At 42.3% G+C, this 202,703-nt stretch overlaps 2 protein-coding genes across 6 annotated transcripts; one reads left to right on the forward strand and one right to left on the reverse strand.

The window, feature by feature from the left end:
- Positions 1-579: 579 nt before the first annotated feature.
- Positions 580-43,668, forward strand: NRDC (nardilysin convertase). 2 transcript variants are annotated; one of them, XM_054037651.1, is made up of 31 exons: positions 580-974; positions 6,965-7,268; positions 7,659-7,740; positions 9,564-9,717; positions 12,918-12,991; positions 14,332-14,427; positions 15,923-16,045; positions 17,696-17,753; positions 19,003-19,076; positions 19,324-19,393; positions 19,856-19,933; positions 20,368-20,488; positions 20,574-20,632; positions 21,584-21,638; positions 23,564-23,668; positions 23,923-24,046; positions 24,625-24,711; positions 25,349-25,468; positions 26,730-26,781; positions 28,776-28,926; positions 31,162-31,289; positions 35,000-35,162; positions 36,736-36,767; positions 37,116-37,254; positions 37,836-37,883; positions 38,496-38,548; positions 39,405-39,488; positions 41,716-41,806; positions 42,230-42,346; positions 42,771-42,860; positions 43,453-43,668. In XM_054037651.1, the coding sequence occupies exons 1-31, from the start codon at positions 628-630 to the stop codon at positions 43,648-43,650; spliced, it is 3,477 nt and encodes a 1,158-aa protein (XP_053893626.1). In that variant the 5' UTR covers positions 580-627; the 3' UTR covers positions 43,651-43,668. The 2 variants fall into 2 exon arrangements, with proteins under 2 accessions (XP_053893626.1, XP_053893627.1); XM_054037652.1 differs by having other exon boundaries at positions 9,567-9,717.
- A 1,568-nt stretch (positions 43,669-45,236) lies between these two features.
- Positions 45,237-162,561, reverse strand: OSBPL9 (oxysterol binding protein like 9). Of its 4 annotated transcripts, XM_054037654.1 has the most exons (24): positions 162,297-162,561; positions 156,792-156,842; positions 146,473-146,551; positions 123,394-123,470; positions 97,716-97,811; positions 88,739-88,786; positions 78,510-78,539; positions 76,577-76,627; positions 68,773-68,811; positions 62,182-62,275; positions 61,297-61,401; positions 55,077-55,236; positions 54,010-54,122; positions 53,515-53,633; positions 52,006-52,091; positions 51,560-51,734; positions 50,295-50,379; positions 49,896-50,006; positions 49,398-49,461; positions 49,154-49,294; positions 47,227-47,305; positions 46,633-46,724; positions 46,149-46,284; positions 45,237-45,961 (listed from the first exon to the last, which is right to left on the reverse strand). In XM_054037654.1, exons 1-24 carry the CDS (start codon positions 162,405-162,407, stop codon positions 45,887-45,889), a joined length of 2,217 nt encoding a protein of 738 aa, XP_053893629.1. In that variant the 5' UTR covers positions 162,408-162,561; the 3' UTR covers positions 45,237-45,886. The 4 variants fall into 4 exon arrangements, with proteins under 4 accessions (XP_053893629.1, XP_053893630.1, XP_053893631.1 ...); XM_054037655.1 differs by lacking the exon at positions 68,773-68,811; XM_054037656.1 differs by lacking the exons at positions 146,473-146,551; positions 162,297-162,561 and having other exon boundaries at positions 156,792-156,810.
- Between the last annotated feature and the right edge of the window lie 40,142 nt (positions 162,562-202,703).

Here is a 202,703-nt window from a genome sequence, read left to right on the forward strand (position 1 = left end):
ATCCACGTGCCTGGTGCTGCCTCCAGCCCCAGCCCCAGGCCAGCGCTCGCCGTCAGCTCCCTCCAGACCCTGCACTTTAATACTCCCACCAGCTCTCACGCGAGCCTGGGTGGGATCTTCCTCGCCAGCTGATTGGTCCAGCTAGAAGTGAGCGACATTTCATAGAACCAATGGGAAGAGAAACACCGTCTCCAAACCGGCTGTTGGAAGCGTCCAACGCACGACCGGGGAGATAGGCTTAATTAATCAGACCGAGCCCTGAAAGGAGGCGGCGGGGAGAAGCCAGGCTAATTCCCGCAGGGAGCCTGATACTCAGCTCTATCCTGCTCCCCTTTTCGCCGCTGGCTGGATTCCGCGCTTTTCCCCATTCCCGGATCACTATGGTTTACCCCGTCCTTACGCCATAGGCGTCCTTTCTGCCAATCAGAGGCGAGTTGGCCTGGATGGGCTACGATTGGCTCGTCTGGGCCATGTGGTCTTGACGTCGGGTGCTGATTGGCTGGAAGGGGAGGCCTACGTGAGAATCGCTTTAGCTGCAGCGGGCGCTGGTTGGGAGCGTGAGGCCGTGTGCCGGGGAGGGGGCGGAGCCGGGGCGAGGCCCGGCGGGCAGGGGGACTAGACCGGTGGATGTGGAGGGCCCTAGGCGCCCTAGCGCGGAGGAGGCCGGGAACGAGAGTTGGTGCGGACCAGGCCTTCCGAGGCGCCGGCCGCAGCTGGCCCGTGCGAGCCGCCCCGAAGCCGCCGCCGCCCCCCAGCCAGCAGCCTCGGCGCTCCCCCGCCATGCCCGGCAGGAACAAGGCCTCGTGCAGTTGCCCGGACCTGCCTTCGGGGCAGCAGGTCGGGGAGGGCGGCCGGGACGCTAAGGGCCGCCTGTTCCAGGAGGAGTCTGAGGAGGAAGGCGGGGACCGCAGGGCAAAGCCCAACTTGGGGGACCCCGACGTTGTCAAGTCCCCCAGTGACCCCAAGCAGTACAGGTGAGGGGGGACGGGAGCCTCCCTCCCCAGCCTGCTGGAGACAGTGCGGGGCGAGGGAGCCAGCATTGGGGGAGCTGCCAGTGGGACCCGGGGAGGGCTCCGTGTAGCGCGAGGGGATGCTGGGGCATGGGTGAACTAGGGGTTTTGTGTACACGTTGAATGCACTTCAGGCTGACGTTTTAGTCCATAATTATCACACGTGTTGCGGGTGGTTAGCGGGAGTTCAGAAACCAGAAGCTGGACCATAAGTCACAGCCCGTGATCATGACCTGTGGGATTCTGACTTTGCCTTTTGAACTAATGGAGTTAGAAATACTGCCCCCTGCTCCGGGGGGGGGGGGGGGAGGGGGGGGGGGAAGGGGAGCTCTGGGGGAATCCAGGCGGGAAGGGGACCCTCTTCCTTTGCTTTTAGCAAAGTTGTGTTTTGCTTGTTCCCCTCAGCTTTTTCTCCTGATGAGATGGATATTTGAGGGAAAACAAGAGAGGAAAAAGTGCCCTGGGGAAAGGATACAAGATTGGTAGGATGCCTGTAAGGGAGTGGAGACCTCGTTAGGGGGAAGGGGAAGAGAAGTGTCTTGAATGAGGGAATCGGAGCCTGGGAGAGTGAGCGATAAACAGTACTGGAGTGCATGTGGGGAAGATACTAGGGGCTGGGTCTCTGAACAGTGCAGGGGTGGTGTTAAGGCTTTTAACATTAGAGGTTTGGTGTCCGGGGAGGAAAAGTGGTTATGAGTTAAGAGGAATATAGATTAAAAGGGTCTCCAAGCAGTACAGGGTTCAGGTTGAAGGAAGGAGACAGGTTGTGAGGTTACATCTTAACAGTAGAGGGCTGGCATTGGGGAGAGATCCAAGTCAGCAGTAGAGCTGGCAATATCTTGTAAGCCTTATCCATTATACTGTCCTGCCACTATTTAATATTTGCAGGGTTAAAAATGTATGGCCAGGTCTAAACTAGAAACATTTGCTGATATAGCTTTACCAGTAAACTCTTAGCGTAGTTAGACTTACCAAAAAGCCTCTTTTTTGGCAATGTAATCTAACTTATACCTGTTTTCTATGTGAAAGAGGTTATATAGGTAAAAGCACCCTTATGCACTTGTAAGTGCTTCTACAGGAGAGTTTTTGCAGGTATAAAAATGTTGCCCAAAAAATCACGCCGCTGACTAATGTTGCTGAGCTGTCAAAAGTTTCTAATAAAGGTCTGGCTTTAATTTTCCAACTTGCCAATGACACACTAAAAACTAGTTCTGTCAAGCAAGAGGGAAACCAGTCTGGGGAGTATGTGACTTAGCACCCATGTGCTTTAGGCTCTAAGTGAGCAAGGCACTTACCTAATTTTAAGCTGGGGAAGGGGAGAATTATTTTGTGTTTAAATATGCTGTGAATTCAACAAGGCATTTGCTTCAAGAAGAAGGAGGTAGAGGCAGAATAATGTAGTGGGAGTGGCTAAACAAGATGGAAATAAGTGGCCCATCTAATGGTGGGACATGACATCTGTTTGTTGTGATGAGTAGCTTCCCTGGATCTATTTATACGTATTTTTTTAAAAAAAAAATATGCATGCACCTAACCCTTTGAAGCATAATTTACCATCTATTTAGATAGTTTAACAATTTTTAAATGGTTAGCTAGCTGACACCCCTGTCACTAGCTAACTTAATTTTAAAGGTGTTAATCTGCATTTTACACTAGGCAGCAAGTGGTGTTTCAAAGGGTGCTGCGTCCCCCACTTTTTAAAAAGGCCATCTCTCTTCCTAGTTTAGATAACACCTCGGGTACTAACAAAGTTAATTTTGTGGGTTGAGAGAAAAGTGAAAGCGAATGCCTCGCTAATGGAGTCCTTAACCAAAGTGATATGACCACATGATAGAGTGGTCTCTGCACACACATCTTCTTTGAATGCAGCTTAATTTTATGTGCCACTGGGAGCAGTTAACCATTTTTGCCACTGAGTTCCTGTAGCCTTCATCCCAATGAACAATATATGGCAGCCATTTTTAAAGAGGCCAGTTAACTGGATTTCTCTTATGGAGATTTCTGTGTGCCAGCCTCTGTTTAATGCTAAACTTTCAGTCCTGAAGAATAAAGGCTAAAAAAATTGCCACTGGGTGTGAAGGCGGTACTCTTCATGCAGCCAGCTCCCAGTGGCTGCATTTTGCCATTCCAGGCCAATGGGGGCTGCAGGAAGCAGCGGCCAGCACATCCCTCAACCCGTGCCGCTTCCCGCACCCCCCATTGGTGGGAACAGCGAACCGTGGCCAGTGGGAGCTGCGATCGGCTGAACCTGCAGATGCTGCAGTTAAACAAACTGTCCCAGCCCGCCAGTGGATTTCCCTGACGGGCCACATGCCAAAGGTTGCCGAACCCTGCCCTAACTCTTCTCTGATGGAAGTCAATGGTTAAAAGTCACTGATTTCCATGGGAGGGGGGTTAGGCCGGCACTTGAATGGTTTTGAAAATCTCACCCTTAGAACACAACTTTGGTGTTCCTGTATGCTATATCTGACAACCCATAAGCAAAGTATTCAAAAAGCAGGTAGTCTAACAATATATGCCGTCTACTTCTCCACTCACAGACACATGCTTAACCACTACGGTACACCACAGACCGTACACCATAGCCTTAATTCTGTGTCCCAGGGATGCCAGTGTGCCACCATTACCTCTTGCCAAACTACACCCTTCACACAACAAAACAAAGTACCTCTGCCCTCTAGTGACATCATAATGGGGGGAAAATTTTAGATTGGTTAATTGGGACAAAAATATCCATGTCTTAGGTCATAATAGCCGGGCCACACAGTAGCTGTGCCATGCCATCATTCAGTTGCCTTAACTGAACATTTCCATACCATTAATGTGTATGTTTGGAATTCTTTAAGTTTAACCTTATCCGCGTTTCCTGGGTTTATAATATTTGTACTTAGATAATTACAGTATCCCTGTAATGTTCCTTAACCTAAATTGACATGTATCTCAGTCTTTATTAGTTATAAGAACAAAAGCAACATAGAGTCCTGTGGCACCTTTAAGACTAACAGATGTATTGGAGCATAAGCTTTTGTGGGTGAATGCCCATGCATCCGACGAAGTGGGCATTCACCCACGAAAGCTTTATGCTTCAATACATCTGTTAGTCTTAAAGGTGCCACAGGACCCTCTGTTGCTTTTTACAGATCCAGACTAACACGGCTACCCCTCTGATACAAGAACAAAAGTGACATTCTGACAGCAATTTTGGATATAAGTTGTGTGTTTTGAGCATTCTCACTTTTATTACCCACAAATACTCTGTGATATGTTCATCTGTATATCTGAAGCATCTTATATCAGCATTAGGATTTTAATTCAGTAAATGGAGTTTCCTCTGCTGGATGGAGCAGAGGCTCTAGCCTGCTGTTTTTTTGGCTAGTTGACATGTAAGGAGGTAACTTGTCACAAGAATAAGTGTTCTGTTAATGCTAGCTATGGTGTTTACATTTTATATCCCTTTTTAAAAACAAAATCCTAGCTATTCTGTGGCCAATGTCTCGTCTGAACAAACAACAATGAAGAATTTCTAAAAAGCAACCAAAATATACACCACCCTAGTGTCTTTGTGTTTTAGGTTCAGTGATGGGAGTCCATCATTCCTACATGCTGCTCAGATACTAGCAGTAACTAGTGTTCAGTTATAGTTTGATTACATTTCTCTCTTTTTTCCAGCTGTGACTAAAACATGGAAAAAGTGAACAATTAGCTCAACTAGCATCTCTGCTTAGCATTACCTAACTCTGTTTTAGATTCTTGTTGGCTGAAACCAAAGCGCCTTCAGCAGTTGCCTAGTTCATCCACAGCTTTGTTCGTGGAATCTGTTTCTCTGCCTTACTACTTAACATCTTCAGTGATGATCTGGAGGTGGGGAGTAAATACACAGTAGTATCATCTGCTCACTTATTTATAGGGGGAAGTGTGGTGAGTACAGAAAAAATAATGAAGACTTTAAAAGATAAAACTTGCCAAACCAGCATATGGCTTCTGTCAAATCTTTCTTCCAAAACAATAGGGATGCTGTGTTGCTTTACCTCAAGCTTCATGTTGATCACTAGCAAATGAGTACCAATTGTGGGCCATGAAAAACTGAAGAAGCTAACGGTCTCCATCAGTGAAGAGGATAACTGATGCTGTTCAGTTGCAGGCATCTTGAAGCTATTCTGAAATTACATCAGTTGAGGAATGTGCTTTGAGTTCTATGGGATTCGAGTAAATATTATAGGCAGTATTTGGAATTGTGTATGTGTAACAGCTGTGATGGCCGAGTGGTTAAGGCGTTGGACTTGATACTTATGCAGTTACAATTGTAAATAATTTTCCAAATTTGTATGTATGGTATAATTAAGATTCAGTGTTGGTGGTAGTGGGGTAGACTTATGTGCATGGAGTGGGGTTGTCTCAAAAGTTAATTATTTCTGCATAACAGAGAACTATTTTAAAAGCTATTGTCATGATACCTCCAACTAATAATAGTCTGGCTTTTCCTTCCAGATCAAGTGAAGGGAGGGCTTCTACCCTACTGGGTAAATGTGATCCTCTTCCTTGGCTGTGCTAAGGATGATAAATCCCTGCACAGAGGGGCAGTACGCGGAGGTGGTGACTTGGACTTCTTAGCCTTTTAGGTTGGTTTTGGCCCTGTAGAATGTAAATCATAACTTCATAACACTCAACAAAACACAAATGAGAATCAGCTGGAGAAGAATACACCGCTAGCTTTTTTGTGGAAGTAGATTATCCAATGTGCATACATGAGGGGAGGGTGAAAGCTGTATTACTGAGAGGAGTTGTGGAGTAACACTGGGCAGCGAGTTACAAATTTTGCTGCATAATAACAGCAAAGAAAGCCAGTTATTTTCTTTAGGCTGTACCAGTTTAAAGTCATGGAGCAGAGAAGTGATATCTTCTCTCTGTTGTGAAGAAGAGGCGTCAGCTGGGAGGAAATTCAGAGCAACAATGATTGGAGTCTCGAGAAATTGACTTAAGGAAAGATTAAGACCCACTTCTACAAACTGCTCTTTGTGCGTAGACCATTGCACCGGCAATGTAGCGTCCCATTCACTTCACTGAGCTTTCTAGGTCCGAAGGTCTGTCTGCATAAAACTAGTTACACTTATAGGTGTATTTGCTTCAGGAAACTAATCTGACATAGGGAAAGAATTTCTTAAATAGCAACTGCAGCATTTGATGGTGTTTTTTTTTTTTTAAAGTTGCATAATGTAATAAAAGCTCACATACTTTCCACTGACTTTATCTCACTGTAAAACTTTCATCTGGCTTCTGCTAGTGCTTTGAGCTACTTCCATTTCTCTCCATTAGTTCTTAAAATGCTCCTCGTGTATATTCTGCAACCAACAGGTCTACAACAACACTGGATATTTCACATTCCTGTCATACTTTGACACCTGTATAGTTTGTCATATAATGTACGCTACCATAGCAGACTGAGCACTCGAAAATCAAATGTTCTGCATCTGTGTAGGAAAAAAAAAAGCTGCACCAATAATTCACTCATATAAAGATAATTGTCAAGTAAAACACAATGAAGTCTCATGATATTACATCTTCCTTTCATACTTTGTAAACCTAGATCTGGAAAATCTGAATTGGGGATTGGGCCTTGTTATCCTTAACTGTATGTGTTTTTAATAATGTAGGAATTAATGTATGTGCAGGCTGTTTTATAAAAGTTAAGCCCATGTCAGCTTATAAGGCATATTTAATTAAACAGCAAAAAATGTACTGGTAGATTAAGTTCTGGTTTTACTTTTGCACGGTGAAATTATTCATCTTGCTTTAGATCTTCAGTTGTTTTGATTTTAGAGGGTTTGACTAAGGAACTTCAGTTGAAGAGCTCAGAACAATTGTGGCAAATCCAGAAACACTCAAACTTTCTGCGAGGTTCAGAGGTTTTAGGAAACAAGTAAAAAGTCTAAATAGTCATATAATTATTCTTATAGATACATCAAATTACAAAATGGCTTGTGTGCGCTGTTGATTTCGGATTTAAATAACATGGACACTGCCCCTTCTGTGGTGTCTTCGGAGGGGGAGGACAGTGATGAATCTGAGGATGAAAGTGATGAGGATGATGACTCTGGAGCAGAGATTGAAGATGACAAAGAAGGTGATGATGACGACGATGACTATGATGAAGATGATAATGGTGGAGATGATGAGGATCTCAATGACCCCGATGACAGTGAATTGGAAGAACTAGCAGAAAAGGAAGAGACAAGAAAGAGGGGTTGTACAGAAAAGCAGGTATGTACTAATTTTACATGATGGAAAAATTGTTAAACGGAGAACTCCTGCCTAGGCACAAACTCTGACGTGCTGTGGTCAGACAAGCAGGCTAGTCTTCCGTGCATGTGTGTGTCCCCTACCTAATTTATCTTTGTATTTATATTGCCTTCATCACTCTTATGTGAGACCCTATCTCTTGCCCAGGTTTGAGCCTGTGCTGTTACTCATGAACACAGTGCTTGCCCAGTGATTGCAGCAGGAATAGCAGTAGAATGAAACATAATATAGTCCTGGTCCATATTCCTCTTCTGATCCTGGGGGGAATAGGGTAACTGCTTGATTGGTGTGGGATTCATTGCTACCAGATAACATTTTGAAAAATGACTCTTACCGTGGTGCATTTTCTAGTCTGCAGCTGCCCTTTGCGTTGCTGTCGGCAGCTTCTCTGACCCTGAAGACCTACCTGGATTAGCCCACTTTCTGGAACACAGTATGTATCTGTTTATATTTCACATTTTCCTATTTCAGTGAAAAATGTGTTGCCATGTAGGTTTGCCTTTATATAAGACACTAAAGAAGCAGCCTTCTAGACTGCAGAATTACTCTTTTCCCATTTCAGATAGCTTGTGCCTGAGATTTCTCCCCACTGAACTCCACCTACATGTAGAATTCTTGCTTAATGACTGTTTGCATACAAAATAACTCTTCCTATCTAAAATCTTGTGATAGGTTGTAACTAGTATAAAATAATTGAAGTTCAGTTTGTTTTAATTTTAAAGTATGGAGTATACTGTTTTGGAATAACATAATTTAATAAGGGAGAATGCAAAACATAATAAAAAGATGTATACATTAGTCGTAAGAATCAACTCCTTAACTTTGTATTTTGTAGATTTACACACACACACACACACCCCACTCTCTTTATCTGTGCCCAGACTCTGCTTTCTAACACTTAATCTATTATAAATGTGGACCAAGCCTTTCTCAGAGAACTAAAAGCATGCTTGATTGATTCAGATTTATCTGGTTAGATGTGCAGGTCTCTAGCAAAATTCTGAATTCAACTGTTCTTCTTTTCCCTGATCCTATTTTCATTTGATTCAATGAATTGCTCCTTTGCAAATATTGTCCAATAGCAATTCTAAAATTTTCTTCCGAGAGCCATAGTTGAGTGGTGGATTTTTCTTTCTTCTTGTTTTGAGTGGTTATTTTTCTCTGTGGTCTTGTGAATTTGAGGGAGTGTCTCCCAAAACATGGCAAGATAGGTTTTTATTAAAGTGTATTTTGAAGGTTATCTTGTAAGCTTTCCGATATTCATGGGTAGTCCCAGGAAACACATATGAGAGAGAAGGTACTTTAATACAACAACAACAAAACCCTAAAACCCTTGGTCTTGATTTGCACACTCTTCCACTGCTTTTGTACCCATGTAACTCCATTGACTTCAGTGGAATTGTTCCTGATTTACATCAGGGTATGTGAGAACACAACCAGAACCTTTGTTTTTATTGTTGTGCCTCATGTTTCCCTCAGGATAGGCTTCTTGCTTATTCTTTAAATCTTGACTTTCCTGTCAAATAGGCTTGACTAGGAGGAAATTTAGGGGCTTTATATCCCATCAATACTGAACTTTTTCCCTTTTAGTTCACCTCTCTCTCCTTTTCTGTATGCAGTGTAGTTGTAGCCTTATTGGTCCCAGGATGTTAGAGACATAAGGTGGATGCGGTAATCTCTTTTATTGGACCAGTTTCTGTTGGGTGTACCTTTTCCAGACCTGAAGAAGAGCTGTGTGTGGCTTGAAAGCTTGTCTTTCTCACCAACAGAAGTTGGTCCAATAAAAGAGATCTACTTTTCTGTAACTAATACAGTGGCAGATGAGCCCACAAATGGCTCATGGGAGGTGGGGATGGATAGCTTGCATGTCTGGCCTTTGTATAGTGACCACTACGGCCAAATTCAGATCAATGTACTCAGTCGTTGTGGCTTAAAGACATACTTGAACATGAAACACTTGTCCTGAATTATTGCATGATGTTAGGCCCACAGTAACTGACCAGCCTGCTTTTCAACTCCTTATCCATGGTATAGTTGTTTGTCTGTGGCAAGTTGCTGTAAACTGCTAGTATTCTTATTTGGTAGCATCTTGCACCCACTTGCTACAGGTGTAAATGACTACACAAAATGCAAGGCAGTGGAAAATCAGGCCATCAGTATGTAATTACTTCTTGTTCTACATGATGGCTCTGTGAGCTGTCTTTCTGCAATCAAATGTTTATAAAATCTCCCTAATTTTGATGGCTTTTGTTTCAGTGGTATTTATGGGCAGTTTGAAGTATCCAGATGAGAATGGGTTTGACGCATTCCTGAAGAAACATGGGGGCAGTGACAACGCTTCAACTGACTGTGAACGGACAGTCTTCCAGTTTGATGTACAGAGGAAGTATTTTAAAGAAGCACTTGACAGGTAACTCGATCATACCGAACAAAGGTTAGGTTAAAATAGACTAACATGATCTGTATCTGCCTGAGGAGACTGTAACTTTGCATTTTTTTGTCTTGGCCTGATTGAAGGGAGCCAGAGGTGACTGAATTTTTAGAGGTCTCCTTATTGCAACAGATGACATAGATGGAGGGACTGACTGACTTTTGGATCTCTTGCTATCTTTTGAGATTGTAGCTGTACCTCACAGTTGTGTATATTCTCTTGGGATTAAGGTGATTTGTGCACCTGCTAAGAGAGGAGGAAGGATTTCAATGGGTATGTCTACACAGCCTGTGGCAGTGAGCCTCCAATCTGGGTTGATGGACTCGGGCTAGCGCTCTAAAATAGCATGTAGACAGTGTGACGGGTTCAGTCACAGAGACCCCCTTGGGATTGTCACCTGATGTGCTGAAATTACCTCTGAGCCCGTTTTCCCTGATAGCTTGGGACTCCAGAACCCTGCCTTGTTGAGCCAGACACACTAGTCTGCTGCAACACAGACCCAGGTCTGAACCATGCCCCCAAAGCTGCGGACTTTAACCAAAAACTGCTCATCAAGTCACCTATCTCCAGCACCCAGACACCCATTTCCCAATGGGATCCAAACCCCAAATAAATCCGTTTTACTCTGTATAAAGCTTATACAGGGTAAACTCATAAATTGTCCACCCTCTAAAACACTGAAAGAGAGAGATGCACAGCTGTTTGCTCCCCCAGGTATTAATCACTTACTCTGGGTTAATTAATAAACGAAAGTGATTTTATTAAGTATAAAAAGTAGGATTTAAGTAGTTTCAAGAAATAACAGACAGAACAAAGTAAGTTACCAAGCAAAATAAAACAAAACCTGCAAGTTTAAGCCTAATATATTAAGAAACTGATTAGAGGTAAATCTCACCCTCAGAGATGTTTCAATAAGCTTCTTTCATAGACTAGATTCCTTCCTAGTCTGGGCCCAATCCTTTCCCCTGGTACAGTTCTTGTTAGTTCCTGCTCAGGTGGTAACTAGGGGATTTCTCATGACTGGCAGCCCCCTTTGTTCTGTCTCTCTGGGTCCCCACCCCTCCTTCTAAATGGAAAAGTACTAGGTTTAAAATGAATTCCAGTACCAGGTGACATGGTCACATGTCCTGTGAGACCTTAAACCTCCATTCTTTCCAGCCTGACTAACAGGAACACAGGAAGGCTTACAAGTAAACAGAGCCATTTACAACCAATTGTTCTAGTTAATGGGAACCATCAAGATCCTAAGCCACTGTTAATGGCCCACACTTTGCATAATTACAATAGGACCTCAGAGTAATTCTTCATATTTCTAGTTTTAGATACAAGAAGGATACATTCATACAAATAGGATGAACACACTCAGTAGATTATAAGCTTTGTAATGATACCTTACAAGAGACCTTTTGCATGAAGCATATTCCAGGTACATCATATTCATACTTATAAACATGTTTCCATAAACATCACAGAGAGCACTTTGAAGTTGTGTTTCAGGATGGAGTTTGGGCTCTGAAGTCTGCCCTCTTTGGCTTCAGAGCCTGGCCCCCAAAGCGCTGTCTGCATGCTATTTTTAGGGCATTAATGCAAGCCCCGATAGCCCAACTCTATCAAACTGGGCTGGGAGGCTTGCTGCCATGGGCTGTGTAACTATACATGCACAATGTGTGTTTACTGCAGATAACATGTTGGCTATATTTTAGGACTTTATAGTAAAGTCTCCTGTTGTTGCCATTTCTAGTTAATTCCATTTATCAGCTACTCAGGAGAGGTGCAGCTAGAATCTTTCAGTGGCCTGTTCCTTTTAAATATGTGCCCCTGAAGCTATTTAATTTTTGGTTAAGTCTCTTTTCAAAAAAGAGAGAATCTTCAGTCTTACAAAAGCTCTAGTTTATGTTGTCCACAATACTATTCAAGAAAGTACATGTTTAGTGCCATGAAAGATCACTGAGTTTGCTCACACCAGGCCATATGATATGTTAGCACAATAAAGCTCCATCAGTCTAACTGGATTCCTGCCATAAGGAGAAAAATATTCTCTCTCCTTTTGAGAAGTGCAAGTTTAATATTTTAATACATGTATTTCCCTCTTCTTGCCCCTGATCCTCCTGCAGGAGGAAACTAGGCTGCACTGCAATTAGGTGTTTTTATCAAAGCCATTAATATGTTGATTGAGCTAAGGTTTGCCTGAGAAGGTACACACAATGGGAGTGCTGCTTTTATGGGAGCTATGAGCAAACATGTAAGGGCAGAATTCAGCCCTTTAAGGGTTGAAATCAGACCGGCTTGAAGGGGTCTAGAAACTAGCAACAAAAAATTTAGAGGTATGTTAAGATTTTTCTTCTACAGAGAGACTGAAAAGGATGGGGTTATTGTGACAAAGAGAGGATATGATAGTCTGTAAAGTAATGTATGGTATAGGAAAAAGTAATTCCTGTTAACCTGACTCATTCAAGAATGACTGCAGCCAATGAATGTGAAAGGCAACAAATTACAAACTAATGAAAGGAAATATTCTTTAGTTCAGTGGATAATGAAGCTATGGAATGCTTTGCCTCATGATGTTAAAGCAAAAAGCTGAATAGGATTTTAAAAAATAATTAGACGTTTATTTATTTTCATTGTTTACTAGTCTCCAGTAAAAGGTAACCTACCCAAAGCTCTTGCCAGTCTCTAAAAATACACTTATACATAAACAGCTTGTCAATTACTCCAAGATCAAATCACCTAACAACTGCATTGATATTGTCAAACTGAATTTAAAAATTCAATGCTTAATCCCTTATCCGTTGAAGCATCTGGTACTGGTGGCCACCATTGGAGATGAGAATCAGGCTAGATGGACCACTGATATGATCATTCTTAGGATGTAAAGGCAGATAACTGTGCATTCTATGGTACCATGTCCTACCAACACACTTCCACTCCAAAGAGCAGGGGGCCTTTCCTTTTTTGTTTTTTTTTGTTTTTGTTTTTAAGAATACTTAAAAATTGGCTTTATAAAATTTTCTATAAAGGCTTTAAGAACTGGTACAAATCCTAAATGTAAAAACAGTGTATGTTTGTCACAAAAACAGGTTTTTTTTGTTATAGAAATTTTTTTTGTATTTGTTTTGTTTTTATTCTGCCCATTAGACAATGGGGGGAAATGAAATTTACCATTTTTCTTTATTTTTTAGGTGGGCACAGTTCTTCATTCACCCACTAATGATCAGGGATGCAATTGACCGGGAAGTTGAGGCTGTGGACAGTGGTAAGTGTAGTGTCCTTCTCACCATTATTCTTTCCACCTCACCATTATTCTTCAGAATGTTTGATGCTTGGTATAACAATATATTGCACTTAAAGTACTGAATTTATTTAGATGCTGTTTCCCTCAAATGTAACCAATGCGCTCCACTTCTATTCACCACATGTTCTAGTAAAGCCCAAAGTAGTATCTAATTGGGCAGGGAGTACCTAGGTTTTCTGACAATAAGGCAGTACTTATATCTGACAGAAGCACGTCTGAAAAACTTTGCTAAATCAGTGAAGCAAAAGAGAACTGATGTACAGAATGAAAAAGAACGAGGTTAGAGATAATCTGCAAAGAGGTGAAAAGGTTAGCTGCTGCTTTTTGATGCTCTGATATGTAAAGAAGACCTGAAGAGGGTGAGCTTTTAAGGAAATATTAAAAATATTTTTTCTTCTTGTTTAAGTTAGGAATTATAAGTCTGGTCTTTCCTGATTTTTGTTAGAGGACATACTAATGGCCCCAAATGTGTATTGTGAACTTTCTCATCCCTTCCACTGAAGGTGGGGCAATAGGATCTTTAACAAGGATGTTTTTTCTCTGAAGTGCTTCTCAGGGGGCTGAGTTTAAATTAAAGTTATTAACAAAAACAGAGTTTAAAACAGTCTAAGAATCCCTCATGCTTCAGCAGCTCAGTGTTCAATCTCTTGATTTCATAATCCTGCTGGAGTTCCAGGGTAGATAAACTTTGGCTATAAACTACAAGGAATAGTAATATTTAACCTGTTCTGTTGTACTTTCTTTTTAAAGGTCCAATTCCACAAGGTGTTGCCGGTCCTCCATTCCCACTAAATGGAAGTTGAGGGCATGCAAAACGTTGCAGGATTGGGCACTAAATGTCCCTCCCCCCCGTTTCCCCTTCCCTCCCCATACTTGGCTTCTCGGCAATGAACTGAGGTTAAATAAAAATAAATAATGGCGATATCCCATCTCCTAGAACTGGAAGGGACCTTGAAAGGTCATCGAGTCCAGCCCCCTGCCTTCACTAGCAGGACCAAGTACTGATTTTTGCCCCAGATCCCTAAGTGGCCCCCTCAAGGATTGAACTCACAACCCTGGGTTTAGGGGGCCAATGCTCAAACCACTGAGCTATCCCTCTCAAGGTTTTGTTCTCTTCTTTGTCCATTTTGAGCATGGGGGTAAGTGATGTAGTTCAACTACTTCACTGCTGCTTCATGTGCCTGGCAAAAAATGCTCCCAGTGCTGCTCCATGTAATGTGTCCCCTGTAAAGTATTAGTTACATAGCAACATTGCCTCGCATAGCGATGATTAATACAGTGCTAATGCTTTAAATTAACAGAGTATCAACTAGCAAGACCCTCTGATGCAAACAGAAAGGAAATGCTGTTTGGAAGCCTTGCCAGGCCTGGGCATCCTATGAAGAAATTCTTTTGGGGTATGTTCTTCTCTGACATTCTAAGACTTCATTAAACATGTGGTGTTAGAAAAGGTAGCAAAATATCTTAACAATATGAGATTATTTGTAGTATCACACTAAAATCTGGTGGCAATTGAAATGCGTGAAAACAGTTCTTCATTCTGAATACAGTAATACACTTTGGGTTAAAAGGTGCAATATCTATTTAATATATTTTCAACGGTAGTCCTTCTGTTTAGCTGATGCTAATTAGACTGGCTCATGGTCATTTTGTGTTAGTGTACTGGTGATGCTCTCTAGGGAAGCCCTGGTTTGCATAACCTCTTGTCTTTTTCCTTTAAAAATCCTTGGAAAAATAAGATTTGTATTTGGACATAAAGAAAAAAGTACATGTGGGCTCACAAGGACTGCGTCTAGGAAGATATTTCAAAAGGGTTGGTTCAGTCTCAGGGCTGCAGTAGCAGCTGAAGAGTTGCTTCACTGCCATTGCACAGTCTTGTGGGTGGGAGAGAATTCACTTCATATGGTCCTAGGAGAGCCCTTCTGCACCAAGCCCCAAGTGTGCTGGTGTGCATAAGTTACAAGATAATGCTTGTGTTAAACCCTATCAGCTTTGAAATCCAGTCAGGTTAAAAAATGGAGTGTAGTTCCATGTGCTACATCAGGGGTCGGCAACCTTTCAGAAGTGGTGTGCCGAGTCTTCATTTATTCACTCTAATTTAAGGTTTCGCGTGACAGTAATACATTTTAACGTTTTTAGAAGGTCTCTTTCTCTGTGTCTGTAATATATAACTAAACTATTGTTATATGTAAAGTAAATAAGGTTTTTAAAATGTTTAAGAAGGTTCTTTTAAAATTAAATTAAAATGCAGAGCCCCCTGGACCGGTGGCCAGGACCCGGGCAGTGTGAGTGCCACTGAAAATCAGCTCACATGCCGCCTTCGGCATGTATGCCATAGGTTGCCTACCCCTGTGCTAAATCTACTGCTGAATCTCTCCTGACAACTGTTGCAGTTTTACAATCACATTTTCCTTTAAACAAACAAACAAAATTTGCAATAGGGGAGAGAGAGCATCGCATAAATAGGGGAAACAAAAAGGCCATACACCAAGAGCTGTCCACAGTGCACAAAGTGAACATACAGAAAACACTTTTTTTTTTAAATATTTGTTACTTGTAACAATACTAAGTAAAAACTGAGTGAAGTGTAACTTCAAAGTTGATGTTCCTTTAACTCTGTTTTCTAGCAGTTGTTTTTGTGTGTTAATACAGAACCTTAACATTAGTTAAAAAAATTTGTGTATGTTTCAGCATTTCTTCATGGTTTTTATGCCATTAGAACACTCTGTGCCAGATCCTGTATCCCTTGCACATGCAGAATTCCTGTTGGCTTTACTGGGAGTTTTTGGTACTCAAGGAGTCCAAGACTGGGTTCTGTGATCCTATGTTATATGAGGCTCTGGCATATCTGTATCCAGATAACTGACTTTTTTTTTTTAAATATATTTACAGGCAATGCAGAGACACTCAAACATGACCCTAAAACGAATAATATTGATACCTACACCAGGCTGAGGGATTTCTGGCAGCGCTATTACTCTGCTCACTATATGACTTTAGTTGTCCAATCTAAAGGTAACAGCAGTTGTTGCTTAAATACAGTCAGTTATTTACTGCTTTGAAGTAGTGGTCTGCTTCAGTCTCAGCTCAGCACTATCCCCATCTACTTACATAATGCTTCACGTCTGACTTGTGTTGTTCTACAAACTTGTCAGGCAAGCATCTATGTGCAGCTTTTAAAAGTTTAAATTAGTTTATGGGACTGTCTTGGAGATCTAAACATCAATTGTGAAATACCTAGCCAGGGAACCACAAGTTTGAATCCTGGCTTGACTCTCACCTGTCTTTGATCTCCTTACGTTGATTTCCAGCAGCTTACTTTTTTGTTTTTTCAGGTGAGATCTTAACACACAGGATCTGTCTTCTCTGTATGGAGACTAGAGATTTTTTGACTTTTTTCAGTAGGAATTAGGGGTTTGTCCTGGGCAAAATTGCATGGCACGCACCACAACTTGAATGCAGCTGAAAATGATGACATTTCAGTGGTGAAATGATTTTGTACTTTGGGCTGATAGATTATATAAATGACATCCTGATCGACTTTGTGTTAGGTCTCAGTTCAGCAAAGCACTTAAGCTTGAGGTTAAAGGGAGTTGATCCTGCTTAATTAAGCATGTGTTTGAGACCTTTATTCAATGGGGATAGCTTTAAGCAAACTCTTGAAGTTAGGTATGGGCTTAAGTGCTGCTTTTGAGTCTCAAATTCTCTGTGCCTCAGTTCTCCCTCTAAAAATGGGGATGATACCTTTTCTTCTCTGACCTTTATTTTCCTATCTAGACTGTATGCTTTTCAGGGCAGAGCCTGTGCGTTACCAGACTTTTGTGCAGGACCTATCAGGTTAGAGCTTCTAGAGATGCTACTATAATAATGGAAAACATGCTAAGTTGGATGCATTGACTTTGGGTAGTATTTGCAAAAGGCAGATTACATTGATAGTAGTTCTGTTGGTTTTGCTTGTGATTGGAAGAAATGCATGGGAGCCACTAGCCCTGCAAGTCATCTCCATAGTCCATCTCTGTTAAAGAAATGTCGTCTTTTTTCTTTTCTAGAAAAATCATCACTTTTCTTGTGATATAAGGAACACTAAAGTACTGGTTGGAATGCAAAATTCTTGCTAGTCACACTTTTGCTATTTCATAATTTTTTTGAGCTGTTAACTTTATATAATCATTCCTTTACAAGGAAGCAAAGGAAAAAGTACTTCTCATGTGATACTCTGCAATATGCTACTTAGGTGCACAACTACACCAGATTTGCCCCTTCTCAGACTGCTGCATCAGTTCTGTCCTTGGGGTGATAGAACAGATCTAGTATACTAGGCATTTTGCAAATCCCAAAGCTGTTAATGCTTATAAACAGGCACTCCAGGTACCACCAACCTTTCAATATCAGTCCTAATAAGCGTGTGGTGCAGGTGGTACAGAGCAACATCAAGACATGATCCAAGGTCAGGTTTATATGGGGTTTGGGAAAATCAGAGTCAACCCAACAGGTTTTGATGTTTGCACTCCAGCACTTACCAATTTAGAGAGAACTGGTCTGCTGTCTCCCTAAATTAACTTGGGCAAATGGGGCAGGATTGGTAACCTGCCCTTATCATCCTGAGAATCTGCCTTTGTCCTTCAGCAAGGCGTATTTTTTTTTTTTTCTCTCTCTCCTTACTAGAAACTCTGGATACTTTGGAAAAGTGGGTGACTGAAATCTTCTCAGCGATCCCAAATAAGTAAGATTCTTTTCTGATTACTTTCTTACATGGAAGCTGTGAAATTACATTGCAGACTTACAAAATTCCATGCATGCACTGTTCAAAACTGAGATTTTTAAAATGCCATTATCTCCATTATTGAGGGAATTATCCTCTTCTAACTGACTGAATACTGGTTGACTTTGGAGGTTAAAAGTTAGGTTTTATTTTGATTAAATATTTCTTAATGTTTTTGCATAGCAAGTTTTAAGCATTTAAGATGCTATGAGGTATCTGCCTGAAGTTGGAGTGTGATTGGCATCTGCTACACCTGTGCTGATGAATTGTTGACTGCTGTGGTTGGATGGAAAATTATAATCTGCAGTTATAGCATTCTAAATCTTACATCACTGCTTTGTGTTAAATAAATGGCAGCAAGTTACAGCTGAATCATGGTTTGTGGAGATTGTTAGCTGCCATCTTTATAACTACAACAGGTTTTGATTGTGGCCTTTCAAACTAATACAGTATAATCCACTATATCATGCTGTCTAAAATGGGCATGTAATCCAAATGTAGTCTTCACCTTAAAATTGCTGAATTCATAGAGTGTATCCCCTCAATTAACAATAAAATAATATAAATAAAACAATCTTACTAATTTGTGGCTGAAAATGACTGTTTTCCCCCCATCTCATACCTACCATTTTGGTGTGAATGCTTCTTGATGTGTTATAGAACACTGGGTGACTTGCACACACTTCCTCAATCTGCAAGTTCCTGCTGACAAAATATTTGTTTAAAGATAGCACCCTTTTGTTTACTTATCTATGTCCATATCGCTATTAGAAATCCAAGAGGGATAGGGAAACAAGGGGCTCTCACAACCTACCAGGCTCTTAACAAGGTGTGGTGGTGGGGTCTGTGTGTGGATTTTGTGATATTCTTGCCTGCACCTGCTCCAAACTCCTGTTCCATGCTAGCTTTGGGAGGTTCGGTGCCATCAGTGGAGTGATGTGCCCAAAACTTGGGGGGCAGGGTTTGTGGAAGTACTCATGGGACTGGTGAATGTTGTGTGTGTTTTTATTCAGGATGTGTGTAGCTGTTGTGCCCTAATCCAGAGTCACATCAAAAGACTAGACATTTGGTTCTCTAGGGGCTTGAGGTTATCATCACTTCAGGACCGTGGGCATAAGGCAGCTTGTACGTGCCTCTGTGTGAACCTGGATCATGACCAGTAAACATCATGCTACATACTTCTATTTTATTTTATTTATTTTTTTTTAAGTGGCTTACCCAGGCCAAGCTTTGGTCACCTGACACAGCCTTTTGACACACCAGAATTTCACAAACTTTACAGAGGTGAGTGAACTGATTTCTTCTTTCTGTATTAAGTGTTCTAAATTGGAATTGTATATACCACTGTGCAGATTCTTATCCATTTGTTTTAAAATGGCCAATATATTTTTGTTTTAATAATGTAGGGTTATGTATTTTTCCCACTACTTTCTGCATTAAATACAATATTTTGCCCACTTCTGATTTATCAGACTTCAAGACAGGAGTAGTAATGTATTTGCATTTAATTAATACATTTCTTCCTGTTCAGTTTTTCCAGTCAGAAAAGTTCATTCATTGAGCATCACCTGGGCACTTCCCCCACAGGATCAGCATTATAGGTGAGGATGGACAACATCTTATTGATAACACATGCTTGACTATAGGGAAAAAAAATCCTCTAAATAACTGAGGCTCTTAAGATTTGTTCATATTGCAAGTTGTGCTGGCTTGAGTAAAGATGTGTGTTTAAAATTAATCTAAAGCTAGTGCAAACCCCTGTGTGGACACTCTTAAACTGATTTACATCTGTTTTATATAGATTAAGTTTAAATTGATAATCAGTAAGGGAGCTGTTAATCTTAATGTCCTGATTAATTTTTAGTTGAGTCACTATGTTCTGTCTACCTAAATTCCACTTGTATTTTCAATTTGATATCTCTTTATAGAGATGCTGTTTAAAGATGACACTTGTTGTGGGTGAATTGGGCAGTGTATAACGTAGTTGTTTGTTTAGTGACTTGGGATCTTCGCATAGAAGATGTTAGTTTTACCTCTTGTCATTGTAAACTTTTTTGTTTTAGGGTGAAGCCACTTCACTACATCTCCTGGTTAGTTGGACATGAAGGCAAAGGCAGTGTTCTTTCCTTTCTTAGGAAAAAGTATGTATCAGAGTTCAATATAGTGTCCACTGTAATAAAGTGAAAAATAGTATTTTAAAGTGAAAATATTTGGGAAAATTGATCTAAGATTAAGAAGAGTCAAATTTTCTTGGTAATTCCCTTTCAAGTTTGTGGCAGCCATGTTACTTAGTTTAGGATACTCTGATAATTTACTTCCTCCTAGAAGTAAACTTACTTCCCTTCTAGAATGTTCGTTCCTTCTTCCTTTCTTTCTCAGAGCTTGCACTATGTTTTGTTAATTGGTAGAAAGGTATCTTGTGGTAGTCTGTTTTGGTATCTCTTTGAAAGTCCTTCAGGCAGTCCATTCATTATGCAAGTCAGAGATAAGCTCAAATAAGTGTGCTGTAATTATAGCAATACTTCAGGATAGCTTTTAACTGGAATAATGGATACTGGGTTTAAATCTTCAATAGATTTTGGGCTCTTGCATTATATGGAGGAAATGGTGAGACAGGATTTGAACAGAACTCCACCTACTCTATCTTCAGCATTTCTGTGACTTTGACAGATGAAGGTTACAAGCACTTCTATGAGGTAAACCTTATTGCAACTTGGATTTCTGATCATTTTGGTATTTCCAAATGTCAAAAGAACTTTATCAGTTTGTCTTTGTCTTCAGGTTGCACATGTTGTATTTCAGTATCTGAAGATGTTGCAGAAAAGAGGACCAGATAAAAGGTAACCATTTAAATCCTTCGTAGTGTGTGTTTTACCTTTTTACTTTTTTGATAAATATATATTAGAACAGATGCAGTGAATCAGTGGTGGAAAATAACTTTTATTTTAAAAAACCCCCCAAAGGCAATGTGACAAACAGCAGTGAAGTGGTAACTGTCACCTAGTGGGGTTTGCTGACTGCTCTTGTATGCTTTAACCAAAGGGTTAGTGTTCAGAGAGCACAATTTTATGTGCTTTTACCTTGTTATTTCCATGTGAATGATCCAAGTGCTCTGATTTTAGGGTTGGGAAAATAGCACCCGTCTAACTTAAACTGGTTTTTAAACCAATATAGATAAACCAGTGCTAGCTCCTGCTTATGGACACTTATTTCCATTTTTAAGAGCAGTTTATTTTGGTTTAACTTAGTTGTTACTAACAGACTTAAGGTAGACCAAGTAAGCCTGTTTTAAAGCGAAATAAGTGTCCATGCAGCATTTTGCACTGGTTCAACTCAGCATGTCCTTCGTGGAAGACAAAAAAGCAAGAAGTGGAGAATTCTGTCCTAGGGACTTGCTAAAGACATGCCTGAATGCCACATCCTTCCCAAATAGTAAGCTCAAGCATTTCTGAATTTGGAGCCTGAGACTAGAAGTCATGAGTTGAGGGTTCTGTTTTCAGTTCTTTAACTAACTTGCGGTCTGATCTTGACTATGTTGTGATTCGCTATCTCCATCTATAATAAGGGCATGATTATTTGCAGGAATAATGAGGGCCAACTGACAATGGTAAACTGCTTTTGAGATTCCCAGATAAAAGGAGTTGTACGTGTATTTTGAGTGCAGGTCTCATAGATGTATGAAGAATTATTGCAGAGAAACTGACTATGATATCTTACCTAGAAATGGTGTTTCATTCGTGTCTTGGTAATAAATGTTGCAATGTAATGGGGAAACTTTTTTCCTCCTACAGAATTTGGGAAGAGATCCAGAAGATTGAAGCTAATGAATTTCATTACCAAGAACAGGTACTAGTTAATCTTCATCAGTTGCTTCTGTGTGTAGCTTGTCTGTCAGGGGATTTGAAAATTCTGATCTCACAATATTTTGAAAACATAGATGAGATGAGGCAGAACGAGAATGTGTTAAACATAAAGAATTCATATTTTAGGTAGAGAAATGTTAGACTTGGACTTGTGAAATTGTCCTTTAACAAAACCAAAACACAACTTGAATTTTTTGCATGTTGTGCCCTTCCAAGGGCTGTCATCCCTTTCTTCACATTTTGATCTTCTTTTCCTTGCTTATTGTGGTCAGTTTCTCTATATCGTCCGATTTATATTGTAAAATCCTTGCAGAGGGAACCTTGTCTTATTTACCTGTAGGGTGCTATGAATGCTAATGATGTCCCCTCCCTCCCCCCCAAGCATTTCTGCATACTCTCATTTGTGGGGAAACAGCTCTTGGTACTGTGGCACTTCAGGGCACTTAACACATCAGCGTTGCTTTCTGTAATAAGGGATGAAGAATGAGTTGGGCACACAAGGGGTAATGTGTTAATGAAATCCTTGTTCGCTATTAAAGCATTAAACAGTTAAGTGCGGTCTGTGGTTTTGTGTCCAGTTATTACTGGCTTACTCCCATTGTAACAAAAGCTTTTTAACCTTTTAAGAAAGATACAGGAAAAGAAGGAAAAACACTTTAAAGCATTTGAAATGGAAAGTATTAAGGCTTTCATTTTAACAGTATCCATTATTCCCTTTCCCTTTAGCTAGAGTCTCTTACAGGAGAGATGCCTGTTTGACAGTATTTTCGATGGTATTAACTGTCTCTTTTGAGGAAAAGAGAAAAGGTTAGTTTAGATCAGTGGTTCTCAAACTTTTTCTATTGGCGACCCCTTTCACGCAGCAAGCCTCTTGAATGTGACCTCCCCCTAAAATTAAAAATGGGGGGTTTTAATTTAATTTAATGGGGGCTTGGGCTGTCAGCCCTATGCAGGGTTGACAGACAGCTCACAACCCCCACGTAGTAACGTCGCAACCCCCAGTTTGAGAACCCCTGGTTTAGATAGTTTGGAGCTGTTGTTGAAGTCCCAACTTTGCTTCCTTTAAGACAAAACAAGACACAAATTCCCACAAAGTGGGAGAGAAGTCTAGCAAAGATAACAGATGCGCCGTGGGTAACTTCAGAAAGTTAAGCGTTTCTGAATTGTGGATTGGAGTTAGGCTAAATAGCTGAACTCACAGCTTCTGAGTTCCTCTCAGGACTGGAGAGAAACTTGTTGTAGACTTCACTGCATCAATCATGTGCTAAAGACCTTGTCCCAGGTGTGATTACCAGGTGGTACAATTGGCATTTGTAAAAAAACAGGGACAGCTACTGTTTGTATATGCTAGTGGGTCTCAATCTGTTTACTATTGTGGGACGTGTATGTGGCCCACAGTGTGTTATCCAATACAACCTGTATGTCCCTGAAGATTTCACTTGGGCCGTGGCTCTGTGCTGATTGGGCTGCAAGGGCCCACGGGCCTCAGGTTGAGAACCACTGGTATATGCCTTGCATCAACATGATCCAGCCATTGGCATCATGCAATGCCTTTTTTTCCCCTAGTGTAGACAGACCCATAATTGTAGCCAGGATAATACAGTTATTTTTCTTGCTTTTGTAAAAGTACTATCAGATCTAACCTCTCTGCAGCTAGTCACAAGATAGGGAGAAAACCGAAACCTTTTCATTAGTGTTTCTTCTTAAGGATGAGCCCTCTAATGTTGCAGGGCTGGGGAGAAGTGGGTGTTTGAGTGCCATGAGTAAGGATTTGTTTATGAATTGCATTTAGGCTGAATAACCAGAACTAAAACTCAACAAGTGTAGCACACAATAAATTCTACTTAGCAAAAAAAAGTTAACATTTCAGATGTCTGATGTGTGAAACACCATTTTACTTGTTTACAGACTGATCCAGTTGATTATGTGGAAAGCCTTTGTGAAAATATGCAGCTGTTTCAGAAAGAGGACTTTTTGACAGGAGATCAGCTTTTGTTTGAATACAAACCTAATGTAAGTAGCACTGTAGCTCTGAACATGTATATTTGAAGTGTCCAAGTTTGGGAAATTCAGACATATTGGAATGGGTTTTTTAGATTACTTGCATCACTTCTGTAATGAAAAAAAATTTAGAAAGCAGATTGCTTGGTTAAGAGTAGATGTGTAATCTTTTTGTCTTCTGGATTTTCAGAGTAATTTTAAATTTTACAGCTTGACAGATGCAGCTAAAGTTGCATTTGAACTCGGATATTGGTTTATCTTTGTAGGTCATTGCTGATGCCCTTAACCAGCTCTGCCCTCAGAGAGCCAACCTGTTTCTGCTGTCTGCTGCCAATGAAGGAAAATGTCACCTGAAGGAGAGATGGTTTGGGACACAGTACAGTGAGGAAGGTAAAATGACCCTTTGAAGTGTCTGAGGTCACAGAGCCTATTAAACAGGGTGGCAATACAGCATGCAAGTACACAGGAGTGGGAGGATGATTTCTCAACTGTGATCTTGACTTTATTATGAGTCAGTAGACGCTTAGGTGCTTTGTCCCATTCTATAGCTACTCTTTTCTGTCTGTAGCACTGGCTGAGTCCCCTTCTCTATGCCTGATAGGCAGGTCCTTTTGTTACAGGGTCTTTTTTGGGAGGTGGAAAGTCATGGTGAGTCTTCCAGTTCCCCAAATCAGTACTGGATAGAGATTAAAACTTATATAATGAAGACTAAGGCAATATGTTTTTGGTAACGTGATGTTAATGCACACAGCTTTGTGTTTAAAGAATGACTGTTTATAAGTTTGCTTAAAGTGAGGTTTGAGCAGAGGCTTAAGTGGAGGCTGGGAAGGTGAGCCAAATGGCATCAGGAAAGGAGACCCAGTCTTTGTGCAGACAGGCATGGAGACAGACATCTAAAGGAAAGAATTATTATTTGAAGGGTCTGCAGCTAGATAGCTTATCTGCTTTTCATTTAATGTTTTTCACAGATATTGACAAATACTGGAGTGATTTATGGGCCAGTGACTTTCAGTTAAATGAGGACTTGCACCTACCTGAAGAAAATAAATATATAGGTGAGTGAGAGACTAGTATTTAGTGGACTCGGTCATTTTTCTCTTCCCTGACATTCCCTTTGAGGATAGGGGTTTTCCTAGGACATGGTCTGTTTTCCTTTTTTATGAATGTTTAGTTTTTACATAAACTGTTTCCACTGGAATAGATAGAAAATATGGAAACATTTGTTTCTGAATTTTTATTACAGACTTTTATAAGTTTAAATTTTTGGCCAAATTTGACCTGACAATGCCTCTTTAAAATACTCCTTAGTACAAAGACCAAGCAGAGCTGCCATGGTACACTCGTGAATCGCTTGCATATAGCTATAGACAGTGGTACCTGGATTACTGAGAGAGCAATGTTAGGTTATTCCCTGCTCTTCTGGGGGGAAAACACAGACCCTTAAATAGCATCTGGATCTGTTAAAAGAAGCAAAAAAACCAAAAAAACTTTTCTTGAACAGGCTCTAAAAGGCCTCCTCTCTTGACAGTGCAATGACCCATCCATACTTCACCAAAGGGAAGTGTGCAACTGAATGTACTATAGTGACATGAGAGAGGAGAGCAGCCTGCTTACAGTTTTGAAACCTGCACACTTGCGTTAATGGCTGTAGAATTGAGATACAGTAACCCACATATTCTGTTTCTACATTAGCCACTGACTTTGCTCTGAAAGCACCTGATTGCCCGGAGTCGGAATATCCTGTCAAAATACTAAGCACACAACAAGGCTGTCTGTGGTACAGGAAGGATGATAAATTCAAAATTCCCAAAGGTAATGCTGCTTAACTGATATATTACACACAATGTGCAAAGCAAAACTTTTCATGTGCAATAGTAGGCATCTAAAATAGTCCTAGAAATTTATTTAGAGTTCGGACTTGTAGCTTCATTTTAATCTGATTTCCAAACAGCACTGAGCATCACTCCAGTTGCCATTGCACTTATAAAACCCCCTTTTGTGTTTAGCTCTTTGTTTAGGTGGCTTCGGGTTGGAGCTTGGTGGTCAGATTTTTGGCTAGGGAGTTATAATCCTTCACTACATAGTTTTTTTTTTTTTTTTTTTTTTTTTTCCTAGCTAGTTGTTCAAAAATCTTGCTTCTGCTCCTCTTCCCTGCCATTCCTAGTTTCAGTTGGTGTTGCTGCCTGGGATTTAGAATGTGAAGTCTTGAGGACATCCATTCCTCATTTGGACTGTTGTTTCATTGGATTTTGCCTGACTATTGTTTATAAGCCTGCTTGAAGTGATGGTTAATAAATTCTAGGTGCCACTTGCTTGCATTTGGCTTAGTAATTGTGGTAGTCCCTAGAGGCCCTAATCAAAGTGACTGGGTTCCATTGTGCGAGGCACTACATGTACATATCCGCACAACCCAAAAAGAGCGTTCCAGCCCAAGAATTTACAGTTGAGGTAACTGATTCAAGTGTGGCTGAGGGAGTCAGAGCCAGCCCCAGCCCACCCTGTAAGGTAAGTGCCCTCCGCCGCCCCCCTCCCTCCCGGCCTCTGGGGTAGCAGCAGCACCCGGGGCTCTGGGAGCTATTTAAAGGGTCCGGGGCTCCCCTGCTTCTACTGCCCCGGCCCTGTAAATCGCTGCCGGAGCCCTGGAGTAGTGGGCGGGGCGGTAGAAGCAGCAGGAGCCCCAGACTTTTTAAATAGCCCCCAGAGCCCCGCAGCCCAACCCCAGGGCTCCAGCAGTGGGGCTCTGGTGGCAATTTAAAGGGCCTGGGGCTCCAGCCCCTGCTGGGAGCCCCAGGCCCTTTAAATTGCCCCCTGGGGAAGCCGGGCCGCCCCGTACCGGGTTGTACCGGCTTACTTTCACCTCTGTTTAAAGGGTAAGTGGGGACGGAAGGGAACTACTTTGGTGATTCAATACAGATAAAAACGTTGTCTCAGCTGAACAAGCATTTACACATGGGGTTCAAATAAAATCACTGACAGGAAACAGCAAATGGGGTGAAGGAAAAAACAGTTAATGGTTAAAGCTGCATGTGTTTCTGTAGTTGCTCATTTATGGTTTTTTTTTTTTTTTTTCCAGCTTATATACGTTTCCATCTGATATCTCCACTGATACAGCAGTCTGCAGAGAAGTAAGAATTACCTTTCTCATGCTTATTTTGCAGAGCAGTAAAAATTCCTATACAGGGTTAAAAACAACCTCCCCCCACCCCCAATTAACTTGAAGATAGAACATAATTGGGTTTCCTCTTTCACGTTCTTTACAGTTCAGTAGTTTTGGGGGAAGGGGAGAAGTGTTTGTGTAGGAGAAGGGAAGTGTGTAAGACTTTTGGTACAGTTTTCCCATGGTGAAGGGCAGGCAAAATGAAAGTGACACAATAGTACAGTAACTCCTCGCTTAACATTGTAGTGCTGTTCCTGAAAAATGGTACTTTAAGCGAAACAATGTTAAGCGAATCCGATTTCCCCATAAGAATTAATGTAAATGGGGGTTAGGTTCCAGGGAAACTTTTATTGCCAGATAAAAGACTATATATTTTTTATACACACAGTAAAAGTTTTAAACAAACAGTTTAAATGATGCTTGTGAAGCTGGTTGAGGTGGTGAAGTTAGAGGGTGGGATATTTCCCAGGGAATGCCTTACTGCTAAATGATGAGCTAGCACTTGGCTGGGCCCTCAAGGGTTAACACACTGATAATGTAGCCTCACACTACAGGGCAGCAGGAATGGAGGGAGGAGAGACAGAGACACTGTCTGTCTGTCTGTCTGTCCCCACCCTCCCGCTCTATGGAGATGGGTTAAAGGAGCGGGGAGAGAGAGACATGCACATGGCAGTGGGGGGAGGGACAGCGGAACTGTCTGGCAATTGATTGCCTCCTGGGCAGTTGCTGCACAGGGAACTTAGGGGGGCTATCGGTCCACCCTGGTTCCAAGCCCCCACCAGCTAGCTCCAACGGGCTGCTCTTTTTGCGAGCAGTGGACAAAGCAGGCGGCTGCCAAACAACGTTATAAGGGAGCATTGCACAACTTTAAATGAGCATGTTCTCTAATTGATCAGCAATGTAACAACAAAACACTGTTAACCAGGATGACTTAAGTGAGGAGTTACTGTAGCAGTGCATCTGCTAGAACAGAATGTTTCTGCAAAGGCCTTGTGCTGAAAAGAGTTGCCTGTTGTAGACACTATAGCCAACAACTTGGGGAAAAGTGTGTAGGTGAGGGGGAAAGCAATTGAGAGCACCAGTTGGAGAGCTATAATATGTGAACACATTACAGAGACTTTGGATTACAATTCAGCATATGCACCTCGTCCTCCCATTCATGGCACCCCGACTAGCCCCGAGGTCTATCGGTTGTAACAAACAGTATAGTGACTTTATCATAAGACCACTAAGGAGCTGCAAGGGGGGAGTGGGTTTTTTTTTATATTTTTGTAAAACTATTTTTCTGCAGGACTTACTAGGGAAAATACTGGTCTGAACGTTTAACCAGAAGCAGTTGGTTCTAATTCTCTGTGGCACTTAGAATTTTTAACTGGCTTAAAAGGACTTAAAGTAATAAGATCTTTTTATACCTATTAAATCCTAATCATAGCAACTTCCACTTCAAATAAAGCTGTCTCTCTCAAATTCCTTGAGCATATTTTCTATGTTAACACCCCAATATTCAACAAACGCACTTTACTATTAGCTGATGTTGCTTGAAATATACATTCTTTATTCTAGTTGGATTTTAAACCACATATAGCAGAGGAACAGGGTTGCTTGTGTACTATCCTGATGTGCCTTGTAAAGTGAATAACTTCTCCTTTCTCATCTGATGCAAAAGTATTTTAATTAATGCCAAAATGACCTCTAGATAGCCCTGGTTTTTTTGAATAGAGAGAGAGAGATTCACAGCCCTGTGTTTGTAGACTTCTACGTTACCCAGGACTAAATTTCTTGCAGAATACAAGTCCGTTTTTTAAATTGGGTTTTGTGATTTAAGTCTTAAATATCTTTAGCTACTTAGTGAAATAATTATTTAGGACACTTCGGCATTTACCCTCAGACCCACTGACTTCATGGTGGTTTGTGTTTTTCTCTTCCTTTTTGGTTCCCACTTTTACCCCTTTCTCCATGCAGTGTGGTGCTTTTTGATACTTTTGTAAACATCCTCACCCACAACCTTGCTGAACCAGCATACGAAGCTGATGTTGCTCAACTGGAATACAAACTGGTAGCTGGGGAGCATGGTTTGGTCATTCGAGTGAAAGGATTCAATCATAAACTACCAGTGAGTACTAGCAGTATTTTTTCCTCTACTATGAGTCAACCAGCAATTTGCTGGTTATCATTTTCTAAATTATTCACACCTCTGTCCTTAAATATTGGTGTCTATTAGTGGCCTTGCAACCCATTAATGGGTTTGTATACAGTGTTTAAAAAAAAAAAAAAAAAGTCTTCCTGCTGAGATGCTCATAAATCTGCAAGAGCAGAGAGAGAGTGTGTAAGTTTCCAGGTCAGCAGGAAGGCATAGTGACAGGGATTGATGCTGGTGGGAGTGCAGTGGGGAATCATGCCCAGCATGAAATGCAGGAAATGTTCAAGAAAGCTAGGTGTGGAACAGTGTTCCAGAGTTGATCAGACGAATTCAGTCTGGCCATCTTCAGGGGAAACTGCAAAATACATTCCTATTTGATTGTCATTCTAGTTCTGGAGGAAGAAACTTTCTCAATCAACTGACTCCTCTTATTCCTCCTCCCAAAACTAAAAAAAACACCATAAAATGCCCGATCCCGAACAAAGCTTTTGATAAAAGGAGAAGAGCTAGAGACTTGTGAAGTCGAGTAGGGACTTTGATATTGTTGGTGTATTTTATGTAGAAGGCACTCAGATATTATGGTGATGGGTAGCAATACAATAACCTAACACAGATCTATCTCTGTTAACACTCTGCCTTTCGTCCTCTCTCTCCACCCAAAATGACTATTTTTAGTAAGGAAGTTTTCCTGGTCTCACATGTTCAACTGTATTTCCTGTGTCTCAAATGACCTCATATAGTAATCTTGTTGGGATATTTTCACTGAGAAACGCCCAGCACTATTCAGTTGTGGAAATATTGAAGCAGCTGCAGGTATTTCTAAATAAACTTTTGAACATTGCTTTCCAATATGCACTTCGCTTAGCAGTAGATAAAGTTACTCTGAGACTTCCACTATAAAATACAGTTTTCATGTGCTTGGAACAGTTTTCAAAACCTCTCCTTTTGGGCAGCAGCTTTCCATGCTTTTGTGGATTTATTTAAAGTGACAAAAAATTGGTATATGGGGGCAGTGGGAGGGTTAGGCAGAGGACAATGCAGAAAAACAATCTTTTTTTTTTTCCTGTTTGAATTACTATTTACATTTTTGCTTATCTGTAAGCCAGAAATAGTTGAACAAAACAGACTTGCATGCATACTGGCTCATTGTCTGTGAGAATAGTATTCTAGATACATTTGCAGCAGAAGGTGGAATTAAGATAAAACTAAGCAATTACAAACCACTTCTGGGCATGCTTGGTTGGGATCTGATTTTATTAGAGGTTAACAAATTCTTACCCCACACCGCCCTCCTTCCCCCCTGCTGGCTTACTTAGGACATGGCAGCCTCAAATGGAGGCTGATGAGGGAGAGTAAGGGCTTATCTGCACTACCACTATTACTGGGTCAGGGGACTTGGTTACAACACTGTTAAAACTTGTAGGTTAGACTTAACAAGGTGAAAGTCTTGGACAGTTCAAATTGGACCTGGGTCCTTTGACTTGATTACAGTTGTATATATGGGGCCAAAGTGTGTCCTTTGAAATATACACAGTAAAATCTTCAACATGAAGAAGGAAAACCATGGGTGTGGAGAGAATTAAGGCTCTGATCTGTACTGCGTTCTGCATTTTTTTCACACATTCTCAGCTTCTGTTAATATACATAAGTTTTAAAATGCTCTCTCCTCTTCCCCCTCCTCCCCCCGCCGCCATTGAGGAGATACAGTGGTCAAAATAAACAAATGTTCTGCTTTATTAAAGGAGGCCTGCAAAGGAGGGTTAATAGATTTGTGCATGCAACAGGATTTGTTTGTGCTTGTCCTTTATTTTAGAAATATCAGGAATACAGTCTTGTCCTCCCTGTATTTGGGGGACTCCTGGGGGATCAGAGAACTGGAATGGGGGCTTTTGCAACCCTCCGTTGAAGGGGCATGGTTGTTGAATCTTTCACAAGGAGAGATTTTTTTCCAAATGTTTAAAATGCCTAATAATCAAAACAGACCCTGGAGATTTAAACAGTCTGACTGAATACCCTTTCCCTTCTGACTTGCTCAGGTATTTTGTGACGTCCTCCTACTAATTCTCTAGTTGTCCAAAAAATAGAGAAGGTTCTGACTTTCTAATATAGAAAAAAATGTCTAGAATTCACATTCATCCTCTTTGGCAAATAATGTTCTCCTATTTGGTAAAAATAGCTTAGAAAACAACATTTTATTTTTCTTTCCAGCTGCTGTTTCAGCTCATCATTGACCACCTGTCTGACTTCAGTTTTACTCCAGCGGTTTTTGAGATGATAACAGAGCAGCTAAAAAAGACCTATTTTAACATTCTCATCAAACCAGAGACCCTGGCCAAGTGAGTGTCTCTGGGAGATTAAATGTGGATGGGCTTTCTCTGGTTTAGGTGGAGGTATAGGTAAAGTGGAGTTTTCTCTGCTTTAATTATGTTATCATGCGGCTGCAGGAGTTCCCTGTTACAAGGATAAATTACTGTGCAGTATTCTGTATAGTCAGTGAATGAAATGAATCTTGGCATCCTCAAGAATAGAGCACAGAACTTAAATGGTAACTTTCTGCTTTATAAGTGCTGGTGCAGCTGATTACATAACAAAGCAGAGGTATTTTTTTTCATTCATATAAGGGAGTGTGTATTGAGTAAATTACAAACCAACAAAAATCAGCATTAAACTCTTGTCATGCTATCTAATAATCAAGAGAGGATGCCTTGAGTGGAGGAGAGATGTAATTTGAGACCAGTAGAATCAGGCCAATCAGAGCTAATTTTACATACTGATATTAAAGGAAGTTGCAAATCTATTTCACAGTGGTGAGAGGGGTTTGTAAAAAGCCTCAGCTGACAAGAGTAGAAGTTAAAAAGAATTCTTCATAAAGCTCATGGATTAATCTGACACCATTTTTATAAAAAGGCACATTTAATACACTTGTACAGGTATATGCCTGACATAATTTGAATTAAGAATGGGGGGAGAGGGGGTTAAATCTCTGATTTTAGTCTCCCCCAAACAAAATAATTTCTGATTTTCTGAAAGCTGCAGTGAAGACCAGTTTGGATTCGCTAAAGTGTTTTTGTCTGCTCATAATAACCAATATAGTTGTTATCCTTTAAGATGAGACAGAAGTGAGTAGGAAAATACCCATCTCAGAAAGAAGGTACAGTTATTGTCTGACATTACCTTAGAGACCACAGTTTACTGTATGTTAATTTTACTTGGCAAGCGAGAAACATAACTGTTAACTGGGAATCATGTTTAATGTCTAAAACTGCCTCTAAAATCATATAAGCCTTGTACCTCCTATTCCAAAACACAAATGATGCACTTTGTAGAGACAAAACTCATCCCATTCTTGGGGTTTGGCTTTATTAGTTAAAGGAATTAGTAATAAGATTGCTCAGTCCATGCCCTCAGTCTGCTCTCGGACCGAAGAACCCTGTGTCAGTACAGCTCACTGCAGAAGCCTGCCTCTTCCCTCTCCTTCCAGCTTGATATTGCTGGCTGATGGAAGGGGGGGCAGGGCTGGCTTCAGCCCTTTTTGGCAGGACCCTGTAATAACCGTCTTGTCCTGATTCAGTGTGAGGCTTGCCAGCCCCAGCACATTGGATGCTCTTTAATAAATGAAGATGTTTCTTTATTGATATTTTTTTCATACAGCTAATTTTATGGTGTAACATAACTATCACCGGCTAAAGCCTGAGCCCGGCAGGCTACACAGCAATGAAACAGTCGTGTAGCCTGATCCCTTTGAGCCCAAGTTGGCTGGCACAGGCCAGCTGCGAGTATCTACTTGCTGTGTAGACATACCTAGCTTGTCACCGCTAAATACAAGGTCTAACCGATAGTTTAGCATAAGTAGTTGGCACATATTCTAAGGGACCATTTAAGCTGAAGTGGGCTGTTAACACTCCTATAGTCATAGGACAAAAATGGGGGGGAAGTTAGTGGGTTACAGATTGTTAAGCCATAAATCCAGTGTCTTTATTAAGACCATGGTTTTTAATGTCTAGCAAAATTATGAATTTAAGTTCCCAGGCTTGTCTTTTGAAAGTGTTGTGCAGGTTTTCTTCGAGGATGAGAACTGATAGGTTAGAAATAGAATCATTGCTTTGTGAAAAGAGTCTTATCATTTTCCTATGTGAATTCATTTGAGAGCATAGTGATTTGTCTGGTTTCACCCACATAGTTGTTGGGGGCATTTACTGCACTGGATGATGTATGCCACATGTTGTGATAACACGCGTGTAAGATGGGACCCATGGATCTTTAAAGGTGTGTTGTGGGGAGTGTTGATCATTGTTGCAGTGGAGATATGTCTGCAGGGTTTGCATCTGTTCTGGCAGCGTCTGATGCTGCTTTGATTTGGTGTGTCCTGGTCCATGGGGAACTTACTTCTGATGAGGTGTTTCGGGGGGGGGGGGGGGGGGGAGGGAGGTGAGGTTTGAAGGCAAAAGAGGGGGTTCAGGAAAGATTTGTTTCAGGATGGGGTCCCCATCAGATGTGGTTGTAGTTGTTTGATACCCCATATGAGTCCCAGTTTGGGGTGGTAGGTGACAACTCAGGGTGTGAGGTCAAAGGAGATTCAATTTCTGTATTTAAGAGGGTTCTCGGGTATTTGGGTGGCTCGTTCCATGATGCAGTCTGTTTCTCGGGGGGAATGTCCTAGTTTAATGAAGGCAGTTTTAAGTTTAAGGCAGCAGTTCTCAAATTATGGGTCGGGACCCCAAAGTGGATCACGACCCTATTTTAATGGGGTTACAAAGGCTGACATTAGACTTTCTGGGGCCGAGGGCTAAAGCTGAAGCCTGAATGTTTTAGCCCTGGTGTCAGAGTTCACGCTTTGGCCCTGGGGGGCGGGGCTCAGGCAGACTTGGGCTTTGGTCCCCCTTTTCTGGGGTCATGGAGTAATTTTTGTTGTCAGAAGGGGGTTGCAGTGCAATGAAGTTTGAGAATCCCTGCATTAAGGTGTATATCCCGGATTTTCTCCTTGGAGCATATTCTGGGGTATCTCAGTGCCTGGCTGTATATAACAGACTTCTTGATGTGTTTGGGGTGGTAACTGAATCTGTGAAGGTAGGTGTGGTGATTTGTGGGTTTCTTGTAAATTGTCTCTAGGATTCCATTGTTGAAGCTGATCCAGATATCCAGGAAGTTGATGCTAGTGTGGGAGTGTTCCAGAGAGAGTTTAATGGACGGATGGTGGTGGTTGAAGTGGTGGTGTAAATTTGTGAGGGAGTTTGTTGTCTGTGTGGAGAACGAAATTTCATTGTGTATCTCAGGTGTATCATTGGTTTTGTGGGTTGTCCCCAAAAATTTTTCAATCTATAACCCACTTTTGGTCCTATGACTACAGGGGTGTTAACTGGCCACTTGACCTTGAATGTTCCCTTAGAATACATGTTAACTTCTTATGCTAAACTATCTGTTAGACCTTGTATGAAGCTGTGACACTCTGAGTACCTTTCTCAGACCTGAGGAAGAGCTCTGTAGCTTGAAGGCTTTTCTCTCTCTCTGTTGGTCCAATAAAAGATATTACCTCACCCACCATGTCTCTCTAATATCCTGGGACTGACACTAAGACAACAACAACACTCCATACTACTTTTATTTAATAGCCTATATTACCACATGCAGCTCTGCTTCTGACAGATCATGTTGTGAACCACTTAGAGCTGTTCGAGTAATATGTTAAAACTCCTGCAGTGGGAAAAAAACAGACCTATATCAGTGACCTAGAGAAGAAAGGGTAGTCTGCACATCACAACACATCTCAACGAATGCTGTTTAAAGAGGTTATTGTGGGAAGCAGGCTTTAAATCTTTTCCCCAAGGACAGCCCAAAGCAGTTGGGCTGCAGAGATCCCAGGTTACCTGAGGCATTTTGGAGCTGAAGCAGGGCTGAAGTCCCAGGGCAAACTGATCAGTACTTGATATTTCTAGTTAGGATTAGCTGAAATTTTGCTTGTCACAGATCTTGGGTTTAAGAAGTTAAGGGTTCTACATCACTAGTGGGTAACGTATTTTGAATTAAATAACTTTTTCTCTTGTTACAGAAATGTGCGTCTTTTAATTTTGGAGCATGGCAGATGGTCTATGATAGATAAATATGAGACATTAATGAAGGGCCTTTCCATCGAGTCTCTCTCATCCTTTGTTAAGGCTTTCAAATCTCAGCTCTATGTGGAGGGTCTTGTACAAGGAAACTTCACAAGCAGAGTGAGTACCAACTTCCACAGCTGAAGCATAAATTCTTGAATTTAGAAAGTGATTAAACACGTTTGGCACAGCCCCTGTTTCACCAGCCTATGGCTTTGTCTGTACTGGCAGTTTTGGGGATCTCTCACATAGGTGCAGCTTCCCTGTTAACACCATAGGACAGCTAATGTAGAACTGGCCACTGGTGATTTTATCCCTGTGTTGTCTAAACGAACTTAGTCGTTTTTTAAACTCCAGGTATCGATGACATGGTGATTTAAACACTTCAGTGCTGGTGCACCTGTGGAAAAGTTCCCTAAAGCGGTCAGTGCAGATACAGCCTGTGTGTGGCAGGATGTCATACTGTCTCTCTAGGGCCCAATATTACTATTGTTACTGTCTCACAACTGCTATTGAACTCCAGTGAGGACTGTCTGATCCAGCCATAGGCCTGACCTAGTCTAATGGGCTTTTTAAAACTTGGATACAGTGGGGTTTGTCCCCATCCATGCAGTGTCACAAATGGGTGGCCACTGAGGAACAAATTTGCAGTCTTCACTTTGTACCCATCAGTTTTTCCTTAGTCTGTCGAGCCTTTTTGGAAATTCACTAGTGTATTGGTGGGGATGGGGATCCTTGTAAGGATAAACATAGCCATGTGGGCTGATGGACTGTAGGGGAAGCTGAGGTTTAACTATGGTTCTTACATTGCGAACAGACACTGCCTATTTTGCGCTAAGTATAGTTTGTGCTGTAGTTTGAGTTTAATAACTTTTAGGACCTTGGATGCCCTGCAGTCACACAGTAAGCCGTGGTCTACGCTGGTGTGTGGGGGGGGGGATTAATCTAAATTATGCAACTTCAGTTAGGCGAATAACGTAGCTGAAGTCGACATGCTTAGATCGAGTTACCGTGGTGTCTTCGCCGTGGTGATTTGACTGCAGCCGCTCCCCTGTTGACTCTGCTTGCGCCTCTCGCGGTGCTGGAGTACAGGAGTCGATGGGAGAGGGCTCGGGGGTCGATTTATCGCGTCTAGACTAGACGCAATAAATCGATCCCTGCTGGATCGATCGCTGCCCACCGATCTGGCGGGTAGTGTAGACATACCCTGAGGTCCTGCAGCACTTATCATAAGCTCTGCTGTTTCTCTCGTTTGCTGGCATTGCCTCAGCAGGTGCCCAAGCTGCTCCTACATAGCATTCCCACTTACCTAGTACTACTTTTGTGCACATCCATGGCTGTGAACATCTGTTAGCAGATTCTCTTAAGACATTTCTCACATTTAGTTTCCTCTTTCTTGGCTTCCACATTGCCCTGAGAGGCTACAAACTTCCAAGGAAGAGACTGGATTGGAGATGTCTGTTTTCTTCCACAACATAACATAGATCACATTGTACTGTCACATTGTAGGGGAGGAAGTGACTTGTGCTGTGTTTAACCTCTGGCCAAAATGCTGTAATGTGTGGCAAGGCTGGGGGGATTGGACAGTTCTGTGTTTGCTGGTTCCTTTCTGGATGGCTGTAGTATATATTGGGGCTGATACCTAAAGGGCTAATAACTCCATTCTCCAGAGTAAAACTGTTTTATCTTTTAGGAATCAAAGGATTTTCTGAATTATGTTGTTCAGTGAGTATTTCTCTGTGACTCTCTCACCTTTTACAAGTGGGAGCTATAAGTATATTCCAAAACTATGAACCTTGGTTAACTTTTGGTGGGGCTGGGAAAGAATGTTGGAAACAGTTGGAATTTCCTTTTTTCAGAAAAATTTAACTGTATTGTCACTATTTTCCAGAAATCTGGTTTTGATCAGTTTTGATGGCAGTTAAAGTAAGAGGTGGTTACAATTTGTGGGCGCGGGAGGGGATTGATGCTAATTAGACTTGAGGCATCTGGAATATGAACATTGGTTCTTTGTTTTGGTTCAAGGAATGGGAAGGTGAGTATTTGACGCTTTGTTGTTTGGACTCTCTTTAGAAAGTTGCAGTTCTTTCCCCTACCGCACCCATGTCCTGTTCAATTTCGGGTGGTAGACCTGCCAAACACACACCTACTCTGCAAGGTGAAAGCTCTTAACAAAGGTGATGCCAACTCTGAAGTGACAGTCTATTATCAGGTAATGTGTTAAGCATTTGAGTATACTCATTTATTTTCCTTGCGGTGACTGCTGCTACTTGTTATGCTGATGGCTTTCCTAATCCAGACTGTTACCCAACCATTATTTTCTAGAATATATTCTGAATTCTAGCGAGCCCATAAACAGAATCCCCATGAGCAAGACCCAAGTTACTAAAACCTTCTTAATGAAGTTATAGTCTGTATTCTTTTGAGAGAGTTCTAGATTTATTATGCCTTGTGCAGGCATATTCCATGCTCTTCCATCTTGATATTGCCTTCCTCCCCGATTGTGCCTGCTGCTGCCTGCCTGCTCTTTGATTACCTTGAAATTGCCTTTTCACCCACAGAGTGATCATTGTCCCATGAACAGACCCTTGTCTTTCGCTCGGGGGCTGTTTTGAGCACACATCAGAGGCCATAAAGTCTGATTTCTTTTTGTTGCAAATTGCAATGTATGCTTAGTGCTGAAATCCATCCTGAATCGTTTTTTCTCTTAACAAGGCCATTCTAGTGACCCATAGCTCTTCTCTTTCCATGAGAAATTCCTAAAGTGTTTTCAATTAATGTTTTTTCTTTTAGTCTGGGGCTAGGAGTTTAAGAGAATACACCCTTATGGAGCTGCTTGTGGTAAGTTTTTGCTCCTTTCCTAACACATCTTGAGTGCTTATTAACATGCACCCCGAGAGTGACACTTCTGTCCTGTCCCTGACATTGTTTTGCTGTCAAGACAATGCTACAGATGAAAATGAAAGCCTTTTAGTTCCTTGGGGGGGGGGGGGGGGGGGAGAGTGTGTGTTTAACTGATACCAGGACAACCCAAATGAGCCATTTCATTCCTTTCTGGGATGTGAGGGAAATTGAGGCTTTAGGGCTTGTCTTCAGATTACAGTACAGCAGTGGAACAGCTGTAGCATTTTAGTGAAAATGCAACTATGCCAATGGGAGATCATCATCTTCTGTCAGCGTAGTTAATCCACCTCCGCAAAAGACGGTAGCTATGTTGACAGAAGAAGCAGTCCAGTTGACGTAGTCCTGTCTATACTGGAGTTAGATCAATATCACTACATTGCTCAGTGGTGTGGATATTCAGTTGTACCAATATAAGTTTGTAGTGTAGACCTGGCCTTAGTGTCTTTCCACTGTTTCTTGTTTTGATCTTTGATCATGCTTTTGTACCAAGCTAAACCAAAGCTGCTGTAAGTAGCAATCCCTTCTGACTGAACTCATGCCGTATTTCAGATGCACATGGAGGAGCCTTGCTTTGACTTCCTGCGAACCAAGCAAACCCTTGGGTAAGTTCACTGCATTGGGGTACTGCTCCTGTTCAGCTTCTTTATCGTACCCGAGTCCCATGTGTACTAAGAAACTCCATACTGCATAGTGTGGCTGAAAGTACAGTGTAACATACCACGACCAAAACCAGCAGCGTTTAACACCATCTTTAACTTAATTGCTTTGGTGCCCTTTGAAAAATGGCAAGGTTATGCCCAGTAAAGCTGCTGTCAAGTTACTGGCCAAAAAAAAAAGTTTGCAGTCAGCAAGGTCTTGTCATCCAGGTTAGAGTCCATAACCAGAAGTTAATGTAATTTGTCTAAACAGAAGACTTTCCCTTTAGCTTGATCAACATTGACTTGGACCGTGGAGCTAGACTTCCTCAAAAATAACTTCCCCTTACTCTCTCCCAAGTAGCCACTACTATAGCTTTCCCACAGCATTTATGCAGGGGGTCTGCTGAGCTAGAATTAACTCCTGTCACAACTGCAGATGCATCCCCCTCTGTTTAGGCCCTTTTGTGTGAACTAAGAGACTCCATTAACTGCACAGTACCGGTTTTATGGGGGTTCTTGCACATTCACAGATCTGGGTTCTTGCACATTCACAGATCTGGCTTGTAGGATTTCTCAGTACATGAGTACTCTGCTAAGCATCTTACAAAGCCCAAAAAAGGATTTGCTGAACAAGAAAAAGCCCAGACCACTTGATGCAAGAGATTTGATTTGTTATTCCAGAGTGAATCTTTTGCATTGGTAGACGCCTCTTTGCTTATACCTTATGTCCAAGTATTGACAATATTCTGATTTCATAGTTATGGATGGTAAATGTAAAATGGCTTGTACTAGTGGAATGACTTTCTCCTTTTGGTTTAAGCTACCATGTGTACCCTACCTGTAGAAATACATCTGGGATCCTCGGGTTCTCTGTTACTGTAGCAACACAAGCAACAAAGTACAAGTAAGTCTCTTACTGATTTAAGAGGGGACTGCATGTTAATGATTCCATCTTGGGGCCCTTTGAATTCTGTGGTTCTTCACAGCTAATCTCTGCAGATTTGGGGTGAAGTAATAGTTGCTTACAACCATGCAAGCGCACAGCCAAATGGGCCATCAAGGTCTCCTGAAGGTCAACAGAGCACAACTAGAAGCTGGTACACGGACAATGTTCAAAGCTAGGGGTGATCTGAGAGCATCCCAGATGGACTCAACAATTATGGTGGAATAGGTGCTCTTTCCTAAACTCAGAAGTTGGACCGAGTCTGATTCAGCATATAGGGCTTTATATAACACACACAGTATTTTGAAATGCACCCAAAAACTAATTGGAAGCTAATGGAGTTACAGGTTAATGTGCTCCTCCAGACAGGAAACCTAGCTTAGCAAGTGGGGTCACTGCACGCTGCCCTGTAGTCAAAGCTTTCAGGTGTAGCTCCAAACACACTGATGATCTAGATCCTCATTTAGCAAAGTAGTTAAGTATAGGGCATAACTTTAAGCATGTGCTTATATGTTCTGCTGAATTGAGACCATAAGCAGGAGCTGGTAAAGATACGGCATGGATAACTGGTGAGCTCACAACTCCTTGCTGGCAAAAGTGAAGCAGCACTCCAAATCAGAATTCAAACTAAGATGAAGGGAAGGATGTTAACACTGGTTTGATAGAACTATTGCTAGGAATAACAAACATGTCTCTATTTTTGATCCCTTCATTGTTCTTATGGATACTAATGTATGGGGGAAAGCTCTTGAAGAATTTAAATATTGCCACTGTTGAAAATAAGTGGAGGATTTATTTATGGTAATACAAGAAGTAAATAGGATGTGATGAAGAAATGGAAAGTGGTGAGATATGTGACTATGAAATAATACCCTAAGGAAGGTGGTGGAACCCCCATTGTGTGATTTATTTAAAACTAAGCTGTCCAAAGCACCGGAGAATGTGGGATAGGTTTGTCATGGAATTAATGGAAGTCTCAGAATCCCTGACCTTAGACATTCTCTGCTGCAGCCCCAGGGGCTGCAGGACTCTAGAGCTGGCAGTCAGTGGGGCCCTGGCAGGGCTCCAGCAATAGGCAACAGCCCCCTGCAAGGTTCCAGCAACTGCCAACCTTGCTGGGCTGGGGGAGGGAGAACAGGTCTCAGGTGAACAGTTGGGGTGTCCCATTTTCTCTTTGGGAAATATGATCACCCTGCAGCTTCCAGCTGCCATGAGCAGAGGGGGAACCCTACAGCTCCCTGCCACCAGGGAGCTGCAGCAGCAAAAGTCACAGACAAGACACAGCTTTGTGAATTTTTGTTTATTGCCTATTACCTGTCTGACTTTTACTAAAAATAACCTTGACAAAATCTTAACCTTAATGATAGGGAACACTCCTAGAGTAGCAGGGAGATGGACTGTGTATGGATTTAATATCTTTTTATCTCCTATTCTAAGAACAGTTGAATCAAGCTGAAAAAAGGTGTAGATGGTGTATTGAGTGTGTGCACTGACTTCTGACCTCGCAGCTAGAGCTACATTTAATCTGGCTTATGACAATAGGTAGCTTTCACTGAATAAAACAAATCTAGTTTGAACCATGATAGAGCTAATAGTCTATTCTTACGGAGCAGCTGTGCTCCGACAAAGAAATCTGAAAAATGATTGTTTCCTTTTGTGAGATTATTTTTCTGGTAACAACAATTTGGCCACAATATAGGGCAGCTGGATACATCCATGTTTAGAAACTGCCAGCCCTGGAGAGCTTTTTTTACAGGTTTTTGAGCTGGCCCAATAGGGTGAGAGGAGCTGCATATTAATATTCTGTCTCAATAGATAAACAGCTGGTAACAGTTGTCATTCTTCTCATCTGCTTCACTGTCCCCATCTGAAGTGGAACTATTTTTGGTAATACTGTGTCTGCCCTGACAGATGCTGAATCAAGCATTAATAATCTCTTGATATAGGAGTAGCATTGTCTTCCATGTTCTTTCCTAGCTATCTTTACCTTATTTCTCAAGGACTGGAAGAAAATGGAAATGTCTTCACATTGTGTATACCACAGCAAGGAGGGGGATGTTCTCTTCCACTAGGCCAAAGTGTACAATTCCTCAAGCAATGTTAGTTCCCAAATTCAAAACTGGTGACTTCCCCAACTTATTGGAATGCTATTTATTTTATTGTTTCTACCCATTCTTATTTTTTCCAGCTCTGAATTGGTTGACAAGAAGATAGAAGATTTTCTTTATTTCTTTGAAGAAAAAATCAAGCATTTAACTGAAGAAGCATTCAGCACACAGGTAAAGAGGACCAATCAACTACATAAGAATAACAATTAGTGAAGGAGTAGAGTCAAACAGAACATAGTCTGTTTGGAGAAAGTGGAAGTACGCAGCTACATTAATATCTGCTCCTGTCTGGTTTCCAGGAAGTGGCTGCAGTGTATAGTGGCATCCATCTGATTTAAATACGGGGCAGATTTTTCTCTTTTGTGAATTTTGACTCCCCTTTGTCAGAGCTCACTGTTTTCTGGAGGTGGCCTGGGGGGGGGGGGGGGGAGAAGACAGCCTCATACAATGGACTCTAGGGCTGTTTGTAATTCAATATTTAAAACAGCCCAGATCTAGACAGATGCATATTAGAATTTAATACATTCAATGTTGGCTTTGAAGTAGAATCCCAGCTCTTTCAAGAGAAATACTAAGTGGGGTTTTCTTATACAGGTCACAGCTCTAATAAAGCTTAAAGAGTGTGAAGATTCCCATCTTGGAGAAGAAGTGGATAGGAACTGGAATGAAGTGGTGACTCAGCAGTATTTGTTTGACAGGCTTGCCCGTGAGGTAAAATTTATTTACAATATGAACAAAGTTTCTTGAATAGAAGTTTTAACCTCTGCGTAGCAGGTGCAATAAATCACAAAATAGTACCAATTCAAACAAATGGTTGTTAGGTTGTATACACATAATAGCCACAGGGGGGCCCTAGAGTTTTACAAGCTGTGAAAGTATTGTGCTAAGAAGTGAGCTCCATGCAGAAATTAATGTTGACACTTAAAACAGATTATTGCAACAAACTTTATTTTCAGAGATTGTGGAAATTTACAGCAACTCCACTTAAACATCTGTTAGTGTTTCCACCACAAACTGTTGCTTTCAGGGCTTATAAATTTGGCTGCAAATAATTGCTGTTTAAATGTTGGGAATTAGAGTACTTTTGAGATAGTAGTGTTTAGCAGTTTGAAAAGTGTGCTCTTGTGGTTTTTAGATTGAAGCGCTGAAATCCCTTACGAAAGCAGACCTCGTGGACTGGTTCCAAGCTCATAGAGGCAGTGAGAGCAAAGTGCTCAGTGTGCATGTGAGTATGGGTGGATGCAGTTCTAGAGATTCTTAAATTAATGGAGATATCCTATCTCCTAGAACTGGAAGGGACCTTGCAAGGTCATTGAGTCCAGGCCCCTGCCTTCACTAGCAGGACTAAGTACTGATTTTGCCCCAGATCCCTAAGTGACCCCCTCAAGGATTGAACTCACAACCCTGGGTTTAGCAGGCCAATGTGGAAACCCGTGAGCTATCCCTACCCCCCAAAGTAAGATTCCTTCTGATCACTTACTCTTTTCCAGGCTCTATATTTAAATTTGTCTTGCACCATGTCTTGTTGTCATCTTTTTAGAAAGATTTACAAACACAACTACAGTCTAAAAATGGTATTAACTAGTTTAAATTCATGTAACTACCTTAAATGCATCTCAGGAGAGAATAATTCAGAATACAGTAATTTATGCTGAACACTGAGCTCTGAAAAGTGTAGGGGGAAAATTACTACTTATGTTTAATCTTCTACTAGCTTATCAAGCTAGTAGAAGAGAGAGTTTTTCAATTATTTTAAATGAATGGGTCTTGAAGCATTCATTTTCCTGTTTTCTTGACAATAAAATTTGGTTTTTCAGGTGGTTGGATTTGGAAAACACGAAGGGGACTCAGAAGTACCAGCTGTCTCTGATGAGCAGAACTCCTCATGTGGTGAAATACCTCAGCTCACTTTCTTACCTCCTTCCTCCTTGATGACTAACACCACTTCCATTAAGGACATTAAAGCTTATACATCAGCTCTGAATGTTCTCCCTTACCATAAAATATTAAAATAAATGTCATTTTGCCCTGCAGCAGTGTGTAATTTAAATTATTTAGTCTCACACTAATGTGCAAGATCATACCTTAATTTTAAAAGGTAAGGAATCTTACTCCTTACCCTCTTTTGAAAGCTGGAACAAAAATTTTTACAGCTGTTACAAGGAAAATATTCCTGATCTAAAACACTTGCCTATTCTTACATAGCCTTTCTAATAGAATAAAGGCAAGAGGGCTAAGAAGTTATTTGGTGTTATGTCCTCATAATTTACACAAAGCATTAGTTTAAAAGTTTACAGATGGTTCAGCATGAATGCTAAAGTGAACTGTGCAATAATTCCTGAAAGAATTGGTGAGTTTTCAGTAGATACCTATAATGCATACTCCTAACATATTTATTTTCTATCCAGGCCACTGTATATAAGACAGTCTTATCACCTTTTTTCAGATCTATTACTGCTGTGTGAAGTATTAATTTGTAAGTGGCCCATTCACTAATGTAGCTCAAATTGTAAACACAGGTATTTAAATTTCATCATTAGCATTAACTGAGTACTTGCTAATTTCCCCCCTTCTACTAAAGCATTAAATAGGGTTGTTGGTTATAGTCTGGCTGTGTGCTAATTTATCAATTGTAGGATTAACAGTTGTCTGGTCTAAATACCACTTTATCCTTAGCCCTAAGCTACTGCTAGACAGTAAAGTGAATTTTATTTATTGCTTGTAAAAATTCAGACTAATCAGTTGGAAATTATTGTTCTGGGGAAGACAAAGTAATCACTTGTTACCACCCCTGCAATGATGAGAGGGGAAGGAAAAGCATCTCCTTTCTCCACCAGAGGGATGTAGGTAGGACAAACAAGGCCATGGACAGAGGCTAAGGCTCCTCTAGCAGCGATGAGGAAAAGAAGCCTCCAGAATCAAATGGCAAGGAAATCCAAGACATGTAATACAAAATATTACTTCTTCACAGAAGAGCTGCCCTTGTTGTACTGAGGGAGTGGTCCCTTCTAAAGCTTTTCTAGTAGCTGCTGTTAGATTTCTAGTAACTTTCAAGCCTTTATACAAGTCTATAAAGATGTCTAGTAATACAGTATGACTACACAAATTAATTCAGGAGGGGATAAATCTGACTAGATTCTATACAGCACCAGAATAATCATTTTGAGTGAGTTCATCACTACCTTATTTAATGTTTCCTCAAAGCGTAAACATTGTTCAGCCCATACAGTTACCAAAATTTTGAGAGCATATCTGGCTACTGGGAAGCAAGGCCAGGGTCAGCTTCCAGAAACATCCTGCTACAGGTTTTGGGAATTCCCCTATGGACTCTAGAGCATGGACATATGGTGAGAACACTGATACACAAATTTTTCACTTCACTGATGCTGGGTAAAACTTTCAAAAGCACTTTATGACTGAAGCTACAAAGTGGTTATAATAACTTTTGAAATGGGATTTAGGTGCTTTAGAAAAGTGTACTGGATTTTTATAAAGTGATACTAGTTTTTCACAAACATTTGGAAAGTAACTTTTTTTTATCATAGCACAGTTTCAAAACAGTCTTACTGTAAAAGGTTTTTATGAAATAAATACAAATCCATAAGAAGTTTGAAAAACCTATTTTATGAAGCTTTAAGATGCACTGAATATTTCAATTGTAGTCTGGTTACATTTTAATTTCTAAAATAAAAAAATTATTTTGGGTGAGAAATGCCAAAAGGCTTGATTTTTATCATACAGGTGGCAAATAACATTTATGTAGATTTCTAATAAACTGTCCAATCAAAGGAATCCTCATATTTACACATCAAAAATGTTAACTGGATTTAATTAAGTGAAGTCTTGCATTTTTATATATATATTTATATATGTAGACCCCCAGAATATTATGCAGCTGATACCAACTATGTCCTTTACAGTGGTTATACTAAGTATGCTTCCCATGACTTAGGCCCACAGTTCATTGATGCTTCTGAAGCATGTGTGAGGGCTCAGCCATCATGTCTTTGAAGCTTGAATACACAATCTGAATGGTAAAGTCCAAAGCTACTATGTGACTGTCAAATAGTTAAGACATTTCCTGCTTTAATTGTTCATCAGCATTATTAAATCCAGTATCCCTGAGATAGGAACCACTGTAACTGGAGGGGACAGGATCTCCAAAATAAAGTACTTGATAGTCATAAATTTATCTTGTAGTTGTAAAATTCACTAAGCCAAGACCTGAATGTTTTAGGTTTTTATAACCACTTAATGTTTAGTGGCAGCAAGTCGTTTCAATAGTGGCTCATCATAAACCCAACATTCTCCATCTTCATGGAATAACTAGAAGAAAATAAGTAAATGTAAGTTTTTTGGAAAAGAATGAGGCAGAACACAGGTCAGGGGTGCTGGAACAATTTTTTACACTGGGGTGCTGAGAATGGAAACCATATATTTGGTGTTTGTTGTTACTACTTCAATTTAAAGGATAAAAGCCTTTCAGATTTACATTATTTGAATAAAAGCTCACCCTTGTTTCCCATGATGTCTCTTTCTCCTTTCTGGCTCTAGCTTCAGCTCTTTGTCTTTCTTCCAATCTGTGCTTTGCGTCTGTGGCTGCATCAATGTCTCTGATTTTTAAGTTGTAAGTTACATCTTTCCATAGGCTAAAGAAATAGAGGCTATTATTTTCAGATGTTGATCTAGGGGAGGAAGCAGTGCTACTAGGCTATAGCAAAATTTTTACTGAATCTTATCACTAAATAAATCTGGAAAGCCTTTAACATGTTGCTACAACTAACTCAAAGAATTCTGAGGTCCAAGTTCAGGTTCATTTGTACTTATTTGGGAAACACTTTAATTTAGCACCTGAACTATCAGCTATAGCGCCATAGTTAAATTTACCCAAACTATACTCAGTTTTTACAGAAGTTCTATTTCTAAAAAAAAAAAAAATGCTCAGACATATGAACAAGATAAGAGCTTCTTTAAAGTGACAGGTGAAGGCTTCTTACCAGCGGGATTCATATTCCTCTTGGTCTTCCAGTTTCTTTACCTTCTTCTTAATTGTAGGCATTTTCTTGGTATCTATAAAGACTACACTCTCCTAAAGAGAGAAAGTTATTCGGCTGTTACTGTGTTTAAAAATAAAGAAAAAATTAAAGTTTAGGCTACGCTTTGTTCATACAATACATTTCCTGGCAGAGGACAGATAAAGATCTGTTTCTTGCTTTAAGTTTCTCTTACAGATTTCTGTAGCAAAAGCCTACAGCGTTCAGCTACCTTCAGAGCAATTTTAATCCAGTGTGAAAAAAATTCAATTATGACCTTTCAGGCAGCTTCACAGGAGCATTCGCCCTGTGCTTTTAATATCTTAACTACTGCTGTAAAGGAGTTTCAGGTGCCCCACTCTTCCTTTACCAGATCCTTAGTTTTGATCATTTACAAAAAAGCAGGAATGCAACTTTTACAGTAGTCCCTTAACATACAAAGTCAGTATTTTCCATCCATAAATATACATACAAAATGCAATGGCATATTCTGATTTGCCAGCAACACATATCTGAACACATTGTTTGATAGAGTAAAAACAAGACAAGTTGCTTTACCCCTGTTGCATATTTTGCATACATGACACCATTCCATTCCCCTTCAATTGAGCAGAAGGATTTCTTGTCATGAGGAGAACTAAATGAAAGAAAAAGGAAAACAGTTAAGTTCATTATTGCACTACAAACCCCCCTCTCAGGATCAGGTCCTTCTTGTCCTAGGTACTATACATATAAATAGTAAGGCAGTGCTTGAAGTAAAGAATAGAAAGTGTCAATAGAGAAGTACAGTATTATCTCCATTTTACAAATGGGAAAAGTGGGAGAGAAGTGTGTTTTGTTTTGGTGTAACTGCACTGGTGCAAACTCTTAGATTGGCTGAGCCAGTGTAAAACACGTTTTGATCCAGAGCAGTGTCTCTACTCCAGTGCACATTACCCTAATCTAGACAAGCCCTACATTACTAAATTCAATTCACAAAGCTAAAACAAAAAGTTTGTGGAAAACTAGTAACACAGGGCAGGATTTTCAGAGGCTGAAGATTGAATGTGTCCAAATCCCACTGAAATGCAATGAGATTCGGTTGTCTAACGCTTTTAGGCCTATCATATGAAAACCCCAGACAGCCTGAAAGTACAGCTAAGAGAATAGGATGCATTAATATACACGTTGCCATAAACAGTCAAACTAGCAATCTAATGTACAGCCCTTTGTCAGCCTCCCTCTGTCCCCTTAATTATTTGTATTACAGTAAAGTCCCCAGTCACGATTGAGGCCCCCATGATGCTAGATCAGGGGTGGGCAAACAGCCCGGGGGCCACATCCGGCCCTTCAGACATTTTAATCTGGCCCTCGCAGCCCCACTCTGCGCGGCTCCCAGAAGCAGCGGCATGTCCCCCCTCTGGCTCCTATGCGTAGAGTCAGCCAGGGGGCTCCACATGCTACCCCCGCCCCAACTGCTGGCCCCACAGCTCCCGTTGGCCAGGAACCACGGCCAATGGGAGCTGCAGGAGTGGTGCCTGCAGACTGGGCAGTGCACAGAGCCACCTGGCTGCCTCTACATGTAGGACCCAGAGGGGGGACATGCTGCTGCTTCCAGGAGCTGCTTGAGGTAAGCGCCACCCAGAGCCTGCACCCCTGACCCCCAACCCCCTGCCCTAGGGCTGATCCCTCTGAGCCCCTCGGTCCCAGCCCAGAGCACCCTCCTGCACCCCCATCCCAGAGCCCGCACCCCCTCCCACACCCTGAACTCATTTCTGGCGCCACCCCAGAGCCCTCTCTCACACCCCAGCCCCGCCATATAATTTCCATACCCAGATGTGGCCCTTGGGCCAAAAAGTTTGTCCACCACTGTGCTAGGTGCTGATTTAACACTAAGTAAAAGAATGCCTGTATTGAAGAGTTTACAATCTAATTTAAGATGATGCAACAAGTGTGTATGACAAATAGGGGAAGGAAAAATGAAAGTATGAGTGACCTGATCATGTGCACAGACAGTCTGTAACCACAAGCAGCTTGAATTTAACTACAAATCAATGTTTTATTAGACTCCTTGTACAGAGGCCCAGGGTGAAACGGAGACGCTATTCTACGTCAGTAACATTATAGAAAAGATCTTTTAGGAGTGGAACTAAAGCATAATCGTTTCTATAATAAAGGTTTTGCTGCTAGGTATGTAAAATATAATTAACTATTTTGGTATATGGGCAGGATCCGTCCATTCCTGCAAAAGGAGTCAGGAACATTTTTGCAGTAGGGCATGATAGATCCAGGTTCAAGCAGCTTTCCTTCCATCCTAATGCACATCATCTGACTTGATATGCTCAGACTAATCTGGTGGCCCACAACTGGGAACAATGACCTGGATACAATCTTTTGCTATAGTTGGAGATATTGAGTACAGCCATCTAAATTACTCTTTCTATGAAAAAACAATTGTGAGCATTTACACAAATGGAGCAAGACTGAAAGAGAAAAAAAAGCTTACAAAATTTCAGCTGTAACTCTATGCTTCTTTCCTCCATAGAAAGGTTTTGTGTGGAAGACGATGTTAGCATTGTAGCCTGTTTTTGAGCAACTAATACTGCATTCTCCACCCAGTTCTATCCATGGCACTGTGAGAATAGATCTGCAATGATAAACAATTGCACTTTTCAAAAACTTAAAAGATTGAGGTGCTCACTGCCATCTCAAAAATTTTTAAAGACAAATGCTATACAGCATTTACTTGCCTTCCATAACCATTGGGGAAAGTCAAAATATAGTGCTCATCATAATCTAGGCATGTCACACAACCTGTCAGAAAGAAAAAATTACCACTGTACTAATAATCAGCAGCACTTGTAGAGGACATTTCATATAGAAATCTCAAAGCACTTGACAAATTAAGTATTACAAAAATAAAGAGGTTAAAGGCCTGATTTTCAGAGGGGCCAAGCACCCATAATTCCTACTGCTGTCAATGGGAGGTGCGGACATTCAGCACCTCTGAAAAGTGGCTCACTCAGGAACAAGCTGAGTCCGTGATGCATTGGAAATGGATCCCGGGTCTCAAGCCACTGACAAGACTGCTTCCGCAGCTACTTGGTCAAGTCATCGGTAATTTTATTGAGAATGAGTAAGACATTGCAAGAAGTTTGTAGAAATTGCTTTTTCTACACAATTAAAATTGAGCATTAAGAAACTGTTAGCTCAAGAGTTTACCTTTTAAACTACATACACACACTTACCTTGCCCTATATTATGAACACCAATAGACATCCCCAAGAATTTTGACTTGGTCCAGATGTGAGCATTGAATTGTATTCTCTTGCTAAAACACTCGGCATAAAACGCTGAAACTTAAGAAGAAAAAAAAGTAAGAATACAACAAGACATTTAAAATAATTAGAAGCAATTTTTACATTCAAATAAATTACAAGATACTGCAGGGGAGGTGAAAGGGGTGAAGAGAAAGAGCGAGACTGCAATTTACTTCCCAGAAAAATGGTCTAAGGAGAGAAAAATTTCAGATTGAAAATTCATTGCTAAACAGAACATGTTAATTCAAGGTCAAAACTTAAAAACTTACTTCACTGCTAATCAGTTCCTGTCCAATAGTATAAGACTCCAGTAGCATAGCAACTTACTTGGAGGGTGGTGAGAGACCTGCTCTGCTACAAACGTCACACTGTTTTTGGTAACCCAAGGAATTGGTCCCTCTGAAACAGGCTCCTGCAAACAAGTTAAGAGTTGCCTTCATTTGACATGGTACATACAGTTTTCAAAAATATCTGGGACATGGTCCATTGAAGTAGCTTCTAATGAGAACTATCCATCACTTAACACAATTTTAGAATCTTAACATGGTGCAGCTTCGATATAGTTGTCGGTTTGCTGGTTTGAAGAGGAAAGGTATGAACCCACTGATGCTGGGCCTTTTGGAGAACATCCCAATTTCCGGAATCTGATTATAGATACATATATAGTGTTTGGAAGGTGCTCAGGGATTACAGTGATGGCTCACAAATATCTAGGATAGATGACTTCTGAGTTCACACCTTGCTATCTAACCCCCCTGTGATACATTTTACACCTTTCAGGCTGGGGAAGTCTGGGTGAGCTAGGAGGATCTGAGAAGTTGGCACTCATGGAACCTGAGATGCTGCATTTTAAACTGCTGCAGCCTTTCCTCTAGCAGCAGAAGGGTGTCTTGCTGCCTTTGGTCCATGCACACAGCTGACACATCAGAATGCTTCAGGCTGCGCTTCCCCAGACTTTGACTGGACAACAGAGCTGGGCTTTCTGTTTGTGACCAGAGGAGTGCTGCAATTCATGGCCTTTATCTGACAGCCATGTCTGAGCACTCTGCAGGAGGGAGAGAGAGTTGCAGAATTGGATTTCTGACCATCTCTTTCCCTGTCATTTAATCTCAGGATCTAGATCTTTGGAAAGATTTTAAAATAGGAAATGCTCTAGCCTTCAAAAACATAAGTAAGATTTCTAAGAGGAAAATGAATCCAGTTTAGGGTCAAAGGTCTGGCTCCAAGTGGTAAAGAGGAAACCCTGTTAAGGCTGCTGATCTAGACTGCAAGGGACTAGAAAAATGACTAAATCTGCAGTTCTTAAGACCAAGGAATGTATCCTTGGGACTGGACGGAATTAACACAGAATACTTTCTGCTTGTCAAAGGATTCTTAAGAAATTAACTACTGAAATTACACATTGTTTGTAAAATAACACACATTTGAGAAGTCTGCCCTAAAAAGGAGGGTGGGGAAACTTCCATTAGGAAAGGAATCACAATATTTTACATGGTTTGCCCCCGGTACAAACCCCTTGCCGTTCTACTCAGAGATTAGAGGAATTATTAGCACACATTTTAAGCAGTAAAGAACACCACCACAAAACTAACCATATTATCTTCATTTTCAGCATTTGGCAATAGCCAATGACACCGGAAAATCTCGCCCAAAATGGGATTGTAAGGCTTTTTAGCAACAGATCCTTTCCTTCCCGCATGAAAAGCTGAGAGGTACCATCTAACCACTTGAACCATTCGGTCCTTTGGATCCTTTTGGTCACTAATACTAGAGGAGGGAAAAAGTATCATTACTGAACAGTAAAGTAAGCCACTGCTGTTTGAAAGAGTAAGACATAAAATTAACACTCCAGTGTTTTTTTCTTTAAACTCAGATTGAGAAGAGCTTTTTGAAAAACAAAAGGCAGATTAGATGGTATATAGATGCACTTTTCATAGTTTGGATAAAGATCAAACATTCTTCAAAACAGTAAGCATATACTCTTGAAAATGCACAAGGCAATATCAGAACTGATTAATACTGTATTTAAATCAAATACCTCACAAATAAGTCCGGATGTGCAAAAAAGTCAGCATACATTTCCAAAAGTGATCTTCTTTCCAGAATAAAAGTTGGGAGAACCACCTGAAGAAAGAACAATACTTCAAAACTCTTAGAACGCTAGTATTTTAGTATCTAGAGAACGCCAACTCCACAGTATTGACATATTGCTAAAAACCCATCAGGTTCAGGGAACTAGAGAAGGGAATTAAAGACGAACCAACATTAATTACTTACTGAGCAATAAAGGTAACTAAAGTTATGTACAAAAAGAAATAAAAGCAAAACAGACCTCTATATATCACGAGTAAATGGAGATTGTTGTTAACAACACTATCTTACATATACGCAGACAGTTCACATTAAAGGGTAATTGCATACATTTATCATACGGCCTCTACAAAAATTTAAATATATGATCCAAAAACATACTGTGAAACTCAAATCTGTGCCATGAAACTACAGCCATATTAACAAAAGCATCTGAGGATAAACTGCTTCTCTATTCCACTCCCGTGCTGTGATTTGTGAGACAGGAAATCATGGATTATTTAAGCATCTAGCCACACATCTGGTGTTACGTAGAGTTGGTTGGAAAAATTCGATTGAAACGTTTGTCAGAATTTGCTGATTCACTGAAATCAAATCCTTTCACAGAAACAGATTCTAGGGAATTTCCAACAGAACTCAGGCAGGTTTCTATCAGAAAACTGCCTGATTTCCTGCCAGTTTGTCCACTGGCACCTCAGCTGCTTACTAAGATAGGAGCCTCACAACTTTGCAGCCAGTTCTCCCAGACTCCCCTTCAGCCAGGCAAACAAGCTGTTGAGGATCTTGACTTCCTGGCACACTGCCAGGGAGCCAGCTCTCCCAGGGCTTGTGAGCTACCGAGGACTCAGAGCTACACAGCTCCTCAGCAGTCCTCCTGGCAGGCTGCCATGATGCCACAGACTGAAAAAGTTCTGGACATAATTCTTGTCAGTTTCACAGTTGCCTAAAACTAAACAGCAGTGGTGAAACTGATCAAACACTTGTTAATTTGACAAGGACACCTTGATCTTGTGCATCTCTGCTTTGGGGTAGGAGGACAAGAGGAGGCAGGAGGAAAGGTACTGCCTCTACAGATCTTCCTTCTCTTATCCCAACTCCATGGGTAGTTTAGGGGATCACAAATGATCTAGGGGATCAGAATGAGCAAATGATCACTTTCGCTGGTAAATTGCTTCCCCAGCTCATGGGATTTAGTAATTCAATTAGTGTTGTCAGCATTAAACTTATCCACATTGAGACGGATCCACTAAAGGAATAGCACAAAGACTAATCTATAGGAAGGCTGAAACAGTTAAAACTTATCAGAACAACAAATATACAGTTGCAATAGTATCAGAAGTGTAATATCCTAATAAACACCCTCATTCATTAAAAGCCTCACCCAACACAATATTGTAGCAATATTCCATTTACACAGCATTCAGATTTTTCATGAAGTACTGCCTTTGAGTCTTACCTTTGTTAGATCCATTCCTAGTCTAACCTGTGATAAAAGATGCATAATAACACTCTTATGTTCTTCCACTGACTCTCCTTCACCATCATCATCTCTATCATCAAGAGGATCAAAGAGATCTAAAAAAGAAGTCAACTCTGCTCATTATGTTTCTTAAAATATCCCCCCACAAAAAATACAATATTCAAAATAGAACTTACATCAATAAGTCCTAACAGAGCACACATTTTATTTAACATACAGATGAATTTTCTTTATTGTTTCATTGAATAAAGCCTTGTTGAAAAATACAGAGATCACAAAAAATATTTTAGGATTTAACCATATAAATAAAAAGAAACTTTCACGAGTGCTGAAACATTCACCTAGTCTTAAGATTATGAGAGACTGAACCCTCTTTTTTGCACAAACAAGCTATTAGAAACTTTTTATTAAGCACTACAATAAATATACCTGGATTCATACTGAAGAAAAGAGGTAATGCAATTCTCTTACCAGCATCATTTGTCCCATTAGACATGGAAGAATTAAGGGATTCTGTGGTGTCTGGGCGTTTCAAACTACTTCCTGTGCTGCTGCGAGTCAGGACTGCTGCAGATCCTGAGGAGCTACAGAAAGGCATCAAGTTCTCATGATTCAGAGCATTTATTTCAGGGCAAAATATTAGGATTTAACGAAATTAAACATTTACATGGGGGCTGATTACGTGAGAAGTGCATTTATGGAGAAATTACAAGACACTGGAATATTCAGAAGCTAGAATGGTATATGCAGCTTCACATAATATAATACTTCGAGCAGAATGTAGCCTAATGATTGGGTAAAATCTCCAAAGTGGGACTCAGAATGAAACCCATACAAAAATTCTAAATGCACACACAAAAGGGATAGTTTCAAATACATTTATTATTTCTCAAAGGTGAATAGCAATAATTTAAAAAAGTTAGTTTACTCTCAAAATTCCCCAAATGGCAAGAGTAAATGGAAACAGAAATTATTAAAATTTTTTTAAAAAGATGGAGGTGTTAGGAAAGGAAGGACATTGGTTATCTACCAATTGCTGCAATACACCTCAGGTTGGGCATTTAACCAGTCCAAAAATAACTTGTCAATTAACAAGTCAAATATTGGTCAAATGTAAAAAACGGTCAAATATTTTAAAGCATTAATTTTTTAGAACAGTAACAAAAAGAGTAAGACCTTATGGTCTCCAATAGACTTGGCCTTAAATACTTATACCTAATGAAAAAAAAAACGTAACTGAATTCTTTTAACTCAGAAAAATGCAAAAGACAATCAAATTAACTTCTAAAAAATGAAAGAAGGCAAGCCCCAGGCTACATCAGGGCAGGGCATTCTTGCTGGAACATTTGTCAGTGATCAAATAATAGTCAATCAATTGACTAGACCACTGACCAGCTTGCCAAACCTAAACACACCATGAACTCATTATTAGGAAACACATCCAGGGTTTCAGGATTACTCCCAAACACCCACACAGATAGCTTCTTACACTTCTAGAAACTCTGTTCAATAAGGCTCTGTGTTCTTTCACTACTTACTCAATGCATCGCTTTGGGGAAGAACTGTTCTGATAGAATTCATCAGCATCATAGAACTCATCTTCACTGCTGGAGTAAGAAAAATCTGGAACTGTATTTGGAGACAGATTGACGTGGCTCGGAGAGGTTAAACTGCTGCTGGGTGCCGACTGCCCACTTCCTATGAAATTTAAAAATCAAAGCTTTTTCAAAGCTCAGATTTCTTTAACCAGTCATTTCTAATCTACTAACCGGATTAATCAAACTGATTAAGACATTAGCAGAGTTTAGAAACTAGGAGAATCTATAAAATTAAGAATCAATATCACTCAGGTACACGTGTAATTTCACACAACAGGTAATACAAAATACGTTACCAGGAATGACTAATGAGGTAGAGTACAAGGCCAAAATTTTCCAAAACTGTGTGCCTGAAGTTAGAATGGGTAGCCTCCTAAATAAACGAGGCCTACTTGTCAGAGGTGGTGACAACATATAGCTCCTAAAGAAATCTCAATGAAGTTTATGGGAAATGCAGGTGCTCAACATCTTTTAAAAAAAAAAATCAGGTCACATTTATTTAGGAGCCTAAATATGAATTTGGGAGCCACTTTAGGCACTGGCATTCCTAACAAAAGATAAGAAAACAGAGGCTTGCCGAGACAAAGAACAGCCAACGTAAAAAAAGCCACATATGTAGGGGCTACCTCGCCTTCTGTTCTTAAAATGTTTCTAGGTTACCAAAAATGATCAGACCTGCAATTTTATTATAAAATTCAAAGTAACAAAAAACACTGTCACAGGCAGTTGATGACACAGAGTTAGGATGTTAATGCCTTCACCCACTGCAAAGAAAGTAATTGTCTAGTCACTTCTATTGTTACAATCCTAGAATCTTGGGCCTGGTCTACATTACAAAATTAGGTCAATGTAAGTCCCCTTGTGTTGACCTAGTTGTGTGTTGACACTTAAATTAGTCTCCCCGGATGTAAGCCCTCCGTTAAACCAATACAAGAGAACCACTTCCTAAGCGCGAATGTACACACTGCATTACCTGTGTCAACCCTAGCAGTCCTCGAGAAGCTGTCCCACAATGCCAAACACTGACAGCTCTGGTCACAATTGTGAACTCCACTGTCCAGAGGTCATGGAGAACAGGAGCCCCCAATCCCCTCTTTAAAACCTTGCAAATTTTTTAAATGCCTTTTCCTGATTGTCCACCTGGGCAAGCCACCTAGGCAGCTCTCCACTGTCATGTGCAACTGCCCAGCTGAACGTGCTGGCTACACGCTCCAGACATGCTCTGGCTTAAAGTAGACAAGAGATATTGATCTCCTGGGCCTGTGGGGAGAAGAGATTGTGCAAACACAGCTATGGACCAGTTGTAGAAACATGGACATCTGTGAGGAGATTGCACAGGGGATGCAGAAGGGGAATCAGCAGCAGTAACACATGAAAGTAAAAACTGTGACAGACATATCAGAAGGCCAGGGAGGCCAACAACTGATCCAGTGCTGAGCTGCAGACCTCCCACTTTTACAAAGATCTGTATGCCAAACTTGCTGGAGACCCCACCCCCACCTCACACACCACTGTGGATACCTCTGAGGAGCCTGAGTCACAGAATCCTGCCATGAACAATGAGGAGGTGGTGGAGGAGGAAGAAGATGGGGACATGGGGCAAAGGGGTCCAGATATGCTGCAAGCCGGGACCTGTTTGAGTCTCCATCGCACTCCACTTAATCCCATGATGCAGGGGAAGGAACCTCAGATAAGTGTGTAAATTTATTTTGCATTACAGTGAGGGAAGGACACAACTATAGACTTTTCATTAATTGTACACCTGGAAGATCATAACAGAGTCTAACCAGCATGAAAATAGTGTCTCACTAATTTCTTAAAACTTTTGGAACATCTCAGTAAAGAGTGGATAAAAGAGAACGAGATCATATAATTTATTTAAGACTTCTCAAAAATCTTTGACCTTTATCTCACAACAGGCTACTAAGGAAGGTAAGTAGTCATAGGGTAAAAGGCAGCATACTCTCATGGATCAAAAACTGGCTAGAAGATAGAAAAAAAGAAGGCAGCCGGTTTCAAGCGGAGTGCCCCAAGGGTCGGTCTTGGGGCCGGTTTTGTTTAATATCTTTATTAATGATCTGGAGGATGGTGTGGACTGCACTCTCAGCAAGTTTGCAGATGACACTAAACTAGGAGGCGTGGTAGATACACTAGAGGGTAGGGATCGGATACAGAGGGACCTAGACAAATTAGAGGACTGGGCCGAAAAAAACCTGATGAGGTTCAACAAGGACAAGTGCAGTCCTGCACTTAGGACGGAAGAATCCCATGCACTGCTACAGACTAGGGACCAAATGGCTAGGTAGCAGTTCTGCAGAAAAGGACCTAGGGGTCACAGTGGACGAGAAGCTGGATATGAGTCAACAGTGTGCTCTTGTTGCCAAGAAGGCTAACGGCATTTTGGGCTGTATAAGTAGGGGCATTGCCAGCAGATCGAGGAACGTGATCGTTCCCCTTTATTCGACACTGGTGAGGCCTCATCTGGAATACTGTGTCCAGTTTTGGGCCCCACACTACAAGAAGGATATAGAAAAATTGGAAAGAGTCCAGCGGAGGGCAACAAAAATGATTAGGGGTCTGGAGCACATGACTTCTGAGGAGAGGCTGAGGGAACTGGGATTGTTTAGTCTGCAGAAGAGAAGAATGAGGGGGGATTTGATAGCAGCCTTCAACTACCTGAAGCGGGGTTTCAAAGAGGATGGAGCTCGGCTGTTCTCAGTGGTGGCAGATGACAGAACAAGGAGCAATGGTCTCAGGTTGCAGTGGGGGAGGTCCAGGTTGGATATCAGGAAAAACTATTTCACTAGGAGGGTGGTGAAACACTGGAATGCGTTACCTAGGGAGGTGGTGGAGTCTCCTTCCTTGGAGGTTTTTAAGGCCCGGCTTGACAAAGCCCTGGCTGGGATGATTTAGCTGGGAATTGGTCCTGCTTTGAGCAGGGGGTTGGACTAGATGACCTCCTGAGGTCCCTTCCAACTCTGATATTCTATGATTCTAAGGATTAAATAGTCAATTCTGACCAGGGCAAAATGTTACATCAATTGCCTCAAGGTTCTGTTGTCAGTCCAGGGCTGTTTAATGCATTTATTAATGAGCTGGGGAGAGAGGTGAGTAGTGAGAAAGCAACATTTGCAGATGACAGTTACTCTGAGTAGTCAGGACCAATGAAGATTGTGAGGAACTTCAAGACCCAGAGTGAATGGGCAACACAATGACAAAGGAAATTCAGCGTCAACAAATGAAAGCAATACACACTGGAGGGAAAAATTTAAAACTACTTGTACACCTTAGAAGGTTCTAAATTAATCAGGTAAATGTATCATATCAAGAAGACGACCCAAGAGTTAGTGTAGATAGCTCAGTAAAGACCACTACTCAATGCATTGTTGTGGTCAAAAAAGCAACAGTACATTACAGCTTGCATAAAAAATGAAATCATGAATAATACAGAGAATATTATAATATACTTCAACAGTTCAGCCTTATCTGAAATACTATTTCATCTGAAAAAGGATATTGCAAAAGTAAAGGGATTTCAGAAAATGGCAACAAGAATGACCAAGGGCCTGGAAAAACTCTCATATGAAGTAAGATTGAAAAGATTGGGATTGTTTACATTATAAAAGATGAATAAGAGGGGACATAAGAGTTTATAGAAGGTAGATACCTAACTTTGTTCCCTCTGTCTCATAATAAAGGGGCATTCAATTAAATTAAAAAGGTGGAAAATTCAAAACCAATAAAAATACTTTTTATATAACACACAAAACTGTGGAACTCACTGCCACATTAAGTATCTGAGGCCAAGAATTTAAGATTAAAATAGAAATTGTATATTTGTATTGATAAAGAATAATTCACCACAACAAAAAGTTTGTTAAGGGGGGATATCAAACCTCGTACTTTAGTGTTTAAGCCTTTCTCTACTGGGGATCAGGCTGAGACCCAATGTGGGGGACAGATCTGCCTACTGCTGGGTTCGAATACCTTCCTCTGAAGCAAATGGTGCTGGCCACTATTAAGAGTCTAGACTAGACTGGACTAGATAGGCCTCATGTCTGATCCAACAAGGCAATTCCTATGTTCTTCCCATTTTGGGGGGGTCATATTAGAGACAAAAGGGAGAAGTATAAGGGGGACAACAGAGGGAAAAGAGGAAGTGTGGGGGGAGGTGCAAGAGGACTGGATATTAGTCAGCTTTTAAACCTCTAAAAATAAAAAAGTTGCATTTCCTCATGAAGTCAGTGATAGCTTGGAAGTTCACCTAACCACATACCACCACTCCAAATTTAAAAGCCTAATTGGGCATTCTTACAAGACCATAATTCCTTTTTTGAACTAAAAAGTGAACACTAGTGCAATTTTTAAAAACCCTTATGGCCAGCTGTTGGTATTGTTGATATTATAAATGTGAATTAGGCTGTATTTTTAAGTGCTAGTTGACTGTGGTTCTGACCCTGCCTTCAATCCTTCAAACACACAGAATAGATGATTTTAGGTTCTTGGGTTCACAATATCAGTGCTGCAAAATTCTAGAGATTCCGTTACATCGAAGGTCTAAAATAAAGTAATGAAGCACAACTGTTAATTAAGGCAGCATTATTTACTGAGCAGAAATACACTACTTGTCTGAAAACTATTTTTTTACTACCACAGATGCATCACATTTTCCTGTGTCTCTAATATGCTAGATGAATGTCTTAAGTCTCAGTCTAGTAATTCAGAGTTGATATGTTTTGTACAGGAAGGGGTCAGATGCCCAATACAGAAGCAGTCCTAACCAAAAGGCAAGTTAGGTTCTGAGTGCAAAACAACTAGATCACACTTCACTAATCTGAAGACCAGGCAAACAACAACAGTAGTAAATGAGACACTCCAAAGCTATGTTTGAGGCAAAATTATATCATTGTATTTGTAAAAGAAATACTATATATTTAAGATATAAACTAATGCTCACTGTTAAAAGTTCTTTCAAATATTGTAGTGCTGGGCCATTAGTACTGTAATGGTTATGAAAATAGAGAAAATATGAATTCTAAAGCTCTGTTTAAGAATTAAAAATTGTAAAGGACAACTTAAATAGTTACAACTCCAGCATTTTGATAATTATGAATGTTAAATTTTAGCAGCTAGAAAGCTACAATGCTCAAGAAAAACCTTGTACATTTCAAAAAATATTAATTTGATTTAGATAACTTTCATATCATTAACACTTTAATTTTGCAAATTTATATTTTATATACATTATCTCAAAATAGTTTACAAGATTAAACAATTACACAGTTAATACCTCGCTATTATTTAAAAAGGTACAAACCCTATTTGCTGTCCTCCGACATAAGAGGAGATGGAGGAGTCCATGAGGCTTAAAGACAGAGGGGCTGTCTCTGATGGCTGAAACAGCAAAAGTCTCATACCAACAGTAGCACGAATGTGGAAGGGATAGAGATAAGCAAAGGAAGGGAGTATGTAGAGGTACAGTTCCTCAAATAGAGTGGAGCAAAATTGATTTTAATCACATCCTGAAATGAATGTTGATCTCATGGAGCAATTTAAAGCTGAGGGCGATTTGAACATAATCCTTTATATATGTGAAAATGTAGCCAGGGCAATAGGATTACAGAAATGTTAAAATTTGGGGGTAGGGGGAAAGAGAACTTTAGAGGCCAGAGAAAAGGAAGGAAGGGAGATGAAAGCATGGTTGAGGATTTCAGTAGAGTCAAGGTAAGTGACAGCCAGGCAATCACTACAGAGATAGACAGATCGGCATGTGTAGGAGATATGGGATGCGAGTTCATTATAAAGTATGGTATTAGGAGCAAATATAGTCTATGGTCATGTGCGGAATGGGCTCCTCTTGCTTAAGTGACACACTTAAGATAAATTTAGTTTAAATAATCCTAGAAGTTTACTGGGTAGGACTAGCACGGGTAATTTAAAAAAATTATGTCCAATTGAATATCAGCAGCATTAAAATGGTAGCTAAGGTGAAAGTTCAAGATAAGGGAACATGTAGCTAGAAATGGCTTTTCTTTTATACTTACATTATACGATGTGACTTTCCATCTAAAGACGACATCAAATATAAATTCTACAAAATTCAGTTTACATTTAAAAAAATTAATACTTTAACATGAAAGATAGTCACACAGAACTATACCTGTACTATTTGGTGTTGGAATCTGATGGTTTCCTAGTGATGTTACTGCAGGCCCAACTGCCAAGGACGAAGGTCGCTGCTCTGATTTCAACAACTGAGCAGGCTCTAGAAGGTATTTCAATATATAAAAAGAAAACAGACACATATAAGCGCAGATCCCTGCTTTGGTATGGAAGGAAACCCCCTAGTAGTTTTACAATATCTTTGATAGCCATGATATAGACAATTGTTGCCATTCTTCAAAGAGAAATATATGATTATATATATTATATATAATCCATGAAGCTGGTTAGAAAGTCTTACTCCCCCCCCCCCCAGCCCAACCCCACCCCCCTTTATAATTTCTGGTTTATATATTTTCATATTATATTGTTCCTGTAATACAATGTATCCAAATAGGGGACATAGTAAGGGGACTGCCATAGGGAAAAGGAATAAAGAAGAAAGGAATATACAGAAGGAAGTTAACTCTCTAATCGATAGCAAAGCGTTCCCTTCAAACTTTTTAAAAAATTGAGATGTATAGTCTCTAAAGACCCCCCCCTTTTTTTTTTTGGAACTGAAATGAACAAAGCCAAAGATAAAGATCAGTGAAAAAGACAACCAAAAATATTCATTTTTATTAAAGAGTCAAAGTGCCATAAAAAGAACAGGAGTACTTAAAGTGCCATAGTTACATGGACTACATAATCCAGTTCACAAGCCTGAAGATGTATGCCGATGATAGAACCCATTAAAAAATAAGCCTTCATCCTTTTTGCAATTGTATATAGTTTTCATTCATTCATAGCAAATAGGCTACAAAGAACAAGACAGTAGCTTAAACCAGCTAAATGTAAAAACCACATGAATATTTTTACTGAACCATCTGTCTGTGTACCGTACCTGGAAGTAAGACAGTCTGGGTGGGCATTGTAGTGATCACTGTAGGTTCCAAAGGACTAGGCTGATATACTGCATCAACAGGGTTAATAGTACTCTGAGAAAAAGAAATAAATTAATTTTTTTTTTAAATATATACACTAAAATGTGTTCCATGTATGAAGATGCCTGAATGCAAGACAGCGAAGTCCTGAGAGAGACTTGACATACAAATTAACAGTTGAAGACATGAATTATTTTGCAAGTGTTAATACTTTTTATAAAGAATACTTAAAATATACTAAACTCAACTTGATGTAAACCTGAATTCTCCTGTAAAGAAGTCTAGTTTCCCTGCTTTAGTTTCTACATTTCCCTGCAACTCCCATTAATGGCCATTGTGTGCACAGAGGAGGAAGTGAGCCTAATTTTTCAACAAGACCATCAGATATGTAAACTATCATTTAGAAAACAAAACGTTGTCCAGACTGCACTAAGGAACTACATAAAACTGTAAAATCACCACCACATTACTGGGCATACCTTTGACAAAAAGCATTTTTCATGGATTTACAGTGTTCATCTCAACACAGGCACTCTGAACCCAACCCCACTTCCATTAAAGTCAATGGAAATCTATTAACTTCAGTAGATACTGGATCAGGTCCTAGCAGAACAAGCATCTTAGAAACATATAATGCAAGGGCCTTTGAGCCAAACAACTTGTATGATTGTTCCTCACTTCACTGTTCTAATATTTTGTTATATAATATACCTATGGCTCCCTGCCTCTTTACATGCAAATGTCTTGGACTGCTATATTTAGGCTTAGAAGGATTGGCTTTTTATTGGTAAATATCGGTAAACATCAATCTCACTGTACACACAAACCATTGAAAAAATATTTCTATCAATAACTGAAATTTAGAGAAAGAAAAATGCTGCTTGAGAATTTAGTAGAGTCAAAACCAGTGATTTAAACTTTTGGATTAGGATGGTTACAAATGGACCAGTGAATAGTAAAAACAGGTTTATTTTCTGGATTTAAGGATATTTACTTTGTGTATTTTGACATGTGATATTGACAATTTGTGTTTTAGTAGTTTAAAAAGCTTTACTTTTTGAAGTTCAGTGTCTACTATCAAATATTCATCTGACAATTTCCTGCAACTGTAAACACTTTTTAATCTAATTAAATTTTCAAAAAATACTTAACTTTGATATCCTCAAAATTATAAAAAAAATATAAAATTGAATTCTGCCAAGTCTAGCTATATTAGTTTTTGTTATTAACTAGGTATGTAAAGGTAGATCCTGTCCCTACCTCAAATATTTTGCTATTTAAGGTCATGCAGATTTTATACCCAAGAACTCTGCATGGATGTGCTAGAAAATCCTGATGCCAGACTGGGGCCTAACTAAACAAGGACTAGGGACAGGAACCAATATGAGATTTTATCCGTTGCTATTTTTCTTGCTTATATATGTTTTTCATCCTTCCTTATTCACCTTTATTAATTCTCTGTCTCTTTTAAAAATCTACACTTACTTTCTCTCATTTATCTAAGTCCAGATTTACCTTTAAAATTTTAAAAGGTATTGCTCTATTTTCAGACTATTTTCATGGCCCGTTGTGGTGGTTGTGTTTTGTTTTTACAAATGCCCTATTTAAAAAGATAGATTTTAAAAAAACAAACTACACCTCTACCCTGATATAATGCGACCTGATATAACACGGGTTCGCATACAACGTGGTAAAGCAGCGCTCCGGCAGATCAGCGCATCAGCTCCCAGCCACGGCACTCCGCTTCCCGCCGCCGGTGAGTGTGGGGAGGTTGGGGAAAGGACGCCCCCCATACTCACCTTCAGCGGGAAGTGGAGCGCCGCAGCTGGGAGCTGGCAGAGTGGGGCAGGCTGCTCTGCTTCCGCTGTTGCCGGTGAGTGCAGGACCTTTCCCCTGGGGGGGGGGGGGAAGGGTCATTTCCCAAACATCCCCGCACTCACCGGCAGCGGTGGAAGCGGAGCAGCCCGGCCCCGCCCCAGCCCGCTCCACTCTGCCAGCTCCCAGCCGCAGCGCTCCGCTTCCCGCCGCCAGTGAGTACGGGGGTGGGAGGGGGGTCCTTTCCCCAACCTCCCCGACTCCCCGGCAATGGGAAGCGGAGCGCTGCAGCTGGGAGCTTGCGGAGTGGAGCGGGCTGGGGCCAGGCTGCTTCGCTTCCCGCCCATGCGGGTTACTGCCTGTCAGGGGGTGGGTGTATGTGGATAGGGGTTGGGGCAGTCAGGGGACAGGGAGCAGGGGGGGTTGGGTAGGGGGTGGGGTCCTGGGGGTGATTAGGGACGGGGGTCTCTGGAAGGGGCGGTCAGGGGACAAGTAGCAGGGGGGTCAAAGTAAGTTTGATATAACGCAATCTCACCTACAGCATGGTAAGATTTTTTTTGGCTCTGGAGGATCGTGTTATATCGGGGTAGAGGTGTACTGCCTATGCTCATTACTTTAGCCTATTACTTCACTCCCCTTTATGTTTAGGGACCTTCACGTTTTGATGCAGGCTAAATGCAGTAATAGCCTCCCTCTCTTCCCTTTTCCTTATCTAGTGGTAAAAGAGTTCAATGAGTTTTAGTTATGTTAGGTGGCAGTGGACTACTGAACATAGCAAAGTTATTCATATTCAGTTATTTGCTTGGCTCAGATTGAAGCTGCTCTCCTCCTTCTAATGTTGAGAAATCTGCAGCTTCCTAAGGTTCTGAGAAATTGCTTCTCTACAGCTAGTGCTGACAGGACCAGTTTATATGTGATAGTTAAGAATCCATTACTACTTTTGTTTAGACTCAGTTCCCCCTCTTTGCATTAGGGATACAAAACTATCATTCCTTGAACCGTTTTAAAAATTAATATAACAAGACCTTCTGGGTACGTTTACACTGCAAGTAGACACCCACAACTGGCCTGTGCCAGCTGACTCGGGCTTGGGCTGCGGGTCTAATTAACTGCATATAGACATTCCAGCTCGGGCTGCAGCCTGAGGTCTGGGACCTTCCCACCTCGCAGGGTCCTAGAGCCTAGGCGCAAGCTCAAGACCAGCTGTGTAAACATCTCCATGGCATAGACATACCCTCTGTGTACATAGGAGTTCACTGGCAATGCATTTGGCTGTAATGTCAGAAAACAAAAAGCAAACATCTAGTTTTCAACATTTTTTTTTAATCTTTCCTCTTCCTCTTATTCAACTTACTTTCCAATTTCTATATGGAAATCCGTAGCCTCAATAAAACATTTCTCCCCTTTCAACAGGCTAAATCTAAATTCAAACCTCATGTTAGAACCTTTAAGAAGCTGTAGCACTAGAGCAGAAAACTTAACCCAGTACCTTCAGTGTGTTTCCTAACTATGAAAGAACTACTGAACATTATCAGTAGCAAATTTTTAAAGTGAATATTTTGACTGTCACAAAGGCTCTCCACCCCAAGTAGCAAATTAACTGTCTATTTCCAGGACTGCTCACCTGTAAATTTTCATTAATTATTCTACTCTCCCCCAAGAAACCGTATCACAGAACTGAGTATTTGACAGCTCAGCAACAAACATGGCCCACTGGATTGGAATTTTTATATTAGAAAACAAAATTTCCATATAGGCTGACAATTTGGGTCACATGCCAGCCCCATCTGTTTTTAAACAGGTAAGATATTAAAGCTCAGTAACCAAGGTTTGTAACAGAAAGCCTTAATCTGAGCAAAAAAGGTATTACTGTGCCACTATAATGCAAAAGTTGTTCTTAATAAAAGTCTTAGTGTTCATGAGACAATGCCTTATGTAGATATTGCTAAAAAACTTCCATAACTAGGCAGAAGATAGAAGCTTTCAAAATGAATGATACAAAAGTGCACTGACAGTAGTTTGTGTTAGGTTTTGGTGGAATACCCATTACTGAAGCCATTTATGTGGGGTTAAATAGATTTTTGAAATTACACTAGGCTGAAAGTTCCTCTTCAACAGGTCACACCAGTTGCACATATGATTAAATGCAGAAGTATTATCAGTAATATATTTGTATATTATACACATATTTTAAAGAATCAGAAGTATTTTTACCACAGAATGTTCCAAACAGAAAACTGCATTCAGCCTATAACTAGGGATTTTTAACTTCTCAATTTGAGTTACTCATCCTGAATTTCTACTGTTTCACACAGTTGTTTAGAAGTCTGAGATCTTATGTTGGTCTCCATCAAAGATGATCAACCTACAATTAAATTCCACCATGTGTGTTATTTCAGGCACACTTAAATCTACTCCTCTACCACGGTTACTGGCTGTCTGCAATATTGCTCTGCCCAGTGATCGCAGAGAGGAAAGCGAAGCAAAACTCATGACAAAACTGCATGATATGCCACATCTGCCATTAATTAAATACTTGCTTGATCAACTACATGGTCGTCGGCCCTCACATTGCCCGTAGTGGATAAGTTTACCGGGTGACGGATTTACGGTAGAGGACACGTGGTGAGCTTCATGGTCCGCAGAGAAAGTGATGAATAAATTATCTTGTCTCAGACCCCACTCAATGTCAACCCGGGTTTGATTTACTGCGAAGGCAATGGAGCTTTCTGAACTGGTTTCGTACCAGACGTGGAATTTGTGCTACAGCATAATTTCGGTGGCATTTTAGAAACAATCCACTATGTCAATGTGGACAGCCACAAATCATGACACACGGCTATTACTACAACCTCAGTCTATAAACAAGTTGTTGATGTCTCTACACTATACCTATGTTGGGGATTTTAGCCAGTGGAAATGCTTACAGATCCACTGTCCACATCTCCCAACCCTCCCAAGTACTGCGGAGAGAGTGCTGCTATATGATATTGCTGCATGTCCTCTCTCCTCCATCCCACATAGCAGAACTGTTCTGCTACATTTAGAGCAATATCCCTCCCATGAAGATAGGAAAGAGAATTTCCTATGTATATGTATATATTTTATGTTATGCCATATTTACAACAAGCATTAAACAAAGTCTGCATTTACACTCACTCCAAAGTTCAAATAGACACTTGTCCATGTAAGAAAAACTTTATACAACTGACACCCTTTTAGCACCCTCAGATGCACAAAAAACTGAGTGGGCATAAAAGCTGGTCTACCCTCTCACCCCCAGAGAAGGTCTCTCCACAGTGGAGAGGGAGTGTGAGCAAGCCTGCTTTGCTTTACACCGGACCTGTAGAGGCGAGTCTCAAGCTCCTGTGCAATCAATTCGGCACCTTTTGCTAGCACTAAACTCTCAAAGTTTAAAGGAAAAACTAATTTCACCTTCAGATCTAGATCTACATGATAAACATTTACTTTCACAATTAGAATAACCCATTTTGTTGGACTGCATCTGCTCTTTATTGTCATGAGATCAAGTTTCCAAAAAAGGTTCACAGTTCTGATGAGCTCATATATAAACACATTTCCAGATCTCAAGCATGTTGACAAGGGCTGGTCTCTACAGTTTTTGAAAGTGCTACATTTAGAAGAAGAAAAATATAAAACTGCATAAGTTCTACAGCTTGTGTTGATGTCTACCTGAGAGATTGCCTCTCCCCATGCCAAGTCATGCCATGGCAGATGGGGTGTTCTTTGTGAGGGTCCCTTGGCTCTGGAATTCACTTCCCACTTTGGCTTAAATAGATTGAGTTTTTAAGCCTTCAGGACACACTACAATTTGATAAGGCTCTTGAGGATGGCTGAAGGGAGGGGCTCTAGGTGGAGTGGAATGATGTATACTTTGCTACTTACTTATGACTGGTATGTTAAACTTTTCTTGTTGAATTATGTTGTTCAGCAATATTCCTATTGCTTAGAAGCATAACTTTTGTCCTGATGCCTCAAGCTTGTGCACATAATTTTTACATGTTGAACAGAAATACACATTATATCAAGAGTAGAATCCATGGAAGGAACAGACTAAGGGATCAGAAATTACATTGTCGATTGTAACGAAAAGAACATCCAGTTTTTAGGAAATTAAGTTCTAGAGCAACCAGTCCCCTATCAATACAGATGTGATTCATACTCAAACAATGACAAACAGAGAAAGAGGAAATAGAAGTCATGAAGGACTGAAAACAAAGATAAAGGAGAGAAGTTATATTAAAAATGAGATGGCTGAAGCAGACTTAATAACAATCTTTTTTTCATTTCTGTGTGTCAGATGCAAAATACCGTATCGAAAACACCACCCCACTTATAGCATGTGGGCAACAAAATGTACTCTATTTATAAAGTATGTCAGATTCAACATAATACGCTTATGTCTATCCCAACCATTTCCCCTTACATCTAGTTCACATGCAGATTTTAATTTAAGTAAGTTAAAATAAACAAGGATACATTCACAATACAGTCACTTAAAAAGATAAGTAGAAAACCTGGAAAATATTTTTCCTAATGGTAATGATGGATGGCCAACTGCAGAAGCTAAAGTTTCAACAGATTAAAGAAAAACAAACAATTGAAGCAGTGAATAAGAGAAAGGAGGAAGTTTGTTGTAAATGAGTGGAAATTCAGGTCTCTGTTCACATGTTCTGCAGAAATAAAGGGAGATAACAGATTAGATTTAAACTTACTATAAGTCCATCTGCGTGCTTCTCCTCATTACTTTGGTCCTTAAGGAAAAATGTTAAAAATATTAACATATCAATGTTTTATAGTTAATCAGTTATGTATTGTGACAATTATACATATTGTATGTTTCTCTTAGGGATGGTTCAACCTGTTTTTAAAAACCTGAAGTGACTTTTGAAATTAGGATTTAGAAGCGTTTGAAAATCTTAGCTATCACAAGTACAATACATCATAGTAGTTGCCAGCAGGCTTTTAGCATGGCTTCCCTTACTAGCGCAGGTGAAACTTTTTGCCGAAGTCTATAATATAAACATGAGACTCAGGGGAAAAAAAAAAATATATATCCTGTCCTCACAATCAGGGGAATCACACTAACAACAGCCAAACAAACACCATTGTAGCTTGCAGTTCTGCTCCGTATGTGGGTAGGATTTACCAAAATTTCCTAGCAATAAGTACTGTAATATCAGCCAGCACAAGCAGCTAAATTTAGTTTTAACTTTTTAATGTATTGTAAGTCGTAGTTTTATTTAGTATAAACCTAAAGAGGCATTTGCAGAATATTTCCCCAAATTTCCAGTTGTCAGAGTTATGAACAACAAAAAGAGCTAAATTGGCAAACAAGGTCTGCTATAAATCATATAGAAAAATACAAGAAAAGGCAGCAGTTATATTTACATATTTAAAAAGCATTCAAATAGCTAAAGTGACAATATTGTACTTTTCATGAGCTATTTATAATTCAGTAATAGGGTGCCTTGATTTCAATATCTGACATTTGGCAATCTCTTACATACTGTTTTTACATACTTAATGATGGGATATTAAGGTCCATGAGTTTCCATTGGGTTTTAATTTAAAAAGAAAAACAAACCTCACCCAGTTAATATGAGTCATTCCTTTGACACAAGAGATTGTTCAGTTTGCTGTTGCCATCTCTTAACATTAGGTTTATAACGAAGTAAAATACATAGGATAATCTACATCTCAATAAAACAGCATAGCCAATACCATTAAATGGAGGGGAAAAGATCCTATGAGGCTCGACAGTTCTTCGAGATGTGTGTCCCTGTCAGTGTTCCACTTTTGATGTGCATGTGCCCTTGTGCCTTTGATCGGAGATTTTTGATAGCAGTGCCCATTCTGTACGCACATGCGCCCTACACATCTTCATGCCCTGTTCTGAGGCTATATAGGGCTGGGTGGTCAAGCCACCCTCTGTTCCTTCTCTACCGCAAAGTCCATAGAGGCAGCTCCAAACCATGGGAGGAGGGCGGGTAGTGGAGAACCCACAGGGATACATATCTCTAAGAATTCCAGTTACTGGGCAAGGTGAGTAACCTCTCCTCCTTCAAGTAGTGTCCTTGTGGGTGGCTCCACTTTAGGTGATTCCCTAGCAGTAATACTTTAAGGAGGTGGGAGTTTTGGAACAGAGTCAATTATTGAAGAAAAATGCAATGCCTACTGCCACATCTGATCTTGCAGTGTGAATTAGGGCACAGCAGTCAAAAAAAGTTTGCACAGAGAACCATGTTACAACCCTGCAGGTTTCAGCAACAGTAACATCTGAGCAGAGCTACTGAAATAGACTGTGATCTAGTAGTGTGCAGTCAATCTTAAGGGAGGTGTAACCTCAGTGAAACCGTAACAGGCAATAATACATACAGAGATCGGTTTAGGAAGTCTCTGAGTAGAGACAGATGCTCCCTTGTACCTAACTACAATAGAAACAAGGAGTCTAGGGGTCTTAGTGAATGGCCAAGTCCAGTCCCAGTAAAAGCTAACACCCTCTTAACATCTAGTCTATGAAAAGCAGACTCTTGTGTAGACTGATGCGGCTTAGGAAAAAACCTGGAAGGTGAATAGTTTGTTTGATATGATTCAGAGGACATCTTCGGTAAGGACTTTGGATGAGGTCATAAAAATACCTTCTTGGATAACAAAGTAAAGAGAGGATCTGCCACTACAGCCCTCATCTCTCCAACCCTTCAAGTAGAAGTGATAGTCACCAGGAAGGCTGTCTTCATAGATAGATGCAAGTTGAGAAGGAACTCAGGGCCGTTCGCCCATGCAGCCCTATATAGCCTTGGTACAGGGCACAAGGATACGTAGGGCGCATGTTGGGGCAGAACAGGCACTGCTACCAAAAAATCTGCAATCAAAGGCACAGGGGCACATGCATACCTGAAGTGAAGCACCCACACCGACACTACTCGAAGAAAAAGTCTAACTACTGAGTCTAAAAAAAAGTGTCTAGATACTGAGAGCTGGTATGCTTAGTTTAGTAAAAGCATAATATCTGCTTTCCTCATACGAGTGTAGTTATATTATATATCATTGCTAGAACACAAGATATGTAGATCCATTACACATGTGCAAGACCAAAGTGGGACAATTTCAGTTGTTATTTATACAGAGGGCTCTTCAATCTAGCAGAGAAAGGTATAACACGATCAAGTGGCTGGAAGTTGAAGCTAGACAAATTCAGATTAAAAATAAGGGGAAAAATATATCTATATATATATATAGATATATTTTTTTGAGGTTAAGAGTAATTAACCACTGGAACAATTTACAGGGGGTCATGGTGGATTCTCCATCACTGGCAATTTCTAAATCAAGATTGGATGTTTTTCTAAAAGATCTGCTCTAGGAATTATTTGGGGGGAATGCTATGGCCTGTGCTACACAGGAGATCAGAGAAGATGATAACAGGGCTCCTTTCTGGCCTTGGCCTATGACTCTACGAAAAGAAATTAGCCAGATTTTGCCTCTCTGGCTTTGGAAAGAGAATAATGCTGGAATCTCAAATGTCTATAGATTAGAGAACTAAATGGAAGCATAATAGTGACATCAATAAGCAGTTTCAGGGCTATCAGTTCAGACACAAGGCCATAAACTGGCTTTAAGTAAAGGATAAGAACATAAGAATGGCCATACTCCGTCAAACCAATGCTCCATCTAGTTCAGTAACCGGTCTCTCAACAGCAGCCAGTGCCAGATGCTTCAGAGGGAATGCACAGAGAAGGACAATTATTGAGTGATCCCATCCCATCATCCAGTCCCATCTTCTGGCAGGTAGAGGTTTTGGGACACCAGAAGGGTGGGGTCGTGTCCCTGACCATCTTGGTTAATAGTCATTAATGGACCTAGCCTCAATATGCAATGAAATTGACAGTTGTACAAAAATCCCAGTGCTATGAACAGACTCATTGCTAATGTTTGCATCAGAAATTAAACCAATTCAAGAAAAGAAGATCTATGTAGCTTTCCAAAGGGATTCAGAAGTACTGTGCAGCCACAAACTATATGTACATGTGAAGGGCGTTTAAGATGGTGGAGGCAGGAATTAAAATGGTGAGGGAGGACTTGTAGGGAAATAGGATATTTTCTCTATGTTCAATTAACTTTTTCCAGTTTGTGTAGATGTGACAAAGTGGGGGGTTTTCTTGTTTTCTGTGGAGTTTCAATGGTTTGCATGCGGAGGGGGTGGGACTCAGTTTCCCTGGGTATTACTGGTTTAACGAGGTGAGGGGGAGAGGGAGTGTGTTTTGCAGACAACCGGAGAGAGGACTTGGGGACCCAGCTGATGGCCATGGCCGGGAGGATGGATACCCCAGCAACCGGTGACCTGGCGACCCGGAGGCCCAGCTGAGGAGACGCAGCCGGTTCTGGCCAGTGGGCGGACAATGGGCTGCAGAGTGAGGACCCAGTGACCTGACCAGCCGGTTCCAGCCAGAGGACAGAAGCGAGGAGAAGAGGCCCTGGTTTACAACCCTGTTTACCTGGAGAGAAGACAATGGACATAGGCGGGGCCTGGGGCCGGTGATCTCAGATGCCCAGCTGGGAGCAGGGGGGCTCTGGGCTGGAGAGGGGGAGCAGTCAGAGCCCACCTGGATGCAGAGAGACTGGGATGTGCTGGGCGGAGGGAGGCCAGGCCTGAGGCCCTGAGAGTGTCCTGTGCTGTGTTCAACTCTCAATAAACCCTCCTGTTTTATGCTGGCTGAGAGTCACTCCGGTCTAGAGAACAGGGTGGCATTAACCCCTTCTGGGGTGGAGGCCCCGGGGGTCCAGAGCGAGTGGACTCCCTATGGGGGCCTACGGCAGAGACAGACGTGCTAAGGCTCAGAGAGGTGCGACTCCAGGAGGTAGAGGGGCCTGACCCCGAGAGAGAGTGGACCCCTGAGAAGGGCTGTCGCACTGAAAGGGGCACCCCCCACGGACCGCACGAAGCCAAGAGTGGGCACGATCTGTGAGTCCGTAACAGTATAAAACAAACAAACATTAAAAGAAAACTTACCTCTGAATGATTTATAAAAGTCATAAATGAGTGTAAAAAAAGAGTACATGCTGGCAAAACTCAAAATCTACAGTAATTCTCTCTCTCTTTTTTTTTTTTTTTTTTTAATTAAAGTGAGCACCATCTAGTTCAGGGGTCGGCAACCTTTCAGAAGTTGTGTGCCGAGTCTTCATTTATTCACTCTAATTTAAGGTTTCGCGTGCCAGTAATACATTTTAATGTTTTTAGAAGGTCTCTTTCTATAAGTCTATAATATATAACTAAACTATTGTTATGTAAAGTAAATAAGGTTTTTAAAATTTCTAAGAAGCTTCATTTAAAATTAAATTAAAATGCAGAGCCCCCCAGACCGGTGTCCAGGACCTGGGCAGTGTGAGTGCCACTGAAAACTGGCTAGCGTGCCACCTTCAGCACGCGTGCCATAGGTTGCCTACCCCGATTTAGTTACTGATGCTAAAGGAAAGACTTGAGGGAACACTGGTCCAATTCAGTAAAGGCAAATATTACATTTGTAAGTTCATTGGGGCACAAACTGTGTCGAACTCTAAACCTGTATAGCACTTAGAACAACAGAGCCCCAATCATGATAAGGGTGCTACTACTTCAGGCTTTTCCAGTGCCAAGAAACCACTTACTAGAACAAATGTTTTTATCAGTATCAGTTGAAGATTATAGGCCATATTTGTCCTCCTTCCCCATAACCCACCCTGGTCATGAGAGAGATCTGGAAATTTTATATATTTAACAGGGACAAAGAGCCAATTCAGTCAGTTGTGACAGACTTTGAAGAAGGTTGTGTTTCAATGCCTCCTAGGGAGAATCTGCATTAGGAAACATTGCCCATTTTAGCAGTGCTGCTGCACTTGTGCTATTTACAGTGAAAATTATAGCATAAGCCAGGCTTAGATGTTCACCACGTCGTCAGCTAGCTCTGAACAGGATTAGATGACATGGTGCTAAATATGCCTGTGCATGGTCTACACTAGACCTTACACCGTTGTCAGCAATGGTACAGCTACACAGGGATGAAAACCAGGTATAAAATTTTGTATGTACTGAACCTATGTGACAATAGCAAACTACCTTAAATTATGCTTTAACAATTTTAGCACACAATATTTAGTTTTTAAACTTAAGACCAGAAGGGGACATGGAACACTGTTTCTCCAACCGACACCTTAACACTAAGAGCTTACATTTCTTCATAAGGAAACAGGGAAGTCAAGATTTGGACTAAACTTAATCTACAAATAAAACCCCCAAGGAATAGGCTTTTCTAACTCCAGGTTTACATGGAACAAATTTTACATAGCCTTTGAGACAACAACTATAAATCCAATCTGAACTGTAACAATATTTTTAAATACACCAAAGTTACATAAATTTGATCATTTTGCAACTTGTAAAATATTGTTATTCCATATAAACATGGCAGCTAATGCAATTTTCCCCCCTACCAATTTAACAGTTTTCCTAAAATTAGTCTGACTGTAATTTGTCTGGTTAGCAATTAAGGACATTCTCGCTTTATCTCCTCTAGGACAGAAATAAAAGCTGTTCGTACATTATCCTTAAAAATGATTTGGGAAAAAAGTTAACTAAGACGACAGTTGAGCATACTGAATTTCACATAAATCCTGAACTGACCCTAAATCCAGAGGGATCGGATCCTGCCAAGTTCCAAGTGCTCCCAATTCCCAATGGCATCTACACATCACAGGATGTACTTGGCACTACAGGATTAAGCCCAGAAGGAGCACTATCTTTGAAAACTTTTTAAAAATAATTTTGATCTAGAATACAGCTAATGCTTTCTTTAAAGTATTCAAGAGCCCCACTACAAGTTGGCGTCCTTAGGTTGCCACAGCCTCAGTCCTGCAAATACTTATGCACATGCTCAACTCTTTGCAGAATAGGGGCCTGCGTATTATATGCCAGCAGCAAGTAAGACAGTAAACTGGACAGTGTTGTAATGAACATAATCTAAACTGAGCAAGTAAGTCCCAAAAAACTACAACTTTAAGAAATTACACTTTAAATACTCAAACGGAATTTAAGAGGCATACCAAACACTTTCCAAAGTGGTGTGGAAAAGCCAGAGTGCATTTCCTGTATTTTATTTTCATATACAGTAATATAATTTTCTACTTCAAAAAGGCCCAATGTGAGGTTGGAAATCAAAAAAACTTTTAAATTTCTTATCTGTGTTAATAAAACATTAAGGTCTTGTAAGAACCTTGTTGAATCAGAATTTAGATATTAAAAGGGATTTTTAAAAATACAATCTGATTTTCCCTTTAATCAAATATGCTGTTTTCATTCTTGTCCAACCTGTCTGAAGTGCAAGGTAGAGTGGTCAGTTTCATTTACTTTTATTGCTAATTTCACTTTCTGGGTCTCCCTGCATGACTAATAACATTGCATTAGCCAAACTGAAAGCCCTCTTCACTGTAATACTTTTAATATAGAAGTTGAGTGGCATTTAAAAAGGTTGGATTTTGTAAAACCTATATTTTGGGCCTAAACTACCTGAAAATACCCTTTCAAGAAATTAATAGGTTGGGAGGAGGTGTCCTGTTCACTTGTACCCCAAGGCAAGTATGGAGGACAAAGAAAAAGTATCCCAGGTTACATGCAACTCAGAAGCAGGTTCAAAGCAACATCAGTGACAGTCAGTGACCTGGGGCTGCAGCAGGACACCAAACTCTGTTCCTATTGGAAGCAATCCTGGTAGTATTACGGTTATTGTGGTATAACACTCTAGCTATTGATTTTATAATTTATATCGTGTTACTTTGAGTGGATAAACCATCAGGTTCTTCACCAGGGACAGAGAATAAGCTAACACTGGCAGACAAGTAAAAAAAACATCATTGCTGCCATCCTGCTTCTTACCAGACATAAAAATCTGAACTCACCACAAGATCATCTTCATTGTACCTCCTTGATCTGCTGGCTACATTGCCATTACTACTTTTATTAATGCATTCTGAGAATCAACTCAGAAACAACAGGAAGCAAATTTTATGACATAACAGCCAAGGATGACTTTTCTTGCTTTATCTACTCAAGGAACCTTACAAGTGCTCACACTTAGGAAGTGCTTTCTTCTTGCAACATAATAAACTTTACCCACATATCGAAAAACATTTGCAAGTTATTATGAAACGAAGCTGTTACATCTAAAAGCTTCAAAACAAATAAGTTTAGAATTTTATAAGTATGACATTGTCAAAAAGCACAAAGGCTAGAGTAATGTCTGGTTTTGACTATGAACTGCACACACATTTATTTCCTACAGAACTCTGTAATACAGTAACAAAAGTTAAAATCAGACAGCACCATGAACCAATTCATCACAAGCATATTTTAAAATATAACCAGAATTGTTTCAAAAAAGAGTGTTGACTTATATTTTAAGCAAATGTAAAAAAGAGAATACAAGTTTTCACAATTGTGAGAGTACCTTACAATTTGAAGTTCAGAACAAATAGCAGAATACTTACTTTAGCAATCTGCAGCAACACAATGCAGTGTTTTATTGATTCTACCATACTCTAAGAGGAGGAAATAAAACATTTAATATCTTTCTCTCACAAATGCTGTAAAATACAAGCTATTATCAAAAATGTATTGATCATTATGAACATTAACTAAAAGATTTTGGCTAAGGAGTTAAGAAGGCCCACTCATGGTTGGTAGAGCCACAATCTATTGTTCTCCTCTTCCTGTTTACAAAAGAGCATGCAAAGAATTGTCAATAGAAACCATACAAGCAACATATAACAAGAGGGAAGGGAAACCAATTTAAAACTTTCAAGAGAAACAATTTATGAATAAGCCTCTATGTAAATATCGTACCAATGCAGTTAAACCACCACCACCACCAAAATAACCCCTACTCCAAAGCCATAACTTAAATTATGGAGACAGAAAAGATTAAGTTAAGAGGGTGAGAGGAGGGAAAAGAAAAAGGAGGAGCAAGTTCTAGATAATGAGCAAATCATGCAAGTTCTGATATTTTTACGGAAATTCTGAGAGACAGGAACAGGAGAGGTGCAGACTGTACCAGAGAGGGAGTCAAAGGTGGAAAGCAAGGTGAAAGAAGTGGGTTTGAAGGACTGTGATAAGTTTTCACACAAAACAGGGCTGTTGTCTCTACTGAAGGGAGCAGCATGTTAAAATGGCAGGAAGGTGAGACGGGGGAGGAGATGATGAAAGGAGCAAGGAAGTGGGGAAAACAGTAAAGGTTGGCAGTGGGGAGTGATGGGAGAGAGTGTGCAGTATTGAAGTTCAAACGTCAACTTTACTTATAAGCCAGTGAATGGATCTGTGGAGACGGGATTTTGACATGATCTCAAAGGGGGATATGGGGAGGAAGCAGATCACAATTTTAACTGCTGAACTTTGGGTATACTGAACACAGGAGAGTCAGGGAGACTGGGGAAGGGATGAACCAGCGATTCAACAGCAGGGATAGAGAGAGGGGGACAGATTTTAGAAACTTTAATAGAAACAGAAACAAGATTTGGTGAAAGCCTGGATATGATACGAGAAGTGGAAAGGGAGGAAATCAAAGACAACCCCACAGCTTGACAATCAGAGAGGGTGGGAATATTGATAAGGAGACAAGCAGGAAGAGATACCCAGAGAAAGTGGGAAAAGGTTAGGAACAGACAGGTACATTTGAGTGTCAGAAGAGTCACAATGCGAGATCACTATGAATAGTTAAGTTTTCCTGAGGTAAGTCCAAGAGGAAAACCGGAGAGATAAGAACAGACCCACAGAGAACAACAACAGAACAGGAAGAAGGAAAACAACCTAACAATGGTATCTCTGAATGAAGTGTCAGCAAGGTTGGAGGAAAACCACAAAAGGGCCACATGAAAAAGCCCAAGAAAGAAGATCTGTAGAAGTGGGTTCTCAATGGCATGAAAGTTATACAGAGACCCCCTTACTGGGCCTTTTTAGAAAAAGACAAACACTTGCTAACAAAAAACTAGTGCTGGTCAGACATTTTCTAACGGAATGTTCTTCCATTGGAAAACACTGTTCTTCCAATTAAACCTTTTTTTAATGGACCATTTCAATTTTCTGTTTCTAAGTGATATTTTCTTTTTCGTTTTACTATAAAAATATCAAAGTCAAAATCTGAAACAAACTTTTTAAATGTCCTGAAACAAATATTTTCAAAATGTTTGTTTTCAGGAAACGTTTAAAATTTTTTCTTCCATTCTGAAATGGAATGTAAGGTTTCAAAATTGTGAAACTCCCCATGAAACAAAAAATCTGGTTCCTGCACAGCTGTAAAGCAGCAAATTTTTTTTCTGCTGTCATACTTTTTAGAACTTCAAAGATTTAAACAGGATGAAATACAAGATTTTTCGCTGTAAAGTCTACATATAATAGATGCAAAAGTTAACAACAACAAAAACTTACATTGGTTGTTTCTTTGAGATTTTCAATTTTCTGTGAAAACAAAATAAATATTTTTAACAATATAGCTAAAACAAGAATTATAGCCCCTAGTTGCACCGTTATTACATATTGGACTAGAACACTACAAGTTTTAAATACCCAAAGGATTAAACAAAATATGTTAACTTCTGTATGTGTAGACATGTATGAAAAAATGCATATTATTTGTAATGGACAAGAGAAAATCAAATTAAGACTTAAAACAGCAACATGATCAGGTGAGAGCTATCCAAGCACTACACATCCACCATCTACAGTAATTCCTCAAGTCTTAATGTTCAGCTGACAAGATTTATTCAATACGTGACACTGAAAATTTTAACCTGAAAGGGCCTCGTTATGTAGCCTACAGCAATAGGGATTGGCTCCAAGTAAAGCATAGGTATAAGCTAAGATATAGGTATAAGTTACAGCTGTAATGCAAGAAAGCCTGTAAGATGATAGCTTAACACAGTGATATTCAGACCTCAGTGGTTCAGGACCCAAATTAGCGATCAACATTACAGTAACTCCTCGCTTAACGTTGTAGTTATGTTCCTGAAAAATGCGACTTTAAGCGAAACGATGTTAAGCGAATCCAATTTCTCCATAAGAATTAATGTAAGGGGGGGCAGGGAGGGTTAAGTTCCAGGAAAAAAATTTTCACCAGACAAAAGACATATTATATATATGGATACACAGTATAAGTTTTAAACAAACAATTTAATACTGTACACAGCAATGATTGTGAAGCTTAGTTGAGGTGGTGGAGTCAGAGAGTGGAAGAGGGTGGGATATTTCCCAGGGAATGCCTTACTGTTAAATGATGAACTAGAACTCAGCTGAGCCCTCAAGGGTTAACACATTGTTGTTAATGTAGCCTCACACTCTACAAGGCAGCACGAATGGAGGGAGAGGAGACAGCATGGCAGACACGAGAGAGAGAGAGAGAGAGTGTGTGTGTGTGTGTTGCGCATTACCCCTTTAAGTACCCTGACCCCATTCTAAGTACACTGCCTTTATCAGGAAGTTGAGACAGCAGATGCTGCCTGCAAGCTTCCTCTGGGCTGTCCTGAGCCCTGTCATGTCCCATGCCCAGCTCTATGGAGATAGGGTAAGCAGTGGCAGGAGCAGGGGAGACGGGGACACCCTGATATTAGCCCCCTTCTTCTCCCTCCCTCCCCCAGCAACCAGGAGGCTCTGGGAAGCAGCTCCATGGCAGAGGGCAGGAGCAGCACATGGCAGTGGGGGGAGGGACAGCTGAACTGCCAGCAATTGATAGCCTGCTGGGCAGCTGCTGCACAGGGAACTTAGGGGAGTGGCGAGCTGATGGGGGGCTGCTGGTCCACCCTGGTTCCAAGCCCCCACCAGCTACGTGCAAAAGGCTACTCTTTCTGCAAGCAGTGGACAAAGCAGGCAGCTGCCAAACAACGTGATAAGGGAGCATTGCGCAACTTTAAACGAGCACGTTCCCTAACTGATCAGCAACATAAACAACGTTAACCAGGACGACTTTACGTGGGGAGTTACTGCTCAAAAGAGCCACAGTAGTATGATTCATTGTTTCATTTACTATAGTACTATATATTCATTAGGGCTGTCAATTAATCGTAGTTAACTCAAGTGATTAACACAAAACAAATTAACTAGATTAAAAAATAGTCACAATTAATCTCAGTTTTAATCACAATGTTAAATAGAATACCAATTTAAATTTATTATAAATATTTTTGTGTTTTTCTACATTTTCAAATACTGATTTCAATTACAACACAAAATATAAAGTGTATAGTGCTCACTTTATATTTTTCATTACAAATATTGCACTGTAAAAAAGATAGTATTTTTCAATTCACTTCATACAAGTACTGTAGTGCAATCTCTATCATGAAAGTGCAACTTACAAATGTAATTTTATTTTATTTTTACATAACACTCAAAAACAAAACAATGTAAAACTTTAGAGCTTACAAGTCCACCCAATCCTACTTCTTGTTCTGCCAATCGTTAAGACAAACAAGTTTGTTTACATTTATGGGAGATAATACTGCCCTCTTATTTACGTCACCTGAAAGTGAGACCAGGCGTTTGCATGACTCTGTAGTAGCCGGCATAGCAAGGTAATTGTGTCAGACATGCTAAACGTTCGTATACCCCTTCATGCTTTGACTTTTTCATTTTTTATTGTGCAAATATTTGTAATAAAAAATATTTTATCAACTACAATTGGTTAATAACTAAATCACACTGTTTTAATACCATGTGCTGCAAAGAGCAGCAGGAGACACATTAAAGAGTCACTTGCAGCTCGCAAGACTCCGATTTTTCCCTTAGCAGCGTCCGTAGGGTTGGCCTGGGTGCCCCCTGGAGTCACACCTTCATGAAACCCAATACAGGGCCCTGCCGACCCACCACCCCCTCAGTTCCTTCTTGCCAGCTACTCCGACAGAGGGGTAGGAGTGTAGGTATTGGAATAGACATGAACACCACATCTCGAAGAACAGTTAGTTACAAGAAGGTGAGTAACCGTTTTTTCTTCTTCGAGTGCTTGCTCAGGAGGAGGGATCGGAGTCGTCCACTTATTGGAGCACCGCTCTTCCAAAGGCCACATTACACATCAAGACAGAGACAATCGCATAGTGCGTGGTGAATGTGTGTATGGAGGACAACGTTGCTGCTCTGCAAATTTCCTGGGTGGGAACCTGCGCCAGGAATGCCGTTGAAGAGGCCTGAGCCCTGGTGGAGTGCACAGTGATCGAAGAAGTGGGTACCTTTGCCAAGTTGTAGCACTCCTGAATGCATGACGTGATCCATGATGAGATACGTTGAGGGGAGACAGGAAGATCTTTCATTCTGTCCGCCACTGCTACGAATAACTGGACGGACCTTCGGAACAGTTTTGTTCTCTCAACGTAGAAGGCTAGCACTCTGCGGACATCCAATGAGTGAAGCCTTTGCTCCCTGGCCCTGGAGTGCGACTTAGGGTAGGAAGATGTTCTGGTTGATGTGAAATTGGGAGACAGCCTTCAGGAGAAAAGCCAGGTGAGGCCTGAGCTGAACCTCGTCCTTATAGAATACAGTGTAAGGGAGCTCTGATGTTAGGCCCTGAGCTCAGATGAGGGTATCACTACCAGAAATGCCACCTTGTAAGAGAGAGAGAGAGAGAGAGCGAGCAGGGAGCATGTCGCCAAGGGCTCAAATGGCGGCCCCGTAAGTCTGGATAGGATCGAATTGAGGTCCCAAGCCGGGACAGGCTGTCGCACCTGCGGGTATAGCCTGTTGAAACCTTTAAGGAAACGGCTGACCAACGGGTTGGCAAAGGCCAAGTGTCCCTCTGTGCCTGGATGGAAGGCGGAGATGGCAGCCAAGTGCACCCTTATTGATGACATCGACAGCTCCTGTTGCTTCAGGTGGAGAAGATAGTCCAGTATTAGTGGCACCAAGGCGAGCGTCGGAAACTAATGGTGCTGCGCCGACCAGATTGAAAATCTCTTCCACTTGGCAAAGTAGCTAGTTCTCCTAGAGGGTTTCCTGCTGCCAAAGAGAACTTGTCTAACTTGATCAGAGCAAAAAAGCTCCACTGGGTTCAGCCATGGAGCTTCCACGCCGTGAGGTGGAACAACTCAAGGTTCAGATGTTGGAGACAACCATGATCCTCCGTTATTAAATCCAGGAAGAGCAGCAGGGTAACTAGGGCTTCCACAGACATTTCCAGGAGTCATGTGTACCAGTGTTAGTGGGACCAGGCTAGAGCTTTCAGTATCACCAAAGTTCGCTCCCTCCGAAGCTTGAGGAGCACCGTGTGAATGAGAGGAACAGGTGGGAATGTGTATAGGAGACGGCCTCCCCATGGGAGGAGGAACGCGTCTGTGATGGAGCCTGGGCTGTGACTCAGGAAGGAGCAGAACTGCTGACACTTCCTGTTGCATCACATAGCGAACAGATCTATCTGGGGAAAGCCCCACTGATGGAAGATTGAGTTTACTACGTCCGGGAAAAGGGACCACTCGTGGCTGTGAAATGACCTGCTGAGATGGTCCACCAACTCATTCAGTACTCCAGGGAGGTACAATGCTTGCAGGTGTATCGAGTGCTCTACACAGAAATCCCACAGCATGAGGGCTTCCTGGCATGGGAGAGGAATGTGCACTCCCATTTGTTGATATAAAACATCGCCATGGTGTTGTCTGTCATGACTGATACTTACCTCCCTGCTAGGTGGGCTCTGAAAGTCTGGCATGCCAGGTACACTTCACTCAGCTCTCTGACATTGATGGGTAGAGCGAGAGCCGCCTGAAACCAGAGGCCTTGTATTTGGAGGTCTCCCAAATGTGCCCCCCAGCCCAAGTCTGACGTGTCTGTCACTAACCAGAGGGATGGCTGAGGGCTGGTGAAGGGTACCCCTGCACATACTACCTGTGGGTCGAGCCACCACAGGAGGCCCCCGCTGTCCCTCCACACACACAGTAGAATCTGTTATATTTTAAGAATATAAAGACAGACGGTACTGTTTATTAGGACACCCCTCTTAGTCCCTAAAAAGAGGCTGTAGTAAGGGCATTAATTCCATTCCTTAGGATCATATGAATAAATACCCTTACTTGTCTAAGACTGTCTAAATTGCCACTTTCAGCGCTAAAACTTTAGTCATTCAGGAGCATTAAAAAACACCCCCCTCAGCAACAAAAGTTTTTGCGCTGAAAAGCACCCGTATAGACTACACTTTATCACTGGGAGCCATGCTCCCAGCAATAAAGCTACCACCCTTCATTTGGGGTTAGTTTTTATTTATTTATTTTTATTATCGTTGGGAGACCTCTCCCACGGCAACAAAGCGTGTCTACGCTGCCGCGGCCGCGCTGTAACATGAGCGGTGTAGACATACCTTAAGTCTGAAACTCTAAAGAGAAAAAGATAGACCCTAGGGTCTGAGACAAAAAAAGTTCAAGACTTGTTTGTTTTTAAGAGGTTATCTATTTTTAACCAGACAACATGATATTGTAGCTTCAACTGTTTTGTAACCCAAAATAATGGTAATTTGTATCTCTTCAGACCATTCCTATTTGCCATAAATCCCTACCAAAAAGTCAATTAGAAAAAAAAAAAATCTTTACATCTATAGCATAGCAGTAAAATCACAATTCACCAACAGAAGGAAAGGCTTTGGGGACAGAACCTACAATAGCTGAAACTAAAATGAAGAGGCAACTGCCATTTCAGGGTTCAGTTACAGTAGCTACTTGTAAGAACTGGTAGATTACTGATTAACCAAAGAAACAGACAAAATTAGTTAAAGATGCCTTCCAGAATAATTATTTTCAGACTCTCCATTAAATTAACAAATTAGGAGGATATATTTAAATTAGGGTTGTCAAGCGATTAAAAAACTTAATTGCGATTAATCACGCGATTAAAAAATAATCACAATTAATCGTGATTAATCATACTGTTAGACAATAACAGAGTACCATTTATTGAAACATTGGATGTTTTCTACATTTTGAAATATCGATTTCAACGACATACAGTACAAAGTGTACAGTGTTCATTTTATATTTATTTTTATTACAAGTATTTGCACTGTAAAAAAACAAAAAACAGTATTTTTCAATTCACCTAATACAAGTACAGTAGTGCAATCTCTTTATCATGAAAGTTGAAGGTACAAATGTAAAATTATGTAAAAAACCCTGCATTCAAAAATAAAACCATGTACAATTTTAGAGCCTTCAAATCCACTCAGTCCTACTTCTTGTTCAGCCAAACAAATTAATTTACATTTGCAAGAGATAATGCTGCCCGCTTCTTGTTTACAATGTGACCTGAAAGAAAGAACAGGCATTCTCATGGCACTGTTGTAGCCGGTGTCACAAGATATTTATGTGCCAAATGTGCTAAAGATTGATATGTCACTTCATGTTTCAACCATGATTCCAGGGGATATGCGTCCATGATGATGACAGGTTCCATTCGATAACAATCCAAAGCAGTGCAGACCAACACATGTTCATATTCATTATCTGAATCAGATGCCACCAGTAGAAGGCTGATTTTCTTTTTTGGTACTTCAGGTTCTGTAGTTTCCGCATTGGAGTGTTGCTCTTTTAAGACTTCTGAAAGCATGCTCCACACCTCATCCCTCTCAGATTGTGAAAGGCATTTCAGATTCTTAAACCTTGGGTCGAGTGCTGTAGCTATCTTTAGAAATCTCACATTGGTACCTTCTTTGCGTTTTGTCAAATCTGCAGTGAAATTGTTCTTAAAATGAACAACATGTGCGGGGTCATCATCCAAGACTGCTATAACATCAAATATATGGCAGAATGTGGGTAAAACAGAGCAGGAGACATACAATTCTCCCCCAAAGAGTTCAGTCACAAATTTAATTAATGAAATTTTTTTTTAAACAAGTGCCATCAGCATAGAAACAAGCCCTATGGAATGGTGACCAAAGCATGAAGGGGCATACAAATATTTAGCATATCTGCCACGTAAATACCTTGCAATGTCAGCTACAAAAGTGCCATGCAAATGCCTGTTCTCACTTTCTGGTGACATTGTAAATAAGAAGAGGGCAGCATTATCTCCTGTAAATGTAAACAAACTTGTTTGTTTTAGCAATTGGCTGAACAAGAAGTAGTAGGACCGAGTGGACTTGTAGGGTCTGAAGTTTTACATTCTTTTGTTTTTGAGTGCAGTTATGTAACAAAACAAAAATTTACATTTGTAAGTTGCACTTTCATGACAAAGATTGCACTACAGTACTTGTATGAGGTGAACTGAAAAATACTAGTTCTTTTGTTTACAAATATTTGCACTGTAAAAATGATAATCAAAAATAATATACATTGATTTCAGTTACAACACAGAATACAATATATGAGAAAATGTAGAAAAACATCCAAAACATTTAATACATTTCAATTGGTATTTTAACTGTGATTAAAACTGAGATTAATCATGATTAATGTTTTTAATTGTGATTAATTTTTTGAGTTAATCGCGTGAGTTAGCTGCGATTAATTGACAGCTCTAATTTAAATGTACACCTTGCATCCACTCTTCAATAGGTGAATAAGTCAAGTGTTGCTAGATATTGTTGGATTATTGAAGAACTAAAGCAGAATTGTGCCCTAGGGTGAAATCCTGACCCTTGTGACTTAACTAGGACAGGATTTCACCACTAGTTTCTAAATGACAATGCTTTAATTTATATTAACAGATATGTTTCATGTGTAAAATGGGGTAACGATGCATACTGACCTATTTAAAGCACTTTTAAGATCTATGGATGAAGAATGCTGTGTAAGAGCGAGACATTATTTAAAATGCAAACATTCTTCAGTATCACTATATACAATAATAAATGTTTTCTGAACTATTTAACAAATATTCCTTAACTTTTATTTTACTTTCTTTAAAATGTAGGTTTCATAATTTAAATAACAGTATTTTGTAATATCTAATATTATATAATACTCTATATACAATATCTATCAGGTCTCCAAATGGTTATTAAGGTAGGCTGCTTAATGTCTTAAGAAACAATGATCATCTGCCACCTATTTGTAAAAGCATCCTAGCTACTACCTATCATATTATCAAGAAGTGGTTGCCTGGCAGCACCGGAAACAGACTTTTTCCACCTGAAAAAACAGGTTGTGCTCAATTGTTTAGGAGGTCATTATTTCCTGGCTCTTTGCAATACTAAACAATGCTTGAAACAATGCTCAAAGCTAATTAGTTCTGGTTCACATTTCCAATCCTGCCCTGCATGTAAACACCAAATTGAGTTTCAAAAGAAATTACAGGATACTAGAAAAAGCCTGACTTTGGTCTGCTGGAACACAGCAGCTAACTTGAGTTCAAACAGTTCATCTTGAAACACTTTCACTCTGCTTTGATTCCAACTGAAAAGAAAGCCTGTCTTCTGATGTCCCATTTAAATTTATCAATCGTACTACAAAACACGGAAAGAAAAAAAAAACAAACAGGGTTTCTGCTAGAATTTTTAATAAAGACCTAGTGGGAAAGAAAGTGTAGAAATGGATTTCCAGCTGCATAACTTTCCCTCAAACCATATCTCCGTGGAACAACTGCTTAACCAAAGTATAGTGAAAAGCTTAATCCTTATCTAAGGGTACATCTATACTTACCTCTGGGTCCCGCGGTAAGCAATCGATCTTCTGGGATCGATTTATCACGTCTTGTCTAGACGCGATAAATCGATCCTGGAAGTGCTCGCCGTCGATGCCGGTACTCCTGCTCCGCGAGAGGAGTACGCGGAGTCGACGGGGGAGCCTGTCTGCCGCGTGTGGACCCGCGGTAAATTCGAACTAAGATACTTCGACTTCAGCTACGTTATTCACGTAGCTGAAGTTGCATATCTTAGTTCGAAGTGGGGGGTTAGTGTGGACCAGCCCTAAAGAAACAGAAGCATTAAGCTGCTGCCGCCAAAGAATTCCTTACCTGTGTTAGCCCAAAGGAACAGGAAGGTTCAATTTTTTTAAACAGTGATGCTTTTTGTTTGTTTTAAATGGGGAAGTGGAATCTGTAGTAAAAACATTGATACAACGTTTAAAAACAAAACAAAAAAACCTCTTTGAAATCATCAATCTTCCTGTTCTACTGATGTATGCCTTGCTCAGATTAAATATGAAAATGCATCCTCTATCTGTAACACAATCCTTGAAGAAGCCTCCAAGGATTAAAAGGGACTCAAGTGCTTCTTACTGTCGCAGGGAAGGCTAATGTATTTCCTGAGCTGCATGAGCGCAGCTGGACAGAGGTAAAAATTGAGGGAATAATTTTCTAGTTAAACAAACAAACAAAAAAATCAGTTCTGTTCTTGCAGTTGCTTGTTCAGAGACTAGTCAAGCAGGTTTGAACTGAGCAAACAAACATTTTAAAATCTGTACGTGCCGCCAAGAATAAGTGGACACAAAGATCAACGCATAAAATTGTTAATCTGCCATTATGACCATCAGACATGAAGGGGAACAAATACAAAGTCACATCCTTTACATAATACAGTATTATGTGAGGAAGCATCAAAGTGTACTCAAACAACAATACTGAAAGGAATAAGCTTTGCTTTTAAACACAAGGGAAAACTGGGAGAAATAGGTACAAAATACACAAAAATTCCCAAATCCAACTATTTTAACATTACAGTGACAGTGCAACAGTTATTATAATTGAGCAATAGCTTTAATTTTAATTCCCTATTTCCAGGTATTAAAGTTCACAAGCTAATTTGTTTCATAACATTCTTTCCCTTCCCCCTCTCCCAAGAAAAAGTCTTTGATAAAACATTTGTCTTTCTTAAAAATAGCAATTTGAGACATTTTGACCTACTGCCATGCTCCCAAAAATGACACTGGACGGGAGCAAGTATATACATCAGCTTTTGAAATGAGCTACAGCCTGGCTGAAAGTTTCAAGTTTTGTACTCTCTGGATGACACATTGCATTCTGAAGCATACAGCCCCAAAGCATGTGAATATGTTATAGACTGCACATTTACACAACCCTCCCTGACCAAAAAATCCTTTTGTTGTGGGTTGGGTAGAAAGAGAAAGGAGAAAGAGAAATAAGTGGAAGACGACCAGAAAGGATATACTCAGAGTGATCAAATGTAAGACTGGCAAGTCAGACTAAGTCTTCTCTCAGCCTATGGAGAGCTCCAAATATGTGCACGGCTGAGCTCCAAATATGTGCACTGCTTAAAAAAAAAAGTATGCTCCTTATATGCTTTTCCACTATTCTTGTTCAACCTATGACTTTCAAACATTGATGAATAAACCAAAATTTGGTTATTTTATACTAAAATTTCTTCAAATACGTCAATGACAGTTGTGCTGGAGGAGATTTGGGAGTTTTAAAATTATGCTGTGTTGTCCACATATCTAAAAAGGTATTAGAACCATTTCTTAAAAGAATGAAACTTTGTTTTAAAGCTTTAAAGGTGACATCCCAATGTTATAAAAATCTCATCCTATTATATAAAGTTATATTCCCCCAATTATTCACAATATGTAACTCCTGCAAAAAGTTCTAAACAAGACAGATCAAGAATTTATTTTATCAACTGCAGATTAAAATCAGAATTAAAACATGATTCACAATTATATGAGATTAATGAAAACAGAAATAAAATCAAAGATGTCAAAAAGAAAGGCCTAAATAGTTATAAGATAAAGTGTACTTGCTTTTCTCTGTTCATCATCTATGCAGTGCTGAAGCTTCTCATCAAATAGCTAAAAGAAAACACATTTGTGAAAATACTGCAAGTGTGGTTTTTCATATGTCAAACAAGCTGAAACTACAAACAAAACACAGTTATTAACCTTCCGTAACTGTTGTTCTTTGAGAGGTGGTGCTCATATTCATTCCAGTATAGGTGTGTGCATGCCACGCGCACCACCAGCGTAAAGTTTTCCTCAGTGGTATCTGTCAGGTCAGCTCTGGTGCCTCTGGAGTTGCACCCTCATAGTGCCAGCATATAAAATCCTACCATCCCGCTGCCCCCTCAGCTTCTTCTTGCTGGCTAACTCCTACAGAGGGGCCAGAGGGTGGGTTTTGAAATGGACACGAGCAACACATCTCAAAGAACAGCAGTTACAGAAGGGAAAAAAAAAAAAAACATTTTTTCTTCGAGTGCTTGCTCATGTCCATTCCAATGCAGGTGACTCAAGCAGATGTAGGAGGAAGGTTCGGAGTTCAATGACAAGCAGACTGTAGAACCACTCTGCCAAATCTGGCCCGCTGAGTGACGGCATAATGAGTTGCAAAAGTGTGGACCAAAGACTACGTTGCCACTCTACAGATACCCTGGATGGAAACTGACACTGCACTCCATATGTTTTATGGAAATATGCTTATGAGTGTAAATATGCTGCAAATGAAATATGCTTTATGCAAAAAGAACAGGAGTACTTGTGGCACCTTAGAGACTAACAAATTTATCTGAGCATAAGCTTTCGTTGGCTACAGCCCACTTCTTCGGATGCATAGAATGGAACATATATTGAGGAGATACACACACACACACACAGCATGAAAAGGTGGGAGTTATCTTACCAACTCTGAGAGGCCAATTAAGTAAGAGAAAAAAAAACTTCTGAAGTGATAATCAAGATAGCCCAGTACAGACAGTTTGATAAGAAGTGTGAGAATACTTACAAGGGGAGATAGATTTAATGTTTGTAATGGCTCAGCCGTTCCCAGTCCCTATTCAAGCCTAAGTTGACTGTATCTAGTTTGCATATCAATTCCAGCTCAGCACTTTCTCATTGGAGTCTGTTTTTGAAGCTTTTCTGTTGCAAAATTGCCACCCGCAGGTCTGTCATTGAATGGCCAGACAGGTTAAAGTGTTCTCCTACTGGCTTTAGAGTGTTATGACTCCTGATGTCAGATGTGTGTCCATTAATTCTTTTGCGTAGAGACTGTCCAGTTTGGCCAATGTACATGGCAGAGGGGCATTGCTGGCACATGATGGCATATATCACATTGGTAGATGTGCAGGTGAACGAGCCCCTGATGGTGTGGCTGATGTGATTAGGTCCTATGATGATGTCACTTGAATAGATATGTGGACAGAGTTGGCATCGGGCTGTTACAAGGATAGGTTCCTGGGTTAGTGTTTTTGTTCAGTGATGTGTGGTTGCTGGTGCGTATGTGCTTCAGGTTGGGAGGTCGTCTTTAAGCGAGGACAGGTCTGTTTCCCAAGATCTGTGAGTGAGGGATCATCTTTCTGTTCTATTACTTGAAACCACATAAATCCTACTTTTTATATTTAATAAAGATCACTTTTTTATTAATAAACCCAGAGTATGTGATTAATACCTGCGGGGGCAAACAGCTGTGCATATCTATTAGTGTTATAGAGGGTGGACAATTTATTAAATTTACTCTGTATAAGCTTTATACAGAGTAAAACAGATTTATTTGGGGTTTGGATCCCATTGGGAAATGGGTGTTTGGGTGCTGGAGATAACTGAAAACAGCTCAGCACGTTACCCAAATCTGCAGCTTTGGGGGCGTGGACCAAACCCTGGGTCCGTGTTGCAGCAGGCTAGTGTCTCTGGCTCAACAAGACAGGGTTCTGGAAGTCCCAAGCTGACAAGGAAAATGGGTTCAGAGGTAATTTCAACTTATCAGGTGAAAGTCCCAAGGGGATCTCTGTGACCGAACCCATCACAGGAACCTCTGTCACGAATGCGGCTGAATGAGAGTGCATCTGGACCTTGTTCTTGAAGAAGACTGTGTATGGGGGTTCTGAAATAAAGGCCCGAATATCCGAGATCCTCGGTGACTGGAGACATAGATGGCCGTGGTTTCAAGAGTGGGACACCTGCACATACAGTCTCTGGATCCAGCCACCATAGGAGGATGGTGATCACTGAAGGGGGAAGTGTGACTACCATATCCATGCAGTCCCGGCCTGGTCAGTACACTGATGCTAGCCAGGCCTAAAGAGGTCCGAGTCGCAATCTTGCGTGTTTCACCATATCAACACGTGAAGGAAGGCTCTTCAATGAACTCTATCCTTTGGACAGGGAAGAGCATTTATTTCTGCATGTTCATCAACAGGCCCTAATTTCTGGAAGGTTGACAGTATTAGCTGTATGTCTGCCTCCACGCAGGCCATGGTCTGACCTATGCTCAGCCAGGCGTCAAGGTAAGGATATACAGTACCTGAATGCTTTGTTTCCTTAGTAAAGCCAAGACAACTGCCATGCACTTTGTGAAAACCTGAGGGGCTACTGATAGGCTGAATGGAAGCACAGCTAACTGGTAACGTACCTGGTTCACAACAATTTAGAGGAATCTTCTGTGGCCTTGGAAGACTGAAATAGGAGAGTGGCATACCAGTCTCCTGGATCCACAGAAGGGATGTCCACAGAAGGGATAATGGAAGCCAAGGAGACCATGCAGAACTTCAGCTTCTTCATGGAACTGCTGAGGTTTTGCAGGTCCAGGATGGGTTTGAGACTGCCGTTGGCCTTCAGGATTAGGAAATAACAGGAGTAAAATGCCCTGCCCTTAGCTCCGAAGGAACCTCCTCTACTGCTCCCACTTGCAGAAGCATTCGCACTTCCTGGATTAGAAGTTGCTCATGAGAAGGGTTCCTGATGAGGGACGGAGGGAGGAAGGGAGGGTGGAAGGGGGGGGAGGGGAGAACCGAACTGTAGGGCGTATCTGAATCCTACTGTGTGGCACTCAGTGGTCTGAGATGATATGGGCCTACGCCCAATAATAGTGGAATAACCAATCCACAAAAAATTGGGAACGGTGGGATCCAGACACTGTCCTGGTACGCCATCCTCGGGTGTACCCTCAAAAAGCCTGCTTAGACCCAAACAATTGTCTGGCAGGGCCAGTCCCATGGGCTGACAAGGACTGGGCAGGAGGCCTCCTCTTATAGCTCCTACCCCGCTTCCTTATTGTAATCTGGCCTTGACTGAGGCTGGTAGAAACGGGGCAATGGCTGGGGTTTTAAGTGCTTTCTCAACAGGGCCGGGATGTGTAGTCCTAGGGACTTAAGGTGGTCCTCAAATCCTTTAAGCTGTGGAGCTTAGAGTCTGTCTACTCCGAAAAGAAAAACATGCCCTCAAAAGGGAGGTCTTGGATAGTCTGCTGCACTTGGTATGGGAGGCCCAAGGTCTGCAGCCATGAGCTTCTCCTCATGACCACAGCCAAAGCCATGGTTGGAGCCCCCACCATGGAGTAGATCTTTCTGCCAAAGAGATCCAGCTCCTTGGCCTTGGGGGTAGGTCCTTGCTGTCCCTGCCTCTCTCGTTCATTCACCGCTGACACCACCAGCGATCCTGGAGGAAGATGTAAAAGTACTCAAACCCCTTCGGGGGAACAAAATACTTTTTCTCCACTCTCTTTCCAGTGTGTTGCAAGGAGTCTGCCACAAGGCCTTAACAGATTCCAGAATGGCACCGTTCAGAGGCAAAGCCACTCGCGATGGCCCCGAAAAGGCCAAGATGTCCACCAAGGCATGGGAGGCCGCCAAGATTTCCTCCACCTGGATCTTCAGGTTTTGGACTACGCTCCTGAGGAGCACCTGGTGTGCACTGTAGTCGTCCTGAGCAGGCGCAAATGAAGTCCCCACTACCACCTCATCAGGAGAGGAGGAGGAGGAGGATGTAAGCACAGGTATAGGGTCCTGTTCCTGTCCTTCAGCACCTGAAGAATCCTGCTGTACCGGGTCCTGAAGTTCGGTGCTGGGCTTGGTACCGGGTCCTGATATCTGTACCGAGGGAGGTGGTGGGGGAGTTCTAAATTCCGACACGACACAGTAAGATCTCCTCGACTTAGGCCTTGGACTGGATGGAAGGCCCAGGGATTCCGGAAAGGCCACTGCCCTGGCATCTTCCACTGTGCTGGCCAAGCCATTGGTGAGAACCCTTGGCCCATTATCAGCTGTCAGGTATCAGCGGTCGAACCCGTGTTACCTCCTGTGGGAGGTATAAGATTCTGCCTCAGAGTCAGATTGTGAGGAGTCTCTCCTTGGTGACCGTGGAGGAGCAGTACCGGTTGGTGTTGGAGAGCGGTGCCGGGAGGGAGGCGACCAGTGCTGTGTCGTCATCACCAGTTTTCCCTTCAATGGCACCTGGGGCCTCAGTGTCATAGCTGCTCTCGTCTCTAGTGCCCATTCACGCCCGGTGGGGGATGGCAATACCAGGAGGGACAATAGCTACTTTGCTGCCTCGAACGCCTCTGGCATAGATGGAAGCGCCTGAAGCGGAGCGGTGGCGCGCTCAGGGGAAGAGGAGGAGATGAGCTGGAGCAGGGAGCAGTTCCTCTGCGCCCTCCGTTACTTGCTGTAGCCCTTCCCGGGGCCCCCCCGCTCCAGCTCACCTCCATTCCATCTCCTCCCACGAGCGTGCCACAGCTCTGCATCTCCCCCCTCCCTCCCAGGCTTGCTGCGCCAATCAGCTGTTTGGCGTGGCAAGCTTGGGAGGGAAGGGGGAGAAGCGGAGCTGAGCGGCGCGCTCCTGGGAGGAGGCAGTGGCGGCGCTGAGGTGAGCTGGGGCGGGGAGTGGTTCCTCTGCCCCCCCGCACTTGCTGTGGTCCCCCTTCCCCAGCTTACCTCCGCTCCACCTCCGCCTCCTTCCACGAGCGCCGCAGCTCCACTTCTCCTCCCTCCCAGGCTTGCCGCGCCAATCAGCTGTTTGGCGCGACAAGTCTGGGAGGGAGGAGAAGTGGAGCTGCGGGGCGCTTGTTGGAGGAGGCAGAACAAAGATGCGCTGGGGGGGGGGGGTGTGCTCCGGGGAGGGCCGCAGCAAGCAATGGGCGGGCGCAGAGGAACCGCTTGCAGTAACAGGAATTCGGATATAACGAGGTAAAGCAGCCCTATCCCCTGGAGCGCTGCTTTACCTCGTTATATCCGAATTCGTGTTATATAGGACCGCATTATATCGGGGTAGAGTTGTACAACCCAAGCAATATGACCAACAACTAGTTCATATTTCTTTTAGAGTATTTGTGACACAGTGACATTGTCATTGACATTCCACGCTTCGCTGCAACACCCAGGTTCAGTTACTGAACACTTGTCTATACTGGCACTTTACAGCGCTGTAACTTTCTCACTCAGGAGTGTGAAAAAACATTCCCCTGAGCACTGCAAGTTTCAGCACTGTCAAGTGCCAGTGTTGCCGCGACTACACAGCTATGTTAAAGCACTGCCACGGCCAGCTCTTTAACGCTGTTAATGAAGACATAGCCTGAGGCTGTGTCTTTCGATTCCCATGCTGTTATTGTTCTGCAGTTGATTAAAAAGGTGGAGTTGATGAGATACATAGGGAGTTCCATTCAGCACTCTTCGGACAAAGAAGGCTGCTCTGGTGTAAGGTTTTATGGGAAGAGTGAGTTACCATTTAAGAATAGAGGCATTGTTCAGAACACCTCCAGCAAACAGGCTTATCTGTTCTTTTATCTTATCTGAGACTGATAGATCGTTGGAGTAAGGACCCTGTTTAGCACTAGGCCTCTACAGAACCTAGCACAATGGAGTCCTCAATCCTGATCAAGCATTCTGAATCCTATCCTGATATAGATTTAGTATTAATAATTGCTGGTGCTTGTGAAGCTGTCCCATTGCAAAACATTATATAATGATTTCAAACGTTCCACCGTTCAAAACAAGTCAGCTCCCATTTACTTTTATCTTTAATACAAAAGAAAAATGAAATACAGGATTAAGCTGAGAACAGGTAAAATCACTGGACAAACTTCATTGACAAGTTATTTTATTACCATCTTGGCTGAGACAAATACACTAAATTACATTTTAAAAGCAGGACACATTTAATAAGTAGGTGTTGTAAGCAACTGAAGATAGGTATCTGTGAAACTAATTTTCCCTCTGTTGATATTCAACACTTCTTGTCAACTGTTAGGAATGGGCCACATCCACCCTAGTTGAATCGGCCCCGTTAGCACTGAGCCCCCACTTGGTAAGGCAACTCCCATCTTTTCATGTGCTGTATATTTATACCTGCTTACTGTATTTTCCACTCCATGCATCTGATGAAGTGGGTTATAACCCACAAAATTGCCCAAATACATTTCTTAGCCTTTAAGGTGCCACAAGAACTCCTCGTTGTTTTTACTGATAGAGACTAACACGGCTACTCCTCTGAAACCTGAGACCCATGGATATGCTACTTTTCCCCCCCTAAAAGATACACTCTAGAAATTAATTTTGGAGAGGTTTGATGGTCTGTGTTATATAGAAGGTCAAACTAAATCACAATGGTCCCTTCTGGCCTTAGAATCTATGACGACACGCCAGACCAAAAAAAAAAGGGATTTTGGCCATTAAACCTCCCAAATTTGATTTATGTGAAGGAGGAAAAAACCTCTGAGTTTTATTTCAAGACTCAATGACACTTCACAAATAGTACTCCACTTACAGACAGACAATTCTGCTTTAGTTTTTGAACTTTCCTGTTCATTAGTTGGGACGTTTGCATGACCCCACAATTTTTGATCCTTAAGCATCGATCTGCTCCTACTAATTAAAGTGATGTAAAGGCAGCCAGTTTATATTGAGGAGCCCAACCTTGGACATTGGGAGCCATCCTAACATCTTACCAAAAGCCCAAGGGCTGCACCTAATTTGCATACAATCATAATTTGTCCAATTTGAATAAAAAAAATAGTAGTTTGAATTTGTAACTCCCTTGAGAGATGAGTTAAAATTGTTTATTTAAATTCACCATCAATAAAAACTAGAGGTTGATCAGATTTGTTCTTGCCGTGCAGAGAGAGGGTTAAGAGGGACAAAGGGTGCATTTTATGTCTCCACTGATCTATGTTTGGCTCTCAGACTGCATGTTGTGTACCACTACCATACATTAAGTATCAGGGGGTAGCCGTGTTAGTCTGTATCTACAAAAACAACAAGGATTCTGGTGGCACCTTAAAGACTGTTAGTCTTTAAGGTGCCACCAGAATCCTTGTTGTTTTTGTACCATACATTAAAGATTCTCTCTCTCTCTCTCTCTCTCTCTCTCTCTCTCTCTCTCACACACACACACACACACACACACACACTTTTTCCTTCCAAAAAAGACGACTGGAGAAGCAGGGGGGAGGGTCTGAAAATTTTTAGTGCTTTAGTTTTCTAAGTTACTTTCAGCTACCAAATTGAATAAGATATTGCAATGGAACAAGAAAACCTCAAATGCCATCTCCTCTCTAAAACTCAGCAAGTCACTTCTCCTATCCTTTCCTCTTCTCTGGTGCCATACTTCCCCTTCCTTGAATGCTGATACCTCATTCTGCAAAACCCCCATGCCTTAGTTTCTGCAAGTCTCTCCCTGTCCCTTATTTCTACTGTTCTTTCTCTCCACTATTTGTCAATCTTTTCTTCAGTCAGTCTCAGGTGCCTGCTGAAGAGCACAGTGAGGCATATCCTTTCCTCCAGAGAGGAGTGCTGCCTGGGATGGTTTCCTCACCGCTGCTGACACGAGAGCAAGGGACAAAGCTCAGCTGTATCCTAAATCATTAGGCCATGGGCCAAGCTCTTTATTCTGTATGTCTCTCTCACTCAACTCCATCTTAGTGCACGTACTCCTTTCCCACCGACAAGACCAAATTTGTGCTGATGCTCCCACACACAGTGCTTGCCCAATAATATCAGCAAGAGAAGCAGAACATAACTGTAGCAGTCTTAATCAGTTTTAATCTGCTGGGTCAGGGGAAAATGTTGTAGGCAGAAACTGCCAAAGGATAATCTTCTGCTGTTTCCAATAGTGTGGTGGGATATATGAGCTTGTCATTCCTTATCTCCCCCACCTAACCCCAAAACACATAAGCAGAGCAGAAAAGACCATTTTAGCTGCTCCTACAGAGCAATTTACCCATGGTCAAATATCAGATTCACACAAATACAGCAGCAAAATTTCCTCAGCTATCAGCAATCCCAGTTAAGCACTATGTGCAGGAACAACAGCACAGGCGGGACTCCTCTTCAGGGAAAAAAAAATTAAATATCAAGGGCAGGATGATCATTTTAAGGATTCCACTACAAATTTAAACTCATTTATTTAAACCATTTCTGCCAATTCTCCAAAGTTAACTCACTGAATATAACAGAAAGCAGATTCTCAATATATGACAGAAAACCCATTTTGAAAGAAGGCATACATTTAAAGTTATTCTAATTTTCAAACTCAATTTTACTTGAGTGATACATGATTCCAAGATCTCCATTCATCTCAACACAGAATTCTGTTCTCAAATTCAACATAGTTTTTAGTCTGAATTTTCATTGTTACTTTTTGTAATCTTCTCTTTTAAAAAAAAGTGTGTGTGTGTGTATACACACACACACAAACACACTTTTCTATGGTAGACCCAGAGAGCAAAGAGAAGAAAAGGATAAAACTTTGTCATTGGCAAACCCCAGAAATAAAAAATACTTAAGCGTTTGACAGGCTTCTCATATGGTCACATCTGCCTTAACTAATGCATTCCATCTCTTCTGCTTTTACTGTGCCAAAGAAAGTCTTCTCTGACACTGGATTGTAGTTCTGAAATATGGGCGATTCCCCACCACAGCCACCCATAGAACAGGGCCTAAGACAAGTTCCAGAGGAGACCCAAAGAGCACCTAACATTATCCACTATCTCTTTAGGTACACAAGTGTTAGTTCAACATACCTTCAACTGGTCTATCAAGATCTGCAAATAAGCATCAGCCTCTGTAAGTTTCTTATCAAAATCCTGAACACTGGGAACAAATCCTGAATCCACACCCTACATAAAAAAATAAAATAAAAAGAGAGAGAAATCAAATCTATAATAGTGTTTTTGAGCCATTTACTTGACTAATTATATTTATTCATAACTGATTAGTAGTTAATAAAGGCTGGCTTATTTCTGTACATCATGTTGCATGTACTTAGATACATGCCAGAATATTTTAACCACAAGATGGTCTCCTGTTGTATTACAACTGGTGCACAACATTGTGACATCCACAGATTGCCAGTAGTCTTCATTGGTGCATGTATAGTTACCATAAACCCATACTACTACATTTAATTAGGATTATTAAAATTAGTTATTTTTCATGTAGACATTTCAATTTCATTTGAAAGTATAAAGGAAATAATTTTCCTGTTTCAGTGCCAAATGACTACCACCAAATACCATTACACTGACTATGCCAGTCAACAAGCGCAGCTGTTGGATCACCGCCCTTGTAACAGCTGAAGAAGTATTTTCATCAACCAAAAGCCAGCTTGATTCATAGACGAGTGGCCAAAGAATGAACAAACATGAATACTGAACTAACCTCTCACTATTAGAAAGGGTCCCTCCTGTAAAGGATTTGAACTTCAGTAGGGCAGCTGGGAAATTTAAATAGATGGAAGTCCAGTTATTAGCTCCTTCATAATGTGTAGTAATTTGTATAACTATTACAGTATATAAAAGTTCTAATCTCAATACATACATGTAAAGATTTTTATTTTTCTGACTTGTGCTTTTAAGTTCTCCGCTATAAAGCTGAATTAACATAGGGTTTGTATTTAATATTTTTCCTTCTTAAACTGAAACTGTCTGTGTTAAAATAACTGTGTTCCAGACTGGAACACCACATCTTTAATAGGAAAGGAAAATGGATTTGTGAAATTGAGTACTCCTTTTTGTGCACATGGCAGGTTTATACAGCATGGGTTTCTTTTTTTTAGTAGCAGATGAGGCTGAAGGGTGTTATTCCTGACCATACTCAATGTAGAAAATTAAGCCTCTCCCAAACTATTATTTATAGAGTATCATCAATGCAAGTGACAGTTTATAGATCAATAAGAAAGCATTCATGACCTGAAGAACTTTACATTGTATATCAAGACACGTGACAAAATGAGATAGGGAAGGGGCAGAAGGACAGACAAGTGTTACAACAGTAACATAATCTGCAAGTTTTGAATTCTAACTAATAGGGTCCTACCAAATTCACGGCCATGAAAAATGCATCATGGACTGTGAAATCTTGTCTCCCCCATGAAATCTGTTTTTTTTTGTGTACTTTTACCCCGTACTATACAGATTTCACAGGGGAGATCAGCGTTTTTCAACCTGGGAGTCCTGACCCAAAAGGAGGTTGTGGGAGGGTCGCAAGGTTATTGTAGGAGGGTTGTGGTATCGCCACCCTTACTTCTGTGCTGCATTCAGAACTGGGTGGCCAGAGAGTGGCAGCTGCTAGCCAGGTGACCAGTTCTGAAGGCAGTACCCTGCCAGCAGCAGTGCAGAAGTAAGGGTGGCGATACCATACATTTCAGCTGTCTTCAGAGCTGGGTGACTGGAGAGTGGCAGCTGCTGGCCGAGGGCCCAGCTTTGAAGACAGCAACTCAGAAGTCAGGGTGGTAATATCATAATATGCCATCCTTACTTCTGCACTGCTGCTGGCAGTGGTGCTGCTGCCTTCAGAGCTGGGCTCCTGGCCAGCAGCTGCCACTCTCTGGCCACCCAGCTCTGAAGGCAGCACCACCACCAGCAGCAGCACAGAAGCAAGAACGGCAATACTGCAACCCCCCTACAACAACCTTGTGACCCTCCCCCAACAGTCCCCTTTTGGGTCAAGACCCCTATAGTTACACCACCATGAAATTTCAGATTTAAATATCTGAAATCATGAAATTTACGATTTTTAAAATCCTATGACCATGAAATTGACCAAAATGGACGATGAATTTGGTAGGGCACTACTAATGGGTATATAGTATAATATAAATAAAGGTTACTCACCTGTAACCAGAGAGGGGCTTTGGTTGGTTGGTTTTTAGCTGACCTCTTTACATTCAGACTCTTGGGAATGCTTCAACAGCACAGCATGGAACATTGGTACATTCCCAAGGGTCTGAATTTACCAAGGCCACTCAAAAAAAGCATTTATAATATATTTTTGGATTTTATGTCCAAAGCTAAATTCTACATTTTTATGTAATTCTCTCCCACATTGTTAGTTTTGTCAACACAGGCTGGTTCCTTTTCTTTTTGTAGAAGATTGATCTAGCATATAAAAAACTTTGTTGGTGTCCTTAGAGAGGATGGGGATACTATTATATGCAATGTAAAAATGACTCATTTATATTAGAATCTGCAAAACTGATTATATGTTATGGTGCATGAACACACTTTTTCATGCTAATACAAAAAATTAAAATACTGATTTTACAAGGGATCATTTTTTATCTGCCTGCCAAGTCTTGAACTGAGCTACAAAATGAGGCCCTGATCCTGCACACGGTTCCCACAAGGATCTACCCAAATGGTACAGCTTGTAAGATGAGTGCATTCACCAGCCAGACAATCCATACTGGCCAAGTTCAAACACCAGCATTTTGAAGCGAGGGCTAAAAATGGGGGAAATACTTACTGATCATTGATCCAATAAAAAAACCCAAATCCTCATAACACCCTGATGTAACAACAAGGTATACAGAGGATCTCAACTAAGTAAACCAAGTAATTCTTGGTGAGGGATTTACTTGTGATAGTGATCTGATATACAGCTACAATTACATAAAAATCAGTATAGTAAAAACTTTGTAATCCGGCATGCTGGGGGAATAGGGGGAGTCGGTTAGTCAAAAATTCTGGTTAACCATGAGTTATACTTACCAATGGAGGGAGGGAAATTGGGTGCAGGAGGGAGCTCAGGGCTGGGGCTTGGGGCACGGGAGGAGTTTCAGGATGCTGGATCTGGGCAGCGCTCACCTCAGGAGTCTACATGCAAGTGGTGACATGTCCCTGCTGCGCCTGGGCGGAGGCACGGCCAGGCCGCTCTGCGCACTGCCTCCACACGCACAGGCGCCGCGCCCGCAGCTCCCACTGGCCACAGTCCCTGGCCAATGGGAGCTGTGGAACCAGCGTTTGGGGCAGGGTGGGGGCAGCACACGGAGACCCCATGGCTGTTCCTCCATCTAGGAGCAGCAGGGACATGTCGCCAAGTTTAGTGCGGCCCGGATCTGGCACCCGGAAATGCCGGTTTCTAGAGCTTTCCAATTGGTACAGTGCCAGATAACACAGCTTTTACAGTATTGTGCTCCATGGCTAAAGGAAGAGTACACTGTCTAGAAGACAGTGACACCATAGCTGCTACAAATGGTCTAGCACTCTCAGATACAAACTTTATATATCTAATCTACTTGAACTACAGAAGATTTCTGGTGAAGATGCTGTATCATTAACATCACAACACAGAATACTGTGCAAACAGTCTTTATATCGCATAAAATTGCTAATTTTTACTGCCGTCACAAACCAAAATATTAATATGTGAATGGCATGGTATTTATAGTGGTGATTTTAGGATAAAAGGCCATTTCCAAGTTCCAGGCTCTTAGTGCTAAAAAAAAAAAAAAAAAAAAATCCGATTTATATATGATTTATTTTTGTATGTTATGTAATATTTCTAAAAATGTTTAAATATACACTAAAATTCACAAAAATAATTTTATAAGAAAAACCAACTCACCACCAGCAGGGGAAAAATAATAAAACCAAGTATAGAATCTAGCTGGCAAAGAGAAAGGGTTTTATTTCTAAGCAGAATAAGGAATTGGTTTGGAGAGACCAACAGATGCATACACAGCTGCAGTATTCCACTAACCTGTTTTTGGTTTGTCTATTCAAGGGCAATTAAGATGCAGTCTGATAATCTGGCAAACAAACCTACTGCTTTGTGCATGAAATACGGTAAATTTAGATGGGATTGTTTTAAAGGAAGAGCGAAAGATGTTTAGAAAGTTATAAAGTCAAGGTCAGTAATTTGCACAGCAAGATTATTATACAAGATACTAAAAGTACAATTCAATGGTTCAGATTTGGTTTTTGACAGGCCATGTTTGCAGGACACAGTACACAAACAAGACAGACTTGAGTGACAGGATTATTTTAATGCTTCTTGATTTGGCTATCAGAGGATAAACTGGGGAGAGGAAAGTCTCTCCCTCTCTCTGTGTGTAAATAAGGCTTCAAAAGAAATAAGTAAATGAAAATCAATGGAATGTTTCAAAAAAGTTCAGTACAATTACCAGAGTTGCAAGATACTATATAAAAAGATTTTTTGTCACCTGAATTTACAACCATTATCAATGTGATTTTTTTTTTAAGATGCTGGCTTGGTTTCTCCATTTACATACATTTTCAGATTATGGAAGTCTTTTAATAAAAAAGGAGCTCAACAAGATGTTTTAGATCTTTAGAAATATGCTGATTCAGATTTTCAGTTAAAACCCTTATATCAGTTGAGCAAGATGTTAAAATAAGTGTATACGTTCCCCATCCCCCAAATAACCAGTACTGATTGCATTGTAATTTAAATTCAGTTTAAGGAAGCAACATACAGTATTTGCCAGATATAGAAAGGGAGATGGCGGAAATGATAGGACTGCAATATATAAATTAGTTTTAAAGAGGTGGAAATCTTCCATTAAAAAAATATTATTCCTCGTAAACTTTCAGTTATGTTTCCTAACATTCACAGGGTGAACTGAAATAAATTAAACTGTTCTAATATTCATTGTACTGATACTCTGTGTAGTCCTTTTCCATATATCAACATACACACAAGTTTCTAGTAATATGCTTGAAAAAGAAGAAACCTAGAACTTTTATATATCACACATGGGGTCCTTTTCCTTAATTCTCTAGTAACTTTTGATCTCCAAAATTGCTTTGAAACCAATGAAGTAAAAATCGGAGCTTCTCATTACGCCTGCCCCAAAACACAAGATTTGGTGTCTGGAAGTTGATGCTAGACAAATTCAAATTGGAAATCTGGTGCAAATTTAAAGTAATGGTAATTAGCCATTGGAACAATTTACCAAGTGCTGTGGTGGATTCTCCATCACTGGAAATTTTTTAATTAAGGTTGGATTTCTTTCTAAAAGATATGCGCTAGTTCAACGGTTCTCAAACTGTGGGTCACAACCCCATTTTAAAGGGGTCGCTAGGACTGGCGTTAGATTTACTGGGGTTCAGGGCTGGAGCCCCATCGCCCGGAGCTGAAGCCAAAGCCCAAGGGCTTCAGCCCTGGATGGCAGGGTTCAGGTTACAGATCCCCCACCCGGGGCTGAAGCTCTTTGGCTTTGCCTCCCCCCCCCCCCCCCACCCCCACACTCAATGCGGCGAGGCCTGGACGGGCTCAGACTTCTATACGACCCTCCTGGGGTTGTATAGTAATTTTTGTTGTCAGAAGGGGGTCGTGGTGCAATGAAGTTTGAGAACCCCTGCACTAGAAATTAATTCAGGAAAGTCCTATGGTCTGTGTTATGAAGAGTGTGCGGAGTAGATGATCACCCTCTTCCCTTCTGGCCATACAACCTATGAATCTATGAAAAAGAACTGACCATGTGATGTACCTAAAAACAGACTCCAAGAGATGCAAAAAGTCATGTTGCATTTTTTACCTTTTAAAACTATACTTGAAGTTATTTGGGAAAGTAGAAAAATGTATGAAATTAAAGAATTAGACTTAGCTTAGGTTTTGTTAAGAAAATGTATGTGTGTGTTGTAAAGAAAGGCCCTGACTAGAAAGTAGAAAGAACACCTTGAAAATAATAAATTATAAGGCCAGAACGAATGAAGTAGAGAGGATGTCTGGTTTAAAGAACTAATGCAGTAAGAGAAGCTTTTAAAAAGAAGGCTTCTGACCACCAGGGGTGACTGCAGTTTGTTATAAATAAGAGAGAATCTGCCTTAAAAATGAACCAACATGGCCCTTCCCGACCCTCAAACCAGTGTTAAAAGTCCATATGAATCCATGTGCAATAGAAAACTGTTGGACAGAAAGAAGAAGGGGAGCAAAGGCCTTGGGAAGAAAGGAGATTGGAAATAAGGGTGAACTGTCTCAAACTGTTTTTTAGCTGAAGTCAGTACTTGGCAATGACATCACTTGTTTGTTGAAAGGTATAAAAAAGTAAACTCTTACGGGGGTTCTCAAACTTCATCGCACCACGACCCCCTTCTGTCAACAAAAAATACTACAGGACCCCAGGAGGGAGGACCGAAGCCTGAGCCCGCCCCAAGGCCTGCCACCTGGGAGGCGGGGGGGGGGGGGGGGAAGGAGAGGAGAGGAGAGGAGAGGAGAAGAGAGGAGAGGAGGAGAGGAGGAGTGTCAAGCCAAAGCCCCACTGCCCCAGGCCGGGGTCCAAAGCCGAAGCCCAAGGGCTTCAGCCCCAGGCAACCCTAGCCCCGCTGCCCAGGGCTTAAGCCCTTGGGCTTGGTCTTTGGCCCTGGGCCCCAGCAAGTCTAAACCAGCCCTGGCAACCCCATTAAAATGGGGTCCCGACCAACAGTCTGAGAACCGCGGTCTTAAAGGGTTCATTGCCAATACCTGCCTGACCACACTGAAGCCAACCAACATGGGTCTAAGCACCCCTAAGTTTAGACCATTTGTAAGTACCTCAATCAAATGCTTATAAATGTTTTGTTACTGTTTGGATGTAGTAAATTACTCATTATTTAGGCATGTTTAAAACAATTGTATAAGGCCTTTGAATTTAATAAAGGAATTTATGGTGAACTTCATGTTTGGAGGTTTCCCATATTAATAATTTCAAATATTATTAATAATTCTAAACATGTGCATTTCAGGTGTGTCATCTGAAATCAACATTTACCAACCGTTACAGATTAAAATTAAATCCTGCCAAGCCCCTCTATTACAGCGATATGGAAACATGCATCCTGGTATATATTTGTGGGATGGAACGAACGCTGAAGGGCATATGAGTTTTTAGTACCAATTTCTCAAACATTGTTTAAACTATCACAGAAATATTCCAACAAGATGTTGGAAAGGAATTTCACAAGAACGTAATACAGTATAACTTCAGAGTTATGAACACCTCGGGAATGGAGGTTGTTCGCAACTCTGAACAAAACATTATGGCTCTTCTTTCAAAAGTTTACAATCAAACATTGACTTAATACAGCTTTAAAACTTTCCTATGCCGAAGAAAAATGCTGCTTTCCCTTTTTATTTTTAAGTAGTTTACATTTAACACAGTACTGTACTGTATTTGGTTTGGTTTTGGTTTTTTTACTCTGCTGTTGCCTGACTGCATACTTCCAGTTCCAAATGAGATGTGTGGTTGACTGGTCAGTTCACAACTCCGGTGTTTGTAACTCTAAGGTTCTATTGTACATATGATTTTAAACTATTTTGTTTAAAGTTAGTTGTGCACTAGAAAATTAAAAGTTAATGGAAAAGAAAGCTTGGGGGGAGACAGCATGGGAATAAAATGGAAAGTTATTTTAAAATAAGTATAAACACCATCTTTACAAAGAAAAACTGTAGCTTTGAAGGTGTTTATTTTTTCTACTTCAAACAAAAGGCAGAGCTGTAACAATATTAGAAAAAAAGTCAACTCTGCCACATTTCAGGAAAGATGTGGACAAACTGGAGAAAGTCCAGAGGAGAACAGAAATGATTAAAGGTCTAGAAAATATGACCTATGAGGAAAGATTGAAAAAATTGGATTAGTTTAGTTTGCAGAAGAGAAGACTGAGGGGGGACGTAACAGTTTTTAAGTACATAAAAGGTTATTACAAGGAGGGAGAAAAATTGTTCTTGTTAACCTCTGAGGATAGGACGAAAAGCAATGGGCTTAAAATGTAGCAAGGGAGGTTTAGGCTGGACATTAGGAAAAACTTCCTAACTGCAAGTGTAGTTAAGCACTGGGATAAATTGACTAGGGAGGTTATGGAATCTCCGTCAAGTTTTTAAGAACAGGTTAGACAATCACCTGCTATATATAATACTTAGTCCTGCCTTGAGTGCAGGGGACTGAACTAGAAGACCTCTCGAGGTCCCTTCCAGTCCTACGATTAAGGAAACTATATACTTTTTTTTTTTTTTTTTCCCAAAACTTCTCTACACTGCGGGGAGTGAGGGGGGGGGGGGGGAAGAGAGAGATGAATCCAGCTTTGCAACCTGAGCTAGCTCTGCTGAAAGAGTCCTCAAACAAGGGTGGATTGGGACAGCAAAGGAGGAGACGCGGTTGTCTACACTAAGGGTTAGATCAGCTTAACTACACTTCTCAGGGATGTGGATTTTCACACTCCTGAGCGACAGTTAAGCCAACTTAATTTTCTAATGTAGAACAGGCCATAGTTGTATCTGTACTGAATGGTGAAAGAACTAATTGGAGCAGCTTGGCAGAGCTTGATTGTGATATGAGGCGATCTGGAGGGGCTGTGTCCCCGAGTCCCTCTCCCTGACCCCTATGTGTGTGTGATCAAAGGAAAGAGGTACATGTGCGTGCTCTGAGATATCCAGTATCTCTCAATTCAGTGCTGTCTTGTGCAATGTTCCCTCTAATTTTTTCCATCCATGCACGGAATAAATTTTGTTATGTGCAGCACCAATATCGGGGTAATATGCGGATGTGCACTCCATATTTTCATGGCAGCCCTTATCCCATTAAGAGCTCACAACGTCCTACTGCTACAACCTAGCTGGGTCTTAGGGAAGGTCTGTCTTCAGGTGACATCTGCAGTACCTATCTATTCATTCCTACAGCCTCCTTCCATAAGGATCAGTACATGCTTCACAAACGAGACATATAAATACACCACTGAAATGCAGCCACCTCTGGGGAGGAAAGTCAGCTGCCAGCTAGGCCAACAGCACAGAGAGCAGTTTGGAAAGAGAAGGGGAATTTTGGACAGAAAGAATCTTATCTTATGCAAAATGCTTGAGATATTTCATGTTCAGACAGGACTTCATCTGTAAAGGTCTCATCTGACTGTAAAATATAATACCATCATATTAGAAATCAAAGTAAATGTTTCTTTTAAAATCAGGACACTAAGGCTCAACATTTTTAAAAATACTCAAAATTCCCCTTACTACCATCCTCTTGTATTAACAATACAAAGCACTTTCTGCCACTTCTTTTCATGAGGCCACTCACATGAGTAACAGCTACATGAGTAATACTTTTCAGGATCAGGCCCCTAGATAAACCATATGTCCTGCCCACAAAAGCTTTGCAAACACTGCTAGGGGAAGTTCAAATCCACAATAAGGAATTGTTGTCACTGGAAATCAGACAAAAACAGTCACAAAAATATTTCCATTATTCCTAGTTTTGGTAAATTCCTTTTAAAACACAAATCTAAAAGCCAACAATATTTAGTGCTTTTCATTTATAAATCGCAAAGTATTTTACAGAGGAAGGTCAATATCATTATTCCCATCTGGAAAATGGGGAAATTGAGGCACAGTGTGGGGTGAGGTGACTTTTCAAGGCCACACAGAAACTCAATGGGAGAGCTGGGGAAAGATCCAAAGTCTCTTGACTTCCAAGGATTCTGACTCCCAGCCCCAGGACTGGGAGAGAGGACTCTCTCCCCAGGGTCCAGGTGAAGAGGGGAGGCAGCAAGCTCCTCCTGGGGCTGGAGGAGGAGCCAGTCCTGCCTGCGCATCACCATCCCCCACCTCACCCCATTGCCCTCCACCCACCCATTCCCCACCTCACCCCGCTGCCCTCCACCCCCCATTCTCCACCCATCTCCCCTCACTGCCATTTACCTAAACATCCAGGCCCACTTGTGGCTATGCCCATGTACGCACCAGTACTCATCAAGTGTGTGGCCCTTGATGGCCCCTTGTGCAGCCACACAGGTGTGCAGCTTAGAGGGAACACTCATGTTATGTAAGCTGTATCACTAGTGGGGCACAGGGATCTTTTTTCTATGAGGACTGTCAGCAGTTAGGTAGAAGATGAGAATGGTCTGTTAAGCTTAATGATACGTAAATGAAAGTACACCTCTACCCCGATATAACACGAATTCGGATATAACGCGGCAAAGCAGTGCTCCAGGGCGGCAGGGCTGTGCACTCCGGCGAATCAAAGCAAATTCAATATAATGCGGTTTTACCTATAACGCGGTAAGATATTTTGGCTCCCGAGGATAGCGTTATATCAAGGTAGAGGTGTACTGTATAGTGTTAGATGGCACTGTATGCATAAGGGAGAAAAAGGTGTGATGTTCCTTCTGTGGAGTAGGCTGAGTGAGTGTAGGGGAGGGCACAGGTAGCTCCTGTTCAGTACACGGCAAAGGTAGAACATGAGTATGTTTTATGGATGTAATGGGACATTGCTCAAAGACAATGAGTTAAGGATGAATGGGCATGGACCTCAACTCTATTTCCTGATCCCTGTAGATGGGGAGAGCTCCCCATGCCACAGCTCACATGAGGGGGCTCAGCCCCCACAGCTGGGCAGAGGTCCCTCCCAGATCCTTGTTCACACATGGAAGGGGAGAATGTGAGGTTGACAGGACTCCTGCCCCTATTCTCCCCCAGTTCCTCTGCCACTTGCCTACATGTCCCCCTTCCCAGTGTCTCTCACTACCTTCCCCCCCACTCTTTCTAATCTCCACTCCTTCACCCCACCATAGTCCCCTAAATCCTCTAATCCTCCACTTCCACCCATCCCCATTATCCCCATCTCCTTAACCCCTCTACCCTCACTGCTGTTCCAAACCCCTCTCACCCTATCCCCCCACCCCACTGTTCTGCTTCCTAATTCCCCCTCTTCTCCCAGCAAGGATTTGCAGGTGTAGAGTTTTTTTTCTTAGTTTTGAAAGGCTACAGTGCCTTCTGATTTTTTTGCTGTACTCAGATCCCCAAAATAGAAAAACTGTGACAAAGGCTAATTGTAGCAAATGGCCTTTTTTATTTCATATTTTGACCAGGATTGGATTTTAACTCGCCTCTCTCTCTCTCCACCTGCTCAGGATAATATTTGGTGCCTGAATCTTAGAGCTTTTCTACACTTAAAACATTACAGCAGCACAACTGAGCGGCTGTAGCACTTCAGTGCAGACCAATACCTATGCTGACAGGAAGGGTTCTCCCATTGGCGTAAGTAATCCACCTCTCTAACAGGCTGTAATCTAGGTCAATGGAAAAATTCTAAGGGAGGACCTAGAGCTGTCTACACCGATGGGTTGGATTGGTATAACCAAGTCTCTCAGGCGAGTGGAATTTTCACACCCCTGAGAGTCAGTTATACCAGTGTAAAATCCTAGCGTACACCAGGCCTTAGGCATGACCCTAAGTGGAGAAGCAAACTTTTGATAATAACGTCGCAAATTTTGCTCTCCAAAAGGGCTAATGGGCACTATGCACTGTCTGAAAGGCAACCTTCAAGGATGTGACAAAGTTGTGCCAGAATCAGAGCCATGGTTTGATCACCAGGTGTATGCAAAAAAGCAATGCAAAAAATGTCAATTTGAAGAAAATCTGTTTTCAGAGGGCTGTATCTCAGGAACCCCTTGTTCGAATAACCCTAAATTTGGATCACTAAAGCTACTCTGTGACACACCAAATTTCAAGACAATCCAAGTAAAAGTGTGCAATTTGGAGCACTTAGAAGAATCAAGCTTTAAACAGAAACTTGGTTTTAATCTTAGCTATAGAAGTGTCAGTCTCCTATAATAGGTTTTTACCATACAACTGGTGATTCATCTAGCAATGATATATTATGTTAGGTTCCTGCCCTTATATCTGGGGCAACAGGCCATGAGTGGGAGTCTTAATTTCCTGCACAACTTTGTTCTGAATCTATACTTAATTAGGTCCCAGCATATATCATTCATAAGCCTAGCTCTCTCCTCTAAGTGGACGACCTTGGGGGTGAGGGTGGGAGGAAAAAAGTTATCACACTGGCCTGTTCTACACTACGAAGTTAGGTCAACATAAGCCACCTTGCATCGACCTAGTTGTGCATGTGTCTACACTTAAATTTGTCTTCCAATGATGTAAACACCCCATTATGGAAGCGCAGTAACACCATCTCCCTGAGCGGCAATGAGCCATGGTCAACACACTGATGTTGGCACAACATGAGTGTAGACACTATATTACCTATGTAGACCATAAAACAGTCTTCCAGCAATCACAGTCGTCCTAGAATGCCTGACATTGACTGTGCTGGTCACAATTGTGAACTCCAGGGCCCAGGGAACATGGAGACTGAAAGCCCTCTCATTGAAAATCCTGTGAATTTTTGAAATGCCTTTTCCTGACTGTCCAGCTTGGAAGCATACCCAGCAGCTCCCCAGTGTCATACACAACTGCCCAGCTAACCATGCCAGCTACATGCTCCAGATGTGCTCTGGCCTGGAGTAGACCGGAAACAGTGGATCTCCTAACCTAGTGGAGAGAAGAGGCTGTGCAAGCATAGCTACAGACCAGCCAGAGAAATGTGGACACCTACAAGCAGGTTGCACAAGGGATGGAAGAGAAGGGGTACAACAAGGATCAGCAGCAGTGCAGCGTGAAAGCAAAGGAACTGCAACAGGTATATCAGAAGCTCAGGGAGGCCAACAGTCAATCCGGTACCAAGCCACAGACCTGCCGCTTTACAAAGAGCTGCATGCCATACTTGGAGGAGACCCCATCATCACCTCACACACCACCACATATGTGGCGCCTTCAAAGGACTCAAGTCATAGGCCCCTGCCGTGAACAGCAACAATGAGGAAGAGGTGATACATGTGACCAGTGGGGGAGGACGGGAAGAGGGAGGGTCCAACTATGCAGCAAGCCAGGATCTGTTTGAGACTCCATTGTAATCCAGTTAGTCGCAGGACTTGAGCACAGGTGAGCCTGATGCAGGGAAAGGAAACTCAGGTCTGTGTAAATTTCTTTCCCATTACAATAATGGCACCCCAAACTTGAAACTTTCATGAAGATACTTTGCAATCCTCTTCCAAAGGTTTCTAGAGTTGGCAGTCTAACTTCTTCCTCTGCATCAGGACACTTGCCCACGCCAGTCGCACTAACTTCAGTAGGCACCACTGTAGTAAACAGGCTAGCAGCATACGGGCCAAGGCACCTCCAGACCATTAGCAGCAGCTGTGCTCTCTTGTGCCTTTGTCACCCTCAGGAGTGAGATATCAGCTAAAACAACACTGCCTGCGGAAAATGGTGTAGCTAAAATGGACATGAATGTTCTTTTTCCTTCTTTAAGCTCTGTTCCATAAATTTATTAAGGTTTTAATGTATTTGCTTTTAATTTGCACAGAATTTTTAAGTGTTTTTGTTACTCAGTAAAATTCTCTCTTTATTAATTCCTAACATACGCTGCACAACGCCTAGCAGTACTGAAACCACCTACTTGTTATTGTTCTCTGTGACAACTCTTAGGAACAATGACAGAGTTATATTCATAGACATATACCAAGCACCACACAAGTCTTAACAGGCCCCAAAAAAAGCAGGGTCAGATAGAGCACAATACACCATATTACCGTTTCTCACTGTTAAAGTGCTCTTTCAATGCCTCCTGGAGCGATATAGATACACACTGAGCTCTTTTGACAGCCCTTGTGTCTGGCTATTCTAACTCCACAGACAGATGCTCCACTTCTACCCTCACCCCTGCAGCAACTTTTCCCTCTTTTCTGAATAAGATCTGTTAAGCACACAGCAAGCAGGTATAGCTATTAGGATTTTTTTTTCAACAGAGATCCAATCTTGTGAGTGAACAACACCAGCACACCTTCAATCTACCAAAAGCACATTCAACTGTCATTCTGCATCTGCTGAGCCAGTAGTTGAATCTTTTCTTGGTGCTGTCGAGGAGGCTGCTTGCTGTACAGCTTCATGAACTAGGGGACGAAGTGGTAGGCTGGGTTACCCAGAATCAGGATTGGCATTTCAGCATCACCACTGGTAATCTGCTGGCCGGGAAAGAAAGTCCCTGCTTGCAGTTTTCTGAACAGTCCTGTTTTCTTGAAGATGCAAGTAGAATGCATCTTCCCTGATCAGCCAACACCGATGTCCATGAAGTGTCCCCGGTGATCCATGAGCACTTTCTGTTGATATTCTGTTGCAAGGTGACCTAGCGCCAAATTAAGCATGTGTGTGCTATCACTCCACTGCAGTTTGAGAACCCCACTGTTGCAAATCCATTCACTATGTGTTGCACATTGCCAAGAGTAATAGTCCTGTGTAGCACGAGACAATTAATGGCTCTGCACACCTGCATGACAACGGTCCCCACTGTGGAAACTTGCAACGCCGGATTGCTACCGGTCAGCGGGAAATCATTTTGGAGTTTCCATTTTTTGGAAACTCCAAAATGATTTCCCGCTGACCAGTAGCAATCCGGCATTGCAAGTTTCCACAGTCTAATCACCACTCACTTCTCCACTATCAGTGCAGCTCTCATTCTGGCGTCCCTTTTGCTGGAGGGTTGGGGAGAGCTTGGCACACAAATCCAGGAACGTGGCCAAAAGTTCCACACCTACTACTCATCATCCCAAGCCTGAATCATAGTGCGATTCCACAGTCAGTGCTCATTTCTTGGACCCAGAAGCGGTGCTCCACCATCTGCAGCTGCTCCGTGAACACCACCAACATCTTGAATTAGTTCTCGCTATGTCCCACAGCAATCTGCCTCCAGGAAATCATCCTGTTCCCCACAGCAATTCTTGTAGCTCTGCAAATACCAGAGGATCATGCATCCTGTGCTTGCAAAGCTCATGACAATAGTACAGAGCTGCACAGCCTCTATGCTTCTGTGAGAGATGGCAAACAGCAACAAGTCCCATGTGGGTTCCTAGGATTTTCAAAGTAGGTTTGAAAATTATGGGCAGACCTGGTATTATGGGTGGAGAAAGATGCATGATGGGAACTTGACCCCACAGTCCCAGTCACCCCGTGTGACTCATTTCTGCTCCATCATGCATTGCCAAAACTTCACCATCCAGTGCACTTTTGGGGTGAGTTGCGCAATGGGGTACCTACCCACAGTGCACCACACTGTGCAGCAAAACAAGCACTCAGGGCAAGTACGTGCAGCACCAATGCAAGGAGCCAAGTATGCACGTGCACAACTGTGGTAGCTTTATAACATAATTTGTGATGGCAAAAATTGTAGTGTAGACATGCCCTTATACTAGCTAGAAGGCAAAAGAGGGTTTTTTTGAAAGAAAGGTTTCAAGTAGTCTAAGCACCACTTTGTTCTTGTGAAAAATTACTAGATCCATGGACAGTCTGAGCAAAGATACTAGTTTGCAGACATGTCTTCTAGGGAGAGCATCTTGGCTTGCAGAGAAACTGAGCTTACAGGTTTGAAAGTGAGGTTTCAAGTTTATAACAGCTTTTAGGAATATATTGATGTCTGGATGATCTGAGATCCATTTGTCTGCGTCATCATTTAGTTTTAGTAAATAGTTTAGTTGCTATGGTATGTGCTATCATTGTGGGCATGCAGATCAGATACCACTACTGTCCCGCAAAACCTGGGGAATGGCAGGATTCCAGTTAACTTTCTGCCTCTCCCTTTTACACCAGTATCTAAAGCATATCCATATATGGGAATAGATTCTGGTGGCTTCCAGATTCCTTGAGGTAAGGAAAGCATTGATGGTTTTATGCAAATATCCCTTGCAACAAGGAGTATCAATATCAATTCAGTTTGGAAAAATCCAGATGCACATTGCCCTGTTTACGTAAGGGCATCTGACTGAGAAATGACTGTGTTCATTTGCATTATTTCCAAAAAATGTGTCATGTCCTTTTTGGTCAGCATGACAGTAATCACTGCTAGCTCCCAATGGCTAATTTGCTGTAACACTGTTGGCAACAGTAGACTACATACACACAGCTCAATCCTGCATCTGGGTGACTGCACCCAGCAATCTGATGTCCGATTTCCTGGAATGGACTTTTCTTATTTCACTATTAGCTGGAGAGGCACATAGAGCTATCTCCGGAACTCACAAGATACAACTCAATAGTGTTTACCTCATGATTTATGTTTAATTTGTTTCGATCCTTCTCACTTCAACTGGAATAGTCATCTTGTACTTAGCTCCCCTCTCATCAGTGAAGTCCAAAATGAATCTAGTTTTTTTTTTTTTTTAACCAGCCAAATCAAAAAATGCTCTCTCTCCTCTACTGTATCCTCCTTAGCTTTTGCTCATGAAGATCTGAAGTCTCTTCTGGAGAACCTTTTCAACTAGCCCTGACATAGGGAGCCTCTTGTTCTAATAGTAATTTTTATTACAGTAGTGCCTAACTATGCAAGAAATCCCTTTTGGACTCTGAAGGGCATGTTGTTTGGCTTCTTTTTTTGGTGTCTGCCACTACCTTTCTCCAACTCTTCAAACACTACCTGCTAGCTTTAAATGAAGCTAGGTACTGCATAGCCCCGGAATCTCCAGACCAAATACATAGGTTACAGGTTCTTTCCAGATACTGTGTTGTCTTTCATCATCACCGAGCAAGCTCTCTGATGGCATCTATCAGTGCATTGCTATGAAGGAAATGGACATGGATATTTTGTCAATTCAACTATTCCCCAAAGACAAGAAAACTTACAGTCATCTCAGTTCCTCTGTCCATACAATGACTGCCCTGAAGAATTAGGTAGATGCTGAGGAGGCTTGGAACGTTACTGAACTGGCTTTGTACTTTCTTCTGAGGGCAGTCCCTACTTTGCAATCTGTGACATCTTCGAGAAAGAAGATCCTTCTTCAAGAATAAGTGTCTTTGATGTGGGTTGCCAGTGCCACATCCACTTTGGATAGCATGAAAGATGGCTCCCTTATATATTCATAGGATTTAGAGCATTGCTTATTCAGCTGGAGCATTGTTTATTGTACTGTTTTTGAAGGACCTTTCAATGAATGCACTCAGTGACATTTTACAGTAAGCTATCCTTCTCTAACACTCCTTGGCGAGAGGGTGTGTGCTGCTCTTGTCTCAGCAACTGGGGCACAGCTCTCCAGCTGTGCTATTCCAGGCATTGACCCCCTTGTGCAGGACAAGATTAAAGCAGTCCAAACAACAAAGTCAGCATCCTTCCCCACACCACAAAAGCAGAGTCCTAGGTTTTTGGGAAGTTAGAGGAAAAAAAATAAGGAGAAGTACCAGCCCTCCTCCCTTCTAAGAGGCCCTGGGCAGCCAAAGCTCTCTAGCCATTCCCCCAGTCAGCTACCCCTGTATTCATGGGCTGGGGAGCTCTGGCATGCAGTCCTGCTCCTTCAGAATGCTGTCCTGCACTGAGCAGGTATCCTTCCCTTTAAGGACCCACCCCTCTCCAGGCTTCACAAGCCTTACATGTACATAGGGGTTAAGGCTGACTCTGCCCAGAAGAGCTCTTTAATTCTTTCCTGATGAGGATGGGGATCTGTCCCACCATCCATATCATGGCCTTTAAGGTGCATGCCTGTGCAGGAGGCCACCAAGGGCCTCACACTTAATTAGCAGAGCCACGCAGGGATGCACACTGCACTCAGGTGCATGGCTCCAGGTGGGCCTGGAAGATGACAGTCAGGTAAAGGGGGCGGGCGGGGTGAGGCGCCTCTCCCCCGGCCCCCAGAGCTGCTGCGGCAGGGCCAAGCGCCTCTACCCCAGCCTCTGGAGCTGCTGCAGGGAGAGAAGGCGGGGGGAGGGGGTGGGAGTCCTCTCTCCCCGCTGCAGACCTGGGGCAGCCTGGACCCCAAATCCTCATCCCCGGCCCCGCCCCAGAGCCTCACCCCCAGCCGGAGGCCTCAACCCCTGTACCCTAACCTTCCTCCCCCCTCCCACATCCTGAACTCCTCATCCCCGGACCCATCCCAGAGCCCGCACCTGGAGCGCTCACCCCCTGTAACCCAACCCTCTGCCCCAGCCTGAGCCCCCTCCCACACCCTGAACCCTCATCCCCGATCCCACTCCAGAGCCCTCACCCCCTGCACCAGCCCTGAGCCCCCTCGCACACTTCGAAAACTCTAGGCCCCACCCCCACCACACATCACCTCCATATTGGTACACAACAAAATTCATTCCACACATGGATGGGAAAAATTGATCATGGCTCTTGTGCAGTATTGGATGGGATGAGAATATGTGACACTGTGTTGTGCTCACTCTATCTGAGGCTTAGGGCCAGAATGACCGTATGAGCCTAGATGGGAACAAAATTTGGCAGAAGAAAGAATTGTATTCGTCACTCCCCTTCCTCTGACTGAAAAACATCCACTCATCTTAAGGGGAGAAGGTGGTAACATGACAGGAACTGGCACCTGCCTGAGTGAGAAGACAACTGATTGGATGTGTGCTTCCATTTGGCCTTCCAAAATACTTAAGTTTATTCCAGCTATTTCCATGTCCCCAACCTGGGGAAAAATAGAAGAATAAGCCTCTGATGTTTGTTTGAACAGTTTGTGTGACTTTTTTTAAATCATCAGTCTGATACTTTGTATTCTCATAGTCCACACCTCTGCTTCTTTAAGAGAGTAAGGAAGCCACATGCCTGGTTTCTGAGCAAGGGAGAATTCCTGATTGTTTGTTCCACTGAAGCATTTATGAATCAAACATCTCTTGAGGAATTCTGCTGGGCTGGGGACTTCAGACCACTCATGTCCACCACATGCCAGAAACAAGTTTCTTACTCTCTTCCTGTGCCTTATCTTCCTCATAGCCCAACCATGCTGCAATTTCTCCTTCTCACCTGACGCAGAGGGAAACTAAACAGCCTTTTTCCCTTTAGGCCCTGACACCCTTCCCATTTGCTGCAGGTCTCTGCTCTGGGGATGAGAAGTAAGACTATTTAGTTCTTCGATGGGCCTTGACAGTTATTTGATCACACCAGTCCTTGCCTGACTAAGGGACAGATCTGCTTTTCAACATTAAGACCCTGTTGTCTGTTTCTTGTCCATTCCTTCTCTGCGCAACAGGGGAAGTAGTAGTGATAGGGACTCCACACAGCTGAGGGCATACCACTCTGGCCAGCAACAAAGTACTGGGAAGGAGTAAGAGACTAAAGGTTAAAAAAAGCTCACTATGATCCCAAAGAGCATTGGAAAAATGGTAGGGTACTCATGAGAACTCTGAGCTGATATTATGGAGGCAGGAAGTTCTAGGGAGCCCCCAGCTGTCAAGTCCTTATGAGAGGAGGAAGAGGCCACTGCTGAGTTCATCTCTGAACTTCCTCCAAAGATTGTGATCTATAATCTTGGTAAAGGGCATCTGAACTATGAATAGGTGGGCTTGGAGAGATTAGATTTTTAATCACTAAACGTCAATTTCACCACAGACACAAACTGATGATTATTATTAATTGAAATATTTTTCATCATCAAAATTTACAAATGGGCAAAGAAACAAAAAATGCAGCTTGAGAACTTAGTTTGATTTAACAATATTTACTTTGTATATTTTGACATTTGATGTTGACACTGTGTTAATGGTTATAAAACTTTAATTTTCTGAATCTCAACATCTACTGTCATTAAATAGTTGTGTGAACCGCTCCAGTTTCCGGCAATTGTGAAAATTTAAATAAATATTTTTAAATGCTTAAAAATAAATATCAATAGCAGTCAAAAAGATGAAAAATAAAAATCAAATTTGGCAAGGCCTATGGATAGGCATTCAGTGTGGGACAGAACTAAAACCCAGCTGTAAAATGCTTAACATCAATACAAGAAAGCTCTGTAAGAAAAAAATAGTTAAGTACTAAACACATTTCTAGTAACATTATAAAAAAAATCAGAGGTGTAAAGGTGCAAATGACTGGCAAGGAGAATGGACTTCAGTTTTAAAATTTAGAGATTTTAGGACTAATTTAAAAAAAGGAGAATAAGAGGACACACAATGACAAGATTTGGCTATGGTCCACTAAAAGAGTAAACAGAGAGCCTGAACTAGGGAAGAATTGAGCAATAAAAAACCAGAACAAACAAATCCCATCGTAAAGTATCAGACAATTAGTAATAATTTGTTGCAAAAAAAGTTAAATAGAAGGGAGGAGCTTACAAAACTTTTTATATAAATGTTGTTTTTCATAAAGTTTTAGAGAAAAAAATATTCCCATAATTTGTGCCTAAGTAACTTATTATGCAAAGGAAGGTGAAAAAAAATTAAACCGACTAAGTACTGTTGTTTAGTCTTATGTTCAGGCCAGTTCTACACTAGCAAATTATGCTAGCATAACTAAGTCACTCAGGGTACGTCTTCACTACCCGCCGTATCAGCGGGTAGCAATCGATTTATCCGGGATCAATATATCGTATCTCATTAAGACGCGATATACTGATCCCCGAACGCGCTCACCGTCGACTCCAGAACTCCACCAGAGCAAGCGGCAGTAGCACAGTCGACAGGGGAGCCGCGGTCGTCGATCCTGCACCGTCTGGACCCCAGATAATTCGATCCAAGATACTTCGACTTCAGCTACGCTATTCGCGTAGCTGAAGTTGCGTATCTTTGGGTACGTCTATACTTACCTCCGGGTTCGGTGGTAAGCAATCCATCTTCTGGGATCGATCCCGGAAGTGCTCGCCATCAACGCCCGTACTCCTGCTCCGTAAGGAGTAGGTGGAGTCGACGGGGGAGCCTGCCTGCCACGTGTGGACCTTTGGTAAGTACCTTTAAGTTCGAACTAAGGTACTTCGACTTCAGCTACGTTATTCACGTAGCTGAAGTTGCGTATCTTAGTTCGAACTGGGGGGTTAGTGTGGACCAGCCCTTGGATCGATTCTGCCCCTCCCCCTTCCCCCAGTGTAGACCAGCCCTTAAGGATGTGAAAAATTCACACCTCTGAGCAGTGTAGCGATGTCAATTTAAATCCCCACGTAGACCGAAGAATTCTTCCATCAACCTAGCTATAGTCTCTCAGAGGTGGATTATCTATGCTGATGAGAGAACCCCTCCCATCCGCATAGGTAGTGTCTACACCAGGGGTTCTCAAACTGGGGGTCGGGACCCCTCAGGAGGTTGTGAGGTTATGTGGGGGGTTGCGAGCTGTCAGCCTCCACCCCAAACCCTGCTTTGCCTCCAGCATTTATAATGGTGTTAACAATATAAAAAAGTGTTTTTAATTTATAAGGGGGGGGTCACACTCACTGGCTTGCTATGTGAAAGGGGTCCCCAGTACAAAAGTTTGAGAATCACTGGTCTACACTGAAGTGGCACAGCTGTGCCATTGTAGCAATTTTAAGTATAGACAAGCCCTCAGACACACTTCCTGGTCTCTTCCGTCTTCTTCTACTTGTTTCCTTTTGCTGGTGTGTGCCACCAATAAACCTTTCACACCCAGCTTTTAGTGTTAACTTTTCAGATCTCTATAACGGTGACCAATTTTCTTCAAACATTGCACACAAAGTTCACTTTTGGCCTGGCAAACTTGAAGAATCCTGGGTCAAAACTAAGTAGGGCGTATATTTTTTAAGGCAAGTAAATTAAAATTTGGATTTAGAAAGGATTAGAACAGGAAGTGTCTTGTAGACTTAAAGGGACACTGTTTAGGGCAAAACACACGTTTGTAAAAATAAATTTTACAAAAAAAAAAAATCTAAAGTATTTCCACTTCTGATTGTAATTTCAACTAAAATACTTCTACAGCAAATAAACCCCCTTCTGCAAGTGCTTGAAAGCCAAACTGTAGAAAAGGAGAAACATAATTTTCCATTGTCCAAACTGAAAAATGCAAAATGAAAATCCAACCGTATTAAACAGCGAAAGAGTTTTAGATGCTCACTAAAGCGAAGGCATTGCTTGTAAACAAACACTTGCTACAACATACACCCTTTACGTTCACAGAATGCCCCCTAAAATGCAGAATCGCCGCCAAAGAAACCCGGTAATGTTTGAGCAGCAAATGAGTCATTTTCCCAGGCGGTCCTGCGAACTCCTCGAGCGAAGGAAACACTGGACCCCGGTTTATGCCCGTTTCGTGCGGGGCCAGCAGCGCTCGCCGCTTGTTGGGAGCTCCCGGCCTGAGTTCCTCCTCGCGGAATCACCACTCGCTCGCTCCGCGTGCGGACTGGCGACAAGAGCAGCGCCAGCCGGTCCTGGCGGCCGCCTCCCGCCCCGCGACACACGGACGGGGGAAGGACCTGCGCGGCGGGGAGCGGGACCCAGGAGTCCCGGCACCTGCAGACCCTGCGGCGGGGGCACGAGGGACTGCGTGCAGAGTAGCCCCCCGCCCGCGGATACTCCGCCCCCGTACTCACACTGGCCATTCTCCGCGCGGGCGGTGGGGGTCGCTTCTCGGCTGGGCCCCGGGCAGCGCCGCCTCCCGCTGGGAGCGGGGTGGGGAGCAGCCCCTCCAGGACCCGGCCGCCGCGACCCGCTGCTCGGCGCTCGCCTCAGAACCAAGGCGGCTCCCGATTGGCTGCGGGACAGACGCCTTCCCCCACCCCCGAGTGAGCGGCGGTTGTGTGGGTGGGGGGGGGCGGAGTTGGCCGCTCACCCCCCCCCCCCCCCGCGGAGGGCAGGGCCCCTCCCACAAGAGGTGCGGTGACATCCGGCTCCCTCCAGGCTCCTGCTGCGATTGTGCGGGCAGCGGCTGAATCCGGGGGGCCGCTGCTGAGAAGGCTCCAGGCTGAGGTCAGGCCCCTGCTCCCTGGCAGCGGCGGCCCGGTGCCTGAGCGAGTGCAAAGCGCCCCGTGACGCGATGACACAAGGGCGGCAGGGCAGCGCTCGGACGTCAGGGGGGCCCGACTCCGGCGGTACAACCGCGCCTGCCGTAACACCACAACGGCTGGGTAACAGCGAGAAGTGCCATCTGCGTGGCTTTCCACCGCAGCGCTGGCTTGCAGGGCACCGTACTGACAGGAGTCCGGCCTGGTCTGCCCACAACGGGCCGACACGGCCTAGGCCTCCTTTCGCCCCCGGCCTGCTGCTTCGCTACCGGGTCTCCGGCTGTTCCCGCCCCCAGGCCTCGCCCATGGGGTAGCGGCAGTAGGGCGGCGGCATCAGAATTCTCAGACAGCCGCGGCTCAGAAAGCCCCACACACATCCCCCAAATTCTTACTACTATAGAACTTTTATACAACGTCCATACATGGAGGTAAGCATGGGAGGAACCTTGCATTGTGCATGTAACACTTTGTAACACAAACAAGGTAGGTAGGTCTTGGAAAAATCACCCAGAAATGTGTTATAGACTGTATGGACAGCCCCCAACACACTAGACATGGCTCAGGGCTTTGCAATAACAACACAAAGAGCTTTGTCTAAATTAAGATGTAAAGGTTTGTTAGATCTGGTAGCTACCTTGATCAAATTTAAACACACCACTTGAAACTGTGGTCAAGAAAAGGCAAACTGTACTTTAGCAAGTGCTAAACTGGTCCAGTTGAAGTGCTTGATAAAGTACAGCATGCCTTGCCTTGACCAGTTTTAGGAGGTGTTCCTTAGAACAAGCTAGCTAATATTATCTAACAAACCTTTAAATCCCAAACAAAAGCTTTAGAAAAACTCTTCTTCACTGACTTATACAGGTACCAATCAAAACCAGTAGTCCTCTTAAAGCAGCAGCCCTCATTCTGGTTTTCAGTTGAAATAAAATGCTACCTTCTTAAAGGTTAGACTCAGAGGTAGTATGGTAGAAAAAATATTTAAGATAGGCTTTTCAGTGAAGTCAAAGGGAATTAGACACATCTCAACTCCCAATGAGTTTGCTTAACTCCCTTAGGCTAGGTCTACACTACCCGCCTGAATCGGCGGGTAGAAATCGACCTCTCGGGGATCGATCGACGGGACGCGATAATCGATCCCCGAATCGGCGCTCTTACTCCACCAGCGGAGGTGGTAGTAAGCGCCGCCGACGGAAAGCCGCAGAAGTCGATTTTGCCGCCGTCCTCACAACGGGGTAAGTCGGCTGCAATACATCGAATTCAGCTACGCTATTCACGTAGCTGAATTTGCGTATCTTAAATCGACTCCCCCCTGTAGTGTAGACGTACCCTTAGACTCCAATGAAAGTCTCAGCTGAAATCAGTATTTGAAATCTAAGGATTCAATCCTATAGAATTCATATGCAATCCCACAGCTGTTACTATGCCAATACCAAAATGTTTGAGGGTAGTTTAGAGAACTACTTCTAGTACATTGGCGAGGAACAAGTTCTCCCAGACTCAAAGGAGGGAAAAATTATATTTATAACTGAAGAGAAAAAGAGGCTTAAAAAGGCAAGGTGTATACATTATTTCCATATCACCTTGATATTTGCTCAACAACTCAGGCTAAAAGATGGAGCTGACAACACTGAAGTTCTTTGATCAAGAAGTCTAAATTGGTGTTACACTGGGCAGTCTGTAACAGTTTTATGGTATTTTAAATTGGAAAAAAGGTTTTTGAGAAGATGACTGCTGACAACAGACCACAGAGTCCACACAGATATCACTTTCAATACTTGCAGTGGGGTGGGGGGAGGGGAAATACTACATCGCTCCTTGTTTCCTGACCGTCAAATATATATAAATCTTTCTTGTTAGAATGTTTAATATAATGATTTATCATTAATTTTTATTAGTTTCATTTACTTATCTATATAATTTTTTTTCATTTGAAGAGCACTTAGAACAGGAGTGTAGTTTAATCAGAGTCAGATCTCAATATCCACTACTTCTGACCCTTACAAGAAGTCTGCCAACAAAACGATGGCTAAATTTGGTAAGGGGGGAGAAAAATCTATCTTTTGATAGAGACTGAATATATATTGTTCGTGTTTCACTGCCCTGCCACATGCCTCTCTAATTTTCTTGGACTATAAACACTTACAGATAGAGACTGTATCTATTTCTATTTGCATAGCACTTCCCTCTCTCACATCTCACCCAATCATTGTCATCTTAATATTTTCTCCTCCTCCCTTGAGATTTAAGGTTTTTTAGTAAGTCCTTAGTACCTAGCACAATGGCACTCTAATCACTGATGTATATACTACATTTGAGGGGGCCCAGTCTAAAACTACTTTAAAATATTTTTTATTTTTATTAAGTTTTACATGCACTTTTGGAGGCATAGTAAGGGACCTGGGTGCCATTGTGCTAGGCACGGTACAAATATAGTGAGAGAAAGTCCCTGCCCAAAGAATTTACCATCTTAGTAGACACGACAAAGCGAAACAGAAATGAAGCATTAGCCCCATTGTACAGATAAAGAATGGAGGCAAAGATTAAGCAGCGTGCTTAAGGTCACACACAAAGCCAGGAATTGAGCCTAGATTTTCCCAAGACCCAGTCTAATACCTTCGTTTTAAAGCCAGCCTACCTCTTTCAAAACCAAAAGAAAATTATTATTTCGGAGGAAGATAAATAACAAATCACACTAATACAATAAACTACTCAAGATACAATCTAACAAGTCAGGGGACCTTGCCTTGCCTAAATTTAGCTGGATACAAACAGTAACCTCAGGTACCAGGGCTGATATATCACTATGTACTGTATCTTGTACCATCAGATAATCAGCTGTTTACAAACTACTCTGGAATATCTGATATCAGAAGTTGGGTCAGTAAGTTTATTTAGTTATTCTGAAAATAAAAAAGAGCTTCAGGATCAAAAGTGAAGGTTAACTTACCTGAAGCTGAAGAGTATGACGGAGAATTGTTTCCTCTAAAGCATGAATCCACTTCTCTCTCTCATCAGCATCTCGAGCTGCAAAAAAATATTCAATGTTTTCTTAAAATCTTTGACATTTTTTCAAGGCTTTTAGACTGAAAACCATGTTGTGTGTCCAGACTAAAACTTAGTTCTAGAGTAGCCACACAGCTTTTTACATGAGTTTAAGATGGTTTAAAAATCACAACTTTAGTTAACTGAGTGCAAGTTTCTCATGTAGACAAGGCCGCAACGAAGAACCTGTACACACTTTTGCTTAATAAGATGCTTAGCTTCTCACTTCTATAAATTACATTGTACCAGCTATAGAGAATACACCAGGCTTTCTGTTAAAATCTCAGCTCTTCAGGGTTTATAGTTTAACTGTAAAAAAAAAAAAAAAAAAAAATCACTCCAGATTCAGATTAGCATATGTCATGTCAACATTGGTGCTATTTATGGAGAGTTAAATGGAGAGATTTTGAAAAATTGCCATTACACGTTTTAACAGCTGTTCTTTCAGAGATGTTTTCTATTCTGATCAAGATATTTTAAAATAACTATATTCTTGCATAACATCATGTTTCTTGATCAGAAGGTGCACTTACCTATGCCTGTCAAATCAGTAGCATGTGATGAATTTTTAAAAGGTCTAATCTTCTAGAGCCTTTGATAAATACTATTTAAAACAATTCCTCTGCTCTACCATTTTCTAGGGAACAAGGTAAACATATGCCTTTTATTACAGATTATTTACATGAGAACAGGATCTTTAGTGTTTGAGTGCATCAGCTCCCATGAACATTAATTCCATTTAATGGAATTAGTTAAATATGACACATCCTAATAATTTCCACAGCAGCTATACATGATATCACAAAGCAATACAGTGCCTGGTGAGAAATAAGCACAGGAGCCAATTATCTCAAGAAAAGAAGGGTTTTTTTTCCCATGTAAAATACATTACAATAAAAAAAATGTAGTAACTTAAAATCTATGACATCAGCATACTTGTATCTGCACAGAATATATTTTTCAAAATTTTCTGAGTCACCAGAGGTTCCAACCTGTAACAAATTACTCCTAATTTTACTTCATTGTAGATGTATCATAACAGACAAATAAAGAGAGCCTGATCTCTTTTTCCATACCTTTCAATTTTAAAATAAAACAATTATATTTATTAAGACAATCCTGTGTAAAAATTTTCTTCTATAGAACCAGGACTCATACACTAGCAAGAATATGCACAAGATGGTCCACCTATTCCTGTATCACACAGCTATAAAATTTCCATTGAGAAGCAGAAACTAGGGTCAGGTGAAGATAAGTCATCTCGCAGGCGATGGTGATCAAGGAGGGACAATATGAAATGCAAAATGATATGGCAGGGCTTTGCAGGCAGGAAAGAGATCCAGAAGATTATCACTACCCTTTTCTTTACCCACTTTCTAACACGCTGTGTTTTTTCCAGTACAAAAGCTTCACTGTACTTTGCTAGCCTGAAAGAGTTCCTTGCTGGGGGGCATGGATAAGTGTTCACATCACTCTCCCCATCAGTACCCAAGCAAGCTAATTATCCAACCAGTGGACCAAATTCCATGATGAATCCTGGTCATGTGCCACCTGAGGTGCGTTGTGCATACGCTAAGAAGTTCTTTGCTGTGGTGGAATATTGCAGCAATGGTACAGGAAGTGACAAGGGCATTAGAAACTGGGTGAAGAAAAAAGGGTGATAGCAACTGGAGGCATTTAGCGAATTTGAGGGAGAAGAAGAGGAAGGAACACTGACTTCATGCTAATAACTACTCCCAGTTGTTTCTAGTTCCTCATTCAATAACACAAATAGTGCATATGTTGTATAAGACTCCTTGAGGGAGTTTCCTGATTACCAGGGAACAATCAAAGTGGACTAATTATACAAAAATGTTAGTTTTCAAAGTTTGATCATGTATGGTATGCTTATTACTCAATTCAAAGAGTATACTGAAATGTATTCTCCATCTCCACCCATCCTCTCATTGTTTATATCCCTCTGACCTCTGTATCCACATGCCCACAACATGGCTGCTTCAACTTCCCATCAAAAAAAAAAAAAAAAAAAAAAAAAAAAAAAAAAAAAAAAATCACAAGATTTGTAAGTGGAAGATGTTGGGGAGGAAGGTTTATTCATCCTATTCCATACAAACTGTATAAAGGAGTGCTTCCTTTGTCAAATATAAATTTTATTTAACATCAAAGTTTAGAGAGGAGACAAGATGGGGTTGAGATATCAGAATTTGAATGCCTTGAATTCTGAGGCCCTCAGCCAGTCAGTATAGAGATTTGCATGCTGCATTGTTACTAAAACAGTCATCATGCTAATCAACACACAACGCACCCTTAGCCAAAGTGCAGGAAATTGCATAATTGAGAAATAAATGTACAGCATGTTGTCTTTTTAAATCAGAGTTTGTATAGTGTCTAGCACAATGATAAGTTGAAAGTTGCAGAGCAAAAGCAACAGCAATAGATTCAGAGTTAAATAGAAATTTGAAGTTCAATTTTGGTTTAAAAACTGGCTAATTACTGCACCTGCCTCTCTACTCCCTATCGACCTGTGTGGTATTAATCATATTTTCCTATTTTTAAGAAGTTTCTCTCCTCTGTTACTTTGTTATGGGCCTACACAGGGGAAACGAACTATAAAGTACTGTCAAATGCATAAAGTATCCACGTTTTTACAGTAATACTAGGTGTTACTTGCAACAATAGTAGGTAAATAAAATTCCTACAGGAATAATGTTTAAGTAGAGTGGATGAACTTTTTTGCTCTCTATACAACGCTCTGGAAAGCACAATAAATACAAACGTTAATGTATAGGGAGGGCAGGCTAGTAGGGCTCTAGATGCCTTAAAAAAAACCCAAAAGGACTAGACAAACTATTAGTCCATCAACAATAGATTGGTTAAGTTCTTGCCTCTTCATCCACAGTCACCCTTTAAGGAGTCCAATTAAGTGAAAAGAGAGGGTATTCAGAATACAACAGTACAGTATTTGAATGTTTCAGAAGCTGTAACTTTCTAGTTTTCTCTTTTTAATTGAAATTCTTAGATGTTTTAGACACTACAATTATACATTTGCTTAATAAGCTAAAGCTTACAGAACTGGGGCAGCAACAACTCAGGCACACAGTTTCAATACATCCGTATGAACAGCAACGGGTATCCTGAAAAAGGTTCTAATGTTATTTTGTTTCTGTCCTTCAAAGGCAATCCTAGTCATTCTATACTTGGGTTTGATCATCAGATGCAATACAAAAATACTAATATAATTTGAGTAGATAACTGAAGCTCTGTCACTAGATTAATTTAGAGAGAACAACTGAAAATGTACAATAAAGAAAACTTCTGCAGACAGCAGCAGAGTGAATTGGATGTCCAAACAGATCATTTCCACCTTTAGTATCAATGACTTCTAAAAAGTTCTCAAGAGCTGTTACACTATTATATGGTGATGGGAGCATATAAATACCTAGACAGAGGTGCTTGCATGTCAAATTCTGAAATTAAGTGCTCAAAGGTTATTTCAGCTACCAAAAAAGGAATTTAAAGAAGGTAACTTCAACAGGCTACCAGAAAGATAAGAGCACAGTTTGCTAAGGCTCATAGGACTACTATGATAATTGTATGGGTCAGCTTGTAGTTTATTGCTATAGCTGTCTACTTTGTTTACCAAATGTTTTAGTGGTTTGGGTAGGCTAACCATCAGCATCAGGTGAGCAGAATGAAAAAAAAATTAGGTGAATGAAAGTAGTACATTTTCTTCCCCCAATTCTAGCATCAGACCCCCCTCTGGAAGTTCCTTCCTCAAAGGTCTCCCCTCTCTCTTCCCTTTCTTTCTTTCTTTTTTTTTTTTTTTTTTTTTTTGTCAGAAACAACGCATGGAAAATTTCAACACAAATAAAAATAATTTAAGACCTAAATCTTGTAAAACAGAAAAATCTACATCATTCTAATGCCAGGGTATGCTGTGCATGGACAGCAGCCAGCCTGCGGCTTGTATTATGGCCTGTCTGAAGACAATTCCAGTCCTTAGGAAAGGGTTACATTCCAAACCATCTGAGTACTTCTGCATGCTAACCACTAATATAGGGCACAGAGTTCATACCATTTGGAGGGGGTAGGCGTGACACTGAGACAGAAAGGGTTGAACAACTAGCAAACTAAATGACCCAAATTCAACCTTTGAAGACATATTTTAAAGTATATAAGTGGTAATTAGATAGTTATAAGGAATGGCCCTAACAAAGTCATGTTATATAGACTAGAGCTTTGAAATGCAAACTGGTATTTTTAGAGAATTGGAAGATACTAACTGTATTTGTGTTTACCTCTCTCTTTTTAGATGTTATGTAACCAGCCGGTTCCCATCTGTTACTATCTGCTATTGATTCAGAGATCAAAAGGAATATTAACATTTAGATGAAACTTGGATGCAATATCATCATTGAAGTTTGTAGTAAACCATCTATGAACTAATTAATGGATAATTACATTATGCTGATGAATGCAACTATTATCTGTGTATATGTAGGAAATAGAGGTTTTACTTCAAAGCCACAATGCTCTTCACCCAAGGAATGCCTGCTGTCAAGAGACTATCAATGTTTTGCCATAGATCTATAAAAGAACTCTAAGGCCCTGATCCTGTTATCTCAGATCTGCTTAAACTTGGTCAGTGGAAGCTTGAGTCACAAGACTGAGGTCTCCAGTGCTAGTCTGGATTACCCTGCTACTTCTCAGGGAAGAATTTATACAGACTCTGCATATGGATTTGCCTACTGGATTATAACCTAGGGAACTGATTGTGAAAGAACTTTTTGCAGCTCACCATCTCTAATGTGAAACGGACCCAAGAACTTTATACATACATATATGAATAATGATCTTTTAACCACAATACTCTCCTCTCTCTCTCTCCCCCCTTTTTAAATAAATCTTAGTTTAGTTAAGAAGAATTGGTTGTAAGCGTCTATTTAGGTAAGATCTGAAATATTGATTGACCTGGTGGGTAATGTATCCCATACCTTGGAACTGGAAGAACTTTATATATGTTCAACAAGATTTTCAGTAATCCTCATCATATTTAAGTGACTGTCTGGGTGGGAGCCCCAGGTTAGATTGCTTTAAGGGAGCTGTGGTTTTGGCTTCTGGGAAACTAGTAAAGTATAGTAGACTGTGTTTTGTTGCTGTCTTGGTGAACCAAATCATCAGAATAACCACCAGTTTTGGGGATAGTCTGCCCCATTCTTTGGTGTTTGCCCTAATTAAGCAATCTCAGTGTGGCCCCTCCAGGCAACATGGGTCACAGTCGGTCTCTTATTTTAGTTAAATTGAATCTTTCCCTCCTCTTCCCCGACAGCACAGACAGATGAAGGGTGAGGGCTGCCCTATCATATGGAATGGCATGAAGAATTCACTGGGAACACCAGCCAGCACCACCATGTTACAAGCTGTAGTCTCTCTCCCCCACCCATAGCATTCCACATAGCACACTAAGGATATGATACCACGACATTAGCCAGAAAGTCCTGTCATATAGTACTCCCATGGTATCAGACACAAGCACACTAATTGGGTCTGATATAACATTAAGTGTTAATATGAAGAAGCTGCTGGGGACAGGTTTATAATGCAACAGAACTAAAAAGACACATTGGCAGCCTCCATGACCTCCAAACTAAATATAATTAAGCTACATGCTACTGTCAAAATGAAGAAGGATAATATTTTGAAATATTATGGTTGCAAAACAGATTTAGTTTAATGCAACACACAAATTACTGTTCCATATACCCGACTAACAAGATCTGTTATGAAAAACAGTATACCTTGAAGTCAGATGGCATAAGCCTAGTTGCAAAATATTATATCCTTCTTCATTTTGACAGTAGCATATAGCTTAATTATATTTTTCATAAGAAATGTCTCTGGTCCCACCCCAAGAATGAGATCCAATTGTCTGGCAGAGCAGGGAAGTTTCACATAGTTTACACTTTATAAACAAACCACTAGTGAATTAAAGAAAGGAGGTGGGTGAACTAATATATTTTAATGGACCAACTTCCCTTGGTGAAAGAGAAGATTTCGAGCCTAGAGAGCCCTTCTTCAGGTCAAAGCTTCTCTTTCACCAACAGAAGTCCATTAAAATATATTACCTCACCCACCTCATCTCTCTAATAGGCTTGGACCAACGTGGCTACAACAATGCTACAAACACCAATAAATTATCAGCATCAGTGATATACATTGAACTTGGTTAATTCTTCGCATTCTTACCAATATTTCAAGTGTCTATGGAGTTTTTCAAATCCTTGTGTACTAAATGATAGTTTTCAAATACAAAAACAAAGTGGTGGCCATCAGACCTCCTCTCTGAAAAAAAGATTACTCATTTCTTGGACAGTTAAAGTGAAGTGTAGTCAATGCCACAAGACTAAGTAGCTCATGGCATACCAGGACCCTCTGCCCACATTGTGTTTCTTTGATCACTTTAGAGTAAAGTGTACAGCTAGGGTTGTTTACTGATTCATCTTTCTGTTGTGGTGTCTCATATATCCTCCAAATTGACACTGAAGCAGGATTACAGTGCTCAAGGTAATATGTTAAGATTTGCTAACTATCTCCTATAGGACTCATACACAAAGCTAAGGATTTGTAAAACAGAGAGATAAATTGGGATGACTGGGCAGAAACTTAACAGCCACAAACAGTAAAGTCTATTCAGCATCAAGGAATCTTTATAAATACAAACCAAACAACCTAGTCCAAAGAATGAACAAACTTCTGCAAGCCCAGGCATCAACCCAGCCTTCAAAGCCCTCCCTACATACATGCTCTTTCTCCGGTCCCTCCAGCAGCAGTTCATATGCCTTTCCCTTTTCCATGGGTGTTCAGTAGAGGGGAAAGGAAAGACAGTGTTTCTTTGTGTGTACTGGTGACTCAGTAGTGACCCTGCACCCTGTCACAAAGATATCTGATATGCTTACGGCATGAAAAACCACCCATGATTAGACTGTTGGTCAAGGTCACTCAGCTTCATATGAACTACAGCTGCAATTCAGGTATCACATCAACACTCTTGGTACTAAAATAGACTAAGTCTCCTCTACCAGTAGATCCTGGAATGACTGCAATGTGAAGATTATTTACTGGTGGTTTTAGTACCTACTGCCAATCAGCAGCCTTATGAATAATCACCTATTGCCAACCAAGAGACCTACATGCAGACACTTTCTAGCCAATAGTGACTCATCAGCCATCCATCTCTCAGTACCAACCGCTAAGAAAAGCTCAGAAGCTTCACTAGCATGCAATTCTCAGGAAGAACAAGCAGAAAGGTTAAATTAAATCTAATCAGAATGGCTGTTGAGAGATTAAATGCAAGGAAAAGCTTCCTAGCAGTAAGAGCAATTATAGAATGGAACAACAGCCAAGAGATCATTGAAGCACAATCTATGGAAACATTCAAAAAAGGATTAGCCAAAACACTCAGAAGAATAATTCAGGGGAAAACCTGCACTAGATACAAAGTGGGAAATTATAACTTCTGACCAATCTTTCTGGCAATCAGGTTAGGTTTATTATGCATCTTTTGTTTTTAAGAGGGAAACTGACAAACTGACATCTTGTTATTTTAAGAAGTTTTGTAGCACACACCCCACACAATATTCATCAACATCAGGAACAGTAGGGTAAGGATTTCGGCATTGCAGATCAGGCTAAGCACCATACAAACACGTTAACAGTGTTGGGTACTTCCAGATGCAAAGAGGGTGTGTGTGTGGGGGGGGGGGGGGGAGGGGTTAGTTCTACTGTGCTGTTCATAGTGCAACAGTATCACTGGAAAGGTCAAATCTAAGGAACACCTACTAAAACTGTCTCAGAACCACTGATTCAGCCAGGCATCATGAAATGCAGGCATAACAAGGGCCGGGTCCAGACACAAGAAGGGAATACAAAAAAGAGAAGTGAGTTTTTTGTTTGATGAAGTTAAATAGATGATAAAAAGGAAGATAAAGAAGGGGTCACATTTCTTTTAGTACATGAATGCTCTCAACCAGTATCCTTTTCCATACTACAGAATGATTCAGTAGTTTCATCTTCAGATTCACGATTGCATTCTAGTACTTTGTTAGTGAAAAGAGATTATGTATGTTTATATAACGTGTGTGGAATGTGAAAGTATTGCACACTAGATTACTTTTCCTAGCAAAGGCTTGATGGCATCCAAAAGGTGATATATAAATATGTTCAACATGTCTTTTAGTTTACACTGCACTAACAGCTAGCATTTCTAGGTCATACAGAGCAGTACATGAGAACACAATGCACAAACCCACCATCTCAAAATTAGCATCCCTGTAAAAAAAGCAGCAGTACATGAATATGAAAATAAAAAACTAGAGAATTATTTTAAAAAATCATTGTTATAAAAACACACATTATCTCCTAGGGAGAAATGCAGGTTTTATTTTCATTCATTTTAACCTACTTACCAACTGGCTGATCTGTCTGTAAGTAACGCAGTCTCCCTAACCAGGAGAAAAAGTCTGTTCCACCCACTGAGACAATGGGACTAATTATGCATACTTTATTCAGGCAAAACTCCCACAGACTTTATGGGAGTTCCTGCATTCTTTACTCTAGCTATATCAAGCCCTCTGCACTATGTTTATTTTAAACATAGCCAAACTGTTGGTGTGAAAATCTGGCTCCACTGAAGTCAATGGGAGTTTTACCACTGACTTCAGTGGAAAAAGTATTTCACACCCAGTGCCAGGTAAAGTGTGAAAAGTCAGACCTCTATTTCATGGCTATGACCTCTTAGATAGAGGACTCTTTTTAAATTGGGAGAAGGACATTTTAACCATGGAACTGCAGCATGCAAATGAACTGAAGGCAACTATATGACAGTTCCACTGCTCCCTTTCCTAGCCTGTAGTCAGGCTGAGGATAGAGTCAGTCACCTGAACTCTTAGGCTTTCAGTCAAGGCAAACAAATTCCTTATGTCTGCATGGACAGAGTATAGCAAGAGTGAAGTTAAGCTGTTTCTGCCATCAGTTGAGCAGAGCTAGGGTGACCAGATGTCCCAATTTTATAGGGTATTTTTCTTATATTATATTCAGAGCTTTTTCTTACATAGGCAGCTATTACCCCCCACCCCCTGTCCCGATTTTTCACATTTGCTATCTGGTCACCCTAAGCAGAGGGCAGGTGAAGGGTACATAAGAGGTAAAGCTTCTAGGGCTGTCAAGCGATTAAAAAAATTAATCGTGATTAATCGTACTGTTAAACAATACAATACCATTCATTTAAATATTTTTGGATGTCTTCTACATTTTCAAATATATTGATTTCAATTACAACACAGAATACAAACTGTACAGTGCTCACTTTATATTTATTTTTATTACAAGTGTTTGCACTGTAAAAAAAATGAAATAGTATTTTTCAATTCCTCCATTACAAGTACTGTAGTGCAATCTCTCTATCATGAAAGTTGAACTTACAAATGTAGAATTATGTACAAAAAAACCTGCAGTCAAAAATAAAACAATGTAAAACTTTAGCACCTACAAGTCCAATCAGTCCTACTTCTTGGTTCAGCCAATTGCTCAGACAAGTCTGTTTACATTTGCAGGAGATAATGCCGTTCGCGTCTTGTTTACAATGTCACCTGAAAGTGAAAACAGGCATTCTCATGGCCCTGTTGTAGCCGGCGTCGCAAGATATTTACATGCCAGATGCTTCGGCCACCATTCCAGGGGACATGTGTCCACGCTGATGATGGGTTCTGCTCAATAACAATCCAAAGCAGTGCAGACTGATGCATTTTTGAGTTAATTGCAAGTGTTAACTGCGATTACTCGTAAGCCCTAAAAGCTACTGATAAAATGACTCCATCTAGGCAATCTTCTATGCAAAAGATAGGCTGACTGGCCTCATTATATATTAAAGTGTAGAGGCTGACCAGCAGAGAAACGAGACATTCCAGAGGTAGAGGACTGCAGAATAAATGACAGAACTAAGAAGTAAGGAGACCTAACCCACAAGAATGCCTACCTATACTCTGCAGAATACCAAATCAGTAATTTGCTGTTGTCTCAGTCTTCCTTCTTTCTATTCCCCCCCCCCCGCCCCTTCCTTTGGTATCTTCCAGCCCTCCCTCTCCACACTTCTTACTTGGGGGGGGGGGGGGGAAAAGGGTTGGTGCCTCACTGTGGTTGATGCATGTGGATGAAAATGAGTAAGCTGTGCCCATCTAATTTTGTATAGCATGCTCATCTCCATGGCATCAGAGTACTTGTCCTGAGGATTAACACCTGTGCTTTTTTTTTTGGGGGGGGGGGGGGGGGGGGGAGGGTGAGAGAGAGTGGAAGATATGAGAGTGGAAGACTGAGACCACATCTAACCTCTATCAATCTACCACCACCTAGTCAGGTTAAGGGATGGACAGCCACGATCATTACCAGAGTTCAGATCATACTCAAACCAAATCTTCCTGTGTACAAAATATCGTGACGGTTAGCCAAGAATTTTTTTTTTTTTTAAATTACAGAAAAGTCAATGCTTGTTTAGTTGTTGTAGGTTTCTCCAACCTATGGCCTAAAAGCCAAATTCAGCCCATAGCCTTTGGAAATATGCACAACCAGACACTCAGCTGAAAATGTCAGTAGTTTTACTGACATTTTAATACCATCAGTGGTAGTGAAGCAGACGAGCGAGAGGGAATCCCTACTCCCCAATCCTGGCTTTTTCTACCTCAATACAACCACTATCTTAAGAAAGCGTTACCAGTGGTCATGCCTACTAGCTTTTAACTGGTGGGCCAGTTTGTTTCCTCCTGTGCTCTGAATTGATCCTGCCAGTACTACTGAGTGCCTCGGTCCCCAGAAGAGGCTGTTTGAAGCAGCCTTGTTACACTGTGGTCTGAGAAGAGATAATGCAACATCATCCCATCTGTCCCTGGTCCCCAGTCCCAACTTGCTGTTGTGCCTTGCTGGCTCAGCCAGACTCATTCCCTGACACAGCCTCAATTGCCACCTGCCCTGTGCTGGTTGATACACTACCCCCAACTATCACACTACTAATATTCAAGGACAAGCAAGCCTGAGTCTACTTACCCACACCACACTGTGCACTTTACTATACAACCATGGAGGCTGAGCAGACTTTTGTGGATGAGGGAGCCCTGTTCAATGCCCACACTAAAAAATATTAAATCATGCCAACAACTTTACTGTCCAGTTTCTAATCTCATCTTAACTGGATGGCACCCAAGGGAGACAATAAGTGTTATAAGATAGAGGGAAGAACTATAGGTTAAAGTGACATACACTGCTTTTCTTTCAGGTGGCTCACACTGACGGAATGGCCTGAATTGGCAAGAGCAGAGCCCATCATCAACAGCATACACTAAAGTACATGTACCAGAGTCTGTGCAAGGTTGCATGAACATAAGTAGAGGTTTGCTTTACAGATGAGGCTGTTTGTGTCTTATTACACAAAGAATTAAATGGGAGATGAAGCTCCTGTTATACTTAAGGTTAAGTTTTAAGTTCTGCTGTAACAGTTTGCAATTATTCAGAGTTCTGATTTTTTTAAAATAGCTGTTTTCTCCTCTGAAAATTTGGCTAGTTTGTTCAGATTCTTTTACTTATACAAAAGAGCAGAGGCGAGATGGAACACACTTCTCAATTAAGTTTCAAGATTTTTTTTTTGCTCATATGCAACTCAAATGGATGTATTTCATAACTGAAAATATTAAGTATGAATAGTCCTATTTGAAAATTCAACACATTTTATTTATTATTTTTGACCAAAAATTAGTTAGAATCATTTGAACTGTTTCAAAAATCCATGTTAACTTTTGCTAACAATGTAAGCAATAATACTATGTTGCAGATGTAACCTACAATAATAGTTTTTATTTTTAAAAATTTCATCTGCCCACAAGTTAAGCTGCAAAAAATGGATTATGTGCTGAAGTCTTTATGCTTTCACAATTTCTAAACTCCAGAGGAGGAGTCTGAAGATTTTAAATTTTTCCTATTTCTCACCTCCTCCCATCTTTTGAAAGGGAATGAAGCTGGGAAGGGAGAGACAGGAAAAAAAAGAATACAAACAATGAAAACTCACACATTGAAATGTTAAATTTAATTTTAAGGTTATGATGCTAACTTCTCCAAGGCAAAACAATATGAAAACTCAGGTATAACATGTAACTAACTACTTCCTTAAGCATACACATTTGGATAGTATTTCAACAAAAGCTCACACAACCCTATATACATGCAGCATCTTATAGAAGAGGCTACTTACCTGTAATCCCAAACGTGGATGCGCGTACACGCCATGCACCAGAGCCAGAAGGTTTTTTCAGCAGTGTCTGTTGACCTGCACGTGCATCCTTTCATGCTCTCAGCTGAGGATATAATAGGCTATACAGCTCGACGCCTCTCCCATTACATCTCCTCTTACCACTGAGTAGTCGAGTCCATAGCAGAAGGGATGAACGGTGGGTACTGGAATCCAAATAGGGACCACACATCTTGAAGAACCTCCAGTTACAGGTAAGTAGCTTTCTCTTCTTCGACTAATGGTCCCTATATGGATTCCAAATGTGGATGAGTAGCGAGCAGTGACCAGCATGCAGGTGGGTGCGAGGATGTGCTCGGAAGTGCTGTCTGTAGTACAACGCAGGCCACAGCTGCAGCCATTGCGTGGGTGATGGCATAATGATATGTGAAGTTGTGCATGGAACGCTACATCACTGTGCGACAAATGTCCTGGGAGGAGACATCGGCGAGGCAGGCCAATGTGGCCGCTTGTGCTCAGGTAAAGTGTGCCATGACAACATCACATGGCGTTACATTGTTGAGTGCATGCATTCACAGATACTACAGAGAAACCCATTTGGAAATGCACTGTAAGGAGAAGGCTTGGCCCTTACAACCATCAGCAATTGATGCACAGAAGTCATGGGTTCGGTGGAGGTAGAACACCACTGCATGTCGGATGCCAAGGGAATGGAGGATCCTGTCAATGTGGGAGGCGTGGGGTTTGAGACAGAAGACCGGGAAGTGGATACGCTGATTTAGGAGGAACTCCAACACCACCTTCAAAAGGAATTTAAGGTGAACATGTAAAGAAACTGTCTTTGTGGAAGACAACGTGGGGGGGAAGGGGGAGGTGTCAGCCATCATGGCTGCCAGCTCACGGATTCGTCTAGCCAAGGTAATGGCTACCCAGAAGATTATTTTCATGGAGAGATGAGAAAGGGAAGACATTGCTAGGGCCTCAAAGAGTGGTTTCCTGAAAGCAGAGAGAATGAGATTAAGGTCCCACAAGGGTGTAGGTTTGAGTACAGCTGGAAAGGTATTGGGCAAACCTTTTAGGAAACATAGGGTGGTAGTGTGTGTGAGCCCAGAAGTGCCAACCACTGAGGGGAGAAAGGCACTGAGTGCTGCTACGTGGACCCGTATGGATCTGAAGGCTAGGCCCAAAGTCTCGAGTTCAAGAAGATAGTTGAGAATGATAGGTATGGATATCGTAGACAGCAGGTATATGTGGAGGTGAGCTCAGGAGGTGAAGTGTTTTCATTTCACCTGGTAGCAGGCCCTGGTTGATGCCCTCCTGCTTTGGGTAAGGATACATTGCACTGGGGTGGAGCATGCTCTATCTATCCCCGAGCTCCATCCAAAAACCAAGCTGTGAAGTGAAGATGGCTGAGAATGGAATGTTAGCGTTGACCCCAGTCTTGCATGAGGAGATGCAGTAGTGTGTGGAAATAGAGTGGTGTGCAGACAGAGGTTTGGGAGGTCTGTGAACCAAAACCAATAGGTCCAGAATGGAACTATTAGGATTACCGTCACTTGATCCCGACGAGTCTTGTACAGGACTTGCGGGGGGAGGGAAAAAGGTGTAGTGGAGGGAGTCCGTCTAGAGGAGGAGAAGGGCGTCACCCTGCAAGTACTCCCACATGGCTCCTCTGACACAATAAAGCAAAAGTTTGTGGTTGTCTCAAATGGAGAAGAGGTCTCAGAATTGGGTGCCCCATTAGTGGAAGAGGCACCAGAGCTTGGCACTGTGCAGCTTCCACTCATGGTTCAGGTAATGTCCTGCTGAGCATATCTGACCGGGAGTCTTTGGGTGCCCAGGAGGTACGCGGAGTGTAACTTGATGTTTGATGCACCAGTTCCAAAGGTGGATGGACTCTGAACAGAGGTAGGGAGACTTGGCACTGCCCTTTTTGTTGATGTAAATTACCGCTGCAATGTTGTCAGAATAATTTGATGTGCTTGGCCCATATGAAGGAAAGAAAGTGGCAGACAAGACGGACCGTCCTCAGTTCCAGGATGTTTATATGCATCCTGAGGCATCCAAATGCTCTATGCAGTGTGGCGGTCTAGGTGAGCGCCCCAACCCGCGAGGGAAGTGTCCATTATGAGCGTGGCATGGGAATTATGAAGGGAGTACCGACCAGGACTTGGGAAGTGTCGGTCCACCCTATGAAGGACATCAGTACCTCCTGGGGGATCAGGACTTTGCTGTCCAGGCAGTCATGGTGTGGTCTGTAGACTGAGAGAAGCCAAAACTAGAATCAACGCATGTGAAGATGGCTTTCCAGCCCAGCAGGTCCATCTCTTTTGCCATTCTGTGTGGAGAAATGGATTTCTGAGAGCGCTGGCCGACTCGAGACCCACAAGGCAATTTGGAGGTGAGTGAGTAAAAAGGAATTGTACTCCCTTAATAGGATCAGAGGCAGGAGTATACCACACCAATTGCACTGGTTGCAGGACAGCATTGTTGATAGGGAGAGCTACTTGAGTAGGTCTCCCTGGGGTTGGAGGATGTCCAGGAGCTGGTGTTGCATGTCCTGGACCTCCTCCAACAGGATCCCCAGATCCATCACCACCCATTGTAATAGTTCTTGATATTGGTGGTGGTGGTCATCTGGAGGGGATAGTGAGGCAGGAACCAGAGCCTCGTCAGGGGAACCGGCAGTACCGGTTCAACCTCTCCTAACTTCTTCTCATAAACAGACTGTGCTGGAGGGCGAACAAGGAACAGTTGGAATGAAGCCACCAAGGGAGTCTGGCACCCTCAATAGGGATCCCATGGCGGCCAGTTGGGCCAGTAGTAAGGATCTCTGTGCATGGGTGGGCCTCACAGAGAGCAGTACCATGGTTCTGCAGCAGGGTCATAGGCCAAGGGATATGGTAGTCAGCAGTGCAATTCTGGCTGGGGGGGAGGGGCGGGTGAGAACAAGAGTTCCAGTGCTGAGAAGCCCTCGGACTTGGAGGACAATTCCAGCAATAGGGGTGCAGACGGTGCCAAAGGGCTGAGGTGCGGCAAGGAGACATGCCGCTCTGGGGGCAGCAGTAGCGATTCATCTGCTGGAGATGGCGAGATGGTGGTGTGTGTAGAGCCAGAGAGGAGCATAGGTATGGGAGAAGCAACTCTTCCATCGATAGCAGCAATTCCAGGCAGCCGGGAGTGCGCAGGGTCATACGAGACAAACCCCGGGGTCCAAGCACCGTCAACAGTGCCAGCAGGAGATGCGCCGATGAAGGAACCAATGCAGTCACCAGGGTAGGTGCTGGTAACGGTGGATCCTGCTTCTGTTTTTCCTTACCCTCCACCCGAAGTAACATGAGAGCTTGTCCAGTGGCCAGATAGACGTGCAACTTCTCACCCAACCAAGCATGGTTTGAGGAGGAAATGCTATGTTTTTGAGCAGTCCTGGATGGGGATCTGTGCTTATATCTGTGTCCATGCTTCTTTCCCTCATGGCGGGGCGTAGCCAGCAGTCTCAGTACCATCAGATCCGGTGCCTGGGAGGTGCTCGGAGGAGGGCTGGGCGCCAGTGCAGGGTGGTGCACCACTGGTTCCAGATCTGAATACATCTGTGCATGCATGGCCTTCTCCATCAAGAACTTCCAGAGCAGAAGTTCTTGAGCCTCCCATGTTCGAGGCAGGAACAACTTACAGATAGTGCAGCGGGCAACCACGTACCTGAGGCAGTACAGGTAGCGCTGGTGCTCGTCACTCACTGAAAATGAGCACAGGCGAGAAGCACAATTTTAAAGCCAGGAACTCGGGCATAGTCCTTGGGGGTGGAGGGGAGGTTGAGAAGGTTGGCCAGGAGGGACCCAACACCACATCCATACTTCTATTGGAAACTCCCCTGCTCGTGTGCCCAAGGATCACATTTGCTCTTTTGGTCACATCAGCAGCCTGGGAACTCATGTTCTATCTAACAATATCCCTGTCCTTTGAATCGCTGCTTTCCAAAATACAGTCCCCAATCCTGTAATATGGAATTCTTGGATCCTAGATATATTAAAATGCATGTTCAAATGAGCACAGCTTACCACAATGATTCAAATTCCTCTGTTGAACTGACAAGTTCTTATTCCTTACTACTCCAATTTGTGTCTCATCTGAAAACTTAACCAGCAAGAAGTCGGTTTTCTTCCAAATCACTGATAAACACTAAGATCCACTCCCCATTCGTGGGTGTTTAAAGCAAGTACCAAAATGTTTTCGTTTGGAAACCTGGGTTCAGAATGGAAAATTCTTCAGAAGTACACCTCTACCTTGATATAACGCTGTACCCAGGAGCCAAAAACTCTTACCGCATTATAGGTGAAACTGCATTATATCAAACTTGCTTTGATCCACCCGAGTGCGCCGCCCCGCCCCCCCCCCGGAGCACTGCTTTACCACGTTATATCCGAATTAGTGTTATATCGGGTCGCGTTATATCGGGGTAGAGGTGCATCTGAAAGGGACATTTAGAATATGTAACAATGCATAATCGTTTATTTTAATCCATTGGTGACTATCAAGGCAGATTTTTTACTAACGTGAGTATCTAGCAAATATCTTTCCCTCCCTCTAGGGAAGTGAGCTTGTATTGCCTTTTAAACTATGTTCATCTAATAAGTACATATACACAACATACAATTCAATCAGACTAAAAAGCTAGCATTCCACGGTATGCTATTTTCACAGGTAACTTTAAATGAATTTTCTAGTATCCCAAAACAAATAGGTTGCACCAAGTCCATTCAATCCTGAAGTTTTTAATAAAAGCTGTTCAAGTGAAAAAGAAGCGAGTTAGGGGGATGTCAACAATATTTAGTGTTAAGTAATGCAAACTGCACCACATGCACCCTTCTCTGATACAGCCATATAGATTGTTAAAATTCTATTTTACCAAAATATTTTGCCACTGTTCGACGTTCATCCAAAAAGGTATTTAGAAGTTATAAAAACCTGTAAACAAAAGCTTTTCACCCAGAAAAACCTTCTCTACCAGTATTATAGTGTAATTAGCATAATTTTATACAGCCCTGTCTACATTACAGACCTTTACCGTTAAAAACCACAGCAGGGAAACAGTCAAAATATCTAGGAGACGGCTTCAAATAGAGAGATGTCTCTGACATCAAAATAAGCCTTGTGAACATCTTGGTTGAATTTCTAGACTGAATTCACAGAAAGAAGTGGTTTACCTTGTACAGTAACTGGAATTTGAGATCTTTGTCAATATGGGTGCTCCATTTTAAGATGTGCATGCACTAGTGCGCTCTGGATCAGATTTTCATCAGCGGTGTCCACAGGTCTGCACCCTACACATTCTTGTGCTCTGATGTGAAAGTATATAGGGGAAGGTGGACCCACTGATGCTCCAGTTCCTTCTTAACCATGAAATCTAAACAGAAAGACTCTGAGCAGAGGGGGAGGAGGATAGATAGTGGCGTAGCCATAGGAACAAAATATCTTGAAGAATTCCAGTCACTGTACACAGTAAGAAACCTCTCCTTTGAGTTATCCCTGTAGATGCTCCACTTCAGGAGATTGCAGAGCAATACTTTGATTATGGAGGAGAGTGTGGAAGCGGCAGATTCAGTACGCACTATAGAACTTCACTCAAAGCTGTCTCGGCTCTGGAAACAGGTATGAGAGCATAGCATTGGGAAAAGGTGTGCACTGGAGACCAGGTGGTGGCCTTGCAGAGATAATAGAATACATTGCTGCTCTGTTGCCTACCATTATTCTGACTGAGTGGCCCCTGACATGGTGGGGTAGGAAGTGATGGTAAGCATAAGTAGTCACCTTAAGCTCTAATACATTGATGCAGAGGGTCACCTCCTGCAGGGACTGTTTACCCTGAGCTGTGAAGTCCTGAATGCATATGCCCTAGCTTAGTAGGGATGCATCCGTGGTGATGGTCTTTGCAAGGGAAGGTTGCAAGAATGGCACTTCCTCACAGACCTTTTGGGGAGCTTTTCACCAATTGGAAGTGTGGAGGACCCTCTGAAGTATAGACATCCATTTGGACTGATTGATTGTTGGGGACGTAGACTGTCCTCAGCCAGGCTTGAAGATACTGAGAGCATAGTCTTGCTAAGGGTGTAACAAGTGTGTAGGCTGCCATATAGCCCAGGAGTTGAAGACAAGCCCTTCTTTGGTTTGTGGGTTTTGCTCTATCGTAGAGATGAAGCTGGATATTGTGGCAAATCTGTCCATGGGCAAGTATGCTCTGGTGGTGGAGTCCAGAGCAGCCCCAATGAGGTCTGTTCATTGTGTGGGTATGAGTATAGACTTTTCCACTTTGCACTGAGATGCACTGGACAGAAAAGGGAGCAGTGAGGAAAATGAGCGTACAGTAATTGGCTGCCTGCTCAGGTGCTCTGGGAGTAGCCTCTAGAACTAAGGAGAGGAGCTGAAGAGGAAGTCTGCTGACTGCCTGCAGCCTTATTTATTAACGACATTTCACCTAGCATGAGGAAGGCAAATGTGCAACTGCCACTCCAGATAAACAAAAGCTGGCCAGAAGACTCCAGAACAACATTAACCATGCTCAGACCCAGTCCTCCTCCCCTCCTCTGTGCACACACGTGCTTGTCATTGCTGCAGTTTCAGCTCTGCTGCTGCTCTTGCTGGTAAAAGTCTCAGAGGACACGAGGGAACTTTCCCATAGCAGGGTATGAGTCATAGAAATGATTGGCAACAGCAGTAAGTCACTATGTTCAAGGTATAAATGCTAGAAAAATAATGTCTCTAAATCTGGTAACTTAACAGTGAGGGTAATTAACCATTAGAACAATTTACCAAGGATCGTGATGGATTCTCCATCACTGGCAATATTTAAAACAAGATTGGATGCTTTAATTAAAAAAACATGCTCTAAGAATTATTTTGGGGAAACTATATTGTCTGTGTTCTACAGGAAGTCAGAGTAGATGGTCCTTTCTGACCTTGGAATCTATCAATCTTCCAGTTATAGCCATTTTAGGTGGTATTTTGCCCTCTGGGCCCTTATCCTTAATATGTCACCTGTACTGCTATAATCAACTACAGGAACCCCGAAGGGAAGAGACCTGCATGAGAGTGTAGAGAAGATGGCAGAACCTGAGTGAGAAGCAAAGCCATGGAAGCACAAGAGAGGCAGGTGAGAACGTACAGCTCCCTCCCCCCAGGATAGAATATGCTTAGGCCACAGAATCTCCCCTCAGCTCCCTCTTGGTTTGCTGGGCTTTTGCTGACCATCTCTCCTGAACCAGGCTGCTGGGGTTGCCTCTTCCACTACGCAAGCTTCTTGCTGGTCCTTCAAGGACCCCCTCCCTCCATTTGGAAGGACTGGCCTTTCCTCCCACTGTCAGAAGCTCTCAGGAACTCAACCTTCCAGAGCTCTGAGCCCACCCTTCCACCCTCTTACTTGCTGGGGTTTCAGGCACCCACATTAACAGTGGCTACATGTACCCCATCCACCAATTGCTGTACCCCATCCACCAATTCCTGGTGTTGCCTGCTCTTCCCATAAACTGAGACTAAGTCCCCACCAGCACAAATGTTGATTAGGGCTCATAGCCTCACCGCATACTAAATAAGTACTCTTCCCCTATGCACTAGAACTCTGTGCCTGGCCATCCACTCCCTTTACCTTCCCAACTGTGACTGCAGGCAGCCAGGAAAGGAACTGAGGGGCTGGGAAGGCAGTAATCTGCTTTCCCGTCTCACAGTGCACCTACAGAAGCAGAAGAGGTGCACGGGTGCATTTATGCTTCCTTCTCATGGCAACATTGTGATACTATGTTGAGAGAGGGGTAGGAGAAGAAGAGGTTAAGCCCTGCTGTTATCCATGGCTAGCTGCCAGAGAGCAAGAGCTACTGCAAGTCCAGCTCACATCAATGTACAGGACCCTCTCTGATCTCTCAGAACTTTATTTATACAGCAGCAGTGAAATATGGATGGCAAATACCTGCTGTGAAACCATGATGCCCCCTTAGATCTATTCTCAAACAATACATTTTCAGATAGAAGTGAGAGAGTGTCAAATTGATGGTATCTTTTCCAAGTTAAAAAGTCCACAATTCATATTTCTTTACATAAACCCACCAAAATAAACCAACCCAGAAAACCAACAACCGCCACCATCCACAATGCGATTGCAAGTTGCAACAGACATCAAGTCACATATTAAGGAGGCAAGACTGCACCTGGAACACTCTGTTCTGTTCATTAGATTTGTTTCCAAACACTAACATTCTAGAGGACACTAAACTGAACAAAGCGATGTAAGGGGATGAAGGACTGACTTTCCAAACGAAAAGAACTAAATATATATAGCTTGGCTAAGTGATGAGCTAAATATGTGGTGGGCAGAGGAAAAAAACAAAAGTATTTCACGGGTCTGAACACCTAGGGCTTGAAATGCTACCACGACGAAGCTGCACTGCCGCAGCTGCACTACTCTATCGCTTAAGTGTAGCCACTACATGCGCTGACAAATACTGATAGTGTGCATCTAACATAATAAATTCTTGCTGAGCAATGTGTTCATGGATTACATATATACAATCTATAATAAAATCTGATTGTACTAAAGGTTTTATCAGAACTCATTTAGAAAAATCTGCATAACTCCGTCATGACTTCACAACTCCGGAGTGATGTAATCATCCCGAATTCATTCCTAACAAAACCTTCGCGCCATAATATTCCAGGCATTTTATCTATCTGTATGTATGTACACACACAATATTTGCACACAATACACAATTTATGTTATATAGGATATGTATTATACATTTTAAAAATATATAGTTTTAAAAAAAGAAAACTTCCACAAGCCTAGATTTGTTTTACATTGAAATGCTGTGAGATTACAATTTTTACTGTAAATTGAAAATACAGAGTCAGTGGTGTACATTGATTTTTTTCCTAACATTAGCACAATTTGCTGGCTATAGGCCAAGTTACAGTCTTCAGCAAATTAATGTAAGCACTTTTAAAAAGCTGTTCGAAGAGAGAAATTGCTGTACTGGACATAGATCCTAAATTAGAAAACAAACAAGTAAGATAACTGATTAAAATGTACATGTATTTTTTAACATCTTAAAGTTCTAAAGCATGGATATCTATGTGAATATAAATGACAGAATTAGTACTTATGGAGGAATTGTTTAAGTATCCTACCAAATACAATTTATTATAAGCAAGACTAATATTTTTATCAAATGACTGTCTTCTCTCAAGAGGTTTCAGTCACCTTCCATATGGAAACAATACAGCAGATGAGGAAACTGCACAAGAGATTTCCCTAGAAACTAAAAACAAGAGAATTCCAGGTTTCACCCTTTACCTGCATCAAGCTCTCATACAGAAATATTTATAAATATTTAGCTTTGTAGCATTGAAGAATACCAGTGTTTTGTATTCAGTTATCTACATTAGAAACTAGCTTACCTTTGTGTTTTATCAGCTATCCTTGAGAACAGAGGAGTTAAGTCTTGCTGTCAGCAGAGCTTTATAAAGGGAAGGTTTATGAAGCTTAATGCAGTGAAGCTAGAGTATAGCCATATCATTTAGGAGGTACTGTAGCATAGAAAATACATATGCCAATGAAAAACATGGTGCATGACTAATGTTTATCATTTGATATTATAGAAATACATTCTCAAATACTGCCCTTATTTCACCTTAACAATTCAAAATGCATGCTGATTTTGAAATATTAATTTGTAAATCTATACAGCACAATGAAGGTTATAGATATATTCCAATGTTATACAAATGTAAATGCTGTCACATACACAGCCTTGAAATATTTACTTACATTTTCCAACTCCATATAAGACAGTTGTAAATAAAATTCTTCCCTCACTCTACATTTCAAAGAAGTAGTGGGGGTGGGAGAGTACCAGGAGAAGGACAAATAGATGTTAATTAAAGGTTTTAACCCACGAGACAACTACATGATCTTAACTGTACGACGGGAGAAAAGAGGTACTTTAAAACAAAATGTCATGACAACATTTACCAATGCTGTGGTTAAAGATATTTAAGGGTTCTGTACCAACCGCAATGAGAACAATTATACAGTACCTTACCCTTTCTACCGGTGAACCATAGCATGCAATGACGAAACATAGCAGTGGCAGATGGCATTGGAGTTAGTAAATATGATTAAAAGGATAAGAGCAGAGAAATGGTGATTGGCAGACAAGACACAGAAATGCAGATGAAATTAATGCAAACTTGCAGATCTTGAAGCAAAGATCCATCTTTAAGCCAAATGTTGCCTCTAGTCTCCTCAAAACTGAGTTTCAAATCCAAATGAACACAAATTGCAACCTTCACACTGGTCTTGTGACTCTTCATGCAGAAAGGCTTAATCATATATCCTGACAATGAAGATTGGCAATGTTTTGCCAACATTACCCATCAGCAGAAGCCCATTATGACTGATTTATCCTTTAAATTTTTAATCACCAAATCCTGCCAAAGATACAGTCTTTTCTAGCACATATGTATTCACTGCAGATATAAATCCCTGCCTAACCTGCAGCACCTCTGTATCCAGAATGTTCCCAGGGTGCTCATTCATGCAGTTCAGTTGCCAAACATTTAAAATCAGCCATCCAACACCAAAACAGGAAGATAGACAGCAGCAGTCACATCTATTGCAAGAAGAAAGAACCTCATCTTTCAGCTCACCCTGGAAATGGAAGGTTTTCTGATCAACAGTTATTGTGAAGGTACTGTCGTCCTCATCGTCTATACCAATCACAGCTCCCTGTGAAACAAAGAGCAAAAATCCTGATAAGGCAAGCAGTGACATCAGCAGCACACACTATCACTACACTACTGGAATGTATAAAGCATTGACAAAATTGGAAGTAGCCTGGATACTGCAAGGGGGGGGGGGGGGGGGAGGAAGATTTACTCTTTGTATTTAAGTATAACAATTAAACCAGATACTTGGTGAAAAGACTGCACCTTGGTTGTACAGAAAACCAATGGCTATTTCTACAAAGGCTTTATAATTTTCTAAATAAGTGTATACATATTTTGTTTTTGTGATAGACTTAGCATTTACCACAGCACCATTATAAAGCAAGTAGTACTCTATTTTGTATTGCACCCCAAGAAAAGTAAGGAATATAGTTAACAGTATCATGTATGGAACAATAATAGTTTTCAATACACAATTAAATGAAGTATCGCTCAGGAGATCTTGTTCAGTCTCTAAACAAGATTAATAGTACTATCATTAGTATGTACTACTAGTGGTTAACTTTTGCCTTTGTTTTGTTTTCTCGCGCTGAGTTACTAGAAGCAATACACAGATATTTTAAATTTATATATACTCAAGTGTTCATTTCCACAATTGTATATGCCTGAAGGAGGATGACAATAAGGAACATTCCAGTACATTCAGCATCCAGTTCAAAAGGTTTTTAAGTCATCTAGCAACAACCTTCCTCTCTGCCCTTTCCTTACAATTGCACCCTATGCAAGAGCTTTCTCCTGTGCAGCACATAAGTCTGAAACTATCTAGGTTTCTGCCTCACACACAGTCTCTCATTTTAAGTAGCAACTGAAGACATCTTTTCTGCCCTATCTATACTTAATTTCTCTATTACTCATTACATCTGATTTTAACACTAAAACAGAGATACAGCTTATATGAAAGCTGATAATACAAAATGTTATTTGTATGATAAGATCTCTTTTCCTTCTCACACAAGACACACAATATTGATAGAAATAGCCATGCATAAAATATTCTGAAAAAGCAGACACATGATCTTATAAGCTTCTTCGATGTACAGCCCAAACAGCGTCACATCAAGGACAGAATTATCCCTACACTACCTTTGCCTGAAAGACTGAAGAAGCCAGCTATTTGTTTTAAATTACTTAATAAGCCAGTGAAACCTGGAATTGATCTGGATTCACTGGAGCGTTCAGCAAACCTCAATGTGCAGCGATCACATGTTACCTACATGTTTGCAGCAAGTTAATCTTACACTACCTCATTCACATAAAATGTGTTCAATCTTGTCTGACAGCTCAGCAAACTGAGTTTCACATTGAAACATTGAAGTTTGCAGTGTTGTTGAAGACATGTTGGTCCTCGGATATTAGAAAGAGACCAGGTGAGTGAGGTAATATCTTTTATTTGACCAACTTCTGTTGGTGAAAAAGACAAGCTTTTGAGCTAAACAGAACTCTACCTCAGATCTGGGAAAGGGCCTCGTCCACGCTAAAAAGTTAGGCTGACCCAGATATATCCTTCAGGGATATGAAAAATCCACACGTCTTGAGCAGCGTAGCCAACCTCCGGCGTAGACAGTACTAGGTTGATGGAAGAATTCTTCCATTGACCTAGCTACCACCTCCCAAGGAGATCAATTACCTACGCCAATCTGCCAGTGTAGGTAATGTCTATGCTGAAGCACTTCAGTGGTGCAACCGTAGCTATGCTGCTGTAACATTTCAAGTGTAGACAAGCCTGCAGAGCGTCACAAGGTGGAACAGATTGTTTAGCATAAGTAGTTAACACATACTGTAAAAGACCATTCAAAGAGAAGTGGTGTGTTATCTTTGCAAAAAAAAAAAAAAAAAAAGGGGGGGGGGGGGGTTAGTGGGTTGCAGAGTGCTGTAATAAGCCAAAACTCCAGTGCCTTTATTAATACCATGTTTTTTAATGTCTAGCAAAATTATGAATTTAAGCTCACTGGCTCATCTTTTGAAGGTGTTATGAATGGCTTCCTTTGAGGACGAGGACAGATGTGGAGTGATCATTTTGTGAAAAGCATTAGCATGAAGGAGACAGTTTTAGATTCCAATCCAGTTTACAAATTCAAGGGGCCTCAGGAGATCTTTAAAACTAGAGACAGTACCCAAAGCCAGTGTTTAAATAAAACTAACATTATGACTCTCAAACCAACAGAATAGCAGGACAGAAACTGATTAGAATTTGACAGTTTAATTTTCATAATACTGGTGCCATCCTAGGGGCCACAACTCAAAAGCTGAGAAGTGTTCATATTAATAAAAGTTCACTAGTCTCAAGTAGAGTACAGCTTTCACTTGAGCACTGTTCCCTACATGAATTTCTAAACCTCTGGGCTATGCAAAATGAGTTTTGTTTTTAGATAAAACTAAATATAACTAACTGAAAGATGTTTTTTAAATAGCGACTCCTACCCCGAGTAAACCAAGTGGATGTTCTGTTAATATCAAAATGTAACCTGGGCTAATGGGTCTGACGAAAAAAGGCAATCAAGCTTATTGCTGCCTAGAAGAGAGATGGGGAAGACTGTAATGTGTTCACTTTGCCAATTGCTGGGGGCGGGGCGGGAAAGAGGGGGTTGAGTCTTGTGACTGGGCGAACCCTGGGAGAGAGAGAGATGACTAAGCCAAAAGGACGGGGGACGAGAGGATGACAGCCCTCACTGAGGCATTGCCTATTTTCCCCTTAAAAGGGAGCTGCTGAACTACTCTGGGAGAGAGAAACTGGACTTAGAAACACTGAGGAGGGCCCCCTATGTCATGGGGATTTTTTCTACTGTGAGAAATGCTTATTGCTGCCACAGAGCGGTTGGCTGCCTGGGCAAATCAGTGCCCTCATCACCTCAATTAAGTGCCTTCAAGCCTGCAAGGACTCATCAAGGTACATGGGTTCCTCTACGTTATGGAGCCCCCAAGTGTGGACTAAAGTGGACTCACGAATCCAGGGAAATCACCCTGAGGATAGTGTTACTTGCAGGTTGTAGGGTATTACTGATGTTGCCCATTTCCCTTTATATGCTGCCTCTTTATTTCCCCTTGTAAATAAAGTGTACCTTGTTTGTGGGTTCATCCATTAGAGGTGTCAGAAGAGTATATGTACGTGGTATCAGGCTAGTCAAGAGATCCTGACTACCTTAGACAGATAGCTTCTAACTAGTGGTGCCTCCACCTAAGAACCCAGGCCAAAACAGAAAGACAACGGGTAAGGGCTCTTGATAATTAGCTGCCTTTAGGGGTACACCATCCCATAAAACCCCCTTACAAAAAAAAATTTCTGTGAGGACCACCCCCCAAGATGGTTTAGAAAATAAATGATCCAGCATGAGGGCTGTTTAGTCTATGGCTGGATTTGAATGAGATTATAAAGAGATATTTTGCCAATCAGATCATTTGGTTGTCTGAACATTTTCAACCCTGTATCTCTGAAAGATACAGGAACAGCTTCCACAGCAGTGGTTCTGTGGTTAGTTTTGGATTGGAGAAGAGGAGAACTGCACGTTTGAAAAAACACTGGCAATATTTTAATGCATGTTTCACAGTGCTTTTAATATCTTCTGCACATTCCCTTTGTTTTCCTTTAATGTTGTCAGAATGGTGCCAAATAACTTCACACTTCAGTCTCAACAGCGCCCAACTCCCTCACAAGGCAGTATTAACAAGGCTATGTTTTAGTTAAATATTACAGACCTTATAGGTAGATTTTGCAATAAGCAAGCCCCTTGTGTATTCCATGGCAAATTAGAAGTTTAGGTATTTTCTGACCTTAAACACTCATAATTGGAAAACTAGTGAAGTGATAACACCATGAGAATCGAGTGAGTGAAATCTGATCAGTAAGTGGAAAGGATTTCTGAACAGACTGTTTAAAAACACTTTTGTTTGTTTTTGTTCACACCTACTTAACTGCAGTGATTAATGAATAATTTAAATAGAGGACATCTTTGTTAGAGATTCAAATTTACACTCCCCCTGCTTCAGACTTCCTTATAAACCACTGTCATCTGCCATAACAGCAGTTTAAGTCACACTGAATGGGGAAAGACTGGGAAAAGGAGACCTAAAAAAAAACGTACACTCAAAAAAATGAAAGGGAAATGAACATGGCAGCTCAGAAAAGCTCCAAAGAGAAACCTAGGAAATATCAAGCTAAGTTAATGTTCTTATTACACCTTTTTAAAAGTAGCTGATACTACAAAGTTAACCAGATTCCTATGAACTGCCCCTCCTTCTCTAGAAGAGAACTTCACATGTTCCACAAGGGGGCAGGCTTTGCTGTGACCGGCCTCTGCATGGAGAGCTTACTACACTGGCAGCAGCACGTGGGGTATGTGCAGCTATAAGCCACAGTGAAAAACAGACTGTCCACACTGCGATGTGTAGTTACATATGGCAGTGAAAGGCTCTGGCAGGGGGAAAGCAGTGGGACACTACATTGCTAAAAATAGCAGTGTAGATGTCTGAGACACCGCTTAAACACAGAAAGCCATGGATGGTATATACCTTCAAGTTCTGGCATATCTTTACTCGCCTAAGCGGTACCTCACTATCTACCATGCTATTTATGCCCACGCTAGGGGGACTGTGATGAGGTGGATAAACCCCACACTGGAGAGGCAGGGATGCAGGAACAACTCTGGGCCCAGGAAGCCCCACCCCAGCAAGCCTGCTGAGCATGCTCTAGTTGGAGGAGGCGTTTAAAAGAAAGTCTGTTCAGCACAGCATGGTAGTGGGTGGAGAGAGGCAAGCCTGCACTCACTACTATGGAAAGAGTGCGGCAAACAGGTATCGCAAGGAGGGGACTGCTGCATGAAGCCAGGACTCCCTAGTCTGCTGAGGCTCATGGTCCAGATTGCAAGGAACAACTACAAGCCACAATGCACAAAGTGGTAGGAAGAGGCAAAGGGGAAAGTATTAGTCTGACAGCTGATAGGGATACCTTCCTTACAGTGCTCCAGAGAGCCTATCAATCAGAACTCTGTGGAGTTGGGGGGCCCAGCTCCTCCTGCTCCTTTAACAGCTAGACACAGCTGCTATCACAAACTTGAGCCACACAGCAGGGCTGCCACCATAGACTCTGACCATTGGGTGGGCCTCCACCTGGCTCACAACTGGTGGAGAATGCCAACATGAGGCCCAGTCCTGCTGAAGGACATAAGGCAGGCCAACTGAGAAGCGAGGAAGGAAGAGGGGCGACATAGATGTGGCGAAGCTGCTGAAGTAGGTGGTGAAGAGCCAACAACAACAGGCGATCCAGTTGCAGCAGCAGCAACAGAATCAATTACTGCAATGGCTGGCCACCCAGAAACAGGAGCAATTCATCTAGAAGCTAACCACTCAGCACCAAGAACAGCACCATCACCAGGTCCAGCAGATGGCAGCACAACAAGCCCCAGAAGCCACTGCTAACCCAGGGTCAGGGGTCCCGTAGGGTGATCCCGATGCCAGGGATCCTGGCCAGGCTGATGAAGACCGGCCCAGAGGATGAATGAGTCGAAACCTTTCTTGGTGACATTTGAACATTGTGGCCACCAGGGTAGCATGGTCACCAGGCCATGCTCTTGACCCCATACCTGACAAGACTGGCCCAGGTGCTAGATACCAGGATGCCTTAAAGTATCATAAGATCAAAGAAGTCATTCTTCTCAGAGACATAGCGACAGTGCTTCCAGAAAGAAAAGCACCGCTGGAGGCCTGCCATCAGGTAGTGGCCTAGCGCCTCAAGGACTGTTGCTGGTGCTGGCTAATTCCAGACAGGCGCACTGGGGTGCAGCTGGTGGAGGATATTGTGCTCAAACAATTTATCTAGGTTCTCAGGGGCCAGGAGTGGGTGCAGAGACATTGACACAGCATGCCATCAGAGATGCCGGGCCTTATGGAGAATTACCTGGCTACCAAAGGGCCAAGCCCCCAAGGCGCTGTCGCCAAATGTAGAAACCAAAGCACAGTGGAGAGAATGGGGCACAGGAGACCATCAGCTGAGGTGAGGCCTGAGTGCCTTCCAAGGCAGAGACTATGAGGCTGAACAAGAACTCCCCAGAACACAGAGATGTACAGAGCTGGGGTCCATGGAAGCCAGGCTCCCCCAACCGTGATAATCCCAACAGAGGGGTGGGGAGACAATAGCCCCAGCAACAGGCAATTGCTTCAAGCATGGACAGCACAGTCACTTTCAAGGTGACTGCTCCTTTATGGACTATAGCTACAGGCAAGCCTGGACAGCCACTCCAAGAGCCCACAAACAAGGACCGGACAAGATGATAGTCCCAGTAAGGATCTACAGTCCAAAATGATGGGCTTAATAGATTCAAGGTGCAGCCAGGCCCCCATATACACAGAGATGTGCGCTCATACACCACAAAGGAGATATAGTTGACAGTGAGGAACCATACCGAGACTCTCTGTGTGAGGGCGGAGGTCTCCCTCACCAACCCACTAGTTCTGCACCATGACTGGAACTACTTTGGTGAAGTCTTGCAGGGGCAGTAGAAAGACCCGTGCAGAGGGGATGACCGTGCCTTCAAGACCAGAGAATAAGTGGGGTCTAGGGAGCCGGCTGATGCAGGAACGTGAGACTATCCGGAAGAGGGGACTTCACAACTTGTGAGAGGGCCCCTAAGGGACCAGTGAACTTAAAGTCCTGTGGGTACAGAATGGCTGACCCAAAACAAGGATTTCATAGGGGAACAGAAGAGCAATCCCATCTTGAGCAAAGCATACGAATAGCTGGCCACTGCCAACAGGGAAGCAGTCAATCAATAGAGGCTAAGACAATAGCCATGCATCCAACTAAGAAAGGAATGACTACCAGGTGGTACGTGACCCCCAGATCACCAAACCGCAGTCCCAACTTCTGCTACCCTGGTCCTTTCAGAGAGTTACTCCAGCTCACACACTTGGTACCATGCATCAGCCACCTGGGAAGGGAGAAAACCCTTGAAAGAATTATCAACCTGTTCTATTGGCCAGGCATCTACAAAGAGATAAGGGGTAATTTACTATTTGTCCTGCCTGGAATGTCAGTTGACAGGACCCAAGAGCACTCCTAGGCCCACCCTGAGACTCATGCCAGTAACAGACACCCCCTTTGAGAGAATCAGCATTTGACTGGACCACTAGAGAAGAGCATGAAGGGATAACAGCACATACTGGTGATCATGGATTATGGCACGTGGTACTCCGAGACCATTCCACTTCGCACAACCAATGCGGTGACCACAGCTATGGAACTCATGATGGTCTTTGTGAGGGTGGGGATCCCCAAAGAAACAGACCAGGAGCTGAACTTCATGTCAAAATTGATGAAAAACATATGTGAGCTACTGAAAATCAAATCTCTAGGACATCTGTCTACTACCCCCAAACAGATGGACTAATCAAACACTTCAACAGGTCCCTGAAAGGGATGATGACAAAGTTTGTGGCTGAAGACCCTCACTATAGGGATCATTTGTTATTGCCCCTGCTATTTGCAGTGTGCAAGGTTTCACAAGCATCCACGGAGTTCTCACCCTTCCGGTTGTTATATGGGAGACAATCCCAGGGGATTCTACATCTAGTTGGGAAACTTGGACTCTTGCTCCTCTCAGTCACTGCACTAATAAAGCACATTCTCCAGCTCTGAGCAAAGCTGAAGACACTTTGGACTTTTGCCCCTTATAGTCCCAAGATTGTAAAAAACAAGCCTATAATAGGGGCACCCATCCACACAAATTCCAGCCCGGAAACAGGGTATTGCTGTTGCTGCCCAGCTTGGAATCAGAGTTAATGGCAAGGTGGCACATCAGGTAGGAGCAGTGGATTACGAGATCCAACAATCTGGGAAGAACAAAGAGACCCTGGTTTATCATATAAGTCTTCTGAAGGCCTGACAAGACCGCAAGAGCTTATTCATAAACACATTACCCCCAATCCAGAGCTGAGCCCCCATGCACCATTATCCCAGGGCTAGACAATTCCCTTGGGGGAAACGCTTTGGCTGTCCTAATGGACTAAGACGTTGCAGGTGGTCCAATCTTTACCTTCCACGTTCTAGTCATGACCCAGATGAACCCATCTGTTTGTCAACTTCACAACAGAGCACAGACACAAGGTTTGTGAGAGTCATCATCCCCTGTCCAGAAAGAAGCAGGATGCTATCCATTAGGAGCTGCAGGCAATGTTGGACCTCAGGGTGGTAGCAGAATCCCACGGATGGTGGGGACCCAATGTCCTGCTACCCATGGCAGATGGGACAACTCGGTTTTGAAACAACTTTAGGAAGGTGAATACAATATCCACATTTGACGCATATTCATATTGTTGACTGATTGGGGGCCACAAAGTACGTCTCCACTTTAGATCTGACCAAGGCATCTCAAGAGAAAACAACCTTTGCAACATCTTTCAGCCTGTACCATTTCAAAACTATACAGGGTCACGGCCACCTTTTAACAGTTGACAGACACAGTCCTGCAACCACACAGCCAGTATGAGACAGCCTACATAGGCGATATACACCTATACAGTTGTGATTGGAAAAAACACCTCAAGCATGTATTGATAGTCCTAGGGGCCTCAAAGAAGCTGGCCTCACCACAAACCCAGCCAAGTGCTGATTGGGGTTTCATGGGGTGATGTAACTGGAATACACAATTAGAAGGAGCAAACTTAGGCCTTTAATTGGGACGGTCCAGACCTTGACTATTTGTCCTATGCCATCGACAAAGAAACAAGTTACATGATTTTGGGGTCTGGCTGGCTACTATAAGCAGTTCATACCCTATTTCATCACAATAGCTGCACCCCTCACTCACTTAGTGAAGAACTCTATCCCCAAGATGATCACCTGGTCTGAGGTCTGTAAGAAAGCCTACAGAATCTTGAAAGATTGCCTGAGCAGTGAACTGGTCCTCTTCCACCCGGACTTCACGTGATTGTTCATACTCCACGCAGGCATTTCAGATGTGGGGCTATAGCCACTGCTATCCCAAGACTTTAATGAGGAAGACAATCCAATACGCTACATTGACCAGAAACTATTCCCATGAGAGGGCCTACTCAACCATAGAGAAAGACTTGGTGGTGAAATGGGCCATAGAAACATAGTGGTACTACCTACTGGGAAATCCCTTCCTCCTGATAATTGATCATGCACCCCTCCACTGGATAAATACCATGAAAGACACCAAACCCGCAGATTATGAGGTGATATTTGGCCTCACAACCTTATACCTTCCAGATACCCCATAAGCTAGGGAACAAACTCCAGAATGCCCAATGGACATGCTCCAGTTGGAGGAGAGGTTTAAAAGGGAGTCTCTTCGGCACAGCAGGGTGGTGGGCAGAGAGAGACAGGCCTGTATTCATGGCTAAAGAGGAACTACTGCAGACGGGTATCCCCAGGAGGCAACTGCTGCACAAAGTCAAGACTCCCTAACCTGCTGAGGCTCGTGGGCTGGATGACAAAGAACAACTGCAAGTAACAATGCACCCTGAGGTGGTACAGAGTGGTAGGAAGAGGCCCGGGACAGAGTGTTAGCTGGACTGCAGATAGTGGGTGCCTTCCTTACAGAGGGCCCCTGGGTTAGAATTCAGGGGAGTGGGAGGAGCTGGATTCCCCTATCCCCTTAACTGTTAGGTGGGGCTGACACCACAGACTGACCATAGGCAGGGTGGCCCAGCACAGTCCCCCTCTTCCGCCCCACTCACAGGGGCATGCAGTGTACTTACTTTACATGCTGCCGTAAGCATAGACATAACCTGATAAATTTACAACTTACCCCCACCACCACTGAGGAAAAAAAAAAAGAGAGACAGAAGATGGGCATAAATGGCTTTTAAGAGAATAAGTCATGTGACATCAGAGTGACAGAAGCAAATCATTTTTAGTTAGATAGTGTGAGCAATCAGCAGACATTTTGGGCCTAAGTTTGCTCTCTCAAACTATCTAATAAGTGACTCTCTCGTTGTACACAGGTCAGTAGGATCACAGTAATGTCTAATTCTTATACATCTCTTTATCCATAGATCTCAGAGAATTTGATGAAGGAAGTAAGTATTGTTATGCCCATTTTACATATAGGGAAACTGAGGCCTGGGGGGGGGTGTCAAGTGCCTTGCCCCAGGTGAACCAGCAGCCCTGTGACAGTGTGAGGAACGAAACCAAGGTCTCTCAAGTCCCCAGTCCAGTGCCCTATCCAGTAAAACCACATTACCCACATTGTAAGATGTTAAGAAACACAAGAGAAAATACTTACTCTGAGTCGAACACACCCTCTTCGTGATCCTCTCATCATTTTGTCCTTTGACTGAAAGAGAACAGATTAATTGGATTAATAAACTTACTAAGAAATCACAAAAAAAATTATTCAATACAATTTGGAAAGAAGTAAAGCATTTTGGAGTAAAGTTTTATGGACTGGTGAAATAAAACTACCACTATGACAGAGGTTATACTCCATATAGCACAGGAAGAAAGAAGCCGTAACACACAACTGTCTGTTTTCTGGTGTTATGTATGGTAGGAGGTAACGTCATAGCATGGGACAGTAGCTCTTCTAAAGGTGTCACACAATAGAGAGTCAATAAAGTGCACATCAAACCACATATAAAACTTCTTGAAGAAAGAGACTAAGGGCTCCACACAACCATCTACTCCAGGCCTGCACAACATGCAGCCCGCGTGGGCTCACTGTGCGGCCCGCGTGGGTTGAGTAGGTGGGCTCACTGTGCGGCCCGTGGGGGGACGAGTAGGCAAATGGGCAGGTAGTTGCAGGGAGTGAGTCAGCGAGCCGGGGGAGGGGGGCTGAGGAGGCGAGCGGCAAATCGGTGGCTGACCTGTTCTACTGATCTGGTCTGGCTCCCATCCCCTTTCCCAGGGCCAGCTCCAGGCACCAGCAAAACAAGCAGGTGCTTGGGGCGGCACATTTCTAGGGGCGGCATTCTGGCACCAGCCATCATAGGCGCTGACTCTGGGGCATGGGAAAATAGTGCCCCCGCCACCCCAGCTTGCCTCCGCTCCGCCTGCTCCCCTGAGAGCGCCACCGCCACTCCGCTTCTCCCCCCTCCCTCCCAGGCTTGCCTCGTGCGAAACAGCTGTTTCATGCAGCAAGGCTGGGCGGGAGGACAAGCCGAGCGGCGGGGCACTCGGGGGAGGCGGCGGTGGTGGAGCGGAGGTGAGCTGGAGCAGGGAGTGGTTCCTCTACCCCTCCCCCCCCCGTTACTTCCTGCTTTCCCCGACCCTAGCTCCCCTCCGCTCCGCCTGCTCCCCTGAACGCACCACTGTTCCACTTCTCCGCCCTCCCTCGCCTGAAGCGGAGCAGCAGCACACCAGGGGGACCAGGTGGAGCGTAGGTGAGCTAGGGTGGGAGGTCATGGGGGGCCCGCAGGAAGCAATGGTGGGGGGGAAATGCAGCACACCAGGGGAGGAGGCAGGGCTGGGGATTTGGGGAAGGGGTTCAGAAGGGGTGGAGTTGCGGCAGGGCCGGGGGCAGAGGGGCACGAAAAAAAGGGGGGAGCGGCCAAAAATTTTTTTGCTTGGAGCGGCAAAAATCCTAGAGCTGGCCCTGCCCTCTTCAAGTGTTGCAGCTGTCTGGAGGTGCCTGCCTTCCACACCTTCCTCATTCACACCTCATTCATTCAACAGGGCAACTGATTACATATTCTACTTCTAGCAAAAAGACATTTTTCTTTTACCTTAATTATACTACCATTGGGGCCCACTATAACAAATTACCAAGGTTCAATACTGCTGTTTCGGTGAGGTGACGCTGGGGAAGGAGGGTTTGTTTCCGCGGGGCAGGTGGCGTTGGGGGGGGGGGCAGGGAGGGTGTTTCGGCAGCGCTGGAGGGGGGTGTTTTTGTGGGGCGGGTGGCGCGGTGTTGTGTTTTGGGTGGCGCTGGGGCAGGGTTGGCGGCTCTCAGGGGGTTCGGCCCTCAGCTGTTTTCTTTGGAGTAATATGGCCCTCGCCACTTTATGAGTTGTACAGGCTTGATCTACTCCATTGTCTCTGAAAGTAGATTTTGACCTAAGTGCACAGGAAACACCGGAAAATGCAACCCAACCACATTTGTTTTCAGGAAGTAAGGATGGATACAGTCCCCCAAGCAGCAGCTACAGAGCCCAGAATGATTATCTTAGAAATTCCAAACTAGGATTTAAAACTAAACTAGTATTTTCAGAGGAGTTTGTTTGTTTTTAACATAATGAATGCTTCTGCAGATAAACTCCCTTACAATTGAACGTTAGTATGTTGCATAATTACCTGAGAACAGATTTACATACTGCTTGAAATTTGTAAGGTATGTTTTCTTTCCACAGGGAAAACAAACTCTGTAAAACTGTCCAAAATCAACCCTTTTGGAAAGTGTCAGAAACATGCCGTGACAGGTGAGCTGAAAAGATCAACACAGAAGGCTGAACAAACATAGAATGATGTTTGTGACTGAACTTTAAGGCTTTGTCTAGTCTAGGATTTAAAAGATGTGTAAACCAACACATTCTAAACAAGTTTAGTGTAGACTTGGCCAACTTGGCATGTGTTCAAGTCTACAATAGACTGCTTAGAATGTGTTAGCTAATATGCCAACATCACACCTTGAAATCCTGATCTAGATAAAGTCAAAGATGAAGAGTGCAGCCACACCAGAAAAAGTGTCTTACCATGTTAGCTAACAATTGGTAACAAACATGAGGTAGAATCCTAGTGAAGACAAGGCAGTTTGTCTTTTACTAGGATTCTACTGCGTTTTAGTTGCCACATTAGCTAAAGTGTGGTAAGAAAACCGTTTCCCCCCCCCCCTAGTGTGGGCAATGCCTAACAGTACTGACAGTGGATTTTATCATGTTCTGCTAATGATCAGGAACTATTACAGAGTTAATATATATGAGAACTACTCGAGATTTAGATGTCAAGAAACACTAAACATTTCCATCACCTTTTCTTTAATAAAAAATATTTACAAAAGATCCATCATTGTTTTTCCACTTTAAAATAAAGGTATCACTGTTAAAGGAAACACCAGAAACTACATCGGCAAAGCTTAAAAAGAAAATGTTTAGTGTAGCACATACCACACACAAGACAACCAACAAGGTCAAGCAAAGATATTTGGGGGCCTAGGAAGAGAATATGAAAGTGGGTCCCCTCCCTAAAGTTTATTAATAAAAATACCTAAAGACCCCAGAAATATATGTTCCTGCTCTGAACTGAATTTGAGGGTTTTTTTTCCTGTTTTTTTTTTTTTTTTTTTTTTTTTTGGGGGGGGGGTGGGGGGGGAAGCCCACATACCTAGTTTATATGCAATTCAAGTATACCAAAGTGTGACATATTCCTCATCCGTCTTCAGTTTTGCCTCCTCAGGCTCCAATAACCACACTCAACCTTGGGCTACACTTCACCTAGATTTGCTGCTCCAACAAACAGCACTTTCAGTGATGCACAACTAGTTTCTCTAAATAAATAATTATTTGGCAATTAGCAGTTAATGCCTTCTGCTCATTTAGAGTGGAAATACAGAAGAAATTTTGCACCAAAAGCAAAAATCTATTTTGCCCCCATATTTACAGAAATATGGCATTGTTAGATTCCTGTTGTGACACACCAACCTCCTATTCAGCAATACCCCAGAACTCAGGTTCTGTAGGAACCATATCCCTGGGATACAATAGGCCCACATGACAAAATACAAGGCGTGTGGCTGTTCAAGATTGCAGCTAGCTAAAACCATTACAAAAGAGGGTGGGCAGGCGAGGGGGGTGGGGGAAGAGAGGAGGGAAGTTTTAAAAGCAAGACTGCTTCCTCTCCTCCATCTGCCAAATTTCACCTGCATTTTGCTTGTAACAGATGCCAGAAGAAAGTGTGGATTTGTTGCATGTATTCCACTAAGTAAAATTTGATAGTTTCTAGTAATTGTTTCACACTCCCACCATGCCTGAATTGGTTGCCGATTTAAAATACGAATACATCTGTAACCAATTAGTGATGATAGGACTGTAAACCTACTGGAATCTACTGAATTTTACTTAATGAACACATTAAAAGTGTATTTTCATATATAACTACATTGACATATGCTGCTAACATCCAGTCTGGCCCTTCAGTCACCATGAAAGGTGATTGTCTAATTAGGTCGGCCACAGGAAAGGAATGTTGCTGATGGGTTCATGAAAGAGATATACAAATAGTATTTAAATTATACCATTTTGAACTTGCTTCAATTTTATGGAGTGGTATTTGGAACAAGAATTAATAAGGTTCAGAACTTCCATAATCCTCTAAAGAACAGTGTAACACACAAAGATAGAGATTCATTTATAAAAATTAGTAAAATTAGTTTACAATCTCACTTACTTATTCTGTTTTTTTTACAGGTTTGTGTACCTATGCCCACCTGACTATCAGTTTTCATTACACTGCTAAAACATTATTTTCATTTAGTACAGCAATACCTAAAACCTAAAATGTTTAGACTAAACTATTACATGAACTACTTTGAGTATGACATACAGCAATTTACTGTACCTTGCATTTTGGATTCAGTTTTAAAGGTGATTTTAAAAGTCATCAAACCAGATTACTACAAAATATCGAAAATGCAGTTGAATTTTGTAGAATTAAATTTTGATTTTAAAACACTAACATTACCAGGAGAAAAAAAAGAGAACGCCAATACAACTGAATATTGGCATAAAGTGATGGATCTATTAAACCAACATTTATTGATGTTTTAACCATTATTTCTGGTGAAAATGTATGAGCCAGAAAGCATGGTTTGACTTTCTGATCCCAACTTGACAGTATTCCACAATGACTTTTACAGAATAAGTAATCCAACAAATTTAAGTGGTAGATCACTTCTTTCACTAAAGGTGAAAGGGAAAAAAAAAACCCAGATAAACAACACTTAATTAAAACAAAACCCTCTTATCTCCCACCACCACCACCGGCCGCCCAATCCACCGTTTTTTAACGTTCTGGCTACATAAACGTTTTTTGTACTCCGTAAGGGGTGGCTAGAAATCTAGTCAGTCAGCAAGGTAAGAGCCTAAAAGGGGTCATCTGTTCTTGGCGCGGGGTTTACACATACACTCGTACTGTTCTGCGATCCCTGCAGAAAGGGTGCTACAGAAGAGCCAAGTGCTTTTACAAATGCGTAGACACTCAGCCTCGCAGCAGACGCGAGGAAGGTAAAACGCTCCCGACGCCCCATTCTCCAGAGAGATGCCGAGTCAGGGAGGACCGGCCCCTCGCGGTGGGTCACAGCCGCCGGGAGCCGGGGATAGGAGCCAGGCGGGCGGGCAGCACCTCTCACCTAGTGCTCTGGGCAGCAGGGGCCTGTCGGCAGTGCGCACTCCCCCTCCCCCATTCAAATCACAAGGGGGGGGATCCCAACGCCTTTCGCACGCCGGGACCGCCCCCTCCAGCCACCGGGCCTAGCGACGGGTTAGCAGCGCCCCCCTCAAAGCCAGCCCCGCCACGCTGGGGGACAACGGGGAACAGGCGGACCGAGGCCAGCGTGTCACATACTGGGGGGGGGGGCGGTACCCGACGTCCTTCCACATGCTCCCCCCCACCCCTCCTCCTATCCCCGCACGCCGCTGCCAAGAAAAACGCTTCTCGCCCCCCGTCTCTAAATCTTTCACAGGGGCCTCCCGATTGGCTACCACCATCGTCTCCTCCCTCCCCATTGGCCGCCCAGTGACCAGCGCCCCCCCCCCCTCTCCCCAAAGCCCGCTCCCCCCTCAGCCTCCCGGCACCTCACCGTGTAGTAGGAGAGCAGCCCCGCGTTATAGTCCAGCACGAACCAGCGGTACTGCCAGCCCTTCATCACGTTGGTCCATTTGCTCAGCGGCCCCTCCATGATGGACGCCATCTTGGGAGCCAGCCCGGCACCGCAGAGCCGGAGGCTCGGCGCGGATGGGGGAGACAGCCCAGCGAGCGGGCTGGGGCCGGGCACGCAGCGGGAGGGAAGACGGGAACAGGCACTAAACAAACAGAGGGGAGGGGCAGCCGGGAGTGCGAGAGAAACAGTCGGGGGCGGGGCTTGCTCACGCAGAGGGGGGCGGGGCCAAGCTGCCAACAAAACAACCCGGGGGCGGAGGGAGAGAGGGAGACCTTTGCCTGGGCGCGCGGCTAGGGGCGGGGTCGGGGACTAAACTCAGCGCGAGCTAGGGAAATACAGCGGAGAGGCTAGGCCGCTAACAGGAAGTGGCGAAGAAAAAGAGGGCGCGGCTCAGGTCAGGGGGCGGGGCCATGTCCTGGCTCCTCACCCAGGGAAGCTGTGAGCTCAGCAAGGGAGCGGGGTCTGGCTCCTCCCTCGGGGAGGGGTGTGTCCGTTCCCGGGAGCGGGGCCCCGCCCACAGCAGTAGGCGGTGCCGGTCTCCCCACTCTGGAGCGGGGCCCAGGGCAGGGCCTGGCTCCTCTGGCAGGGGGCGGGGCCCCGGCCTGCGGCTTTTAGAGGCGCGGCAGGTTGCCTAGCAATGACTCAGGTGCTGGAGGAGCGAGCGCGGGCACTGTATACCGTGCACCAGGGCTGGGTGCTGAGGGGAGTCAGAGCTGAGTGTGGGGCAGCCGGCAGGGCATGAAGGTTGAAGTATATATGAGGTCAGGAGCACTGGGCCGCATAGGTCCTGGAACTAGGGTTGCTGCCGCATCCCCTGTCTTGAAGTAGTAATAACCCAAATACATGGTTTCTGCCTTCACCACCCCCACTATAACAACTGTTCCGGCACCACTGCTGGGCAGTGGGGCCAATTTCGAGGCTAGAGGGAGGTGTGAGTGCAGGGGCTTCAGAGTGGGAGAGCCAAGTGTGCAGCTGGGAACAATGGGCATGAGCTGTGAATGCAGGGCTTGGGCCAGGGCTGCAGGGGGTGAGAGCTGAATGCCATCCTAGCCATGGATGAGGGACAGGGCAAGGTGCGGGGAGCATGGGCAGGGTGCCACATGCATTCCTGCAGCATTCTGCTGTCATCTAGTGCCTCAAATACTGCAGGGCCCACTAGCCCCTTTCTGATTCAGTACTCACTGGTGTAGTTTACAGATGTGGTACTGCATGCACTGCCAATCTCTGTCAAGTTTAATTTACATTCATTGTGCAAAACTTTCCCTTCAGGTACCTTTTGTTCCTACTTCCTCTTGTACCTTTCCCAGACAGTGGGCCCGGTTGAACCCTGGTATAAGTTACTCACTACCTTGCTCCTGCTGGAAGTGGTGTATACATTATACAAGGGCTGCACGTGGTCTAAGGTCTTAGACCAGAAAACTGGTTAAGAGTTTAGTCATCCGCGCACACTTCTCACATCACTTTTATGTCAGTAGCTCTAATGACTACAGGGGATTTACTCCTGATTTACAGTGTTGTGAAAGGAGAATCAGGCTTCATTAATATTCCTCTCTGCAATGCAAAAACATAGCAGAGAACAAATACTTTCCTATTTGTAACTTATCCTGCCATTTCACATCTGACTGCTCTAAAAACCTCACTGTGGTTGCTACTGTACTTTGTTTCCAGCTGCAATTTAAGGAGTTTGATGTAATATTTCTGGTAGGCACCAGATGGTGCCCTTACACACAGTCTTACCAGTTCGGTTGTGATGATGTACAGGCAGTTCAATCTTGCAGAAATTTTTGTCAGTTGTAACAATTTTTTTTAGCTGTACATGTCTCCACTAAAATCTGTTTACTGCTTTAGTATCTCTAAATGCAGAATTGCTGCCTATAGATTATACCAACATAAGCAAAATAAAACATTACACAATGTCAAAACTCTAGTTTTAACATGTAAAACCTTTTATTGGTTTGGATCCTGGTTGTCTCAGATCTCTTGTTTCACTGTGTTGTACCACAGCAATTGAGACCCTCCAAAGAGCTCAAGTGAACATCTGTCTTGTTTAATTTGAGACTGGAGGCAGCACACTCTCAGAGAGGGATCCTCCACTGAGGAATTCGCACTTCCTCTTTGTTTGATGGCGCCTCAAATTCAGATTCCAAGGCCAGAATCATCTAGTCTGATCTCCTCAAAATAATTCCTATCCCATAGCTTTTAGAAACATAACTTTGAAATCAAGATTGGAAATAAGGTGTACATTTTTAACAGTGAGAGTAATTAACCATTGGAACAATTTACCGAGAGTTGTGGTGGACTCTCCATCATTGATATCCAATCTGAATTTGTCTAGCTTCAGCTTCTAGTATTCTCTGCTAGAGCCACATAGACTGTGATCCAGTCACCCCTTCTCCTCCTCTTTGTTAAAATCAATAGATTGAGCTCCTTGGGTCTATCACAAAAAGGCATGCTTTCTAACCCTTTAATCATTCTCGTGGCTCTTCTCTGACCCTCTCCAATTTAGCATCACTTGAGTTGTGGACACCAGTCTACTCCTACTCAAGATTCCTCTGTTTATGCATCTAAGGATCCCATTAGCCTTTTTAGCTGCAGATTTGCACTGGGAGCTCACGTTGAGCTGATTATCTACCATAACCCCCATATCTTTTTCAGTCACTGCTTCCCAAATGAGAGTCTCCTGTCCTGTAAGTATGGCCAATGTTCTTCGTTCCTAACTGTATACATTTAGCCCTATTAAAATGCATAATGTTTGCTTATGTTCAGTTCACCAAGCAACCCAGATCTCTCCATATTAGCCACCTGTCCCCTTCATTAGTTACCATTCTCCCCAATTTTTGTCATCTGCAAAATTTATCCAAAATGATTGTATGTTTTCTTCCAGGTCGTTGATAAAAGTGTTAAATAGCATAGGACCAAGGACCAATCCCTGTAGGCAGGGCCGGCTTTAGGCCAATTCCACCAATTCCCCCGAATCGGGCCCCGCGCCTAAGAGGGCCCCGCCCCCAGTGGCAGGGCTGCCGGGGTGGGGGCAAGTGGCCAAGAATCCCTTCCCTGGCTAGAGGCTCCTTTTTAATTTTTACTCACCCGGCAGCGCTCCGGGTCTTTGGCGGCACTTCAGCGGCGGGTCCTTCACTCGCTCTGGGTCTTCGGCAGCACTTCGGCAGCAGGTCCTTTAGTGCCACCAAAGACTCGGAGCGAGTGAAGGACAAACTGCTGAAGACTACGAGTGCCGCCCGGTGAGAACAAGCCCCACATGTTTTTTTACATGTTTTTTTTTTTTTCCAGTCATCCCTGCCGGGGCCCCGTCAAAACTGTTCGAATCGGGCCCCTCACTTCCTAAAGCCGGCTCTGCCTGTAGGATCCCCCTGGAAACACACCCCTTGAAGATGATTCCCAATTTACAGTTATATTGAAGCTAATTTAATGTGTACCTATAAATTGATGTTCTCATCTCTAGGTTACCCCTTATGCCTGGACATGGTGCTCCAAGTGATTTTGCCTCATGCATCTCCTCCGGTAACCACTTTCTCAGTCATAGTGACCACTCAGCTGGTCTCTTCCCCAGACTCCCTCAGTGGGTCTTCTGTGGCTCAGCCCTCTGGCCAAGTCAAACACTCATTCAGTCCCCTTGCAGGGTTCAGCTCTGAATAAGAGGTCCTTTACCACTCCTAGGCTTGACTTCACAAACAAAGAGTTCTTTACGCCTTCTGGACCCAACATCAATTTGTTTTGCCCTTGTAGGCCCTAGCTCAGGGCTCCCCCACAGAAGCCACTGTGCTACTTATGCTTTGGAAAGAGGCTGAGCAACCCACATCTCCCCTTGTTCCTCTCTACAGAATCCTCCTCTCTCTACTGAGTGCTCAGCTCTAGTTAAGGGTATGTCTACACTGGCAGAGTTACAGCGCCGGCAGTTATAGCACCGCTCAGAGAGTGCTGAAAGGAATCTGCTGTTGTGTGTTCACGCTGTCAGCTGCCTGCGCAATAGCATGTTCACACTTGCAGCACTTGCTTCGGTATTCGGAGTGGTGCACTCTCTGGACAGCTATCCCACAGAGCATCTCTTCCTCTTCTGCCGGTAAGAGTTGTGGGAAGGCGGAGGGGGTCACGGGGCATCCTGGGTCCTGTCCCAATGACTCGTGATGCGTTGCTTCACATCCCAGCAATCCCTGTGCTTCCGTCCGCATTTGGTGCCATCTTTCAACAGTTTGTGTACTGTGCACTCTGCCTCTTCGGTCTGCAGGAATGGATCCCGCACTGTTGACCAATATGCTGCTCGCTCTCACTAACACATCATGAGTGGCAGTGGAGTTATTCCTTAAACTACAAAGGCAAGAGGACTTTGACATTGATCTCACCACGCGTAGTAGCTGTGACACGAGATTGCTTGTGGCATTCACAGAGGTGCTGACCACAGTGGAACGCTGCTTTTGGGCTTGGGAAACAAGCACTGAATGGTGGGATCACATCCTCATGCACTTCTTGGATGGCGAGCAGTGGCTGCAGAACTTTCGGATGAGGAAAGCCACATTCATGAGACTGTGTGATGAGCTCGCCCCAGCCCTGCGGCACAAGGACACGAGAATGAGAGCTGCCCTGTCATCGGAGAAGCGCATGGCGATTGCACTGTGGAAGCTGGCTACTCCAGACTGCTACCGATCAGTCACTAACCAGTTCGGAGTGGGAAAGTCGACCGTTGGACTTGTGTTGATGGAAGTGTGCAGGGCTATTAATCGCATCCTGCTCCAAAAGACCGTGACTCTGGGCAACGTGCGTGACATTGTGGATGGCTTTACACAAATGGGCTTCCCTAACTGCAGAGGGGCGATAGATGGCACGCATATTCCAATTCTGGCACCAGACCACCTAGTACATTAATTGGAAGGGGTATTTCTCTATGGCTTTCCAGGCACTTGTGGATCACCGTGGGCGTTTCATGGACATTAATGCAGGTGGTTTGGAAAGGTGCATGACGCATGCATCTTTCGGAACACTGATCTGTTCAGGAAGCTGCAAGCAGGGACTTTCTTCCCAGACCAGATCACCGTAGGGGAAGTCGAAATGCCCATTGTGATTCTGGGAGACCCTGCCTACCCCTTAATGCCAGGCCTTATGAAGTCATACACGGGGAACCTTGACAGCAGCAAGGAGCAGTTCAACAACAGGCTGAGCAAGTGCAGAATGTCAAGTATCAGGGGGTAGCCGTGTTAGTCTATATCCACAAAAACAAGAAGGAGTCCAGTGGCACCTTAAAGACTAACAGATTTATTTGGGCATAAGATTTCATAGGTAAAAAAACACTTCTTCAGATGCATGGAGAAGGGGGGGGGGTTACCCACGAAAGCTTATACCCAAATAAATCTGTTAGTCTTTAAAGTGCAGAATGACTGTTGAATGTGCTTTTGTCCGTTTAAAGGTCCACTGGCACTACCTATATGAGAGGCTGGACCTGGCCGATGACAATACTCCTATACTTATAGCCATGTGCCGTATGCTCCGTAATATTTGTGAAGGGAAGGGTGAAAGCTTCACTCAGGGCTGAACCACTGAGGCTCAGTGCCTAGAGGCTGAATTTGAACAGCCAGAGACCAGGGCTATTAGAGGGATGCAGCGCGGGGCCATAAGGATCAGGGATGCCTTATGGCAGCAATTTGAAGCTGAAAGCCATTAATATTTCTTGCTATGCTCGGGAGTGCAGCGCTTGTAATGCTAGGAGGTGATTGGGATTGGTGCAGACGATGCATTGTGAAGATTTAAAAAAATTGCCTGTTGCTTTGTAGGGCTCGGTTTGCTTTCAATTAATGGAATAAAGATTGCTTTCAAACCAAAACAATTCTTTTATTAAAAAACAACAACTGGAGGAGAGAGACAAACAAAAAAACACATCAGCACTGTGGGGGGTAGAGGAAAACAGGGTCCCAGGAGGATGTGGGGTCCCGGGATGGTTAAAGATTTGTGTGTGTTCAGGTATCATATGCTACCTTGTTCTTTGAAGTACAGTTCAGCGGGTACTGTACTTCAGCAGGGCTAAACTGCAGAGGGACGGGTGTTGAGTGCAGTGGGTACTGGAAGTCCGCAGGGCTGGATTGTGACGAAGCAGGAGTGGAATGCAGTGGGTACAGACTGAAGCCAGGAAGTTAATAAGAGTGTGTTGGCGGTGTCTGGGGGGCACATGGGAAAGAGTTTTGAGACAGCAGCTGCAGGGGAGGGCAGGCACAGAGCTGCTCGAAGCACCTGGAGCATGTCCTTTTGGTGCTCCATAATGTTTAAGAGCTGCTCCTTGGCTTTGTTCTGGCGTGCCGCATTCTCCTTTCGGTCTCTCTTCTGAATGTCCCAACACTCCTTCAATTCTTGCATTTTGGCCGCGGAGCGCATTATGACATCATGCAGAAAGTCCTCTTTAGTTTTTTGTGGCTGCTTTCTAATTCTGCGCAGCCATTCAACCAGCGATAACAAAGAGGGAGGCTGGGCTCCCAAGGTCATATCTGTGAAGCTAAAATGCAACGTTTTACAGAAGCAGTAGTGTTTTCAACACAGAGACCACCAATTCAGTGATTTAAAACACAGCCACTATTCACATAGCTGTCACTAACTGGCTGACCCCAGGCAAGCACACATGAGCCACAAGACCCCCAAAATGGTGAGTAAATGCAGGGGCAGGGGAAATCAGTGTTCTCGGACTGTACTGCACACTGGGGCACATGGCTCTTGAGGAGAGCCAGTACTGTAAGGAGGGGCCTTATAATCATTACTGTCCCCACATTTTCCTCAGGCTATGTTCATTATGGAAGATATCTCGCTGCTGAGGGTGAGCAGGGAATCAAGAGAGGAACTTCTCCAAGACTGCGGCTTCCGCCCTGGCCCTTATGCAGCTTGCCTGTGTGCAGCAATGATCCCCACCCCCAGTGACAGCAGAGTGGTGCAGGAAAGTTACCCTTAATGGGGCAAGAAATAAGGCAGCTCTGCCAAAGAACCTGCAGCAGCGGATTGCCCAGTATCTCCATGAGAGTTTCCTGGAGATCTCTGAGGCAGATTCCCATGAAGTGAGAGAGTCAATCAACACCCTGTTCCACTGCTTAGACTAGGCATGTGGTGGTATGTGCATCATACAGACACTAGCCTGCTTTCTGCAACCCTCCTGCCCCCAACAACTCGCTTCAGCGATTCCCAAAATCAAAGCCACTTACCAAGGGCCTCCTCTCCTGTTTGCACTTCGCCAAGCTCCGACAGCTGTGACTGGCTAGCCTCCTCTTGGGTAGAGAAGAGCTACTGGCTGCATGGATCTCTGACCGCCAAGTCATCCTCTGCCTCTGGGTCCCCTTCCCCCTCCACATCCTCGTCCAAGATTTCCTCCTCCTGGCTCGGTCCACTCTCGACTGGCACGCTAGCCACCAAAGTATCCACAGTGGCCTTTGCAGTGGAGGTGGGGTTGCCACCAAGTATTGTGTCCAGGTCTTTGTAGAACCGGCAGCTCGCGGCACAGCCCTGGAGCGGTGGTTTGCCTCCTGCACCTTGTGGTACGTGTTCCACAGCTTCTTCATTTTGACCCTGCCCTGCAGTGTGTGCCGGTCATGGCTCCTTTCTGTCATGCATCATGAAATCTGTCTGTAGGTATCATAATTCCTATGGCTGGGGCACAGCTGGGACTGGAGAGCCTCCTCTCCCCAAATGCTGATGAGGTCCAGTAGCTCAGCATTGCTCCAAGCGGGGGATCACCTCTGTGTGTGGAGCAGGCATGGTCACCTGGAAAGATGCACTGAGACCACTGCACGTGTCACCGAGCAAACAGGAAGGGGACTTTCAAAATTCCCAAGGAATTTAAAGGGGAGGGCATGGTTGGACACCTGAGGGCAGGGCAGAAGAGTTCAAACCGATAACCAGAGAAGCAAGAACAGGCATTGTGGGACACCTCCCAGAGGCCAGTTGCAGTGCTGTAATCGACCAGGGTGGCTACACTGGCACCGGGGCACTGTAGCCCCAGCACAGAAAGCTGTACGCCTCCCTCAGGGTGGTTTTTTTACAGCATTGCAACTGCGCAGTTTCGGGACAGTAAGTGGCTTGGCAGTGTGTACACCTTGGGAGTTACACCACAGAAAGCTGCTTCACTGCACAGAAACTTGCCAGGGTAGACAAGGCCTAAGTAGTGCTCACCCTGCTTCACCAACACAGCTGGGGTCAGTCTTTCTAATTAAGCCCCATTACACCCAGCTGGGGGTCATTATTAACCATTATGTTGTCAGCTCATCAGTGAGGCTGAAGGATAAAGGCTGAACCCAGCTGGCTTCAAAGGGCCAGACAGTCTGTGACAGAGCATGTTAATTTTATATCATTCTAGTTTTTTTAATCAAAATATCATGTGGTACCAAGTCAAATGCATTACAGAAGTTTAAGTATATTACATCAAGACTATTACCTTTAAAAAGCAACAAAGAGTCCTGTGGCACCTTATAGACTAACAAATGTATTGGAGCATAAGCTTTGGTGGGTGAATATTCACGAACGCTTATGCCCCGATACATTTATTAGTCTATAAGGTGTGACAGGACTCTTTGTTGCTTGTTACAGATCCAGACTAACAATGCTACCCCTCTGATACTATTACCTTTAATAACCAAACTTGCAATCTCATCAAAAAAAGATATCAAGTTAGTGTGACAGAATCTATTTTGCTGTGGTGATTGACATTAATTTATTGATCTTCAGCTCACACTGCAAAGCCCATTTTTTGTCGTGGGCTTTTCCTAAGGAGAAGTGGACTGTGGGCTCATCTAGACAGGGATAAAAAGTGTATTTTTAAAACATGTTAGCTAACCCATTTTAACTAACACTTTTTAAAACCATAGGGTAAATAGGCAAGTTGTATTAACATGTTAGGTGATAGAGAAGAACTCTAGGTTCATCCTATTTTTAAAACAAACTTTGTATCCTAGTTTAGGCATGTCCTGAGAATCCGTGGGCAATATGGCAGGATTTAGAGAGTCGTTGTTGTGTGCATTTTTAAAAAACTAAAAGGAAACCATACAAATCTAAATAAATAAATATGAAATGTTAATGCACTCTAAGTAGCATTCAAGTCTCAGCACCTTACATCATTTTACAGTTTGATCATCATCAAATTGGTCCCATGTTCATTCCATACCCTCTTTCTTAATATGACATAGGATGAGTTGTCCTTTTTCATGTGTGTGTGTGATCATTTCATTATTTATCTGAGCATCTTTGGTGAGTATATTGCCAAGGTAATTGGATTTATTCAGCTGGATCCCACTGACAAAGATTATAGGTGCCATGTAGAATTTACTTCAGAAGGTTGGTACAAACACTTCATTATTTTTTAATATATCAATAAACTGAAGTCAGCCACAGCTGCTGTATGACCCATTCATAATCATTTGCATGTATGTCTTCAGTTTTGAGTGAGCAGTCACCGGATTAGTTCCTTAATTAACTCTGCTGTTTCCCTTTCTGTGTTCATGCTTTGCTCAGGTTGGAAGTGTTTTTAAAAATATGATAGTTTATGCATCTGCAGACTGGTTTCTTGTGATACAGTCCTCCATGAATGCAAAATAGAGACTAGACAGATAACCACACCACCCTGTTTACATCATTAGGTAAAGTGTTATTTTATTACAATGAACATATTTTAGAGAAATATAAACTGTAGGGATCACTAATATTGGGATGGAATACAATAGCCAGTATAATCTTGCTGCCCTTATTTCAGGCAGAATCCCATCCATATAAAACTTCCTTACCTTCCACCGTGCATTTGGCACAGACAGTTAACGTATTTTTGCAGGCATCCAAATTTTGTAAGCAGTTTCCATAAACAAGCTTGAGACAAAGTAGCAAAGACCTTAATAGAGTCAACAAGATAGTACGCGGGTCTTAGCACGGTACAAGATGTTTTTCTTGCCATTGTCATGCTGCTAAGATAGTATCAATAGCACTTCTTTGAGTCTGAAAACTAGACTGTGGGCCCAATTCTATATTGTGCTGTGGCCTTTTTACACCACTCTGACAATGGAATGGAGCCAGGAAGCTGGCCGAGCTGGCCACCCAAGAATTCCCACTGTAAAGAGAATCCCTAGGTAGTGTAGAGTCATAATGGCTCCATGCCACTCCCCACCCCCACTTGCAGTTTGACCTCCAGTTTAACAAAAGTTTGGTTAAGTGAAGGTTGTTTGTATTATCTCATAGCAAAGCACTACACATATCTAAGCCTTGTATTTCAAAGGTTTCTGAAGTCTCTCAAACCTTATGGAAAGGGGGTTGCACTGTTGCAACATGAGTAGTGAGGTGCAAGTTAGAGCAGCCTTATGCTGGAGGCAGAGATGCTGGACAATTTGTATAGTGGGCAGGGCCGGCTCTGGCTTTTTCGCCGCCCCAAGCAAAAAAAAAAAAACAAAAAAACATGTGCGGCATGGCCAGAGCCGCGATCCAAAAAAAAAAAGGTGGCCATGCCAACCTAGGATTGGACAGAATGCCGCCACTTGCTCGGCTGGTGCCTGGAGCCGGTCCTGATAGTGGGAGTGCTGAGAGACATTGAACCAAACTGTAAACTCTATATATGCTGGCAACCACTTCAAGCCAGGGGGTCTGGCAGCACCCCCAGTACCCCTACTTCCAACACCTATGGCTGGAGGGCAGGCAGGAACTCCAGGGACGACCTTTGTCCCTAGCTCCCATTCCCCAATACATGTGCTAGAACAGGTCAGCCAGAACAGAGAATTGAGGCCTGAGTTTCTAATAGATCAGCATAATTTATGTTGAAGAGCAGATAGTACTAAAAAAATAATCCATCCAACAAGACAAAAATGGATACTACTGTGCTAGATACAGTAGAAAAGCTGATGAAGATAGATACATTTGAAGGGTATAAACACCAAGGAGAGAGAAGAATTGTTTAGGTTATTCCAAGGTGGTAAAACTAGGAACTTGTGCAAAAGATATGTATGTTAAATATCAGGAAAAATTTCCTAGTAATATTATTAGACAGTGAAATAATCTACCAAAGGAAGTATCAGAAACTCCTCTGTTCATTGTAAAGTGGATAGGACAGACCATTGAAAAATATGCTGTTACATGTATCATATATGCTCCCATTCCTGCAAACACTTACACAAGTGCTTAACTTGAAGTATGAGTAGTCCCACTGGAGTCAAGCTAATAATGGGTACTGTAAATAGTAAAGTGCAACTCCAACTTTCCCTAAGTTTTGAGAGACATCAGAAATCTTTCAAATACAGGTCTTGGATGAGTATGATGCTATGCTATAAGACAATACAAACAACCACGGTCTTTTTTAAACTGAAGGTCAAAACAGTGGGGTGTAACTGACTGATTCTGCCATGGACTGCATCCATCTTTTAGGCACCTGTTTTACTCCTTTGACTACTGGTTTCGAAATCTACAGTACATGTAGATATAACTGCCCAACTTCAAGTAACTCGATTTGAAAACTGCAGTTCCCCAGATATTGGTCACAATTTAACTGTTTAACTTATTTCTTGATGCTTTTTCTGCAAGTTTTTGTGTTAGCATCCCAAGTTATTAAAGCATAACTTATTAATATTTATTATTATTCATAATTATAACAAACACTATGAGTTCATGTTTAAAGCACCTTTTTGTGAGCTGACACTTATCCAGCTTCTGCTAAAAACAAAGCACCATCAGATAGTGACATTTTCTGTACGAGGCCAAGGCTTCAGTGCCTTTGAAACCCTCTGTTAGTATTTCACTTTTTCTGTCCACCCTGCTCCTTTTCAAGCTGGCCCATAGTGTAGTCCCTTTTGATTGGCTTTTGTGGCTTAATTATGCATAATTTCTAGCAAATAGGGAGGAAGCATCTGTTCAGACTGGGTACTAATGTAGGGACCATAATGGCTGAGGAGAAGGAGCAAAAGGATTCTCAGAGAAAGATATTGTGGCTCTGTAGCAGCTCTGAGAGGAAACTGTTTTGCCACTGAAAAGCTTTGTGTAAATTCAGCAGAACTAGTTCAGGAGAACCTCAGTGATGAAGCTATGTTGCTTGTGGGCCTTTAAGATGGGGGTGGTGGTTGGAGCCTGATGGGCAAAAGTATCAGCTGCCACCCCAGCCCCTTAGAGCAGATGTAGCAGCCTGTGGTGCTGGGGTATTTCAGGGAACAGTATGAGGACGGGGTGAGTGACATTTTGATTCCTTTCCATGTCTCTCCTCAGGAATGTGGTGGCAGCTTCATTTGGTCTTCCTCACTCTAAGAATCATCTCTGTGTGTGAAATAATACTAACAACAATAATAATTATAATTATACAAGGGTATTTTAAGTCTGTCTGTGGATGATGTTTTGATAAATAGTAACTAAATATATCAATGTCAAGTGGATTCTGAAGGAGCCTTCTGCCTCCGTTCTCCTTGCTGCCCTGTAAGGACAGAGAGCACAGGGAATGAAAGAGCCGGTGGGGTCAGAGTTTCAATTTTTGAGGGTGCGTGTGAATATTGCTTCAAAATGACATTTGTTGTAGGAATTTGTGAGGCGGCAGATAGATGGGTTACCTCCACCCTTCAAATGCACTTCTTTGTGAGGAAAGAGGAAAGTGAAATCCTTCATCTGTTGGCACGTCTAATAATAAAAAGAAATCTTGTGATTTTTTGTACTAGAGATATTTAAATATACAAAATGATTAAACAAATCAGTCTCACAGTGGAGAGGAGAATAGTGTGACAAAGTTCCTCCTCTATCTTGGTGGGTCCTGTGCTTATTGGCGGATTTTCTTGCCTCAGAGATTCACCATGTGGGTTGGGGAACAGCCCAGAGACCATCCCCTCTAGGAGAACCCACAGTCCAGGTCAATTGGGAGGTTTGGGGGAAACCCACGCTCGCCCTTTACTCCGGGTTCCAGCCCAGGGCCCTGTGGACTGCAGCTGTCTATAGTGCCTCCTCTAACAGCTACATGACAGCTACAACTCCCTGGGCTACTTCCCCATGGCCTCCTCTAAACACCTTCCTTATTCTCACCACAGGACCTTCCTCCTGGTGTCTGATAACGCTTGTGCTCCTCAGTCCTCCAGCAGCACATCCTCTGACTCTAAACTCCTTGCACCTCTTGCTCCGAGCTCCTCACACTCCCACCACAAACTGGGGGTGAGCTCCTTTTTAAAACCCAGGTGCCCTGATTAGCCTGCCTTAATTGATTCTAGAAGCTTCTTCTTAATTGGCTGTAGGTGTCCTAATTAGCCTGCCTGCCTTAACTGGTTCTAGTAGGTTCCTGATTACTCTAGTGCAGCCCCTGCTATGGTCACTCAGGGAACAGAAAACTACTCATCCAGTGACCAGTATATTTGCCCTCTACCAGACTCCTGTAACCCACTGGTCTGGGTCTGTCACAATAGTAATGGGTCCTGTGTCTCAGTTTTGATGCAAATAGATAAAATATCCTAGAACTTTCTTTCCAATGTTTATTGCTATATGTTCCAAATAAATAAAAGGCATCAGCAATAAATGTCCCCAACTCATCCCTGTACTTGGAAAGTTTCCCCCTGCATTCCCTTCCTTTCCTTTCCTAATTAAATGTGATTTATTCCTCCAGGACCATGGTTTTCAACCTGGTATGTGTACCTGAACTCTCATCGGAGGCACATAAGACAAATCCTGTAACACATTTTATTTAGTGAGATTTGGCAGTCTAATCATATTATGACCCTATCTCAGATGAGCGCATGCAGTAGACTATATATTTGGAATGGGTTACAAAACCTAAAAAGTTTGAAAACCACTGCTCTGGAGTGAGTGTTTATATCTGTGTCTGGACTAGGTTTCTTAGGAGAGACATAAAAGTGTAGGGGAAAACCTTACATTCAGAAGAGAGAGTTATGAAGATTTGAGTCTTCTTCTGTCCTGTTATCTCCCATCTCCAGGCCTTCTCCTCTGCTCATATGTCTTATCCCATAGATATTTTTGGGGTGCATGGCTGAGCTGTAGGATATTCTCCTCCTTTTGCTTCCTTCCCCAGGAGATGTGCTTTTACACAGGGAGTTTATTCTGGCACAACGTGTTCCTTTTTATGAAAAGGTGAAATGCTTTTGTGGTATTTAGCACCCTGACTGAGATGCTGCTCTGAGAATGTTTTGAGATCTGGTTGATTCATCGAGTTATTTATTTAGCCCAGGGGTCGGCAACGTTCAGCACGTGGCTCGCCAGGGTAAGCACCCTAGCGGGCCGGGCCCGTTTATTTACCTGTTGATGCAGCAGGTTCGGCCGATCGTGGCCCCCACTGGCCGCGGTTTGCCGTCCCGGGCCAATGGGGGCAGCGGGAAGCTGCGGCCAGCACATCCCTCGTCCTGCACCGCTTCCCGCTACCCCCATTGGCCCGGGACAGCGAACCGCGGCCAGTGGGGGCCGCGATCGGCTGAACCTGTTGCATCAACAGGTAAATAAACTGGCCCGGCCCGCTAGGGTGCTTACCCTGGCGAGCCACGTGCCGAATGTTGCCGACCCCTGATTTAGCCCCTTTTAACAGTGCTAGTCCCATGTCCAGGAGGATAATCAAGTAAAAAGGCAGACAAATAACTGAACATGAACCTACAGGCACTGGTGATCCCTTTGGGACTAGGAAGAAATTGTCTGGTGTTGTAGTGTGAGTTAAATGCAGAGTATGATGATGCACAGTTAAACATTCTTGAGTGGCTCTCTTCTTTACCAAATCTAATTACAGGTCTCAAGGGAAACACATTTAAAGGGACACTGTAAAGTAGTTTAGCTTTATAAAATTTGCATAGATTTAAAGATTTTTTAAAATGGCATTTAAAAGGACGTATGTGATTGACTTAAGATGTCCGACTTGATTGCACACTAGCTAGCAGATGCAAGAAATGTAAACATACATTTTATTAAATCAATAACCCATTTCACAAAGTGCACTTCTCAGCTTGCTGAAGTGCTTTGTCATTCAGAAATTCAGAGATCTACTGTAGGCCTTTCACTTGGAGGAGGGCCAAGGTGCTCGTGCAAAACTTTCATCTGCATTCATCACATTACACAGTTGGGATCTGATAGTGCTGGGCCTGCCTGGGCAGTTGCCTAAATCAGTGGGAGTTTTTTGCACAGTTTGCAGGATTGAACTATTTAGGGAATAAAATTAAAACAGAAAGATCACTTATTACCAAAATGCAATCTAGACAATATCAATTATAGGAGAGCGTTCTACAGTGTTCTTATATTTGGACTGAACTCAAATCTGATAGCATAGATTTTAGAATGCATGCACAGCAGGTTGTATTTATTCATTGATGAAAATAATACAACACAGGTAAAAAATGAACGTATTCCTTAACAATATCTGGACACTGTACTCTGCTCTGCTGCCCACTAGGTAAGTCACTCTAGGCCAGATCTTCAGTAGGAGGAGGGCCTTAACTTCTCTCAATACATCAGTTTACTCATCTGTAAAGAGGGAACAACAAAATGTACTTGCCTCACTACTGCAGTGAGGATTAATTAGTTAATGTTGTAAAGTACTTGTTAGACAGAAGTCCAAAATATTATAAATGAAATTGATCTAAGCTGGCAAATATCATCCACACACTGGCCTTTATCAACAAGAATACAGGTCTTCCAAAAGTCATATGCCTCTGAAGAAAAAGATATATAAATAGTTTATCTGAAGGCCTTTTCTTATAAACAGGATGCATTTTTAGGTGTTTTTAGAAGAAGGTAAGCCTGTGTGATAACCTGCTCTCAAGAGACTTGTATCTTTAATCAAAAATACCAGGGGACAATGCATTCCTTGAGTTGTATTATTGTACATAGAGTTCTCAGTTACTTTTTCTACATTAGAACTTGTTTTTAGAATTTTCCAACCAAAGTTATTTTTTTCCTCATTAAAATAAGTTTTTGAACTGACCTTCATCTTACATGAGTCTGGGGGTTGTATGTCATACCGCTTCTTAAATCTTTCCTGGACTGTCATTGTCCCACCTCACAACACATATAAACTATAAAGTTATCCCCGACAGCAGGGGTTCTCAACCTTTTTATTTCTGAGGCCCCCCAATATGCTATAAAAACTCCACAGCCGGCCTGTGCCACAAGAACTGGTTTTCTGCATCTAAAAGCCAGGGCTGGCATTAGGCGGTAGAAAGCAGGGCAATTGCCTGGGAACCTAATGCCGCAAGGCCCCCCGCATAGCTAAATTGTTCAGGCTTTCGCTTTAGCCCCGGGTGGCAGAGCTCAGGGACCCAGGCTAGGGTTGCCAACTTTCTAATCCCACAAAACCAAACACCCTAGCCCAGCTCCTGCCCTGAGGCCATGCCCCCGACTCACTACATTCTCCCTCCCTTGGTGGCTCGCTCTCCCCCACCCTCACTCACTTTCACTTGGCTGGGGCACGGGGTTTCAAAGGAGTATTGTCACTAATAGCTAACAACAAGCATCACGTGCTGTATTTTTGCCCAGTGATTTCTTTATTTGTTAAAAACATTAACTTTGTTCAGATCTTAACTGATTCTGCAATATTTTTTTAAAAGTTGGCCCACATATATAAGTAGCTTCCAAAAACACTTGAATTTTATCCAGTTGATATTCACAGTTTGTGGTGCTAAGATTTAGCTGTTTATTACAATTTGGAAAAATCTAATTTTTGTTTCTTTTTTCCAGTTGGATGGCAGAAGTGATGGACTGAATCTAAGCATAAATTTATTATGGTAAATTTCAGTTCACAGCAGGAAGATTCTATGGAAATGAAGAAAAGGATAAAGGTAAACTATATAGCATTTATGATCTGAACAGTCTAAAATTATATTTCTAGGGATTTAGCCCTATTCTTTGATTGCCTCCTTTATTCTTTTTCCTCCATTGCTCACAGTAATAAAAATGTGCCTGTTAAAATTAAATTTCAGTAGTGTCAACTCAGGCCTGGTCTACACTTAAAATAGATTAACATAGCTATGTTACTCACATGTTTGAAAAATTCACACCTCGTAATGCCATGGCTAAGCTCACCTAACCTCCAGCATAGATGTTGGTAGGTCAATGGAAGAATTCTTCTGTCAACCTAGTGACTGCTGGTTGGAGAAGTGGATTAACTACAGTGATAGAAAACCCTTTCCGCTGCTGTAGGAAGTATCTATGCTACAGCCCTAAAGTGGTGGAACTGCAGCACAATAGCTGCATTTAAACATGGCCTTAAAATCCGCCCCTGAACATTTCCATGTTTTCTGTTTGATGCCTAAGGCCAAATCCTAAAGTTCTTACTCAGGGCCAGATTCTGTCCCAGTGAATCATGCATTGGGGTGGGGTTGGGAATTGGTGTGCATGTATCTAGTCTGCACATGTATCCAAACTCTCCTTGTAGAAGGGGCTTAGGTGCCTCTGTAGTACCATCTCTGATTCCCGGGATCCCACAGAGGTCTCTTTTCAGGGTCACTGATTCTTGCACAAGGACTAGATAAGACTGAAGTACAAGGTATGGGCCTGATTCAGAACTGGAGAAGTCTTTTTTCTCTGCTCCGAAGAAGAAAGGGATCTAAAAACTGTAGGTGCTAGGGAGATTTTGGTTTTCAACCTTTTCAAAACATTTACTTTCTCCTTGTTCTGAAGAGGGAAAGGATCCAACGACTGTGTTTGTTTTCATCCCATTTGAAGGTTTTACTCTTGCTCTGTTCCACGCAAGAGGAAGAGAGAGAGACTTTGGCTTTGTCTACACTGGAACCTAAATGACAAAACTTTTGTCCGTCAGATGTGGGGAAAAAACACTCCCCCGAAAGACAAAAGTTTTGCTGACAAAAAGCGCAGGGCCGACAAAGCTACCATCACTCGTTGGGGGTGGAATTTTTTTGTAGGCGGGAGAGCTCTCTTCCGCTGACAAACAGCGGCTAAACTGCGTGCCTTTTAGCGGCATGGCTGTAGCGGCACAGCTGTGTCGCTAAAAAGTGCGTAGTATAGACATAGCCTTTGTTTTACTAGAGATGGAGGAAGTAGTCTTGAGAAAGCAAGAGAGTTTGCAGAATGAACCCAGATTGCGGCCTTGTTTAGGTAAGTGTCTTTCCATGTGCAATCATTAAACTTCATGTTCAACTCTATTTCTGAGTGCTCCAGTACTGCTAATGCCAAGCATGCAAAAATCATGAGTCTGGTGCCAAAAAATCATGACATCATCTTAAAAACGATGAGGTGTTTTAAAAAACAAAACAAACAAACAAACACATTTTGAATTATTTTTGTTAGCCTTCTGGTTTCCGATCATTTAGGGTTCACTTGGGTCATGTTTTCAAGTTTTTCTTCACAACCATGAGGGGTAGGCATTTGTTTATTTATTTAAATTAAAGCTCTGATTCTCAGGCAATCTCTTGATTCCCAAAGTTGGAGCTTTACAAAAGAAAAATCACAAGAACTAGCAACACTGGCTTCAGATTCATGTGCCTTAGTGCAGTTTGCCCTTTAGAGCAAGCAATATTTGCAATGGATGACTGGAAAAGGGAAAAGAAGAGAAGAGAAGCTCCCAAGCCGACTGGACCCCTTCCATTGTCATCTGAAAGTGTGTGTGGGGAAAACTTTCATTCCACTTAACCTTTACCTTTCGGTTAGCATCTGAATAGGCCCAGGGGGCCTGGCAGCTCTTCTGTCTATGTCAAACAGAATGTGCTCAGAAGGACACACTGCATTCAGGGATATGACTTCCCAGAGCACATGAAATTTGAATAGGATGTGCAGTTCAGGGATCTTAAATACAAATGTAATGATTACACATTCAAATAAACTCAGCTAGTTTATTTTGCATAGTATGAAGCGTGCACACACAGCTTGATAACAAGCAATGTTGAGCCAGTAAATGCACAGAGAGTACTCAGCCAGATTCAATGTCTGAGCAGTGCAGAGTGAGAGGAAATCACCCAGTTTCCCCAGGGATTCCTTCATCATACAGGAGAGTCCCTAGTAGACATAGAACTGGTATAGCCACCAGCTCTGCAGCCCTGGTGTCAAGGATGTGTTGGCGGGGGGGGGGGGGGGGAGGCGAGGCAGAAGTGCCTTGGAGACTATCACTATCTCTATACTAATGTTGGAGTAGACCTGGCCAGAAAATCTGGGATCCGAAACCAGCTCTATGATGCTCCTCCTCTCTTGCTGCGCCAAGTATACCTTGGTCACAGAAGAGAATCTGGACCATAAACTTTAGTGGTGTGTTAAGTAAAAACTTTGCTTTGTTTTTAGTGTTCTGGTGGCATTTCTCTCATCTTCCCATGCTAATTGCTTCACAAACTTTTTAAGACTACATTTTTGGTGGTTTGTGTGGTGTTTGTTTTTTGTCTCTGCCCTCCCTATCCCCATATCTGCTACTCAGTTACTTTTATCTTTCAGCCAGTTTGTGGGCTTTACGTAAATTCCTTGTCTAACTTTTAGATTAGAGTGTAACTTCCCTCTTGAATTGACATCATCATTCTGTGGCTCAGTAGCTACTGTGTTGAATAACAACATCCTTGGCTGGAGATGGAGTATCTTTAGTTACCAATACTTACAGATATATGGCCACACCCTCCTCTTCTCAATTATTCTGATGTAATCCCATTGAGGTCAGTGGAATGGAACTGGTGTAAGTGAGAGGGGAATTTGACTCATACAGGGCAGTGATGGAAGTGGTAAATTATTAAGAGCCAGAAAGGACACTAAAGGGGTAAATGTAACTTTATGTAGAGGTTTTCTATATTTATATGTTTGATCTTACTGTGTCTCCTCATTATTGGTCTTCAGACTAGTCAAGATGCCAGATTTTATGCAAGATTTGAGCCCTTTAGTAATGAGGGTCAGACTTTAGTAATTCCATTTACCGTAAAACATAAACAGAAGATTGACTGTGCTGGCGGATATATTAAACAGATTCCTGCAAAACTTAACCAAGAGGATATGCATGGAGAGTCTAATTATTACATCATGTTTGGTAAGGTCTCTGAAAATTCTATATCTGTTAGAAATGCTCGATAATGTCAATTTGATAAAATAATCTTATAATACATATGGGTAACTAACTGTAATCACACATTTTAGGAAATTTAAATTATATAATAAACTGTTGTCTTGTCTATTGTCCCAGTACTGTCTGATCAAATGGGATGAATTTGGCCCTTAGTTAATAATTCTGTTGCTGACTCAGACAGAATAGAATCCAGCTCCCTCTTTCTTAGTTGTATTAGCTCTGTAGGGGTGAAAAGAATACAAAGTTATTTTTCTCCAGTCCTTGAGGTATGTACGTGTAACTCTGAGTACACACAAGGAGCAGATCTGTTGCATTCAAAACATGCCATGTTTACATAGTCATTTTTCAAAGCAGCACTACACTTTAAAAGAAATAACAATGCATAGATTGATTAAAAAGTGACAAGGCTGAATGTTACAGTAAAGTACAGACATTTGAATGTTGCAAATTCCAGTGAAGGAGAAGAATTGTTTGTGGTGGTTCAAGGGGGTATAATAAAGAATGATTGTTTGAAAAAGAGAATTTGAGCTGAATACCAGAAACCTTTTTCTAACAATGAAGTTAATTAGATTGTGGAGTAGTTTCTCAAGGGAATTGGTAAGAACCTGCATTACTTGGTCTGTTAAAACTGGACTGCATCAAGCATTGTGTATATACTGCAAGAAACAATTTTGTTTTGTCAGTGACATGGACTAGATGAGCTAATAGCTCTTTCCACCCCTAAGTTCTCTGCTTCTGTGTTTTCTTTCTGAATCTTAAAAATCTGACATTTTAAAATGAAAACTAATATTATCATTATCCAATGTTACAATATATTGAAACAAGCACTATAGGGCCATGTTCTAAAGCCCTTTCTCAGGGCTACGTTGTGCTCTTTGGATGTGCAAAGGCAGGGAGGGCACAAGAAGATACCCTTGTATTGCAGCTAACTGTTGTCATCTCTGTGTACCCTGGAACACTGGGACTGTCCATGAATTGCCTGAGGTACAAGACAGCCAAATGGGATGGGGAAGAGTGGAAAGAGGCTGGAAGGCCCTGCTCTCTATACATATAGCCTTGCATTGAAAGGAGGTAGTACAGGCACATTCCTCTGTGTACTGCAGAGCTCCAGGATGAATTTTGTCTCTCTGAAATCCCTGTGGGGACCAGGGTAGTACTGCTATGCATCCTGCCAGCACGGGGCTGTGCCTCAATGCATGTATGAGCAGTGATGAGCTCCCGAAATCCTAAGAACCGGTTCCCTACCGGGTCCTCGGCGGCACTTCGGCGGCGGGGGAGGGGTCTTCAGTCGCTCCAGGTTTTCGGTGGCAGGTACTTCACCCGGAGCGAGTGAAGACACCCCCACCCCACCCCCCGCCGCCAAAGTGTCGCCGAAGACCTGGTAGGGAACCGTGCGGTGAGTACAAGCCCCACGTGCCTGTCTCCCCCCCATCTGACCCCAACCCACATCCTGCCTCCGACTGCCCCTCTCAGAACCCGCAACCCATCAACCCCCTCCCGCTCCTTGTCCCCTGACCACCCCCTCCCGAGACCCCCACCCTAACTGCCCCCCAGAATCCCACCCCCTACCCAACTCGCCCCGCTCCCTGTCCCCTGACTGCCCTGACCCCATCCACCACCACCCCGACAGACCCCCGGAACTCCCATGCTTATCCTACACCCCCCCCTTCCCTATCCCCCGTCCCCTGCCCCCCCCGAGCCTCTGCCCCCTCCAACCGCTCCCTGCCCCTTATCCAACCCTTCCTCCCAGCCTCAGCCCGGCCCTCTTACCATGCTGCTGTGTGAGGATGCCGCACGGCCGCTGGAGCTGCAGAGCTGCCCAGAGCGCTGGCGCTGGCAGCGCGGCGCGGCGCGCTGGGGCTCTACAAGGGGGGAGGAGCGGGGGGAGGGGCCGAGGGAGCCTCCCCAGCTGGGAGCTCAGGCAGGCCGGGCAGGACAGTCCCACGGGCCGGATGTGGCCCGCAGACCGGAGTTTGCTCACCCGCCCACCCCTTTAGGAACCAGTTCTACACCGGCTTCTAAATTTAACAACCGGTTCTTGCGAACCGGCTCCAGCTCACCACTGTGTATGAGCCCTCATTGTTTACTCAGCCCTTATTCTGGCAAAACACACAGGGCTTAATATGGAGAGGTGCTGAGTAGCTGAAGCTCTCATTGGGTCAAACCTTTGAGTCCTTAACTCTGGTAAACATTGAAACTCTATTGAAGTTCCCTTTGGCTTTATTATCAAGGTCTGGCCCATAGAGAACAAAATCTTAGGAACCTAATTTAACAGTTATCACAGTCTATTTGTGGTTCCTCTAATTAGACCAATGCTCTTATTTCTGATCCCATCATGCCCATCATTTATAGGACATATTGATCTTCTGGGTACACTATCATTTCGCTTGGTACAAAACAAATTATCTCATGATTTTATTCCAAATTTTAAAAGTATGGTTAGTTCATAACCCCTCTACATTATAGCAATGCACCCAGCAGGCAGAGTGATTTAAAATAATGCTATACCACATAATAACTAGAATCATTAGTCACGCTACGAATGGCTAGGTTTACATGTGAATGTCTTAGAATGACAAAAGAAAATGTATGTTATATGTTCACATTTTTCTATGTATTTTCTGACTTGTGAAGTTAGTTTTTCCGAATGGATATATATAACAACTTATATAAGACTGCTTTAGCAATCACATGTTTTCCCTACTACATTATATATTATTTCTATTGCAGTAACAACCAAAAGTACACACATATATATAGGAAGACAAAGGGCTTGATCCTCCTTTTGCTTACCTTTTGCTTGATTTTCCTTTTGCTATTGGGCCTGCATCTCTACTGCCTTGCATCTTAGGCCAGATCTTCAGCTTGTTTAAATCAGTAGCTTCATTGACTTCAATGGAACTGTGCCAGCTTGTACCAGCTGATGATCTAGCTACTTATGAAATCATTTACACATGTGCAAAGTGAATGCAAACGGGGTGCAAAACATTATCAACTCAGAATTGTGTAAGGCAATGGAGAATCAGGCCCATTGAATATAGGGGAGGTGCACCTGTATGAGAGCAAAATCAGGCACATAGTCCTAGCTTCAAAGAGTTTAGAATATAAGACTAGCAAGAGATTAAGGGTTGGGGAAAGGGACAAAATGATGGGCAAACAGGGCACCCAGACTTGACCCTTTTGATCTGCAGTCAGCTCCATTCCATTAGTATATAATTAGGCTTGGCAGAATTTGATTTTTATTTTTTATAATTTTGTAAGATAATATTGGTGTTTCTTTTTAAGCATTTTTTTATTGTTAAATTTTCAGTTGCACAAAATTATGGGTTTTAAGTATTTTTTAAAACGTATTGATTTAAATTTTCACAGTTGTGGGAAATTATGCGTGGTCAGACAGTAATTATTATTTAATGACAGGAGGAAGTTCAAGCTTTATAACTGTTAAAATACAAATTGTCAACATCATATGTCAAAACATACAAAGTAAATATCCTTAAATCAAACTCTAATAAGTTCTTAAGCAGCATTTTTCTTAATTTGCCTATCTGTATATTTTGATTACTGTTACTGTAAATATTTTTCATCGGTTTGCCTGTATATAGTGAAATTGACTTTTACCGACAGTCACCAATAAAAATCTAATCCTTTCAAGCCTAAATATAATGCTTTTGTTTATATATTTAGAACACTGATACAAATTGCTTGGATAATTGAAGCTTTATGATATCATTTATGTTGGATATATGTGGATCTGGAACAAAGAAGGTGCAGGTTATCTTTAATTACAAAAGACAAGAACCACTTCATCAACAAAGATATCAGATGCAAGGTACAATACGTGTGTTCAAGTGGGCTGTAGTCCACGAAAGCTTATGCTCTAATAAATTTGTTAGTCTCTAAGGTGCCACAAGTACTCCTGTTCTTTTTGCGGATACAGACTAACACGGCTGCTACTCTGAAACCTAGTATTAAAGAGTTACTCCTAACTTGCAATCTGTTTAATTTTTAAAAATGGATTAAAAGTAATTTCAGGTACTATTCCTGCCCCAAATCCCCCTCCCAAATTTTTTGATTTTACATTAAAGTTTCCAATTTTTTTCTCCTCTATTCCTGTGTTAACAACAGGACAAACCATTATGTAAAGGATAGATTGTACTTTTGGGCACAGCCCTGGATGTGGAGCAGAGTATACCTGCATTGCCTCAGGAGGAGCACCATGAAGGCATTGTACCTGAGAGACACCCGTCTGAGACAGTTCCTCCAGAGCAGCCTTTTTTCCCCACTGTGGAGCGAGTATGCTGAGTGAGCCCTTTACAAGACAAAGTACACTCCCTATAGAGCCATTCTGGCCCAAGTCAGCTGACCCAGGCTCATAGAGCTTGGGCTGCAGGGCTAAACATTAGTGTAGATGTTTGGGCTCAGGTTGGAGCCTGGCCTCTGAAACCTCTGAGAATCAAAGCCCAGGCACCAGACTCCGAACATCTACACTGCTATTTTTAGTCCTACAGCCTGAGTCCCACAAGCCTGAATCAATTAACCCAGGCTCTGAGACTTGGTGCCGCAGGTTTTTTATTGCAGTGTTGATGTACCCTAAGTCCACCTTTGCACCCCTTTCCCCTCCTAAGCCGCACGGGATGCAAAAAGCCGGACATCAGAAACTGACCAATAGTGCTGTCAAATGCACAAGGTAAACACTCTGAAAAAACAAAAAAAATATTTTCTCTAATCTTTCTTTTATAATAATCTTAGGTTTTACTTGTAACTTAACAGGTACAAAAATTTTCAGACAGAAGTGTAATTTTTAAGTTGACATTGTTCCCTTAAAGGTCCAGTTTCTGTCTTCAGTTTCACCTGTGCAACCCCACTGAAGTCTTGTTTGAGTTCAGAAACTTAATCTAGTGCAGGGGTAGGCAACCTATGGCACGCGTGCCAAAGGTGGCACACAAGCTGATTTTCAGTGGCACTCACACTGCCTGGGACCTGGCCACCGGTCCAGGGGGCTCTGCATTTTAATTTAATTTTAAATGAAGCTTCTTAAACATTTTAAAAACCTTATTTACTTTACATACAACAATAGTTTAGTTATATATTATAGTCTTATAGAAAGAGACCTTCTAAAAATGTTTAAATGTATGACTGGCACACGAAACCTTCAATTAGAGTGAATAAATGAAGACTCGGCACACCACTTCTGAAAGGTTGCCGACCCCTGATCTAGAGTGACATCTACCAGTGTTTTTGTATTCTTTAAGAGCAGTATCATCATTAAGGATTTTACCTGCATAAATTAGTTTTTGGCCAGCTACTGGAAAAGCATCTTTCCCCTTTTCTGATTCGATCTTCTCTTTCAGCGCCTTTACCGTCTCTTCGGGGTCGATGTCGATCTTGAAGGTCTGCTGCTGCAGGGATTTCAGGGTGATCTGCATGGCGAGGGTGCCGCCCCGGAGCTCGGCCGCCCCGCGCTCGCGGCCTGCGCCTCCTGGACCCGCTCCCGCCGCCTTGGCCCCCGTGGCCCCTCACTCCGCTTGGCGCACGTGGGAGGGGAGGGGGAGTCGGGAGAGGGGCAGGTGCGTGCGTTCGGGCGGGCGGGGGAAAAGCTCTCGCGGCTCACAGCCTGGCCACCGCCATCATGACACCCCCACACTGGACCTGAAGTGCTTCAAGGACAATACTGGGCCCAGGTAGCCCTGCCCCTACAGGCCTGCAGAGCATGCTCCAAGTGAAAAGGGAGCAACTCAGCCCAGAAGTGGGAAGGCTGGGAAGGAAGACTGACCTACCCTGAGGGCTCCTGGACAAGAGCATTGGACAAGCCTCCCCACGAAGAACAAGACTGTACGCTGACCCCGGCTGGAGCTGAAGGTTTAGTTTTCTTTTTTCATTTTTTTTTTAACCTTATTTTGGACTTGGAGCTGGGGGAGAGAAACAGAGTGTAGGAACTGACCCAATTCAGGGCACTCTGGGTGCCAGACACGGCTGACCCTCTTTGGGCCCTGGGTTGGAGCCTGGTAGAATACGAGGGCCTGGGCTCCCCTACCAACTGCCCCTACTGCAGAAGGGGCATCAGCCTTGTGCCCACCTCACTCTGCTTTTGATAAGAAGAGGGACTGGATGAAAGACCTCCCAGCTGGGAGCTGGCACTAGGTGTGCTAATCTCTAGCTCGTAGAGGACTCTAATGCAGTGATTGAATATTTAATGGGAAGCCGAAGACAAGTCTTACATTTAATTTAGGGCTGTCACGCGATTAAAAAAATTAATTGTGATTAATCACATGATTAAAATATTAATCGCAATTGGATGATTAATTGCACTGTTAAACAATAATATTTATTTAAATATTTTTGGATGTTTTCTACATTTTCAAATATATTGATTTCAATTACAACACAGAATACAAAGTGCACAGTGCTCACATTATATTAATTTTTATTACAAATATTTGCACTGTAAAAAAACAAAATAAATTGTATTTTTCAATTCACCTAATACAAGTACAGTAGTACTATCTCTTTATCATGAAAGTTGAACTTACAAATATAGAATTATGTACAAAAAATACCTGCATTCAAAAATAAAACAAATGTAAAACTTTAGAGCCTACAAGTCTACTCAGTCCTACTTATTGTTCAGCCAATTGCTCAGACAAACAATTTTGTTTACATTTGTAGGAGGTAATGCTGCCCCCTTCGTGTTTACAATGTCACCTAAAAGTGAGAACAGGGATTCGCATGGCACTGTTGTAGCTGGTGTCGCAAGATATTTACGTGCCAGATACACTAAAGATTCATATGTCCCTTCATGCTTCAACCAGCATTCCAGAGGACATGTGTCCATGCTGATGATGGATTCTGCTCGATAACAATCCAAAGCAGTGTGGACTGATGCATGTTCATTTTCATCACCTGTCAGATGCCACCAGCAGAATATTAATTTTCTTTTTTGGTGGTTCGGGTTTTGTAGTTTCCACGTCAGAGTGTTGCTCTTTTAAGACTTCCGAAAGCATGTTCCACATCTCATTTCTCTCAGATTTTGGAAGGCACTTCAGATTCTAAAACCTTGGGTCCAGTGCTGTAGCTATCTTTAGAAATCTGACATTGGTACCTTCTTTGCATTTTGTCAAATCTGCAGTGAAACAACATGTGCTGGGTCATCATCTGAGACTGCCGTAACACAAAATATATGGCTGAATGTGGGTAAAACAGAACAGGAGACATACAATTCTCCCCCAAGGAGTTCAGTCATAAATTTAATTAATGCATTATTTTTTAATGAGCATCATCAGCCTGGAAGCATGTCCTCTGGAATGGTGGCCGAAGTATGAAAGGGCATTTGAATGTTTAGCGTATCTGGAACATAAATACCTTGCAATGTCAGCTACAAAATGCCATATGAACGCCTGTTCTCACTGTCAGGTGACATTGTAAATAAGAAGCGGGCAGCATCATCTACCGTAAATGTAAACAAACTTGTTTGTCTTAGTGATTGGTTGAACAAGAAGTAGGACTGAATGGACGTGTAGGCTCGAAAGTTTTACATTGTTTTGGTTTTGAATTATGTAACAAAAAAAATCTACATTTGTACGTTGCACTTTCATGATAAAGAGATTGCACTACAGTATTTGCATTAGGAGAATTGAAAAATACTATTTATTTTGTTTATAATTTTTACAAAGATCTGTAAAAATAAAAAAAAATAATAAAGTGAGCACTGTACGCTTTGTATTTTGTGTTGTAATTAAAATCAATATATTTGAAAATGTGGAAAAGATCCAAAATATTTAATAAATTTCAATTGGTATTCTATTGTTTAACAGTGCAATTAAAACTGCGATTAATCGTGATTATTTTTTTTTTAGTTAATCACATGAGTTAACTGCAGTTAATTGAGAGCCTTAATTTAATTTGTAGAACACTCAAAGTAATTTAGCATTAAGACATGAAAGAACAAGTTTTAGCTGTTTATGTTGACATTCTGTATATAAATGGGTCAAGCTATGTTTTGTATTTCCTTAAGATTTACATTTTGGTCTGATGGTGAAGAGGGCCAACCAACTATTTGGAACATTGCATTGGAAAACTGACACCTATAGCCATATTATAACTTTAATGTACTTCCCTTTTTTTGTTCTGGATGATGTGTACACACAACTGTACTCTGATCATTCATTCAGATGGTACTTATGAAGTAAAGATTGATAACCAAAAAAAAAAAAAATGGAATCTGGTCATCTAGAAGAAGACTGGGAAATCTGACCTTCCAAAAAGATAAAGGATCCTTATGCAAAGAACCCTGAAGACTGGGATGAATGGGAAATGATTGAGGATCTTGAAGAGAAGAAACCAGCAGTAAGGGAATAATGAATAGCCATATTTCACTCTGGATATCATGACTATGATAATTATTACCTTGAGGTCTCTTGATTTTTCTACATACATTTTTTAATAACCTGGTCTAGACTGGCTGACCGATATTAAACCTACCAGGCCAAATTACATCTTTGGATACATTCTTGCTATTTTCATTGATGTCAATGGGAGTTGCAGCTGTATGTCTGACTGCTGAATTTGATTTATGGGCATTCTAGCGTATTTTGCTTACACTTTTCTCTTAATTCATGTAGGCAGGATGGAATCCTAGACATTAATGATGGAGAAGATGTATTAAATCATTTAGTCCACAGCCTGCTTATAAATATGTAATAACAATTCATTAATTCACTAATTCTGGCTTGCTTACAAGCTCTAAGAAGGATAGTAAACGAATGGCACACAAATGGTCATGATCAAACCCAGTGTTGCTTGAGTTTCTCTTTAGAGAAACTGCTATGTTAATTATGTCACTGCTTTCATTTTGGAATGAGTATATGTTTTCCAGGAGGCAATTAAAAGTTAAATATTGTTGTGGTAGTTTCAGTTTGGGGTTCATAAGTCTTGACTGTGTCTGTGTTTGTGTGTAGTTAATACAGGTAATTATGAAGGTCAAATGTTAACTCTAGAATAATGTAACAAAATTCAAAATGACTTGCTACTGTGTAGAAGTCTGTAGAACAGACCAGGAAAAGCATGTAACTGTTGCAGGGATTCATGGGGCCTGATTTAGCCATTGAGTTCTATTGACACAAGCCAGTAAAACCCAAATTCCAGGCCTCTAGTGGCGGAAAGTCTACTAGGAGCAGAGATACAGCAGCCCAAGCTTCCTGAAGTTAATGCTCTGCTAGAGGAATGGGGCCAGGCTGACCTGAAAATGTACTGACTGAGACCCTCTGTTGGGTAGCCCACGCTAGCAGCACTCTTACAAAGGCCTGGCTGGCATTTAGCACTACTGGTTTCTAATGGTTGAACTCCTACGTATGGTGGCAGTGGTACCACCACATGCCCGTCTCTAAGTTGTATTCACTCCATCTCAGCTGCTTCCGTGGTTTCAGAGAATCAAATAGCACTGATATTTTACCTGTAGGGGTTAATCTGACTCAGATTTCAGTTAATCAAAACTCAGGATATATTGGGGGAAAGTGGCACCTGTCCAGATAAAAATATGAAAGATAATGAAGTTACTGGTTAACCCAGTGAACAAACAAATCTTTATTGTGAACAAAGGCATGCATTTAAGAGAAAATTGGGTATTGTGTAAATCTGTTCCCATGTGAGCAGTAGCATTTCCCAGCAAAGCACTCATTCATTCATTCATTCATTCACAACAAATATATTTTTAGAACTCTTAGCCTTTCTGACACATAAATATAATTTCAGGACTGGGACCAGCTAGAACACTTTCCTGACCCAGGTGTCAAGAAGCCAGATGACTAGGATCAAAAGATGGATGGGGAATGGGAACCACTGATGATCTCAAACCTGGATTATAAAGTAAAACGTTGCATAACCTTACTGTGATTAAGGATAATAATAATAATAATAGATTCAATATGGAATAGAAATAATATCAGGTTCATAAAACTCTAATCCTGAGACTGTAGAAGAGACAGTACAGGTTTTTCTAAATCTCACAGTTAATGCTTAATAAATATTGAATCTCATTTGTCTCATTCGTATTGTGAACTCCTTGGGGGCATGGCCTCTGCCTTTTCTAGGGCCAGGTTCTATCATCTTTATTCATGTTAAAATCACCCAGTGATCTGAAAGTCTATCTGAGTTCTTTCCTATTTGAATATCATCATCAGTAATTTTGACCCATCTGAAGTTTATTATCGGTAGGTTAAAATTCACCATGCTCTTCAGTCCTGCTGACAAGTGGCAGTGGCTTTGCTGGCAGGAGAGCGCTTCTACCAGCAAAGCACTGTTCACACAGGCACTTTTTGTTGGTAAAACTTTTGTCGTTGGGTGTTGTGTGTGTTTGTGTGTGTGTGTTTTAACACCCCTGAATGACACAAGTTTTGCTGATGAAGTTCCAGTGTAGACAGAGCCGTAGTGGGTTACAGTTTGTTGTAATGAGACATAAAACCAGTGTCTGTTGAATCCATTATTTTTGGTGTTTAGCAGAGTTCTGAATTTAAGCTCCCAGGCTTGTCTTTTTAAGGTCTTGTGCCGGTTTCCTTGGAAGACGAGGATTGAGAAGTTAGATATGCAGAGATCGTTTTGTGAAAAGTGTTCACTCACAAGTCATAGGGTGGTTTTGTCATTAATCATTTTTCTGTGTGAGTTCATTCAAAAGCATAGTGATTGTTTCACCCACATAACTGTTGTTGAGGCATTTGATGCACTGGATGAGGTACACCACTTTTGTGATAGGCATGTGTAAGACCCATGGATCTTGAAAGGTGTATGGTGGGCAGTATTGATCATCATAACAGTGGAGATATGGCTGCAGGTTTGGCATTTGTTGTTATGGCAGGGCCTGCTGCCACTTTGAGTTGATGTGTCCTGGTCTGTGGGGAACTTGGTTTTGATAATGATCCTAGTGAGATTGGGGAGTTGTTTGAAGGACAGACGAGGGGGTTCAGGAAATATTTCTTTCAAGATGTGGACCCCATCTAATATGGCTTGAAAGTGTTTTGATGATACTCCATATGGGTTATAGTGTGGGGTGCTAGGTGACAACTAGGGGTAGGCAGTCAGTGGAGAGCTTACTTGTATTATCAATTTTGAGAAACATTCCACTTTAAAAAAAAAAGTAGAAATACACTGTTTAGGATAGTAAACTATATGTGGGCAATGAGGAATGATGGGTACCTTGTGAACATATCTACTTGGATCACAAGTGATAGTTCAGTAGTCGAGGGGGGAAAAAAAAGATTTTGTGGCAAAATTCCTCGCTGATTTATACTCTCTGAAGTCCCAGTGATATCACTTGGGTTATGTGGTTGTACCTAAGAGCAAGATTTTGTCCACTGATGTTTTGCAATAATGGATCACATCATCAGCCAGATTTTTTCCTCTGTTATACTGGTGTACTTCCAGAGTAACTCCACTTAGATGATGTTTTTCATGTGTTTACAGACATTGGATTGGATTGTGACTTTGAGAAGGAACAGTGCAGTGGAAATAATCCCTACGGGAATTCTGGTGGACTCAGCCAGAATTCCTTAGGTCTCTGGAGTTTTACAAAGTGCAGTGTGCACTCTCCCCTGCACCCAGGGCCAGCTCTAGGTTTTTTGCCGCCCCAAGCAAAAAAAACAAAACAACCTCCAAGAGCGCCACTGCCGAAGCAAAAGAAAAATAACAAAAACCCTCACCGGAATGCCGCCCATAGAATTGTGCCGCCCCAAGCATGTGCTTGGTTTGCTGGTGCCTGGAGCCAGTCCTGTCTGCACCAATTCTGCCCTACTGACTGGTGCAGATGTAGGTGAGTCATGGCCCTGCCCTCACTCACTTGCTCTCTACTTCTATTTGCAGCAATTTTAGGCCTTGTCTCTACCAGCAAATGCACTATGTTAACTAACATGTTTTAATTAACAGAATGTTAAACATAACTTGAATCATGGGCAGCAGCTAACGCAGTTGTTTTTGTCCACACTAATGCAAAATTATGTTTAACATAGTGCTAGTTAAAATGAGTGTATTAACACATTTTCCAACATAAGGGCTTTAGACTTGCATAATGGTTGGTCTCCCCACTATGACTGTCAGAAAAGGAAGGAAAGGCTTCTCGTGCTCTCGTCCCTCACATACCAGACCAAGCCCAGCCATAGTCTGGCCTAACAGCTAATTAATTGTCACAACACCCTCTGAGATAAAATAGTTAATATTAGTTTTACAGATGAGGAAACTGAGGTAAAAAGTGTCCGACTTACGAAGACCACAGAGGGAGTCATGGTCTGAGATAGGATTAAAATTTAGGAGTACTCAAATAACCAAATATGCTTTCTTTATGAATTTATATTCTTAAGAATTTAGGCCAAAATTTGCAAAAACGACTTATAATTTGGGGTCTCTCAGCTTTTAGGTTCCCAACCAGAAATGCCCAATCCTGATTTTTCAGAGGTACTGAGCAGCCACACTCCTCCTGAACTCAATGATCTATCATCAATGCGCTATGACTCTTACTCCCAATAAGTAATACCTTACACCACAAATATTCTTGTCAAGGCCAAGGGGATCACGTACAGAGTAAGGCCCCAATTTAAAACAGCATTTAAGCACATGCTTAAAGTTCAGCACATGATAAAGAGATATTCTGAATAGGGATGAACTCAAGCCTATGCTTAAGTACTTTTCTGTCTCTGTGCCTGAGGTATTTCTCAACATGAGTAAAGGGTTCATGTGTTGGATTATTGTGATCTTGGAGGGAAAATAATGATTTATCATATAACCTATATGAATTGCACTGACATTTATGCCACTATTTTATCTTCACCGTTTCAAAGTTGTTTTGAAATTCTTATTTGATAACTAGGAAGCAGAAAATAAAATAAAAGAAGTACAGGAAGACTAGTGTAAGAAAATATATAAAGAGGAAGAGAAAGAAAAAGAAACTGATTTCATCATCAAAATGAACTCTAATGGAACAAAAATAGTGACACCCTGGTTATAGTCACCAAGCTGTCTTAAGTATGGGAAGCAAACCATTCAACCTCTCAATAATGCACTCTTAACTAAATAGCGGTCGTACATTTCAATTTTGAAATGAATGATCATACTTTCTGACATACATAGAAAAATAGTTTTAATTTAGGTCTGCTCTGAAAATTCAATCTATACTACTCCCTAGCTACTAAAAAAATTTGAATTGATTTCTTCTTGTTTTAAATAGGTCAGTTATGCATTTTCTTGATTTATAAAGCCACCAGGCACTTTTTAATATAGACAATATGCTTAGGAAAAGGGGAAATAGAAGAAACTGTTGATAAAAGCCTTTCAGCACAGTATTTTGTAAGCATGTTAGTTCTTGGCCCTAATTTTGGTTGAATAATCACACATTACAATGCTGACATGTTTAATTTATAATGAAGACTGTTGTTGTTTCAGCATCAGTATCATTACTTTCCGTATTTCTATTTATGTACATGCTGGGTAGTGCAAGTGGTGGCTAAGCTTTTGACAGTTATATTTGTTGAAGGTCCTATTGAATAAATGTTTTGAGAGACTTCGCTGGTTTAAAAAAGTAATCTTATGATAAAAAAATAATTTTCAGTGTGGAAGACTGCATGGCTATATTCCCCCAGGCTAGCTTATGAGGAGTTAATTTATATTTTATATATTTTTGTACAATAGTTGTGGGGTGTGAGATGCATCAAATTAATGCAAAATATCTGAAGAAAGTATGTTTACAATCTTCAATGAAAAGTTAAATCTTACTTTGAAGTGTTTTGGGATGTTATAGACTATGTTTTATTGCTGTTGAATTTCAGGTTGTCAGGACTTCCATAAAATACATTTGTTTTGAAGAGATTTACTCCGTTTATTTTTAAATGTCGCATTCCCAGGTCCTGCCCAACAACACACTTTGGCCAACCACTTTTTTTTATTTTTCAGGCTCTTGTTCATTTTCAAAAGTGAAGTGTTATGAGCAATCCATAATGTATTCTTATTGCCTTTGATATTTGGACTGCCTAGTGAAGAAATTAACCTTCTGAAATGCTCAGCCATAATCTGGGGTGCAACTGAGCTGCAGAAAGCACAGGTCAGAGGTGTATGTGCAAAGGTAGCTTAAAATTCACCTTTGAGCTTCCCTAATCCTGCTGTTGCTTTGTGCAAGTCTGGTCTCCATAAACCATATTAAAGCAACTTCAGAGCTGCACTGACTTTGACAGGCAGAAAATGGCCACAAGGACTGATATAGAGCAGGAGCATTCTGGACACATCCCCTTTCCCTCTGGTCACTTTCTCTTTTTCTTACTTAGCCAGCAGTAGTGAAGAGAGTAGCATAAGAGCCCCTATGTCAACTGTATGACATTGGAGAATCAACTTTATGCTGCGGTAATCAGTTCTCAGGGTACCTAGGACTGTGAGTCGCCTAGTTAGACCCTTGCCTCCACTGTGAGGGAATCTTGCTTGTGCTTAACTGGTGTCAGCTCCCTGCCACCCCCTCCCTATTAGTCACCCAAGCACTCTCTTCTGGGCAATGCCAGCCCTTCCTTTGCCTTGCAGATTAACCATAGTTGCACCCCACTTCCTGAATCCTTTTGAAGTGTTACCCCTGTGGTGTTCAGCCTCGTAGTCACTGAGCACTCACAGAAATACCAGGTCTGTTGTCCCCCAAGGAACAATGTACACACCAGCTTGTATGATTCAACTTAAGATCAGCACCTCGCTTAATATCATAGCACTAAGATATAGTTATCATGAAAACTAGAATCAGTTTATTAAGGATTCAAATGATAGTAAGAATATTGGAAACAAATGGTTATATATAAAACAAAATCATAACACACTTTCTAGAAACTAAACTTAACTAACAGGTTAAGCTTCTTTAGAGAGGAGGTTATCTCATCCCCAAAGTCTTCTACAGCTTTTCAGCCAAAGTTGGCTGAGATCCCATTTTCACGAATGTAAATGCACTGTCCATTTACTTCCTAGGTGCAGGAAGATGGGATGTCTTCTTTCATTCATAGATATACCCCGAAAGCTTATCGTCTTTGCACACAGCCAGAATGACCACCCGTGATTTGTTTTTCCTGTGTGCTCCTTCCCTGTTGACTTCACATCTCTCTGTTATCTTCTGACTTCATATGTAAAGGGCATCCAGTGTGTTAGCTTACAGTGCTTAATTTACATTCTGACAGAGAGAGACATTTCTTACCTCCTATTTGGAAGAAAACCTGTTTTTCATCCTTGCCTGGATATAGACATTAAAACCACATTATCAGTATATAAACATAACTCCTCATATACTAATAACCAGTGTGACTCTAGCTTTTATTTAAGACCTCAAATGACATTCATTGATGAACCAGATTGTACATACCAGAATCAAGATATTCCTGTATCATCGCCCCCCCCCCCCTTACCAGTCGGCATTAACAAGTTCTTGGGTCACAAATGCCTCAGCATGTTGTTGTGTTATGGAGCCCCCAAAAGGAAGTGTGGTATTACTGGCATGCAAAGACAATACGCAGAATCTTCAGGCGTGGGAGCTGACAGTGGGAGGAGACAGCTGGTTTTAGGTTAGACTGAAAGAGTGACCTGAGTTAAGATGGTCTGTATATATGTTAACTGTGTATCTAACAAAGACTATTTTAAGTTATTAGCAATGAATTATTAGGACTAGTGGATTACTTGAATATAAAACAAGAAATTAAACATTTAAAAAAATTAAAAGATCTCAGCCATTTTGACTTTGCAAATTATACCTAAGTGACAGCACAGGCTTTCAGCTATAGTAAGGCATATATCTATGCCATGCCAAGAGTCCTAGATGATTGTAATGTCAGCAGCAATTCAATCAAGCACCACCCTTACTCTTCAGCTAATTTGCATGCAACAGTTTCATTGCTTATATGAGGGAGACTACACAGATGGTGGATTACTTGGCCCAACTGCCACAGCTCTTCAAAACTGCCCACACAACCAGCACACACAATAACCCCAAACACACTTTGGCCCTTTCTGCAGCATCCACACCCCTCCTTCACCACCCACACAGATCTTCCAGGAGTACCACTCTGAAGCCTAGAATAGATGTTGAGTCAGTGTGAAGTGACAGAAACAGCTACAAACATGGCTGAGAGCTCTTTTTGTTCAGAATATCACCAGAGTCAATTGTCATAGGGCCCTGTGACGACCAGATGAAATGTTGGATCCAAAGGTTCTGTGGTGGCTGGAATGTGACAGATGATCAGAGAAGGTGGGACTAGGAGCTATGTTGGGTAACAGATGATTGTGCCACCAGCCCAAGGGCAGCTCTGTGCACAGACTTTTGGAGACTTGTACAAACAACAACATTGCTCTCTACAAGCCAGTGCATGGAAACAAGAGCCCCTATTTTCAGCTTTGTTACACACATGACTTCACAATTTCCACCCACACGACAGCACCGGCTTTCAGCTACTAGTTAATTATGTGAAACGATTTCTCATCAGCATCTGTGATTGTCTGTTTCCCCCTCTGAAAAATGGGACATTATTACTTACACAGCCTCGGAAAGTGCTTTGTGACCTGTGACGGGTTCCGTGCGTCAAGCCAGGGAGCCCCCATTGGCCCAGTGCAGGGTTGGTGCACCCAGTCACTCTGAAATAGTCTGTAGTCTCTGGAGGGGTAAAACAGACAAATCATCTGAAGCCCTGGAGCCCCTTGGCTGGGCAAAACGAACAAACAGTCTTGTGGCCCTGCAGCCTCTGGGCTGAGGCAGGCAGTTCCACTGGAGAATTAGCCCCCAGAGAGGAGCAAAGCAGTAAGCAGACGACAACCTCTGGGCAGGGCAAAACAAACAAATAGTCTATGGCCCTGCAACCTCTGGGCGGGCAAAGCAGACAAACAGTCTACAGCCCAGCAGCCTCCAGGCTGGGGCAGGCAGTTGCACTGAGGAGTTAGCCCTCTGGGCAGGGCAAAATATCAGTCAGTCTATGACCCCTGTGTGGGGCAAAACCAACCAACCACCTATAGGCCTTACTTCCCTCTCCATTGGGACATAGAACAGGCAGTAACTTCCTCAACGGGCAGCAGCTTGGCTTCCCTGGCAGTCTCCACCATCAGCAAGTCACCTGTAGAGTAGTTCAGGTCTTCAGGCTCTACCACCAGAAGTGTTACAGGAGTCAGCAAGGTACATTCTTCCTCCTCCATCACCTGCCCCCCCCCTCCCCGACCTGGGCTGCCTCCTTTTATGTGGATTCTCCACCTGGAGCATGCGCAGCAGGGGAAGGGAAGGTGTGGTCACCTGGGCCCACAATGATTGGTCCACCCTTGGGGGCCCAGTGTGGGGTTGGTGCACCCTGTCACGTGACCCTTAGATAAAAGATGCTTTTGGTGCAAAGTATTAACTAATATTGTTTTCTTATTCTCCTCCCCATTCCTCAGAAGTAATTCTTCAGTAACTCAAGTATGGTAACATGTCCTTGCCCAGTAAGAACAGGGTTGGCTCTTGGCTTTGTGAGGCCCTATTCAAAAGAATACAGTGCCCTCCTCACTTATAAGCAAATTCCCTTACATTTCTCTCTATGTGCCCATAACATCTCTCCAGCTACTTCTTGCTTCTTCCCTCCAGTGGTTGCGGTCCTCCTGCCTTTTTGTGAGGCTCCGTGGCCTCTGGCTATCGTATGTGGACTGGAAAACCCAGAGATGGAGCCAAAATACAACTTGCTAAGCAGAGGAAGAACAGGACATTAAATCTCTGCCATGGCCAGAAGTCACACAGGACTCCTGACAGGTGACCAGAAATGGCTGTCTGGCTTCTGAGCAGGTTGTGTGCATGTGGCTCCAAATTAAACATTATGTTTGGGGTGGGGGTGGGGAGATGCAGCTGCAGATATGGGACAAGAATACCAACTGCCACTGATTTAAATGGGGGTAGATTCTGCCACCCTTACAGTGAGCAGTTCCACTGATGTAGTCTACTCATAAAATAAGATACTACTCAATGTTATAAAAGAGTATAGCATCTGGCCCAATGAGAGAAGAATTGGGCCCAAGCTAATATTTTGGGGTGGGGTGGGGAAGGTATTGAAAAAAGGCTGCTGAAAAGTAATGATTATAGAATAATGATATATCACAGCTTTGTTTATATGAGACACCCACTGAAACTCCTAATTGTTTCATTCATCTATACTTAAGGTTTTAAATTTTGTATTTGTAGTATTAGAGTTGTTAATCTGTTTTTGCTCTGGAGCTGAGCACTAAAAGGACTCAGTTCATCCCTATAGCTGGGTAAAGCATACCACACACCGGCATGCAGGAGTGAATCATCTTTCCAGTCAGCCTGTTGAATGCTAGATAGTTTTAATAGTCCTTTTGCCCACAACGAGCAGGACCAGTCATACCAAACATCTAGGTGTTGCCTTGGAAAAATAATGAGGTTCCTGAGGCTGGATCCATGGCATAAACAAAGCTATCATAAAACAAAGGACAGTCATTAAAGTTAATACTTCCTGGGAGATCAGAAGATATCATACAATGTCATTAACACTATTAAAGCTATTCTTTGGGGACTCGTGAATATATTGCTGAAATATATGGGGACATAGGGACCTGATTCTCATTTCCCCGCTATGTTGCTTTGGTGCTGCACAGGGTATCAAGTTGGTGTAAGTTGTGCTGATGCAAGTCGCTTCTTACACCTGTGCAGCACATCTACCCTAGGGTCTGTACCATTCCATGTTCGCATAGCTACATTGGTGCAAAAAAGGCAGGGTAGGCAGGCCTTGGGTTACTTTGACTTATCAACTTTTATTCTCAAGGCACTTGTTTTATGTGTCCTGTGAAAAGTTAGCATGTGCATAAACTGGTGATTTGTATATCCTAAACTAACAACTCATGAACCAAAACACCAGAAGGAGAGCCTCTCCCTCCCCGAAACAAGAGGAATGTTCAGATCTGGATCCAAACTTTGCAGATTAGAGCTGTGTATACTGCAGTGTTCATGAAAAAATCCAACAGAGTAATTCTTTCACACTCTCAAACAATAGCACACCAACTCTTGTCTCCATGTTCTTCACGTGATGACACAGCAGTATCCACTAATAGGTAAACTTATACTGTCCAACTGCAGTTGTTAATATAGAAAAAAGGAAACCTAGCTATCTATTGTACAAAGAGAATTAAAATTGAATGGGGAAAGTTGTAGAATCAATCTAATCATAGAATAAAATCTTCATGTAGTTCATGGACATTCTGACTCTCTTGCTGAATTATCTACCATGTATCAAATTCCACATATAATACCTGCAGAGTCTGTAGTTTTTAGATCAGCAATTAATTCATATTTTTATCCCTATAGCATACTTCAAAGCTTTCTGAGAGGGTACAGTACTATTTGGCCCTGATTCTCCATTGCTTTATACATTGTGTAGTCATGTACCTGAGTGGTGGAGAGTCTAAAGTGGATGTAAAATGCTACCAAACCAGAATGGTAGCATTTTACTCTCACATTGCCCAGGTATAAATGACTGACTACACAATGGGCTAAATCCTCAGTTGTGCCAAAGGAAGGAAAGGCTCTTAAAGCCATCCTCTCTGATCTAGGGGAGCCATTTTGGCCCTTGTGTAACTTAGAGCAGCCTAAGGATTGCTCTAAGTTACAGTGGTAGCAAGTGATCCTATAGAGACAGCTGTTCCAGCTGACAACTGGGCAAACGCCATGTGCTCCAGCCCCATCTCGACTATGGCCTGGCCTGCCTCTCCTGTGCTACACCCCTGCTTATAAGTAGTCCTTTGGAGGTACCCATGAACTCTGCCCAGCGAGTCCAACTGAGATAGACTCCAGAGAGTTTTTTCCCTCTTCAAGAATCAAAGCACCTCAGGAAGTATTCGCAGTGACACCAGGCAGCCTTTTCAAAACGGAGTAAGGATTATTAGTCAACTGGTGTTGACCCACTGGATGACTGTTCTAGCCAATCTTCTGCTATACTGCCTAGTCTGTGTGACTTCCCTAGTGGCTAGTAGGGCCCCCAGGCTGAAAAAGTAGTGGTCAAACCCAGGTTCTCCTACTAGCCATTGGGAAAGTGGCACAGACAATGCAGTGGAGCAGAAGACTGCCTAGGACAGTTGTTCAGTGGGACTTTGGTACCCTGGAAGGGGAGGACTATAGTGAATTGCCTGGAAGGCTAAGCCATGAAAAGAGAGCACCCTGAATCACACAGAGAGGGGCTTTTCATCTGGCAGCAGGGCATGTGAACCACTGACAGAAGAGGATGCCAGACTGGCAAAGAGGTAATCGCCAGAGCAGCAAAGAGGAGGCAAGAGTGAGTGTTTCCTGTGACAAGACTAAGGATTAAGACCAATATGTAAATCAATGGAAAATCAGGCCTCCCAAGTCTTTCTTGTGCTGCTCC

The sequence above is a fragment of the Malaclemys terrapin genome, chromosome 8 (genome assembly GCF_027887155.1).
Source record: "Malaclemys terrapin pileata isolate rMalTer1 chromosome 8, rMalTer1.hap1, whole genome shotgun sequence".
In the NCBI taxonomy this organism is placed as follows: domain Eukaryota; kingdom Metazoa; phylum Chordata; order Testudines; family Emydidae; genus Malaclemys; species Malaclemys terrapin.

Bases quoted from the DNA above. Each gene is read 5' to 3' on its own strand.
- NRDC (XM_054037651.1), top strand. From the start codon at position 628: ATGTGGAGGGCCCTAGGCGCCCTAGCGCGGAGGAGGCCGGGAACGAGA. The intron at 24,047-24,624 runs GTAAAATGACCC...TGTTTTTCACAG, and splicing joins GACACAGTACAGTGAGGAAG to ATATTGACAAATACTGGAGT. The intron at 28,927-31,161 runs GTGAGTACTAGC...TTTTCTTTCCAG, and splicing joins GATTCAATCATAAACTACCA to CTGCTGTTTCAGCTCATCAT.
- OSBPL9 (XM_054037654.1), bottom strand. From the start codon at position 162,407: ATGGCGTCCATCATGGAGGGGCCGCTGAGCAAATGGACCAACGTGATG. The intron at 47,306-49,153 runs GTAAGCTTTTTT...TCTTTCATTTAG, and splicing joins AGAGTTACAGCTGAAATTTT to TTCTCCTCATGACAAGAAAT. The intron at 45,962-46,148 runs GTGAGCTTTTAT...ATTTTCTTCTAG, and splicing joins AGACATCATGGGAAACAAGG to TTATTCCATGAAGATGGAGA.